The 255,591-nt window shown below is 61.1% G+C and overlaps 29 protein-coding genes and 1 non-coding gene across 39 annotated transcripts; 20 read left to right on the forward strand and 10 right to left on the reverse strand.

Moving 5' to 3' along the window:
• Positions 1-5,035: 5,035 nt before the first annotated feature.
• On the forward strand, positions 5,036-24,167 carry SETDB1 (SET domain bifurcated histone lysine methyltransferase 1). Its single transcript, XM_061357493.1, has 21 exons — positions 5,036-5,255; positions 6,215-6,387; positions 7,451-7,494; positions 7,623-7,722; positions 8,681-8,848; positions 9,045-9,246; positions 10,145-10,218; positions 10,519-10,709; positions 11,534-11,663; positions 12,025-12,163; positions 14,551-14,709; positions 15,869-16,471; positions 16,676-16,792; positions 17,346-17,515; positions 19,464-20,095; positions 20,777-20,805; positions 21,007-21,139; positions 21,951-22,149; positions 22,622-22,830; positions 23,451-23,539; positions 23,956-24,167. Exons 1-21 carry the CDS (start codon positions 5,044-5,046, stop codon positions 24,071-24,073), a joined length of 3,891 nt encoding a protein of 1,296 aa, XP_061213477.1. The 5' UTR covers positions 5,036-5,043; the 3' UTR covers positions 24,074-24,167.
• A 1,040-nt stretch (positions 24,168-25,207) lies between these two features.
• Positions 25,208-30,230, reverse strand: CERS2 (ceramide synthase 2). Its single transcript, XM_061357472.1, has 11 exons — positions 30,115-30,230; positions 28,923-29,096; positions 28,499-28,616; positions 28,263-28,381; positions 27,032-27,089; positions 26,897-26,947; positions 26,611-26,703; positions 26,335-26,463; positions 25,831-25,937; positions 25,576-25,729; positions 25,208-25,361 (listed from the first exon to the last, which is right to left on the reverse strand). Exons 2-11 carry the CDS (start codon positions 29,093-29,095, stop codon positions 25,239-25,241), a joined length of 1,125 nt encoding a protein of 374 aa, XP_061213456.1. The 5' UTR covers position 29,096; positions 30,115-30,230; the 3' UTR covers positions 25,208-25,238.
• A 343-nt stretch (positions 30,231-30,573) lies between these two features.
• MINDY1 (MINDY lysine 48 deubiquitinase 1) lies at positions 30,574-35,201 on the reverse strand. Of its 2 annotated transcripts, none has more exons than XM_061357482.1 (9): positions 34,691-35,201; positions 34,516-34,573; positions 34,366-34,430; positions 34,083-34,241; positions 31,662-31,764; positions 31,424-31,566; positions 31,142-31,333; positions 30,880-31,017; positions 30,574-30,732 (listed from the first exon to the last, which is right to left on the reverse strand). In XM_061357482.1, the coding sequence occupies exons 1-9, from the start codon at positions 35,120-35,122 to the stop codon at positions 30,664-30,666; spliced, it is 1,359 nt and encodes a 452-aa protein (XP_061213466.1). In that variant the 5' UTR covers positions 35,123-35,201; the 3' UTR covers positions 30,574-30,663. The 2 variants fall into 2 exon arrangements, with proteins under 2 accessions (XP_061213466.1, XP_061213465.1); XM_061357481.1 differs by having other exon boundaries at positions 30,880-31,044; positions 34,691-35,200.
• Positions 35,202-38,679: 3,478 nt separating this feature from the next.
• PRUNE1 (prune exopolyphosphatase 1) lies at positions 38,680-72,569 on the forward strand. Of its 2 annotated transcripts, XM_061357484.1 has the most exons (9): positions 38,680-38,847; positions 40,858-40,962; positions 41,037-41,242; positions 41,402-41,586; positions 41,669-41,827; positions 41,915-42,009; positions 42,094-42,252; positions 42,377-42,727; positions 72,559-72,569. In XM_061357484.1, the coding sequence occupies exons 1-8, from the start codon at positions 38,701-38,703 to the stop codon at positions 42,698-42,700; spliced, it is 1,380 nt and encodes a 459-aa protein (XP_061213468.1). In that variant the 5' UTR covers positions 38,680-38,700; the 3' UTR covers positions 42,701-42,727; positions 72,559-72,569. The 2 variants fall into 2 exon arrangements, with proteins under 2 accessions (XP_061213468.1, XP_061213467.1); XM_061357483.1 differs by lacking the exon at positions 72,559-72,569 and having other exon boundaries at positions 42,377-43,082.
• On the reverse strand, positions 44,782-44,855 carry TRNAR-UCU (transfer RNA arginine (anticodon UCU)). The gene has a single exon. It is a non-coding gene; the product is annotated as a tRNA-Arg (tRNA).
• Positions 72,570-88,785: 16,216 nt separating the features above from the next.
• Positions 88,786-111,608, forward strand: LOC133214531 (cell adhesion molecule 3-like). 5 transcript variants are annotated; one of them, XM_061357485.1, is made up of 10 exons: positions 88,788-88,981; positions 97,386-97,526; positions 97,695-97,847; positions 98,411-98,548; positions 98,687-98,857; positions 100,118-100,208; positions 100,834-101,003; positions 103,868-103,993; positions 104,303-104,368; positions 104,698-106,302. In XM_061357485.1, exons 1-10 carry the CDS (start codon positions 88,906-88,908, stop codon positions 104,814-104,816), a joined length of 1,251 nt encoding a protein of 416 aa, XP_061213469.1. In that variant the 5' UTR covers positions 88,788-88,905; the 3' UTR covers positions 104,817-106,302. The 5 variants fall into 5 exon arrangements, with proteins under 5 accessions (XP_061213474.1, XP_061213469.1, XP_061213471.1 ...); XM_061357487.1 differs by having other exon boundaries at positions 88,789-88,981; positions 104,303-104,361; XM_061357486.1 differs by lacking the exon at positions 104,303-104,368 and having other exon boundaries at positions 88,789-88,981.
• ACKR1 (atypical chemokine receptor 1 (Duffy blood group)) lies at positions 108,653-110,449 on the forward strand. Its single transcript, XM_061357492.1, has 2 exons — positions 108,653-108,861; positions 109,027-110,449. Exons 1-2 carry the CDS (start codon positions 108,841-108,843, stop codon positions 109,984-109,986), a joined length of 981 nt encoding a protein of 326 aa, XP_061213476.1. The 5' UTR covers positions 108,653-108,840; the 3' UTR covers positions 109,987-110,449.
• Positions 111,609-114,543: 2,935 nt separating the features above from the next.
• DUSP23 (dual specificity phosphatase 23) lies at positions 114,544-116,128 on the forward strand. The gene is made up of 3 exons (XM_061357513.1): positions 114,544-114,559; positions 115,543-115,855; positions 115,927-116,128. The coding sequence occupies exons 2-3, from the start codon at positions 115,586-115,588 to the stop codon at positions 116,110-116,112; spliced, it is 456 nt and encodes a 151-aa protein (XP_061213497.1). The 5' UTR covers positions 114,544-114,559; positions 115,543-115,585; the 3' UTR covers positions 116,113-116,128.
• Positions 116,129-118,046: 1,918 nt separating this feature from the next.
• Positions 118,047-127,701, forward strand: IGSF9 (immunoglobulin superfamily member 9). Its single transcript, XM_061357495.1, has 19 exons — positions 118,047-118,236; positions 118,333-118,524; positions 120,888-121,040; positions 121,131-121,282; positions 121,359-121,476; positions 121,588-121,729; positions 121,809-121,954; positions 122,056-122,198; positions 122,278-122,418; positions 122,498-122,614; positions 123,577-123,733; positions 123,813-123,936; positions 124,019-124,194; positions 124,285-124,535; positions 124,628-124,712; positions 124,982-125,152; positions 125,277-125,322; positions 126,253-127,392; positions 127,492-127,701. The coding sequence occupies exons 1-19, from the start codon at positions 118,185-118,187 to the stop codon at positions 127,661-127,663; spliced, it is 3,678 nt and encodes a 1,225-aa protein (XP_061213479.1). The 5' UTR covers positions 118,047-118,184; the 3' UTR covers positions 127,664-127,701.
• A 2,973-nt stretch (positions 127,702-130,674) lies between these two features.
• Positions 130,675-132,729, forward strand: TAGLN2 (transgelin 2). Its single transcript, XM_061357497.1, has 4 exons — positions 130,675-131,250; positions 131,327-131,501; positions 132,120-132,222; positions 132,299-132,729. The coding sequence occupies exons 1-4, from the start codon at positions 131,071-131,073 to the stop codon at positions 132,438-132,440; spliced, it is 600 nt and encodes a 199-aa protein (XP_061213481.1). The 5' UTR covers positions 130,675-131,070; the 3' UTR covers positions 132,441-132,729.
• Positions 132,730-137,586: 4,857 nt separating this feature from the next.
• On the forward strand, positions 137,587-141,899 carry CFAP45 (cilia and flagella associated protein 45). Its single transcript, XM_061357514.1, has 10 exons — positions 137,587-137,659; positions 138,462-138,603; positions 138,847-139,002; positions 139,119-139,297; positions 139,413-139,542; positions 139,619-139,765; positions 139,843-139,956; positions 140,785-140,978; positions 141,060-141,284; positions 141,744-141,899. Exons 1-10 carry the CDS (start codon positions 137,619-137,621, stop codon positions 141,871-141,873), a joined length of 1,458 nt encoding a protein of 485 aa, XP_061213498.1. The 5' UTR covers positions 137,587-137,618; the 3' UTR covers positions 141,874-141,899.
• A 2,788-nt stretch (positions 141,900-144,687) lies between these two features.
• VSIG8 (V-set and immunoglobulin domain containing 8) lies at positions 144,688-151,046 on the forward strand. 3 transcript variants are annotated; one of them, XM_061357517.1, is made up of 7 exons: positions 144,688-144,979; positions 145,221-145,396; positions 147,180-147,381; positions 147,475-147,639; positions 149,329-149,451; positions 149,583-149,718; positions 150,875-151,046. In XM_061357517.1, exons 1-7 carry the CDS (start codon positions 144,931-144,933, stop codon positions 151,044-151,046), a joined length of 1,023 nt encoding a protein of 340 aa, XP_061213501.1. In that variant the 5' UTR covers positions 144,688-144,930. The 3 variants fall into 3 exon arrangements, with proteins under 3 accessions (XP_061213501.1, XP_061213499.1, XP_061213500.1); XM_061357515.1 differs by having other exon boundaries at positions 147,180-147,639; XM_061357516.1 differs by lacking the exon at positions 144,688-144,979 and having other exon boundaries at positions 145,138-145,396.
• A 269-nt stretch (positions 151,047-151,315) lies between these two features.
• On the forward strand, positions 151,316-152,968 carry LOC133214563 (keratin-associated protein 10-4-like). The gene is made up of 5 exons (XM_061357526.1): positions 151,316-151,344; positions 151,743-151,911; positions 152,149-152,266; positions 152,798-152,885; positions 152,944-152,968. Exons 1-5 carry the CDS (start codon positions 151,316-151,318, stop codon positions 152,966-152,968), a joined length of 429 nt encoding a protein of 142 aa, XP_061213510.1.
• A 3,702-nt stretch (positions 152,969-156,670) lies between these two features.
• Positions 156,671-161,851, reverse strand: SDHC (succinate dehydrogenase complex subunit C). The gene is made up of 6 exons (XM_061357499.1): positions 161,780-161,851; positions 160,159-160,215; positions 159,563-159,664; positions 159,179-159,240; positions 157,717-157,880; positions 156,671-156,841 (listed from the first exon to the last, which is right to left on the reverse strand). Exons 1-6 carry the CDS (start codon positions 161,797-161,799, stop codon positions 156,737-156,739), a joined length of 510 nt encoding a protein of 169 aa, XP_061213483.1. The 5' UTR covers positions 161,800-161,851; the 3' UTR covers positions 156,671-156,736.
• A 737-nt stretch (positions 161,852-162,588) lies between these two features.
• On the forward strand, positions 162,589-164,980 carry MPZ (myelin protein zero). The gene is given in 6 exon segments (XM_061357498.1): positions 162,589-162,850; positions 163,115-163,281; positions 163,374-163,587; positions 163,660-163,795; positions 163,930-163,990; positions 164,119-164,980. Coding segments are annotated over 6 exon segments (939 nt in total). The 5' UTR covers positions 162,589-162,792; the 3' UTR covers positions 164,422-164,980.
• Positions 164,981-166,234: 1,254 nt separating this feature from the next.
• Positions 166,235-167,009, reverse strand: PCP4L1 (Purkinje cell protein 4 like 1). Its single transcript, XM_061357518.1, has 3 exons — positions 166,897-167,009; positions 166,662-166,716; positions 166,235-166,448 (listed from the first exon to the last, which is right to left on the reverse strand). The coding sequence occupies exons 1-3, from the start codon at positions 166,903-166,905 to the stop codon at positions 166,303-166,305; spliced, it is 210 nt and encodes a 69-aa protein (XP_061213502.1). The 5' UTR covers positions 166,906-167,009; the 3' UTR covers positions 166,235-166,302.
• Positions 167,010-167,679: 670 nt separating this feature from the next.
• On the forward strand, positions 167,680-171,553 carry NR1I3 (nuclear receptor subfamily 1 group I member 3). The gene is made up of 8 exons (XM_061357500.1): positions 167,680-167,872; positions 169,759-169,889; positions 170,010-170,182; positions 170,299-170,474; positions 170,739-170,884; positions 170,968-171,084; positions 171,171-171,276; positions 171,350-171,553. The coding sequence occupies exons 1-8, from the start codon at positions 167,703-167,705 to the stop codon at positions 171,477-171,479; spliced, it is 1,149 nt and encodes a 382-aa protein (XP_061213484.1). The 5' UTR covers positions 167,680-167,702; the 3' UTR covers positions 171,480-171,553.
• Positions 171,554-171,694: 141 nt separating this feature from the next.
• Positions 171,695-175,893, reverse strand: TOMM40L (translocase of outer mitochondrial membrane 40 like). Its single transcript, XM_061357501.1, has 9 exons — positions 175,605-175,893; positions 175,464-175,531; positions 174,344-174,436; positions 172,777-172,878; positions 172,570-172,675; positions 172,375-172,497; positions 172,180-172,256; positions 171,989-172,091; positions 171,695-171,908 (listed from the first exon to the last, which is right to left on the reverse strand). The coding sequence occupies exons 1-9, from the start codon at positions 175,702-175,704 to the stop codon at positions 171,769-171,771; spliced, it is 912 nt and encodes a 303-aa protein (XP_061213485.1). The 5' UTR covers positions 175,705-175,893; the 3' UTR covers positions 171,695-171,768.
• A 1,662-nt stretch (positions 175,894-177,555) lies between these two features.
• On the forward strand, positions 177,556-178,605 carry LOC133214557 (apolipoprotein A-II-like). The gene is made up of 2 exons (XM_061357520.1): positions 177,556-177,807; positions 178,421-178,605. Exons 1-2 carry the CDS (start codon positions 177,599-177,601, stop codon positions 178,536-178,538), a joined length of 327 nt encoding a protein of 108 aa, XP_061213504.1. The 5' UTR covers positions 177,556-177,598; the 3' UTR covers positions 178,539-178,605.
• A 1,453-nt stretch (positions 178,606-180,058) lies between these two features.
• On the forward strand, positions 180,059-181,300 carry UFC1 (ubiquitin-fold modifier conjugating enzyme 1). Its single transcript, XM_061357521.1, has 6 exons — positions 180,059-180,219; positions 180,476-180,543; positions 180,619-180,682; positions 180,782-180,858; positions 180,938-181,028; positions 181,133-181,300. The coding sequence occupies exons 1-6, from the start codon at positions 180,097-180,099 to the stop codon at positions 181,202-181,204; spliced, it is 495 nt and encodes a 164-aa protein (XP_061213505.1). The 5' UTR covers positions 180,059-180,096; the 3' UTR covers positions 181,205-181,300.
• A 143-nt stretch (positions 181,301-181,443) lies between these two features.
• Positions 181,444-185,837, forward strand: USP21 (ubiquitin specific peptidase 21). The gene is made up of 14 exons (XM_061357502.1): positions 181,444-181,594; positions 181,912-181,993; positions 182,078-182,843; positions 183,377-183,436; positions 183,541-183,655; positions 183,739-183,850; positions 183,950-184,087; positions 184,179-184,243; positions 184,340-184,443; positions 184,543-184,629; positions 184,721-184,799; positions 184,889-184,996; positions 185,085-185,199; positions 185,621-185,837. Exons 3-14 carry the CDS (start codon positions 182,094-182,096, stop codon positions 185,709-185,711), a joined length of 1,824 nt encoding a protein of 607 aa, XP_061213486.1. The 5' UTR covers positions 181,444-181,594; positions 181,912-181,993; positions 182,078-182,093; the 3' UTR covers positions 185,712-185,837.
• A 434-nt stretch (positions 185,838-186,271) lies between these two features.
• Positions 186,272-190,135, forward strand: PPOX (protoporphyrinogen oxidase). 2 transcript variants are annotated; one of them, XR_009726149.1, is made up of 11 exons: positions 186,272-186,398; positions 186,477-186,611; positions 186,772-186,887; positions 186,958-187,090; positions 187,178-187,510; positions 189,042-189,102; positions 189,207-189,325; positions 189,404-189,517; positions 189,600-189,736; positions 189,812-189,854; positions 189,931-190,024. XR_009726149.1 is itself a non-coding variant. In XM_061357505.1 (11 exons), exons 1-11 carry the CDS (start codon positions 186,312-186,314, stop codon positions 190,065-190,067), a joined length of 1,428 nt encoding a protein of 475 aa, XP_061213489.1. In that variant the 5' UTR covers positions 186,272-186,311; the 3' UTR covers positions 190,068-190,135. The 2 variants fall into 2 exon arrangements, 1 of the variants encoding a protein (XP_061213489.1); XM_061357505.1 differs by having other exon boundaries at positions 189,587-189,736; positions 189,931-190,135.
• B4GALT3 (beta-1,4-galactosyltransferase 3) lies at positions 190,092-192,782 on the reverse strand. The gene is made up of 6 exons (XM_061357506.1): positions 192,429-192,782; positions 191,478-191,713; positions 191,172-191,362; positions 190,971-191,093; positions 190,781-190,885; positions 190,092-190,703 (listed from the first exon to the last, which is right to left on the reverse strand). The coding sequence occupies exons 1-6, from the start codon at positions 192,682-192,684 to the stop codon at positions 190,274-190,276; spliced, it is 1,341 nt and encodes a 446-aa protein (XP_061213490.1). The 5' UTR covers positions 192,685-192,782; the 3' UTR covers positions 190,092-190,273.
• Positions 192,783-194,292: 1,510 nt separating this feature from the next.
• On the reverse strand, positions 194,293-198,676 carry ADAMTS4 (ADAM metallopeptidase with thrombospondin type 1 motif 4). Its single transcript, XM_061357503.1, has 9 exons — positions 198,503-198,676; positions 196,615-196,938; positions 196,358-196,490; positions 196,102-196,272; positions 195,733-196,019; positions 195,443-195,629; positions 195,176-195,351; positions 194,907-195,082; positions 194,293-194,835 (listed from the first exon to the last, which is right to left on the reverse strand). The coding sequence occupies exons 1-9, from the start codon at positions 198,635-198,637 to the stop codon at positions 194,436-194,438; spliced, it is 1,989 nt and encodes a 662-aa protein (XP_061213487.1). The 5' UTR covers positions 198,638-198,676; the 3' UTR covers positions 194,293-194,435.
• A 3,552-nt stretch (positions 198,677-202,228) lies between these two features.
• Positions 202,229-206,999, forward strand: NDUFS2 (NADH:ubiquinone oxidoreductase core subunit S2). Its single transcript, XM_061357507.1, has 14 exons — positions 202,229-202,351; positions 202,519-202,625; positions 203,514-203,704; positions 203,933-204,053; positions 204,859-204,971; positions 205,067-205,141; positions 205,238-205,315; positions 205,608-205,693; positions 205,764-205,883; positions 206,008-206,137; positions 206,253-206,348; positions 206,432-206,515; positions 206,723-206,780; positions 206,863-206,999. The coding sequence occupies exons 1-14, from the start codon at positions 202,266-202,268 to the stop codon at positions 206,898-206,900; spliced, it is 1,383 nt and encodes a 460-aa protein (XP_061213491.1). The 5' UTR covers positions 202,229-202,265; the 3' UTR covers positions 206,901-206,999.
• An 858-nt stretch (positions 207,000-207,857) lies between these two features.
• On the forward strand, positions 207,858-208,876 carry FCER1G (Fc epsilon receptor Ig). Its single transcript, XM_061357522.1, has 5 exons — positions 207,858-207,999; positions 208,211-208,302; positions 208,410-208,451; positions 208,592-208,612; positions 208,812-208,876. The coding sequence occupies exons 1-5, from the start codon at positions 207,954-207,956 to the stop codon at positions 208,866-208,868; spliced, it is 258 nt and encodes an 85-aa protein (XP_061213506.1). The 5' UTR covers positions 207,858-207,953; the 3' UTR covers positions 208,869-208,876.
• Positions 208,877-209,765: 889 nt separating this feature from the next.
• Positions 209,766-217,428, forward strand: PEX19 (peroxisomal biogenesis factor 19). Its single transcript, XM_061357523.1, has 8 exons — positions 209,766-209,834; positions 210,647-210,750; positions 210,871-211,036; positions 211,149-211,234; positions 211,329-211,496; positions 215,184-215,360; positions 217,141-217,185; positions 217,312-217,428. Exons 1-8 carry the CDS (start codon positions 209,774-209,776, stop codon positions 217,363-217,365), a joined length of 861 nt encoding a protein of 286 aa, XP_061213507.1. The 5' UTR covers positions 209,766-209,773; the 3' UTR covers positions 217,366-217,428.
• Positions 217,429-219,207: 1,779 nt separating this feature from the next.
• On the forward strand, positions 219,208-226,657 carry DCAF8 (DDB1 and CUL4 associated factor 8). Its single transcript, XM_061357508.1, has 13 exons — positions 219,208-219,327; positions 220,446-220,516; positions 220,599-221,284; positions 221,952-222,092; positions 222,253-222,347; positions 223,261-223,371; positions 223,909-223,981; positions 224,169-224,226; positions 224,324-224,431; positions 224,694-224,824; positions 226,120-226,239; positions 226,320-226,436; positions 226,518-226,657. Exons 2-13 carry the CDS (start codon positions 220,468-220,470, stop codon positions 226,629-226,631), a joined length of 1,803 nt encoding a protein of 600 aa, XP_061213492.1. The 5' UTR covers positions 219,208-219,327; positions 220,446-220,467; the 3' UTR covers positions 226,632-226,657.
• Positions 226,658-228,166: 1,509 nt separating this feature from the next.
• Positions 228,167-233,360, reverse strand: PEA15 (proliferation and apoptosis adaptor protein 15). Its single transcript, XM_061357524.1, has 4 exons — positions 233,240-233,360; positions 230,763-230,936; positions 229,853-230,008; positions 228,167-228,289 (listed from the first exon to the last, which is right to left on the reverse strand). Exons 2-4 carry the CDS (start codon positions 230,932-230,934, stop codon positions 228,225-228,227), a joined length of 393 nt encoding a protein of 130 aa, XP_061213508.1. The 5' UTR covers positions 230,935-230,936; positions 233,240-233,360; the 3' UTR covers positions 228,167-228,224.
• A 1,599-nt stretch (positions 233,361-234,959) lies between these two features.
• Positions 234,960-255,076, reverse strand: LOC133214548 (sodium/potassium-transporting ATPase subunit alpha-2). Its single transcript, XM_061357509.1, has 23 exons — positions 255,008-255,076; positions 254,801-254,905; positions 253,887-253,946; positions 252,379-252,582; positions 250,729-250,842; positions 250,517-250,651; positions 250,306-250,423; positions 249,952-250,220; positions 248,929-249,127; positions 247,472-247,581; positions 247,260-247,394; positions 246,989-247,178; positions 244,292-244,467; positions 244,056-244,192; positions 243,833-243,983; positions 241,848-242,016; positions 241,603-241,757; positions 240,954-241,077; positions 238,590-238,735; positions 235,831-235,961; positions 235,636-235,737; positions 235,460-235,551; positions 234,960-235,103 (listed from the first exon to the last, which is right to left on the reverse strand). The coding sequence occupies exons 1-23, from the start codon at positions 255,059-255,061 to the stop codon at positions 235,075-235,077; spliced, it is 3,105 nt and encodes a 1,034-aa protein (XP_061213493.1). The 5' UTR covers positions 255,062-255,076; the 3' UTR covers positions 234,960-235,074.
• Positions 255,077-255,591: the final 515 nt, after the last annotated feature.

Genomic DNA, 255,591 nt, shown 5'->3' on the forward strand with positions numbered 1-255,591 from the left:
TTGGGTTGGGAATGGGATTGGGACTGGGAATTCTCATTGGGAATTCTGATTGGATTTGGGACTGTGACTTTTGATTGGGTTGGGAATGGGATTGGGACTGGGAATTCTCATTGGGAATTCTGATTGGGTTGGGACTGGGAATTCTGATTGGATTTGGGAATGGGATTGGGAATTCTAATTGGGTTGGGAATGGGATTGGGACTGGGTATTCTCATTGGGAATTCTGATTGGGTTGGGAATGGGAATTTAAACTGGGGTTGGGAATGGGTTTGAGAATACTATTTCAGACTGGGTTTGAAATGGGACTGGGAATTCTGATTGGTTTTGGGTTAAGAATTGGATTGGGACTGGGAATTCTGATTGGGTTTGGAATTGGAATGGGACTGGGACTGTGAATTCTGATTGAGTTTGGGTTGGGACTGGGAATTCAGATTGGGGTTGGGGATGGGATTGGGAATAGGAACTCAGACTGGGTTTGGAATGGGACTGGGAATTCTGATTGGGCTTGGGCTGGCAAGTGGATTGGGACTGGGAATTTTGGTTGGGTTTGGGTTTGGAATGGAACTGGGACTGGGAATTCTGATTGGGTTGGGAATGTGATTGGGAGTGGGAATTCTGTGTGGGTTTGGGTTGGAAATGGGAATTCAGACTGGGTTTGGGTTGTAACTGGGGTTAGGAATGGGAATTTGGACTGGGGTTGGGGCTGGAATTAGGGTTAAAACTGTTAAAGGGATTAGGCTGGCATGGGGATTAAATTGGGAATTGGGAGTGGGGATTCAGACTGGGAATGGGGTTGGGATCAGGAGTGGGACAAGCCTTTGGGGCAATAAAGCATTAATCAGAGCTGATTGGGGGTCACCCCTTGGCGACCGAGATAGCTACCGAGGACCCCGGCACACCCCAGGATAGGGCAATCCCGGTCAGAGCATCCCAGTTACCCCCCCAGGGCGGCTCCATTCTAAACCCAAAGAGTTTCCCTGCTTTAGAATCATAGAATCATAGAATAGTTTGGGTTGGAAAGGACCTTCAGATCATCCAGTTCCAACCCCCTGCCATGGGCAGGGACACCTCGCTCTAAACCATATTACCCAAGGCCTCGTCCAACCTGGCCTTGAACACTGCCAGGGATGGAGCATTCACAACCTCCCTGGGCACCCATTCCAGTGCCTCAGCACCCTCACAGGAAAGAATTTCCTCCTTAGATCCAATCTAAACTTCCCCTGTTTCAGTTTGAACCCATTACCCCTTGTCCTGTCACTACAGTCCCTAATGAAGAGTCCATCCCCAGCATCCCTATAGGCCCCCTTCAGACACTGGAAGCTGCTCTGAGGTCTCCACGCAGCTTCTCTTCTCCAGGCTGAACAGCCCCAACTTTCTCAGCCTGGCTCCATACAGGAGCTGCTCCAGCCCCTGAGCATCCTCGTGGCCTCCTCTGGACTTGTTCCAACAGCTCCATGTCCTTTTGATGTTGAGGACACCAGAACTGCACACAATGCTCCAGAGGAGGTCTCACCAGAGCAGAATAAAGGGGCAGGATCACCTCCATGGCCTGCTGGTCAGGATCCTTTTGATGCAGCCCAGGATACGGTTGGTTTCTGGGCTGCAAGCGCACACTGAACCCTGCTCATGTTCAGTTTCTCATGGACCAGCACCCCCAAATCCTTCTCCTTGGGCTGCTCTGAATCTCTTCTCTTTAGCTGGGAATGAGCCAAGAAGCGGCCCTAAGCTCTGTGTCAGGCTGGGAAGGACCTGGTTCCCACTGGATATCAGGGCTAAATCCACCTCCATGCTCCCAATCCCTACCACAAACAGACCTCGGAGCCTTCACCCTGTGTGCAAAGGGGCCTCTGGGAATAGCGGGAGGGGAATCCAATCCCTCAGGTTGCTCCTGAAAGGCGATGCTGCTGCATCCCTGCAGTATTCATGAGGCCCTGGGCAGCGGGAGGGCAGGAGCGGGGCGCAGCATCCATCCATCCATCCATAGGGAGGTAAGGAGCCCATGGGATGGGGCTGGGAACCGGCAGCGTTTCGGTGCTGGGGGGTGTGCTCCTGCCTCCAAGTCCCATTCTCCACCTCTTCATCCATGAGGAATCCCTGCTTTTCCACCCCTGTTTGCTTCCCGATGAGGCTGCCCTGCTTCACCCTTGCGTGCGCTGGGTCCTGATGAACTCATTGCATCCAATGCAGTGCACAGCGTGGGGTCCGGTGTGGAAAACCCAACCCCACCTTTGGGGATGCTTTGAGCTGCTTTTCCTTGGGAAACAAGGAAAGAAGGGAAGGGAATGAGGATGCGGGTGCCTGGGATAAGGAGGGGAAGGCATCGGGTGCCCCCCCCCCACCAATGCCACACCAGGGTCTTGAGCATCCCCATCTCTGCCCCCCAGGGATGCTCCCAGCAGCACCCGGGCCCTGCTGAGGCCCATGGAGCCCCCCACGGCCGCCATGGACGTGGACCAAGGCTTGGCCGTGGCCTTGGCGGCTCTCACCCTCCTGTGCCTGGCGGCCCTGGCCCTGCGCTGCGCCCGCCTCGTGGCCGACCCCTACAGCGCCATCCCCACCTCCACGTGGGACCAGGAGCCCATTGGCTGAGCCCAGGGACCACAGGGACCCCAACACCCCCAGGGACCCCAATAAACACCCCCAGCCCCATAGGGCCCCAGCCCCCCCCTCCACCACCCAGCATCCCAGGGCCTTCAGAGCCCCCCCCCCCATTGCCCCTCAGCACCCCCAGAGCTCCCCATTGTCTGCCCCCAGCCCCACGGCTCCGCATTGCCCCCCAGCACTCACATTGCCCCCATTGCCCCCCAGCACCCCCATTGCTGTCAATTGCCCCCCATTGCCACCAAGCACCCACAGAGCTCCCCAGCACCCCCATTGCCCCCCATTGCCCCCCAGCACCCCCATTGCCCCCCATTGCCCCCCATTGCCCCCCAGCACCCCCATTGCCCCCCATTGCCCCCCATTGCCCCCCAGACCCCATTGCCCCCCATTGCCCCCCATTGCCCCCAGCACCCCATTGCCCCCATTGCCCCCAGCACCCCTCAGCTCCAGCACCCCCCATTGCCCCCCAGCATCCCACTGCCCCCATTGCCCCCATTGCCCCCATTGCCCCCATTGCCCCCCAGCACCCCCATTGCCCCCATTGCCCCCATTACCCCCAGCACACCATTGGCCCCCATTGCCCACCAGCACCCCCATTGCCCCCCATTGCCCCCCGCCCCCAGAGTTCCCCAGCACCCCCATTGCCCCCCATTGCCTCCCATTGCCCCCCAGCACTCCCACTGCCCCTCATTGCCCCCATTGCCCCCCAGCACCCCCATTGCCCCCTATTGCCCCCATTGCCCCCCAGCACCCCCCGCCGCCTCTGGCCTCCGCTCCAGCAGGGGGCAGCACTGCGCCTCCTCCCGCGGGGCAGCACCTTCCCGCCGCGAGTGCCCCTCAGCCAATCCCCGCCGCCGCCAGGCGGTTGGAGTCCCGCCCCCTCGGCAGCAAGCGGCTGGCGGGGGCTGCTGTTGCCGGATGTGACGTCACGGGGGTTCCGGTCTGGAGGGTCCCCGACTTCGGCCCCCCCACTCCCCTCAGGTCTCAGCCGAGCGGGGCCCGGGGCCCGGTGAGTGCGGGCGGGGGGCAACGGGAGCGGTGGGGCACGGGAATAGGGGCAACGGGAACTGTGGGGCACGGGAATGGGGGCAACGGGAGCTGTGGGGCACGGGAATGGGGGCAACGGGAACTGTGGGGCACGGGAATGGGGGCATCGGCAGCTGTGGGGCACGGGAATGGGGGCAACGGGAGCTGTGGGGGACGGGAATGGGGACAACGGGAGCTGTGGGGGACGGGAATGGGGGCAACGGGAGCTGTGGGGGACGGGAATGGGGACAACGGGAGCTGTGGGGCACGGGAATGGGGGCAACGGGAGCTGTGGGGCACGGGAATGGGGGCGAAGGGAGCTGTGGGGCACGGGAATGGGGGCATCGGGAGCTGTGGGGCACGGGAATGGGGACAACGGGAGCTGTGGGGCACGGGAATGGGGGCGAAGGGAGCTGTGGGGCACGGGAATGGGGGCGAAGGGAGCTGTGGGGCACGGGAATGGGCGCGAAGAGCGGCCCATGGGGTGGGGAAAGGGGACTGAGAGGGAGCTGTGGGAATGCAGGGAGCTGTGGGGCAGGGAAGTGGGGGGCAAAAGGAGGCCTGGAGGGGGTACGGGGGGACCGTGGGGGCAAAGGGGGCCATGAGGATGCAGGAAGCTGTGGGGCAGGGGAATGGGGGCTGAAGAGGGGCTTGTAGAGGGCAGGGGGAGTTGTGGGGATGAGGGGAGCTGTGGGGCAGGAGAGTGGGGGCCTAAGGGGGGGCAAAGGGGGCTGTGGGGATGCAGGGAGCTGTGGGGCAGGGGAATGGGGGCTGAAGAGGGGCTTGTAGGGGGCAGGGGGAGCTGTGGGGCAGGAGAGTGGAGGACAAAGGGGGCTGTGGGGGCAAAGGGAGCCATGGGCATGTAGGGAGCTGTGGGGCAGCGGAATGGGGGTGAAGAGGGCTTGTAGGGGGCAGGGGGAGCCTTGGGGATGAAGGGAGCTGTGGGGGGGTCCAAAGGGAGCTGTGGGGCAGGGGAATGGGGGTGAAGAGGGCTTGTAGGGGGCAGGGGGAGTTTTGGGGATGAGGGGAGCTGTGGGGGGCTAAGGGGGTCAAAGGGAGCTGTGGGGATGCAGGGAGCTGTGGGGCAGGGGAATGGGGGCTGGAAAGGGGCTTATGTGGGGAGAAGAGGGGCTTGTAGGGGCCAGGGGGAGCTGTGGGGCAGGAGAGAGGGGGCAAAGGGGGCTGTGGGGCAGGGGAATGGGGGTGAGGCTTTTGGGGGGGTGCTTGGGGTGGGAAGGGAGCGTGAGGAGCAAGCACCATAGGGTGGGAGAGGATGAGGGTGGTAGGAGCAGTGGGGGGGAGGCTTTGGGGCCGTGGGGAGGAGAGGAGCAGGGTTTGGGGTGCAGCAGAGACCAGGGGTGAGGGGGGAAGCACAAAGCAGTTGGGGTTCAGCGGCCTTTCCCCGATGCAGCGGGAATGGATTCCCAGGAGATGAAGGAGCTGCAGCAGGAAGTGATGGAGGAGCTGGGAATCTCCATGGAGGAGCTCCAGGAGCTCATCGACCACGAGCTGGAGCAGTACGAGTGCGTGAGGCAGAGGAAGCAGCAGCTGGAGGAGCTGCAGAAGTGCGTCAAGCAGAAGGAGGAGGAGGTGGCTTGCGTGGACAAGCTCTTTGATGATGCTACCAGGTGGGTATGGACACTGGGATACCCCGGGGCATGAGGATCCCAGTATCCCAGTATGTTAGAGATTGGAAGGGACCTCAAAAGCTCATCCAGTCCAATCCCCCTGCCGGAGCAGGAACACCCAGATAAGGTTACACAGGAACGTGTCCAGGCGGGTTTTGAATGTCTCCAGAGAAGGAGACCCCACAGCCTCCCTGGGCAGCCTGGTCCAGTGTTCTGTCACCCTCACTGAGAAGAAGTTTCTTCTCAAGGTTAAGTGGAACCTCTTGTGTTCCAGTTTGTACCCATTGCCCCTTGTCCTTTCATTGTTTGCCACTGAGAAGAGCCTGGCTCCATCCTCGGGACACTCCCCCTTTATATATTTATATACACTAATAAGGTCACCCCTCAGTCTCCTCTTCTCCAAACTATAGAGACCCAGCTCCCTCAGTCTTTCCTCATAAGGGAGATGCTCCACTCCCTTCATCATCTCAGTTGCCCTGCGCTGGACTCTCTCCAGCAGGTCCCTGTCCTTCTTAAACTGAGGGGCCCAGAACTGGACACAATATTCCAGATGGGGTCTCACCAGGGCAGAGTAGAGGGGAAGGAGGACCTCTCTCGACCTACTAACCACCCCCCTTCTAATACAACCCAGGATGCCATTGGCCTTCTTGGCCACAAGGGCACAGTGTCGGCTCATGGTCACCCTGTCGTCCACCAGGACCCCCAGGTCCCTCTCCCCTACACTGCTCTCTAAGAGGTCGTTCCCCAGCCTATACTGGAACCTGGGGTTGTTCCTGCCCAGATGCAGGACTCTACACTTCCCCTTGTTATATTCCATCAAGTTATTCCCTGCCCAACTCCAGCCTGTCCAGGTCTCACTGGATGGCAGCACAGCCTTCTGGTGTCAGCCACCCCTCCCAGCTTAGTGTCATCAGCAAACTTATTATGGGATGTGCTCCCCTTGTCTTTCCTCTCCCCAGAGCCATTAACAAGTGCGAGAGCCTGGTGAAGGACCTGTATTCCAAACTGGGCCTCCAGTACCGGGAGAGCAGCTCCGAGGATGAGGATTCGGCTGCCAAAGCCATGGAAGTGATTGAGATCCCGGATGAGGATGATGATGACGTCATGAGCATTGATCCAGGCTGGAAGCACAGTTCAGTATCCCATTGCACTGGAGGGTACCAAGGGGAGGGATGTCCGGGAGGATGAGAGGGATCAGGATAAGGATAACCTTGTGCTGGCCATAGCCACACAGGTCCCTAAATGAGAGTGGAAACACCATTACAGCTGGTGTCACCTGCCCACAACTACTCCAGAGCTCCTGGATTCCAACACTGGGGCTCTTCCCTTTTCCCACCTCCCCGTTGTCCCCATCAGTGCTCCCCTGTGGGGAAGGGGAAAGGGACCTGGGGGTGCAGGAGGATGACCATGTGCAATGTGCCCTTGTGGCCAAAAGGCCAATGGCATCCTAGGGTGCATTAGAAAGGGGGTGGTTAGTAGGGCAAGAGAGGTTCTCCTGCCCCTCTACTCTGCCTTGGTGAGGCCGCATCTGGAATATTGCATCCAGTTCTGGGCCCCTCAGTTCAAGAAGGACAGGGAACTGCTTGAAAGGGTCCAGTGCAGAGCCACAAAGATGATGAAGGGAGTGGAGCATCTCCCCTATGAGGAGAGGCTGAGGGAGCTGGGGCTCTTCAGCTTGGAGAAGAGGAGACTGAGGGGTGACCTCATCAGTGGTTACAACTATGTAAAGGGTGGGTGTCAGGATGATGGAGCTAGGGTTTCTTCACTGATGCTCAGTGCTAGGACAAGGGGCAATGGGTGTAAACTGGAGCAGAGGAGGTTCCATGTGAGCATCAGGCAGAACTTCTTTACTGTGGGAGTGCCAGAGCACTGGAACAGGTTGCCCAGGGGCGTTGTGCAGTCTCCTGTGTTGGAGATACTCAAGGCCTGCATGGACAAGCTCCTGTGGGATGTACTCTGGGTTACCCTGCTCTTGCAGGGGGGTTGGACCAGATGATCTGAGGTCCCTTCCAACCCTTGGGATCCTGTGAAGGAGGTTGTGCATCTGGAAGGGGTGGCTTAGGAAAAGCCTCTCTTGGGTAGGGGAAGAGAACCTTTTGTGGGGATGATTTCCTCTGTTCCCTCTTCTTTCCCTGACTTAACCAGGATGGGTTTCCCCTCCCTGGGATGTTTTAAACCCCTTTTGTTCTCTTCAGACACAGGCACTGGTAGCTCCAGAATCACAAAGGATCAGACTCTGGTGAGTTGGAACAAACGGGGCTCCGGGGTCCTCTTGAGTGGGGTTTTGCTGCAGCTCTTGGGCCGGTGTTGTATTCAGAGCAAAGGAAAGAAAAGGTTCTTGTTTTATCCCTCTTTCCTTCCCTCGAGCTGCAGGAAGCCATGGCTGCGATCAGGAAGTCTGCCCAGGATGTTCAGAAGTTCATGGATGCTGTGAGCAAGAAAACAAGTGCCCAGGATGCAAATAAAGGTCAGTGTGGGAGGGCCAGGCATGGGCTGGCCCTGACCTGCACCTTACACCTCTTGATTTGCTTGCTGACAAAGGAAAGAGCTGCTCGTTCCCTGTGGGAAGGACCCATTAGGAGCTGTTGATTCCAGCTCCCTCTTGGCCTTTAAGCTCTTTCCCAAAGCCAATCCAAGTGGTGTGATTGGGAAAAGCTTTTTAATGATAGAATCATAGAATAGTTCGGGTTGGAAAGGACCTTGAGATCATCCAGTTCCAACCCCTGCCATGGGCAGGGACACCTTGCTCTAAACCATATCACCCAAGGCCTCGTCCAACCTGGCCTTGAACACTGCCAGGGATGGAGCATTCACAACCTCCCTGGGCACCCATTCCAGTGCCTCAGCACCCTCACAGGAAAGAATTTCCTCCTTAGATCCAATCTAAACTTCCCCTGTTTCAGTTTTAACCCATTGCCCCTTGTCCTGTCACTGCAGTCCCTAATGAAGAGTCCATCCCCAGCATCCCTATAGGCCCCCTTCAGACACTGGAAGCTGCTCTGAGCTCTCCCCGCAGCTTCTCTTCTCCAGGCTGAACAGCCCCAACTTTCTCAGCCTATCTCCCACCTAGGGAGCTGCTCCAGCCCCTGCTCATCCTCGTGGCCTCCTCTGGACTTGTTCCAACAGATCCATGGCCTTTTGATGTTGAGGACCCCAGAACTGCACACAATGCTCCAAGTGAGGTCTCACCAGAGCAGAATAAAGGGGCAGGATCACCTCCTCCGACCTGCTGGCCACACTCCTTTTGATGCTTAAACCCCCCCTTGCTGATGACTCCAACCAGGAACACTGAGGCACTTGGGGGTGTCTGAGGTGCAGGAGAGCCAGAATGCCTCCTGCCTCAGCCCGGGCCATGCTCTTCCAACCTAACAGAGGGAATCTTCAGGCAGTTTCTAATGGATCCCTTGTTGCTGTTCTTTGGGTAGATGCACAAAGCCTTCAGGAAAGTCCTGGCTCTGGCCAACCCTCTGGCTCCACAGCGTCTGGGGGGGATCTCAGCCATGATGAGGATCTCAACGTTGGCATGAGGATCCTGGGCAAGAAGAGAACCAAAACGTGGCACAAGGGCACTCTGATTGCCATCCAGAGAGTGGGTACGTCCCCTGTGTGGGGCTGGGGCTGGCCTTGGGGCTTGCACCCCACTTTGGAGTTGGGAAAGCCACTCTTACACCTCCCAGCTTTGTTCCTGAAAGGCTTTGGGAGGAACTCCCTTGGCTGGGAATGGGCTATGGAATGGGACTTGGCTGGAATCACTTGGCTCTTATCTTAGCATGGTGAAATGTCTTGCAGGTGCTGGCAAGAAGTACAAAGTGAAGTTTGATAACAAAGGGAAGAGTTTGCTCTCTGGCAATCACATTGCTTACGACTATCACCCTCTGCCTGAGAAGCACTACGTTGGCAGCAGGGTTGTGGCCAAATACAAAGATGGGAACCAGGTCTGGCTCTATGCTGGTATTGTGGCCGAGACCCCAAACGTGAAGAACAAGGACAGGTATTAATTCCCTCCACTGTCATGTTCCCCCCCCTCCTTCTTCTGTTTCCATTTGATTAGGGGGCAAATAAGGTCTGTTTGTTACTGTTGGAGCTAAATTCCTCCCTGCCCTTTAGGAGGATGTAGTTCTGAGTGTGGCTTCTTCAGCTTTTCTTATCTCAGAGCTCTGGGTGGAGCTTCTCTTCTATTATTCATTGCCCTGAGTCATGAATCAGATCTGGTAACTCATCCACGTTATCACACAAACAGGAGCCTGCATCCCTTAAGGCAGAAAACCCAGGGTTGGGAAACATGAGCCCTGGAAGCATTTAGTTGCCAAAGCACTTGAGGAGAAGCAAGAGCAGCTCTAAAGGAGGCTTTAGTTGTGTGTAAATATGGGGCAGGGCTTCTTCATGGTGTGGTTTAGACTCATGGGCTTCCTGAGAAGATCCTAAAGGAAATAACTGCCCTGTTTCAGCTGTGGATCTGCCAGAAATGCCTCCTTGTGTCAAGTTCTCTCTGATACATATTTAATCACTGCAAATGGAGTGCATTTAGTACTCAGGTTGCAGATTTACTCCTCCTGGCTGCAGTGCTGCTCTCCTGTAACACAACCTTCACGCAGCTCCGTATCCTGTGGTTACTGTTTGAGGCACCAGCACTGAGTGGGTGCCATACCCAGCCTTTGGGGGGGGTCCTCTCCAAGCTCCTGGCCCCTGCAGGCACTGGGGACTCTCTTGTGCTCATCTCCTGGCTGCAGGTGGAGCCCTGGAGGTGCCCCCAGCTCCTTCCTTGTCACCATCCTCATTCTCTGCTGCTGCTTTGTCCCAAAGGCTCCAGAAATACCTTTTCTTCCATTATAACTGTGCTTTATTCAGCTGCATGTTTAATTCCAGCTTCCAATGCCACTCTTTTCCAGGTTCCTGATCTTCTTTGATGATGGTTATGCTTCATATGTCAAGGAGTGGGAGCTGTACCCAGTCTGCAGACCCTGTGAGTGAGCTCTGCCCCTTCTGTATCCTAACACTGGAATTGCATGGAAAGTCTTTGGCTGTATGAAGGAGGTGGGGTTCTAAACATGTTTGTGTCTGAAGCTGGAGGAGACTGGTTTCTTCCTGGCAGAGTGGTTGTGCTGACCCCTTGCATTACCACGGCTGGATTCCTGCCACCAGAGATCCCCCACTTGAATGTTCTTATGTAAAACTCCATCTGGGATCTTGATAACGTTTCTCTTTGTGAGAGTTTTCCACCCCTGACCATCCCTTTCCCCCCCACCCATCCCTCTGTGAACAGTGAAAAAGACCTGGGAAGACATTGAGGATGTTTCCTCTCGGGATTTCATCGAGGAGTACATCACAGCCTACCCCAACCGCCCCATGGTGCTGCTGAAGAGCGGGCAGCTCATCAAAACAGAATGGGAAGGGACCTGGTGGAAGTCCCGAGTGGAAGAAGTGGATAGCAGCCTGGTCAGGATCCTTTTCCTGGTAAGGCAATCCCCTTTCTCCCATGAGAAGGGGAAGATGAGCTTAGATTTGAGGCTGGTGGAGATGTCTCATTGAATCCAGTTTCCTACAAGGGCCTGAAGCAAGCACGTGCTTTGCTTAGTAGATAGACCACCAAGTTCTGCCTTCCAAGTGGTTCTGTCTTCGTAGTAGTTCTACCAAGTGAAGGTCAGGCTCTTTCCTTTGCACTCAGAAGCCTTTTAAAGCATTTTGAAATTGAAACTGTAAAGCAGTAGATGAATACGAAACCAAATCCATCATCTGCAGGTGTGCAGCCACCTCCCCATGGCTTCTGTCCTCGTCCAAGTGCTGGTTTGAGAAGCGGGATTGAAACTGAGCAGGGGTTGGGAGCTGCTGCTTGCTCACTTGCTACAAATCCCACAAATGCCCTGTCTGGGCCCAATTGGCTCCCTTCCTGTCCAGCCAGTGCAAGGCCACCAGGCTGGGGGGGCTTTGTGTAACCTCCCTGCCCTGGAGGATGCTTGTGCAGAGGAACTGGCTTGTCTTCCAAGGGGATCTGCCTTCTCCAACCACGTCCCAGTGATCAGTTGTTGGTTAATGATAGAACAAGGTTTGGGGTCTTGGCATTGGGCATCTTCTAGGTTGGGTTTGTATTCAGGGTTCCCCCAGATATGCTGAGTTACTGCCCTTGTCCTCCCTTGGCTGCATGGTCTTTCAGAAGCCTTCAGGTCAATGCTTTGCCTCCTTTCCATTGGATTGTGCTCCTGGCTGTCTCCCAGGCCTGGCTTATCCCTTTGGAAGCTCTTGCCATGGGTGCTGTGAGTGTTGCCTTCTCCTTGCTGCAGGATGACAAGCGCTGCGAGTGGATTTACCGGGGCTCCACACGCCTCGAGCCCATGTTCAGCATGAAAGCCTCCACAGCCTCCACCCAGGAAAAGAAGCTAAGTGGACAAGCAAGAACTCGTCCCAATGTTGGTAGGTGGCATCTTTTCCTTTCATTTGGGGCCTGGAATTTGGATCAGTGCCTTGGGTTGGACGGGTGGGAGCTGGTTCTGGTTGGGTGGAGTTGGGTTTAGTGGAACTCCTGGTGAACCAAGATTTCCAATGGGCTTTTGCTCCTGCCATAAAGATGCCACAGAACCAAGCTGCACTTGTGTGGAGTGGCCAGCATCTGTGTGAGGTGACTGGCTGTGACTCCACACTCACCTGTGACCTGGTGTTAACCACAGTTGTCTCTCTTCTGGTTGCCTTTGGGGACTTAAGCAGTATCTTGTGGCTTTGGTTGATGGTGGAGACTTCTCCTGTTGAGATTCCCCTTTCCCCCCCTCCCCACTAGGTGCTGTGAGGAGCAAAGGACCCGTGGTACAATACACACAGGATCTAACAGGAGCTGGTACCCAGTACAAGCCTTTAGAGCAGATGCAGGCAGCCTCACAGGCTCCACGCTCTGCTTCTCCACAGCCTGCAGAGATGGAGTAAGTACTGGAGTCACTTCTCTGCTTCCATCACTACCTCCTTTCACCTCCAGTGCTCAGCTCCTTCAGGCACCCCCCTCTCTGCATAGGGGACTCCTCAGGTGCATGTTTTCTCCATGACTAACTTATTTCCTGGTTGCACAAATTGCTTTTAGTCATGTTTCTGGGGGAAACTCTAGATAAAGGCAGCTGGATGAGTAACAGGGGGCGGGAGAGCTGAGAGCCAAGCACCAGCTTCTTCCTCAAGGCTAAAGCTTCACCCTTGATGTATTTCCAACTTAGAGAGCTTGCTCCTTCTCCTCTCAAAGTCTGAATTGCTCCCTCGTGTCATGATCCAGGCCCTGGCCCCCGGCTGCTTTGTTTTCCTCCACTTGGACTGAGCTGCTCACAGACCTCGATGGCTTACGAGGCACTGGGAACTCGGGATCAGTGCTTGGTCATGGACCAAACCTGATTGAGCTGAGCCACAGCCAACTCACACCCGTGCCTTCTGCTGCCAGGGACCCAGGCAGGATGCTCCTGGAGGTGCAGGCTAGTGCTGGAGGAGGCCTGGATGAAGGAGGAGCTCAACCTGGTGATGAAGGGAACGTGCTGGAGACCACCAGGGTACCTGGGCACGTGCCCTGGGACTTTCATGGGAAGGCAGATGCTGCCCCAGTTCATTTTTGTCACCACTGTGGATTCCCCATCCGAATTTACGGACGCCTCGCCCCCTGCCAGCATGTCTTCTGCTGTGACTGTGCCCTGCTGCTCGGGCAGAAGGGACAGAAGACATGTCCCAGCTGTAAGGAAGCTGTGCAGGAAGTGAACCTTTACTCACTGGATGCTCTCCAGGTGTAGCAGCATCTAAGAAACCCCCCTGCCTGCAGCCTCCAGCCTCAGGAGGGAGTTCCTCTCCATGTACCAGTGCAATAGGACCCATTCTGCCCCTTGAACTTGGAAATGCTCCTCCAAGCCATTCGGACCAGGACTTGAAGCTGTAGCAGCCTTGTTCCTCCTCTCTTGCTATAGCAGAAGGGGTCAGCTCCAGCAGGAGGGATGCAGCAGTGGCTCCTCACAGCAGTCCTGGGAGCAGAGGAAGAGCTGGGCTGTGGCCCTAACCCCAGGACACCTCAAGCTGCAGAGGGTGTAGGAAGGATGTGCAACAACACGGAATGAAGATGATCCAGTTGAATCGGCCACCCTCGAGGCTGCTGAATCTCCTCTTCCATTTAACATTTCCATGGAAGCTTTGGGGTGTTTTTTGTCTCCCCACAAAGGCTTTGACTTGAGGATCTTGTTTTCAGATCTACTACAAGACACACATTACAGCTGGTTCCCTGCCCTGCAGTTAAACTGAACTGCTTAAAGACACCAGTGACTGGAGGCAGCAGTATCCATGTCCCAGCTGTCCCAGAGGAAACTGATGGGTTAAATCACATTGGATTTAGCTTATTAAAACTGAGAGGATGTGCTTTACACTCTGGTGTTGGTTTTGCTCTGAGGAAGGGCTGGTTCTAGTCCCTCTCTAGGCTCACTTTCAAGTTCTAAGGTGCCAGGGAGCTGCCACTTTGAAGTCCATCAGTGGAGCCTCTTTTCTCTTGCTCTTGACTTCTCTTGTGTGTGCTGACACTTGGCTTTGAAGGCAGATGTTTGCAGAAATGGCCACCCCCTTCTGCTCTCGCTGTCCCCACCCTTTGCACCCTGATAACATAACTGCATTCTTCCACTTGTGGCAGTGGCTGGTTTGGGCTGGTTTTCTGGTTGATGGGTGTAAGTGGATTGGATCTGCTGTTGTTTCTTAGGGTGGGAGTATTGTGTCCTTCAAGTGTCTCCCACCTCCCTGGTGTTGTGCATCCCTGTTTGGGAGCCCCTTTTGTCAGCAGTGTTATTCTGTTCCCTCACACAATCTTATCTTGTTACTTGGTACAGACAAAAGAGTCCTCTGTGCTCCTGTTCCTCCCACTGCTCAGCACTGCCCAAGCTCTGTAAGCTCTTGTTTCTGCTGGTGCAGGGGTTTCTTCATGGACTGGTTTGGCCAGCTTCTTCAAACTGAAGGCCTTGGGCAGCCTGGTTGCACTCCTTTCACCCTCATGCCTTGCTTCCAAATACTTCTCAATGCATGCTAACATTTGCTTGGGGTTGTAGGACAAAGAGGTAGGAACGGACTGATTTTTACACTCCTTAGGAAAAAACCTGCTTGTTTTCTCATGGCTGCATGGGAATCTTGCATATCACTCATAGAATCCATCAGGCTGCAAAAGACTTTCATTAAGTCCAACCATTCCCCACCACTAACCCCTGTCACAAAGGGCTCCATGTACACAGTTTGGGAACACTTCCAGGGCTGGTGACTCCAGCATTCCCTGGGCAGCCTGTTCCAATCCCTGACCCCTTCCCTCCTGCAGGTACTCTGACAGTCAGCTGGCCCAGGCAAGGAAGCAAGTGGCCAAGAAGAGCACTTCCTTCCGTCCCAGCTCTGTGAGCTCTGGGCAGTCCTCCCCTTCTCCCCCTATCCTCAGTGATGCACCTCTGGCGGGCAGGACCAATGCAGCCCAGCAGCATCGGTAAGTGCAGCTTCTTCCCTGCAGCCTTGGGATGCTGAGGCAGCTTTGGGGCTTGTTGGGTTTGTTTCCCTATGGACTGAGCTCTTCATTTGCAGCTTATCTCATCCTGAGCCATTTGTCTTCTGCTTTGTGTCACCTCCCAGAAAACTGTTATATTTGAGCTTGGGGGGGTCTCTTATCAGTTCTGAGCAGCATTTACTCCAGTGGGATTCTGGCCAAAGCCTCTGCCAATGCTTATTGTTAGAGGACTCCTGTTTCTACAAGCTTTCTACGCACCGAGGAAAGCTGCTGTTAATGACAATCTCCAGGTGGCTTTGTGGCAATCAGAAGCACAGAAGCCGTTGCTCCATGGTCAGAGACCACAACCAGCTTGGGCTTGGTTTTGCTTCCCTTCTGGGGGGGGTGGTTGTGTTCTTTGCTGCTGGTAACGCTCCCTTTGGGGCCTGCCCAGCCTCACTCCCTGGGAATGCTGGTGTTTGTGTCTAATTCAACTGGGCAGCAAAACCAATGAGTGTCCTTGTGCGTAAGCACAAAAAGAGCATCCATCAAAGCAGCTGCTTTGATAGGAATGAAGTGCCTAAAATCCCTTTGCTCTTTGAAGCTCTGAGGTGCTGGCACAGGTTGCCAAGAGAAGTGGTGAATGCTCCAGCCCTGGCAGTGTTCAAGGCCAGGTTGGACAGAGCCTTGGGGGACATGGTCTAGTGGAAGGTGGCCTTGCTCATGGCAAGGGGTTGGAACTGGATGACCTTAAGGTCCTTTCTAACCCAAACCATTCTATGATATAGGGATGCTGGGGATGGACTCTTCATTAGGGACTGTAGTGGCAGGACAAGGGGTAATGGGTTCAAACTGAAACAGGGGAAGTTTAGATTGGATCTAAGGAGGAAATTCTTTCCTGTGAGGGTGCTGAGGCACTGGAATGGGTGCCCAGGGAGGTTGTGAATGCTCCATCCCTGGCAGTGTTCAAGGCCAGGTTGGATGAAGCCTTGGGTAATATGGTTTAGAGCGAGGTGTCCCTGCCCATGGCAGGGGGTTGGAACTGGATGATCTTAAGGTCCTTTCCAACCCCAACTATTCTATGATTGTGGGGTCCCTTCCACCCCAACCCATTCTCTCAATTCCCTCCCTGCTTCCTGACCTCTCCCTTTCCCTCTACCATCCTCCCCAGCAGCCAAACCGGCAGCAGCACCCACCAGCCCTTCCACGGCATGATGGACCGCGTCCCCAACGAACCCTCCTACCGAGCCCCACTGGAGAAGCTCTTCTACCTGCCCCACGTGTGCAGCTACACCTGCCTGTCGCGCGTGCGGCCGCTGCGCAGCGACCAGTACCGCAGCCGCAACCCGCTGCTCATCCCCTTGCTCTACGACTTCCGGCGCATGACGGCGCGGCGCCGCCTCAACCGCAAGGTGGGCTTCCACGTGCTCTACAAGACCCCGTGCGGGCTCTGCCTCCGCAGCATGCAGGAGATCGAGCGGTACCTCTTCGAGACCGACTGCGACTTCCTCTTCCTGGAGATGTTCTGCCTGGATCCCTACGTGCTGGTGGATCGCAAGTTCCAGCCCTACAAACCCTACTACTACATCGCGGACATCACCAAGGGCAGGGAGGACGTGCCGCTGTCCTGCGTCAATGAGATCGATAACACCCCCCCTCCTCAGGTGGCCTACAGCAAGGAGCGCATCCCGGGCAAAGGGGTTTACATCAACACCAGTTGGGAGTTCCTCGTGGGCTGTGACTGTAAAGACGGCTGCAGGGACAAGTAGGTGACCCCAATGGTGTCCCTGGGGGTGACAGCACAAGGTGGAGCTGCTCTGCCTTTGTTTTAGCTGTGCTTGGGTGTAGATTTGACCCCCAGATCAAGCCCATCTCTGCATTCAGAAAGAGGGGATTTCTTCTTTCTGTAAAACCGGTGTCTAAAACTTCACTTCTGCAGGATTGGGTGGGTTTTTCTGTGTCTTTCTAGGTCAAAATGTGCCTGTCACCAGCTGACTGTCCAAGCGACTGGCTGCACCCCAGGAGGACAGGTCAACCCCAACTCTGGATACCAGCACAAAAGGCTGGAAGAATGTCTCCCTACGGGGTAAGCAAAGCCACATCTTCATCCCTCACAAACACCAGCGCCAGAAACTTGGTCTCTTGATGCTACCAAAGAGGGGTATTGCTCAGATGGGAGAAGAGAAGGCTCTGGGGGGCACCTTAGAGCAGCTCCCAGTGCCTAAGGGGGCTACAAGAAACCAGGAGAGGGGTTTTGGACAAGGGATGTAGGGATAGGACAAGGGGAATGGCTTGAACCTGCCAGAGGGGAGACTGAGATGAGTCATTGGGAAGAGCTTCTTGGATGGGGCTTGGAGCAAGCTGCTCTAGTGGAAGGTGTCCCTGCCCTGGATGAGCTTTAAGGTCCCTTCCAAACCATTCTGTGACTGTAGTTGCTCAGGGAGGTGGTGCAAACCTGCCTCTCTCCTTGATCCCTGTTACCATGTGGCCCAGGATCTCTGCTCATGGTGGCAGCACCTCACAACAACGCTTCCCCTGCTCTGTTGAGCTCTCAGTCACTGCTGCAGGTCCCTTGGTGCCACACCAGCTCTTGGGAGGTTCTTTACTAAGGAGGATGTCTCTGTTCTCCTCTCTTTCAGAGTCTACGAGTGCAACAAGAGGTGCAAGTGCAACGTTAACATGTGCACCAACCGCTTGGTCCAGCACGGCCTCCAGGTCCGGCTGCAGTTATTCAAGACCCAGAACAAAGGCTGGGGCATTCGCTGCCTCGATGATATTGCTAAAGGCTCCTTTGTCTGCATCTATGCAGGTAGGACCTCACCCCGTGGGCCGAGCAGGTAGAAGCCTCTTAGCTTTGAAATGGGTGCTCTGAATGAAAAGCCTTTGTTGAGGCAGCCCTGCCTGGCAGTCACATGTATCCTGATAGGAATCTGCTCGGTTTCAGTTAAGGAGTGGGGGGAATAAGTGTTTGAAAAGATCTGGTTGTGTCAGGCCTGAGATCTGGGCTTTGTTTATCACAAAATAGGACGTGGAGCTGCTGGAGCGAGGCCAGAGGAGGCCACGGAGCTGCTGGGAGGGCTGGAGCAGCTCTGCTCTGGAGCCAGGCTGAGAGAGCTGGGCTGGGGCAGCCTGGAGAAGAGAAGGCTCCTGAAGGGGAGAGCTCAGAGCAGCTCCAGTGCCTAAAGGGGCTGCAGGGAACCTGGAGAGGGGCTTGGGACAAGGGATGCAGGGACAGGGCAAGGGGAATGGCTTGAACCTGCCCGAGGGGAGACTGAGCTGAGCTCTGAGGCAGAAGCTCTTCCCTGTGAGGGTGCTGAGGCGCTGGCACAGGGTGCCCAGAGAAGCTGTGGCTGCCCCATCCCTGGCAGTGCTCAAGGCCAGGTTGGACACAGGGGCTTGGAGCATCCTGCTCCAGTGGAAGGGGTCCCTGCCTGTGGCTTTAGATGGGCTTTAAGGTCCCTTCCAACCAAAGCAGGCCCTGACTGCGTGACCCCAGCGCTGCTCATGCACGCTGTGAATCAACACAAACCTGTTTCCTGTTTACACCCCCTGGTTGCTGGGGCCATCAGCACAAACCAACCAAATGCAGAAGTTGTGCAGGGCGGTTGCATCAGCCCTGCAGGGAAAGCAGGAGCACTGCTGGGTTCTGGTGCTCTGCTCACCCTGAGCATCACCTCTGTGCTGTGCCATCACCTCCAGCCCTTCGGAGGCAAAGGTAGTGTCCCTGTTGGAAGCACTGGTGAGAGATGTCCGTGTTGGAAACCTGGATGGTAGCAAGGACCCTGGAGTGAGAAACCTGGATGTAGCCACAGGACAGGGTGTGATGGGTTCAAACTGACACAGGGGAAGTTCAGGTTAAATACAAGGAAGTTCTTTATTGTGAGGGTGGTGAGGCACTGGCACAGGTTGCCCAAAGTGGTGAATGCTCCATCCCTGGCAGTGTTCAAGGCCAGGTTGGACAGAGCCCTGGGGGACATGGTCTAGTGGAAGGTGGCCTTGCTCATGGCAAGGGGTTGGAACTGGATGATCTTAAGGTCCTTTCTAACCCAAGCCATTCTATGATATAGGGATGCTGGGGAGGGACTCTTCATTAGGGACTGTAGTGATAGGACAAGGGGTAATGGGTTAAAACTGAAACAGGGGAAGTTTAGATTGGATCTAAGGAGGAAATTCTTTCCTGTTAGGGTGCTGAGGCACTGGAATGGGTGCCCAGGGAGGTTGTGAGTGCTCCATCCCTGGCAGTGTTCAAGGCCAGGTTGGACGAGGCCTTGGGTAATATGGTTTAGAGCGAGGTGTCCCTGCCCATGGCAGGGGGGTTGGAACTTGATGACCTTAAGGTCCTTTCTAACCCAAACCATTCTATGATATAGGGATGCTGGGGAGGGACTCTTCATTAGGGACTGTAGTGACAGGACAAGGGGTAATGGGTTCAAACTGAAACAGGGGAAGTTTAGATTGGATCTAAGGAAGAAATTCTTTCCTGTTAGGGTGAACAGAGCCTTGGGTAACATGGTTCAGTGTGAGGCATCCCTGCCCATGGCAGGGGGTTGGAACTGGGTGCTCTTAAGCTCCTTTCCAACCTAACCCATTCTATGATTCTGTGAGCCACTTTAGAGCACCCAAGTGCTTCAGATTACCTCGAGGACCAGGGTCATACATAGCCCAGCTTTGGCCTGAGGTGGTGTCAGCCCTGTTTGCTCATTGGTGTGTGTTGGGTTAGGAGCCTCATCCCGTTTCGTTTTCCCTTCCCCTCGCAGGGAAGATCCTCACGGATGACTTTGCTGACAAAGAGGGGCTGGAGATGGGGGACGAGTACTTCGCCAACCTGGACCACATCGAGAGCGTGGAGAACTTCAAGGAGGGCTACGAGAGCGACGCCAAGTGCTCCTCGGACAGCAGCGGCGTGGACCTGAAGGACGACGAGGACGAGAACACGGGCACGGAGGAGCAGGAGGAGTCCAACGAGGACAGCTCCGATGACAACTTCTGCAAGGACGAGGACTTCAGCACCAGCTCGGTGTGGCGCAGCTACGCCACGCGCCGCCAGACCCGCGGCCAGAAGGAGAACGGGCTCTCGGAGACGGCCTCCAAGGACTCGGGGCTCACCCGGCAGCACCAGCACGATGAGGCCCCTGCCGCTGCCTCCTGCAAGCTCCCGGTGTCGGAGGAGACCTCCAAGAGCAAGGTGGTGTCGTGGCTGAGCTCCAACAGCATGGCTGAAGGCTTCCAGGACAGCGACAGCACCTCCTCCTTCAAGATGAGTGAAGGAGGGGAAACCAAGGCCAGCAAAGGGGAGATCCCAGGGGAGAAGGAGAAAACCTGCGCTGCTGGTGCTGCTGGTGCTGCCCCAGGGGATGTGGATCAGGAGCTGAAGGCATCAAAGAAAGAAGTAAGGGAGATGAGGAAACGGAGGGGCCTCAGCTGTGCTCTTGCTCAATGGCTTCTCCACCCATACAGCGTGCCTATGGTGCTCTTTGGTGTCTCCATGCTCTGCTTACTTGGCCTTTGCTTGCTATGGGGGGGTGGGAGGTGGCTGTCCCCTTCTTGGGGGTATTTGGGCACAAGAGGCATCAAAGAAAGAAGTAAGGGAGATGAGGAAACGGAGGGGCCTCAGTTGTGCTCTTGCTCAATGGCTTCTCCACCCATACAGCGTGCCTATGATGCTCTTTGGTGTCCCCATGCTCTGCTTACTTGGCCTTTGCTTGCTATGGGGGGGTGGGAGGTGGCTGTTCCCTTCCTGGGGGGTATTTGGGCACAAGAGGCTCCAAAGAAGCTGCTCAGCGTGCACTGAATGCCCCTCAGGCCCTCGGTGCTCCGTGGCCGTGCAGCCCTGCAAGAGGGTGCCAGGGATGGTGGGGACATGGGGGTGCTCTCTGTGCCCTCCCTGCTCTGTTGAGGACCCACCATATGGGACACAGAGGATGGGAGACCCATGGTCAGAGCTTGGCCCTGGGCAGCAGCCCCTTGGCCTGGGTGCCCCACTGAGCAGGGCTGGTGTTTGGGAGTGATTGCACTGAAGGGTGCTCCAAAAGGGAGAGGTTTTAACTGCGTGTCCTTCTCCCCCCTGCAGGAACCTGAGGACGTAGCCAAAATTCCCGGGTAAGGTTCCTTAACGTGGATTTTCCTGCTTTTCCTTGCCAACTGATGAATTGCTGCAGCTTTAGGGCTGCCCTTAACGCTGCTGGGGGAGCCAGAGCTTGAGCTGGGTGCAGTGGGACCGCTGTGGGCTTGTCCAGCTCTCGGTTCCCCCTGCTGCCATGGCTCTGCCTGGAGATCCAAGGGAACCCCCTCTCCCCCCAGGCTGGGTGACTTGGGCAGGATGTACGGGTACAACCCCAGCCCTCCCAAGCTCGAGGGGATCCGGAGGCCCACGAGCAGGACGGCGCTGCTGCAGAGCAAGAGGCTTTCCAGCACCCCCCAGCCCAGCACGGATGTAAGCATTGATGCTGGGGATGGGATGGGGTGGGATGGGGTGGGGTGGGATGGGATGGGGTGGGGTGGGATGGGTGGGGTGGGATGGGGTGGGATGGGATGGGATGGGATGGGGTGGGATGGGATGGGATGGGATGGGATGGGATGGGATGGGATGGGATGGGAATGCCAGACCTGGGCGGGAAGGGGTGGGCCTGGCTCTGCCCATCCCCAACCTGGTTCAGTGAAGGCCTTGAGCCTTCCTTGGGGTTTGTTCCTCTGCAGCTCCATTCCCAGCGCAGGGCTGGGATGGGATGGGATGGGATGGGATGGGGTGGGATGGGATGGGATGGGATGGGGTGGGATGGGATGGGATGGGATGGGATGGGGATGGGATGGGGATGGGATGGGGTGGGGTGGGATGGGGTGGGATGGGATGGGGTGGGATGGGATGAGATGGGATGGGATGGGATGGGATGGGAATGCCAGACCTGGGTGGGAAGGGGTGGGCCTGGCTCTGCCCCATCCCCAGCCTGCTTCAGTGAAGGCCTTGAGCCTTCCTTGGGGTTTGTTCCTCTGCAGCTCCATTCCCAGCGCAGGGCTCTGCTTTGTGGCTGTGATTTCCTAGGGGAGGGGAAGCTCATTTCCTCCTGCCCCTGGGGCCCTTCAGTGGTTCTGGGAGCCCCAGGCACAGGGGCCATGTGTTGTAAGGGGATGCAGCACCTCGGTTCCCACAGCGGGGATGCCACGGCGGGGGGTTCGCTTTGTGCTTCCTGTCCCTTCCTCCCCGGTGCTGGTGCTGGTGCTGGTGCTGATGCTCTCCTTGCCCCAAGGTGCCCTCGGGAGCCACGGGCCCCTATGGCCAGGACGTGCTGACCGTGTCGAGCAGCACTGAGAGCGAGGGGGAGAACGGCCCCACGGCAGCGGGGCAGGGCCAGGCCGCCACCAATGACAGTGATGACATCCAGACCATTTCCTCGGGCTCCGATGAGGAGGAGGGGGATGAGAAGAAGAACCCGTCCTCGGGGTCAGGTGAGGACAGGGGCAGGGGGGGGCACAAAGAACGGGTACAGTGAGGACACTGGGGGCAGAAGCCACCAGAATGGGCTCCTGGTGTGAGCTGTGAGTGGTGCGGCCTGCTCCATGTGCCAGTGAGCTTTGTGTCACCAGCCAAGGGCTGTGGCTTCCCCAGGGGTTGTGTGGGCCATAAAGCGCAGTCCCCAAGTGCTGGATGTTGCAGGGAGCTGAGGAAAACCAACTGTGAGGCTCATTGTGCAATGGGGAGAGCTGGGAGATGCCCTGGAGCCAAGGAATGGGTTGGGTCCTAAGGGATGCTAAAGCTCATCCAGTTCAACCACAGCCACCTTCCACTGGAGCAGGATGCTCCAAGCCCCTGTGTCCAACCTGGCCTTGAGCACTGCCAGGGATGGGGCATCTGAGTCCGTGCCTATGGGGCTCTTGTGGAGGATGCAGGGAACACGGTGGCGTCTCCTCCCTATGGCAGGGCCCATGAAGAGGCAGGTGGCTGTGAAGTCCACCCGGGGCTTTGCCCTCAAGTCAACCCATGGCATCGCCATCAAATCCACCCCCATGGCGGCCGACAAGGGCGAGAGCGCGCCGGTGCGCAGGACCACGCGGCAGTTCTACGATGGTGAGGAGTCCTGCTACATCATCGATGCCAAGCTGGAGGGGAACCTGGGCCGGTACCTCAACGTGAGTCACCTCGGGGGGCAATGGGCACATTGGGGTGGTCTGGGGCAGCTCCCATAGGAGCCAGGTTGGGAGCGTTGGGGCTGCTCAGCCTGGAGGAGAGAAGCTGTGGAGAGCTCAGAGCAGCTTCCAGTGTCTGAAGGGGGCTGCAAGGATGCTGGAGAGGGGCCTTCATCAGGGACTGGAGCGACCGGACAAGGGGTGATGGGTTCAGACTGGAACAGGAATTTAGGTTGGATATAGGGAAGTTCTGCATAAAGAGACACTGGAATGGGATGAATGGAGAAGCTGTGGCTGCCCCATCCCTGGCAGTGCTCAAGGCCAGGTTGGAGCATCCTGCTCCAGTGGAAGGGGTCCTTGCCCATGGCTTTAACTGAGCTTTAAGCTCCCTTCCACCCAGCCCATTAAAAAGTGGGGAAAGAGCCGGATGAGGAGGATGGATCCACCCCTGTGGCTGGAACCAGGCCCTGTGATGGCCAACTCAGACCTTCCTCAGCAGCATCACCTTTCCCTGTGCCTCCAGCCCGGCTGTGGGCAGGGAGGGAGTGGAGCCCATTCCATAGGGAACGCTGCTGCTTGTCCCAGCTCCAGCCCTGTGCTCACGGTGCCTCTGCTCCCTCCAGCATAGCTGCAGCCCCAACCTCTTCGTGCAGAACGTGTTTGTGGACACCCACGACCTCCGCTTCCCTTGGGTCGCCTTCTTCGCCAGCAAGTGAGTGGGGGGCACAGGGATGGGTGTCCCCTTGCCCCTGGCCCTGCTCTGTGTCCCCCCCAAGCCTGAGTGGGGAGAACCCCCCCACTTCCTATGCAGGTTCTGGGTTGGTTTGCAGTGGGTTTAGGCCTTTCCAAAGGGGGATTTAAGGCCCTGGTCCCCGCCACGTGGCTCCTGGGCCCCGGGAGCACGGAGTCTCCTTAGGGAAGCCCCATGGGAGTGATTCATCAGGGACCTTTGTCCCTGTGCTCCCGATGGAGCCCAAGGCAGCGGCGCCGCCTGCTTCACCCTTGGCCTGGGGGGGAGCTGGATTGGTCCAGCGAGGTCGGATGGGAGCACTGGGAGCACTGGGAGCTCCGGCTGCTCCTCCCCTCTGGACTGGCCTCTCCCCTTCAGCCGGGTCCTTCTCTCCCCAGGAGGATCCGTGCTGGCACGGAGCTCACCTGGGATTACAACTACGAAGTGGGCAGCGTGGAGGGCAAGGAGCTGCTGTGCTGCTGTGGGGCCATCGAGTGCCGTGGGCGCCTGCTCTGAGACCCCCCCGGGTTCCCCCCCTGCCATTCCCAAGCTGAGGAAGCGGCTTTGACTCTGCCATCACTTGAAAACCCAGCTTGAAGGGAGGAGATGGCCACAGACTGAGGGGGATGCAGCAGGGGATGTGGCAGGGGGGGGATGCCCAACCTGAGCCTCTGGGATGTGCTGCTGCCACTGGTTTTCCAATGGGAAACACAGGGGATTGAGCAGTGTCCATCCCTGCAGGGTTGGGGGTAGGGTGATGGGATGAGCCCAGTTCCAATGGACCAGTCCAGGGGTGAACCTCAAGCACTGGAGGTGCATGGGCTGCAGCTGGGGCCTGGTGCAGGATCCTTTCCATTGCCCCAGAGCAATGAACCCCGGGGTTTCTGTTACCAAAGCAATGCCCTGGACTTGAGACCAACCCAGTTTGGCCTCACCCCACTGCAGCTCCACTGAACCCATCCCCATGTGGGAGCCAGAGCCGCTGCCGCAGCCATAGATGATTCCAGAGCTCTGGAATTCTCTTTCTTTTTTTTTTCTGGAAGTTTATTAGTTGTGAACTTTTCGTATCTTTCAAGCTTTTTATTTCTTTCCTTTTTTTTAAAAAACAAGAACAACAAAACACGTTTTTTGGTCTGTGGTTGGGAATGGTCCTTTCCTTCCTCCCTCCGCGCTGGGACATCCCCAGAGCCCGGGATGGAGGCAGGAGACCCGGAGCCAAGCCCCCGGCTCCTTCTGGCATCCAAATAAATAGAAAACAGCAAAAAAAAAAAAAAGAAAAACACAAAAAGGAAGGAATTGGGCTGTGAATTTGTCCGGGTGGAGCCAGGGGGGACCCAAATCCCACTGCCAAAAGGAGGGGATCCAATGCCGGGAGCGCAAACCCCGCAGCTCCCTTCCCAAGTGTGCCCCTGGGCCACTGGATCCCCCCTGGGATTGCTCCACTCCTCCCTCCCACCCTGCCCCGGGCTCGGGGCTTCTCCCCCATGGTAGAGGCAGCCTCAAGGCTGGGATGGGGGGGAAAAAGGGGGAATAACGGGGCTGGAGCCCCGGCACCGCGGTGGTTTAAGGCAGCAGGTGAAAGGCAGGAAGGGCACCACCGGTGTGAGGTGGGGAAGCAGCAGCGGCTGCACCCGGAGGGGTTTTGGGGGGGGGGTACCCCCATGGCGGTGGCTCCGGTGGCTCAGTCGGTTTTGCGGTGGTTGTTGTTGAGCACCGGGTGCCCGTTGGACAGGGGCCCGTTCTTCTCCTCCTCCTCCTCCGAGTTGTCCGTCTCCTCGCGGTCGCTCCTCTCGTCCTCCACCACCTATGGGGGGACAAAGGGGGGGGCTCAGCTTCCCCCATTGCAACCACCGCGGTTTGACCCCCTCCATGGGCACCAGTCAGACCCACACGGGGGCAGAGACCCCACACACGCAGGGAGCCATCCATGGCACCAGAGCCTCCAGTCCCCGTTGAGTTGCTCAACCCAGCTCCACGATTTGGGGCTCTCCATCGTCCCCCCCCAGTCCCCCTCTTGCCTTTCCAGTTATGAACTTCTGGGCCATGCGGATGATGAGGTAGGCCCAGAAGATGTGCAGCGACTGCAGCACGGCCATCATGAAGTTAAAGAAGTAGTAGCCAAAGAAGGCCGGGTAGAGCTCCAGCGGGTAAACCACGGTGCAGTGCATGATCCTGCCGGGAGAAGCAGCTCCGTTATGGGCAGGGACCAGGATCCTGCCCCCCCTCCATGCCCCATGGGTCTCCCTGCCCCATGGCTCAGTGTCATCGCTCACCAGAAGGGCAGAATGACCAAGCGGGTGATGATGAAGACGGCGGCGAAGATGATGAAGATGTTGTTGCAGGTGTTCCTCCAGCCGGCGTAGTTGAACATCTTGGCAGACTGGGGGGGGACAGGGGGTGAGTGATGGAGACAGAGGTGAAGATGCAGGGGAGAGCTCAGAGCAGCTCCTAAAGGGGCTGCAGGGAACCTGGAGAGGGGCTTGGGACAAGGGATGCAGGGCCAGGGCAAGGGGAATGGCTTGAACCTGCCCGAGGGGAGACTGAGCTGAGCTCTTAGGCAGAAGCTCTTCCCTGTGAGGGTGCTGAGGCGCTGGCACAGGGTGCCCAGAGAAGCTGTGGCTGCCCCATCCCTGGCAGTGCTCAAGGCCAGGTTGGACACAGGGGCTTGGAGCATCCTGCTCCAGTGGAAGGGGTCCCTGCCATGGCTTTAGATGAGCTTTAAGGTCCCTTCAACCCAACCCATGCCCTGGTTCCCTGGGGAGGTGGCTGGGCTGTACCTCCAGCAGATAGTCCGAGGAGTCGTGCAGGGCCATGATGAGCGTCCCCGCACGGATGTAGTTGGCAAACCAGGAGAAGCTGATGAGGATGATGGTGGCCACGTGGTGGATGATCTGCTCCTTGAAGTCCTGCACCCACAAAAAGGGGGGGAGCTGGAGGCTGGAGCAGGCTCCAAACACCACAACCTGCTCGTAGCCGAGATCCCCATCACAGCCCCAGAGGGTGAAGAACCCCCTGCCAAGGTGCCCCCAGTGAGCCCCACTGCCCCAGCCCACCTTGCGCTTGACATCGGAGGCGATGCTGAAGAGCAGGGACCAGTAGAAGGAGAGCTCGATCATGTAGTACCAGTACTGGGAGGGCAGCATGCTCTGAAAGCCAAGAGACAGCTCAAGGGCTTCACCCCATCCCGTGGGCACCCACAGCACTCAACCCCCTTCTCCCTGTGCATCACCCAGACCCACCTGGGTGCCAGGGACACCCCACACACCCAGAGAGATCCTCCACAGCAGCGGGGGCTCTGGACCCTGCTGCCCAGGGGGCAGGGATGGGGCTGGAGCTCACCTGGATGGGGTATCCCTTCCACACCTCCCGGAGGTCGTAGAACCAGGGTTTCTGTGGGATGTGGAGGGGTTAGAGGGGACTGGTGGGGCTGATGGGGCAGGGGAAGGGGAAGGGGAAGGGGGGGGCAATACTTACATCCACTATAACAGCCATGCCAGCAATGAAAGCAATAAGGTAAAAGGTGAATCTCCAACTGGAAAAAGGAAGCAGATGGTCCTCAGGTGGGCACCGGGAGAGGGAGGGAGGGAGAAGGACGGACCCACCAGCCCCGTGTCCCCCCGTCCCCTGGGTCCTCCCAGCCACAGGGGTGTCCCACAGGGTGACGGTGATGGGGATGGGGATGGAGATGGGGATAATGATGGGGATAATGGTGGGGATAATGGTGGGGACAGTGATGGAGACAATGATAGGGATGGAGATGGGGATGGGGATGGAGATGGTGATGGAAATGGGGACGGTGATAGAGATGGGGATAGTGATGGGGATAATGGTGGGGACAGTGATGGAGACAATGATAGGGATGGAGATGGTGATGGGGACAATGATGGCGACAATGATGGAGATGGGGATGGGGACAATGACAGGCACAGTGATGGGGATGGCGATGGGGACAATGATGGGGACAGTGATGGGGATGGTGATGGGGACGGTGATGGGGATGGCAATGGGGAGAATGATGGGGACGGTGATGGGGATGGCGATGGGGACAGCGATGGGGACAATGATGGGGATGGCAATGGGGACAATGATGGGGACGGTGATGGGGATGGCGATGGGGACGGCGATGGGGACAATGATGGGGATGGCAATGGGGACAATGATGGGGACGGTGATGGGGATGGCAATGGGGACAATGATGGGGACAATGATGGGGATGGCCATGGGGACAATGATGGGGACAGTGATGGGGATGGCAATGGGGACAATGATGGGGACGGTGATGGGGATGGCAATGGGGACAATGATGGGGACAGTGATAGGGACAGTGATGGGGATGGCAATGGGGACAATGATGGGGACAGTGATGGGGATGGCAATGGGGACAATGATGGGGACAGTGATGGGGATGGCAACGGGGACAATGATGGGGATGGTGATGGGGATGGCAATGGGGACTACGATGGGGACAGTGATGGGGACTGTGACGGGGATGGGGACGGCGATGGGGACGGTGATGGGGATGGCAATGGGGACAATGATGGGGATGGTGATGGGGATGGCAACGGGGACAATGATGGGGATGGTGTGGGGTGGTGGGGTGTGGGGGTGTGGGGTGTGGGGGATGGGGACAGTTATAGGGACAGTGATGGGGATGGCAATGGGGACAATGGTAGGGACTGTGATGGGGACAGGCCCGGGGTCTCACCTGGCCTCCCTGAACTTCTTGAGCAGGCTGGGCCGGTCCTGGTTGCGGCGGCGGCGGAACCAGCGCTCCACTTGCCGCACGGTGCAGCCGCTCTTCTTGGAGAGCATCTCCACATCAGCCTGGGGACAGCGGGGCCACCACCACCGTCACACAGGGACCCGGCTCTGCTGCTCGTATCCCCCTCCCCAGCCACACCAAGCCCCTTTTGGGGGCACCCCCCCCCCCCAGCACCTCACCTGCTTGGGGTGCTTGGAGGTGGCAGCGTAGAACTTCTCCAGCACGGGGTTAGGGGTGGCTTTTAACCTGATCTTCTCCTTGACGTTCAGCAGCCCGGCCAGGGGGGTGGCCACGTACCTGGGCAGGGAGCAGGGGACCCAAGGGGTCGTTTCGGTGCCCCTTGGTTGATGCGGCCCCATCACAGCCCCCTCAGCGCCTGTTTCCCCATCCCGCTGTGGGGTTTCAGCACCCAAAGGCCCTGTGGCCTCCCCAACAAAGCCCCCTCTGTTTGCCCCAAGCATCGCTCCTGGAGGATGCACAAAGCCGGATTGTGGCTGCACAAAGCTCGGTGTGGACTGGGATGGGGGACACGGGGCAGGACCCCAGGGTGGCCCCATCGCAGCACCATGGGGGGGGTCCCTGTCGCAAGGGGAAGGGACTCACGTCTCAAAGAGGTGCCGGACAACGAGGAAGACGAAGGCCAAGGGGATGGTGATGTAGAGGTCGGAGGCTTTGGCGTAGACGCGCCCATCCCGGTCCTCCAGGTCGGCCCAGGTGAGGTTCGCCGGGAGCCAGAGCCGCTCCCACCAGAAGCAGTTGTACAAGGCCTGGAACATGCTGGGAAGGAGCAGGGGAGAGGTGAGGGGGGGGCCCTGGCACCGAACCCCCCCCCCCTTCCCTTCAGCTCCCGGCTCCGCGGGACTTTGCTCCCGGCCGCCGAGGGGTCAGCGGGTGAACATTAACCGGAGCCGTGGCACCGGCCCCAGGGAGGAACCCGAGTCCCCACCGCGGGGACTTCCCCGTTTGCAGGGGTTCGAACGGGAGCCCCTCGGTAGCGGCCGGGCCCGGGCGCCCGCCCAGGCCTGGATTAGGGCTCTGCCAACGGGACAATGAGCGCTTTGTGCCTTAAAAAGGCTCCTGACGGGCACCGGGAGGGAGCGGGCAGCGCGGGGCCGTCCCCGCTGCCACCGGGGGGCTCGGTGCAGGCCGGGTTTGAGGGGGGGGTCCGCGAAGCCCCCCCAGCGTGGAGCAGGGGCTCAGGGAAGCAGCGGGGCCGGTTCTGCGGGGGAAGGCGGCCCCGAGTCCCGTTGAACCGGGGTGGGCAGGGCCGCGGGCACGTAACGGGAACGCAACGGGAACGTAACGGGAACGTAACGGGAACGCAACGGGAACGCAACGAGCAGGGGGAGGCGGGGGGAGGCCCCGGCCCCCCGCGTTCACCGGGGCCCCGCTGCCGCCGCGGAGGAGCGGAGGAGCCGGAACCGCCGCGGGGCTGAACGGGGAGGGGGGGGGGGCACAACCGGGGTTCAGGCCCCCCCCGGACCGGTTGAGGAGCGACCCCGCCGGAACCCGCGCGTCCCGGGGGCAGAACCGGGCCCCGCTGCGCAGCGACCCCGCCCCGGGGTTCCGGGTCCCCGCCGCCTGCGGGGTCGCGGGGAGGGACGGCCCGGGACGGTCCCAGCGGGGGCGGCACAGACCGGGGAGCACCGGAGAGGCCCGGTCTGACGGGGGGGGGTGGGGGTGGAAGGGACCCGGGCCCAGCCCCCAGCCCACCCCCCCCCCCCAACCCGGTACTGGTAGCACCCAGGCCTCCCCCCCTCCCCCCACCCGCACCCCCTCCCCTCCCCCCACTCACGCGCCGCCGCCCGGAGCCGCCGCCGCCGCCTCGCGCCAGGCAGCGGGCGGGAGTGACGTCACCGCCAGCACCGAAGGCCCTGAGGGGAACGGGGCGGGGCGGGGCGGGGCCGCCAGGCCTGGGCAATCGAGCGCCGAGACGAGGAGCGGAAGGGCCCGTCCGTGGGTACCCCCCCCCCCCCCGCCCCAGGCCCCCGTGTCCGTGGGGTCCGGGAGCCCGCAGCGATGTCAGAGCCAGACCCAGACCCATGCACATGGGGACGAGTCCTTTATTCGCCAAGCGCTAAGGCCACGGTTCAGACACGGGGGGGATTGGGGGTGTGACCCCCCCATCCGAGTCCCCCTGCGGGGGGATCCCCCCCGTGTTAAGGCCACTGGAAAGATTTGGGTGGTCCCAGCAGTGGGGGGGGGTAAGGACCCCCCATTCCTCCATGCGTTTTCCCTGCTTCCTGCCCCAGGTACACCCTGGAGGCCAGGATGGGAAGTTGGGGGTCTCTGGATGTGGGGACCCCCCCCACACACACAAGCCCCTGAGGAGCCCCCATAGGGGCTATAGGATGACACAGTCCAAGTCTGGCTTCTGCCGCTGCCTCTGCTCCCCGGGCGGCCGCCCCCGGCCCTGTGGGTGCAACAAAGGGGGTGGAAGGACCCATAGAAACCCCCCCCCATCCATCCATCACCCCCCTGGCCCAGGCGGTGGGGCAGAGCAGGGAGGGGGGGGAAGCACCCACACCCCCCCCTCCATTATATCCCCAGCCCCATGTACCTGCACTGGGGCCTGTGGCTGCTGCTGGGGGTGATGGCGATGCTGAGGATGCTGCTGCTGCTGCTGGTACTCCTCCTGCTGCAGCTGCTGCGCCAGCTCCAGGTCACTGAGGGTGGAGGGTTCCTGCCCCTGCTGCTGCTGCAGGGACAGCGCGATCAGGTAATCCTATGGGGGACGACACAAAAAGGTTCCTCAGCACAGCAGCACCCCCGGAGCTGGGATGGGACCCGCGTGTCCCTTGCTGCCACCCATTGTCCCCTACCTGGTCCACTTGTCTCTGCTGGTGTTGGTGCTCTGGGGGGGCCGCAGCAGCCCCTTCCTTGCCCGGTGTGTGGCTGAGGTGGAAATCGGTGTCACAGAAGCAACTGTCCCCATCCACGTTGTGGAGGCTTTCCCAAACCACCTTCTCCTCCTGCAGGAAGCCCTGGTCCGTCACCAGCAGGTAAAGGTGGCCCTGGGGAGAGGGGGAGAAGGGGGCAGCGGCTCCCAGCCAGCCCTCGGTGGGGCTGGAAGGCAGGGGGGGAAGAAGGGGCTGGTGCTGCACCTTGTGCTTGATCATGGTGCTGAAGTGGTTGTTGCGGAAGAAGACGCTGAGCTCGCCCTCCCTGACGGCCCCCGTGAGCTCACACAGCCCATGGTAGGTGAGCTGGGAGGCCGTGGACTCCAGGAACTGCTCTGCCACCAGCCCTATGGGGGGGGACACACACAGGGGGTGGCAGTGGGGCTGGGGTGACCAGCACCCCCCCCCCCATAGGGACCACAGCAGGGCAAGGGGGGGTTACCTTCGCTCACCAGGCTGGAGTCACTCGCCTGCTTGCAGGTGATGATCTTCTCCACCAGTTGGTTGTAGCTGAGCTTGCCCACGGCCTGCACCACCTCCGGGCTCTGCAAGGAGGGGACACTGAGCACCAGCGCTGGGGGGACCTGTCCCCAAACCCACAGCAGCCCCGGGGGGAGGTTAGGGGGGTTGGACCTTCCCCAACCAAGCTGGACCATGGCTCCATCATGGGGATGTCCAAGAAGCTGAGCTGGTGGCTTCCACCATGGGGAAGGGTTTGGGTTGGAAAGGATCTTCAAGATCATCCAGTCCAACCTTATGCGGTGTTGTGGGGTTGGGTTGGGGTTGTTGTTTGTGGGGTGGTGGTGTTGTTGGGGTTGGGTTGGGGTTTGTTGTTTTGTGGGGTGGTGGTGTTGTGGGGTTTGGGTTTGGAAAGGACCTTCAAGATCACCCAGTCCAACCTCCTGCCATAGGCAGGAACTAGGTCAGGTCCATAGCCCCATCCATAGCATCACAGAAGGGTTTGGGTTGGAAAGGACCTTCAAGATCATCCAGCCCAACCTTGTGCCACCAGCAGGGACATCATCCACTAGGTCAGGTCCAAAGCCCCATGCACAGCACCACAGAAGGGTTTGGGTTTGGAAAGGACCTTCAAGATCATCCAGTCCAACCTCCTGCCATAGGCAGGAACTAGGTCAGGTCCAAAGCCCCATCCATAGCATCATAGAAGGGTTTGGGTTTGGAAAGGACCTTCAAGATCATCCAGTCCAACCTTATGCTACAGGCAGGAACTAGGTCAGGTCCAAAGCCCCATCCATAGCATCATAGAAGGGTCTGGGTTGGAAAGGACCTTCAAGATCACCCAGTCCAACCTTGTGCCATAGGCAGGAACTGGGTCAGGTCCAAAGCCCCATCCATAGCATCATAGAAGGGTCTGGGTTGGAAAGGACCTTCAAGATCACCCAGTCCAACCTTGTGCCATAGGCAGGAACTGGGTCAGGTCCATAGCCCCATCCATAGCATCACAGAAGGGTTTGGGTTGGAAACGACCTTCAAGATCATCCAGTCCAACCTCCTGCCATAGGCAGGGACATCATCCACTAGGTCAGGTCTAAAGCCCCATCCATAGCATCACAGAAGGGTTTGGAAAGGACCCTCAAAACTCATCTAGACCAGGGGCAGGGCCACCTTCCACAAGAGCAGGTTGCTCCAAGCCCCTGTATCCAACCTGACCTTGAGTGCTCCCAACAATGGGGCATCCACAACTTCTCTTGGCAACACGTTCCAGTGTCCCACCACCCTCACTGTAAAATACTTCTTCTTTATGCCCCATCTAAAGGGACACAAGGAGTTTATGCCCCTCTTCCAGTTTAAACCCATTGCCCCTTGCCCTGTCACCCAGCTCATGGTAAAAACCTTCTCTCCATCCTCCCTCTACTCCTCTTACAGAATCATAGAACAGTTTGGGTTGGAAAGGGCCTTGAGATCATCCAGTTCCAACCCCCTGCCATGGGCAGGGACACCTCACACTAAATCAGGGCACCCAAGGCTCTGTTCAGCCCAGCCTTGAACACTGCCAGGGATGGAGCATTCACAGCCTCCCTGGGCACCCATTCCAGTGCCTCAGCACCCTCACAGTGAGGAACTTCTTCCTTAGATCCAATCTAAACTTCCCCTGTTTCAGTTTGAACCCATTACCCCTTGTCCTGTCACTGCAGTCCCTAATGAAGAGTCCATCCCCAGCATCCCCATAGGCCCCCTTCAGACACTGGAAGCTGCTCTGAGGTCTCCACACAGCTTCTCTTCTCCAGGCTGAACAGCCCCAACTTTCTCAGCCTGGCTCCATACAGGAGCTGCTCCAGCCCCTGAGCATCCTCGTGGCCTCCTCTGGACTTGTTCCAACAGCTCCATGTCCTTTTGATGTTGAGGACACCAGAACTGCACACAGTGCTCCAGGTGAGGTCTCACCAGAGCAGAATAAAGGGGCAGGATCACCTCCATGACTGCTGCTCACGCTCCTTTTGATGCAGCCCAGGATACGGTTGGTTTCTGGGCTGCAAGCGCACACTGAACCCTGCTCATGTTCAGTTTCTCATGGACCAGCACCCCCAAGTCCTTCTCCTTGGGCTGCTCTGAATCTCTTCTCTGCCCAGCCTGTAGCTGTGCCTGGGATTGCTCCCACCCAGGTGTAGGACCTTGCACTTGGCATGGTTAAACTCCATGAGGTTGGCATCAGCCCACCTCCCAAGCGTGTCAAGGTCCCTCTGGATCCCATTCCTTCCCTCCATCATATCAACCGAACCCCATAGCTTGGTGCCATCAGCAAACTGCTCCTTTTCTCCAGGATGACCCCAGCTCTTCACAGCATTGGTGCTGCAGCCCTTGGCTCACTCCCTGGCCCCACAGCAGCCATGGGGCAGCTCACCTGGGGGTCCACCAGCCAGCCGTGGTAGAGCGGGACGTTGAGGAGGTCGAAGACGATGCACTCCGGTGTGTACTCGAAGTCTGAGACCCCCGTGAACCTCACATTGACATCCAGCCCCGTTGAGAGCTTGGGGAGCACCATCATGGAGTCACTGATGTTCTGGGGGGCAAGAATGGGGGGGGTTGCTTGGGAAGGGGGCTGGCACCCCAAGCCCTGCACCCCAAGGCCACCGGAGCTCCCTAATATGGAAGGGAGCAGGATTTGGGCTGGGATTGCTCCTCACCTGCTGGAAGTTGAGCTGCAGCCCCTCCGATGGCTCCCGGGGCTGGGTGGCCAAGATGCAGTCCCCTGCAAGGCAATGCAGTGAGGCCCTGGGGAGGCCCCGGTGAGCCCCGGTGCCACCGCACTGGCAGCAGGACAGGGACAGCCTCACCCAAATGTGCCATCAGCTCCTCGGCCGTGACCACCTCCTTCTGCGGGGGCAGCTTCACCTGGAAGCAGCGAGAGGCTGAGGAGCATCCCCAGACCCCTTCCCCTCCTGATCCAGAGGGATTTGAGGCCAATCCCCCCCCATCCCACCCAGGTCCTCCCCTCTGCACCCCACTTGCCTTCCACTGCAGGAGGAGGATGTTCATGATGGCGAGGAGCGGGCAGGGCCCGTTCTCACTCTGCATGATGACCGGGGTCCTCTCGCCCTTCCAGCTGATCCACTTCACGCAGTAGAATTCCTCCTCCGCTTCCTGACTCGGGGGCTGGATCTGGGGGGGCTCTGAGGGTAACCCCAGTGCCCCAGCACTGGAGGTGGACACGGGGGGACCCGGCAGGGACCCCCCATCCTCCTCACACTGCTTCTCCTCAGCATCCTCCTGCAGATGCTCAATGGGGGGGAGATGTGGGGCACAAGATGCATCCGGTGCTGGGATCTCCTCGCTTCCAGTCGGCTTTTCCTCCCCACCAATGGCCTCTTCTAGAAGCTGGGGAGTCCCTTTCCCATTGGAAGGGGCTGGGAGCATCCCTTCCTGCTCCGGTGGCTGCTCCATCAGGAGCCTCACTGTGGTGTCCTGCCTTGAGTGGGTCTGGATCAGGCTCCTGGGAACACTCTATCCAGGAACAGCCGCATCCTAAATACCTCCATTAGAAGGGAAAAATCGGGTATTTCACTTAAAACCACGTATTTCAGTCCAATTTATTCCCTAGGAATGGCTCATGTAGCTTCAAGCTCCTCTTCCCAATTCCTCTCCATTCATTTCAGTTACTATCCGCCTCCCATTGGGAAGGGAAGAAGGAAAATCCCAAACCAACCTGGGAGGAACTGAGGGGTTCAATGGATCCGAAGCGGCGCAGGGAAAGGTTGGAATCCTGCTCTTCCACAGGGGTTTTCCTGCGAACTCTTTGGCCAAGATGCTCCTGCAGAGAGATTTGGGAAATCTGGCTTAGAAATCCTGGAATTTGAGGAAATTTGGCTTAGAAATCCTGGAATTCGAGGAAATTTGGCTTAGAAATCCTGGAATTCGAGGAAATTTGGCTTAGAAATCCTGGAATTTGAGGAAATTTGGCTTAGAAATCCTGGAATTTGAGGAAATTTGGCTTAGAAATCCTGGAATTTGAGGAAATTTGGCTTAGAAATCCTGGAATTCAAGGAAATTTGGTTTAGAAATCCTGGAAATTGAGGAAATTTGACTTAGAAATCCTGGAATTTGAGGAAATTTGGCTTAGAAATCCTGGAATTCGAGGAAATTTGGTTTAGAAATCCTGGAATTTGAGGAAATTTGGCTTAGAAATCCTGGAATTTGAGGAAATTTGGCTTAGAAATCCTGGAATTCGAGGAAATTTGGCTTAGAAATCCTGGAATTGGAGGAAATTTGGCTTAGAAATGCTGGAATTTGAGGAAATTTGGCTTAGAAATCCTGGAATTTGAGGAAATTTGGCTTAGAAATCCTGGAATTTGAGGAAATTTGGCTTAGAAATCCTGGAATTCAAGGAAATTTGGCTTAGAAATCCTGGAATTTGAGGAAATTTGGCTTAGAAATCCTGGAATTTGAGGAAATTTGGCTTAGAAATCCTGGAATTCGAGGAAATTTGGCTTAGAAATCCTGGAATTCGAGGAAATTTGGCTTAGAAATCCTGGAATTCGAGGAAATTTGGCTTAGAAATCCTGGAATTCGAGGAAATTTGGCTTAGAAATCCTGGAATTCGAGGAAATTTGACTTAGAAATCCTGGAATTTGAGGAAATTTGGCTTAGAAATGCTAGAATTTGAGGAAATTTGGCTTAGAAATCCTAGAATTTGAGGAAATTCAGCTTAGAAATCCTGGAATTTGAGGAAATTTGGCTCTGAACTCCTGAAGAGATTCAGGAACTTTGGCAACATTCAGGAATGTTGTGCCAGCAATCCTGGGTCTGGACCCTTGTATTCCCAAGGGGATTGGGGATGCTCTGAGAGAGATAGGGATGGAAACACCGGGGTTGGGTGGAAATTAGGTGGAAATTGGGTGGAAAAAGGGTTTTTTTGGGGGAGGTGATGAAATTCCAGGAGAAAATCAAGGATTTGGTGACCTCCAAGCTGCTCCCGCCTGGTTTAGGGCTGGAGCAAAGGGATTTTGGGAGAGAGGAAAGAAAGGGGATGGCGCCTAATGCCAAACATAGTAGTAGTAGTAGTAATAGTAGTATAATTAGTGTCCTTATTTAATGAGTAAGTAGCACAGAGGTGGAGCAATAACTACACCAACATTCCCAAGGAATAGACATGAAGAAATGCCATTAATAAACACATAAAGCACCATTCCTCCAGGAACAAATCCACAAACAAGGAACTAAAGCCAGAAAATGGGAAAGAAAAAGTGTGGGGGTGAAGGAAATGAATGCTCTTGGTGGAGCAATGGGTGGGAGGTGAGTAAAGAGCTGAGGGTTACTGGGTAAGGAAATGATGAGTAAGGATTTAATAACTGGGTAAGGAATTACTAAGGAGGAGATGGAGGAATGGGGTCAATGAGTGAGGGAATGTGGCTGGAATCTGGGAACGAAATGAAGTGGCGAGGAAAAATAAAGAAATTAAATAAAAGGAAATAAGTAAAATAAAATTAAAATAAAAGGAAAGGAAGTAAAGTGAAACAATTAAAGGGAAATAAAGGGAAATAATGGAAATAAAGGTAAATAAAGAGAATAAAGTGAAATAAAAAGAATGAAGGGAAATAAAGGGAAATACAGGGAAATACAGGGAAGTAAAGGGAAGTAAAGAGAAATAAAGGGAAATAAAGGGAAGTAAAGGGAATAAAGAGAAATAAAGGGAAATAAGGGGAACTAAAGGGAAGTAATGGGAATTAAAGGGAAATAATGGTAAATAAATAAACGGAAATAATGGGAATTAAAGGATAATAATAGTAAATAAATAAAGGGAAATAATAGGAATTAAAAGGGAAATAATGTTAAATAAATAAAGGAAAATAAGAATTAAAGGGAAATAATGGAGTTAAAGGGAAATAAGGGAAAATAAGGGGAAATAAGGAGAAATAAAGATAAATAAAGGGAAATAAATGGAAATAAAGGGAACCAAAGGGAGGTTGAGACCCGGCACTGCGGTCCCACGGAACGGGTCCCTCGCTCCCAGGAGCCGGCGCCGCTCCCGCCCCGCCAGGAGCCGGTTCTGGGGCACCGGGAGCCGGACAAACCCGCTCGGGGAGGCGGCTCCAGCCCCGGCCCAGCCCCAACCCCCCCCCCCCCCGGCAGCGGGGCCGGGGTCCCGGGGCCCTCCCACCCCCGGGGTCACCGCTCCGCAGCCCCCGGCCCGCGCTTACGGTGCAGCCGCTGCCGCCGGGGTCCGCGCCGCCGCCCGCCTGCTCCGTTCCTCCTTTTCCCTCTTTATTCCTCCTTTCCCCTCCTTTTTCCTCCCCTTTCCTTCTTTATTCCTGCCTTTTCCTTCTTTATTCCTGCCTTTTCCTTCTTTATTCCTGCCTTTTCCTTCTTTATTCCTACCTTTTCCTCCTTTATTCCTGCCTTTTCCTTCTTTATTTCTACCTTTTCCTTCTTTATTCCTGCCTTTTCCTTCTTTATTCCTGCTTTTCCCCTCTTTATTCCTGCTTTTCCTCTCTTTATTCCTCCTTTCCCTTCTTTATTCCTTTATCCTTCCTATCGGCTTTTTCCTTCTTTATTCTGCCTTGTTTTCCTCCCTTTCCCTTTATATATCTCACTTTTTCCCCCCTTTATTCCTCCCTTTCCCTTCTTTATCCCCCCTCTTTCCTCCTTTCCCCCTTCCTTTTCCCTTCTCCCTCCTTCCACCCTCTCCCCTCAGCCGGGAGGGCGGACTGACAGCAGGAGGAGGAGGAGGAGGAGGAGGAGGAGGAGGAAGAGGGGTGGGAAGCGAAGGCAGCGACTCCGCTTCCCTCCGGGAACACCGGAGCTTCCCGGTGCCTTCCCCACGCGAGGCCTAAGCGTTGGGAGCACCCCAAATCACCGGGATTTTCCCGTTTTAACGCTCGGTGCTGCGCGGGATGGGGTGGGGGGGGGTGTTAAAGGGGGGTTTGAGGTGTTTGGGGGGGATCAGGAGCCTTTTGGGGGGTCAATGGGGTACCCGCGACAATCACCTCCGCCTCAGGCCTCCGCGGCGGGGCCCGGCGCAAGGGATGCCGGGAAGGGGGCGGGCACCGCACCTGGGGGCGTGGCCGGGGCCGTCCCGTGTCGTAGCCGCTGGTACCGGGCGGGCCAGGGGCCGCATCCGGATCGGCGCCGGGATGGAGCGGTTCGTGGAGGGGAACCGGGCGGCTCTGCAGGTAGCGGGGCTGGGCGGAGTGGGGTGCAGGGGGTCAGGGTGCGGGGGAGGGAATTGGGATGCTCAGGGGATTGGGGTGCTCAGGGGTTCGGGATGCCCAAGGGGTTGGGATGCCCAAGGGGTTGGGATGCCCAAGGGGTTGGGATGCCCAAGGGGTTGGGATGCTGGGATGAGGGTGCAGAGGTTTAGGGTGCAGGGGAGGGAATTGGGATGCTCAGGGGTTCGGGATGCCCAAGGGGTTCGGGATGCCCAAGGGGTTGGGATGCGGGGGAACTGGGATGCTGGGATTAGGGTGCAGAGGTTTAGGGTGCTGGGGAGGGAATTGGGGTGCTCAGGAGACTGGGGTGTAGGGGTTTAGGGTAACAGGAGAGAGCAGTGAGCAGAGATTTAGGATGCTGGGTAGGGAATTGGGATGCTCAGGGGACTGGAGTACAGGGGTTGGGATGCCCAAGGGGTTGGGATGCTGGGGAAATGGAATGCTAGAGATGCAGAGGGTGCAGAGGTTTAGGGTGCATGGGAGGGAATTGGGATGCTCAGGGGACTGGGGTGCAGGGGTTTGGGGAGACAAGATGGAGCAGGGGCAGAGGTTTAGGGTGCACGGGAGTGAATTGGGATGCCCAAGGGGTTGGGATGCCCAAGGGGTTGGGATGTGGGGGAAATGGGATGCTTAAGCAGATGAGGGTGCAGAGGTTTAGGGTGCAAGGGAGGGAACTGGGATGCTCGGGGGATTGGGTGCAGGGGTTTGGGGTTCATGGGGACTGGGTGCTCAGGGGAGCAGGACGCTGGGGGTATTGGGGTGCCCAAGAGATGGGGGTGCAGGGGGACTGGGGTGCTCAGAGGAGTGGAGTGCAGGGTTTAGGGGGGCAGGAGGGAGCAGGGCCCAGAGGTTTTGGGTGCAGGGGAGGGAACTGGGGTGCTCAGGGGATTGGGGTGCAGGGGTTTAGGGTTCATGGGGACTGGGTGCAAAAAGGAGCAGGGAGCTCAGAAGCTGGGGGAATTGGGGTGCAGGAGTTTAGGGTGCAGGGAGGGAATTGGGATGCTCATGGGATTGGGGTGCAGGGCTTGGGGGGGCAGGAGGGAGCAGGATGCAAGGGTTTAGGGTGCAGAGGGGAATTGGGATGCTCATGGGATTGGGGTGCAGGGGTTTGGGGTGCAGGGGTTTGGGGTGCAGGAAGCAGCAGGATGCAAGGGTTTAGGGTGCAGGGGGGAATTGGGGTACCCAGGGGAGTGAGGTGCAGGGGGAGCAGGGTGCAGCAGGGCTGTGTGCCCAGGGGAGCAAGAGGACTGGGTTCCCAGTGCAGGCACACACACAACCGGGTGCCCAAGGCATCAAGACCCTTCACTGGGGTGCACCCATGTCCCACAGCAGCTCAGGCTGAGCTGACAGAGCCCCATTGGGGCTCCCCAGCACCCCCAGCCCTGTCCCTGCTCTCCCAGTACTGGGTGCTGGTTCCCAGTCCTGCTGCGGGGTTAGCACTGGTGGTGGTGGCTCTCGCTTGTTTCCTTCCTTGGCTTACGCTGAACAAATGAATCTGGGTCATGGCATCAACTCATTGTCCCCAAAACCAGGGCCTGGAGACCCTCGAGGGTGACAGGATGGGTGCCAGCACCCAGGGAGGGGGGGCTTGGGGGGGTGACGTGGGTGACACTGTCATGGTTTTACTGCTGGAGGCAGGAAAACTGGGGTGAAACGTTGTCTTTTGGGGGACAGCCCCCCCAAACTCACACCTCTGCAAAAGCCACGCTGTGCTGCCAGGCTGTGACAGCATTCCCCATGGTGGGAATGGCCCAGTCCCTGCTGCTGGTGGTGGCGGAGCTGGGTGTTCCCGTTGCCCTTGGGGCCGCGGTGCCTCCGGTTTCACACACGTGCCCCAAAAACGTGGCTTCTGTGCCAGAACTGGATCCCGCCCGGAGGGTGACGGGGTGCCAGGAGCTGGCGGGTGGCACAAGGGTGACATCTGCGACGGGTCCCTGAGCTCCCTGCCTTGCCTGATGCCTCCCATCCCGGCAGGAGCGCATCCAGCATCACCAGGAGGTCCACGTGGTGATGGGCAACGAGGCCTGCGACCTGGACTCCACCGTCTCAGCCCTGGCCCTGGCTTATTTCCTGGCACAGGTGAGGCTCAGGCGCGGGGCTGGGGACAATGGGTGGCTTGGGGACATCTCACCGGGTGCCACCCCTTGCCCCAGACCTCCCCGGCTCCCAAAGCCGCCTTCATCCCAGTGCTGAACATCCCTCGCGCCGACTTCCCGCTGCGGACGGAGACCACGTTCCTGCTGCAGGAGCAGGGCATCCCCGCTGCCTCCCTCATCTTCAGGGATGAGATCGACCTGGCGGGGCTGCACCGCGCTGGGCTGCTCTCCCTCACCCTGGTTGATCACAATGTCCTGCCCAGGTGAGCAGGGGGCACATGGGGACAACGGGGGCCACCCCCCCGAAGCCTGGTTGCCATCGATTTTGGCCTCAGGGGGGGTGAAGCCTTTCCCTTTCCGGGGTGTTTTAGGGAAGGATTTGAGGAATAAAGGGAGTTTCACCTCCCCATCTCACCCACCAGCACCGATGCAGCCCTGGAGGATGCTGTAGTGGAGGTCCTGGATCACCGGCCGCTGGAACGGGCCCGAGGTCCCGGCTGCCCGGTGACGGTGGCACTGGTGGGGTCCTGCGCCACGCTGGTGACCGAGCGCATGGCCCAAGGTCCCCCGGGGGTGCTGGACCGAGCCACGGCCACGCTGCTGCACGGTGAGCACAGGGTGGCTCTTGATGAACCTTATGGAACCATAGGGGATGGGGACAGCTGATGGCTCCTGGTTGTCCCCTCCAGCCACCATCCTCCTGGACTCCATCAACCTGAGCCCAGCCGCTGGCAAGGTGACACCCAGGGACGTGGCGTGTGTCTCCCTGCTCGAGGAGAGGTTCCCCGACCTGCCAGCCCGGGACACCATCTTCAGGACCCTGCAAGCCACCAAGTTTGATGTCTCGGGTCCGTGCCCGGGGTGGTGGGATCCACTGGGACAGACCCATCTCCCTGGGATCAAGGACTCACACTCGGCTCCTCTTTACCTCCTAGGGCTGACAACGGAGCAGATGCTGCGCAAGGACCTCAAAGTCCTCTCTGGTGATGAGCTGGTCCTCGCCATCAGTGCCATCTACGTGGACCTGGAAGTGAGACCCGGCAGGGGAAGAAACTGAGGCAGGAGGTGGCACAGCGGTGACACCAGGCTGACACCAGGGTCTCTCCCCCTCCAGACCTTCCTGCACAGGCCCAGTTTGCTGCAGGACCTGGATGCTTTCTGCCAGGCTCAGGGCTACACGGGGCTGGTGGCCATGATCGTCCCTTACAACGAGAGCAATGTGCTCACCCGGCAGCTCATGGTCTACAGCCAGCACGAGACCTTCCGCAATGCTGTGAGTTGGGGGGCCGGGACCCCAAAGCCCCCAGCACAGGGGTCTGGGGTAGCAGCCAGGTTGTGGCTCACCCCAAAAGCTGCTGGGTTTGGGGTATTAGCACCATGCTCCCCTCCTCTTGCAGGTGTGCCGGGCACTGGAGGAGGCCACGACACCGGCCCTGCACCTCCAGCCCATCCCGAGCCCCTGGTCCTGTATCACTGCCTACAACCAGGGCAACGCTTTGGCATCGAGGAAGAAGGTGCTGCCCATCCTCAGGGCAGCGCTGGTGGGGCCTGGGGCTGCCCTGGGGGGGGCGGAGGAGGAGGTGGTGCCACCCCCGACCCCTATGAACAGCCTGGTGGAGGAATGTCCCCTGGCACAGGCTGTGCCCCCCCTCTGTCCCCAGGATGTCCTGGAGCGCGTCAGCCGCATCGCTGCGGGGCAGCCCCCGGGCTCCCCCAAGTAACAGCACCAGCACCAGCCCCCCGTGGATGTGGGGGCCCACACAATGAGGTGGGGTCACTGGGCAGGTCCTGGTGGGCTGTTTGGGCATAGAGGGGGTGCAGCCACCTCCGTTAGCACTCAGCTCCCTGATGGGGATGGGGTCCCGTTGCAGTTTGCACCCCCTGCCCCAATGGCCCTGCTGGGGTTTGGTCCTCCCAAGTGGGGACCCCATGGGCATTAGGGCCAGCAGCACTCGCATGCACTTTAACAAAGGCATTGGGGAGGTTAACAGGTTCCTGCCATTCTTCCTTGGGGTGGCTTTGGGGGTCCCGGATGGTGGGGCTGGATGTGCAGCCAGCCCGATGCTATCACCCATGTGCTCTGAGGATTAAACTTCCCTCTTCCACTCTTGGCTCTTGCCTCTTCTTCTGGGATGGGTCCAGCGCTGCCCCACTCACCCCAGGGGGTCCCCTCTTCTTCTGGGGTGCAAACCTCCCTGAGGGGTATTTGCCACGGTGCCAGGTACAGGACAAGTGGCTGGAGGATAGCGTGGATCCGAGTATGGTGCAGCCCTACAACCAGCTCCTCTCCCATGCGGATTAGCAAGGGGGGGACAGGTTGGGATTCTGGGTTCCCCCCCCCAGAGCCTGTTATCCCATGGCAGATGCAGGCAAGGAGGCAGGGAAACCCTTGGCTGCACCCATCAGCTCCTGGCGCCCTTATGAAGGGTGGCTGTGACCCTGCAGCTGAAAGGCCAGTCAGGCACAAGGCAGGGGGTGATGTTCCCACTCCCTTCCCACTTCCAGGCTGCCTGCTGGGTGCTCTGGAAGGCAGCAGGGACCTGGTGGTCTCACCTTCCCTTGGCAAGCGCCACAACAGCCCCATCACCACAGGAATCTGTGCTGCTCCATCTGAAAGGAAAAGGCACATACCTCACCCTCCATTCTTTGTAGGGTACATGGGATCTCTGCCCCGTCTCCCTCCTTCCTACCAGGTTTTACTCTGGGGGGTGTGCACCCATGCTCACTATGTACCTTCTCTGAACAATCTCCTTCTGGCCTTTCAGGACCCCCTTGGATGTCATGGATGTGACACCTATGTCGGGATGAACATGGGTGCAGAACTTCGAGCAGCACCAGGGCTGCTCTTCCAACCAGGCTGAACTCCAGCATCGGATGGATGCCAGCAGGAGAAACAAAGCCAAGTGGCAGCAAGGAGCAGTTCCTAGGATGCCCCACACCTGATCCAAGAGCACCTTCTGTGTTTAGTCACAAGCATCCCTGGTCCAAGCAGCTCTCCAGTGCTGAGCCTACATCAGACATCTCCAACAACCCACACAGGAACTTCCCTCTGAAGGAACAGCCTTCCTCCAACCTTCAGCACTTCTCCACCATAACTAACCCCTGGAATAGCCTGGAAAAGGCCCTGCTGAAACCCAGTCACCTCCCAGTCACTGCACTCACCTCACCACAGCTCCCCTCTCCTTTCTCCCTACTGATAGCAATGAGATCACGTGAGATTCCATACTAACAACCTGGAACATCCATGAAAGGAAAAGAAGAGCCAGTTTGGTACCCAAGAAGAGGAACCCCAATGGGGTGGTGTTTGTCAGCAAACCTGCATCTTCTAAGTAAAACCATGCAAAAATAAGAGCATTTGCAAAGAGTTTCTCTAGGGTGGGAATTCAGAATGTAGCCCTATGTTATTTTTGCCACAGGTTTGAGGGAAAGAAGCAGAAAAGACCCCGTTTATCACAAGAAATCTCAGCATTAGGCTCTAAAGCACTGCCTCAGCACCTGATCTCCACTGGAAAGCACAGGACTGTTCTGATGGAGGTAGCCAAGATGGGAAGGGGCAGAAGCAGGGTTAAAACACCTCGCTATTCAGGAGATACCAAAAGGAACGAGGAAAGGGGAATATGATGAGAGAGCTGTGTTAGGAGGGGAGCACACGCCTGTTAATGTGCATCAGCTCTAGAGGGATGTCATGACAGGTCACTGTCATCTTTACCTCTGCAGCCCTCGAGGGGGGGGTTGTAAACGGCAGGGATTGGGACCTGGGAGGGGGTGGGCGTGAAAAGAAAAGAGCCACCTGCCTGGAGATCATCTCTGCCGGGACTCGAACCCGGAACCTCTGGATTAGAAGTCCAGCGCGCTCGTCCATTGCGCCACAGAGACCTCACCACGGCTGCAGCATCCGCACCAGAACTGAAAAATTCCGCATCCCCGGCATCACCGGCGCAGCCCCAGCACCCGGAGCTGAGGCTGGAGGAAACCCGGTGCCCAGCTCAATCCCCCTTGCAAATCCCCATCTCCAGCATCCCTGCTTCCACAGGCACGGAGGTAACGCGGGGATGAGCTGCATCTGAGGCAGCAGCAGGGATGCAGCAAAAACCTGGATGCAGGCTCTCTTTCCATAGCATCTCCTGCCTGCCTGAGGGCAGAGCGAAAGCCTGGAGGAGAGTTAATTGCTGCATCTCCCCCAGCATCATCGCAGCATCCTCAGTGCAGAAGCCAAGAGAGAGGGAGATGAAAGGGGATTTAGCTTACGGCACCCAACACTGACAGTGATGATGAAAGCTCTGTTTGTCACGATGAAAAATGCAGAAACCTGGGGTTTGAGCACAGAAAGAAAAGGAAAGGCAGCTACTGTGGGTTTATTTTCAACCAGCTGTCAATCAGGGCTTTAATGTTTCCCTGTGTGCAGCTCCCATTAGAAAAAACGGCATCAAAACACCAGGAAATCTCCTTTTACAGCCACTGAGCTCCTATTAGCAATTGATCAGACTCTGTGGCACGATTCCTTGCTGTGAACAAACCCGTTCTGCATTTCAGAACTGCAGGGATTTTAGGGTATTGTTTACTCCTAAATATGCTCTTTATTAAAGGCAAGATATTAACTGCTGCTCACAGCACTAACAACCTCAGCACATCTAATGCAAACCCAACGAATTTGGGTTTCCTTTGCCTGATGCTCTGAGGCTCTGGTAATGTTGAGGCTTCTCTTGACAAGCAAAATCCAGCTGGAAGTGATGGGAATGAAGGCAGGGGTTTAACTTCTGTCAGACTAAACCCCTCCTGCTGCAAGAGAGACCCAGTAAATCAATAACCCTTGAAACAAATTACGCTGTGAACCAAGTGTAATCCCACCTTGAGCCAACCCAAAGGGTAGAAAACACCTCTCTCCAGGGTGAGCAAAGGCTGTGCTTAATGAATGTCACCCAAAACATCCAGCTCAGACAAAGTCATAAAGCACCAGTACAGAACAGAAGGGAAGAAATCAATCTCGCACAGCCCGGGGCTGCACTCTGGTGCTCCCCATGGGAGGAGACATCTCCAGCTCTTTCAGTAAGATTTTGGGAGGCACCTCAAAAGTGCTGTTACCAAGCAAGTCACAAAGGTGGAGATGAAGCGTTCAAGGGCACAAAGCTCAGCAGAATGGCTGTGGCTTTGCGGGCCACGAGTCAGAGGGCAGCTGGGGTTTGAAAGAACCCCCATTCCTCCCCACTGAGCTGGCTTAGGGCTTGTTTGAGCCCTGCCTTTCCCTTCTCCTTTCATACACCTCCAGGTAACACAAAGGGCACCCCCTGATCAGCAGCACCTCTAGGAGTGCCATCAGAGCCCTTTCCTCCTCCTTGTCCCAGCACAGGGACATGGCCACGGGCCACAAATACCAGTAAGCAACGTGCAGCTTCCAGGTCCTTGGGCCACCGGCCAGGCAGCTCTGTACCTGCAGTAACTTGGCCAGTCTTCCCCGACGTACTGCCTGTCCCTCTGTTATCTCCATGCTTGGGAAGCAGAGGCTGCAGCGAGCAGGAGAGGTGCAAGCAGGTTATTCCTGGTGCTGGAGGATGCCAACACACCCGTTCCTGTGGGAAGAGATGACAATGGAATTCAGCAAGCTGAGTGTTCTGAGGCAAGAGCAAAACCCCTCTTGAGATCCAGAGAGGGAGGTGTTTCTAAGGCCAATGTCCCCAGCACAAACTGGGGACACTGCACGCAGGAAAACCACAAGCCATGAGCCAGGATGCGGTGGAACAGGGTGAACCAAGGCCATTTAATCCCTTATAAACAGCAGGGAGAGGCCTTTTGCGAGACAAAGGCTGAAGCAGCACCACGGGTGTCTCCCTGGAGCAGGACGATGCCACCTCACGTTGAGTTGCTGTAGGGCAGCATCGTCAGCGCTGGGATCCCAAAGCCTCTTTGCCCACTCCATCGACAGCAACAGCAAATCCTCGCCAGGGCTGGGGCTGCTTTGTGCTATCCATGCTTTTATAGCAAGAGTCACCCCAGAGCCAGCCCCACACCAAGCCAAGGATGGGGGTTAGAAGCTGAGTGCGTGCAGGCCACCAAGCCCATTAACCCCATATCCACAATGGGAATCCCTAGATCCTTGCAATGTGTTGGGCTGAAGCTGCCTCCAGTGGTCACTGACACAGCCCCACGTCAGCAGAGGAGCGATCCCAGCCACCCTATACATAAAGGGGATGGGAACCTCCCAGAGCCCAGGCCTGGAAAAGCGGACCACAGAAACCAAGGATAAACCCATGCAATGAACCAGGGTGGAAAAGAGCTTTCAGCTCAGCCAGTCCAACCCTGTTCCAACGCCTGAGCACCCTTTGGGGCAGGAATTGTTCCTCAGCTCCATCTAACCCTGCCCTGGTGCAGCTTGAGGCCGGTTCCTCTTGTCCCATCCCTTGTTCCTTGCGAGCCCCCTCCTGGCTCCATCCTCCTGGCAGGCACTTGTAGGCAGCCATCAGGTCCCCCCTGAGCCATCGGAACCCCCCAGGTCCCTCAACCCTTCCCCATCCCTTGTGCTCCAGGCCCTGCTCCAGCCCCATTGCCCTCCTCTGCCCCCGCTCCAGCTCCTCAACGCCTCTCCCGCACTGATGGACCCGGATCGCACAGGATCCATGGGGATGATCCCTTCCCACCAAACGGACCCCCCCCGCGCTGTGCCGCGGTCGCGGTGCCTCAGTTTACCCGCTCAGCCGTGACCCCCAACCCTGCCGGGCCCCTTTGGACCCCAAACCTTCCACTTTTGTCTCTTTTTCCCCTTCCCGCAACCCCTGCTCTCACTTTCCCCCTCACTCACCCACAGTCACCGCCGCTGCTCCCCCCTTGTCCCGCTCGGGGCCTCCCCGCGGCCCGGGACACCGGCGCCCTCCGAGGCCGCGCTGCTCCCTCCATGGCGGCTCAGGCCCCACAGGCCCGGGGGCCTCCCTCCCTACCCCGGGCCCTCCTCCCGCTCCTGGGGCCGCTCACAAACCGACCCCGGCTTCGGCTCCGAGTTCCCCCGGCCCCGCTCCCGCTGCCCCGGCCGCCGCCTCGCCTCGCTCCCTCTTTTCCGGCGCTTCCCCTTCCCGCTCCCTTTGTCCCCTCTCGGCCTGCCCTTTCCGCCCGGGGCGGCCGGAGTTTCCATGGGGATGGGGGCGGTGGCTGGGGCTCGGCAGGGGGAACACGGAGGAGGAGGCCCCAGGCCTCGGGGTCGCGCTCCCGCAGGCCCCGGGAGGGGATGAGGCCGGGCCGGGGTGGGGGGGGACGAGGCCTCCGCTGCCATCGGGGGCCCTCGAAGGCGGTTTCGTGCCTGGGCCCCGTCTGTTGGCGCTTGGGGCCTGGCCAGGAGGGGCGAGCACTGAGGCAGAAGGTGAAGGAACCCTCAATAACCCTCAATAACCCTCAGTAACCCTCAATAACCCTCAATAACCCTCAGTAACCCCGTCCTGCAGCCCTGAGCTGCAGTTCGTGGCTCCTGCATTGCTCCCCTTGGTTTAAGAGGCCCCTAACCCAAGGCGAGGGTGAAAGGAAGGTCTCTGCTGGGATGAGCAGGCAGCAGGAGCACAGCCTGGCAATAAGAACCCACTTGGGAGGCTCCCCAGTGATGCTGCACAAGGATGGAGCACAGGAGATGAATCCTGGTGCGGAAAGAAGGACCAGGGCCCAGGGCCCCATCCCATCCTGCTGCTTCCCTATGGAAAGGTCCCGTTCGCCTCTCCCGGTGCCCACAAACCATTGTGGATGCCCACAGCCCAACCTCCTGTGCTAGCTCATCCTGTGGGATGCCCTGACTGTAAAGAGTTTGATGGTGAATCCAAAGCCACGTTTATTCCCTTTCCAGCGTTGCCTTCTGCTGTGGTTCTGTTCCCGTCTATGGTCACTTGGTGCCACTGTTCCTCCATGCTTCCCCCCGATAGCAAAGCAGCCGGTGTGAGCTTGGGGTAGAGCAGGGGAAAAACCAGCCCAGAGCAATCCAAAGAGTGGGAAGTTTGGGAAGATAAAGCGGGATTGGCATAAAACCCCATGGGGACAGCGTTTTCCTGCAGCGAGACCCTTTCTTCATGCAATGGAGGGGTAGAGGGATGCTGCTCCTCCAGCTCATGGCTATGGGATCTTGAGCACTAAGGCTCCATGCATTGGTTTGGGTCCTTGGGGACATCGTGTGTGGGGTGAGGCTGGTGTGGGTCAGGAGGGCCCATGGATGCCTTCAAGGCCACTGCCACTGCAGTGGGGTTCAAAGGAGCCTCAGGTGGCACCTCCTGAGCCTCTAAGCATGAGATGAGCGCCCACAAGCAGCGTGCCCGCACAAGGACCTCACTTGGGTCCCAATGAAGGTGCTGTCCCCAAGGCTCGTTGGAGAGGTCCCCTGGGAGCCGCTCCACGTGGGGTGTGTTATAAAGAGCAAGGCCCAGGAGCTGGAGCTTTGGATGTGTATTAGAAGGGGGGTGGTTAGTAGGTCGAGAGAGGTCCTCCTTCCCCTCTACTCTGCCCTGGTGAGACCCCATCTGGATATTGGGTCCAGTTCTGGGCCCCTCAGTTCAAGAAGGACAGGGACCTGCTGGAGAGAGACCAGCGCAGGGCAACTGGGATGATGAAGGGAGTGGAGCATCTCCCTTATGAGGAGAGGCTGAGGGAGCTGGGTCTCTATAGTTTGGAGAGAGGAGACTGAGGGGTGACCTTATTAGTGTATATAAATATATAAAGGGGGAGTGTCCCGAGGATGGAGCCAGGCTCTTCTCAGTGGCAAACAATGATAGGACAAGGGGCAATGGGTACAAACTGGAACACAAGAGGTTCCACTTAACCTTGAGAAGAAACTTCTTCTCAGTGAGGTGACAGAACACTGGACCAGGCTGCCCAGGGAGGTTGTGGAGTCTCCTTCTCTGGAGACATTCAAAACCCACCTGGACACGTTCCTGTGTAACCTTATCTGGGTGTTCCTGCTCTGCAGGGGGATTGGACTGGATGAGCTTTTGAGGTCCCTTCCCATCTCTAACATACTGGGATACTGGGATACTGTGATGTGCTTTATCCACGCAGAGGATGGCAACACAGCTCCCTTCATCAGCCAGACGAGCAGCGTCTCCCATCAGCGCGTGGGGCTGAACTCACCATCAAATCCTTGTTATAATTACGTGCTTCATATTAGCAGATGCTTTTTGGCATCTCATCTCATTCCCTGAGCAAAGGGAAACGCCACATGGGGATGAATGAACAGGAGCAGTGTCTGCAGCAGGCAGGAGGATGGAGCAGGTCACGGCGGTCCCAGGATCAGGCTTGATTCCACCATGAACATGGACCAGGGCATCCAGGCACCACCAGGAGACCTGGGAATCCTCAACAGCAGCTTCTAAAGGACAAGACCATGATTTGCCAGCTCCAGTTCTGCAGGAAGGGGAATGCTCTCCCCTCAGCCCCCCCCAAAGCTGCAACCTGGGCTTCATCTGGTTCCTGTTGTGCTGTGGATGGGAGATGACATTGCTCTGCTGCTTCCTATAGGCATGACTTGAGCCTGTCAAAGGGTTCATAGATCTTGAACAGTGGCTTCAGCATCTGCAGGCACTGAGCTGTGCAATGCCCTGCAAGGATTCCTTTTCATTTCGAGCCATAGAGATCTGTGTATAAACCCATTTGCCCTGCCAGCTCTGCTCCGCTCTGGAGCTTCTCATTGACAGCTGAGCTTCCCAAACAACAACCCATATCTCACAGCTTATTAATAGCTGCTGCTGCCAAATTCGCCTTCTCCTGGGTTGGAGAAGACACGAATCTTGCTTTTCTTGCATGGTTTGTGCCTGCAGTTCTCCTCGACCACCCTCATGAAGCATTGTGACAACTTGAATCATCTCTGAGCAGCCTATAAGTCTGGTTCTAATTGTTAGGAGCTCCCTGTCTCAGGGAGTTAGAGAGATCCATGGACAAGCAGAGCATTGACCACCCATCAAGGCTTCAGCTGAGGATGCAAGGGGCTGCCCCTGTCGCTCGGTGAGGGCAGTTATTAACAGTGATTCCTGCAGGCACTGCAAGCCCTGGTGCCTGCTGCTCTCCAGGTCCTGCTGCCAACCCAGTGTATGCTCCTTGTCTGCAAACACCAGGAGCTCGGGGGGGGAAGACAGGAGGGGGAAGGCGTGTTCTGGATGTGATAATCAAGCCCTGGTGGCAGCTCAATTCATCACTGGGCAGGAACATTCCCCCTCGTCGCTGCTTTGCTTTTTTACTCCCAGTGACAAATCTCCAACGAGATTCCCAGCGACGGCTCCCTTTGCATTCCCGGTGCATGCTGAGCACCCACCATTCCCCTCGCCGTGCCCACCAGCCCCAGCTCAGCGTGCTCTCTCCATAGCATCTAGTGATCAATTCCCCCCCCAAGGATGATCTTCACTTGGAGGAGAAACGCTCGGATCTGCTTTTCCCTGGCACCCATCCTGCCTCAGCCAGCTCTGCTCAGGGAAGGTGCTGTACCACCAGCTAATTGTGGAGGATCAGAGCAGCAGCTCAATTAGCTGCAGTTAATGCTTCTGATTAGCATTTGGTGGAGCTTGTGGAGGTTTTGAGCTGAAACAGATAAACAAGCTCCAACAAAAGCAGAGACAAGGGAGCAAGGAAAAGGGCAGGAAAAGGAGAGGACAGCCCAGAGGCAGCAGACACGGGTGGTGGTAGGACACGGCTCAGGGCATGGATGCAACATCTGGGCCCTGGTTCCTTCAGCATCTGGGCAGGAGCACAGCTGGAGCCTGCTGTTGGGAGGGAGCAGGTCCTAACGCCACGTCAGGTGGCCAACAGGACACGAGACAAGCTCGGAGGACCTTTGCCAAGCCCTTAATGATGGCATTAAGGCAAAAGAACATCCTTCTGCCACCTCAGAATCCTTTGTTCAGTAAATGAGGGAGCAGCTGTGAGGGAAGGAATGAGATCCCGAATCCCATCTGCGCCCTGCCCTCTGCTAGGAGATGGGGCAAGAGGAGGCACCAAACCCAGGCCCTTCTGGGGTTGGGGCTGCTGCTGTCCATCAGGGGCTTGGGCTATTGCTGCACCTTCAGGCCAGGCGAGTCCTGAGCTTAGGGCCGTGGAGCATTTGGGGTTTTCCCACTGTGGCAAAGCCTTAGGAGGTTGTTGCATTCCCAACAGTGTCCGGAGAGGCTGAGCTTTGGCACTGGGATCATGGAGGGGGGGTCAGATGTGTCTGGTTTCACCTTGGCACTAGAACCCCTTGAAGCCAGCCCCTGTTTCTCCGCTGTGCCTGGAGCGAAAGCAAATCTCAGCTCCAGCAGTGGGGACTCCCACGACACGCGGGCGAGCAGCAGATGAAGAAGGGAGATGGATGCATGTGTGTCCCGCTGGCAGCAGCTCTGGAATGGGTTCACACCAGGCTGTGCCTAATCCCGGAGCAGGTGCACACACAAGATTCCCACCTGATTAAAGAGAATAACCTATATTAACGCTTGTGTTCCCTCTGCACCCACAGGCATCAGCCAAGACAAGATACAGCAGCTTGGTACCAGGCTCTCAGCATCGCTGAGCTGAGCCAAGGCAGAAACAGCCTTTTCTGCAGCATCCCTTTGACTCTAATCCCCATGTGCTTAATCCACGTTGGGACCATGGGAGGTCCCACACAAGGCATGAAGCATGGAGGGACCGATGGGAATCTCGGAGATGAAATCAGGGCAGAATGAGTGAACTCCAATAAAATCCCTAAAAGGAGCCAACCAGTTAAACCTGCCCCACATGCCAGAGTCTTGAGATGGTTGATGGCTGCTCCATCTCCTAGGGAATAAATCTCCTACGAGGCAAAGGGCTCTTGTCACTGGGTGATGCAGAGCCGTGCTGCCTGGCAGGGCACTGCAAGAGCTTGAGTAGGAATGATGGGCATGGGGTTTCTGATGGGAATTTGCTCTGCAAAGCATGAACAGAAAAACCCAAACAAATCCAACTGCTCTGCACATCGCTCCAGACAGGACCAGGACCTGTTTAAAGAAGGAATTTTGCAGTTATGAGGATGCAGGGAGGGCATCGGTCAGGTGGAAAACAGAGCAGGGGAGGTCTCAAAGGCCAGCCCCACATCCTTATTGTGCATTGCACCCATTCCATCAGAGGTGAGCAGAGCAGGTCAAAGCAGCAGCAGGGAACCGAGAAACCCCATCATAATGGGTAAATCAGCCAGTGCTTTGATCAGCTCTAACAGGGGGAGAAAAGTGGCTTCAGGGGACTCACAGTTATACCAGCATCACCATAGGGTGATGATGGGCAGAAAGGGTTGACTGGGGCAGACAGCTTGGCCTGGGATGAAGTGGAGACTAAACACATCCAGCTGCTCATGCTGGATCCAGAATGATCTCCCACTGGAGCAAGGGCTGTTTCCCAGCAGCAATGGAGCTGTTTCTGCTGGGGATGATCCACAGTGTATAATGGCAATGCCATGGGAGCATGGTGCCACCTGAAGCCACCCCTACAGCTCTCCCCCGATCACATTGGGCTTCTTCATTACTCCATACACTCCTATGGCTTATTTGACCCCTCTGGCCAGAGCATCTGACCCTGTGTTTAACCCATGCTGTCTCTGCAGCACCCAGCTCATCCCCAGTGCTGGAAATCAGGAATTTGGCTCTGACAACAGGGTCATTTTCCTGCATTTCCCCCTCTTTCCCTGGACTTTCTCATTCTGCTCCCAGAGCCCCGGTGCCGCAGGAGCAGCAGCATCCCTCAGTGCCTGGAAAAAGCCACCTAAAGAGCATCAGCCACTCACCCCCGAGCTGAATACCCTCAGGATATTGACACCAACGTTCCTCACTGCTGGAATCACCCGAGCAATGGGAAGTCCCTCACACAGAGGCGTGATGTGACAGGCTGGAGCCGATAAGCGATGGCTTTCTTCTTCTCTTGCGCTTGGAGATTGTCACCTAAGGAACACGATAGCAAGGCAGGCTTGATAACAGCGCACGCTGCTTCAGGCAGCCACCAAGAGCAGGGAGGGATGTCCAGGCTGAGACATGCTGCAATTTCTCTTCCCAGGCTGAGACATCCCAGATAAAGCCCTTATCTGGCCTTTTCTCCCATCAATGCGGGGCTTCAGGCTCGTCCTCGGAGCGCAGCACGGGCAGGCGGCTGGGGAGAGCTTGAGCACATCATTCACTAAGCCACAAGCTGCATTTACCACCCAACGGTGAGCTGGGGAGGGGGGTTCATGCTCTCATTGATGGGTTTCAGCTCCATCAACCCCAGTTTGAGCCTGGGGCTGCTGCAAAGGGGCACCCATCAAGGCAAGGTGCAAGCGCCCTGAGCACTTCCCTGGCTGCTGGGGGGAGCGGGGAGCCCTCAACCATCGCATTGCCATTGTCCCCTTCCCACCCCGTCACCTCCAAGTGCCTGCACGAACCATCCGGCCCCTTTTCTGCCCGGCTTCGAGCAGGAGAGGGCAGCAAAACGCTCCTTTTGAAGGCAGGGCAAGCAGGTAGCATAGGATGGGCCGGGTTGGAAAGGACCTCAAGAGCAGCTCACTCCAACCTCCAAGCATGAGGTGTCCATCTGGAGATGTTTTACTGTGGCACATTGAAGCCAGAATCAATTTCTGTTGCTCCTAGGAGCTTTCTCCAACCAGAATGTTTGGAGCATGTTCCCAATCCATGAAGCCATGAATCTACTCCCCAAAACTGGGCCTTTTAGAGGATGTGATGCAGATGATGCTCGTGGTTTGGGTGCCTGAAGGAGTCCACAGCTCCCAGCCTGGCAAATCCCAGTCCCCTGCTGGAAGTGCATCCCGGTGTTCCCATCCCCACTGGTAAACCAGGGAGCATCAGACATCCCTTGGCACGGGGACTCTCATCCTCACTACTACATCACCTGGACAGCTTCCAGCATGGTTTTGGCCCAGCCAGGTCTCCCTAAGCTTCCAGGCACAGGAGAGGGACTGTTCCCAAGAGGCTTCGCTTGGGAATATCCTACTCTGGAGAGAGATTAATGGTGGGGATACCACCACCACCCTGCATGGACCCAGGCATGTTCTAACAGCGATGTTCTCATCTCCCTGCATCCCAGTGCCCATCCCTGTGATTCCCACTCTGCCTGGAGCCATCTCAGTGCCTCTTCCTGGAGGGAAGCAGGAGCTCTGCTGAGCTTTCATCACTGGGGCTGTCAAACCTACTGCTCAGACTCATCTACCCAAATTCAGACAGCCCTAAAGTGATGCTTCCAATGAGTTCATCAGGGTTTGGTGCCGTTATAGCCAGCAATGAGTCAGGCAGCAGATACCTGTCCCACTATGAGCTGCCCATTGCTCTCCACCACCACGGTTTGGCTCCTGAAATCCAAGCAGATGTAATCCCATTCCCTGGAGCCCCATCTCCCCATCACTGCGGGGTCTCAAGAGCAACCCTTCGACCCCAAACCTCCCATCCCACCCCTCAGAGCTGTGCTTAAAGCTCATTTCCTGCAGGCAGGCTATAAACTAAAGGCATTAAACCCCCCAAAACCTCAACTGGAAGCACCACGAGCCCTCCCCGAGCTGCCGCAGCTGAAAATAGAGCCGCTTTGCACACACAGGCTGCTCATGCCTTAAAAAACCCCAGCGCAGCCTTGCCTCTATTTGTATTTAGAGCTGAGAAAACGCTGCTTCCCTCGCCCAAAGCCTGTGCGAACGCAGCCCCTTTGCCCATCGCCGCCGATGGGGGAGCACAAACGCAGCGCTGCCGGCACCTCGGCTCCATCCAAGCCTCCGCATTCCCACCGGGATCCCTGCAGGATGCGGAGCCGAGCACCGCTGTGCCTGCCTTAGAGGGGCAGCACCCAGGGACCAACCCCGAGCTGAACTCCCACATCCAGGGAAAAGCCAACCTGAGGCACGGGGATGCTTGGAAGCTCGCTCCTGAGGCCGGATCCCCTCTGCTTTGAGGCTGATCCCTGGATGCAAACCCCCGTGAGCATCCCAGACCTACACCCGGAGCCGAGGCCGCCCCTGGGCTCTGGTGCTCGTAGCGTTGTTGCTGTTGTCGTTTGCTGAGCTCGCTGCAAGCTGCTTTTCTCCTATGTTTGAGTGCTTATAATTAGCCCGCGGGGTTTGCCGCTCCCCCCTTCTCCTTCCCCATGCCCTGACAGTTTGGGAGATGGCTCCATTTTAAATATATCCTGTGCTCGGAGAGAAAGAAACTCTCCTGCAGCTTCCTTTGAAGCTCAGCACGCTGGGGAGAGTGCCAGCAGCCAGGCTCTGCCTCAAACGCGCTGTGTAATAAGGGACAATTAGGTGGCAGCAAACATTTAACTATCGAATGCAGCAGGGCTTCTGCCACTGCCTGCAGTTAAGCAGTGCCTCAGACACAGGCTTCCTAGAAATCCAATGGGAAAAGTGTTCTGGAGCGAAGCCCAAGGAGCTGCTGGATCCATTTAGGCTCTGAATTAGGGGATAGGCTTCTGAGTGCAGCTTTGTGGAGAGCACACATCCACCCTGGATGGATGCTCCTGTCTGGACCACGTGTGGGAAGTGCCCCTGAGCTCAAGGAGCACCAGTGGGGCTGCCCAAACCCACTGCCCTTCAATGGGGTGGCTGAGGATGAGGCCACCAGAGGTGCTTTCCCTTGGCCTGCTCATCACTCGCTGGCTCCCACTGGGAAAACACAGTGGGAACTGGCTCAGACTGGTAGGAAACACCAATTCCCAAGATCCCTGCCCTTGGAAAGGGAGATCCTTTTGGCTTGATGTGGAGGGTGGGATCGAACCTGGTGGGCAAATCCCCTGTGGGAAAGCAGGAGTGCTGGATGTCCTCTGTGGGACATTCCCGGAGCTGACTTCTCCAGTGATGGGAAAATTCCCAGTTTCCAGATGGAGAGAAGCAAAACTTCCCCAGATCCACGTGGTGGTTTCCCAGAGAAGGCTGAAGCTGCTCCCAGGGATGAGCCAAGAAGGAAAACTGATGTATTCCAGGAAAACAAAGGCACATCTGGATATAACCCTGGAATGGGTTGGAAGGGACCTCCAGTTCCACCCCCGTCATGGACACGTGCCTGGATCCAAAGCAGGAAGGAGATGGACTCCTTGAGCTCCAGCACTGCCTCAAAGCACTGAAGGCAAGCGGGATTCTTCCCAAAGGCTTTACCAAGCACTAAGCAGGGATCCTTTGGTTAAAAGGGGAATTCTCCCATTCTCCACCTGCTCTGTTCCCACTTGGATCGGTTACTCCACACTTGGGCCAGTCCAGCTCTGTGCTGTGCCTGGAATTATGGCTGGTTTGATCTATCTCCTTCTTCCTTCATCATTTCAGGCACAAAGTGGGTGTTGGGACCAGTAGGGTCAGGCACCAGTCCTGCTGCTGTTCCCTAGGTGCCAAACCTTTTCCAACATCAGCTCTTCATCACAAATGGAATCACATCCATGTCCTGTGCCACGCACAGGCAGAGCAAGGGGTTGGATTGCAGTAAGCGTCAGCTTGGGCTTTAACATCCCGCTGTGGTGGGGAGCACTCCCTCAGCCCTCCTATGGAGCGTGGCTGCTGCTTCCAGCACCTGCGCTTCAGCATTCCAAACCTGCACCTTCTCCTCACCCACCCAATATAACAAGGGAAAGTGTCGAGTCCTGCATGTGGGCAGGAACAACCCCAGGTTCCAGTATAGGTTGGGGAACGACCTCTTAGAGAGCAGTGTAGGGGAGAGGGACCTGGGGGTCCGATGGACGACAGGGTGACCATGAGCCGACACTGTGCCCTTGTGGCCAAGAAGGCCAATGGCATCCTGGGGTGTATTAGAAGGGGGATGGTTAGTAGGTCGAGAGAGGTCCTCTTTCCCCTCTACTCTGCCCTGGTGAGACCTCATCTGGAATATTGTGTCCAGTTCTGGGCCCCTCAGTTCCAGAAGGACAGGGACCTGCTGGAGAGAGTCCAGCGCAGGGCAACTGAGATGATGAAGGGAGTGGAGCATCTCCCTTATGAGGAGAGACTGAGGGAGCTGGGTCTCTATAGTTTGGAGAAGAGGAGACTGAGGGGTGACCTTATTAGTGTATATAAATATATAAAGGGGGAGTGTCCCGAGGATGGAGCCAGGCTCTTCTCAGTGGCAAACAATGATAGGACAAGGGGCAATGGGTACAAACTGGAACACAAGAGGTTCCACTTAACCTTGAGAAGAAACTTCTTCTCAGTGAGGGTGACAGAACACTGGACCAGGCTGCCCAGGGAGGTTGTGGGGTCTCCTTCTCTGGAGACATTCAAAACCCGCCTGGACACGTTCCTGTGTAACCTTATCTAGGTGTTCCTGCTCTGCAGGGGGATTGGACTGGATGAGCTTTTGAGGTCCCTTCCAATCTCTAACATACTGTGATACTGTGTGATACCTCCTAGGGGAAACTCAAGCACAAGCCTCACAGGTGACCCCAAACCTTGATTTCTAGAGCCAGGACCAAGTTGTCTGAGGCACTAAAGCCAAGAGGGGCTCCTTGGTGCCGTGCATGCAGCCAGGTCTGTCCACTTCCTCTGCCCCGATGCTCGCAGCCCCCAGAGAGCAGCATTCCTTGGGATGGGCCCAAGCTTTGTGTCCATTGCCAGTTCTTGGGGCCTCCCCAGGTCTCGTGGTTGCAGTCTCAGGCTTCTGTGTGCTGCTGCACCGTGGGCAGCTCCAACAGCCACAGCCTCTTGGTTGAGCATCGTTACAGGAGGCTTCTGTCTGCCCAGGGTTTGGTCTTCAAGGGGCAAACAGCACTGGTCGGTTCTGGTTCTTATGCCCTGGTGTGGGAGGAGCAGGGGATCTGCTTCTTCCCTTGGAGAGATGCAGGTTCACATGTAGACTCCGTTCTCAGCCCATGGGAGCAGCCACGTCTCATAGGATGGGTCCATGCAGAGCCCAGGGATGCTGGAAGCCATCACTGTCCTCCTAACTAGGACATGTGGCGACCGCCTCAACCTAACATCAGTCCTCACCAGAGCAGATGTGCACATCTGGTCCAGTGCTGGGGTCCTCTCCTTGCATTTCAGTCCACGTTGGCATGGCAGGACTCAACACTGTTGGCTGGCACTGATGGGCTCGGATCCCTCCAACTGTGCATGGAGACATCAACCCACTCTTCATGCTCCATCACCTTGAGGTATGCAGCAACACCTACAAGCCCTCCATCCAGAGCTAATCCTAACTCAGGTTCATTCTGAGCTGTTTAAACCTCAGGTTCAGGCTTCAGGACTGGCTTTGGAGGGAGCCCACAGCATACACAACACTAGCGATGCGCTGCCCTTAGGACCTCATTTTGGGCAGCTACCCCCAGCATCTTTCAATGAGAACCTGTGCCACTGTGTATCTCCTGCTAAGAGGACAGCATCTTATTTGTGTCAGGCTTTAGGAGAGACCCAAGGGCAAGAGAACACGTTGCTGCCTTCAGGGAAACCAGAGGAACCTTCCCCCCCCCACCAGCTCTTCATTCACCACCTCTGATACAACACCTTGGAGAGAGATGCCTTTTAGAGCAGGCTCTGACACATGTGTAGCTCCCTCCAACAGCTCCTTGTGCCCTCGGGGCACAGAGGCCACAGCTCCCGACCTCATTTCAACCCCGACAAGAAATAGATGGAGAGGGAGACGCTGCTGTGATAAATCAGTGCTGCAGCGAGGTCTCTGTGGCCGCCACCGATGATGCCCTCACCAGCGAACCGAAGGAACAAGATCCAGCCAAAGGCAACGGCGTTTTACGAGGGCTTCCAGCTGCTTGGAACAAGGTGAAGGTGTCAGGGCCAGTTCAGTGGCCTCAGCTCTGCTCTTGCCTTCAGAGCCGTGGCACCAACTGCAGCTGCTCCACAAACACAAGGGAGCTGGGATGCAGGGAAGTGCTGCTGGAGCCCCAGGAAACACCCAGAGACAACAGCCAGAGCATCCCATGACCCTGTTCCTACAAGGAGTAAGCACAATGGGAAGCCCTTATGCATTAGGAGCACAAAGGGATGTATCCATGGGCTGGCTGCACACTCCAGCCCTAGAGAAGCTTCTCCAGTCACTCTTAAGTCAACCATTCCTCATAGGAGCAGTGAGGGCAAAGAGACACCCATGGGAGGGACTCAACTGCCTGTTTATAGGTGCTTAAAACAGGCACCTGCATCCCACCCAGCACCCAAAGCCACCCTTCCTGTCACAGAGGTAACAGGTAGCGTCAGCCCAAAGCAGTACCTAAAATAGCTGAGATGAATCCCAAATGAATTCCTATCCCCAATGTAATTTCGAGATGCAAAACGATAGCAAATGCGTTGCTTCCTTTAGGAGATGCTCTCCTGAATGATTCCCCTCCTTGTTAAATGTCTCAATCAGATTTTGAGCTTGAAATTGCTTTAATCCCTGAGTCCTGGTGCATCTCTGCCTCTTCCTCCACTTGCAGCCTGTGCTGGGGACAAGAAGAGTGGGCGACTAACATCCCATCCCTTCCCTTTCCTTATCATGCCAAATCAGAGCCCTTGACTGGTTTGGGTTAAGGAAGGGACCTTAAAGTTCCTCACTGAGCTGGTGGCTTCCAGGACCCCATGACAGAAAGGTTTGGGTTGGAAGGGACCTTCAAAGATCATCTGGTGACATCTAGGGCCATCATCCCACTAGGTCAGCTCCCAAGCATCACAGAAGGCTTTGGAAAGGACCTTCAGGCTGGGAGAGCTCCCACTAAACCAGGTTGCTCAACTGACTTCTTTTGCTGTCCTCCTGCAACAGGATGATCCAAATGGAGCCCCTGGGGTGGTTTTGGGGCCAGCAGATCCTGAGGTCACTGCGGGATGAGGGATCTCCAGGGGTTCCATCAGGCTGAGGGAAGCTGCCTCCCTCCCAGGCCTGGTACCCACAGCTCCTATCGATGCCATAGAGAGGCATCGAGGAACGAAGGCTTTGGAGGAGAGACAGCAAGACATCAGAGCTTTGCGAAGCAGGTTGCCATGGAAACCAGCTCATTTAACCCAATAAGGGTCAGGCAACCCTTCGTGTTCCTGCTAATTTAATTAAAGAGGTGGGAAGCACGAGCAAAATGCATTGGCACAGGCTTGACTCGGGGCTGCTGCTCCTCAGGCTGGGTGGGATCCACGCTGCCAGGCTTCAATTGGGCACCACGGAGCCATTTGTAACCCAAAACTGGTCCCTGGAGGGGAATGAATCGGGGAGGAAGGACCAGATGTGGAGGAGATGGCATCTGCAGAGCCCCTCATCCCTGCAGCCGCCTGCCACAGGCACATCTCCTGAGGATGCAGGAGCTTCCAGCTGCACTTGATGCTCTTCCTGATGGGCTCCTCGCCTGAGCCATTGGTAACGTGCCTTTATCTCCCTTCTGGATTTGAAGTGTGGATAAAGCAAAGCTGGCAAGGTAATTATTCCTCCCTGTCAAACACTGCTCTTGGTTCGCTGTCTGCAGACAGCTGGAGAGTGATGAATCCCTTTGTATTCGCAGCAGCCTTGGGTTTGCTCCAGGGGAAGGTGCAAGCAGGCAGAGAAGGTTTGCGTTATCGTGCCCAGATCCCAGTGCCAAGCAAGGGGCTCACCTGGAGGGAGAACATCGCAGCGCTGGAGATGCGCATCCACCATGCTCTGGGATGCAAACACTTCCCCCCCCTCCAGCCAGGTGAGCTCTCACCACCTTTACACCATCACTAATGGGGGGTTTAAAGCCTTCCTCTGTACACAGCAGCTTGAGGCATAAACAAAGCTGCACCTTAACTCCAAGAGCAGCCCTGGCCACTGCACAGTGAGGCGTGGTTTGAGGCAGAAAAGCCCATCCAGGACATCCCTCTCCTCATCCCTCAGCCCCAGGGCCTGGGTTCAGGCTTAGCTCAGTCTTTGGGCAGCTCAGGACCTGTTTCTGCAGCAGGACAAGCTCTTTCTTGGCCTTTTTCCATTATAACCCCCCTCCTTTTTTTCCCTTTCCTGAACCTTCTCTCATTCACCAACCTCTGCCTCCCTCTCAATGACTCCCTGGGAGTCCTTGAGCCTCAGCGTTATGCTGTGTTATTTATACAGCACAATAACTGCACATGGCACTTCCAACACCCATCAAACAGGTCCGTTTTCTGATGAGGGCACCCTTTAAGTCACTAAAACACTGCCTGTAAAACACAATGTTCACCTGGCCAGGGAGCCTGAACTGAGCTGAGGAGGAGGAGACCGGAGGCTCTTGGCTGTGTTTCCTCAACCCCATAACATTGAAATGGGCAGAAGAAACCCCTGGCCTCAGATGAGCTTTTGATGTCGAATGGCCCCTGGAGCTGTTGGGGTTGGTGCTGCTGCTTGTGCCAGTGCTCAAGGCCACATTGGACACAGGGGTTTGGAGCATCCTGCTCTAGTGGAAGGGGTCCCTGTCCATGGCTTTAGATGAGCTTTATGGCCCCTTCCAACCCAACCCATCCCAGGATTCCATGAAAAAGGCAACCAGGAGAATGGGGAGCTGCTTTTTGGGGTGGAAACTATTAAACCCCACCACTTTGAAAGGGTTGAGCCTGAAGCATGCAGCCAAAGAGAGGGAGACTAAGGTGATTAGGGTGGTTAGGGCAACTAAGATGATGAAGGGAGTGGAGCATCTCCCTTATGAGGAAAGACTGAGGGAGCTGGGTCTCTATAGTTTGGAGAAGAGGAGATTGAGGGGTGACCTTATTAGTGCATATAAATATATAAAGGGGGAGTGACCCGAGGATGGAGCCAGGCTCTTCTCAGTGGCAAACAATGATAGGACAAGGGGCAATGGGTGCAAACTGGAACACAAGAGGTTCCACTTAACCTTGAGAAGAAACTTCTTCTCAGTGAGGTGACAGAACACTGGACCAGGCTGCCCAGGGAGGCTGTGGGGTCTCCTTCTCTGGAGCCATTCAAAACCCGCCTGGACACGTTCCTGTGTAACCTTATCTGGGTGTTCCTGCTCCGGCAGGGGGATTGGACTGGATGAGCTTTTGAGGTCCCTTCCAATCTCTAACATACTGGGATACTGGGATACTGTGAGATGGCATAAGAGAGGCCCAAAGCTCCCTGTGCACCCCAGCAAAGCACAGTCAGTTAATCAGCAAATTGGAGCCGTTTGGAATCAGCCTTAGATTATCTATTGAGTGAGGACAATCAGTTGTCAGCATCTGATGAGTTTTCCAAAGGCTGCTTCCTCCCAGCACAGCTCCACTGCGAGGAACTGCCTGGAGGCATCTGTGCTTCCCCACAGATGAGTTAACCCAAAGCCTTTTCCTCCTTCAGAGCCAGTTCAAACCCTTCCCCAGGGCTTCGGGGACCTTTTCCACCCTCCTGACCCCGAAAGCACAACGTTCCCAAAGGATGCCGGGCTCTTTTCCCCTTGGCTCTGACCGAAGCCGCGGTTCGTGCCGCCGGTGCGATGTTAATGCCACGCAGCCTCACATTACAGCAGCCTTGGGATTCGCCTGCAAGGAAGCACAATTGCTCCTTTCTGTGCCGTGCTCGGGGTATCCTCAGAGGTTGAAGCCATCAACCTCAATGCATTGACATCATCTGAAGCACTGTTGGCCTTGGGAACGCTGCGCTTTTCAAGTGGCGGGGTTCCGATGGCCTCACATCGCGGGCACGTGGGGCTGTTTGGTTTGGGTGGTGGAGGATGCTCAAAGATCCCCCCTATGACACCAGGTTTAAGGGAAACGCTCTTGCCCCAGGGAGGAAACCCACTTTTAATGCTCTTAAAAGGACATCATTGACTGACAACTGTGGAGCAACCCTCAGAGGCTGGGTCCCCGGGGCTGGGTTTGCTCCTGCACAGCTCCCCCAGGCACAGCAGAGTGATGCAGGGGGTCTGTGGGGTGGTTTCCCCCCTTCTCCAAGGGTGGCATCCTGGAGACCTTCCCCATTCCACACCTCTCCCATTGGACACGAGCCTCACGCGGCTGCAAGAGGCACCTCTGCTGGAGAGCTTCAGTGAAGGCGATGGGGATACAGGCACCCTTAGGAACTGCTTTGGTTGCTAAGGGATGTTCACACAAAGCTCAACGAGGAAAACCAAACGTGGGAGGGAAGGCAGCCTCTGTTCCCACCCAGGTCACCCACCCATGAGACCAATGCACCCAAACCCTGCCCGCAGGTAGAGGGGACCCCCAGAACAGCATCCACATGGGCAGGGGCTGCAATTCCAAGCAGGAAGAGCAGAGCAGACCTGGAGCTTCCAGCCCAAACCCTTTCCAACCCAAGCCAGTCGATGCTTCTATGAATAGATCCAATAAATAGAGCTCGGGGAGGGTCACAAGGATCATTCCCAACCTCCATAGGTCTCATAGGGGCTGAGCAGGGAACACGTTTCCCAATCACACCCGCAGCCAGGAGCTCGCAGCTCTCCTTGGTTGTGCAATGGGGCCAGAGCTGATGGCAGCACGTACATGGCCCTTAAACCCTCTGCTCATCCGGATACCTGGCCCTGGGCTACCATCCAGCAGGAAAACTGCTCATGCTGCTCGGGGCTGAGCGGAGGTCCCCGTGTCACCATGGTGCCATCTGCTGCAGTGGGAACATGGGGCTGTGATGGGTTTGAACAGTGCCAAGGCTGTTCCAGGGGGGGGAATCACATCCCTGCCCTGAGACGGCAGCAGGGGCTGGAGGCGGGTGGGGATGCAGATGGGCTGGGGTTTGATGGGATCTTTCTATTAAGCTCAGCTTAATTGAGGGGAGAAGTCCCCATCTGGTCCTTTACCTGTTCTAATGGAGAGGGGGGCTGGAGAAGTTCAACTCCACCATCTGCCTCCATGGAATCCTGGAGTGGTTTGGGTTGGAAGGGACCTTAAAGCTCATCCAAAGCCATGGGCAGGGACCCCTTCCATTGGAGCAGGATGCTCCAACCTGGCCTTGAGCACTGGGGCAGCCCCAGCTCCTCTCTTAGAGGAGGACAAAGTCATTTCCCTACCTCTGTTATCCAGAACCATCTCCCTGCTGCTCTGAAAGTGCAGGAATCCCCATTGCAATGCCTGGCTCTCCCCCACCAAGACCCCTAAGCCGACTGCTTCCATGTGGGAATGAGCCGGTGCCGGCACTCGTATTCCTGTTATTCCTGCTAGAAGGAAGGAAAGAAATAATCCCCTTAATTCCTGCAGGCAAACAACTGCTTCCCAGTGCCATCAAGCTGTCCTGTTCAGCAGAGGCTTCCAGAAGGAACAATGTCAAGTGGTGATGCATTTTTGAGGCCAAACTGCACTGGATGAGCCCCCAGGCTTGAGACAGGGATGCTCCCTATGGAAAACCTTTATCCTTTCTATAGCCCTGGGCTTACATTACACCCACTTCCAACCCTCTGCTATGGGCAGGGACACCTTCCATTAGAGCATCCAAATGGCCTTTTGCATCTCTGTTCTCTTGAACAGACTCTGCCGTGCTCCTGATGGAGCTGGAACACGGGGATGGGAACGGATGAGCGGCGTCTGTTGTCCCCAGGCTGCGGGCTTATAGGAAACGAGGCAGTGTTTAACACATGGGAGGAGGAAGCGTGGGGAGCTCTGTGCAGCAGGAGCACACACACCCCCCCCCCAGGATGCTGTAGAGGGCAGAGGAATCAGCATTCACTGTATGACTGACCTGGATGCTAATGGATGCGGCCGCTCCGAGGACACAGGGAGAGGCGCGCTCCCGGGCGATGCGCGATCCCGTCATCCCAATGTGTGATGGGAATGGGGTCCCAGGCCGGGTCTGGGGGCTCTTCCAGACAGCCAAGTCCTTTAGAAAGCAAAGAAAGGAAACGGGATCCAAACGGCGGCTCATGGGGAGGAATGAGGGACTCAGTGGGGTTTAAGGGGAGAGTTTAGTGGTGCTGTGGAGCTCACAGTGATCCCGCCTCCTTAAATGGGAAGGATGGGGAAATGGCAAAAAGAGAGGGGAAATGGCAAAAAGAGAGGGGGAAATGGAAAAAAGAGAGAGGGAAATGGCAACGAGAGAGGGGGAAATGGAAAAAAGAGAGGGGGAAATAGAAAAAAGAGAGGCAGACATAGCAAAAAGAGAGGGGGAAATGGCAAAAAAAAAAAAAAAGAGAGGGGAAATGGCAAAAAGAGGGAAAATACCAAAAAAGAGGTGAAAATGGCAAAAAGAGAGGTGAAAATGGCAAAAAGAGGGGGGAAATGACAAAAAGAGAGGGGGAAATGGCAAAAAGAAGAGGGGGAAATCACAAAAAGAGAGGGGGAAATGGCAATAAAAGAGGTGAAAATGGCAAAAAGAGGGAAAATGCCAAAAAAGAGGTGAAAATGGCAAAAAGAGGGGGGTAAATGGCAAAAAGAGGAAAAATGGCAAAAAGAGAGAAACCCCCCATTCTGGGTGGATTTACCCCCACCCAAGGGTGGGTGCTGGGAAAGCAGAAAGACGAGGGTGTTTGGACCCATCAATGTGGCCAACCTCAGGTGCATGAGTGACGATGGGCAAAACCAACCATCCCTGCAGAGCTCCCAGCTCCGGAGGCAATTCCAGGCACCCCCATTGGTGTTCTCTGCTCCCAGCAGGATGAATCCCTCCTCCAATGCAAAACGCAGGAGCTTCCCCGCTCTGCCTGTTCCCACAAGCAGAGGAGCAGAAGAGCAACGGGTCCTGGACAAAGTCCTTCCTGCAGCATCACCACGTGGGATGGGGGACGTGCGTTATCCAGCTTCGCTGCTGGCATTCCAATGTCAAAACAAGCCCAGCAGCAGCCAACCACAGTGTTAAAGGTGCTCCCGACCTGCCTCTGATGCAGGCTCTGGGATGCAGCTCCACAGCATCCTCAACAGGAGGATGCTCCATGCTCTGCAGCTATCCCAGCTCCCCCCTTTCTGCCCCAGAGCTGGTGGTTATTCCTTCCTCTATGGCTGCAGAAACACTTGCAGCTACTCAGGATTCACTCACCACTGCCTGTATCAGGCTTTAATACATCCAAGGGGCTGAGCAGCTCACCCGTATCCCTGATGCTCGCTTAAATCCATGCAGGATGGAGCAGATAAGAGCTGCCTGCAGGCGTTCACCTTCTGCTAAATGAGTGTCCAGACATGAAATTGCACCAGAGGACATAAAAGGGTAAAACCATATGGAAAGAGTATGAGAACGGTGCAACCTCATGGTAAACCCAGCCTAACTCTGCTCTAGTTCTGCCAACCGCGGTGACTTGGGATGTGCCAACCTGATCCAGGCAGGTATCAAGGCAATTCCATGTTGCAGCACCTTGGGGCTGCCTTTTCCATGCCCTGGTTTAGCTGGGCTTTGGTTTATCAAGGATTTTCCATCCTTTTATGCATCCTTTTTGCTTTACTGCTGGAATTCAACAGAAGGAGGGATGGAAGAGCCACTAACCCACCGGCCCCACATTCCTCTTGGGGTTCACTTTGGACATCATCTTCAATCCCAAACAGCAGTTCTCCTACTGGTTTAACCCAGTTTTACTGGGTTTTCATCTATTCACTGGTATCTTTCCCACTCACAAAGCTCCCCGATGTGCCCGCAATGAGCCCCGTGTTATGTATAATTTAGGGTATGTTGAATCTCTCTGTCTCTGCAATAAAGCAATAACTGGATCTGGGCTTTCTCCAAACCATCACCAGTTTGGGGTTGTTTTTGCCAGGCTGAACTGAGAATCCCACATGGTTCCAGTAGGAAAAGGGAGGAACCGGACGCACCGGCGATGCCGACCATCACTGGGCTGAGACTGCAGCTCCCTGTTATTCCTTACCCCCTCCGTTTGCTTGCAGCCCTGTTTGCATGTGGTTTGTTTGCTCCAGCCTGAGATGGATGAAGCACAGACTTAATGAGGTCGTGTTTTCCCACCAGGTCCATTTGTAGGCATTTAACGTTCAGCTCTGAGGAGTAGATTGAGTTAAAGGCTATTTAAAAGTCTATGATGCAGACAAGCGTTCTGCCCACTCTTTAGGCTTTTACCTATTGGTTAATGAGCATCTCCAGGGGGAAGGTGAAGCCTTTGGTTCCCCTCTTGGAGAAGGAGCCAATTTGGTGCTCCTGGATGATGCTCTGAGATCCTGCTCCTGCCATCCAGGCGCAGACAGCTCCCAACAGCTCCATTGAGGCAGGGAATTGCATCCTGTGCCAGAGAACAAGCAGAAATCTTCCTGTTGGATGTGGTAAGATGGAACCTGAACCCAGGCTTCCCCTGCACCCAGGGAAGGTGATGCTCATCCCGTTCTCAATCTATCCCTGCAATGTTTCTGCTTGAGCAGGACCACAGGTTTGCCTGAATTAACACTGCCACGACCATGGAATCACATCCCAGCTCCCTATGGAGAGTGCGGGCTGTGAGAGCAGCTCCTGCTCTTCCCAGGTTTAAGGAAGGGCTCAGCCACCTCTCTTTGGGCTGAGCACCTTTGAAGCAGCTTCACTTCAGGTTCCCCCATGGGTTATTCCTCCTCTCTGTCAAAACCTCGCCTTGGCAGGAGGCTCAGCGGGGTTCCTCACTTGTTAATGGGGCTGATTACATCTCAGAGCCTCCATCGTCAACATGCACTGAGTCCCCATCTTCCCCATCCCAGCAGCACAGATCCTGCATCTGCATGCACGTTGTACACTATGGATTGCCCTGAATCTTGCCCAGGGCTCCCAGAGCTGAGGGCTCTGTGATCCCTGATGGATGTCACAGTATCACAGTATCACAGTATCCCAGTATGTTAGAGATGGGAAGGGACCTCAAAAGCTCATCCAGTTCAATCCCCCTGCAGAGCAGGAACACCCAGATAAGGTTACACAAGGATGCATCCAGGCGGGTTTTGAATGTCTCCAGAGAAGGAGACCCCACAACCTCCCTGGGCAGCCTGGGCCAGTGTTCTGTCACCTCACTGAGAAGAAGTTTCTTCTCAGGTTTAACTGGAACCTCTTGTGTTCCAGTTTGTACCCATTGCCCCTTGTCCTTTCTTTGTTTGCCACTGAGAAGAGCCTGGCTCCATCCTCGGGACACTCCCCCTTTATATATTTATATACACTAATAAGGTCACCCCTCAATCTCCTCTTCTCCAAACTATAGAGACCCAGCTCCCTCAGTCTTTCCTCATAAGGGAGATGCTCCACTCCCTTCATCATCTCAGTTGCCCTGCGCTGGACTCTCTCCAGCAGGTCCCTGTCCTTTTTAAACTGAGGGGCCCAGAACTGGACCCAATATTCCAGATGAGGTCTCACCAGGGCTGAGTAGAGGGGAAGGAGGACCTCTCTCGACCTACTAACCACCCCCCTTCTAATACACCCCAGGATGCCATTGGCCTTCTTGGCCACAAGGGCACAGTGTCGGCTCATGGTCACCCTGTCGTCCACCAGGACCCCCAGGTCCCTCTCCCCTACACTGCTCTCAACTGTTCCCAACACCACGAGCGCTGCTGTGATTCCTGCCCAGCCAAAAGGGTGCAGGAACCTGCGTGGCCATGGCCAGGGCATCCTGGTGCAATCCAGCCCTGCGCAGGGAGCAAGCAGAAGAGGCAAAGGTAGGAGAATGAAGAGCAGAGCTCTGTGCTTCAGAAGATGGCTGCAGGGCAGGCGAGGCCACCGTGAATCAGGGCTTGGCCCTTCTCCAGCCATTAGCATCTATTTCCTCTGCTGGCTCCAGGCTCTGTCTTGGTAGGGGAGAGCTGGGAAAGGCTCAGCCCCTGCGGCTGCTCTGGGGCTGGTTCCAGAGCAGGGGCTCCTCCCCAGCACCGCCATCTGCTCATCCTGCCCCATTCCCCATCCCAGCCCTGGGGACCTCGTGCCAGCAGTGGGAGAAGCCAGACAGGAGCAGGCAGCAGGGGAGGGGGCCCTGGCCCAGCATCCTCGCAGGATTCGCTGTTTCCCCGCAGGCTACAGCGATGTCACAGGAGGGAGCTCGCCCCCCTTAGGGGGCTTTAACCCTTGTGTTAAATGCAGCGGCTCCAGGAGAGCTCTCCTAAAGAGGGGCATCAATCGTTGATGAGGACCCGTGAGCGCACGGAGCAGCCCCCAGCCAGCGGAGGGTTAAACGGGAACGTTCACTCCTCAGCCCCATCCTACTCGGAACGCTGGGGAGCGGGGCCAGCCTCCACCTCTGTGAGGTTACCACCACCACCCGGTCCAGCGCCGCGTTCTCTGCTCCCCCCCCAGCAGCAGGTCCCTGTTTCTGGATGGAAGGAGCCACATCCCATCCCTTGGCATGTGAGGCGCAGAAACCTGATGGGGATGGATCCCAGCAGCCAAGCCCTGGCACTGCTGATGGGAAGGGGAGCACGGGCGTGATGGAGGGAGGGGAGCTCTTATTGACCCAGCTCAAAGCCCTTCCCCTTCCTGCACTGAGGGCTAATTTTAGGTGGATGATCTGATTCTGGTGATGCTCCGCATCCGTTTCCCATCCGAGGCGCTCCCGCAGCAGGGTCACACCCGCAGATGCCATCCCAGCTCCAGCTCCTGCCCTGCTGCTTCCCCAGTGGGGCCTGGCCCCCTCCCATCCCAGATGCCACCAGCAGGAGCTCTGGATGCAGGTGCTGACCCCCCCCCAGGGGTGCTGCCTGGTCCCTGGGGTGAGCTGAAGCGCACTGGGATGCTCCAGGGGTCAGTCCTGAACCCAAGGCTTGTCCTGAATCCAGAGCAAATCCAGAGCTGATCCCAGTGAATCCGGGTCTAAGCAGAACAAGCCTGGAGCTAAGAGAAGGCTCTGCCCTGCCCTGCTGGGGATGCTGAGATGTGGCTCAAGGAGAGGACAGAGCAGCAGAGCAAACCCATCCCAGGGCTCACAGCACATCCCTCACCTCACAGCACTCAGATCTAGGCCAGCCTAGAGCAGGAGCCTTGGAGACCCCTTTATCTCCATCAGGACACCAACAGGTAGAGCTTGGTCCCTCCCTGATGCTGCCCCACCACAGGTGCTGCACGGAGCAGCTTGTGATGGACACACGGATGCGATGCTTCATCCCTGCAGGACAAACCCCAGCCCTTCCCAGCAACAGCAGAGCTCCCAGCCCAGCCCAGCACCACCCCTTGGAGGCACATCCTGACCCAGCCCTGCCTATGGTGATGGCGCAGAGCCTCTGCTCCTGGGCTGAGCAGGGTGAGGCTGCTGCTGGCACAAGCCCAGGCACCAGCCCTGCCACATCCAGCAGCACTGCAGCTCCCTGGGGAATGGGAGAGGAGCCGGGAGCCAGGGGGAAGGGATGCAGGGAGCCCGCAGGTACCTGCTGCAGCATCCCTCTTCCCAAAGGGATGCTCCAGAGCAGAGCTGCTCCAGCCCTTGCAGCATCTTATGAGCGGAGCCCTTCCCTATGCTCTCTAATTCCTTCTCCTACAGGCAGCTCCGTGGAGCAGCTAAGTTTGCAATTCAAGATGAGAACACTTAATTATCATTACTGATAGAGCATCATAAGCTCCTAATTTGTGGGAATAACCAGCAACAAGCCTTTTCCTCAGGGATGAAGCAGATCTGCTATTCCAGCTGTTTGAGCACGATCAAGAGGAAGATGCTGGGATACCTGACAGCAGCGCATCATTCCAGCCACACGTTGCCCCTTTGCAAATAGGGTCGGTAAGCTGGGGAAGTGGGAACAGAGGCAAACTCCCTGGAAACCCCATTGGGAAAGGCAGATCCATGTGTCCTGGATAACACATTCTCTTCTCCCAACCAGACTCCTTACTGGATTTAACCTGAGAGGGGTCAGGACAGCTTAATAACTGACTTAAAGAACTTAAGAGCAACCACTTGTGGTCTGCCTGTCCCCATTCCCACCAACAGTCAGTGAGGGAAGGTGATGGGAAGCATCCCAGGCTCACTTCCTCCTCCCTATCGACCTGGGGCTCAGGGATTTCCCAGCCCCAAGCCGGTATCTTCAGCTTTAATGGTCCTTGATGCGCTTCTTCATCCATTAACGTGGTCAGCTGCTTTGTGCATCCCACAGGCTGCAAGCAACCGGTGTCCTCAGCTGCCCTCGTGCCAGGCCCAGCGCTTCCTCTGCTTGTCCACAGCCCAGGAAAACTTTGGGAATGAAGCCCTGTCTCTCCTTAGAGACCCAGCGCAGAGCCACAGGGCTCGGGGTTCCCCTTTGGTGGCAAAGGGGGTGCACAACCGGAGGCACCAGGAGGAGAAGCTGCTGTAGCCAGGGCCATGCAAAGTGATGCCACAAATACCCACCACCGCCCCCATCCTCAGCTGCAGCCCCTGCTGAGCTCCCCAGCACATCCCAGCGTGTTTCACCCTCTCGCACAGCTCATCCTCCCACCTCCCTTCCCGACCCACACAAGAGCATCCTGCATCCCACGCCGGCCTCATCCCTGCGCTCACGTGCATCCCTGGAGCTCTTGGGTTCACTGCCTCCTCTTCTGGCCCCAGCTGAGCATCATCCCAGAGCAAGGCACAGTAAGGTCTGGCACAGCACCAGGGTCCCTCCTCCTCCCATAAAGGCTTGGCTGGGCCTATAGGGGAGGGTGTAACAAGGCAGAGGGCATCAGGATGCTGGGTGAGAAGGATTCACCCCTTCCCGGGTGTTCCTTGTTGCATCTTCCAGCTTTCAAACCTCCCTGGCTCTCTATTTATACCAAAGGAGCAGGCAGGGAGGGAGCAGCAAACAGACCTATGAGGGAGAGCCAGGCTGCTATAAATAGCCCCATCAGGAATTAGCTGCAGAACTATTTGTTACAGAGGAAAACATGGAAATAAGAACTGGAGACACAAAGGCTGAGGTTCCCAAACCGTGGTCCGTGGGCTCTGAGCAGTCTGGGTACCACCAGGGAGCATCATGTCCCTGATGGAGCACACAAGCAAGGAGGAGCACAGAGCTTGAATGAGTATTGAGGTCGGAGCAGGTCCTCTTCCACCACCACCTCCATCCATTCCCATGGGCTGGAAAGCTCTTCTGCTCACCAGGATGGACCTGGAGCGCTGTGAGCATCGTCCTAGCCATAGGGACCAGTGGGATGGTTCATGCTCCCGGTCTCCTCCATGAGAACCAGGGGGAAACGGCTCCCATCTCCCTGCAGAGCATCACTGGAGGCAGGAATCACCAAGGCAGGATGGAAATGAGGGTGTTCAGCTGCTCCCACAGCTCCTGTAAGGCTTTGGCTTCCCAGAGCAGAGCAAGAGAGGGGACATCAGCCAAGCCTGGCCAAGACCCCAGCCTCTCCATGTGGATCTGACCACGTGTTTCCCACTCATTCCCAGCACGATGCCCATGATCCACGCAGCCCCTGCGGGAATCTGGCTTTTCCCTTTAAGATGCCTTTCAGCTGAGGAGGCTTTGCTGGCAGCAGTGACCCACAGGCAGTGCTGGAGGGGATGATGTGTAGCTCCCAGGTCCCGTGGTTTAATGTCAGTCCATGGCCAGGAGTTCCCCAGTCTCCAGCTGCGATGGGAACCATCCCATTCTCCCCATTCCAGATTGGTTTGGATTCCCATTCTTAAGGCATGTTGGTCCCCATCACATCCGCAGCTCACGTCTTCACTGTCTCTTAACTCCTCCCGTGTTCTTCCCATCTCAGCCCAGCAACTCCAGTTCCTGGTGCTCTCTTCCCAGCACAGCTCCAGGGCCTCCCATGCACGTGAAGGGGCACTTTCTCCACCACCCATTCCCCCCTCACCGCCTGTCCCCACAGTGCAGCTCTGCTCTGTTTGCCTGGAGGTTTCCAGGCTCCGAGAGGGGCTCATCCATCACCCGGAGACTTGGCAGCATTCCTGGGACTGTCAGTTCCCAGGAACAAGCAGCTGCAAAGGCACCGTCCTCTTCCCGGAATCCGGGAGGAGCTCACGTGGCTTCAGCCCATTGCAGGGATCCAGCCAAAGCACCACAACCGCTGCCCTCGAGCCAGCAGCACCAGGAGCATCCCTTGGACCAAACCGGTCCCCTCGGATGGGAGATGGCAACGTTCCGACCCGGAGCTGAGCAGGAGACTGTGGTCCCATCAAGCACAAGGACACAAAGGCTTGAAGCCATGTGCATGACAAGAGCATCGCTGTGAATCCATCAGCTGCCCGTCTCCATATGGAGGAGCCCATCCAAGGAGCCTGTGGTGTCCACATGCTCCTCCTGCTGCACACGCCTTGCTCTGAGCACCAGGCACCATCACCTCATTGGCATCAATTCCCCAGCCCATCCCCATGGCTTCTCCAGCCAGGATGCCTCTTGTATTGGTGAATTCCATGTATCCAGGACTGTTCTCCCATGCTCATGGCATCACCAAGCCCATATCCAAGTGTTCAACTCTCTCCAACCTCCACACGAGAGCCCAACACACAACAGACCCTGCCCATGCTCAACCAGGACCAGCGTGACCTGAACCAAACCCACCTGGAGGTGATGATGGTGCCCATCCACTGACAGTCCCTGCACCTAAGACAGCAGAGCTTTCCCCCAGGGTGGGAGTTACGCATCCTGGGGAGCCTTGGGAATGCTGCTGCAGGTGCCTGCAGGGACAGGGAACGCATCCAGGGTGCTGGGGACCGGTGGCTCAGTGAGTTGGAAGCAGGGATCATGGAAAGGGTTGGGTTGAAGGCACCTTAAAGCTCCTCCACTTCCAACCCAGGACATCTTTATTCTGCTCTGGTGAGACCTCACCTGGAGCACTGTGTGCAGTTGTGGTGTCCTCAACATCAAAAGGCCATGGAGCTGTTGGAACAAGTCCAGAGGAGGCCACGAGGATGCTCAGGGGCTGGAGCAGCTCCTGTATGGAGCCAGGCTGAGAAAGTTGGGGCTGTTCAGCCTGGAGAAGAGAAGCTGCGTGGAGACCTCAGAGCAGCTTCCAGTGTCTGAAGGGGGCCTATAGGGATGCTGGGGATGGACTCTTCATTAGGGACTGTAGTGACAGGACAAGGGGTAATGGGTTCAAACTGAAACAGGGGAAGTTTAGATTGGATCTAAGGAGGAAATTCTTTCCTGTGAGGGTGCTGAGGCACTGGAATGGGTGCCCAGGGAGGTTGTGAATGCTCCATCCCTGGCAGTGTTCAAGGCCAGGTTGGACGAGGCCTTGGGTGCCATGGTTTAGAGCGAGGTGTCCCTGCCCATGGCAGGGGGGTTGGAACTGGATGATCTCAAGGCCCTTTCCAACCCAAACTATTCTATGATTCTATGATCTTCCACCAGAGCAGCTTGCTCCAACCTGGCCTTGAGCAGTGCCAGGGATGGGGCAGGCACAGTTCCAAGCAGGCACATGGGGGTTAATGCTCTATTGGGTGCTTCCAGCAGGAATCATTACAGAATCTGGCCTAGAAGCTGAAGCAGCACCGCAGAGCCCATTGCCCAAGAGATGCCCGAGCCTGAGCTCTGGGCTCCCATCACCCCAGTGCACATCAGCAGAGGAAGAGGTGCTGGTCCCAAGGACTTCGCTTTAAGGCTAAGGAGAGGCAGAACCACTTGCACAATGGGGTACCATAGGTACAATGGGTACAATCCAAAGCACACATTGGCACCAACATAAATACACAGAGCTGTGCCATAAGCATGGAATCCCATTAATTCCAAGCATATCCACCCCAGAAGTGCTGCTCTGCAACAAGCCAGAAACCCTCCTGATTCCAGGCTGCCTCTTGAGCCATTGGTGGTTCATAGGAGGACAAGGACAATAGTGGACAATGTGTTTAATGTCTTAGAAAGCCGGGGATGCAAACACGAGGAAGAGAACAAACAGGAGGAGCTCAATTCCTCATACAAAGCAAAATTCTGATTGAATTGGCATAACAGGCTGGTCGGGATAACTTCTGACTGGAATATTAATATCCAACTGTACAGCTTGCTGGGGAAGGGCAGGCAAGGAGAGAAAGGGGATCTCAAGAGCGTAGGTACATCCATTGAGGATGCAGGAGGAAAGCGTCTTGGAATAAGAATTAAAGGAGGAAGAACAGGGATTCCTAGAGCAGAGGCAGGCAGAATCCAGCAGGAAGAGACTGAATCCATCAGGAAAAGGAAACGGAGCACAAGTGGTCCATGGAACCATCCAAACCTGGTGTTTGGTGGCAGCGAGGGACAGCGGCTTTGCAGGGATGCTGTCAATCACGGTTGCTTTCGGGCTGCGTTGGCAGCATCCAAAAGGTAAAACCAGGCAAAGAGAAGCTGAAGATTTGCTGTGTTTGGATCTGGCCAAAAGGGAAAAGAAACAAGGAAGGAAGAAAGGGGAAAACCATCCCCAGCGCAAAGCTTCATAAACCGGTAGCAGTGAAGAGGAAGGGCCCATGGGAGGGGAACCCACACGGATGCAAAAGGGAGCTTGTGGTTACTTGAAGGAGCAACAGCATCAACTGGGAATGGTTCAGATGAGGAAGCAGCAGGAGGCATTGAGGAAAACACCAACTTTCCACCCCCAGCAACGTTGCATTGAGGTGGACAGAAAGGGAAAATCCTTCATGGAGCGATGGGAATGGCACAAGGGCAGGAGAGTGAAATCCCTCCTGATACAAGGCTCAGTTTTGCATTAGGTGGCTGATGTCTTTCATCCCACAGGGGTCCAGCCTTGCGTGTCCAAATCCACCCAGCATCGCAGTGAAGATGCTCTGGACAGGGATCTCCTCGTGTGCCATCCCTGTGGATGAGGTAAAGCTTTGCTGACGGTGCAGACCCATCTGCTGCTGTAAAGAGCTCCTTGAGAGATGGTTTTAGCTTGAAGATGGGGAAATACATCAAGAGGAATCCTGGCTGGGGTCTGGAGTTCCTCAGTGCTTCAGGCCTTCATGAGGCTTAAAGACTTATTGGATGTGTGGGTGGCTCAGCTCAGAAGCCAGGGTCAGCATCCAACAGAACCCTGACAAATGGGCAGCATCAGTGAAAGAAACCCCAAACCTGGCTGCAGTTTAGGAAGGACACGAGCCCAGAGACTGTTTAAGAGCAGAAACACGGAGCAGGGAATAAATAGCTTGGAAACAGCCCTAAAATAAGATGGATAAAGGTGGATACTGTGCTGGTACATCCACAGAGAGCATAGACTCACTTCTGAGATGGGGTTGAACCAGCATCTGGAGGAATGATGCTCCTATTTCAAGTCCACCTTGTGCCCATCACCTCTCACTACCCCATCCCCATCCTCAGGGCTTCCACTTCCCTTCGAGGACCCTTGGGAATGCTGGTTTTCCATAGCATGACAATGGTCTGAGCAGAGCCCCGCACGCTCCATCCCGCAGCAAGGTGGATGCCGGCGCTTCCCGAGGCCTCCTCTTCCCACGGGGATGACAAAGTGTGTTTGTTCCTCTATAATTACACACGGGAGGACACCTCCACACTTCACACTCCGGCTCTGCCTGGCTATTTATTGCTGCTTGGCAAACTCAGCTGTCACCGAGCGGGACCCTCTGCTTGCTTCCTTGCCTTTTTTATTCCCCTCCCCTTCACATTTTGCCTATTTTGCTGATCCATGGCTTATTTTTAAGCTTCTTCCAGCTTTTTGGTCAGCGTTCATGTCCCTTCCTACTGCTGAGGGAGCCCATCCCAACCAGCCCAAAAGGGAGCGTGTCTCTGAAGCATTAAACCCACAACTCCCTTCAAAGCGAGTTTAACCTCTTGGAATATCACGAAGAAAAGGAATCCTTCGTCTTGAAGATCCTGGGAATGAATTCCTTTAAACACAGGGGGAAAAGGGCAGGATGCAGGGGGGGGGGATTGGGATGCAGCCCAAGCATCACTCATGGTGGCTGTGCATCACATTTGGCCCTAGGAGACACTGCATCAGTGTGTTTAGAGCCAGTTCTGCGGCGATTGCTGACTATTGGCACTGGCACATCTTCCCTGGAGTAACCCACATGGCCAGGGCTCAGCTCCCCCAGCTCCTTGTCTCCCCATGGATCCCACCCCATGGTGCTGGATGGCAAGAAGAACCTGCAGGATCCAGCTTTGGATGCTGCCCAAGGACATGGAGCTGGTGCAGACCCTTGAGATGTGGTTGTCCTAAAGCTGCCCCATTGCTCACTGTTATCTCCTCTTGGGAGCAGAACCAGCTCCAACACGGACCTTCACAGCACTCAACTCTTCATCCCCCATCCCAGACCCCAACTGCTCATCCTCATCCCTCTTCATCCCCTTCATCTGGGACCGCTGCGCTTCCTTCAGAGCCATCACTGGGAGGCTTTGCCCATATGGATTTGTCAATCCAAAAGTCCCATATGTGGTGCATGGAGATGCTTCCTGACCACCTTTTCCCTTGTAGCCACAGTCAGGCAGCTGGAACTGCTCTGAGGAGGCTCTCTCCCAGCTTCCAAACCCATCTGTTCCCGATGCTCGGTGCTTCCCTTCCCATTGGGGCCTCTGGAGCTGGTGTTGAACACCCATTGGCTTCTCCTGAGCCATTGGATGCTCAATGCACGTTTATCCTGTTTGCCCAAGGAGGAAGTGTTTGTGGTTCCCTGCTCTCTGCTGCTGCCTGAGGCTTCTGAGCAGGGGTTAAACGCTGTGACCCTCCTGTGGGGAGGGCAGCAGAGGTCTGACAGGGGGCTAAAGGGGTCTGAGAGGGGCATAAAGAGATCTGAGAGGGGTCTAAGAGGTTTCAGAGGGTTCTAAAGGGGTCTGAGAGGGGTCTAAAGGGGTCTGAGAGGGGCATAAAGAGGTCTGAGAGGGGTCTAAGAGGTTTCAGAGGGGTCTAAAGGGGTCTGAGGGGGGTCTAAAGGGGTCTGAGAGGGGCATAAAGAGGTTTCAGAGGGGTCTAAAGAGGCTTCAGAGGGGTCTAAAGAGGCTTCAGAGGGGTCTAAAGGGGGCTGAGAGGGGCATAAAGAGGTTTCAGAGGGGTCTAAGAGGTTTCAGAGGGGTCTAAAGGGGTCTGAGAGGGGTCTAAAGGGGTCTGAGAGGGGCATAAAGAGATCTGAGAGGGGTCTAAGAGGTTTCAGAGGGGTCTAAGAGGTTTCAGAGGGGTCTAAAGCGGTCTGAGAGGGGTCTAAAGGGGTCTGAGAGGGGCATAAAGAGGTTTCAGAGGGGTCTAAAGAGGTTTCATAGGGGTTTAAAGAGGTTTCAGAAGGGTCTAAAGAGGTTTCAGAGGGGTCTAAAGGAGTCTGAGTGGGGCATAAAGAGTTTTCAGAGGGGTCTAAAGAGGTTTCAGAGGGGTCTAAAGGGGTCTGAGAGGGGTCTAAAGGGGTCAGAGAGGGGCATAAAGAGGTTTCAGAGGGGTCTAAGGAGGTTTCAGAGAGGTAAGGAGCTGGTTAAACCCATTCCAGAGGGTCTCCAGCAGCAGGTCCCTGTGGAGCTCCCTGGGAAGGAAGCAGAGGAGAGGAGAGGGTCCCTCACACGGATCCATAGGGAAGAGGACACCCATGGGATGCGGTCAGGCACAGACCTGGGCTTGTTCATTACTCCCAGCAAAGGGTTTACTAAGCTTGGAGGGAGAAAACACGGATCCAAGAGATCCCAATTCCCACCTCTTGCTTCCCAAGGGGAAGCCACGGAGCTGACCTGGCCAAAGCATGGGTGATGCACAAGAGGAACCAAGGAGGGAGCATCACCCCATCCGCATGGATGGACACCACCTTCTGGTCCTGTGGAGGGCTGGGGAGCTCCTCACTCTTCCCAGGATCAGGAAGACCAAAGACCTGGGTCCTCCCCCACAAGAGACCCCACAAAATTCCCTTTGGACTGCTCCAGTGTCCCAGATTTCCCTGCAAATACTGCTTGGAGTAAGGAGGTCACCCCCTGATTCCCAGGAAAGGAAGAATGAAGCCAAGGGGGAGCTTTGGACCTTCCAGGATGGGCAGCAACACCATTCCCAAGAGGAAATCCTGGAGATCTCCAAGAGCCTGACCAAAGGTAAACCCTGAGCTGGAGGGAAAAGTGGGAATTCCATGCCAGTATCAGAGGTGGGTAATGACAGGCCTGTAGTTGGGCAGGGAATAGCTGCTCCATAACCTGCTCCCCTGATGGGTGATGTGGGTGCCACCAGCGGGTCCCCAGAGCATCCTGCATAGCGCTTGGATACAGGACACGATCCTGAATCCCACTCATTACGGATGCACCGAGCACCAGCATCACCTCACCCCCCAAACCAGGGATTGCATTTGGGCAGAGAGAGCCCATTGAGGGGTTCAGCTCCAATGGGGATGTCTCCAAGGGAGCAGGAGCTGTGGTTTCAATGCAGCTGGGTTCTGCTGTGGGTGTTGCCCCATGGAGCAGCTGTGGGGGCATTGGGGTACCCCAGGCATCCCCACAGCGCCAAGAGGTCAAGCACAGGGTGTGTGGGAGACCCTGGGGTACCTAAGAGAGTGCTTGGAGGTTGGTATCAAGGTATCCAAGGAAAGCTGGCAAGGGCTGGAGAGAGGTTCAAGTGAAGGCAGAACATGGATTCAGTTGTCCACACATCTGGTGCCATTTGGAATGTCCTGGAGCCTCCAGCTCTCATTCCCAATGGGCACAGGGCTCCAGTAGGTCCCATGGCACAACTTCCATCCCTGAGCTGATTATTTATGTGCTCCAGGACCTCTCCCATCCCTGGACATCTCTGTCTGGCCAAGCAAATTCCATCTCACCCCATAGGGATGGCTCTCACCGGGTCACTGGCGCTGCACCAGGGGTGGCTTTGAAGCGCTTCACAAGTGATGGATCACAGAGAACCTGCTTCCAGGTACCCCTTGTCCTGCAGGTTCTGGGTGGGAAACCCTTGCTGAGAGCCCCAGGAGCCACCCATGGAGCTGCTCCATCCGTGGCCATCACCATGCAGGGCTTGGATTGATGCTGGAGCATCCAGCACCATGCCCAGGCCAGGCGGGTTCTGAGCTGCAGTTACCTCCTGGTGGGTTCACACAGCATGAAGCAGTGCCAGATGGATGCTCCCAGCTCCTGCAGCTACCCCATGGCCTGGGCAGATACTCAAAGCCCTGGGATACTGCACCAAAGCACCGGGAATGCTGCCAGGTGAGAGCCCTGCATCCCACAGGATCCGCATGGAGGGACCATCACTGAGCCAGACGAGCCCCAGTTCTGGTTTCTTAGGAAAGGAAGGGGGAAGCATCAGGAGCAGAGGTAAATTCCTGCCCTTTAGCTCATCCCTCCAGCAAAAAGCCTGGTACCAACAGCAAACAGCCCCGGATCAGGCCATGGGACTCTCATCCCTCATCATTGGATGTGTTCTCTGACACAGAGCCCTTTCCCAAGGCAGGGGCCGGAGAGAGCAGCAGATTTAGTGAGGATATGAAGGGTTTGAAGGGTATTTGTCAGCGTTGGCTGCCCAGGTCTGTGCTGGGGAATTGCTCTGGAAATAGGAGGTTTATAAATGAGAGGCTCCTCAGCACCAAACACGCTCCAGGAGCTCACCAGCGTTGTGCAGATGCGAGATGGGTCCCTCATAGGCTTTGGGCACGGGGTCCATTACCTCTTGCTGGAGGGCAGGGAGGGATAAAGTCCCCATTTCGAGTTAGTCACAGGGATCTGCTCAGCACCTCGGTGTTAATGGGCTGGAGAGTGCAAATGGCATCAACCCCAAAGAGACAGGGACAGTGACGTTACAGCCCCAGCCCCATCACAGCTTTGGGGACAAGCAGCATCTGAGTTTCTCTGTGCAGCAACTCCTATATTAAAGCATAATATAAGCGGGGTTCACTGGTGCTGCTGCTGCATGGACACTGAGCAGCCATAAGCAAATGGAAGCAGATGAGCTTTAAGGTCCCTTCCAACCCAAACCATTCCATGGTTCTGTGATGCTTCCCTGCCATGTGGCTGCTTTCGTCTGGATGCGTCCCCAGCCGCTGCCCATCTGCTCTAATGCAACACAGCAGCCTCCCTCCTTGGCCTGGAGTAACTGGGGACGGGGAGGAGTTAAACCATCCATGCACTGGGATGCGGCTGTGGCTCAAAGAGCAGCACAAGGCACAGGCTCTGTTCCACACCTCAGCTGGTCACACTGGTCCCTTTGCATCACCCCAATCCCAGGTAAACCCAGCTGCACCCAAATCGCCTCCCACCAAAGGGTTTGCTCAGGATCATGGAATGGGTTGGGTTGGAAAGGACATTAAGCTCATCCAGTTCCAACCCCCTTCCATGGGTAGGGACACCTCACCCTGGACCACGTCACCCATGTCCAACCTGGCCTTGAACACTGCTCCCCACTTCTTTGGGCACCCTGTGCCAGGGCATCCCACCCTCCCAATGAAGAACTCCTTCCTTATCACTGTCCATCGCAGCAGCATCCTCTGAGGATGCTCCTCACCCCAGGAGTCCATCCCAGCAGCATCCTCTGAGGATGCTCCTCATCCCAGGAGTCCATCCCAGCAGCATCCTCTGAGGATGCTCCTCACCCCAGGAGTCCATCCCAGCAGCATCCTCTGAGGATGCTCCTCACCCCAGGAGTCCATCCCAGCAGCATCCTCTGAGGATGCTCCTCATCCCAGGAGTCCATCCCAGCAGAGGCTTTGCAAAGCTCTTCCTTGCCCATCTCATGTCCCTTCATAGCACTTGCTATTCAGACCTCTCCCAAACGCTCTCACAGCCCCAGGCTCCTCCTGACCCGCATCCTGTGCACCCAGCCCTGCTCTGGTTGTCTGCACCGCGCCGACCTCACCCCCAGCATCCCCATGTGCCTTGGGGAGAAGGGAGAAGCCACCTCTGGAAGCACAACGCTGTGGGATAAGCGGAGCCCACTGAGCTCCCCTCTTCATCCCTCGTGAGCTGCTCACTTGGAAGGGATAAAGAGCCTGATTAAACCAGCAGCTCTGCCTTCCTCGCAGCGCTTCCCTTTGAAGGATGGAGGCAAAGGCAGAGCGAGCGCGAGCTCCAGCAGCAAATCCACTGCTGACTCCTCCTGGGAGAGAGGCCTCCGTGCAGGGAAAGCTGCTGGAGCTTTGCTTTGGATCAAGTAATCTCGTTATGGCAATTCCAGAGCTAACCAGGGAATAGGCAGGAAGCAGGGCCCGGCACTGGGTAACTCAGCTGCTAGCACACGGGATGCTGTGCCCTCAGCATCGCTCGGAGCAGCAGCGCAGCATCTGAGGATGCATCCAGAGGTCCTGCGAGGGATGCAGGAGGAGGAGGGAAGGTTCCCAGCTAATGGAAGTCCATCAGCAGAGGTGTGCAAGAGGCTTTATCCAGTGACAAAGGAAGCTGGGAGTCTGGCTTAGGAGTTAACTCAGTATCCCAAGGCACAGGAGGATGATCGTGGCGGAATGAGAGATGCTGGCACATCCCAAAAGCAGGAATCTGCTTTATCCCATTGCTGTGTAAACTGTTGCAAGCTGCTGCTTGCAGCATCTTTCCCAATGGATAAAGGGGGCTGACAAGAAATCTGGAGGGAGGCCTTGGATAAGGGCTCGTGCAGAAGCAGAGATGTTCCTCCTGTCGCTGTGGTCCTGTGCAGAGGGATGCAGGGCTGAGGGACTCACACTGATGTGTTGGTAAGGAGGGTTTGGAGCACATCAGTGCTGCCCAGGCTGAGCACAGCCACCCAACAGTGCAGGGAAGCTGTTACTGGGGTTGTGCTTTAATGCTTCAAGCATCCTTTGAGGGATGCAGGAGGCAGGGAGTGGAAGCAGCCCTGGGCTGGTTTAGGAACCAAAATTGGTGTTCAAACAGCCTCAAACTGCTCTGAACAACACCACAGAAGAGCTTGAACGAAACCACCGTGCTCAGGAAGAGTTCCTGCACCAGTGAATGGCAGGAAAACGGGATTTTCCATAGCTGAAGGGACAGGTTTGTGGATAATGGTTGTCTATAGGAGCATCGGGCCCAGCAACGAGGGCTGCAGGCCGGGTCCGTGCCAACGGGGGCATTCATCGGGGATGCAGAGGAGGCTGTGAATAGAGAGCTGGCAGCTTTGCAGGGAGAAAGCAGGGGAATGATTGAGGAGAGCCAAAGGCAGGGCTGAAAGAAGGAGCTGAAGAGGGTCCCATGATGCTCAGGCACAGAATGGCAGATGACATTCAATTCAATCCAAGCGCTTGGGGAGCTGCATTTGGAGGAGCAGAGTGAGCGCAGGGTCTGATGGTATCTGCTGGAGCCGGCACTGGAGCTGGCTGGAGCATTCCATGCGGATGCTGGCAGGGAGACCAGAGCCAGCTGCTCCATAAGGGATGTGCCCAGCTTGGGATGGGGTGAACCGGAGGAGCTGAGGGGCACAGACAGAAAAGGCTTTGCCCTTTCCCACTGTGTGGGAAGTCCTTTTCCTTCCTTCCCTTCCTTTCTCTTCCTTCTCTTCCCCTTCCCTTCCTATTTCTTTTCCTTTTCCTTTTCCTTCCATTCCTATTCCTTTTCCTTCCCTTCCTTTCTCTTCCTTCTCTTCCCCTTCCCTTCCTATTTCTTTTCCTTTTCCTTTTCCTTCCCTTCCTTTTCCTTCCCTTCCCTCACGATGCTCGGGAGGGCACTGGGAGCAGCATCTCCATGGGATCTGCTGGAAGGTCCTTTCCAGCCCGATGGAATGGGCTAATTCAGGGCTGCAGGAAGTCTCCTGGTCCACCCTATGGCTGCGTGTGCCAGGCTGTGCTCATACAGGGCTGGCTTTTACCCCATGTGCAGCTCCTGATGTTCCCAACGAGGGCTCCTCCTCCTGCAGGATGCCTGGAAGCTGCTTTTCCTTCCCAGCCTCATCCCAGCGCTGTCCGGAACGGAGCCGTTGTGCCGAGCACATCAAGGACAAAGCAGAGCTGTGAACCCGCTCCAGCCCCGAGATAAGAGCCAGTATAATTAGAAACGTTTTATGTGGAGACATGAATCAAAGCTGCTTCTCCTCCTGGGACGTTTTAACCCTTCGGAGCTTCCATTCTTAGTGGTGGAACCCGTTTCTCTCCATGGCGAGCCAGGAAAACCATCCCATAAGGAAGAATCCTGCTCTGAGCTGCTTGACCCATGGAGCACGGCTCATCCAGGGACATGGAGGCAGGAACACAACAGGAATACCAGAGACATGGGCAATGTGGACAGTACCTGGATGCTGTGAGTGATGCTCAGGGCCAGGCTGAACGGGGCTTGGAGCATCCTGCTCTAGTGGAAGGTGTCCCAGCTTGGAACTGGAGGAGCTTCAAGGCCCCTTCAACCCAACCCATTCCAGGATGCTATGGAATCAAAAGCCTCATCCAGCACTGCAGGGATGGGCAGCCCCAGCTCCAGCCCCTTTAGCTGTTCCCTTTAATTCCCTTCTAACTGGCTTCCTCTTTTCATGTCATTTAAAGCCCTTTTCCAATCCCTGCTGCTGCAGCCGCCTCTTTGGGCTCTTGGATGTTCAATTTGAGTATATTAGAGTCAGTGTATATGTATCTATATAAAAAGCCTCTCTTTGATAGTGATGTATTGATCCAGGGCCTGCGTGTTACTCTGGAATAAATCAAGTTACTTCTCCCCTCATAAGGCCTTTCACAGACTGACATATAGTGTTTAAAGCCCATTTCCACCCCAAACCAGAAGCAGCTTCTCCAGCCCAAATGTCCAAGATGCATCCCCCCAGTGCCCAAAGTCTCTTTCCCAGCAGCTGAGGGATGCAAAGCTGGATCTATAGCCTGCTAATGCTTTCTGGATTGCATGGATTAAACCATTCCAACCACCAATCCATCCCATGCTCAGGTGAGAACTCATGCCCAGTAACAGGAGAGGCGACTACAGCCAAGCTTCGCCGTCCTGCCCTGACGTTTCCCAGTTACCAAGGAGAAAATCCTCTTGGATTGGTCTTTATTCCCTGGTTTCCTGCCAGTTTTCCCAGGAACATTTCCCTTCGGATCACTGTTTCCTTTGCAGCTATTCCAACGCCTTGTTTTGACACCGTGCGCATCGACACCCAACACAGCGCTCATCGGGGCGGATGCGATGCCTTTGCACGAGTCAAACCACCCGGAACGAGCAATTCCTGCACCGTTTGCAGCATCTTCTACATCAGAACTGCATGAAACCAGCGTTCAGAGCACAGGGAGGACCTCAGGAAGGGGGCTTGGGGAGGGTCTGAGCTCCGCTGGACCTGTCCCAGTGCTTGGGAAGCGGCTTGAGCATCCATGGAGGATGCGGTGCCAGGATGTGGAGTCAGCTCCGCGCTGTGCCCAAGCCAGGAGCTAATAAATGTCAGCACAGAGGAGATTAGAAATGGCCATTTGGAGCTTGGCCACCAGCCCGAGCCACAGCGGATCCCTGTGGAACGTGAAGGGACTGTGGGAGAAGCTCATCTGGAATTCAAGGCTCACCCCAGCGGGTTAATCTGCATTGGGAATCACTGCAGGACCACGGTCCAAATCCCAGCTGCCAGCCACTGCATCCCGCTCCAGTTACCAGCCTGGGAGAGCTGGACTTTGCTGGGGCACTGAGGTTGGTACCACAGCTCAGGAAGGCCTTGATGCTCTTAGAAATAGAGCAGTTGAAGCAGATAAGGGTTATCTGATGCTCCAGCGACCTCCACATCTCCCCTGGTCACTGTGTCTCTAAGCAGCATCATCCCTCATCCGTTCAACCTGCATCCCTCAACTGCCACTCATGGAATCCTGGAATGGTTGGGGCTGGAAAGGACCTTAACATTGAGTTCCATGGGCAGAGACACCTCCCACAGTGCTACATTCAGCCTTAGTGAAGCATGTATCTCTGGAGCCTTACTGGAGCATCGCTTTAGTTCCAGCTCAGCAGATCACCAGCCCTCCCATCATCACCTGCATAGGGCATCATTGGGTGTTGGAGCACCCAACACAGGCTGAGCTGCAGGCACCCAACAGCCCATGTTGGGTGATGAATAGCATCAGGTCCAGGCACAGCACTGGGTTTGTCTTCACTCCCCCCTCCTGTGCTCTCTGCTGCTCCCAGGTCAGAGCCAGCACCACTGGGGACCACGGAATGGGGCTCAGCTCCACACTCCCGCTGCTCCCAGGGGGTTTAGTTCTGCCTCTGCAGCATCCCTGTTAGGACAGGAGGAGGTGACTGAGATCTGCCTGCCCACAGGAGCCTCTGCAGCTTCCCTGCTCCATCCCACCCTCCCATTGGAGCCCCCCCCCCAGCACCACTGAGGGCAGCAGGATGAGGCCGCAGCAGGAGCAGCATCGCCTTTAGGCCCGCATCCAGGCTGAAATGAAGGAGCAGCGCTCCGATGTGACCAGCAGAAAGCTGTTCCTCCCACAGCCCCTTCCCACGGAGCCGATGACTAATGGAGACATCCCTCTCACACAGCTACGTGCAGGAGGGGACCGGGGTGCAGGCTCAGCACCGCGGCACGTGAGGAGGAGTTTATGGTGGTGTGTGAAATGTGCTGGTTCAGACCTCCTGAAGGTAAAGGGGTTAATTCCCCCTCTAGGGCTGGCAGAGAGAGCTCTGGGGTGTTATCATCCAATGGATGGATGACAGCGGATAAAGGAGTTTCCTGGGAGAGCAAGGGCTGGACCGTGGTTTTTAGGGATCAGCAGACAAGGACTGGAACAGTTTTCACCCCAAATGTGACTGAGCAGTGAGTCTGAATGAGGATCAGTGCATGGGCTGCTGCAGGGATGGAATTACTCAAGCCCAGGGACCAGAGCCAGGCCCAAGCATGTGGGTTGCACAACCACAGAATCACACTGGTTTGAGTGGGAAGGGACCTTAAAGCTCTTCCAGCTCCAACCCCTGCTATGGGCAGGGACCCCTTCCACTGGAGCAGGATGCTCCCAGCCCCTGTGTCCAACCTGGCCTTGAGCACTGCCAGGGATGGGGCAGCCACAGCTTCTCTGGGCACCCTGTGCCAGCGCCTCAGCACCCTCACAGGGAAGAGCTTCTGCCTAAGAGCTCAGCTCAGTCTCCCCTCGGGCAGGTTCAAGCCATTCCCCTTGCCCTGTCCCTGCATCCCTTGTCCCAAGCCCCTCTCCAGGTTCCCTGCAGCCCCTTTAGGCACTGGAGCTGCTCTCAGGTCTCCCCTTCAGGAGCCTTCTCTTCTCCAGGCTGCCCCAGCCCAGCTCTCTCAGCCTGGCTCCTATGGGAGCTGCTCCAGCCCTCGCAGCAGCTCCATGGCCTCCTGTGGTGCTGCTGCCCCAGAGCTGGATGCAGGATGTGGGGGGGGGGGGGTCTCACAGAGTGCACCAGAGGGGCAGGATCCCCCCCATGCCCCTGCTCCTGCCCTGGGGGTGCTCCCAGCACACAGGGGCCAGGTCCTGCTCGCCCTCAGCCCCGATCGGGAGCGGGGACGACATCCGGATGAACTGAGACACCGCTTGGACCAGGGCTCTTCAGCCGGGGGGTGGGATGGGGGCCACCAGGACCATGGGGACCATCGGGATCACTGGGACCATTGGAATCACCATTGGGATCACTGGGATCACCACTGGGATAAACGGGATCACCACTGGGATCACGGGGATCACCACTGAGGTAACTGGGATCACCATTTGGATTACCGGGATCACTGTTGGGATAACCAGGATCACCACTGTGATCACCAGGATCACCACTGGGATAACCGGGATCACCATTTGGATTACCAGGATCACCATTGGGATCACCAGGATCACTGGGATCACCATTTGGATTACTGGGATCACCATTGGGATCACCAGGATCACCATTTGGATTACTGGGATCACCATTGGGATCACCAGGATCACCACTGGGATAACTGGGATCACTGTTGGGATAACCGGGATCACCATTGGGATCACCATTGGGATTAACGGGATAACCACTGGGATCACCATTGGGATTAACGGGGATTAACAGGATCACCATTGGGATCACCAGGATCACCACTGGGATCACCATTGGGATTAATGGGATCACCATTGGGATTAATGGGATAACCACTGTGATCACCGTTGGGATCACCGGGATCACCACTGGGATCACCATTGGGATCACCGGGATCACCACTGGGATTAACGGGATCACCATTGGGATCACCGGGATCACCACTGGGATCACCATTGGGATTAACGGGATCACCATTGGGATCACCGGCCCCACCGCCCCGCGCGCACCTGCCTCCCGCGGGGAGCCGCGCATGTGGAGCGCACCACCGCGGCCCGGGACGTGGGGGGGGCCGGCGGCCAGAGCGGGTTTGTTTATACAGGGGCCGGGGGGGGCGGCATCAGCTCCGCTCCCCCGCCATCACCGCCCCCCCCCCTCCCGGTCCGTTCCACCCCCCCCCCCCCGGCACGAATGGTCTGTTCCTCGCGCTCTATTTAACCCGCGCCGCTGCCGCACCGCCGGCCCCAGCCCCGACACCGGCGGCGCGCTCGGTGCCACCGGAGGCTCCGCGCTGCGGCTCGGTTGGGCTCGGGCACCGCCGCCGCCTTCGCGATGCTGCCCCTCGGCCTCCTCCTGCTGCTGCTCCTCGCCTGCTGCGGGGCCGCCCGGGGAAACCTCTCCCGCGACGGTGAGTGCGGGACCGGGCACCGGCGGGACCCCCGCACCGCTCCGCACCCCCGCACCGAGCGACAGGTTGCGGGCGGCGCCGCCGTTATGTGGGTCACGGCGCGCCGGGACCTGGCGGGGGCTGGGGTTGTTATGGGGGGGGGGCTCAAGGTCACGGCGGTGCCGGTGCTGCCCCGCCGGGTCCCCCCATCCCCGCGCACCGCCCGGGGCGGGGCCGGGGCGGCGGAAGGTTCCAGACAGGCCCCGGCGGGCGGCGGCGCGGGTGGAGCCGCGGGGGGGGCGGCGGCGGCGGCGGCGGGCGGAGGTGCCCCGGGGATGGCGGAGGGGGGGGGGGACGGACACGGACACGATCCCCCGGGTCCCTCTGGTCCAGCCCGGTGGGAGCCCCCCCATCCCCATCCCCCGGTGTCCGCTCCGCATCCCGCCGGGATGCCCGGAGCATCCATCCGGTTGGCTCCACGCACGGGGCTCGCTGGAGACAAAGGGTGTTTACCCGGCGTTACGGCACCGCGGGCGAGGCAGGCGATAACGGCGAATGTCATTTTGGGGAGGGCTGGGCAATGGCAGCACCCGGTTCTCCATCACCGTCCAGCACCGGAGCCGCGATTCCGGCTGCGTTCTCCATGATCCAATGGCCGGGAATGTGTTTGGATGAGGAGCAGGTCGCAGGGAGCGGCAGCAGCGTCTGTGTTTTGGTGTGGGGGGGGTGTTGCAGTGGGAAAGGCTCCAACCGCTGTCTGAGCCCTTGCCTGTGGCTTGCTGGAAGCAGGGAGGCAATTCCAGCTTGGGAATGGGCTTCCCAGGGCTGCTGGGGTGGATGGAGCGTGCTGCGGTGGATGAGGGGTCCAAGCCCCATCGCTGTGCTGGAGGAGGTGGTTGTCACGGGCAGAGCTGCTCCGGGGGCTGGTGCTGCTCCATGGCTGCGTTCCCATCCACGAATCCCAGGGTTTATTCTGGTTCTGGCCACGTAACCTCCCACAGGAGCCAGCGAGAGTCACAGCGTGTGTGGGTGCTGCCCGGCCCCATAGCACGGAGATAGCACCATGGGGATGCTCAGCACCCCAGGGTGCTGCCTTAGGAGGGGTGGCTGTGACCTGGAGCCCTGTGGTCCTGGGGCAGGACAGGGCCGGGATGATGACACTGCAGGATTTCATCCTGCTGCTGGGGCCCAGCCCTGGCCATGAGCTGCCCGGTTCTCCATGTCCAACACAGAGAGACCCCACAAAGCCTTTGGGAGCAGAGGGGATGGATGGATGGATGGAAGATGCTTGAGAAGCTGCTGGTGTGTCTCAGTGGTCAGCGCCCCTCAGCATGGCATTCCAGCCGCCCCGCAGCACCCTTCCCAAAGCAGGGATGGGGAAACCATCTCCTCTCCTTGACGAACCCTCTCCCAATGCTCCAGATTCCAGAGCTTCCACCATGGCAGAGCCCAGCAGAGCTCCTGGGAGTCTCCCTGGTGCTGGAAGCTGGTGCCTCCCCCCCCGGGCTGTGTGTGCTTGGCTGGGGTTGTGCTGCTGTCAGCAGATTGCTCCGTGTTTGGGTTGGGTGCGTGGTTGGTCTTGCTCCGAGGATTATTCACCCCCGGAGTTGTGTAACCCCTTTGTTTGAACAGTGCCCGACTGTTGTCCCATGGGAAGCCACCATGTGCCAGAACCCGGCTTCTCGGGGCTGGTTCTGCCTGTACTGGGTTGGATGGGATGGGGATGGAGCATCCTGGGATGCAGCTCACCCCATGGGGAGCTGAGCTCCGGTCTCGCTGTACCAGAGCTGCTCCGCTCATCGCTTGCATTGCTCCTGCTGGGAGAAGCCTCAGTGCTGAAGGTCCTGGAGCTGGGGCTGCCTGGTGGGGGGGAGATGGGGCAGCTCTGTGTGTGTTGGTGCCTTGTGCCCCATGGCCCCGCTGGCTGAGGATGCTCTGGAGCCAGGCAAGGTGCTTGCAGGGACGCAGGTTCCGGCTGGCCCCATCCCATAAGGTTGTGGTGCTCGATCAGAGCACGGAGGAGCTTTCTCTGCCCTGTGCTTCCAGATGGTGTCCTTCCAGTAGGGAATCATCTCCCCTGGGTGGGAGCAGGGGGAGGTTTGGGGTCCCGCAGGGTTTCCCCATCTCTTGCAGTTGATGGTCCCGTGGTCCTGAAGCTCTCAGGAGGTGCCAGCTCTGCTCCTGTGGGGATCTGTGACCTCCTCCAGCCCATGGCATCAATGGGATGAGCCCTGGTGTGCAGGGCTGGGTGGTGGGAACGCATCGTTCCACGCTGCCCCAGAGCTCTCCATAGGCCTTACAGCAGGGCCACCCCAGTGAGGTGCAGGCGTTGCTCCATGGCCTGATCCTGGGGGATGGATCGGCTGCCCGTGGGAAGCAAGGGATGATCCCAGGGTGAGGATGTTGGCTGGGGCAGAGCATCCAGCCACTGGCACAATGCATTAGGCTCAACGGGGAACACTGGCTTTGGAGACAATGCATGGGATCAAGTGGTGATCCCGCTGCATACCCAGACAGTGAGGGATGTGCTGGCATCACTGCCGCTGTCCTGAGCATGGGATTGGTGTTTGGCTGCTGAGGACAAGGGGGGATTTGCTGGGAGCTTCCTGGCTGGAGGAGGAGGAGGAGGAATTCCCAACAGACCTAAATCACCTCCAAGTGTGGGCACCATCCTTATCCGGATGGAGATGGAGGGAAGAGCCCAGGGTTCCCTGCCTGGGAGGTCTCCTGCATGCTGGATGCTGCCTCTGCTCCCTCTGCTTGGAATTCTCGCCTTCCAGAGGTGTTGGGATTGCCGGAGTAACCGGAGGCGTCTACATCTGGGTGCTCCCACCAAGGTTATCGCTTGGTTCCACTGGCCCGGGTTCAGCCTGGTTTTACCCCATCCATGGTGCCAGCAGGGTGAGGAGGAGCAGGATGCAGGTGCCTTTGGGGTGGTGGTCTCGGAGCTGGGTGTGATGCTCCAATGGATCCATTTCCCCCTGGATCTATGTGGCAGAGCGGCACAGCTCCCTGTGCCGGTGCCTGGGTTGGTACCACCGGTGCCTTGTCTCCATCGGAGCCCTTCTGCAGGCTCCTTCCCCAGCCCCAGCCTGGCCACCGGCCGCGGATGGAGCGGCACAGATTGAGCTGCCTCCTCCATGGGGCCTCGGGGGCGATGCCAGCCCCGTCACAGCCCTGGAGTCAGATGCATCGGATCCTCCTCCTCCTCCTCTCCATTACTGGGTCAGCTCAGCTTGAACCATCTGGTCCAGTTCCCTCCTCCCTGCTCTTGGCCAGGGCCCTGCAGCCATGGAGTGAAGCAGCAGCATCACCTCCACCTCCCCTTCATCACGCAGCAATGAGGGGGCTGCAAATCGCCTCCTGCCCCGGCACCTCCATCCTCTTCCCAGGGCAGGTTGGGAATATCCAGCCTGGAATAGTGGGTCTCAGCCCCATGGCAGGGGTTGGAACTGGATGAGCTTTAAGGTCCCTTCCCACCCAGACCATTCTGTGATCCTGTTCCATGGGGCTCTCCCTCCTGCTCTGAAACAGCTCCCACTGTGGTCCCCCCCGAGGCAGGGGGATGGATTGGATCCGGGCTGGGCTCGGATGCAGTGATGCTCTGTTGTGTTTGGGATGCCAGCAGCACTCAACGCAGCCGGGATGCAGAGAACCGGAGCTCGGTGCTAAGGGAAGGGCAGGGATGTGTTTAACCATTCCAGTCACCTGCCTGGCGTCACGCTCTGCCTCCGGTGTGATGCTGAGGGTACCAGCTCCCACCGCCCGGGGACTGCGGCGGCATCGGCTCTAACGTGGATGGTGGCATCTTTCCTGGTGACCCTGTCGCTGTGAGACCCTCCTCTTGGTGCTGCAGGGACCTGCCTCTTCCTCAGGTGATGCTCCAGGCCGGGCTCCACCTCCTCTTCTTCACCTTAAATGCTTCAGGCAGTGGATTTACTGGCGAGCCCCATGCAGGGCGTTATCTTCAGGCCAAAGCTTTTGTGGCTGCTTCCAGGCCTTGGTTTCCAGGGAAAAGCAGGAACAGGTTGTGCTGTGTTCAAGGCCAGGCTGGACACAGGGGCTTGGAGCAAGCTGCTCTATGGAAGGGGTCCCTCCCCATGGCAGGGGGTTGGAACTGGATGAGCTTTAAGGTCCCATCCAACAGAAACCATTCCAGGATTCTGGACTGAGTGGCTGCAAGCAGATGCTGTGCAGGAGCCGGGATCCCTTCCTCACACAGGACTGATGGTACCAGAAGACAGGGACCCCATGGCCCTATGAGGATCTGTTCCCCAGCGATGGGATGTGTTTGGTTGTGTCCATGCCTGGTGCTCCTTTCCATGCCATTGCTCCATCTCCCAGCCTGATGGGGACAGATGGTCCTGGTGGTGTCTTCAGACCCCTTCAACCTGAGCACACAGACACAGCTCAGCATCACGGTGCTTCCCTTGGGGGGGGGGGGTTAGGGTTAGGGTTTCCTTTCTTTGGGATGCTGGGGGTGTCACCTCCAAACAGGACAGACCCTGCAACCACAGCGATGACCTGGTGGGCCACAGCCAGTGCTGAGAGCGCTTCCCATTGGGCATCCATTGCGATATGGGGACTCCCAGGACTGGAAGTTACCTGGAAGACCAGAGCAGAGCTGAGCCTGTATCCTCACCCCTTGAAACACCTCTTCCCTCCCATCCTTGCGGGAAGGCAGGAGGAGGCATCGATGCGTGGTACCCGTGGATGCGTGGTACCCGTGGATGCGTGGTACCCGTGGATGCGTGGTACCCATGGACGCGTGGTTGGGGTGGTTGGGGTGGTTGGGGTGGTTGGGATGGTACCCATGGATGCTCTGTCCCCTCGGGTGGGAGCTGCCGGGGCTTCCCCATGTCCTGCTCCCGTTACAGCCTCATTTGCTCCTTGGGCAGAGCTCTGGAGCATCCGGATGCCTCCAAAGCACGGAGGGAGCGACATTCCAGGGCATGGGAAGCGGCGGCTCCCGCGACGCCTCGCTGGGCAGCGGGAGAGCCTTAAACCAGATCTGTCAAAGCAAAGAGCTGGTTCCCTTGGCAACAGCCGTGCCGGAGATTGGCCTTGGGCTGGGAGCGAAGGAACAGGCTCCAAAGAGGAGTTATCAGCTGTTTGCTGTCAAACAGGAGGAGGGTCAGCCCTGCCCATCAGCTTCCCATGGGAAGCAGCCCCCTTTGCGGATGGATTTGATGCTGGGGATGCATGGTCCAGAACAGGGCTTCCCCCCTCTCATCCCTGCCCAAGGACTTGGAGCTTTGGCTTTTGGCTGCTGGTGGTGGCTGCATCCTCCCATCCAGGTGGCCTCAGGAGCACTGGGATTCCCTGGTGGTGCCTTTGTGGAGCCCCCAGACCCGTGTGAATGCTCAAACCCAGAGCGGAGCCGCTGCCATCAGGGGTTCTCCAGCTCCCATCCCAGCAATGGGGCTGATCCAGCCCCGGAGCACTGGGACATGGTGGGGGTGTGAGGAGGAGGATGGGGATGGAGCATCCTGGGATGCAGCAGCACTTGGAGCCAGCCTCTCCTCTCCTCTCCTTGCTGCTGATGGGTTGCTATGTGCTGGCCCCAAGCCATGCCCATGGGCAGGATCTGTCAGGGGTGATGCTGTTCCCAAGCCCTGGAAGGAGGATGCAGCTCTGGAATCACCCAAGGTCAGGTCCTGGTGCCCCTTGGAGCCGGACCCTGCTGCAGGAGCAGCAATGGGGTGGTGGAGGCTTCAACCAAGCATCTTGTGTGGCCTTAGGAGAACCTCAGGGCTGTGATGGGGAGCTGGGTCCTTGCGCTTTGCCCTTCCCTGGGGATGCATCCGGAGAGAGGATCCCAGGTCTGTGCGTGGGGATGGGAGCTGGGCTCTGGTATGGACAAGCACAGCCCCAAGCTGGTCCAGCGAAGGATGCTGGAGGTGCTGCAGGAGGCTCCGTGCCCTGTGCTTCCCAGAGGGATGAATCCCATCCCTGAGGCCGGATTCCAAAGGCAGCCATGGAGGGAAGAGCATGGAGCAGATGCACCGAAACAAGAGCAGGTTTTCCCTCTCTAACAAAATCTGGAGCGAGTCTGGAGAGGAGGAGCTGGGAGTGGGGCTCAGGGTATCCCAGCCTGTGGAATTGCAGCTCATCTGGTGCAGCAGATGTCAGAGCCCATTTGGATGGGTTTGGAACCCACCTTGGCCAGGATGCGGCTGGGAGCGGAGCTCTGCAGCTCATGTGGAGGGGAGGATTCAAACCCAGGCTCGGAGGAGATCCCTTGCCTTGGAGAACGTCTGTCAACAGGGAAAGGTGGGATCTTTGTGCTGGAACCAGGCTGAAGAGGAGGAAAGGGACAAGAGCGCTTTGGGCTGTGGGTCAATGGCGCTGGGGGGGTGGCTTTTGGGGCTGCTTCTGCCCTATGGAAGTGCTTTTGCAGCCCTCTGAGGGGCTCAGGATGGATGTGCCCAAGTCAATCCTACCTGGAAGCGCCTCCTCCAGCCTTTGGCAGCCCTCGGTGAGCACTTTGCCCCGCTGAGGTTGGTGTGGATGCACCATGGAGGCTGCGATGCTGCTGCTTCCTGCATCCCTGAGGATGCTCCAGGTGATGAACCAGCTCCTGGGAGGCAGAGGGATGTAAAAGCCCCTGGAGATGCGGTGCTGCAGAGGGTGTTTGTGGCTGTGTAGGAGCTGGGGTGGCCCCTGGGACAGCAGGAGCAGCAGCTCTGTCCTGCCAGTGGGCAGATGGTACCCAAGTGTCCACCACGTCCTGGGCTCACAGGGGCTGGATGAACCCTTGTGCTGGGAAGAGCTGGAAGCGTTCACTGCAGCCGGGTTTCCAGAGCATCCTTGTGCCCCTGGGATGCTGCTGGGACCGGGGGTGATGGCTCCGAGGCCAGAGGAGGCCATGGGGATGCTGCGAGGGCTGGAGCAGCTCCCATAGGAGCCGGGCTGGGGCAGCCTGGAGAAGAGAAGGAGCTCGATGAGCTTTAAGGTCCCTTCAACCCAAACCATTCCATGGTTCCATCTCGCTCCATTGAGCCTTTCCCCATACCCGGGTGATGCTGGTGCCGGTGTTGTTAAGGGATGTGGCCTGCTCTGGGTGGGTTTTGCTGTCCTCAGCTGCCGTTGGAGCGCTTGCAGTGGGGACAACAGCGACTCACAGCAGCCTCATCCCAGCATTGCAGCCGGAGCAGGACAAAGGCTTCGTTAACCGAGCGGAACCGGGATAACAGCCCCGGCTCAGGGATCCCAGTGTGGGACGTGTCCCCATGGCCTCACATCGATCCCAGGCAGGGGGCAGCAGCAGAGCTTCACCATGGGAATGCCTTTAATCCCGTTTGGAAGCATCTGTGGTAGTGGTGGCTGCTGGGAGCGGGCAGAGAGGGATCCGTGCCATTCCTGGAGCTGGATATCCCTAGGAACCCACGGCAGCATCATCCCCCTCCATAACCTCTTCGCTCCATCCTGCTCCCTGTGGGAATTCCCATTAGGAGTGGAACAAAGCGTTCCCCTTCACCATTCCAAGCGGGAAATGGGCTGGAGCTGCTTCCACCCCTCTCCTGGTAACGGGCAATGGGAAGCAGGGAAGCATGGATGTGACATCCGGCTGCATGGGCAGCATCCCACAGGGTGCTGAGGCCATGGCCCTGCCTAAATGGGAGGGAGATGATGTGAAGCCCCTCGACCCCTGGGTGCAGCAGTGTCCATGGATGGAGCTGGATGAGGAGGGAGCGCAGCGGAGCCCGTGTCCCCCTTGTCCCTGCAGCTCCGCTCGCTGGCACATCCCTTGTCCAGGAATAGTTGTCCTTGGGGGATACCTGATCCCGGGGCTGCTCTTCCCTGCCCTTGGCTGCTGGAGCCCTCTGAGGAGCCACAAGGAAGGACAATTCCCTAGGTGAGGAAGCACAACCCAGTGTGAGCAATAGCACATCCCCTTAGGAATGACAGGGAGCAGGCCATGGGCTGTCCCCCAGTGGATTTCAATGGACCATGGATGCTCTTCCTGGAGGTGGCCAATGGAGCATCCCATGGTGTGGGGTGCTGGTGGGAGCCCCAGTTTGCTGCTGCTGGGGTGCTGGAGCAGAGCTTCCCGCATCCCAGGGTCCCTCCTGGTGTATCCCTGCTCCTGCCTGGATCCGCTCATGCCTGGTGGGCACCAACCAGCTCCTGCATCTGAAGTGGGCTGGATCTGAGTGGGAAAGCAGGGCTGGTCCGTGCCTGAGAGCAGGTCCCTGTTGTCCCCTTTATCCTCTCCATGCTGCCACCCAGAGCAGCTGAACCAGGGGAACCTCATCCCCTGCCCCAGCCGGGCCATCCGGGGCTTGGGATCAGCTGGAAATCACCTTTATCCCAAGCAAGCTGTAACCCTCTGTGTCCCAGGGGCTTGGGGCCTGTTCCTCCTTGGGTGCTCAGTGATGCTGATGGATCCAGGCCCCCTTTAACCCATCCCTTCTGTGCCCAGAGAGCCAGCCCACGACGTCGGATGAGACCGTGGTGGCCGGCGGTACCGTGGTCCTCAAGTGCCAAGTGGAGGATCCCGATGACTCCTCGCTGCAATGGTCCAACCCTGCCCAGCAGACCCTCTACTTTGGGGAGAAGCGAGGTACAATTGGGAATTGGGATGGGAGAGGCACCACGGGGCAGAGGGAGAGTGGTGGTGATGGTGCTGAGGGTGATGCTCACCCTGTTCCCCACCTCCATTGATGCCACCTGAGCTGGTAGGGGGATGTGGTACCCAGCCTCTCACTCACCCCTTGTCGCTTTGCCCCAGCCCTGCGGGATAACAGGATCCAGCTGGAGAAATCCACCCCCAACGAGCTGACCATCAGCATCAGTGACGTGGTGCTGTCGGATGAGGGGGAATACACGTGCTCCCTCTTTACCATGCCCGTGCGGACTGCCAAGGCCCTGGTCACTGTGTTGGGTAAGGCTGCTGCCCGTGGCCTGCATCTCCTGCTGCCCACCCCCTGCCTGCAGGCTGCTCCCCATCCACTGCATCTCTTGCTCCCCATCCCCTGCCTGCAGGCTGCTGCCCGTGGCCTGCGTCTCCTGCTGCCCATCCCCTGCCTGCAGGCTGCTCCCCATCCCCTGCATCTCTTGCTCCCCATCCCCTGCCTACAGGATGCTGCCCATTCCCTGCATCTCTTGCTCCCCATCCTCTGCCTGCAGGCTGCTGCCCATCCCCTGCATCCCCTGCCTGCAGGCTGCTGTCCATCCCTTGCATCCCCTGCCTGCATCCCCTGCCTGCAGGCTGCTGTCCATCCCCTGCATCCCCTGCCTGCAGGATGCTCCCCATCCCCTGCATCCATCCCCTGCATCTCTTGCTCCCCATCCCCTACCTGCAGGCTGCTGCCCATGCCACCATTCCTCCGTGCTGCTCCGCATCCCTCACCCCATTCCCTGGCTCCAGTGTCAGTGCCCTCAGGGCAGCGCTCACACAAACCCCCCCCCATGCCCCCGTTGTGCTCCCACCTCCTCCTGCCCCAGGAGTCCCCCAGAAGCCGCAGATCTTCGGGCACGAGCAGCCCATCGATGAGGAGAAGCTGGCGCACCTGACCTGCCGCTCCTCAGGCAGCAAGCCTGCAGCACAGCTCCGCTGGAGGAAGGGCAACAAGGAGCTCAAAGGTGGGTGCCCAACACTGCGGGGACCCCATAGGGCACCATGGACCGCGCTGTGGTACCCTGCACCAAGGGATGCTCCGCATCAGTGCCAGCATCACCCGCATCCATCACCTCTGCCCCTCCCCTGTGCCCTCCCTGCAGACGAAGGCACCGAGGTGGTGGAGGATCCCAATGGGAAGACCTTCACCGTGAGCAGCCGCGTGGAATTCCGGGTCACCAAGGAGGACAACGAGGCCGAGGTGACCTGCACCGTGGACCACGAGTCGCTGCAGAACGCAGAGAGGTCCACCACGCAGAAGCTGCAGGTTCACTGTACGTGAATGGGGGGCAATGGGGACAGGGCAGGGGTCTGTGGGGAAGGGGACAGGAGATGGAAGAGCCTCAGCATCGCCACAGCTCAGCACCATCGCATGCGTGGACGTGCAGTTGTTGTGTGCGTGGGTGCCTGCATAGTGTGGGGCAGGGGGGTGGGCTGCTGGTGGGGTCTGTGTGCTGCATAGAACAAGGTTTTGGGGTGCTGGCTGGTCCTTGCAGGCCATGGAGCTGGGTTTTGGGGTGCTGGCTGGTCCTTGCAGCCCATGGAGCAAGGTTTTGGGGTGCTGGCTGGTCCTTGCAGCCCATAGAGCTGGGTTTTGGGGTGCTGGCTGGTCCTTGCAGCCCATGGAGGAAGGTTTTGGGGTGCTGGCTGGTCCTTCCAGCCCATGGAGCAGGGTTTTGGGATGCTGGGGGTCCCTGTGCTGCACAGAACAGGGATTTGGGGTGATGGCTGGTCCCTGTGACATATAGAGCAGGGTTTTGGGGTGCTGGCTGGTCCGTGCAGCCCATAGAGCTGGGTTTTGGGGTGCTGGGGGTCCCTGTGCTGCACAGAACAGGGATTTGGGATGCTGGCTGGTCCTTGCAGCCCATAGAGCTGGGTTTTGGGGTGCTGGCTGGTCCCTGCAGCCCATGGAGGAAGTTTTTGGGGTGCTGGCTGGTCCCTGTGACATATAGAGGAGGGTTTTGGGGTGCTGGGGGTCCCTGTGCTGCACAGAACAGGGGTTTGGGGTGCTGATGGCTCCATGCACTGTGTGGAACAGGGTTTTGGGATGCTGACCGGTCCCTGCAGCCCATGGAGCTGGGTTTTGGGGTGCTGGCGGGTCCATGCACTGTGTGGCACAGGGTTTTGGGGTGCTGACTGGTCCCTGCAGCCCATGGAGCTGGGTTTTGATGTGCTGATGGCTCCATGCACTGTGTGGGGCAGGGTTTTGGGATGCTGACCGGTCCCTGCAGCCCATGGAGCAGGGTTTTGGGGTGCTGGGGGTCCCTGTGCTGCACAGAACAGGGTTTTGGGGTGCTGATGGGTCCATGCCCTGTGTGGATCAGGGTTTTGGGATGCTGACCGCTCCCTGCAGCCCATGGAGCTGGGTTTTGGGGTGCTGATGGCTCCATGCCCTGTGTGGCACAGGGGTTTGGGATGCTGACTGGACCCTGCAGCCCATGGAGCTGGCTCTTGGGGTGCTGGCGGGTCCATGCCCTGTGTGGGGCAGGGTTTTGGGGTGCTGGCCCCTGACGCTGCCTCTCCTCCATCCCCAGACAAGCCGACAGCGAAGATCGAGCCGCATCCGCAGTACCCGCGGGAGGGCGAGAAGCTGCAGCTGCAGTGCGATGGGCAGGGCAACCCCATGTAAGGACCCCCCCTGCCCCTCGCTCAGCCCCATCAGGTCCCATCAGCTCCTCCTGCTGCTGCTGGGTCCCTAAAGCAGCCTCAAGGTGATGGAGGTGGCACTGGGTGGGCTCCAGGCTGGGCAGAGCCCCTGCGCTCTCCCTGGAGCAGCGGATCCATCCCGGCTTGTTTAGATGGGATGTTTCATGGGATCATAAACTGGTTTGAATGGGAAAGGACCTTAAAGCTCATCTGCAGCCATGGCAGGGACCCCTTCCACTGGAGCAGGATGCTCCCAGCCCCTGTGTCCAACCTGGCCTTGAGCACTGCCAGGGATGGGGCAGCCACAGCTTCTCTGGGCACCCTGTGCCAGCGCCTCAGCACCCTCACAGGGAAGAGCTTCTGCCTCAGAGCTCAGCTCAGTCTCCCCTCGGGCAGGTTCAAGCCATTCCCCTTGCCCTGTCCCTGCATCCCTTGTCCCAAGCCCCTCTCCAGGTTCCTGCAGCCCCTTTAGGAGCTGCTCTGAGCTCTCCCCTTTAAGCAGCCTCATGGAGCTGTTTCCCTCCTGTTTAAACCCCCCCCACATCCACTGCAAGGCTCTGCCCCAGCCCCGGGGCCGGTTCCTCACCCTGATCCCATCCCACAGCCCCCAGGAGTTCCTATGGGAGAAGGAGGGCAGCGACGCTCCCCTGCAGCTGAGCTCCGACAGCGTCCTCATCTTCCCCTTCCTCAACAAGAGCGACAGCGGCACCTACGTGTGCACGGCCACCAGCTCCATGGGCAGCGTCGTGGCCAAGTACAACTTGGATGTCAGCGGTAAGAGGGGATGGCTGCGTGTCCCTCTGTGGGATGCAGGGAGGGATGCAAGGATGCAGGGAGGGAGCGATGGATGCAGGGAGGGAGCGATGGATGGATGCAGGGAGGGATGGATGGATGCAGGGAGGGATGGATGGATGGATGCAGGGAGGGATGCAAGGATGCAGGGAGGGAGCGATGGATGGATGTGGGGAGGGAGGGATGGATGGATGCAGGGATGCAGGGAAGGATAGATGCAGGGATGGATGAAGGGGTGCAGGGAGGGAGGGATGGATGCAGGGAGGGATGGATGGATGCAGGGATGGATGGATGCAGGGAGGGATGGAGGGATGGGTGGATGCAGGGAGGGATGGATGCAGGGAGGGATGGAGGGATGGATGGATGCAGGGAGGGATGGATGCAGGGAGGGATGGATGGATGGATGGAGGCAGGGAGGGATGGAGGGAGGGATGGATGGATGGATGGATGGATGCAGGGAGGGATGGATGCAGGGAGGGATGGAGGGATGGATGGATGCAGGGAGAGATGGATGGATGCAGGGAAGGATAGATGCAGGGATGGATGGATGGATGCAGGGATGGATGGATGGATGCAGGGAGGGATGGATGGATGGATGAAGGGAGGGATAGATGCAGGGAGGGATGGATGGATGCAGGGAGGGATAGATGCAGGGAGGGATGGATGGATGCAGGGAGTGATGGATGAATGCATGCAGGGAGGAAGGGATGGATGTATGGATGCAGGGAGGGATGGATGGATGCAGGGAAGGATGGATAGATGCATGCAGGATAGATAGATGCATGCAGGATGGATAGATGCATGCAGGGATGGATGGATGCATGGATGCAGGGATGCAGGTGCGTGTGTGCAGCTCGGTCCCTGCTGCCTCCGCTGGGCAATGGGAGTGGATGCACTGGGGGAGCTGCTGCACACCAGAGCCTCTGGGACAGGAGCAGAGGCTGCTGCAGCTCCCGAGCCTCTGTGTGATGCCTTCATGAGCCAAAGAGCATTCCCAGCAGGCTCCAAAGCACGAGGTGCCCTGGCAGCCCTGTCCCGTGCTCCCTGAGCTGCTGCTTGCGCTGCATCCCGTGTTGCATCCCGTGTTCCTGGCGTGTGGCATCCCGTGTTCCTGGCGTGTGGCATCCCGTGTTCCTGGCGTGTGGCATCCCGTGTTCCTGGCGTGTGGCATCCCGTGTTCCTGGCGTGTTGCATCCCGTGTTCCTGGCGTGTGGCATCCCGTGTTCCTGGCGTGTGGCATCCCGTGTTCCTGGCGTGTGGCATCCCGTGTTCCTGGCGTGTGGCATCCCGTGTTCCTGGCGTGTTGCATCCCGTGTTCCTAGCATGTTGCATCCCGTGATCCTGCATGGGAAGGGGCTCGGTGCTGTCCCCACACCACGTCCCCCTGCCCTGCCTGTGCTCTGCCACCGTGTCCTTGTGTCCTGCTGTGTCCGAGCTCCGTGTGCTGCCCATGGAGCAGAGCTGCTCGTGCTACCACCCCCCTGTGTTGGTTTGGTAGGAGCCTGTTTCCCTCTGGATTTGGCCTTGGATTTGGGGTTCTCCTCTTTTTGCCACCTCTCTTCTCTCTCTTCCATCCTTGGACTTCATCTTCCCCCTCTCCTCCATGCTCCAGCTTTTCCCTTTCCCATCCCATCCCATTCCCTCCCCTCCTGTGTTGGGCACCCTCAGAATCTCCCCCCTCCAATGTGGCTGGGGTAGACGCAGTGCATGGCAGCAGCGGCACCCAAGTTCCTCTGTCCTGTTCCTCCATCACCCCCATATCCCCCCCCCATCCCTGTGGGTCTGAGCTCTATGCAGGGACCAGTTTTGTGCTGCCAAGGGCGCTCAGCACCCATCCATGGGCTCAGCACCATCCGCAGGCGCGTGGCAGCCAGGACTCCAGCATCCCTCACCCACTGGGTGCCCCAGCACATTGAGGCTCAGTCCCCTTCCCAAACTCTCCCTCTTTTGCCCATCACTGGAGCATCCGGATGCTTCCCAACGTCGGCAGCCCCAGGCAGGAGGGTCCCATGGGGCCGTGACCAGGGGATGCTGGAGGGCAGGAGATGGGATGATGCTCGGAGCAGGACCCATGGCCAAGGAAGGGGGGGCCAGAAGGAGCCCCTGAGGCTGGGCTCTGTTACCCCCCCCCCCAGGGTTGATTCGTGTCCCTGTGTTCTTATCCTCCCCAGATCTTCCCCAGCTCCCCACCCCACACGTTCACTCCACTCCGGGCCCTTCCCAGCCCATCTCTCATGCTTCCATGGCCACCGCTTCATCCTTCACTCCAGCTCCCATCCAAGGTACCGTAAGCTCCTTTTCTGTCTCTTTACGGATGCCAGAAGCTCCATAGGAGGACAGGGACCCACTCACACCCCAGGTGCCCCCCTGGGGGCTGCTCTGTGCTCTTGTGTGTGTGCATGGGCTCTGCAGCCACCATCCAGCCCCAAGGGGTCCTGGCTGCCCGTGAGCTTTGTGTCCATGTGGAGCGTTGTCCCTGTGTCCCGTTTGTCCCATCCCATCCTGTCCAAGTGCTTCTGTGGCTCCATCCCCTCCCTGAGCTGATGGGCGCAAGGAGCGAGGAGTGGAAGGAGGATTCTCCCTAATGCAGCATCCCAGGACTTGGGGTGCAGATCCCAACGTGGAGGTACCCTGGGCTGTGCAGAGCATGGTCCCGGTGCCGCCGCCAGCCAAAGGGATGGGCTTCCCCATCGCAGCTCATCCACAACCGGCACCGGTGGCCGTTGCTTTCCCCTCCTCGCTTCCCCGCTGCCTCCTTCCCTTCCCACCCTCCCTCCTTCACCCTGGTGCGCGTCAGGATGGGGCTGAGCCGGTGCTGCAGCATCTCCCCCTCTCTGCTCTATCAGACGCCAGCCCCGTGCCCTCGACGTCCAGCACGTACCACGCGGTGATCGGCGGCGTCGTGGCCGTCATCGTCTTCCTCCTGCTCAGCCTCCTCATCGTCCTGGGCCACTACCTGATCAGACACAAAGGTACCGAGCGCGTGGGGCTGAGCCCCACACGTGGGGTGTGGGGCAGGGGTGAAGGGGCAGCTCCGCATCCCAACGGCGTCATCCCGGAGCCCTCCCGGGCTCCCCGTGCCCGCGGTGGCACCAGCATCGGCGCGGAGATAACGCAGCGAGTCCTTGGAGCTGGGGAGCACCAGGTCCTGCCCTGTTCCTCCATCTCTCCTTCAGGGCTTGGTACCCACCACCGAGCCCTCCCCGCTCCATCCCTCGCCTTCCTCCTTCCCCTCCGCCACTTCCATGTCCCCATCCCTGGACTTTTCATCCGCCCGGCAGGTATGTGCATAAGACACGGGGAGACGGTCACATCCAGACACCGGCCAAAGCCAGCAGAGGTGATGTGTGAGTAAGAGCCCCCCACCCTGCCCTCGAGCCCGGCCCCTCGCCGGAGCGCTCCGCATTCCTTAGGGACCACAGGGATCGGGCGGGAGGGCAGGAGAGGCAGCGTCACCGACAGGCTCGGGATGACAGCGAAACCCTCGAGCTCCATCCCCATCCCCATCCCCAGTGACTTTTCCATTGCAGGCCAAGCCCAAAGGACTTCCCCATCACTTCCATTGTCCAGCCCTGGGGCTCTGCCCCTCTGCCCTGCTCGGTGTGGGAGCGGGGTGACAGCAGCACCCCAGTGTGACACCGAACCCTTTGTGTGTGTGTGTTTATCCCCCCCCCAGGCACATACCTGACCCACGAGGCCAAGGGCTCGGATGATGCCCCGGATGCCGACACCGCCATCATCAACGCGGAGGGCGGGCAGGCGGGCGGCGACGACAAGAAGGAGTATTTCATCTAGGGCTGAGCGGGACCGAGCGAGCCAATGGAGCCAGCGATGGCGATGGAAACCAGAGCACGACCCTAACCCATTGCACCCCCTGCACTTACAGCCCCGGGCTGAGGGATGCGGGACAGGGGAGCACAGGAGCCACCGGCCTGAGCCGCGCCAATGATGCTTGAACTTGGCCAACCCCTGGTTTCCAGGAGCGGCGGCCCCGGCCCCGCTCGCTTGCTTTGCGCCTCCATCCCCGTGAGTGAGCGATTCCCCCTCCTTCCTTTGGACCTTTGCTTTGGTTTCGTGGCTGCTCTTTTGCTTTGGGCCCTCGGGTGGGAGCCTGGGCTGGGGTCGGTGTCGCTCTTTCCTTCGTTTCGTTCCAGTTTGGTTTCTTTTGAGGTATCCAAGGATAAAATCAGCTCCGGGCTCAGGGCGGCCCCGGTGTCACCAGCGCTCGCCCATCCGGAGCCGGGATCCCGGTGTTCCCTCCCGGATACGGCTGCTGCTGCGTGGTGGTGGGATGGGAACCGGGGCATCACCGCCACCGGGAGGGAGCCCAGGCCCCTTGCCCTGATTTTATCCTTGGTGGTTCTTGTCCAACAGTGTCCATATGGGAGGAAGCTGTCCTCGTGTGGAACGTGTGTGAAGGGGGATGAGCTTCCAGGGTGGGATCCGCTGAGCCCCCGGAGAGACTGGGAGCTGCTGGGATTGCAGCTCCCCGGTCCCACCCCAGCGGGAGGGGGGAGGGAGGAGCTTTGGGGGCGAATCCAGAGGAAAAAGGGCCCCAACTTTATACCAAGTCCATTGGGAACCATCTATTCCAAGGTCGATTCACAACCATCTATTGAGACGTTCAGTGCAGGAGGCCACCGGCCCAGTGCTGGACCCGCGGGAGCTGAGCTGGAGCTGACCAGGGTGGCACAAGGGCGAGGAGAAGGGGCTCCGATGCTGGAGCATCCCCTTCCCACCCTGTCCCCGTTCCCGGGTGGATGGGAGATGGGAAAAGGCCGTTTCCCTCCTGGCTCCAAATGAAACACCCGGGTTAGGATCCCGAGGGGTCTCTGAGGAGGTTGGGGGGGTTCCAACCTCCTCCTTCCTCTTCACTGCCTCTTCCAAGGCAAATCCAAGCAGCTTTCCTGGCCCTCCTCTTGATCCCCAGATCGTGGGCTCATGTGCTCCAGCATCCAAGGAGCCAGGGCTTGGTGCTCTCCCTTGGGATCAGGCTCTCCAGCCTCCCGGGATCGCAGCATCTCTTGGTCTGGACACAAGGGGAGCTGCCCATTGGTTGGGTGCCCCTTGGATTTCGGGTGGGCTGGAGGAGGAGAATCCTTTGGGAACCCTTGGTGGGTGGTGACCTCATCTTGGAGGTGGAGGAAGAGCTCCCATCCTCCGCCATGGGGCAGGGGTGTCCGTGGGGTACCAGGTCTCCATGGGGAGCATCGCTCCCATCCAGACCCCATGAGCACATGGCAGGAGGAGGATTCCCATGGGGAAGCCCAATATGGAAGGAGCAGGGGCTCAAGGGGGTGAAGGAGTTGATGGTGGGACAGGATGAGGCTTTGCTGGGTGTCAGGAGCACCGAGCACCTATGAACGTGTGGCCCGGTCCTCGGCTGAGGATCTCCAACCTCCACTATTGAACAGACGTCATTCCTTCAAATCCAAACACAAGGATGTGATTCCAGTTGGAGTTCAGTCTCTCGAGTCTACGTGTTGTAGATGATGTGAAGAAAGCCCCAACCTGGGGCTCTGGGTGGGAAGGGGGTGACTGCTCCTAAAGGGCAGGAAGGTGGGAGCTGAAGATGGGGAGGTTCGTGTCCCTTTGAGGCTTCTGTTCCAGGGCTCAATCCAGTCGGGATTTGGTCTCTTGGAGGTGTTTTATGGTCCAGGATGGAGCCAGCAATGGATGGGCCTGGTGGTGCCCATTGTCCTGCTGCGGCGAGAGCAGGAGCCAAAGGGCTTTGGAGGATGGAAGGGAGCAGCAGTGAGGGCTGATGGAGCCCCGTGGTGCCTGTGAGAGTGATGGGCACACCAGGTCACCCATGTGGGGACACGGCCACGGGGACACATCGGGGTGCAAGGCGATGGAGAAGCCACTTTGTGAGTGGTTGAATGGACCATGGCGAGGGTGAGGTGTGGTGGTGAGCACACCGTGTCACGATAGGGGGTATGTCACGACGGGTGCCAGTTGTGAGCACATCAGGGTGAGGGGTACCCCCTGTGCTGGTCCGGTTGTAGGTGGCACACTGGGTCCAGGAGGAGCTGGTTCACCTTGTCCTAAGCCCAAGAGGTGACGTGGGCCAAGGAGGGGGTGAGGACCTTGATGCCCCTATGGGGGTGACAGCACCCGGTGTCACCACCTTGCCATTGCCACCAGGGCCACCTCACCCATACACATTGGCTTCCAGCCCCATGGCCACCCTGTGCCCATCACCAGGACATCGGAGCCGGGGCTGCAAGTGGACGGAGGAGGATGCAGCCGGGATGTGGCAGCTCCAGCTCGGCTCCGGCCGCTTCCCACCGGCACTGAACTCTCAATAGACACGAAAGCCATATTTGTAGGGAGCTCTGGAGACGCCGTGGGGCGGCAGCGGGACGGGGCAGAGGACGGGCTGTGTCGTTGTGCTGTGTTCGACGTGTTATGTACATAAGGGGAGCCAAGGGACGTCGATGTGACTTTATAACCTTTTAATATCCTGTGCTAATCTCGGAAAATAATCCTATAAATATATCTGGATTACACACACGGACCTGCCTGCGCCTCCTGCTCTGCTGCGCCCGCTATGGGGGGAGCCGGAGGGCACCGGGACAGGGACAGAGCTCAGCACCCAAAGCATGGTCTGGATCCAGCCCCATGCACCCCTTTTCACCCCAAATCAGACCTTTTCCTGCTCCCAAATCACGCCTCTCAGCCACAGCACCCTCCAGGATGCTCCCACTATGGATGAGGATGGTCCCACCATGGATGAGGATGCTCCCACTATGGTTGAGGATGGTCCAACCATGGATGAGGATGCTCACACTATGGTTGAGGGTGTTCTCATCATGGATGAGAATGTTCCCACTGTGGATGAGGATGTTCCCACTATGGTTGAGGATGGTCCCACCATGGATGAGGATGCTCCCACCATGGGTGAGGATGCTCACACTATGGTTGAGGATGTTCTCACCATGGATGAGAATGTTCCCACTATGGATGAGGATGCTCCCACTATGGTTGAGGATGGTCCCACCACGGATGAGGATGCTCGCACTATGGTTGAGGATGTTCCCACCATGGATGAGGATGGTCCCACTGTGGTTGAAGATGGTCCCACCGTGGATGAGGATGTTCCCTCCATGGATGAGGATGTTCTCTCCATGGTTGAGGATGCTCCCTCCATGGATGAGGATGTTCCCACTATGGTTGAGGATGTTCCCTCTATGGTTGAGGATGGTCCCTCCATGGATGAGGATGCTCTCTCCATGGATGAGGATGGTCCCTCCATGGATGAGGATGCTCTCTCCATGGATGAGGGTGTTCCCTCCATGGTTGAGGATGCTCCCACCATGGATGAGGATGCTCCCACCATGCACAGTGGCCACCAGCCTCCCCCCAAGCCACATCTGCTGCCACTGCAGCACCGGGAGCCTGCGCTTCCCCCCCACTGATCCCATAGGATCCCATTGGGGCATCCTGCGACAGAGCAGCTGATTTCCACACCATCCCCTCTCCTCCTGCGCTGCCCCCCCGGCACGCTCCAGGCCGGCACCCGGAGCATCCACACATCCCATTCACACAATACCTGATGAGCTGGAGCTGTTCTGCCAAGAAGCCGTCGTTTCCTGCCCCTGCCTCCCCGTCCCAGTCCCACTCCGGTGCCTTCCCGGCAGCGGGGCCCCCGCTTCCTCCAGGCCCTGGCAGTGGGAATTGCCCGCCCGGTGCAGCCGCTCTTATCTCCTGCCCGCAGCCATCACCTCCCTGCGGCGGGAGGAGCCGGTGGGAGAGCGCTCGGCGCCGGGGCTGTGGAGGCCCCCATTGGACCCGGAGCTGTCCCAGGACCCCCATCATGGGCAACTGCATCCCAGTGGTGAGTGCATGTGGCTCCAGGGGCATTCCCGGTTTGCTGGATGCGGGAGGAGGAGCAGCAGGGACAGGGTCCCTGCAGCGTGGCCCTCACTGATAAGTCCCTGCTCGGATCCCGTGGCACCGGTTGGGGCACATCAGGATCCATCCCATTACATCTCATCCACAGAGCCCCAGCCTCCTGGAGAGCAGGAATTCCCTGCTGGACCTGATGGAGCTCATGGGCAACTTCTCCTCCTATGATGATGATGATGCCGGCAATGAGACCTCACTGGACTATGGGGCCGCGCCGTGCCATAACCAATACTGCTCCGTCTTCCAGCGCGTGGCTCCCCCGTTCCTGGCTGTCACCAGTGCCATGGCCGCGCTGGGCACCGCAGCGCTGCTGCTGGCACTGGCCAAGCGGCCCCAATGGCCGCAGAGCCGGGCGCTGGTGGCACAGTTGGCCATGGGGACGGGGCTGTTGGCTGCGGTGCTGCCGGCCGTGGCGCTGGGCATCGGGCAGGGCTGGCGGCTGGGCACGGCGCTGTGCCGGCTCATGCACCTCCTCTGGTACTGGAGCCTCTTTGCCCAGGGGCTGTTGGTGGCCTCCGGTGCCTGCGGGCGTTTCTGGTGCCGTTGGGATGCGCGGAGCCGGCGCTTGGCCGTGGCCGTGTGGGTCCTGGCGCTGCTCTTGGCAACACCGGGGGCTCTCACCAGCGGCACCGCGGCGGTGCCAGAGCCGAGCTGCCTCCGGCGCAGCGTGGACTTCGTGTCACCGGTGAACCTCCTGCACCTCGGCCTCTGCCTCGGCCTCTTCCTTCTGCTGCCGGTGGCAGTGCCCGTAGCCACGTTGGCCGTGCCGCGATGGAGGGCGCGATGGGCACCGGACCTGGCCGCGAGCTGGGTGTTCCTGGCGCTGTGGGTGCCGCACGGCGCGGCGCTGGCCACGGAGCTGCTCCTGCACAGCCGGGTCCTGCCGCAGACCTGCGGCACCTTCCAGCACTTTGACTACGCACTGGGGCTGAGCGAGGCGCTGGGGCTGCTGCACTGCTGGATGGGGCCCGCCGCGGTGCTGCTGGCTGCCCGGCTCTGCCATACCAGCACCGGTACCGGCCCCTCGGCCCACAGCATCGCTCCTGCCCCATAGGCAACACTCCCCCAGGCCTCAGGGAGCTGCTGCATCCCAGCCTTGCTGCCCATCTCCATCCCCTTCCCAACTGCTTGGGGATGGGCACCCCCATTCGCTCCATAGGCATCGCCCTGGGGTGCCTCAAGCATCTCCCCAAGGCCTCAGGGGTGCCCATGGGAGGGTTTGATGGGAAGCAATGGGGGGGGGGGGGTCCTTTCCTGACAAGCTGGGATGAGCCCCATGCTGGGAATTGCATCCAATATATACATGTACTGGAGGTGCTGCCAAGCTCAGTGAATGACCGGGGCTGGGGGGCACCGGGGGTGACATTCACCTCCGGAATGCCGAAGGACGGGAAGCGGGAGGCGTGTGCTGCTAAAGGAGCAGGAAAAGCTCATTATGGAGTTCCATGCCCATAATGAAGGTTATACCCAGTGCTGGCCAGAGCCCATGTGGAGCAGCCACGTGCGGTCACAAGGCACATGGAATGGGAGTGGATGGAGAGCTCTGGTGCCGATGGCTCCATCCTTGGGCTCCATCCCATAGGATGGGAGGATGGAGGTGAAGCCCCCCAGGGCACTGCTCCAGGGCTGCCCCGTGCAGGCGGGTGACCCAGGGCCCCGTGATGGCGTGAAATCGCTCCTAATGGAATGGGATTGGGATTGGGGGGGGGGGGGGGGTGCAATTCCCCTCCCACCCTTCCAGCCCATAAACCCAGCAGCTCCCAGTGCAACCACAGCAGCCGGGACCATGGCACCGCTGCGGCTCTGGTTCAGCATCCTGGCCGGGCTCCTGGGGACCGGGGCACAGGAAGGTACAAGGGCACAGGGACGATGCTGGGGATGGGGTCAGGCAGGACCAGCGGGGATGAAGGATGCTGGAGCCCGGCTGGGATCAGCAGAGGGGATGTCAGGGATGTAGAGGGTGGGTGGAGGAAGGCTCAGAGGGAACCACATCCCCTTGTTGTGTGTGTGTGTCCCCCACCCCAGACCTGTACCGCAAGGTGTTTGTGTTCCGCAACGACCCCAGCGATGCCTACGTGGTGCTGCGGGTGAAGCCGGAGCAGCCGCTGCTCAACTTCACCGTGTGCCTGCGCTCCTACACCCACCTCACGCGGCCCCACAGCCTCTTCTCCTACGCCACCAAGGCGCAGGACAACGAGATCCTCCTCTTCAAGCCCAAACCGGGCGAGTACCGCTTCTACGTCGGCGGCAAGTTCGTCACCTTCCGCGTCCCCGAGAGCCGCGGTGATTGGGAGCACGTCTGCGCCGGGTGGGAATCGGGCACTGGTGTGGCTGAGTTCTGGCTGGATGGGAAGCCCTGGCCACGCAAGGGGCTGCAGCGGGGCTATGCGGTGGGGCCGGAGGCGGCCGTGTTGCTGGGGCAGGAGCAGGATGCGTTTGGGGGGGGGTTTGACCTCTATAACTCGTTCTCGGGTGAGCTGGCCGATGTGTACCTGTGGGACACGGTGCTGAGCCCCGACAGGATGAGGGCGGCCTTCCAGTCCCTGCGCCTGCCGCCGGCGCTGCTGGCCTGGAGCAGCCTCAGCTACAGCATCAAGGGGGATGTGGTGGTGAAGCCGCGGCTCCGGGCGGCGCTGGGGGGATGAGGGGTGGGGATGCGGGGATGGAGCGGTCCCAACCCCCCCTGTGCCCTGGTACCAGCACCCCCTCACCTCTGCAGCCACCGGGAGGGAGCATCTGGGTGGGATGGAGATGGGAGCTCGGTTGGGATGGAGATGGGGGCTCCAATGGGATGGAGACGGGAGCTCTGTTGGGATGGAGATGGGAGCTCTGTTGGGATGGAGATGGGAGCTCTGCTGGGATGGAGACGGGAGCTCTGTTGGGATGGAGACGGGAGCGCTGTTGGGATGGAGATGGGAGTGCTGTTGGGATGGAGATGAGAGCTCCCATGGGATGGAGATGGGGGCTCTGTTGGGATGGAGATGGGAGCTCTGTTGGGATGGAGACGGGAGCGCTGTTGGGATGGAGATGAGAGCTCCGTTGGGATGGAGACGGGAGCTCTGTTGGGATGGAGATGGGAGTTCAGTAGGGATGGAGATGGGAGCTCTGTTGGGATGGAGACGGGAGCTCTGTTGGGATGGAGACGGGAGCTCTGTTGGGATGGAGATGGGAGCTCTGTTGGGATGGAGATGGGGGCTCTGTTGGGATGGAGACGGGAGCTCTGTTGGGATGGAGACGGGAGCTCTGTTGGGATGGAGATGGGAGCTCTGTTGGGATGGAGATGGGTTGGGATGGAGATGGGTTGGGATGGAGATGGGTTGGGATGGAGATGGGTTGGGATGGAGATGGGTTGGGATGGAGATGGGTTGGGATGGAGATGGGTGTGGGATGGAGATGGGTTGGGATGGAGATGGGTTGGGATGGAGATGGGTTGGGATGGAGATGGGTTGGGATGGAGATGGGATGGGATGGAGATGGGGTGGGATGGAGATGGGAGCTCTGTTGGGATGGAGATGGGAGCTCTGTTGGGATGGAGATGGGAGCTCCGTTGGGATGGAGATGGGAGCTCCGTTGGGATGGAGATGGGAGCTCCGTTGGGATGGAGATGGGAGCTCCGTTGGGATGGAGATGGGAGCTCCGTTGGGATGGAGGTGAGAGCTCCAATGGGATGGAGATGGGAGCTCTGTTGGGATGGAGACGGGAGCTCTGTTGGGATGGAGACGGGAGCTCTGTTGGGATGGAGACGGGAGCTCCAATGGGATGGAGATGGGAGCTCTGTTGGGATGGAGATGGGAGCTCTGTTGGGATGGAGACGGGAGCTCTGTTGGGATGGAGATGGGAGCTCTGTTGGGATGGAGATGGGAGCTCTGTTGGGATGGAGATGGGAGCTCTGTTGGGATGGAGACGGGAGCTCTGTTGGGATGGAGACGGGAGCTCTGTTGGGATGGAGACGGGAGCTCCAATGGGATGGAGATGGGAGCTCTGTTGGGATGGAGACGGGAGCTCTGTTGGGATGGAGACGGGAGCTCTGTTGGGATGGAGACGGGAGCTCTGTTGGGATGGAGATGGGAGATCTGTTGGGATGGAGATGGGAGCTCTGTTGGGATGGAGATGGGAGCTCTGTTGGGATGGAGACGGGAGCTCTGCTGGGATGGAGATGGGAGCTCGGTTGGGATGGAGACGGGAGCTCTGCTGGGATGGAGATGGGAGCTCGGTTGGGATGGAGACGGGAGCTCGGTTGGGATGGAGACGGGAGCTCTGTTGGGATGGAGACGGGAGCTCTGCTGGGATGGAGATGGGAGCTCGGTTGGGATGGAGACGGGAGCGCGGTTGGGATGGAGATGAGAGCTCCGTTGGGATGGAGACGGGAGCTCCCATGGGATGGAGATGGGAGCTCGGTTGGGATGGAGACGGGAGCTCTGTTGGGATGGAGACGGGAGCTCTGTTGGGATGGAGATGGGGCTCTGTTGGGATGGAGACGGGAGCTCTGCTGGGATGGAGATGGGGTTGTTGGGATGGAGATGGGAGCTCTGTTGGAATGGAGATGGGAGCTCCGTTGGGATGGAGATGGGAGCTCTGTTGGGATGGAGACGGGAGCTCTGTTGGGATGGAGATGGGAGCTCTGTTGGGATGGAGATGGGAGCTCTGTTGGGATGGAGACGGGAGCTCTGTTGGGATGGAGACGGGAGCTCCGTTGGGATGGAGATGGGAGCTCTGTTGGGATGGAGATGGGAGCTCTGTTGGGATGGAGACGGAGCTTGTTGGGATGGAGACGGGAGCTCTGTTGGGATGGAGATGGGAGCTCTGTTGGGATGGAGATGGGAGCTCTGTTGGGATGGAGATGGGAGCTCTGTTGGGATGGAGATGGGTTGGGATGGAGATGGGAGTGTTGGGATGGAGATGGGGTTGGGATGGAGACGGGAGCTCTGTTGGGATGGAGATGGGAGTTGTTGGGATGGAGATGGGGTTTGGGATGGAGATGGGGCTCTGTTGGGATGGAGACGGGAGCTCTGCTGGGATGGAGATGGGAGCTCTGTTGGGATGGAGATGGGAGCTCTGTTGGGATGGAGATGGGAGCTCTGTTGGGATGGAGATGGGAGCTCTGTTGGGATGGAGATGGGAGCTCTGTTGGGATGGAGATGGGAGCTCTGTTGGGATGGAGATGGGAGTTGTTGGGATGGAGATGGGGCTGTTGGGATGGAGACGGGAGCTCTGTTGGGATGGAGATGGGAGCTCTGTTGGGATGGAGATGGGAGCTCCGTTGGGATGGAGATGGGAGCTCCTCTTGGCCTCCCCCACCTCCAGCACTTCCCAACCCCACACGGACCCACGGACGCGGTTACAGATCCCAACCCCATCCCAGTGCATCCCAGTGGCCGCAGAGGCTGCGTCCCCCATTCCCTGCTGTAACCCCCCCCCCAAGCCCCAGTGTCACACCAATAACAAACGGGATTGCAGAGCAGTGCCCTCTATTCCCGTTATTCCCGGTATTCCCGAAGGGGCAGCCCCGTGTCCCAGCTCCCGCCGCGGCCCCGCCGCCGTTCCGCCCCCCCCCGGCTCCTCTCCGTTGCCGCTGCTCTCGGAGCCGCTTCCGGCCCCGCTCCGCTCCATTGCCGCTGCTCTCCCCGGTAACAGCGTAGTGGGACGGGGCTGGGGCGGGGGGAGCCCGGGGCAGGCCCGGTTCTGCCCCCGGGGCAGGCCCGGTTCCGCCTCCGGAGCGGCGGGGACGCAGCGGGGCCCTAGGCCGGAGCAGGCCGCTGGGCCGGGCCTGGCGCTGAGGCCTAACGGGGCCTCGGGGCGGGGCCCGGAGCTCGGGGCGGGGGAATGGGGCTGAGGGGGGGGGTGGCCACGGTCTATGGGGTGGTACCGGGGGGGCCGGGGTCTGGGGTGGGGGGGGGTTGGGGTCTGGTTAAGGGGTCCTGGGGGTCTGCGGGGGGGGTCCTGGGGGCCTGTTATGGGATCTGGTTTGGGGTCCAAGGGGCCTGGTTTGGGGTCACAGGGGCTTTTTATGGGGTCCCAGGGATCTGGTTGTGGGTCTCAGGGGTCAGGTTGGGGGTCCTAGGGGTGTGGTTTGGGGTCCAAGGGGCCTGGTTTGGGGTCCAGGGGCCTGGTTTGGGGTCCCAGGGGTCTGGTTTGGGGTCCCAGGGGCCTGGTTTGGGGTCCCAGGGGCCTGGTTTGGGGTCCCAGGGGCTTTTTATGGGGTCAAAGGGGCCTGGTTTGGGGTCCCAGGGGTCTGGTTTGGGGTTCCAGGGGTCAGATTTGGGGTCCAGGGGCCTGGTTTGGAGTCCCAGGGGTCTGGTTTGGGGTCCTAGGGGCCTGGTTGGGGATCCCAGGGGTCTGTTTGGGGTCCCAGGGTCCCGCTTGGGGTCCCAGGGACTTTTTATGGGGTCCCAGGGGCCTGTTATGGGGTCCAGGGACCTGATTTGGGGTCCTGGGGGTCTGACTGAGGGTTCTCTGGGTCTGGTTGGGGGTCGCAGGGACCCGTTTGGGGGTCTTGGGGGTCTGACTGGGGCCCATGGGGGTCTGAGGATCTGCCCAGGGGGGGCTCCTGGAGGTCCCTGGGGTCTGACTGAGGGTTTGGGGGGGGGGGGGCTCTAATTGTGGGTCCCAGGGCTGTGTCCCCAAGGAGCGCCCCATTCCCTGTCCCCACGGCGATGGGGCCCAAGGAGCCCCCCAACTTCTCATGGGTGTCCATGGGGCGGCTGGCGGGGTTGGCCATGCCGCGGGAGCCGGCGCACTACGAGTTCCTGCTGCGCCAGGGCGTGCGGCACTTGGTGTCCTTGACGGAGCGGGACCCCCCGCACCACGGCGCCTACCCCGGCATCCGCCTGCACCGGCTCCGCGTGCCCGACTTCACCGCCCCGACGCCGGCGCAGATCCGGACCTTCCTGCGCCTGCTGGAGGTGGCCAATGCCCGCGGGGAGGTAACGGTGGGGACAGCGCGGGGGGCACCGGAGGCAGCGCCGGAGGCTGACGGTGCGGTGCCGGCACGCAGGCGGTGGCCGTGCACTGCATGCTGGGGCACGGCCGCACCGGCACCATGCTGGCGTGCTACCTGGCGGAGGAGCGGCAACTGGAAGGTGCCGAGGCCATCCGGGAGATCCGGCGCCTGCGGCCCGGTTCCATCGAGACGAGGGAGCAGGAGGAAGCCGTGATCCGGTTCTGCCAGTGCCGTGGGTAGGTGCTGCCGGCCCCGAGCTGCGGTACCCAGCACCCGGTGGTGCTCCAATGGGATCTTCCCCATCACAGCACCAGGGAGGACGATGTGGAGCCGGGAGCAGCCACCACCGGAGACAGCGGCTCCCAGTGATGGAAGGGCCTTTCCCAGTTGCAATGCCTCCTCCTGCATTAAAGGACTCTCCTGTGGCTCCTCTCCAGGTCTGTCCATGTGGAATCAGCGGCTCTGCCAGGATCCCTGCCCAGCACCGGCATCACCACAGGGGCCATGGCAGGCCATTGATGCTTAAAGGGTAGCTTAGGTGGAATTTAGGCATCTCCATCCCAAAGTCCAATCCTGGAAATCTCCTCTCAGCTGCTCCTAACCTTGGTGCCATTTAAATCCCAAGTGTGTCACCGGCCCCGTGCCTCGGGCACGCAGCACATGGCCGGGTACACCAGCACCAGCACCGGGGCTGCTGGAGGGCACCGGGACCCCCATATAAGTGCCTTGAAACACCCAAACATCACCACCTCCCTGCAGGAAGCCGAGTTCCATGGGCGATGCCGTGGCTCTGATGGGCTGTGCCACCACCGCACTGGGATGTGGGGATGGATGGGGGGAGCTCGGCTCTGCCTGGCCCCATTCCCTGCGGAACAAGGGGCTGTGGGGAGGTCCCAGTAGAGCACAGGGGGACAATGGGGATGATGGGGATGATGGGGACGAGGGGCCAGCACCGTGCCCTAAGCCCGCAGCAGCCGCTGGGCTCACATGGGCCCGGGAGAGGCCGGAAAGCAGCTTAAGCGCAGAATTATTTCCTTTAACTCCTCTTACTTTAGCGCTGTCCTCAAGAGTCTCCAGGCTCAGGGGGCCAGGCCAGGCCGGGCCAGGGGGCACCCGGGACCCCCCAGCCCTAGGGAACAGGGAGGGAGGTCGGGATGGGGGCTCTGCCCCATCCCCTCCGGCCCCATGCTCTGGTGCTGCCACACACGGCCTGAGCATGGAGCTCGATGCCAGCTCCTCAGTGGCACCAGGGGGGGGGTCCCCTCCCAGTCAGCCCCAGTGCTGGGAGGGCACCCAGAGCCCCCGGCCTGGCGGGCAGCCCAGCTCCGGCTCAGCGCGGCGCGGGGGGGACACGGCTCCGGTGGCCGTCCCTGTGCCAGGGACTTGTTTAGGATGGGATTAGAGCGGGGGCATGGCAGCGCGCACGGGGTGCCCTGGGCCCCTACACGTGTGCGGCCGGGCACGGCACGGCACGGTACATCATGGCTCTGCATGGTGTTATATGGTGCAGCATGGCAGGGAAGGGCTTGGTATGCACGGCGTGGTGTGGTGTGGTACAGCAGGAAAGGCTCAGCACAGCATGGCAAAGAATGGCACAGCTTGGCATGGCACACAGGGCATGATAACGCAGCGTGGCATGGCTTGGCATGGTGTGGAACGGCAGGAAAGGGCTTGGCATGGCACAGCGTGGAATGGCAAGGCTTGGCTTGAGCGTGGCACAGCACGGCATTGCTTAGCATGGTGCCATGCAGTGCAGTGGGTAAGAGCTAGGTATGGCTTGGCTTGGCTTGGAATGGCATAGCACGGCCTGGAATAGCCTGGCATGGCTTGGGGTAGCCTGGCACAGCCCGCCCCTCTGCCCAGGGTCTCCGCCGTAGCCGCCGGTGCCCCTCCGAGCGCTGCCCATGTGCCCCCCTTGGCCGAACTACATCTCCCAGCAGCCCCCGCGGCTCCCACCTCCCCGCCCCGCCATTGGCTGCTTCGGGGGGCGCCAGGCTCAGGACTCCCGATTGGCTGTCGCCGTGGCAACGGGCGCGGGGGGAGGCGTGGCTTAGGGCGGCCCCTCCCGGCGCCGCGGGTTTGTTTGCGGCGGCGGCCGGAGCACGGGGAGAACCGAGCAGGGCCGAGGGGAGCCGAGCGGATCCGAACCGAGCTCAGCGGGGGCCGAACGGAGCCGAGCGGGGCCGGGCATGAGGAGCGGCGGGCGGCGGGACCGGCAGCGCCCCCCGCCCGGGGCCGGTTCTTCGCGGGGAGCCCGGTGGAGCCTCCGGTGAGCGGCTGCCGGCCCCCGGCGACCCGCGGGGACCTGGGCTATGCGGTGGTGGCTGCGCGCCGCCGTCCTCAGCCTCATCGCCGGCGCCGACGGTAAGAGACCGGCACCGGGACCGGCACCGAGACCGGGGGGGGGGGCAGCGCACGTGGTTCCGCTGCCGGGGCTCACCCCTCGCCTTGTCCCCGCAGGCACCGGGCAGAACGAGCCCCGGTCCGTGGTGGGGCGGGTCGGGCAGAGCACGGTGCTGAGCTGCGGCCTCCCGGGAGCCCTCGAGAACCGGCCCCCGCTTTACGTGATCGAGTGGGTCCGGTTCGGCTTCGTCCTCCCCATCTTCATCAAGTTCGGGCTCTACTCCCCCCGCGTGGACCCGGAGTACGTGGGTAAGTCCCGGAGGGGAGGGGGTGGTTGTGGGGTCCCCATCTTTGGGGCTGCTGCTGCCTTTGGACCCCATCACGATGCTGCCTCCGGCTCCGGGATGTATTGGGGTGACCAGCGGGGTCCCCACTGCAGAGCAGGGACCCCTCGGGGCACAGCAGCCCCGGGGATGCCCGGAGCAGGGGGCTGTGGGTACCGGGATGCAGGGTGGGAGCAGCTCCATGGGCAGGTCCCATCACCTCCTGCTTGGCAACCCCAAACCGTCCCGGCTCTCCCGTCCGGTTTGTTGTGCTGGGCACGGTGGGATGCTGCCGCCGGAAGGCTGATCCTGGGAATGGGATTTTGGTAAAGGAACTAAATGGGAGTAAAGCTGCTCCGGGGCAGGGCTGCGCGGCGTGGGAGGGGGATCTGCTCCTGGATATACTGGGATATACCGGGTATTTACAGCAGAGCGGTGGCAGAGCTTGAGGGATCCCTGTGAGCATGGAGGTGAAGGCAAAGAGCATCCCTTGAGGACTGGGAAGGGCTGCACCGACCTCCTGTGCATGGGGAGGGCTGGATGGTGCCCGCTTGGGAGCCTTTAATCCCAAATCACTGCGGTTCCAGCCAGCCATGGGCAGAGGAGATGGATTTTGGGGTCTCTCCCCCTTTGCTCCTGTGCTGGCTCCGTGGGACCCGTGGTGGTGGCAGTGAGCACAAGGCACTGGTTTTACCGGATACCTGGGCTAGGCTGCTGATACCTGAGCCTGGCACCGGGGCCCCTCGGCTGCAGGAGCTCCGGTTACCGACACAGCCCGCATGGGGGAAGGGGCTGGTGGCTGTAATGAGGCCGAGCTGGTGGCAGGGGGGCTGCCGGCTGTCACCATGGCATCGGGGCGGCTTGTTCCCAATCCCCTGCAGGGCTGGGAAGGGATGGATGGATGGGGGGGGGGGGCAGCCCCTGCTTTCCCCCACTGTGACCCTCAAGGAGCGATTGGGAGCACCAATTGAGCTGCCACCATCCCCGTGAGAGCCTTGGGGTCGCTCGGGGGACCGGATGCTCCTTGTCCCCGTTTATCCGCATCCATCGGACTCCCCATCCCGGTGGCCGCAGCCCCCTTTGTGTCCCTCTGAATGACGGTTGCCAGGCGCTGGGGGATGGTTTTGTTATCGCAGGGGGGTGGAAGAGGAGGAGGAGGAGGGGGCTGGGGCCGGCTCAGGGGGGATTAGAGGGGGCTGGGGCACATCCCATGGGCCCTTCCAAAGGGATCTTTGTTCCGGAGCCGGCAGCTGCGGGCAGGGATGGGGATTCCTGGTGCTTCCCAGCGTTCACACGGGAACCCCCTCATCCCACTGGGATTGTGCTGCTGCTCCTGGGTGAGGGTTTCCTGGGGCCTTGCTTTGTGCTGGGAGCGAGGGATGGCACCAGCAGCACCCAGACCTCGTGCTGTGGGGCTGGACTGGAGCTGCCCATGGGGAGGAGCAGGACCCAGTGGGAGACGTGGCCTGAGGGAGCCACTGGGATGGGTTCACATGGGTTTGGGTTCACACGTTCAGTGATCCCATGTGTGATGATCCCGTGTGCGATGTTCCCGTGTGTGATGTTCCCGTGTGTGATCCCATGTGTGATGATCCCGTGTTTGATCCCGTGCCCAAACCAGCCCGCCCGGCTCTCCTCCTCCTCCTTGCCATGCTCATTGGGCAGGGTTCAGCCTCCCATAGCCCAGCCTGGGCTCTGGTGGCTCCTGGAACAACCAATGGCACCAAACTGGGTTGAGCCAACAGCGGGATTCAGCAGAACTCCCTTTGGGAAGCTCTGGGATGTCACTGGGAAGCTCTGGGATGTCACTGGGAAGCTCTGGGATGTCACTGGGACGCTCTGGGATGGCAGCAGGAGCATCACGGGCACAAAGAGCAACGGCCCGCAGGGCACTATCTGCACCTCCCCAGCCCGGAGCCATGGTCTGGGTTGGGGTCACACAGCCCTGGGGGTGCTGGGGGCTGCTCCTGCACCCCAACTGCAGCTGAGCCAATTGCCCGCTGCCGCCTGAGCCGATTAGGGCTCTGATAATAGCGCAGGGGATTAGAGCTGCGCTCCTCCTCCTCCTCATCACAGGGGCTGTGTGGGCCCCATGGCCAGGGAGAACCCCCCCTCTTATTGCCACCACCGCATCCCCTAAGGGGTCTGTGGTGCTCATCCCTGCGCCAGGCTGGGGGCACCGGTGATGGGAGGGGGTCCCCAATGGTTCCATCCTGGGGTGGGCAAAGCCATGGCTGGGTCCTCTCCCTGGAGCTCTAAACCGCTGCCATTCCCGGGCGCCGGCAGCACCAGGAGGACCCTATGGGGCACTGGGTGCCAATGGGGGGGTGGTCTCTCCGTGCCCCCCAGGTCGTGTGCGGATCGAGGAAGGCGCCTCGCTGCGCATCGACCTCCTGCGCGCCGAGGACCAGGGCTGGTACGAGTGCCGCGTGCTCTTCCTCGACCGGCACAGCACCGACGCCGACTTCCAGAACGGCACCTGGGTCCACCTCACCGTCACCGGTAACCGGGAGATCCCACCCCCCCCCCGACCCCGCATCCGGGGCTTGCATGGGTCAGGGGCTGGATTTGGCTTTGGTTTTGGCTTTGCAGCTCCCCCCACGTTCCTGGAGACCCCCCCGGCGCTGGTGGAGGTGCGGGACCGGGATGCGCTGAGCCTGACCTGCACGGCCATCGGCAACCCCCAGCCCGTTGTCAGCTGGAAGAGGAGCGACCTCCCCGTCCGGAGCGGGGCCACGGTGCAGGTTTGGGCACGATCCCCATTGTAATCCCATTGGGGGGGGCAAAGGGATACCCACAGCACCATGTTCCTATCACCAGGTGAGGAACGGGACGCTGAGCATCGCCGCGGTGGAGCGCGCCAGTGCGGGCGCCTACACGTGCCATGCATCCAGCAAGGAGGGCACCATCACCCACACCACCCGTGTGCTCGTGCAGGGTAAGAGCTGAGCCCACCCCGGTTGGGTTTGGGGTCGGTGCTTTGGGTGTGATGGGGCTTTGAGAGCAGTTGGGGCTACCCTGTATATGCAGCCCTCTGTGCCATGCCCAGGGCCGCCCATCATCGTGGTGCCACCCCAGAACATCACCGTCAACGTCTCCCAAGATGCTTTCCTGGCGTGCCAGGCGGAGGCGTACCCAGGAAACCTCACCTACACCTGGTTCCAGGGCAGCACCAACGTCTTCCACCTCAGGTACCCTTGGGGCTGGCACCGAGGGGCTTGGAGCTGAATGTGTTGGGGACCTCGCTCATCTCCTCCCCATCCCCTGCAGCCACCTCCAGGCCCGGGTCCGTGTCCTGGTGGATGGGAGCCTCCTGCTCCAGCAAACGACCCCGGATGATGCTGGGAAGTACACCTGCACCCCCAGCAACGGGCTCTGGAAGCCGCCTTCCGCCTCGGCCTTCATCACGGTGCTGTGTAAGAGCCCTCAGGAGCCCCAGGCTGTCACCAGCCACCACGGGGACCCCGGCTCCTGCTGCCCTCCCGCAGGTCCTGGTACCCCCCCTTTGTCCGCACAGATCCAGCGCAGGTGACCACAATGCTCCCGGAGACCCACTTACCCAAAGGGATGCAGGGAGTGATCCGCTGCCCATCCCGAGCCAACCCCCCGCTGCTCTCCGTCAGCTGGACCAGGGATGGGCGCCCGCTGGAGCTGGACAAGGTACCACCACCACTGCCCCCATCCCAATTCCCACCCCTTGGAGCCGCTCATCCTCACCCCACATCCCGCCTCTTCCCAGCTCCCCGGCTGGTCCATGCGACCCGATGGCTCCATCGTCATCGCGACGGGGAACGACGATGCTCTGGGGCTGTACACCTGTACCCCCTACAACAGCTACGGCACCGCCGGCACCTCCCGGCCCACCCGGGTCCTGCTGAAGGTGAGCCCAAGCTGCTCCCCCCCTGCCCCATGTGATGGGTGCCTCCGTGCACCCACACTGGTGCATCCCGGTCCTCCAGGACCCCCCTGCCTTCACGGTGCGCCCCAAGGAGGAATACTTCCAGGAGGTGGGCCGGGAGCTGGTGATCCCCTGTGCAGCCCATGGTGATCCCTCACCCACCATCACTTGGATGAAGGTAGGAGCTGCTGCTCTAGGGAACCTGCCAAGACCTCCTGGGTGATGGATGCTGCTTTTGGCCTCTGGGGCATCACTGCCTGCAATCCATGTCCCTGCATCTAGTATCATTGAATCCATGTCCCTGCATCCAATATCATTGCGTGCATGTCCCTGCAATCCATGTCCCTGCATCCAGTATCATTGCACCCCTGTCCCTGCATCCAGTATCATTGCATCCATGTCCCTGCAATCCATGTCCCTGCATCCAATATCATTGCGTCCATGTCCCTGCATCCAGTGTCATTGCATCCATGTCCCTGCATCCAGTATCATTACGTCCATGTCCCTGCATCCAGTATCATTGCATCCATGTCCCTGCATCCAGTATCATTGCACCCCTGTCCCTGCATCCAGTATCATTGCATCCAAGTCCCTGCATCCAGTATCATTGCATCCATGTCCCTGCATCCAGTATCATTGCATCCATGTCCCTGCATTCAATATCATTGCATCCATGTCCCTGCATCCAATATCATTGCATCCATGTCCCTGCATCCAATATCATTGCATCCGTGTCCCTGCATCCAGTATCATTGCGTCCATGTCCCTGCATCCAGTATCATTGCGTCCATATCCCTGCATCCAGTATCATTGCATCCATGTCCCTGCATCCAGTATCATTGCACCCCTGTCCCTGCATCCAGTATCATTGCATCCAAGTCCCTGCATCCAGTATCATTGCATCCATGTCCCTGCAATCCATGTCCCTGCATCCATGTCCCTGCCTCCAGTATCATTGCGCCCCTGTCCCTGCATCCAGTATCATTGCATCCATGTCCCTGCATCCATCTCCCTGCAGGAGAAGGGGCTCAGGGCCCTTTCCCTGGGTTGCCCTCAGGGGCCCAACCTACCCCTCAGCTTCTAGAGCCGCCCCCATGCTGGTGATGGCCACCATGAGCCCCTCACTGCTCTGCCCCACAGGTTGGCAGCGCAGGGAAGAGCTGGGGCAGTGCCCGGGTGGATGGGAACAGCAGCCTCGTGTTCCAGCCCCTGGGCAAGGAGCAGCACGGCCTCTGGGAGTGCGCGGCCACCAGCGCCGTGGCCACCGTCACCGCCGTCACCTCCGTCCATGTACTGGGTGAGTGCCTGGTGCTGGGGTATCCCCAAGCATCCCCCCCCATCCCTGTGTGCCGCATCCCTGCTCCCCCCCATCGCAGGTACCAGCCCTCACGCTGTCACCAACGTCTCCGTGCTCCCTCTCCCGCTGGCTGCCAACGTCACCTGGGAGCCCGGCTTTGATGGAGGCTACTTCCAGCGGTTCAGCGTCTGGTACACGCCGCTGTGAGTGCCCATGGGCAGAGCCTCTGCCCATTGCTGCCTGCCCCACACCACCCCTGTGCTCATGGGCCCCACATCCCTGCAGGGTGAAGCACCCCCCCCGCGCTCATCACGACTGGCTGGCGCTGTCGGTGCCGGCGGGGGCTCAGCATCTCTTGGTGGAGAACCTGCAGCCGGATACGAGTTACCAGTTCAGCGTCCTGGCCCAGAACAAGCTGGGCAGCGGCCCCTTCAGCCAGATCGTCACCTCCATGCCCAGGGGTGAGAGGGGGCTCCCCAAAACACCCCCTATAGAGCCCTGGACCACCCCTCCACACTGCTCCTGTATCCCAGCATCCCCATTCTCCGCAGGCGTCCCAGTGACCACAGTGCCTCCGGAGCCACCGGCCGTGACCGTGCCCGTGCTCCTGTCCCCACCGCGGGCGCTGAGCGCCAACGCCACGGCACGGGGGGTGCTGCTGCGGTGGGAGCCGCCGGCGCGGCGCTCCACGGCGCTCAGCGGGTACGCGCTGGAGCTGCGGCAGGACCGCGGCGCTTGGGAAGTGCTGGATCGCTCCATCCCCAGCACGAAGACCCAGGTCCTGGTGCCGGGACTCATCAAGGTGGGGATGGCACCGGGCGCTCCTGCAGGTGGGGTATCTGGAGAGCCACGTGGATGGTGCCAGCGCGGCTCCTGCCCCTCTGCTCCCCATAGGACGCCTTCTATGAGTTCCGACTGGTGGCCTTTGCTGGCAGCTACATCAGCGATCCCAGTAACACGGTGAACGTCTCCACAGCAGGTAAGGCCGGGGGACAGAGCCCAGAGGGGTCCAGGATTGTTCCCAGCAGACACTGCCTCTGGCTGGCCCTAAAGCATCCCCCAGAGCCAGCGCTGGGTGCTCACCCATCTCTAGACATGGACCAGGTTGCCTTGAGAGCTCCATGCGGAGCATCCCTGCTCCTGGTACCCAGCATGGACACAGAGCCGAGGCTTTGCTGCTGTCCCTGCGGTGATGGGTGCCTGTTCCATGGGTACCCACCCCGGTGCCGCTGTGTCCCATTGGCGCAGGCATGGAGGTGTATCCGTCCCGCACGCAGCTGCCCGGGCTCCTGCCGCAGCCGGTGCTGGCCGGGGTCATCGGTGGGATCTGCTTCCTCAGCGTCGCCGTCATCTTCAGCACCGTGGCCGCCTGCATCATGAACCGGCGCCGCGCCGCACGCAGCCGCAAGCGCAGGCAGGGTAGGAACCGGGGCCAGGACCCAGTGGTCCAGGTTGGGGGGGGGGTGGGGGTGTCTCATTGGGGCCGTTTCCTCCTCATCGCTTTTGCCTTGTGTGATCCCCTTGTGTTCTCATGGCCTTCCAGATCCACCACTCGTCTTCTCCCCCAGCAAGAAGCTCCCACCTCCACAGTAAGTCACATCCCATCACTGCATCCCCATCGTGTCCCATCACTGCATCCCCATCGTGTCCCATCACTGCATCCCCATCGTGTCCCATCACTGCATCCCCATCGTGTCCCATCGCTGCATCCCCATCGTGTCCCATCGCTGCATCCCCATCGTGTCCCATCGCTGCATCCCCATCGTGTCCCATCGCTGCATCCCCATCGTGTCCCATCGCTGCATCCCCATCGTGTCCCATCGCCGCATCCCCATCGTGTCCCATCACCGCATCCCCATCGTGTCCCATCGCCGCATCCCCATCGTGTCCCATCGCTGCATCCCCATCGTGTCCCATCACCGCATCCCCATCGTGTCCCATCACCGCATCCCCATCGTGTCCCATCACCGCATCCCCATCGTGTCCCATCACCGCATCCCCATCGTGTCCCATCACCGCATCCCCATCGTGTCCCATCACCGCATCCCCATCGTGTCCCATCACCGCATCCCCATCGTGTCCCATCACCGCATCCCCATTGTGTCCCATCACCGCATCCCCATCGTGTCCCATCACTGCATCCCCATCGTGTCCCATCACTGCATCCCCATCGTGTCCCATCACTGCATCCCCATCGTGTCCCATCACTGCATCCCCATCGTATCCCATCACTGCATCCCCATCGTGTCCCATCACTTCATCCCCATTGTGTCCCATCACTGCATCCCTATCGTGTCCCTGCTGCTCCCCATCACTCACTCACCGCAGTTTGGGGCTGTGGGGTTGGGATGCTCTGGGGTCCAGCTCCCCCCTCCCTGGGTGTTTTGGGTGAAGGAAGGATCAGAAAGCCCAGGAGCAGGTATTTAGTGCCAGGGAATGGCACAGGCTCTCCCAGGGGGCACCCGGCCAAGCCTGGAGCTGAGCCATGGGCACTGCAGCGGCTCCTTTCTCCCTTCCAGCAATTCTCATGGCTCTGGTAGCCCCGACAGCACCGTGAAGCTGAAGCTGCAGCCATCTCCCTACCGGAGCCTGCACCGGACGCTGCTGTGGGGCGAGAAGGCCGGGACCAGCCTGGGCCTGAGCATCGCTGGCTCCCGGTACAGCGCAGGCGATGGCAGCACCGGGGAGCACGTGCCCCTGGAGCGGATCCGGCGCGGCCCTGACGGCCGCTTTGTGGTGGAACCGGAGCCCCCGGTGCCGCAGCCTGAGCCCTGCCTGCAGCTGCCCCAGGAGGAGGAAGAGGAGGAGGAGGAGGAGGATGAAGAGGAGGAGCCCATCTGGCACAAGGGGGTCTCTCTGCGCCCCCGGCCCATGGGGCAGCTCCCCCGGAGCTCCTGGACCAGCCGCCGGGGCCGGTACTTTGGCTACGGCAGCAGCAGCAGCAGCCCCGTGTGCGGCTCCGCCGCTGCCTTGTGCATCATCGACGTGAGCCCCGTGGCCTCCGCCACCACTTTGCCTTACGGCCCCACCGAGGCGCCGCGCTCCAACCCCGGCAGCGCCCTATGGGACTCGCTGCCCCTCGAGGGCTCCCCACGGCCGCCCCCCCCCCCCAGCCCCCCTGTGCCCCCCAGCCCGCAGCCCCCGGCCCGCAGCAGCATCCTCCAGTTCCTGAGCCTGCCCTTCTTCAAGGAGATGTGCGTTGACGGCGAGGAGCCGCCGGAGCCCAGCACCGCCGCACCGGAGCCCCCCACCGGGACCCCACCGGGCTCCCCACAACGCGTGGGGCGGACGCTGTGCCCGGACTGCATTGACCCATGTGCCAAAGCCACCACGTTCCTGGAGCCCCCCAACCCGCCCCTTGGTCCTGCCAAGGCATCGCTGCCCGGCACCGCGGCCTGGCCCGGCAGCACCAGGACTGAGGCCGTGCCTGCGGGCAGCACCGCGCAGCCCGGTTGGGTACCACCGGGCAAGGCACCGGATGCGCCGGCGCTGGAGAAGCTGGCACGGGGCAGCCTGACGAGCCAAAGCAGCGGCCGTGGCAGCGCCTCCTTCCTGCGCCCACCATCCCTGGGGGGCAACGGCCCCAGCACCCCCCCGGGCTGGAGCGGAGCCGCTGCTGCGGTGAGGATGGATCCGGCTCTCGGCAGCGCTGGGAAGAGGTGAGCCAGGGGCAGGCCACTGGGATGAGCCATGGCTTGTCCATGGGGTGAAACCTATGGCACAGGAGCATCGCGGCCCCCCCTGCTCCATCCCCGCAGGAGGAACACGTCCGTGGATGAGAACTACGAATGGGATGCGGAGTTCGCGCTGGAATCCGACATCCTGGAAGCGCTGCAGCTCTACCGAGGGGGGACCACCCCGGCCCGGCCCGGCTCCACCATCGCCCTGCGCGACCTGGAGCGGCAAAGTGAGTGTGAGCAGGGGGGGTGATGGTGGCGGTACCCATGGGGCTCCCATCACCCCGGGGTGCTGATGGTGTCTGTGTCGTGTGTGTGTCCCCCCCCTCCTGCAGAGCCCGGTGGTGCCGGCTCCTCCCCGGTGAGCTCGGTGTCGGCGGAGGCGTTGGCGGCCGGCGCTGGCACCGTGTCCCGACGGCGCAGGGATGGGGTCCGGCAGCGGCCGCAGGAGCAGCGCCCGGGCACCCATGGGTGCTGCGGTGAGCGCCTGGAGCTGGCCACGCTGCTGTAGGGGACCCCCATGGAGGGTTAAGGGGGGGGGGAATAAAGAGGTGTGAATGTAGCACTCAGTGTGTGGGGTGGAGGAACAGAGACACAGAGCCCCCCCCCACGGCACCCCATAGCACCCAGTACCCCCGTGGCACCCAGACCTTCCCCGAGACCCCCCGACCTCCTCAGGGCACCCAGAGCCCCCCCCAAGGGCATCCATAGCCCCCAACCTACCCCCTCCTGGTGCCGCTTGCATCCCCATCACGCTGCATCCCCCCCCTTCATCCCCCCCCCGGGGGTCTCTCATCCGGTGCCCCCCCTCATCGCGTTCCCCCCCTCGCTTCGGTGCCCCCCCCCTTCCCATCCCTATTCCCTGCGGGCGGGGCGGGGCTGTCTCGCCTCGTTCCCTTATATGGCCATGCCACGGGGGGGGCGGAGCCCCGGAGGGAATGACGTCACCCCTAGCCCTTTGGGGGTGTTCCGGGGGTCCCCTCGCTGGGCTGGGCCCCGGGGTCACCCCGGGTCATCGCGGGGGTCCCGTCCGCGCACAGCCCCATCCGGGTCCTGTGTGACCCCCCCCATCGGGTCACCCCCCCAAATGACGTCATCATCCCCACCTCATCTCCCCCTCATCCTGCTCTGTGTGCCCCCCACGTCCCCTGCTCGTGGGGTGTGTGTGTGTGTGCCCAGCGTCCTGCCCCCTGTGTCACCCCCCTCGTGTCCCCCCCATCCTGTCACCTCCATCCTGCACCCCCATGTTCCGTGACCTCCACCCAGGGAACCCTCCGGGACACCCCTAAAACCCCACAACACGGGGCAGGGGGGTGTTTATAGGTTCATTCCCCATCCCACACCGTGGCACCCATGGGTGCAGGAGGGGCACTGACTATGGGGGGACCATACACTGGTTCCCACTGTGATGGAGCCCTCAGGAGCAGCCCCGGGGGGGGTCCCGGGTGCATTTTGGGCTCTGTGGGGTGGATTTTGGGGCTCTGAGGTTGGATTTTGGGTGCCGGGGGGGGGGGGTGGATTTTGGGCCCCGGGGGTGTGGGTGCGGGGCCACCGCTGCGCTGGCGCTGCCACCGGCTCCGGAGGCGGCCGCTGGCTCCGGGCCCGGCGTCTGTTTGGTTGTTTTGGTCGCGGCTTCCCTTGGAGACGGCGCTTGAGCAACAACCGCGGCCCTGCCCCTGTGCGGGGACACGGGGGCACCGCGGGGCCGGGGGCAACGGCAGAGCCAGAGCCCGAGCCCGAGCCCAGCCCCGACGGCGCGGCCGCCCCGGCCCCACCGAGCCCCGATGTCCCCGCACAGCCCCCGGCCGCCAGGGCCCCCCAGTGCCCCCCAACCCCTCGTGTTCCTCGTCCCCACCAAACCCCCCCCTGTCCCTCGGCCTCCCCAGCTGCTTTGTCCCCCTCTCCCCCGCAGTCCCCCTGTCCCCATCAAGACCCCTGATGTCCTCCAACACCGTGGCCACCAGGACCACCCTTTCCCCCCATCAAAAGCCCCGTGGTCCCTTGACCGCGCTGCCCACCCTGTCCCTGCCTCCTCGGTCTCCTCGTTCCCATCCAAACCCCAATGGCCCCGCTCAGCCCCACCGAGCCCCCGATGTCCCCTGACCACGGTGACCACCGCGTCCCCACTTTGTGCCCCCCCCCCCCACCACCAAATCCCGGCCCTCCCGAGCCCCCTCCCCACCGGGCGGGGCTGCCCCGGTCCCGGCCGCGGATCCGCCCCGGGAACGGGCGGTCCCGGCCGCCCCCGGCCGCGCTGACATCAGCCGTGAAAAGGGCGCGGGCAGCGGCATCCGGCATCTGCCGACCGGGGACCGCGGGAGCCGCGCCGCAGGTAGGGACCGGCACCGGGCACCGGGCACCGGGCATCGACACCGGGCACCGGCACCGGGCAGCGCCCGCGCAGGTGGCGTCGGAAGCCGGGATGGGAACGGGGATGGGCACCGGGAGGGCACCGGTAGCGCTGCCCTAAACCCGCCCCCCCCCGCGCTGCCAGCGGGGCCCAGAGCGGGACCGCTCCCCCCCCCCCCCTCCTCCGCTCCCGCCCCGCGGGGGTAACGGCTCCGGGCAGCGCCGGGACACGCGGCCGCGCCCGCGGAACGGGACCGGGTGCGGCTTCCGGCCCCGGCGCCGCTGCCCCCGGGGGCTGCGGACACCGCGGCGTGGCCCGGGCCGCTGGGGACCAGAAACCGATGCCGCTGGGGGGGGTTCCCGGTGCCCGCCGGGGTCCCCTCCCCGCTGTCTCTGCGGGTCCCCGATGGAACCCGGTGCCCACTGGGGTCCCCTCCCCATTGCGCTGGGGCTCTATGGGGTCCCCATGGTGGTTGTGCCCCGGCAGGGATGGGCGCTGCTCCCCACACCCTTGGGGTCCCCCCCAACGGGCGAGCCCTGACCGGGCTCCGGCTGCCCCGGTCCCGGTTCCTCTTTGTTTCCCGGCCGCTTTGGCCCCTGTCCGGGCACTCCCCACGCACCCTTGAAGTGGCTCCATCCCCATAGGGGCTGCCCAGGCCCCACGGCAGCGTCGGGGGGGCCACGGGGTAACCGCGATACCGGAGCTCCACAGCGGCTTCGCTCGGCCACCGCGGGGAGCTCCGGGTTGAGGCTCCCACCAAACGCGGTCCCGCGGGTGCTCCCGGTGTCAGGGACCCCAAAACCGGGTGTGTGATGGGGTCCAAATGGAGCCGGGTCCCTCCCATGTGGCTGTTGCTGGCTGGGCACCGGGGCTGGCACCCACAGTGTGTGCTCCCATCCGGGACCCCCGAACGCCAGGATGCGGGATGGGATGCGGGAGGTGGTGGGAACCACTGATGGCACCGGCTCCGGTGGCCCCACGGCAAAGATCCGGGTCCGCCGGCCCCGTGCTGCCGGTGCCAGTCCCGGATGTGGCACCGGGCCCAAGCAAACGGGGCAGCTCCTCAAACAAGCTGTGACCGGTGCCTGCCAAGCCTGCGGGGCTGAGCCGTGGTGATGGATGCTCAGAGCAGGATCCACGCCCGGAGCACGGTGGGGTGGGCACGGAGCAGGAAGCGGGCAGGGCCTGGCATGGGTGATAAAGCTCCATGATGGACACCGAGCCATTGGTGGTCACCATCACCCTGTGCCACCGATGGGGCTGACTTTGGGGTCCGGTCCCTACAGACCTCCCCCTGCCCCGCTGTCACCATGGCAAACCGGGGCCCATCCTATGGGCTGAGCCGGGAGGTGCAGCAGAAGATCGACCGCCAGTACGACCCCGAGCTGGAGCAGATCCTGGTGCGGTGGATCCTGGCGCAGTGCGGCAGTGACGTGGCGCAGCCGGCACCGGGTAGGGACGGCTTCCAGCAGTGGCTCAAGGATGGCACCGTGAGTACCCAGGCGCTGGGCATGGTGGGGGGGGGCACCGTGGTGCTGGTTGTCACCGGTGTCCCCTCGCCCATAGGTGCTGTGCCGGCTCATCAACAGCCTGCACCCACGCGGGCAGGGCCCCGTGGCCAAGGTGCAGGCGTCGGCCATGGCCTTCAAGCAGATGGAGCAGATCTCGCAGTTCCTGCAAGCGGCCGAGCGCTACGGCATCGCCGCCATCGACATCTTCCAGACCGTGGACCTCTGGGAGGGTGAGCGCTGGGATGGGGATGGGGATGAGGGTGGCAATGGGATGGGAAAACAATGGGGATGAGGATAGGGATAAGAATGGGGATGAGGATGGAAAGGAGACAAGAACGGGGATGGGATAAGAATTTGGATGAGGTTAGGGTTGAGGGTGGGAATGGGAACTGGGATAAGGACAGAATGAGGATGGAGATGGAGCTGGGGATGAGGATGGAAATGGGGATGGGGTTGAGGGTGGGAATGGGGAAGAGGATGGGATTGGGATAAGGATGGGAATGATGATGGGGTTGGGAACGGAGGGTAGGGATGGAGATAGGGAAGGAAATGGGGATAGGGTTGAGGGTGGGAATGGGGATGAGGATGGGATAGGGATAAGGATGGGAATGATGATGGGGATGGGAATGGGGTTGGGAATGGAGGGTAGGGACGGAGATAGGGAAGGAAATGGGGATGGGGTTGAGGGTGGGAATGGGGATGAGGATGGGATAGGGATAAGGACAGGAATGATGACAGTGATGGGAATGGGGTTGGGAATGGAGATGGGCATGAGGATAGGGCTGGAAACAGGGAAGGAAATGGGGATGAGGATGAGGACGAAGCCAAGCCTGGCCACGCCCTTGCAGGGAAGAACATGGCATGCGTGCAGAGGACCCTGATGAACCTGGGCAGCCTGGCGGTGGCCAAGGGCGATGGGCTCTTCGTGGGAGACCCCAACTGGTTCCCCAAGTAGGTGCTGGGTGCTTGGGGGGTGCTGCAGGACCCAGAGGGGGGGTCGGGGGTCCTGACACCGCTGTGCCCGCAGGAAGTCGCAGGAGAACCGGCGCGTCTTCTCCGAGGACAAGCTGAAGGAGGGGCAGAACGTGATCGGGCTGCAGATGGGCACCAACCGCGGCTCCTCGCAGGCCGGCATGACGGGCTATGGCATGCCCCGGCAGATCCTCTGAGCATCCCCCCCACACCGGACCCCAAACTGCCTATGCTCCCCCCCCCAATACACTCCACTGTGGACCAGCCGGGTGCCCCCACCCTGGCCCCCCCCCCCCTCCTTCGGGATTCCAGGACCAAAAATTGTTTTTATATTATTATTATTTGGCTGGTGCCGCTGCACCCGCCCACCCCCCCCGCCCCCCCAGTTCCACAAGTGCCTTTGGGGGTCACAGTGCCCCCCCCCGCCGCTTTTGTGTTGGGGGGGCACCCCCCTGCACCTCAATAAACGGCTCCTCTTGTTTCCAGGCTGGATGATTGTGATGCGGAAGGGGCTCGGGAAGGGGAGACCCTCATGGGGGGGGGGGGAAGGAGCCCAGCGGGGGGGGGGGGGCACTAGGACCCGGCGGCGTCGCCGTGCAGCATGGCGGCAGCCAGGTCACGTGGAGGGACGGGTGAGGCTAACAATGAGGGGCGGGGTTAGCGGGGAGGGGCGGGGCTGGCGCTGCTCACTCTCTGCCGGGGAGGGGGGGATTTAAGGGGTGGTTGTGGTGATGGGAGGGGGTTGAAGGGGGGTGTGAGCGTTGAAGGGGTGTCGTGGGTGGGGGGAACACCTCGTGTGCGTGCGCAGGGCGGTGTCTGCCTGTGCACGGGCGCCTACACACAACAACACACACCCACACACAAACATCCCCCCCCGGACACGGAGTGCGCTCTTCCGCCGCCCAGTACGCACGCTCACTAATGCCCCGCGGTTGCCAGGTAACGGGGTGGGGAAGAGGCGCGTTGCCGCGGCGACTGTTAGAGGAGCTCAAGCGGAGCGGGATTATGAGCGCGGCCTCGGTCGGTACCACCGGTACCAATCCCGGTACCAATCCCGATACCAATCCCGGTACCAACCACCCCCCGGTACCAACCACCCCCCGGTGCCCTCTCCCCACAGCCCAGCAGCATGCTGGCGCCCCGTGGCCGGTACTGCAGGAAGGTGCAGAGTTCCGCAGCAGAGGATGAGCTGCTGTTCGGGAAGAAGCAGGTAAGAGCCCCGGGATACGGGGAAGGGGGGGGGGCACCACCGGCTGCTTGCCCCCAAACACACACACAGGGCAGGGCCTCATCCTGCCCCGCTCACCGCATCCCCTCTGTAATCCCTGTTCCCAAAGCTCCCGGGTAAGGGATGCGGCTGCAGCCCCTGGAATTCTGCTGTGGGAGCCCTCTGGAAAGCATGGGATCCCCGCTGCCTCCCAGGAGCATCCCAAGCCCCGTCCTCGCCCCCTTTCCTGGTTGTTGCTCAGTGAGAGACAGGAGGCTCAGGGGTAAAAGGAGAGGAGCTGGGCTCAGCTCCGCAGTCCTAGCACATGCGATGTAAGGGTTTAGTTTGCTGATGGCACCAAGCTGTGGGGTTCGGTTGATCCGCTGCAGGGAAGGAATGGGATCCAGAGGGACCTTGACACGCTGGTGAGGTGGGCTGATGCCAACCTCATGGAGTTTAACCATGCCAAGGGCAAGGTCCTACACCTGGGTGGGAGCAATCCCAGGCACAGCTACAGGCTGGGCAGAGAAGAGATTCAGAGCAGCCCAAGGAGAAGGACTTGGGGGTGCTGGTCCATGAGAAACTGAACATGAGCAGGGTTCAGTGTGCGCTTGCAGCCCAGAAACCAACCGTATCCTGGGCTGCATCAAAAGGAGCGTGAGCAGCAGTCATGGAGGTGATCCTGCCCCTTTATTCTGCTCTGGTGAGACCTCACCTGGAGCACTGTGTGCAGTTCTGGTGTCCTCAACATCAAAAGGCCATGGAGCTGTTGGAACAAGTCCAGAGGAGGCCACGAGGATGCTCAGGGGCTGGAGCAGCTCCTGTATGGAGCCAGGCTGAGAAAGTTGGGGCTGTTCAGCCTGGAGAAGAGAAGCTGCGTGGAGACCTCAGAGCAGCTTCCAGTGTCTGAAGGGGGCCTATAGGGATGCTGGGGAGGGACTCTTCATTAGGGACTGTAGTGACAGGACAAGGGGTAATGGGTTCAAACTGAAACAGGGGAAGTTTAGATTGGATCTAAGGAAGAAGTTCTTTAGTGTGAGGATGATGAGGCACTGGAATGGGTTGCCCAGGGAATGCTCCATCCCTGGCCGTGTTCAAGGCCAGGTTGGACGAAGCCTTGGGTGCCCTGGTTTAGAGCGAGGTGTCCCTGCCCATGGCAGGGGGTTGTAACTGGATGATCTTAAGGTCCTTTCCAACCCTCACTATTCTATGAACACCCTTGGAGCAAGGGCTGGAAGCTTCCAGAGCAGCTCCTGGCCAGCATTCCATAGCCTTTCATCAGGGAGCTATGAGATTGGTCCCTTTGGAGAGTCTCTGACCTCTTGGCTGGGTGCCCTGGGCTGAGATAAACAGAGCCCAGCTCCTTCCTCCCACACTTGGAGAAGGGGGGAAAGCTCCCTCCCCGCAGCAGGACCCGGGTGCGCAGGGACAAGGACGATGGAGTTTGGTTTGTGTCCTCCCCCCTGCCCCGTTATCACCTCTATGGGTGCTCCCGCTGGGGTTTATGGCTGCGGCTCTCCCCACCCTGCACAGGATGCAAGGTCCAAGGTTTGCCCTGTCTCACACTGGGAAAACATCCCCAGTTCTCACTCCAAGAGAGGCGTTGAGGAGCTGGAGCGGGGCCAGAGAAGGGCAATGGGGCCGGAGCAGGGCGTGGAGCACAAGTGATGGGGAAGGGCTGAGGGACCTGGGGGGTTCCGATGGCTCAGGGGGGACCTGATGGCTGCCTCAAGTGCCTGCCAGGAGGATGGAGCCAGGAGGGGGCTCCCAAGGAACAAGGGATGGGACAAGAGGAACCGGCCTCAAGCTGCACCAGGGCAGGGTTAGATGGAGCTGAGGAACAATTCCTGCCCCAGAGGGTGCTTGGGCATTGGAACAGGCTGCCCAGGGCAGGGCTGCAGCTCACACCCCCTCAGTGCCATGGGGCAGCGGTGGGAATGGTTGCGCTCGGTGCTTGTCCCTATTTGTGCCTTGAATTTCCTCTTTCTGGGCCTTATTGCCTGGAACAAATCTGTCCAGAGAGGCTTTGCCAACCCCCCTTTGGCTTTCCAGAGCAGAGGAAGGAAGCATGGAATGGAGATTACCTCCGCTCCCAACTGCAGCTTGGGAGCGTTCCCAGCCACCAAGCCCTGGGCAGGTTTATGATCAACCCTTATCTCCGAGGCCTTCGAGGCAGCCTGATTAATCCCTGCCATTAATGCAGGCCTTGTCCAAGGAGCTCTCCTGGCTCCAGGGACAGCGGGCGGCCCCGTTATCGCTGTTTGCACGGGTGTTCCAGGGCCAAACCCTTTGGTTCAACACCTCCTGCTTGGGGCCCGTGGGTGAGCGATGGAGACAGAGGTGAAGATGCAGGGGAGAGCTCAGAGCAGCTCCAGTGCCTAAAGGGGCTGCAGGGAACCTGGAGAGGGGCTTGGGACAAGGGATGCAGGGACAGGGCAAGGGGAATGGCTTGAACCTGCCCGAGGGGAGACTGAGCTGAGCTCTGAGGCAGAAGCTCTTCCCTGTGAGGGTGGTAGGACACTGGGATGGGTTGAATGGAGAAGCTGTGGCTGCCCCATCCCTCGCAGTGCTCAAGGCTTGGAGCTTGGAGCACCCTGCTCCAGTGGAAGGCGTCCCTGCCATGGCTTTAGATGGGCTTTAAGCTCCTTTCCCACCCAACCCATTCCAGGATTCCAGGGGCTGTTGCCGGCAGCGTTCCCAGGGCACAGTGGGATTTGTTCCAGCAGGATTTTAAATGGGAATTCCAAGGGAAACCACTTGTGTCTGCTTCCCACCTCCCGCTGGTTCGGGGGGTTCCAGAGGTTCCCAGATCCTGCCTATGGATGGGCTCAGAGCATCCCCCCTGCCCTCGGGAAGCGAGCGGGGTCCCCGGCACTCCTCACTAGGTGGCAGCCTCAACCCGAGCAAAGGCCCTGGCACCAGTCCCGGCCCTACTGGGAGGACTGGTTTCTGCCCTGTGCTCCCTGCCAGTGACTGCCCTGCAAGGCCAGGCCTTGAGCTCTTCCTTGCCTCCCCCTCCTCACCAGCTCCCAGGGGGTTTGGGCTCCTTTGGGGCCCGTTTCCACCCAGTCCTGCCCAGTTCCATAGGGCCCAGCAGGACGGAGGTGCCAGGGCTGTGGTTGGGTGAGGGTTTGCCCTGAGCAGGCAGCAATGGGCTCCTCATCCACACCAGGTCCAGCTGGGACCCCAACACCGGTAAACCCAGCGCCGTGGGGCGCGTTTGGTTCCCCCCCATGTCCCCATCAGCCCTTCAGAGGCCAAAAACCCCTTCCCATGCCCCCGTGGCACCGGTTGCGGTGCTGTGAGAGGGTCTTGGAGCCCCGGGAGCAGCAGCAGGAGGAAACCTGGAGTAAACCCCATCTTCCCTTGCAGCCATCGCAGCCCAGCAGCCCCATTGTGCTGCTTCGGGATCAGAGGACCGCCCCCAGAGCGCTGCCCCATGGCAAGTACAAGCCCAAGACCACCCTGATCATCACCAAGGACTCCATCCGGGAGCTCATGTAAGTCTGGGTCCGAGCAGCAGCCAGTGCATGGACATAGGGAATGTCTCGGTGCAGGAGGGATGGGCCCTGCCACAGAGGCACTGAATCATCCTAAACCCCATAAAACCCCAACAGAAACCTCCCCAGCAGCCAGAAAGGCACCTTCTGAGCTCCTCGAGGGCTCCTGCTCCCCGTCACGCATCGGACGCTGCCTCCCACATCCCAATCCCAACCAGCCCTATGGGAGCCCCCAGGAGCTCTGTGTCACCCTGTGGGGCTGCTTTATAAGAACCCCCTTCATCACTGCCCCCCATTGAAACCTGCAGCACGTAACGAGAGCAGGGCCATTACCCCAGCAGCTCCATTTTAAGCTCAGATCCCCTCTTTGCTGCTGTTTGGAGCGAGGTTCATCCTTGCCTCCTGTTTTGAGCCTTCCACCCACCAAGCCCTCAGAGGCAGGATTTGGGTTTTGCTCCCAGCTTTGGAAGCTGCTTTTGCTCCTTTCCCGTTCCGGTGCCAAAGCCACGAACCCAATTCCTATGGAAACTGTGCTGGGGCAATCCCTGAAAATCAGGGCTCAACCATCCCAAGCTGCTCCCCCAAACACGGGGCTGGCCAAAGCAGCGGCCCCGAGGTGTCATTGCATTTATTAGTGCCGTTGTGGCCGTTGTGCCAAGCGTCCTGGAATGCGATGCTGTGATGCAGCCAGGGAGCGATCATTATGCAGGTATCTGGTCCTATTCACCAGGGTGGATGAAAGGTGACACGCAATAATCATGAGTAAATTCTTAGTCCCCAACAGCTTCAAAGTGCCCCATGCATTTGGTTAATGGACGCTCCTCCACCGCACGCGTCACCATGGTACCTGAGTAATGCACAGAGTCATTAACTCCTTCCAGCTCCCCGTGTTATTATCCACATTTTTACAAGGAGGGAAATGGGGGCACCAGGAGCTTCGGTGGTTTCCTCCAAACCACAGCCTGAGTCATGGCAGGGTTCGTGGCTCGGCGCTGGCCCCATGGCCCGGCGCTGGCAAGGAACAGGGTGCTTCCTCCTCTCATCCCAGCTGCATTCCTGGGAGCGCAGAGTCAAAGCCAAGCAGCTTCCAACAGGCTGAGTGGCCCCAAACATAGGGGAAAGGCACCTTCAGCTCCCCTGGATCGACAGAGGTTTCAATGCAGCACATGGGAGCAGGGATGGGATGGGGAAAGGAATTGGGGGGGAGGATTTCCCTAAAGGAAAACAGGGAAAGTCAAGCTGGGCTGAAAGATGGGTATTCTGTTGCTGGATGTTTTGGGGTTTCCAGGGTGAGTGTCCTGGCCCCCTGTGCATCACAGCTTTCCCTCCACTTTCCATTGCCCCCATGACTGGGAGAGCCGGGATCCCACAGCCTGGGTGCTTCCTGCATTGCTCCAGGGTGACTCCCATCCTGGTCCAGGAGCTGCTCCTGGCCTGGGCACCCAGGAAGGGAACAGGGGGGATCTGTCAGACACTCCCATACCCATGACTGCTCTTTGTCCCCATCCCAGCACCCCTGAGGAGAAGCCCCCAGCATCCCTCATCCTGGCTGCTGAGGATTTCCATCGCATCAAAGCAGCAGCTCAAGTCCTGACCGAGGAGGAGCGTGAGGCCAAGCAAGCAGCCCTCAAAGCAGCGAAGGAGGCCGCTCTCGTAGGCATTTCCCTCCTGTCCTGTCCTTTTCTGTCCTTCCTGGGCTCTGGAGGGAGGTGGACACCGGCCTCATGGCCCTGGAGCTCCCACCTCCATCCCTCGGGCAATCCAAAGCATCCCTTGTGCCCAAAGCTGTCCCTGGGTGGGATGGGGATGCCCCTCGGCTCCATGCGGGGTCCCTCGGGCAGGCTCAGCCCAGCTTTGGGCACGCAGGGACAAACGGGATGAGCTCTGTCCCCTCAGGAGGCATCGAAGCAGCGCAAGGCAGCGGCAGAGCAGGAGCAGAGGGGGAAGCAGGAGGAGGTGGAGGAGGAGGCGCAGGAGCAGGCCCAGCACGTGCTGCAGCGGGCAAGCAGGATGCGAATGGAGCAGGAGGATGAGATCAAGGAGTTCAGTGAGGTGAGGACACCCAAAGCCCGGCTGCTGCCCAGCGGCTTCCTCTCCTTTCCCCTGCTCCTCATCCATGTGTCCATCCAAGTGTGGCTGGGAGAGCAGGAGACCCCTTGTCCCCGCAGCTGATCCTCGGTGCCAAGTGCCAGATGGTCCGCAAGGCACAGATCCTAGAGAAACAGATCATTGCCAAAGAGCTGGACGAGGAGGAGAAGCGCCTCGACAGAATGATGGAGGTGGAGAGGAAAAAGGCGGAGGAGATGCAGGAGGAGCTGGAGCGCAGGAGGAAGCAGGAGCGGCTCAGGTGCCTCTTCCCAGGCACCCCGATGGGACCAGGCAGCAGACGATGGCCGTGGTGGCATTTCCACTTGTGGGAATGGCACAGGGGTAGAGGGAACGTTCTGCTCCTTCCTTCCCAGAGGGAGACAGGGGCTGCTGAGGCAGATAGAGAAGAACGCAGAGGAGCGGGCTCTGAAGGCCGAGCAGAAGGAGCAGGAGGCACAGGAGATGCTGCAGCGCCTGGAGCAGCTGAAGCAGGAGGATCTGAAGGTGGGAGCCCAGGGAGCAGGAGGGGCTGGATTTCCATCGTGTTGGAAGGGGCTGGGTGCTCACCCTCTGTTGCCAGGACATGGAACGGAGGCAGCAGGAGCAAAGGCAGATGCAAGCTGAGATTGAACGGATCAACACTGAGAACCAGAAGCTCAAGGCAGAGCAGCGGGAGCTGGAGCGGCTGGAGGATGAGCGGGTGCTCAAGTACCAGAGGCAGAAGCTGGTGAGAGGCCTTTGCCACAGGGCCCTGGTGTGGGTGCAGCTGTGCTGGGAGCACCCATGAGGCTCTGCCCCTTTCAGGAGCGTGAGGCTAAGCTGGAAGCTGAGCAGAAGCGAATCCACATGGAGAAGGAGAAGGAGCTGGTGCAGCTCAGAGCCATGCAGGAGAAGGCCCGGGACCGCCAGGCAGAGCAAGTGAGCAGCTGCCTCCCTGCTGCCTCCCTCACCCTCATCATCCTCGCCACCATCATCATCATGGGTGGGAGCAATCCCAGGCACAGCTACAGGGTGGGCAGGGAAGAGATTCAGAGCAGCCCAAGGAGAAGGATTTGGGGGTGCTGGTCCATGAGAAAATGAACATGAGCCGGGTTCAGTGTGCGCTTGCAGCCCAGAAACCAACCGTATCCTGGGCTGCATCAAAAGGAGCGTGACCAGCAGGCCATGGAGGTGATCCTGCCCCTTTATTCTGCTCTGGTGAGACCTCACCTGGAGCATTGTGTGCAGTTCTGGTGTCCTCAACATCAAAAGGACATGGAGCTGTTGGAACAAGTCCAGAGGAGGCCACGAGGATGCTCAGGGGCTGGAGCAGCTCCTGTATGGAGCCAGGCTGAGAAAGTTGGGGCTGTTCAGCCTGGAGAAGAGAAGCTGCGTGGAGACCTCAGAGCAGCTTCCAGTGTCTGAAGGGGGCCTATAGGGATGCTGGGGATGGACTCTTCATTAGGGACTGCAGTGACAGGACAAGGGGTAATGGGTTCAAACTGAAACAGGGGAAGTTTAGATTGGATCTAAGGAGGAAATTCTTTCCTGTGAGGGTGCTGAGGCACTGGAATGGGTGCCCAGGGAGGTTGTGAATGCTCCATCCCTGGCAGTGTTCAAGGCCAGGTTGGACGAGGCCTTGGGTGATATGGTTTAGAGCGAGGTGTCCCTGCCCATGGCAGGGGTTGGATCTGGATGATCTCAAGACCCTTTCCATCCCCAACCGTTCTCTGATTCTATGCCCATCACCGCTGTCCCCTTGCTCAGGACGCTCTGAGAGCCAAGCGCAGCCAGGAGGCTGCGGAGCGCACGTGGCGGCGCAAGGAGACGGAGCTGGCGCAGCTGAAGGCGGAGGCCGAGGCGCGGCTCAGGCAGAGCCGCCAGGAGCAGATGGAGCAGCGGGAGCGCGCTCTGGCCGTGCAGGCGCAGCAGGACCGGAACGACTTCCAAAGGATGCTCCGGTGAGCGGGACGGGGCCCGGTGCTCACCGCGGTTCAGGTGGTGCGGGGCCGTAGCCGTCATTGACACCGCGCTGTCCACAGGGTGCAGAGGGAGCAGATGGAGAAGGAGAAGGCTGAAGAGGAGCGGAGGGCAGCGGAGCGCCAGGCTCACGCCAGGGCCGTGCGGCACCAGGTCGAGGAGCGGCAGCAGGAGCTGGTGCAGGAGCGAGCGGCTGCCTTGAAGGAGTTCAAGCGCGTGCAGGAGGAGGCCCAGCGCCACCGCCAGCGCATCGCCCGCTTCAAGCAGCAGAAGCTGCAGGAGCTCAGGTGATGCCCCTGAAGGGCTCAGCACTGGGGATGGAGCCTGGAGAAGGGGAGAGCTCAGAGCAGCTCCAGTGCCTAAAGGGGATGCAGGGAACCTGGGCAAGGGATGCAGGGACAGGGCAAGGGTTGAACCTGCCCGAGGGGAGACTGAGCTGAGCTCTTAGGCAGAAGCTCTTCCCTGTGAGGGTGCTGAGGCGCTGGCACAGGGTGCCCAGAGAAGCTGTGGCTGCCCCATCCCTGGCAGTGCTCAACAGGGCTCGGAGCATCCTGCTCCAGTGGAAGTGGATCCTTGCCCATGGATCTAGATGAGCTTTAAGGTCCCTTCCCACCCAAAGCGTTCTGTGATTCTATGTACTGTATCCTTACGGCTTTCCTTTGCTTCCCAACTTCCTTTCCATCCTCATCCAAGAGGATCCCTTTCGGAGCCCCGCTCCTGACTGTGATGCTTTCTTTCCTCTGCAGAGACTCTGGTGTGCCCGAGAAGTTCTGTGCCCAGGTTCAGCTGAGGGACCAGCAACGATCAATCGTAGCCTCAGGCCAGACCCGGCGTGGTGTGGGACCAGGCTTCACCAGGAGGCTGGTGCTTGCTTAGGCTGTTTTCTCTCAATAGAGATGTTTATGAGCAGATGCTTTCACCCTTCTCTCACTGGGGGTTTTGGGGTCAGGAGCTGCCCGTGGGGCTGGAGTAGCTCAAAGGCTCATTGCCCAACTCCCGGCACCAAGGTCACCTCTTGCCTGTCTCCATGGGCAGAGCTCTTGGACGTGCCTATGTCCTTGCCCCCCCCAACCTTGGGTGTCCCCAGGAGCCAGCCAGGCTCTTCCCCACACCCAGCCCTGCCTGGCCCTGGCAGTGCCACCACCTCCCCATCGCATCACCCCCAGGCCCTGTGGCCGTGCCAATGCACAGAGCATGATGCAAACACTTCGCATCCACTCGGCTCTGGGCCCTGGTGCTTCCGAGGGCCGAGGAGTGGCCTCTGAGTAATGGTCAGAGCAGCTGAGCCATAACGAGAGCGGCACAAGGGAACGTGCCCGGGGCTCGGAGCCGCCTCCGTCGCCTCTCCCCGGCCCTTCCCCGGCTGTTGTGTGTCCCCGGTGCTGGGAGCCGGGCTCCGGTCTCCATCCCCGGCCGCTCCGGCGGTGCCACCCCCGGTTCCTGGCGCTGTCACAGCCCCGGGGGGGTCCAAACCTGCCCCGGGGCCAGGCCGAGCTCTGGGGCCCCGCAATCACAGACGCGGCTCAACACGTGCCGAGCCCTGCCCCAAACCCCGGCCCGGAGCAGGCGAGGACCCGGCCGCGGTGAGCTCAGCTCCGGGCCAGGAACTGGAGCAGCTCCTGGCCCCGGGCAGCGTTCGGGGTGGCTGCGCCGGGCGGTGGAGCCGGCTCGGGCGGTCCGGACTTGGGAAGGGCCAGCGCGGCCGAGCTGCGCCGCGGGGCACGGCACAGGGAGCGCAGTGGGGACAGGGACTGCAATGGGGACGGGGACTGCAGTGGGGACGGGGAGTGCAGTGGGGACGGGGGCTGCAATGGGGACAGGGAGCGCAGTGGGGACAGGAGCGCAGTGGGGACAGGAGCACAGTGGGGATGGGGAGCGCAGTGGGGACAGGGACTGCAATGGGGACAGGGAGTGCAGTGGGGACAGGAGCGCAGTGGGGACAGGGAGCGCAGTGGGGACAGGAGCACAGTGGGGATGGGGAGCGCAGTGGGGACAGGGACTGCAGTGGGGACTGGGAGCGCAGTGGGGACAGGGACTGCAGTGGGGACTGGGAGCGCAGTGGGGACAGGGACTGCAATGGGGACAGGGAGTGCAGTGGGGATGGGAGCGCAGTGGGGACAGGGAGCGCAGTGGGGACAGGAGCGCAGTGGGGACAGGGGCTGCAATGGGGACAGGAGCGCAGTGGGGACAGGAGCGCAGTGGGGACGGGGGCTGCAGTGGGGACAGGGAGTGCAGTGGGGACAGGGGGCTGCAGTGGGGACAGGGAGCGCAGTGGGGAGGGGAGTGGGGGGACAGGGAGTGCAGTGGGGACAGGGAGCGCAGTGGGGACGGGGGCTGCAGTGGGGACAGGGGCTGCAGTGGGGACAGGGGCTGCAATGGGCACAGGGAGCACAGTGGGGACAGGAGCACAGTGGGGACAGGAGTGCAGTGGGGACAGGAGTGCAGTGGGGACGGGGGCTGCAGTGGGGACAGGGGCTGCAGTGGGGATGGGGAGCGCAGTGGGGACAGGGAGCGCAGTGGGGCCGGGGAGCGCAGTGGGGACAGGGAGCGCAGTGGGGACAGTGCAGTGGGGACAGGGAGCGCAGTGGGGACAGAGGCTGCAGTGGGGACAGGGACTGCAGTGGGGATGGGGAGCGCAGTGGGGACAGGAGCACAGTGGGGACAGAGCGCAGCACCCGCAGCAGAGCAGCTGTATCCCAGCTCTTCCATCCATAGCCAAGTGTCCCGGTCCACTCCATTCATTGAAAAGAGTCCCTGTCCCCTCCATCTGCAGCCAAATATCCCTACCCGCTCCATCCATGGACAAGCATCTCTGTCCTCTCCATTCACAGCCAAGCGTCTCTGTCCCCTACATCCATGGCCAAGCATCCCTGTCCCCCCCATCCATGGACAAGCATCTCTGCCCTTTCCATCCATAGCCAAGTGTCCCTGTTCACTCCATCCATGGACAAGCGTCTCTGTCCTCTCCATTCACAGCAAGCATCCCTGTCCACTCCATTCATAGCCAAGAATCCCTGTCCCCTACATTCATGGCCAAACATCCCTGGCCCCTCCATCTAGGGCCAAACATTCCTGTCCCCTCCATTCACGGATAAACATCCCTGGCCCCTCCATCTAGGGCCAAACATTCCTGTCCCCTCCATTCACGGATAAGCATCCCTGTCTACTCCATCCCTGTCCGAGCATCCCTGTCCCCGTCCCCTGCCCTCAGCTCCCAGATGCTGCACACAGCACTGCACCAGCTACTAAGAAGGAGGAAAATGACTGCTACTGCTGCACCAGGACACCCTGGTGCTGCCATGCCCCTACAGCCCTGTCCCACCATGTCCCTGTGCCACCACATCCCCACACCATGGGTTGTGGCCTGGACTCTCAGCCACATCTCCACATGTATCTCACCAGTGCCACCAACGTGGCCTTGGTGGGTGACACGGTCCCACACGGCTGCAGCATCCCTGTGGCCACTGGCCAATGGGCTGGACCAGAGGAGGAATCTGCAGGAGCTTAACCCAGGGTCAAACCCCACTTTTAACCTCCAATTGCCCCCAAATCCTGCCCCAAGACCAAGATCTTTTGGAGGACCTTCACACGATGCTCCCACAGCATCCCCTTTTCCCACCGGGATAACCATCTATGGGGTCCAACAGCCAGGATGCTCTGGTCCCGTCCCCCCCCCTAAAGCCTCCATCACTGCATCCCTATAGATGGGCTCCCACACCACGGCCACGGTTAATTAGGGGGTAGGGAGTGGAGCAGGGCGGCAGCGCTCACGCACAGCTTGGAGCCACTCAGTCATCCCAAAGGCATCCTCCCTACAGGGAGGAGCGCCCCGGCCCAGCATGTAAAAGCGGCCCCGAGCGGCCCCGCTGCCCCGTCTCCGCGGAGCTGCCGCCTGCTCCCGCTCCTCCTCAGCACCCGCACGGCTGCAGCGTCATGGCAGGGCCCGGCGCCAGCCTGCTCCTGCTCCTGGCTCTCATGCCAGGTACGGCCGGGGCACCTTGAACCGGCTCCCGCGGGGGTGCCGTTGAGGATGGAGGGGACCCCAAGGGTGCTTGGATGCGCCCCGTGGTCAGCAGAGCACCCGTGTTGGTGGCATGGAGCAGCCGCCTCCCTTTGTCAGCCCCACCAAGGATGGGGTCCCTGCTCCCCGTGGGTCGGGGGTTGATGGATGTGGGGCGCTGTGGGTGCGGGTGCCGGTGCGATGGGTGCTGTTCTCTCCCCAGCTCTCCTCCTGGCCGTCAGGATCAACAGCAAGGGCAGGGAGGTGCTGTACCTGGCCAAGGGTGACTCGGTGAAGCTGGGCTGTCCCTATGTGCTCGAACCCGAAGACAACGGTCCCCAGGGCGTGGGCATCGAGTGGATCCAGATCACGCCCGAGCGCACCAACCCCGAGAACGTGGTGAGTGCCAGCGGTGCCAGCGGCTGCCGTCCCGGTGGGCAGGAACGGCTGGGATGGACCAGGAGGGACAGGGATGGATCAGGAGGGACAGGGATGGATCAGGAGGGACAGGGATGGATCAGGAGGGACAGGGATGGATCAGGAGGGACAGGGATGGATCAGGAGGGGCAGGGATGGATCAGGAGGGACAGGGATGGATCAGGCAGGACAGGGATGGATCAGGAGGGGCAGGGATGGATCAGGAGGGACAGGGATGGATCAGGAGGGACAGGGATGGATCAGGCAGGACGGGGATGGATCAGGAGGGACAGGGATGGATCAGGAGGGACAGGGATGGGTCAGGAGGGACAGGGATGGATCAGGAGGGGCAGGGATGGATCAGGAGGGGCAGGGATGGATCAGGAGGGACAGGGATGGATCAGGAGGGACAGGGATGGATCAGGAAGGACAGGGATGGATCAGGAGGGACAGGGATGGATCAGGCAGGACAGGGATGGTCTGGAAGGACAGGGATGGATCAGGAGGGACAGGGATGGATCAGGAAGGACAGGGATGGATCAGGAGGGACAGGGATGGACCAGGCGGGACAGGGATGGATCAGGAGGGACAGGGATGGATCAGGAGGGACAGGGATGGATCAGGAGGGACAGGGATGGATCAGGCAGGACAGGGATGGATCAGGCAGGACAGGGATGGATCAGGCAGGACAGGGATGGACCAGGAGGGACAGGGATGGATCAGGAGGGACAGGGATGGATCAGGCAGGACAGGGATGGATCAGGCAGGACAGGGATGGATCAGGCAGGACAGGGATGGATCAGGAGGGACAGGGATGGATCAGGCAGGACAGGGATGGATCAGGCGGGACAGGGATGGATCAGGAGGGACAGGGATGGATCAGGCAGGACAGGGATGGATCAGGCGGGACAGGGATGGACCAGGAGGGACAGGGATGGATCAGGCAGGACAGGGATGGATCAGGCAGGACAGGGATGGATCAGGAGGGACAGGGATGGATCAGGCAGGACAGGGATGGATCAGGCAGGACGGGGATGGATGAGGCAGGACAGGGATGGTCTGGAAGGACCAGGCAGAGTCTGACAGAGCCGGGCAGGGCAGGGAAAGACTGGAAGGGCAGGGAAGGACTGGAAGGGCAAGGACGGACCTGGAAGGACAGGGATGGACCAGGCGGGGCAGGGAAGGACCAGGCAGAGTCTGACAGAGCTGAGCAGGGCAGGGAAGGACTGGAAGGGCAAGGATGGATCAGGCAGGGCAGGGATGGACCTGGAAGGACAGGGATGGACCGGGTGAGACAGGGATGGATCAGGCGGGGCAGGGATGGACCTGGAAGGACAGGGATGGACCTGGAAGGACCGGGTGAGACAGGGATGGATCAGGCAGGGCAGGGATGGACCTGGAAGGACCGGGTGAGACAGGGATGGATCAGGCAGGGCAGGGATGGATCAGGCAGGGCAGGGATGGACCTGGAAGGACAGGGATGGACCGGGTGAGACAGGGATGGATCAGGCAGGGCAGGGATGGACCGGGTGAGACAGGGATGGATCAGGCAGGGCAGGGATGGACCGGGTGAGACAGGGATGGATCAGGCAGGGCAGGGATGGACCGGGTGAGATGGGGCTGGACCAGACAGGGTCCAGCACAGAGAGGCAGGCACCGGGCAGCGCATTTCCCCCTCACCCAAGCTGCCAGTTTTAGGTTCCCCCCCATCGGCACCAGCCCTCCTCAGCCTCCCCCCCCCCCTTTCCCTTTGCTCCCCTCCCAGTTCCTGTCCTACCAAGACCACCACGTGAACTACGGCAGCGGCTCGGGGCTGCAGGACCGCGTCGCCTTCGTGCAGACCGACCCCAGCCAGCACGATGCCTCCATCCGCCTGGCCGACCTGCAGGTCTCCGACACCGGCACCTACCAGTGCCGCGTGAAGAAGAACACCGTGGCCGTGCATGAGGTCATCGTCACCGTGCAGGGTCAGTGTGTGTGTGTGTCCGTCCCCCCTTTCCATGTCCCCTTCCCCATGGGTCCCCGTTGGCCCCATAGTGACCGGGTCCCTGTCCCCGCAGAGAAACCGGTTACCCCGCAGTGCTGGACCGAGGGGGAGCAGATCGAGGGCGGCAGCGTCCTGCTGCGGTGCTACAGCCGCGGGGGCAGCTCCCCGCTCGCCTATCAATGGGCTAAGCTGGCGGACGGATACGGCGGGGGCCGCCTGCCCTCCGGTACTATCCAAGGTGGGTGCTGTGGGGCTGAGCCCCCTCCATGGCACAGCCCCGGGGGGCTCCCATGGGTGCTGTGGGGCTGAATTCCCCCCATGGCACAGCTCAGGGGGGCTCCCATGGGTGTTATGGGGCTGAGCCCCCTCCATGGCACAGCCCTGGGGGGCTCCCATGGGTGCTGTGGGGCTGAGCCCCCTCATGGCACAGCCCCGGGGGGCTCCCATGGGTACTGTGGGGCTGAGCCCCCTCCATGGCACAGCCCCGGGGGGCTCCCATGGGTGCTGTGGGGCTGAGCCCCCTCCATGGCACAGCCCCGGGGGGCTCCCATGGGTGCTGTGGGGCTGAATTCCCCCCATGGCACAGCCCAGGGGGGCTCCCATGGGTGTTATGGGGCTGAATTCCCCCCATGGTGCAGCCCCGGGGGGCTCCCATGGGTACTGTGGGGCTGAGCCCCCTCCATGGCACAGCCCCGGGGGACTCCCATGGGTGTTATGGGGCTGAATCCCCCTCATGGCACAGCCCTGGGGGTCTCCCATGGGTGTTATGGGGCTGAGCCCCCCCCATGGCACAGCCCCGGGGGGCTCCCATGGGTGTTATGGGGCTGAATCCCCCTCATGGCACAGCCCCGGGGGGCTCCCATGGGTGTTATGGGGCTGAGCCCCCACCATGGCACAGCCCAGGGGGGCTCCCATGGGTGTTATGGGGCTGAGCCCCCCCCATGGCGCAGCCCCGGGGGGCTCCCATGGGTGTTATGGGGCTGAGCCCCCTCCATGGCACAGCCCCGGGGGGCTCCCATGGGTGCTGGGGATGCTCATGGGTGAGTTCCTATGGGTGCTCATGTATGTTCATGGCTACGGGGGAGAGGATGCCTGCCCTCTGGCACCATTCAAGGTGGGTGCTGTGGGGCTGAGCCCCACCATGCCACAGCCCCGGGGGGCTCATATAGGTGCAGGGGATGCTCATGGTTCCTTTGGGTGCTCATGTATGTTCATAGCCGCGCCTCCAATGGGTGCAGGGGATGCTCATGGCTCCTTTGGGTGCTCCTGTCTGTGTGAGCCACGGCTCCAATGGGTGCAGGGGATGCTCATGTTTCCTTTGGGTGCTCCTGTCTGTGCGAGCCACGGCTCCAATGGGTGCAGGGGATGCTCATGGCTCCTTTGGGTGCTCCTGTCTGTGCGAGCCACAGCTCCAATGGGTGCAGGGGATGCTCATGGCTCCTTTGGGTGCTCCTGTCTGTACCTGCCACGGCTCCAATGGGTGCAGGGGATGCTCACGGTTCCTTTGGGTGCTCCTGTCTGTGCGTGCCACGGCTCCAATGGGTGCAGGGGATGCTCACGGTTCCTTTGGGTGCTCCTGTCTGTGCGTGCCACGGCTCCCATGGGTGCAGGGGATGCTCATGGCTCCTTTGGGTGCTCCTGTCTGTGCGAGCCACGGCTCCAATGGGTGCAGGGGATGCTCATGGCTCCTGTCTGTGCGTGCCACGGCTCCCATGGGTGCAGGGGATGCTCATGGCTCCTGTCTGTGCGAGCCACGGCTCCCATGGGTGCAGGGGATGCTCAGGGTTCCTTTGGGTGCTCCTGTCTGTGCGTGCCACGGCTCCCATGGGTGCTGCTCATAGCGCCGGTGCTGAGCTCCTGTTTGTGCTCACATCCGCGCCGTGCCCGTGCCCTGGGGCTCTGACGCCTCCGCCTGTCCCGGCTGCAGGACGAGCTCCGGGGGACCTGTTCATCCGCAGCCTCTCCGAGGCTCACGCCGGCGTCTACCAGTGCCGCGTCACCAACCGCGTGGGGTACTCGGTGTGCCAGCTCAACCTGAGCCCGGCTGCAAGTGAGTGCGGGACGGGGACACGGGGACACGGGGACGGGGCCATGGGGCGGCTCTGTGCGGGTGCGGCGGACGCGGTGCTCAGTGGCAGCCGGTGCGGAGGCCGGCGGTAACAGGCTGTGGTCGCACCGTAGGAGGGCGGCAAGCGGGCATCATCGTGGGCTCCATCCTGGGCTCGCTGCTGCTCCTGAGCCTCCCCGCGCTGCTCATCTGGGCGCTGATCTGCCGCTACCGTCGGAAGGAATGCCAGCGAGCCTGCAGCGACTGCCGGTGAGCGGGGCACCGTGGGGCAGCACCAGAACTGAGGGGTACCGGAGGGGTGACACTGGATGAGCATCACTGGGGTCTGCCGGGTATCGGTGGGAATTGAGGGGAAATAGGGACCAGTGGGCAGCACTGGGTGCTGGTGGGAATTACTTGGGTCTATGGGGCATCACTGGTGCTGCTGGGCATCACTTGGGTCTATGGGGCATCACTGGTGCTACTGGGTGCTGCCGGGCATCACTTGGGTCTATGGGGCATCACTGGTGCTACTGGGTGCTGCCGGGCATCACTTGGGTCTATGGGGCATCACTGGGCACTGAGGAGGGCTGATAGGTGCTACTGGGTGCTGCTGGGCATCAGTGAGCACTGAGGAGGGCAGATAGGTGCTACTGGGTGCTGCTGGGCACCACTTGGGTCTATGGGGCATCACTGGGCACTGAGGAGGGCTGATAGGTGCTACTGGGTGCTGCTGGGCATCAGTGGGCACTGAGGAGGGCAGATAGGTGCTACTGGGTGCTGCTGGGCATCACTTGGGTCTATGGGGCATCAGTGGGCACTGAGGAGGGCAGATAGGTGCTACTGGGTGCTGCTGGGCATCACTGGGCACTGAGGAGGGCAGATAGGTGCTACTGGGTGCTGATGGGCATCAATGGGCACTGAGGAGGGCATATAGGTGCTACTGGGTGCTGCTGGGCACCACTTGGGTCTATGGGGCATCACTGGGCACTGAGGAGGGCAGATAGGTGCTACTGGGTGCTGCTGGGCATCACTGGGCACTGAGGAGGGCAGATAGGTGCTACTGGGTGCTGCTGGGCATCACTGGGCACTGAGGAGGGCAGATAGGTGCTACTGGGTGCTGCTGGGCATCACTGGGCACTGAGGAGGGCAGATAGGTGCTACTGGGTGCTGCTGGGCACCACTTGGGTCTATGGGGCATCACTGGGCACTGAGGAGGGCAGATAGGTGCTGGGCACCACAGTCTTTGCTGGGTCCCAAGAGGGACCAACAGTCACTGATGGGTGCTGCCGAGCATCACCGTGCTCCATGGAGCATCACCAAGCACCGATGGCCACCTACGGGTGCCACCACACAACAACAGGGACTCAGTGGGCACCGAGGGGACCCCGGTGAGCGCTGACTCTTCCCCCCCCAAATCCCATAGGAGCAGCACCGGCGGCACCATGACCCGACCCTGCAACGTCTGCGCCCACCACAGCTACTCGCCCCACGGCATCAGCTACATGCAGTGCCAGCACGGCGACGGCGACGAGCGGGCGGCCGCTCTCATCTGCAATGAGGGCATCCGGCACCAAGTCACCTGCCCGGCGCTGTAACCCCAACCATCACCACCATCATCACCACCAGCACCAGCCCCGCACCGATCCGGCTCCGCTGCGGGAGCCGCCGCCCGCCGGGATCCGGTCGCGCCGCGCCGCATAAATTGAAGCCAGGGATCCCGCTTGGGGATTCCGCAGCCCCGGTGGGGTTTCCTTTAACGTTTTATTGGATGTTTTGCCCCGTTTTTTACGTACCCCCCTCCCCCCCCCAATCGCATTTTGGTGTCGGGTGGCCCCGAATCGCCCCGGGGGGGGGAGGGGGATGGATGGGGGGGGGGGGGGGAGGAGTCACCCGGTAGCCCCCCCCCCTCCTTCCCTCACATTGGCTTTAGCAATTGGGTGTCTCCGGTGAGGAGCCGCCACCGGCACCGGGATTGGCAAAAAGGCACCGGGAAAAGGCGAAGCGGAACGAAATGAATCGGGAAAAGAAATAAAGTCAAAGTGAATCCAGAGGCGGCGTGGCCGGAGCGTCCCGGAGTGTCCTGGTGTATCCCGGTGTATCCCGGTGTGTCCCGGAGTGTCCCGGTGTGTCCCGGTGTGTCCCGGTGTGTCCGGTGTGTCCCGGAGTGTCTCGGTGTATCCCGGTGTGTCCCGGTGTGTCCCGGAGTGTCTCGGTGTATCCCGGTGTGTCCCGGTGTGTCCGGTGTGTCCCGGAGTGTCTCGGTGTATCCCGGTGTGTCCCGGTGTGTCCAGAGTGTCCCAGTGTGTCCCACTGTGTCCCGGTGTGTCCCGGTGTGTCCCACTGTGTCCCGGTGTGTCCCACTGTGTCCCAGTGTGTCCCACTGTGTCCCGGTGTGTCCCAGTGTGTCCCACTGTGTCCCGGTGTGTCCCGGTGTGTCCCACTGTGTCCCAGTGTGTCCCAGTGTGTCCTGGTGTGTCCCGGTGTATCCCACTGTGTCCCGGTGTGTCCAGAGTGTCCCGGTGTGTCCCACTGTGTCCCGGTGTGTCCCACTGTGTCCCAGTGTGTCCCAGTGTGTCCTGGTGTGTCCCGTGTATCCCACTGTGTCCCGGTGTGTCCTGGTGTGTCCCGGTGTGTCCAGAGTGTCCCAGTGTGTCCAGAGTGTCCCGGTGTATTCTGGTGTGTCCCGATGTACCCCAGTGTGTCCCAAGTATCCCAGTGTGTCCCAGTGTGTCCCAGTGTGTCCGGTGTATCCCGGTGTATCCCACTGTGTCCCAGTGTGTCCAGTGTGTCCCAGTGTATCCCGGTGTGTCCCGATGTATCCCACTGTGTCCCGGTGTGTCCAGAGTGTCCCGGTGTATCCCGATGTGTCCTGGTGTATCCCAGTGTGTCCCGGTGTGTCCCAGTGTATCCCAGTGTGTCCCGGTGTGTCCTGGTGTGTCCCGATGTATCCCAGTGTGTCCCGGTGTATCCCGGTGTATCCAGTGTATCCCACTGTGTCCCAGTGTGTCCAGACTGTCCCGGTGTATCCCGGTGTATCCCGGTGTATTCTGGTGTGTCCTGGTGTGTCCAGAGTGTCCTGGTGTATTCTGGTGTGTCCCGATGTACCCCAGTGTGTCCCGAAGTATCCCACTGTGTCCCAGTGTGTCCAGAGTGTCCCGGTGTATCCCGGTGTGTCCAGTATATCCCACTGTGTCCCAGTGTATCCCAGTGTGTCGGATGTATCCCACTGTGTTCCGGTGTGTCCAGTGTATCCCTGTGTATCCTGGTGTGTCCCAGCGTGTCCACAGAGTGTCCCGGTGTATCCCTGTTTGTCTGGAGTGTGCCAGGGTGTCCCAGTGTATCCCAGTGGGGGCAGTGTATCCCGGTGTATCCCGGTGTATCCCGGGGTATCCCAGTGTGTCCCGTGTATCCTGGTGTATCCCGGAGTGTCCCGTGTATCCCGGTGTATCCCGGTGTATCCCAGTGTGTCCGGTGTATCCCGGTGTATCCCAGGGTGTCGCACATCCCCACCACCTAAAAGGTCCCTTTGGGAAGGTCCTTTGGGTACCTGTGGGTACTGGGGGGGGCACACACAGACATGGCCCCATGCACCCCAAACCTGACCTTAGACTTGACCCTAACCCTAAGCCTGTCCCCATGGGGGATCAGTTCCACGACAAGCACCCCCCCCCCCAAACAGCCTTAACTCCGCCCATAACCTTAGGATTGCCTCAGCCCGATCCTAACCCTGACCCCATGGGGGGGCTGCCCCTTGCCACCCCCCCCCCCCAAATAGCTTTAAACCCTGACCCTAAACCTGATCCTGACCCTAAGCCAGAGCTTGGGGTGGGCAGAGCCGGAGCCTGACCCAGAACCAGATGCTGCTTGTGGGGGGGCAATGGGGGGAGATGGACACCGGTATCGGTAATGGGGGGGGGGGGCACCGGTATCGGTAACGAAGGGGGGGGGCACGGTATGGTATGGGGGGGACAGTATCGGTAATGGGGGGGGGACACCGGTATCGGTAATGAGGGGGGGGACACCGGTATCGGTAATGAGGAGGGGACACCGGTATCGGTAATGAGGGGGGGGGACACCGGTATCGGTAAGGAGGAGGGGACACCGGTATCGGTAATAGGGGGGGACACCGGTATCGGTAAAGGGGGGGGGACACCGGTATCGGTAATGAGCGGGGGGACACCGGTATCGGTAATGGGGGGACACCGGTATCGGTAATGGGGGGGGACACCGGTATCGGTAATGAGGGGGGGGACACCGGTATCGGTAATGGGGGGGGACACCGGTATCGGTAATGGGGGGGGTGGCACCGGTATCGGTAATGAAGGGGGGCCCACCGGTAATCGGTAATGAGAGGGGGGCCACCGGTATCCGTAATGGGGGGGGGGACGACACCGGTATCGGTAAGGAGGGCGGGACGACACCGGTATCAATAACAGGGGGGGACACCGGTATCGGTAACGAGGGGGAGGGGACACCGGTATCGGTAATGGCGGGGGGGGACCGGTATCGGTAATGGGGGGACACCGGTATCGGTAATGAGGGGGGGACACCGGTATCGGTAATGAGGGGGGGACACCGGTATCGGTAATGCGTGGGGGGACACTGGTATCGGTTATGAGGGGGGGGACACCGGTATCGGTAAGGAGGGGGGAACACCGGAATCGATAATGGGGGGGACACCGGTATCGGTAATGGGGGGGGACACCGGAATCGGAAAGGGGGGGGGACACCGGTATCGGTAATGAGGAGGGGACACCGGTATCGGTATGAGGGGGGGACACCGGAATCGGAAATGAGGGGGGGGGCACCGGTATCGGTAATGAGGGGGGGGCACCGGTATCGGTAATGAGGGGGGGACACCGGTATCGGTAATGCGGAGGGACCTGAATCACACCCCCGCCGGCAGCGCCCGATGGGTCCGCCAGGGGGCGCGCAAACCCCGTTCCGCGTCTCTGTTGCCAGGATACGGAACGCGGCGGATGATGGCGGCGGGATACACAGCGGGGCAGGTGGGGGTGGGGAACCGAAACCGGGGATAACGGGGGGCAATGGGGGGCAAAGGGGGGTACCGGGGCTCTAGGGGGGGGGTCCCGTCCCGGTGCCGCCGCTGCCCGGCCCCTCTCTCCCGCAGTACGAGGACGCGTTCAGCGCCCACCGCCTGCAGAACTGGAGCGTGCCCCTGCCGGGCCCGAAGGTACCGCCTGGACCCCCCCTTCCCCGGCACCCGAACCCCCCCCCGCACCAGAATGGACCCCCCGGGACCCCCTGGAACCCCCCGGACCCGGTCCTGGCACCCCCCAGGCTCCCCCAGCTCCCACCTGAGCCCCTGGGACCCCCCAGCCCCATCCTGGACACCCCCCAGCTCCATCCGGGACCCCCTGAGCCACCCCCCAGCAATGCCCCAGCCCCTACCTGGTGTCCCTGGACCCCTCTATGCTCTGCCCCAGCCCCTCCTAAGACCCCCCCCCCGGTCCTGGACCAGCCCCTTGGGACCCCCATTACCAGAATGAGGCTCCCCAGCCCCATCCTGGACCCTCCCAGTCCCACTTTGACCCCCCCTAAGCCCCCAGCTCTGGCCAGGACCCCCCCAAACTGCCCCATCCCCAACCTGGTCCCCTTGGGGCTCCCCCAAGACCCCTCTAGACCCGGCCTGGCCTCCCTGGGACCCCCCTCAACCTAATCCTGCCCCCCCCCCCCCCGATCCCAGCCCCCCAAGCATTCAGAGGGCTCCACACGCATCATCGCCAATGACCGGGGGCATCTGCTCCCCTCCGTACCCCGCTCCCAGGTGAGCCATAAACACCCATGGGGGGTCCCCCCCCTCCCAGCACCCATTGGGGTGCTCCCTGGGGCCCCCTTTACCCCCCTTTTACCGCAGGCCTCCCCATGGGGCTCGTTCGTGGGGACGTGGGAGATGCCATTGAGGATCCCACCGGCGCGCCTGGACCTGACGGCGCGTTCGGCCGCGGCCACGGAGCGGCTGCTCCATCAGTGCCTCCATCCGGGCACGGCGCTGAGCAGCGCCCGCAACGGGCTCCGCACCCGCATCACCGGCACGGTGCGGGCTCCGCATCCCCCCCCCGCTAACAACGGGCACAACCCGGGGGGGGGGGGAGCCGCCTCTTCCCTTCGGGATGCGGCTCCCTTGAGGCCGAAGCCAGCAGGAGGAGCTCATGGCCCGCTCCTCTTCCAGAGGGAACCCACCGGGAACGCGGCCCCCGCTGATGCCGAAGGGACCTCGCTTCAATCCGGAGCGGAGGGAAGGGTCCTGAGCCCCCGGACACCTCCCTGCAGCCCCAAGGGTGAGGAGGAGGAAGGGGTGGAAGGAGCCGGTGCCGTGGTTTAGCTGCAATTGGGAAAAGAGGGGTTTAAACCAGTCCTAATAAATACCCATGTTCGGGATGAGCACTGGGGTGGCTCCATAGGCAGGGAAAGCCTCTTCCAAGCCAAACAGCGGGAAGCACGGGGCTGGAAGCCCAAAGACATTGGTTTCCATGCAGGTCTCTCATGGCTATGGCACAGGGGTTGGGATCTGGGATGGTGGCCCCGGAGCGGGATCCCATTGAAGCCTGGTGGGATCTGCTCCATTGAGGCAGTGCTGTTCCGGGTGATGCTGTGAAGGGGGCACAGGGAATCAGGGTGAAGCAGCCGCTTTGCAAAGCCCATCTGAGCCATAACTGAAGCTCCTGGACCCCAAGAAGAGGCACAAAGACCCTGCTGGAAAGCAGCAGCTTCCCGGGAATGCTGTGTCCCAGGGGGAAGTGTTGAGCACAGACACCCAACACCATGGCTCAGGGTGAAGGATCAAAGCTGCTTTATTGCAAAGGGCAAAGAGCCCAAAGGGGAGCTGGTGCCGTGGGCAAACTGCACCCTGCATTCCAGAGGGAGGGAATTGGGGTGCTCTTCCACCCAAAGCCGTTTGGCTTGGGTTATCCTTGGCAGGATGAGTGGGGATGGAGGCCGTGGGGCTGAGCACCCCATCCAGCCCCACCACCCATCCCTGCGGCAGGCCCGGCGTTGGCAGCTCTGGCTCTCCCAGGCTGCTCAATGGAGATGCTTGTCCTGAGCCCACTCCTGTAGGACACAGACCCGGCTTTGTGTGCAGCTCAGGGCACAGAAACAGCCCGGGGGGGGGGGAGCAAAAAGCAGCTCTGATCATCCACAAACTGGGAGCAGGGAAGCGACTCCTTCCCTTGGGATAACACCGACCCTACCCAGAGCCTGATCCCCCCCTTCTCCTGCAGCTCCTGAGGGGGTTCAGGATGGAGCAAGGCAGAGGAGGCCTTCACATGGCCGCCAGGCCTGCAGAGGACAGCAGGGTCAGGATGAGCACCAGCACCCCGGACTGGTTCACCTGCGGGATCTTGAAGCCTTTCCCCATGTCCCAGGCCTGCGGGAAAGGAGATAACAGCAGGGTTAACCCAGCTCCCTTTTATCTGGGTACAGAGCAGGCACCTCAAAACCCAACCCTCAGAGCACAACAGTGACCCTCTCCCATCTGGAATCCCCCAGGAGCACAAGGCTGCAGCACAGCTCCGCATGTGATGCTCCCATTCCCAGCTGGAGCAGCAGGATCCTGCCCTGCTGCCCAACAAACGGCTCCTCCAGAGCTCCACAAGCAGCTCATCCCATGCTGTTCCCATCACGAACCTGCCACCGGTGTCCAGTGGGAGCAGCAGCTCAGGGGAGAGCTGAAAGCAGCTCCAGTGCCTAAAGGGGCTGTAGGGAACCTGGAGAGGGGCTTGGGACAAGGGATGCAGGGACAGGCCAAGGGGAATGGCTTGAACCTGCCCGAGGGGAGACTGAGCTGAGCTCTGAGGCAGAAGCTCTTCCCTGTGAGGGTGCTGAGGCGCTGGCACAGGGTGCCCAGAGAAGCTGTGGCTGCCCCATCCCTGGCAGTGCTCAAGGCCAGGTTGGACACAGGGGCTTGGAGCATCCTGCTCCAGTGGAAGGGGTCCCTGCCATGGCTTTAGATGAGCTTTAAGGTCCTTTCCCACCCAACCCATTCCTGCCCTCTATGAACCTCTGTGCTCCAGCTCCTCCACCCAGCACAGGAGCTGGGACCCCTTGGGAAGCTCACAGCACAAGGGCTGCTCAACAAGGGGGATGAAGCAGCATCACCCAGTGCAGACCCAGCTCAATGATGCTCTCAGCAGCTTCAACAGCCCCAAAAATAGCCCTGAAGCTCTCGACTTGATTAACCCATCCCCATTCCCAAAGGCACCTTCCCACTGCCGCAGCCGCTTCCCTCGTGCTCCCACTCACCAGGTGCCGGATCCCATTCCAGGTGTGGTAGGAGAAGGGAAAAGCCAGGGCAAATTTAGCCGAGTAGATGAGAGCAGGGCCCAGGCTGAGCGACTTCACCATGGCCAGGTAGTGCGGGAAGGGCTGCGGCAGCACCAGCGCGGCCAGCCCGAAGAGGGAGACCCCTGAGGGGGACAAAGGCCTGGGTTAAGCAGCAGAAGTGTGTGGAACCCCCATCCCATTGTCCCCAATGAGCCCCTGGGTCTGTGCTTTGGGGACACGGCCTCAATGGGATCAGTGGAGGAGGAGGCCCACGCAGTGGCTGCACCCTGGGGTGTTGAGGACTCGGCATCGCCCCAGTGTGGGTGCTGCTTTCCCCAGGGACCAAGCTTCTGCCATGGAAGCCAAAGCAGCCCAAAGCCAAAAGGGACAAGGAAAACCCCCATATCCCCACTGTGGGACAGAAATCCCTGCACTGCTGCACTCCAGTAGTGATGGAGTGAGGCTGCTTCAGCACAGCCCAGCACCAGCAGCAGCCAAGAGCCAGGGCTGTGTAACCATAGGAGCCACCACACCTTCCCTGCTTCCTCCTCCTCCTTTTCCTGCTCATCCTCCTCTTTCCTAGGCCAAGGGAGCTTTCCCATAGGGTGCAGCTGAAGGAAGGGCAAGGATCAAGCAGCAATTCCCCCTTCAGCACCAGCGGCCTCCTCCTCAGCCACTCTTCCCCTCAGGGGCCTCTGTGCTCACCTCCAGCCAGCACAGGAAGCCAGAAGCTTCCTAACAGAGCCTTGATGGAGAGGGAATGGGATCTCCCCCCTTCTCCCAGTGCTGGTGGCAGGAGCAGTGCTCCTGTGGGATGATTCCTGCTCCAGCAAAAGCCAATGGATGGGAGCAGAAAGGCAATAGGGACCTGAAAGCTCCCAGCAAGTTGGATGGGGAGGCAGGGGGCAACTGGGAGCCCAATTCCCAAGCCCTGATGGGGATGGGCTGCAGTCCACTCCCTCTGAACACAATTCCTGCCTATCTTTCCCAATCCCTTCCATCTCAACAGGGAGCTACTGGAGAAGCTCCTTCCTGATGCCAGGAGAGGCCATTAATGGAAATGAAAGAGCCTTTCACAGTCAGGGTTCCCCTCACTCAGTCAAACCCTGCAGAGCAGATTGATGGAGGGGGCTGGATGCTGGTGCCATCACTGCAATGGGATGAGGAGTTTCCTTCCAAGTGGATGAGGGCAGAGTTAGAGGAGATCCTTGGAAGATGCTGCTCCCCATGAGGGGAGTGGGACACTGGAATGGGGTGGCTGCCCCATCCCTGGCAGTGCTCAAGGCCACGTTGGACACAGGCACCAAGTGGAAGGGGTCCCTGCCTGTGGCTTTAAGGTCCCTTCCACCCAACCCTGGCTGGGATTCGATGACAAAGCAGAGGTTTCCCAGTGGAACACATCCCACTGGAATACCACCGGTGCCGGTGCTGGTGCACGCACCTAAGCTGAGCGCAACGCCGGTGCCGCGGTGCGTGATGGACATCGCCATGGGTAGGGACCACCTGCAAGACAAGCACCTCGTCAGCACCACAGCACCCAGGAGGGGCCCCTCTGCTCCCAGGGGGTGTCCCTGCACTCGGAGCTATCCCAGGAATCCACCCAGAGCAAAAGGGGAATGTGCAGAGGCAGCTTGGGAATGGTAAATGCCGCTGGCACCGGCTTGGGAAAGGGATGGGAGTCTGCTGGGAGAGCTTAAAGAGAGATGGAACAGAAGGCTTGGACCGTTTGGGAATAAAGGGGCAGGATTTGGGCATGGAAAAGCATTGGAGGAGGCCCCCAAGAAGGGGTCACCCCACTGAGGAGGGACCCCAGAGCCGCCCTTACTTGTAAATGCTGACGTGAGGGGACAGGGGCCGGTTGGACTTGGTGTTCTTCTCCCAGAAGCGGCTCATCTCCTCCTTGGCCGTCGTTGCCATTGGGACAACGCTGTGGAAAAGAGGAGATGGGAAGTGTGGGGAGATGGAGCTTTGCTGTGGGAACCCCCCCACTCCAGCTCTCCCAAGGGAACCAGGGTATTCCCAAGGGATCTGCTGGCTGCACACCAGCACCCTGCAGATGGGGTACAGCAGAGCAGATGGCACCTTCCATAGCAGTGCTAACACCCGCCCTGCTCTTCCCTGCCATGGGAGCTGGCTGCTGCTCCTGGTGAATGAATGGTCCCGGGGTTAGGCTGTAATTGCACTTACAGCCCCATGCAGCAGGGAAGAACCGTTTATCCCAAAGTCTGGAAGCACCAAGGGCAAGAACTGGAAGGATTCAGCAGCTCCCAAACCCCCCTGTGTGCATGGAGGGGTGACGGTGCTGCTGCTCCCTCAGCCCTTCCCTAACCATGGAATCAGAGGGGCTGGAGCACACAAGCCCCAATTCCATAGATGGGATTCCCTTAGGGAAGAGCTGGATCCGTAACCCCTGGGACTCACTGTGGCACGGAGAAGCTGGGGCTGAGCCGAGCCAGCAACCGGCGCTGCCCGGCGCATCTGCAAGAGAGGAGAGGGAAAGGTTTGGTGAGTGCCAAAGGAAATCCATCGGGATAGGGCTGGGATTCACCTGGGAAGAGGTGGAGTTTCACATGGAGTTGGTTGCCTTCAACCCTATCTTATCATGAGCAAAGCTGGGCTGGTGCTTGAAGTCCTCAGCAGAGCCCCAAGGCTCAGCCCCATGGGCTGGCTCCTCGCAACAGCCCATAATAACCCTGCTCAGCTCTTACACCCCCTTGTAAACCAGGCGGGAGCAGCACCCCAAGCTCAGCTGCATCAAAGCAGCTCCTTTGCCCTCTCACTACAGCACACGCAAGGCACGTGCTGGGATCCAGCAATGGGGAAAGGCTGCATCCATGAGCATCCCATTCCCTCCTCTTCCTCCCAGTGCCTGCATCCATGGCCGTGCCTCTGCATAGGAGCTGCTTGTTCCAATGGGGCTGAGCTGGGGTGTGGGGTGTGGGGGGGGGGGGAAGTCAAAAGGGATTTTGTGGTGCTCCAAAGGAGTGGGAAGGGTTGAGGAGCCCAGCTCGGGCATTCACGGGCATCCCTCCAGGAGGATGTGGGCTGGAATCTGCAGAGAACGGGACAAAGCGGAGCCAGGTCCTGATGGGAGACAAGCGCGTGACAGTGACAGTGACAGCCATGGAGCTCCCCAGCACCCCAATATCTGCCCCCAGCACCCCAACATCTGCCCCCAGCCAAAGCTCTGTTTGCCGGCCTGGTAGGGAAAGCAGCAGGAGCTGGAGCAGCTCCTCACAGGTGGGGATGGCAAACAAAAGCCTGGGTTATTCTTAGCACCCGCTGTGTGTTCCTATGGGAATGTTTTCCCTTCCCAAAGGCTCCCTCCTGGCCTTGACATGAGGCAGGTTTGCAGCGCTCTGAAGCCTCATTTGACGGCTCCATGGCATCCTTTGGAGCACAGCCTCTGCTTCCCAGCCCTCTTTTCCCCATTAAAGCCCCAAACCAGCTCACCTCCACCCATCAGACATGATGTGGCCCGAAATGAGAAGGATTAGCCCTAAATAAGCATCCTCCAGCCCCCACCGAGGGCTCCCCACAGCGTCCTGCTTGCACCAGGACCCCCCCGGGGCTGTGGTATCGATCAGGAGCTCCCGAGCTGCAGCCCGCAGCCTCTCTCAGTGCTGGCCCTGTGGGACCGGGCTATAGGAGCGCGCAGAGAAGGCGAAGGGACCGGATCCCTCCCGCTCTCCGTGTGCCGAGCGGGGATGGAGCTCCCGGCTCCCACCCAAGGGCTCCGACAGCGCCGCCTGCACCCGGGAGCGGACAGGACCCCCCCCCCGTTCCCCGCACCGCCGGCATCGGGGCCGGTCACTGCTCCGAGGAGCCCCGCAGCGCAGCGGAAGAGGCAGCTTCAGGCCATGGGGCCACGGCCGGGAGCGGGACGGAGCCAGCCCGGCCCCAGACCCCCGCAGCCGCCGCACCGAGGCCGCACGGAGCGGCCCAAGGGGGCACCGGGGGCCGTTAACGACAGCGGGGCCCGATCCTCGCACACGATCCCTGAGTCCCTCCGCGGCCCCGGCCCGGGCCCCTCGGGAGTCACCTCAACGCCAGCGCCGCCATCTTGGAGGGCTCCGCACGCCGGAAGTGCCTGTGACGCACTTCCGCCGGTGCGTCCCGGTACCGCCGTTATTGCCCGTTACCATTGGAGCTGCCCGGTCCCGTTCCCCCCCCCCCCCGATACCCCCCTTACTTCCCCGTTACTCTCCGCTGCCTGTTGACATCCCCTGTTATTACCCGTTATCTCCGGGGCTCCCCGTTAACCCGCACCGGGGGTTCCCATCACCCCGCAGGCTCTGTTCCTGGCGCCCCCCCCTCCGTTACCTCCAGAGCTGTCGGTAACCCCCCAGGGCTTCGTTATTCCCCCGGGGCTCCCCGTTACCTCCTGGTCTCCCCCCGAAGCTGCCGTGGGGCAGAACGGCGGCTCCCCGTTATCCCCCCCCTCGCTACCGGTGATGGAGGACGGTGATGGACGGCCCCCCCGCAGCGCCTCATCCCATCCCCATCCCCATTCCCTGCTCCAAACCCTCCGGACACCCCAACTTCGAAGCTTTTCACCCCAAACCCCCTCTTCACTCCTCATCCGGTAGCTCCCGGTAACACCAACCAGGACCCGCAGCACAGACCGGGCCGTGCGGTGACCATTGGCGACAACGGGGTCAATGCGAGACCCCCCCGCCGTAGCCCCGCATCACCCCGGGGCGGCGGCTGCGCCGGTGCCTTAGGGCTCGGGGCACATTCCTGCCGCTCCGCCTCCGGGAATGCCCGATCCCGCGGGCGGGAATGCGGCGGGACAATGGGCGCTGTGTGCGGGGCCCCCTCCTCGCCCAACCCCGGTCTAAATGTCCCCTTTGAGCACCGGGCTGCGCGGCTCCCCCTTGGCCTCCGCCGCCCCGGCTGCTCGGCGCCCATTGGACCGGGCGCGGGGCTCCGCCGGGCATCACTCGGTGCTGCTCCGCTCTTAAGCCTCGTCCCCGGTGCTCCGGGATCCCTTGGGCGCGGAGCCGGGCGCTCCCTGCGGTGCGGTGCGGTGCCCCCGCGGTCACTGCAGCCACGATGTCGCAGGGCGCCGGGGACCTCGTCCTGCTCCTCGCTGCTCTCCTATGGGCACCGGGTAAGCTGCAGCCCCGATGTCCCGGCCCCACATCCTGGAGAGAGGTGGGGGGGGGTACCCAAATGTCTCCGGTTTGGGGCTGACGCTGGTGATGCTCTGGGACCATTATGGGGATGCCAGCCCCAGCACTAGGACACATCCCCATGGAGCCATCCATAGGGGGCACAAAGAGCTGCTGTCCCCCACTAAATGCCCATCTGTGTGGTGGCTGCATGGGGACATCCATGGAGCTGATTGTGCCCCCCCCACCCTCCACCCCATCAGGGCCATCCCCGACGTTGTCCATCCACGTGTACACCCAACGGGAAGTGTACGGCACCGTCGGCTCCCACGTCACCCTCTCCTGCAGCTTCTGGTCCTCCGAGTGGATCTCCGATGACATCTCCATCACTTGGCACTTCCAAGCTGAGGGCTCCCGCGACAGCACCTCAGTAAGCACCCACTGGGTGGCCCTATGGTGCTGTGGTGCCCGTGGTGATGCTGATGTCTCTGTGTGTGTGTGTGTGTCCCTTTCCACCCATAGATATTCCACTACGCCAAAGGCCAACCCTACATCGATGACGTGGGCACCTTCAAGGAGCGCATGGAATGGGTGGGCAACCCCTACCGCAAGGATGGCTCCATCGTTATCCACAACCTGGACTACACCGACAATGGCACCTTCACCTGCGACGTCAAGAACCCTCCGGACATCGTGGGCAAGTCCTCCCAGGTCACCCTGTATGTCTTTGAGAAAGGTACGGAGCCACAATTCCCTTTCCCAGTGTCCCTATTCCCATCCTGGAGCTGCTAACGGGGACTCCCCACAGTGCCCACCCGCTATGGCGTGGTGCTGGGCTCCATCATCGGCGGGGCCCTGCTGCTGGTGGCCGTGGTGGTGGCCATCGTCTACATCCTGCGGGCCTGCTGGTTGAGGCGCCAGGCAACGCTGCAGCGCCGGCTGAGGTGAGCCCTGGCACCAAACAGGGGTGAACCCCCCCCCAAACTGGTGCTGCTGGTGGCAATGGGGAGGTTGAGGGGGGGTGGTGTTGGATTTACCTTTTCCAAGCTCCTTTTTGCCTTTTCCTCCCCAATTTTAGTGCCATGGAGAAGGGGAAGCTGCAGAGATCGGCCAAGGATGCTTCCAAGCGGAGCCGGCAGGTGGGTAGTGAGGGGTTGAGGGATGAAACAGCTTTGCCGGAGGGGGTGTGATGCTCTCTCCTCTGTTTTGGTGACACGGGGTGGGATGGGGGGGTTAGGATGTCACCATCACCTCCCCGTTGCCATAGGCCCCGGTGCTTTACGCCATGCTGGACCACAGCCGCAGCACCAAGGCAGCGAGCGAGAAGAAAGCCAAAGGAGCTCCGGGAGAGTCCCGCAAGGATAAGAAATAGCGGTTAGCGGGCAGGGAAGGTACCGCGGGGCCGGGCACCGGGGGCCCCCGGCCCCCCAAAGTCATCATGACCATCGAGATGGAGCTGCGGGGGGGGGAGGCTGAGGCCGCTCGCCCTGCACCCGCTGTCCGCTCCCCCAGCAAGGGCAGCCTCAAGAACGCCCTCATGAGCATCATCAAGCCCAATGCAGGGACCTGATGCCCCAGCAGGACGTGGGGACCCCCCCACCCCGGAAGCGGCGGGGACCCGGCGGGGAGCGGGGTGTGCTCCTCGTCCCGGTCCCCCCCAATCCCCCACGCCGGGTCCCCCCCCACCATGGTCGGTACCTTCCTCTGCGCAGCCGCTGCCCTGCCCAGCCCCGGGCACTGATGGGGCTCTCTTCAATTTGGAGACACAACCATTGAGTTTTGGGGCCGTTCCCCCCCGCCCCGGGGTGCCCCGGGCCCCCCCTCCCCAGGGACCTGCAGGGTCCCCATGGGCCTGGTTCACCCCAACACCATCCCCCCCCCCCCCCGCCCAAAAACCCCATCCCCGGGAGGGTTTTTTTACCCTTTTCTGGCCGTTTTCTCGTCTCTTCCCCACGACCGAACCTGAATGACGTCGTGGGGGCCCCCCGCCGCGCCCCCTCCACCCCCCCATTAACCCTCCGTGTCCCCCATAACCCCCAACCCTGCGTCGGCCGGAGCCTCGTGGAGGAGGAGAGGCTGCGGCTGGTGCCCATCACCCTGGCGCCAGGCTCCCCAGTGTGGTTTTGTAACCCCCCCATCCATGTGTGTTTGTGTCCCCCCCTCCATCCCCATAGTGCCATTAATAAAACTCACACCTCCGGGACCCGGTGTCCATCCATCCATCCCTGTCCCCCCCCCGTGTGTCTGCTTGGTTGGGGGGGGGGGTGACAAGGACATACACAGTGCCTGAGCACTCCCCAACTCATCACATGGAAGCCCACCATAGAATGCCCCCCCCCCGAGCCACCCATCCCCCTGTTGTCCCCTATTGGGGCCACCTTCCCCCCTCATTAGACGTTAATTAAAGCTCCCTCTAATTAACACAGGTCGGGGGGGGGGGGGGGGTGTGACCCCATCCCCGTAGTGCCCGTGCCCCATGCCCCCCCCCCGGGGCTATAATTGGCTTTTCCCTAATAAGTCTGCAGAGCCCAACCCCGGGACGTCCCCTGGGTCCCGGCGCTGTTTTTCTTTCCAAGGAGCTATTCCCGGCATTCCCGGTCACCGGCACCGGACCAGCCCCAGGGCTCCCGAGCAATGAAATCCTGGTGCAAACATCACCCCCCCCCCACCAAAGTGCTGGTTTAGCCCCCCCAAAAAGCATCGTTCCCTTGTTATAAGCCGGGATCTGCTGCTCCAGGGATGCCGGAGCTGGGAATCGCTGCTTGGTCCTGCCGAGGAAAGGAGGGGGTAAAAGGAAGGGGGGGGTAGGAAAAAGAGAGGGAAGGGGGGAGCAGCAGCAGCAGCATCTTTAATCACCGCAGCGCACTGGGAAATGAGGCCACGGCTCCAGGGGCTGAGGAATGAAGCGGAATTTCATGGGATAAGCCCCGAATGAGAGGGTGATGGAGATGCGGGCGGGATGAGCCGTTCCCAAAGTACCATAGCCCTATAGCCCTGCTCCCCCCACCCTCTCCAGCAGGGACCCACGGGGGACGAGGGGGGGTCCGGCCCCACACACCAAGCTCCATTCGCGCTCCTCTTCCTCCCGGTTTATTCCTTCATATGCTACAACTCCCCCCCCCCACCCGGGAAGGGGATGGTGACAATGACAGGAACGGGGCGGTGGGACAGGGGTTGCCCGCACTCAGGGGGACACCGCTGCGTGTGCCCCCCCCTTCCTTGTCCCCAGTACCCACAGGGACACGGAGGCTCCCCCCGGGATAACGGCACTTCCACGCTGCCCCCTCGCACCAGGGGCTACCTCCGCTAAAGGGGGGGATGCGCCTGTGTCGTGTCCCGTCCCCCCAGCATCACCCCGTGGGTAGGGAAGGACTGAGCCCCCCCCCCCCGGTGTTGGGCGGACGGGGCAGGAGCCGGTGCCCGCCGCGGGTTGGGGGGTCCCGGGGGTCGCTCAGGGCCCCGATTCCTTCTTCTGCTTCTGGAAGCGGCGGAATCTTCCCTGGATGGCGAGCGCGGCTCTCTCCGTCTCCGGTGCGCTCAGGTCGATGTCGATCTCCTCCTCCTCCTCCTCCACCTTCTTGGGGTCACCGGCTTTGGCTGGACGGGGGGACATAAAACAGGGGCACCCCCAGACTCACCCATTGAACACCCGCACCCCCCCTTCCAGCACCAGGGAGCACCCCGCTAAGGGACAAGGGAAGGACGGAGCAGGTCCCCAACCCTCCCAATGCGTCTCCCCTCGCCTCGGGTCTGGGTCACCGGGTGCCCCCTCCCGTTCATACCGGGGATGGGGGGGGGGGGGGTCCTCACCTTCCTCCTGCCCGCCGGGAGCCTCCGCCGCCGAGGGGGACTCATTGGGGCTGCGCTGCGGAAAGAACGGGGTGCCCGGGGGTGACGCGGGGCTCCCAGTAGCAAACCCGAACCGGGGGCATTTACCGGGACCCCCCCCCAGTTGCAGCATCCCCCCCTCCAGGTCTTTGGAGGCCCGGTTCTTTGTTAAATACAAAGGGAAAGGGGAGGAAGAGCCCCCGGGGCCGGTGCCCACCTCGCTCATGGCCGCTCCGGTGCCGCCGCTGGCGGTGTGCGGAGCCCCGCGCCCGCCGCTGCCTTTATAGGGGGCTTGGCTGAGTGACGGCTGCGGCAGCCAATGGGAATCGAGAGAGGGGCTGGGGGCGGGACAAGCTCTTCCGCGTGTCTCACGCCCCCCCCCTCCCCATCCGCGCCTCGACGCCCCGCGGGGACACGAGGGGAAAGGGAGGGGACAAGGGGGGACTGGGGAGCATGGGGGGGGCAAGGGGGACCCAGAGGGGATTGGGGAGTATGGGGGAACCCAGTGGAAAAGGGGAGGAGCAGAAGGAAAACAGGGGGAGAAGGGGGCACTGGGGGGGGAAAGGGAGGGAATGCGAGGACCTAGGGAAAAGGGGGAGACTGGGGGGGATGGGGGGGACAAGGGGGAGCCAGGGGGGACCCGGCGGACTGAGGAGACCAGGGAAGATACAGGGGGTACTCAGGGCACAGGAGGGAGGCAGGGGGATGGGGAGCACAGTGGGGGGACCCCAAGGGGGCAAGAAAAGACTGGGAGAACCTGGGGGGGAGCAGGGGTAATGGAGGTAACGGGGGGGACCCCAGCCATTGTCACCCCCTCTGCACCCTGCTGCCTGTGCCCGCCTGTCCCCGTCCCCCCCCCCGCGCTCCTGTCCCCGCCTGCCGCAGCCCCAAGTTCAAGGTTCAAACTCCACCGGGCTCCGGTGGCAACGGGGCCGAGCCCGTGGCTGCGCGGTGACAGGCACCGGAGAGGGGGGGAGCACCGGCTCCGCTCCCGGCCCCGGCCGCTGTCACCGGTGCCCCGGGATGTCGGTGTCGAGCCCATCGGACCCCGAGAGCAGCCCCTGCTCGGTGCTGGGGCCCCGCAGCGTGGATGCGGAGCCCCCGGAGGAGAAGATCTGCGCCGTGTGCGGGGACCGCGCCACCGGGTACCACTTCCACGTCATGACCTGCGAGGGCTGCAAAGGGTTCTTCAGGTGGGAAAGGCAGGGATGGGATGGGAAGGGGACAGAATGAGATGGGATGGGTGAGATGGGATGAAATGGGATGGGACAGAACAGGGGGACAAACTGGACTGAAATGGGACAGGGTGGGACAAGATGGGATGAAATGGGATGGGACAGAAGAGGGGGACAAACTGGACTGAAATGGGACAGGATGGGACAAGATGGGATGAAATGGGATGGGACAGAAGAGGGGGACAAACTGGACTGAAATGGGACAGGGTGGGACAAGATGGGATGAAATGGGATGGGACAGAAAGGGGGACAAACTGGACTGAAATGGGACAGGATGGGACAAGATGGGATGAAATGGGATGGGACAGAAGAGGGGGACAAACTGGACTGAAATGGGACAGGATGGGACAAGATGGGATGAAATGGGATGGGACAGAAGAGGGGGACAAACTGGACTGAAATGGGACAGGATGGGATGAGATGGGATGAAATGGGATGGGACAGAAGAGGGGGACAAACTGGACTGAAATGGGACAGGATGGGACAAGATGGGATGAAATGGGATGGGACAGAAGAGGGGGACAAACTGGACTGAAATGGGACAGGATGGGACAAGATGGGATGAAATGGGATGGGACAGAAGAGGGGGACAAACTGGACTGAAATGGGACAGGATGGGACAAGATGGGATGAAATGGGATGGGACAGAAGAGGGGACAAACTGGACTGAAATGGGACAGGATGGGACAAGATGGGATGAAATGGGATGGGACAGAAGAGGGGGACAAACTGGACTGAAATGGGACAGGATGGGACAAGATGGGATGAAATGGGATAGGACAGAAGAGGGGGACAAACTGGACTGAAATGGGACAGGATGGGACAAGATGGGATGAAATGGGATGGGACAGAAGAGGGGGACAAACTGGACTGAAATGGGACAGGATGGGACAAGATGGGATGAAATGGGATGGGACAGAAGAGGGGGACAAACTGGACTGAAATGGGACAGGATGGGACAAGATGGGATGAAATGGGATGGGACAGAAGGGGGACAAACTGGACTGAAATGGGACAGGATGGGACAAGATGGGATGAAATGGGATGGGGCAGAAGAGGGGACAAACTGGACTGAAATGGGACAGGATGGGACAAGATGGGATGAAATGGGATGGGACAGAAGAGGGGGACAAACTAGACTGAAATGAGACAGGATGGGACAAGATGGGATGAAATGGGATGGGACAGAAGAGGGGGACAAACTGGACTGAAATGGGACAGGATGGGACAAGATGGGATGAGATGGAACAGGATGAATGGGATGGACAAGAAGAGGAGGATAAGATGGGATGGGATGAGATTGGATGAAATGGGATGGGACAGAAGAGCAGCACAAGATCAGATGAAATGGGATGGGATGGGATGGAATGGGATGGAATGGGATGGGATAGGATGGGATAGGATGTGATGGCATGGAGCAGAGGGAGAAGATGGGGTGGACAAGATGGACTGAAATGGGATAGAACAGAGGAGTGGGACAAGATAGCCTGAAGTGGGACAGGGTGGTTCAAGATGGGATGAGATGAGACAGGGTAGGATGGAGCAGAGGGACCAAGGTGGGATGGGATGAACGAGATGAATTGAAGTGGGGTGGGAGAGGGTGGGATGGGACAGACTGGTGGGCCAAGATGGGTTGGGATGTGACAGGACAAGGTGGACTGAAACAGGACAGGATGGAATGGGACCTGAGAGACTGAAACGGGACAGGACAAAGGGACATGGCGATGGAACAAACCCCATGGGCAGGTTCGGGGTGGCACAAAGTGGGGCGGCCACTGCCCCCCACACACACACTGGGGTCCCCCAGTGACAGCCCCCATGACCCTGCCCCAAACCCCCCTTAGGCGCTCCATCAACAAGGGTGTCCGGTTCACCTGCCCCTTCTCCCAGAGCTGCCCCATCACCAAAGCCAAGCGCCGGCAGTGCCAGGCCTGCCGCCTGCAGAAGTGCCTTGACGTGGGCATGCGGAAGGACAGTGAGTATGGGGATATTGAGGGGGGGGGATGAGGAAGGGACCAGGGGAGGACACGGAGGTCCCCGTTCCCCCCGTCTCCGGAGCGGGGCCAAGCGGTGCTGACGGTGGTGCCGGTGGCAGTGATTATGCCGGAGGAAGTGGTGCGGCGGCGCCGGGCGCTGCGGAGGCAGCGGCGCTTGGCACTGGCGGCACCGGGGGGGCTGTCGGCGGAGCAGCAGGAGCTCATCGCGCTCCTCATCGCCGCGCACCAGCAAACCTTCGACTCCAGCTTCTCCCAGTTCTCCGACTACCGGGTGAGTGGGGACGGGGACATCGCCTCTCTGTGGGTGCGTGTGTGGGTGCGTGTCCCCCCCTTTCTCATCGTGTCCCTCCTGCTGGTGCTGACTTCCCCCCCATCCCCATCCCCAAGCCCGCTGTTCGCCTCTACATCCCCAGCCCTCAGAGCCCCCCCGAGCCCGGTGGCCCCGAGCGCCTGGATGAGGATGTGCTGCCCGATGTGTTCTCGATGCTGCCCCACTTCGCCGACCTCAGCACCTTCATGATCCAGCAGGTCATCAACTTCGCCAAGGAGATCCCAGCCTTCAGGTGCCCGGTAGAGGGGCAGGGAACCATGGAATGGGTTGGGGTGGAAAGGACCCTAAGATCATCCCGTTCCAACCCCGTTGCCATGGGCAGGGACACCTCGCTCTAAACCATGGCACCCAAGGCTGTATCCAAGCTGGCCTTGAACACTGCCAGGGATGGAGCATTCCCAACCTCCTTGGGTAGATGGAAAAGGGTTGGGGACCCCCCGAGGGACCCTTCCCTGAGCCCTCCTTTGTGTCCCTGTCCCCCCTGCCCCACCAGCAGGAGTTTGCCCATCGATGACCAGATCTCGTTGCTGAAAGGAGCCACGCTGGAGATCTGCCAGATCCAGTTCAACACCGTCTTCAACGCCGAGACCAACGCCTGGGAGTGCGGGCAGCACTGCTACACCATCCAGGACGGTGCCTTGGGTGAGGACATGGGATGGGGGGGCACTGGTGACACTGGGACACGGCCCCACATCACCACGTTCCCCCCCCTCCATTCCCCACAGCCGGGTTCCAGCAGATTTACCTGGAGCCGCTGCTCAAGTTCCACATCAGCCTCAAGAAGCTGGGGCTGCACGAGGCCGAGTACGTCCTGCTCCAGGCCATGCTGCTCTTCTCACCCGGTGAGCAGCAAGAGGGGGGGGACGGGATGGGATGGGGGCCACGTCCCCTTGGTGCCACCCTTGACACCCCCCCCTTGCACCCCCAGACCACGCCAGCATCACCCAGCACGACTCCATCGACCAGTTCCAGGAGAAGGTGGCGCTGACCCTCAAGAGCTACATCGACCACCGGCACCCCATGCCCGAGGGCAGGTACAGCCCCAGTGCATCCCATCCCATCCCATTTATCCCACATTATCCCACATCTCCCATGTCCCCATCCCAGGTTCCTCTATGCGAAGCTGCTGCTGCTGCTGACGGAGCTGCAGACGCTCAAGGTGGAGAACACGCGGCAGATCCTGCACATCCAGGACCTGTCCTCCATGACGCCGCTGCTCTCCGAGATCATCAGCTAAACCCACCCAGCATTCCCAGTGTTCCCACTGGTCCCACCACACCTCCCAAGCAGAGTAAAGCTCCTTTATTTTTCCAGGCTCCGTGTGTGCCCAGAGCCACGGGAGGGACCCCCCCCAGGCCCTGAACAGCGCCCGCTCCTCACCCCCAAGGTGCCACCGGGCACCGCGCGTCCCCGTGTCCCCACGTCACCGGATACCGGGTCCCCCAGGCTCCGTGGGCTCCCCTGGCCCGGCCCCGGGCCCGGTCCGGCCCCGGTCAGTGGCTCCCTGCAGGGCAGGTGCTGCCCCTTCAGCCCACGATGACGCTGAAGCCGCAGTGGAAACGGTTCTTCCAGTGGTTGAGGAAGGCGCCCAGAGCCAGGGTGACGGGCAGGGGGAGCAGCTTCTTCTCCAGCACCCCCCCAACGCTCCAGTTACTGTCCACGAGCCCTGTGGTGGCGTTGGGGGGCACACGGTGAGCACCGGGATGGTGCTGGAGCCACCAAGGGCCAGTGCAGCTCCGGGCTCACCTCTGAAGACCACGTTGGCTTGGGGCAGGTTGAGCTGGTAGCCAAAGGCAAAGGTGGTTTCCTGCAGCCGTGTGTTGGCCTCCAGCTCCACCCCGACCTGGACCTGGAGATGGGGATGGTGGGGACACGGAACCGTGAACCCCAAGGGATGGGGACACCCAGGGAGGGGGATACAGGGACGAGGCCATCACCTGCTCGTTGGCCCGGTGGTAGTAGCTGGCATGGGCTCCTCCATAGCCCACGTTCAGCGTCGCGACCCACTTCTGAGCTGGAAGAGAAGCCAAGAGGAGGGCGAGGGGAGACGGGGGGTCCCCATATCCCCCCACCAACCCCATCCCTGTGCCCCCCACCCCATCACCATCCCCATGCCCCACGTGCCCCCGTACCCGTGTATTTCCCCGCCAGCGTGAGGATGGCTCCTTCCTCACCCGGCCGCCGGTGATAAACCATCTCCCCCCCCAGCACCAGGCGTGGGGTGATGCTCTGCAGGAAATGGGCCACCAGGATCACTGTGGGGACACATGAGGGACCTCAGTGTGTGGCCACCCCCCCCATCCCCTTGTCCCGGTACCGGTGCTCACCGGAGCCGCCGAGCAGGTCGGGGTTGCCCAGCGTGAGGGTGGCGGTGCAGTCGTCACCCCGGTACTCGCCGTCGAACTGCCACGTCACGAACTTGGCCTGGTGGGTCTGGAAAAGGGGGGAAATGGGGGACACCGAGGGTCCTGTCACCGCAATGGGGATGGGGACAGGAACATCCCCCCCCCATGGTGGTCCCTGCATGGAGTCACCTGGAAGACGGCTTTGGTGCGGATGCGCTCGGCGATGAGGTGCAGCACTTGGGCATTGAGGCTGCCGGCGCTGTCCATGTCCCCAACCAGCATGGGGAAGGCCTGGGGATAATGGGAAGGGGGTGATAAAGGGGGGGTGATGAAGGGGGGGTGATGACAGGGGGTGATAAAGGGGGGTGATGAAGGGGGGGTGATAAAGGGGGGTGATGAAGGGGGGGTGATAAAGGGGGGTGAGGGGGGGGTGATAAAGGGGGGGTGATGAAGGGGGGTGATGAGGGGGGGTGATGGGGGGGGTGATAAGGGGGGTGATGGGGGGGTGATAAAGGGGGGTTGGGGGTATAAAGGGGGGTGTGGGGGGGTGATAAAGGGGGGTTAGGGGTTGGGTGGGGGGTGTGGGTGTGGGGGGGTGATAGGGGGGGGTGATAAAGGGGGGTGATAAGGGGGGGGGGATAAAGGGGGGTGATGGGGGGGTGAGGGGGGGGGTGAAGGGGGGTGATGAAGGGGGGTGATGAAGGGGGGTGATGAAGGGGGGTGGGGATGAAGGGGGGTGATGAAGGGGGGGTGATGAAGGGGGGGGATGAAGGGGGGGTGATGAAGAGGGGGTGATGAAGGGGGGGTGGGGGGGGTGGGGGGGTGAAGGGGGGCGAGAGGGGGGGTGATAAGGGGGGTGATGGGGTGATGAAGGGGGTGATGAGGGGGTGATGAAGGGGGGGTGATAAAAGGGGGGTGGATGGGGGGTAATGGGGGGTGGGGGGGGTGATGGGGGGGGTGATAAGGGGGGTGTAAAGGGGGGGGTGATAAGGGGGGGTGATGGGGGGTGATGGGGGGGTGATAAAGGGTGTGTGAGGGGGGTGATAAAGGGGGGGTGATGAAGGGGGGTGATAAAGGGGGGTGATGGGGGGGGTGTGATAAAGGGGGGGTGAGAAAATGGGGGGTGATAAAGGGGGGTGATAAAGGGGGGCGATAAGGGGGGTGATAGGGGGGTGAAAGGGGGATGATAAAGGGGGGTGATAAAGGGGGGTGGGGTGATAAAGGGGGGGTGATGGGGGGGTGATTGAAAGGGGGGTGATGAGGGGGGGGTGGGGGGGTGGTGGGGGGTGGGGGGGGTGGTGGGGGGGGTGTGGGGGGGGTGGGGGTGGGGGGTGGGGGGGGGGGGGGTGGGGGGGGGGGGTGGGGGGTGGGGGGTGGGGGGGGGGGGTGGGGGGGGTGGGGGGTGGGGGGGGTGATAAAGGGGGGGTGATAAAGGGGGGTGATAAAGGGGGGGTGATAAAGGGGGGGTGATAAAGGGGGGGTGATAAAGGGGGGTGATAAAGGGGGGGTGATGAAGGGGGGGTGATGAAGGGGGGGTGATGAAGGGGGGGTGATGAAGGGGGGGTGATGAAGGGGGGGTGATAAAGGGGGGTGATAAAGGGGGGGTGATAAAGGGGGGGTGATAAAGGGGGGGTGATAAAGGGGGAGTGATAAAGGGGGAGTGATAAAGGGGGAGTGATAAAGGGGGAGTGATAAAGGGGGAGTGATAAAGGGGGGTGACAGGTACTGGGCCTTGCCGGTACCCCCCGGGCCTCACCTCGGTGGGGCTGAGCTGCCGGTCACCCACAAAGGTGGCGTTGAAGCGGTAACCGGAGGGTCCCAACGTGCTCATGTGAATGGTGTGGGTCACCTGTGGGGACAGAACCTCAGTGGGGGGACATGGACATGGGGGGGACAGGGACATGAGGGGGACAGGGACATAGGGGGCAGGACACGGGGGGCAGGGACACAGGGGGGACAGGGACACGGGGGGGACAGGGACACCAGGGGGACAGGGACACCAGGGGGACAGGGACATGGAGGGGGACAGGAACACAGGGGGAACAGGAACATGGGGGGGATATGGACAGGGACACGGGGGGATATGGACACAGGGGGAACGAACATGGGGACACGGACATGGGGGGGATATGGGCATGGAAGGACATGGGGAGACACAGACACGGACACAGGGGAATATGGACAGGGACACGGCGGGATATGGAGACAGGGAGGGGAGGGGGGGACAGGGACACGGGGGGGACAGGGACACGGGGGGACAGGGACACGGGGGGGACAGGGACACGGGGGGACAGGTACACGGGGGGACAGGTACACGGGGGAGACAGGGACACGGGGGGACAGGGACACGGGGGGACAGGGACACGGGGGGATATGGGATACATGGGGGGAACGACACGGACACAGGGGGGACACGGACATGGGTGGGACATGGACACGGGGGGAATATGGACAGGGACACGGGGGGATATGGACATGGGGGGGCAGGGACACGGGGGACATGGGGGGGGGGGGGACAGGGACACGGGGGGACAGGGACACGGGGGGACAGGGACATGGGGGGACAGGGACACGGGGGGGATATGGGCACGGAAGGACATGGGGGAGACACAGACAGACACGGACACAGGGGGGACATGGACATGGGGGGGATATGGACAGGGACACGGGGGGATATGGACACGGGGGGGCAGGGACATGGGAGCAGGGACATGGATGGAAGGAGATAGGACAGAGACAGCGACAGAGACACGGGGGGACACGGATACAGAGGGGATATGGACAGGGACATGGGGGGGATACGGACATGGGGGCACGGACACGGGGGGGACACGGACACGGGGGGGCCATATACGGACACCCCCTCCTTCCCTGACCTGGAAGTGGCTGCTCAGGGTCTTGGTGACCAAAAGCTTCACCCCCTCCATCTGCTGCGGGAACACCTCTGCGGAGCGGGGGCCGGGGTGAGCGGGGCCCGGAGCCGCTCCGGAGCCTGCCCCCGGTGCCCCCCGCCGCACCTTTGCACTGCCGGTGCAGCTCATCGAAGCTCCCGGGGCTGCCGAGCGGCTCCCCCCGGCGCGGGGCGCGGGGCGCGGCGGGGCCCAACACGTTGCCCATGGCCGGGTCCCGGAGCTAAACCCGCCCGGTCCCGGTCCAGGTTCCAACCGCGGCCCCGGCCCCACCGGGCGCCGCCATCGCGGGCGCCGCCACCACCGGAAGCGGCTTCTGAAGGCCGCGCCCGCCCGAAGCCGCCGCCGCCATGTTGGGTGCGGGCAGAGCTCGCTGCTCATTGGCTGAGCCTCAGGGGCGGGGCCGCTCCTCGCTGTGTTCCCCCCCGGAACTCAGGACCCGAGCAGGGAGGTTCCGGGGGTGCCGCGTTCCGGCTCCTCCCGTGTGTGTGCCCCCCCCCTCCATCGCATCCCTGTGCCCCGGTCAGGGGTATCCCCTTTATCGCCCTCTCCCTGCATCCTTGGACCCCCTCTTGTCCCATTCCCTCCCCACATCCTGGCTGTGTCCCAATTCCCTCTTATTCCCCCTTCAACCCCCTTTTATCCCCCTATGTACCCCCAAACCCCACCCGCCCCCATCTCCTCTCCCTCATGTGTGTCCCTCCCATGTCCTTCCCCCTCCGTGACCCCAGTGGCCCCCCCCGGGAACCCCCGCTTCCCCCCCCCCGTGTCCCCGGGGGCACAGGGAGGTCCCGGTGCCGCCCCCCCGCCCTTTGCCCGCGTGTCCCCGACCGGCCCGGGGCTGACCCCGGGGTCCGTGCCCCCCCCCCCCCCCGGGACCCCCCCGCTCCGCGTCACCGTCACGTTGGAGGCCGAGGGTCAGTGATAAGGGCGGGCACCGACCTTTGCCCCTCGGTCACAAAGGGGGTGCAGGTCCCATGGGTGCCCCCCCCCCCCCCAGCTGGGATCCTGGTGTGGGGCAGAGGGTGGGGGGGCATGGGGCTGCTCTGGGGGTCCCAGTGCTCAGCGTGCTATGGGGCGCCCCCCAGCCCGAATCGTGGGTCACTGGCACCCAGTATCCATGTCCTGCTTGTGCCATGGGGATATGGGGACACAGGGATGGGATGTGGGGACACAGGGATGGGATATGGGGACACAGGGATGGGACACTGGGACATGGGGTTGGGATGTGGGGACACGGGGATGGAATGTGGGGACACGGGGATGGGATGTGGGGACACAGGGATAGGATGTGGGGACACGGGGACACAGGGATGGGATATGGGGACACGGGAATGGGATGTGGGGACACGGGAATGGGATGTGGGGACACGGGGATGGGATGTGGGGACACAGGGATGGGACATGGGTACACGGGGATGGGATATGGGGACACGGGAATGGGATGTGGGGACACGGGGATGGGATGTGGGGACACAGGGATGGGACATGGGGACACGGGGATGGGATATGGGGACACGGGGACACAGGGATGGGATGTGGGGACACGGGGATGGGACATGGGGACACGGGAATGGGATGTGGGGACACGGGGATGGGATATGCGACACGGGGATAGGACATTGGGACAGGGGGATGGGACACAGGGACATAGGGACAGGACAAGGGTGTGGGGCCACCCTGGTGAGGCCAAGAAGGGGCGGCCCCCACACGACCCTTACCCCCATAGTGTTTACCCAGGCCCGGCCCCACCGGCCGGGGGGTGGGAGCTGATCCCGAGGGATAAAAACAGCCCCCGAGAGGCCCCCACAGCCCCGAGTCCTGCCCAGGTGAGGGGCACTTGTGCTGGGCAGGACGGGGAAGGGCTGGAGCCACGGGGCTGGAATGGGATAGGGATGGAGCTGTGGGGCTGGGAAGGGGCAGGATGGTGCCAGTGGAGCTGCGGGGCTGTGGGATGGGATGGGATGGGACAGGAATGGGGCCGTGGGGCAGGGATGGGGCAGGAGCGGACCCTGCGGCTGTGGGGCTGGCGGGGACCCCGGCCCTATGGGGCAGCCCCATGGTGACACCGCCCCGCGCCCTGCGCCCCCCAGCCCGGCGAGATGAAGGCGGTGACGGGCGCGGTGCTGCTGCTGCTGCTGGTGCTGGGTCCCGTCCAGGCTGCGCTGTCCCGGCGGGAGGCCCCGGCCGAGGGCGCTGCCGAGGTCCCGGCCGAGGACTTCTTCAGCCGCCACCTCCAGAGCTTCTCGGACTTCATGACCAAGGACCTGCCCCAGAGGCTGCAGGTGGAGGAGATGCGGAGCCAGGCAGAGTACGGAGGGGATGGGGGGAACGGGGGCTGCATCCCCATGCCCGGTCCCATCCCCTGCATCCCCATCCCCGGTCCCATCCCCGATCCCATCCCCATCCCCGGTCCCTTCCCCATCCCCGGTCCCTTCCCCATCCCCGGTCCCTTCCCCATCCCCGGTCCCTTCCTCATCCCCAGTCCCTTCCCCGGTCCCATCCCCGTCCCCGCTCCCATCCCCATCCCTGGTCCCTCCCCTAACCGCGGTCCCTTCCCCATCCCCGGTCCCATTCCCGGTCCCATTCCCATTCCCATTCCCGGTCCCTTCCCCATACCCAGTCCCTTCCCCGGTCCCATCCCTGCCCCCGCTTCCCTCCCCATCCCTGGTCCCTTCCCTAACCCCTGTCCCTTCCCCATCCCCGGTCCCATCCCCGTCCCCGGTCCCATCCCTGGTCCCTTCCCTAACCCCGGTCCCTTCCCCATCCCCGGTCCCATTCCCGTCCCCGCTCCCATCCCCATCCCTGGTCCCTTCCCCACCTCTGATCTCATCCCCTTCCCCATCCCCGCTCCCATTCCCATTCCCATCCCCTTCCCCTTCCCCGCTCCCATCCTCTCTCCCATCCCCTTTTCCCATCCCCAGGGCGTACCTGGACCGGGCCAACAAGCAGCTGACGCCGCTGGCGCAGGAGCTCCGGAGCAACGTCCTGGGGCTCTTCTCCTCCCTCCTGGACCTGGGCAAGAGCAAGGAGCAGCCCTGAGCCCCCCGTCCCCCCGTGGCCACCGGACCCCACTGCTGCCCCCCCCCCAATAAACCCCTTGAGTTGCTGCTGTGACCCCTGTGCTGTGGGGATGGGGGTGGGAATGAGGGGTAGGGATTAAGGGAGATGGGGATGCAGGGATGGGAATTGGGGGGGTGGGAATGGGAGGGTGGGAATTGGGGACACAGGAATTAGGGGATAGGAACTGGGGGAAGGGATTGGAGGGATGGGAATTGGGGGGGTGGGAATGGGAGGGACAGGGATTAGGGGAATAGAATTGGGGGGATGGGAATGAGGGACATGGGAATTGGGGGGATGGGAATGGGAGGATGGGAATTGGGGACACAGGAATTAGGGGATAGAAACTGGGGGAAGGGAATGGAGGGATGGGAATTATGGGGATGGGAATGAGGGGGGTGGGAATTAGGGGACGTGGGAATTGGGGGGGGACAGGAATTGGAGGGGATGGGGATGGAGATACAGGGACTGAGGAATAGGAATTGGAGGGATGGGAATGGAGGGATAGGAATTAGGGGAGATGGGAATGGAGGGATGGGAATTAGAGGAGATGGGAATGGGAGGATGGGAATTGGGGACACAGGAATTAGGGGATAGGAACTCTGGGAAGGGATTGGAGGGATGGGAATTAGGGGGACGGGAATGAGGGGGATGGGAATTGGGGAATATAATTGGGGGGGTGGGAATTAGGGGACGTGGGAATTGGGGGGGACAGGAATTGGAGGGGATGGGGATGGAGAAATAGGAATTGAGGGATAGGAATTGGAGGGATGGGAATGGGAGGACAGGAATTGGGGGGATGGGAACTGGGGGACATGGAAATTGGGGGATGGGAATGGGGAAATGGCTTTGGGGGGATGGGAGTTGTGGGGGCAGGAATTAGGGGAATAGAATTGGGGGGATGGGAATTAGGGACATGGGAATTGGGGGGGATGGGAATGGGAGGATGGGAACTGGGGACACAGGAATTAGGGGATAGGAACTGGGGGAAGGGAATGGAGAAATGGGAATTAGGGGGATGGGAATAGGGAGAACAGGAATGAGGGGTATGGGAATTGGGGGAATAGAATTGGGGGGTGAGAATTAGGGGGTGAGAATTAGGGGATATGGGAATTGGGGGCGATGGGAATGTAGAAATAGGAATTGAGAGATAGGAATTAGGGGAGATGGGAATGGAGGGATGGGAATTGGAGGGACAAGGAGTTGGGGGGGATGGGAATTGGGGGGATGGGAATGGGGGAATGGATTTGGGGGGAATGAGAAGTGGGGGAGATGGGAACAGGGTCACGGGACTGGGGGCACACGGGGGCACCCCCGGGCCGGGAGGAGGCGGCCGAGCCCCGCCCCGCGCAGCTCAGCCCCGCCAGCACTAAAGATGGCGGCGCCGCGGGAGCGTCAAGGTCCGCCCATGCCCGTAGTAAAGATGGCGGCGCCCACACCCGCCCCCTCCGCGGGCGCATCACGCCCTTAACGAAAATGGCTGCGCGGCCTCCAGCGTCACTTCCGCCCCCAGCCAAGATGGCGGTGTTCCGGCTCGGCCATGGCGGAGGAGGCGGTGCGGCGCGCCGTGGCGGAGCTGCCGCTGCTGCGGACGGCGGCGGGGCCGCGGGACCGCGATGGGTGGGCGCAGCGCCTGAAGGAGGAGTACCGGGCCCTCATACAGGTACCGGGGTAGGGCCCATCCGGTTTCCCCCCCGATCTGGTTCCTCCCGTGTCCGGTTCCCCCCCCCGCTCTGATGCCCTCCTCGGTTCCGGTTCCCCCCCGGTCCGTGTCACCCCTCGAGTCCGGTTCCCTTTGCTCCTGTTCCTCTCCCGGTTCGGTTTTGTTCCCACCCCCTTTTCGCTCCGGTCCCCCCCATTCCCTGTGTCCCCCGTGTCCCGTTCCCCCTCGATTCACGTCGTGTTCCCCCTTCTCCCAGTACGTGGAGAACAACAAACGCGCCGATAACGACTGGTTCCGCCTGGAGTCCAACGCCGAGGGCACCCGGTGGGTGACGGGGGGTGAGCGGGAGGGTCCCGGTGGGGGGGTCCCGGTGATTGACACCCCCCCGGTGTGTTACAGATGGTTCGGGAGGTGCTGGTACATCCACGAGCTGCTCAAGTACGAGTTCGCCATCGAGTTTGATGTGAGCATGGATGGGAGGGGGGGGAATGGACAAGCAAGTTGGGGGGGGGGGTCCGGGGGTGCTGACTCCCCCCTCCCCTCCCCGTGTCACCCCCCCCAGATCCCGGTTACGTACCCCAACACCGCCCCTGAGATCGCCATCCCGGAGCTGGACGGGAAGACAGCCAAGATGTACAGGTTGGCAGGGGCCCATAGCAAAGGGGGGGTCCCCCCGGGGGGGTGTCCCTGCGGTGCTGACCCCCTATATCCCCCCCAGGGGTGGCAAGATCTGCCTCAGCGACCACTTCAAGCCCCTCTGGGCCCGTAATGTCCCCAAATTCGGCTTGGCTCATCTGATGGCCCTAGGGGTGAGTTGTGGGGGGGGAGGAAGTGTGGGGATACTCCGTTTGGGGGGGGTTCCCCTCGGTTTGGGGGACTGGTCCTTATGGCTGCTCATCCTTTATCCCCACAGCTCGGGCCCTGGCTGGCGGTGGAGATCCCGGACCTGGTGGCCAAAGGAATCATCCAGCACAAGGAGAAGTGACCAAAGGGGGATTGGGGGGTGTAGCCCCCCTGTTCCCCCCCCATCCTCCCTCTCCCCGCTGCTGCCACCCACTATTTGCCCCCTCAATAAACTCTTTCACCCCGGCATTGCCGTTGCTTGGTGCGACCCTACAATAACACAGTCCCAGAGTGCGCTGTCCCTTTAAGAAGAGCGGCTCGGCGGCGCCTTTAAGAGCGGGGGGGGGGGGAGACGCCACTACGTTTCCATAGCGACACAGGCGGAGGCGTTGGGAGGCGTGGCCTGGCGTCTGCGGCGCATGCGCAGTGCGTGCAGCGAAGCCGCCGGGGGTGGGGCTTTGGGCGGGAGGGAGGGAGGAACAAAGATGGCGGCGGGGGCTGCGGGAGTTGTTGCCATGGCGGCCCGCGGGAGGTGCGGCGGCGGCGGTGAAGGGGGGGGTTCCCGGAGCTCCGGTACCGGGAGGGGTGGGGAAGGGAGGGGGGAGGTGACCGGTGTCCGGTGAGCGCGGAGGGGGTGGGAAACCGGAGACCGATGAGCGGCCCCCGCGGCCCTTCGCCCCGCCTGGCAACGGCGGGGTTGGGGCTGCTACCGGGGCTGAGCACCCCCCCCTCCCCTCCGGTGCTCCAGCGGTGGTGGTGGGGGGAAGCCTCCGTGACTCAACCCCGGCTCCGGCCGCCGTTCCTTTCCCCCCCCATCAATGACCGACCGCGTCTCTCCTTGTGCCGCAGGGCCCCCGCCGACGGGACCCTCCGCCCGGCCGCTGCCCGCGGGGGGCTGTGAGCGGGGAAGGCGGCGGCGGCGGTGGCAGAGGTGGGTCCGTGTCCCCTCCCCTCCAGCCCCATTCCCCATTCCCGGTGCCCCCCCCTTGGCATCCCCCCATTGCTGTCCCCGCAGGGCTCCGCTCCCCACCATGCCCCAGGCCTCGGAGCACCGCGGCGGCCGCGCCCGGGACCACGCCGTTATCACCTCGCAGCCCAAAGCCGCCGCCGCCACCACCACCACCACCGCCAAGCTACCGAGCGGGCACCGGGCGCTGAGCCAGGAGCGCCGCGCCGCTGCCATGGCCTCCGCCAACGGCCTCTCCCCGGCACCCAAGCTCCGGCTCCTGCCACCGCGGCCGGGGCCTTTGGATGAACGCAGCAAGAAGCTGGAGCTGGAGCGGGGCCGGGCCTCGAAGCGCGGGGATGCGGCACGCGGCGCCACGTGCCGGCGCGGTCCGGTCAAGGCCGACCACGGCGTGCGGGTCCCCGGCTCCCCGCAGGCAGTGCCGGGCAGCGCCTCCTTCTCCCTACCCAGCGGAGCCGAGCGCCGGAGGAGCAACCTGGCCCGTTCCAAATCCATCAGCATCGGTGACTTGAGCCAAGGCGGTGGCGGCGGCCGCGCCGAGGACGTGGCGGCGGTGCTGAGCCGGCTGGTGCTGAGGGACTGCGGGCACCAGCTGAGTGCCGGAGCGCTGGCACTGCGTAGGAGCTCGTCGCTGCGCAGGGTCAATGTGGCCCCGGGGCTGGACGGGAAGCCCGGGGTCCCCCTGCTCTCGGTGCGGCCTGAGGGCTGCCCCCGGACTCGCGCTGTGCCCGACCCCACGTACCCCATCCCGGTGCCCGGCAGCCCCGCGCTGGGCAGAGCCCCCCTGCCCGCCCGGCCTGAGGAGAAGGCAGCAGTAAGAGCATCAGGATTTGTCCCCTTCATCCCCACCGGGGCCTCACCTCTCCCTGCTCCAGTCCTCTTTGGTTGCCATCCCCATTCCCAGAGCAGCCATGGCAAATACATGGCAATTAAAGCCCTGAAATCCCATGGGATTGCGGTGCCCATCCCTGGTGCTGCTTTGCCCCCTGTTGCCGGTGGGTGTTTGTCCCCGCTCCGGTGCCTGGTGCCCTCGCCGTGGCTCAGGCACTAATTAATCCCCCTGAGCTGCGGCCCAGAATAGCCGGGGGAAATCGGATCAGGCACGGTTGGGAGGCAGCAGGGACCCGGTGGAGCCGGTGCCGGGGCCATGCCGGGGCTGGCGGTGCTGCCACAGCGGCTGCTGCCAAAGCCCCGTGGCCGCGCTGCCGCCGTGGCTGAATCCGTGGCTCATGCAGCGGTCATGGGGCTGCTCCTCGTCACCGGAGAGGTGCCAGGGCTGGGGGGTGGCTGTGGGGATGGGTGACGGCGGGGGGACGGTGCTCACCGTGTCCCTTTGTGTCCCCACAGCCCCATCACACACTGCTGCTGGGCTCCGGCCACGTCGGCCTCAGGAACCTGGGTAACACGGTAAGTGCAGCCCGTGCCGGTGCACCCCACAACAAGGGGTATCCCCAGCCCCAATGGGGTCCCCGTGGCGTGGCGGGGCCGTGGCACCACCGCTGTCCCCGCAGTGCTTCATGAACGCGGTGCTGCAGTGCCTGAGCAGCACCAAACCCCTGCGGGATTATTGCCTGCGCCGGGACTTCCAGCAGGAGCAGCCCCGCGGCCCCCAGGAGCTCACTGAAGGTGGGATGGGAGCATCCCCCCCCTAACCCCAAACACCCCCCCATGCCTTTAGGCATGATCTAAACCCCCCCCCGTCCCTGCAGCCTTCGCCGATGTCATCGCCGCGCTCTGGCATCCGGATGCGGCCGAAGCCGTCAACCCCGGGCGCTTCAAGGCCGTCTTCCAGAAGTACGTCCCCTCTTTCACTGGGTACAGGTGAGGTTTCACCCCCCCACACACACACCCCACAGCATCCCCAGCTCCATTGGGGGGGGTCCGGGGGTGCGATGGTTCCGTGTGCATCCCCTATTGCAGCCAACAGGATGCACAGGAGTTCCTCAAGTTCTTCATGGACCGGCTCCACGTGGAGATCAACCGCAAAGGCCGCCGGACCCCCAGCATCCTCTCGGACACGCGGCGGCCCCCCACACTGGAGGACCCCGAGGGGCTGAGGTGAGTTATGGGGTGGGGGAACACACACATGAAGTAAGGGGGGGTTCTGGGGGTGCCCCCCTGGCCGCAGCTCCCACCTCTCGCCCCACAGCGACGACGAACGCGCCAACGTGATGTGGAAGCGGTACCTGGAGAGGGAGGACAGCAAAATCGTGGGTGAGCACTTCCGGGGTCCTCCTGCACCCCAAAGCACCCCTTGGGGGGGCCCCTCTGACCTCTCCCCATCCCATCTCATCCCATCCTCACCCCCAGACCTCTTTGTGGGACAACTGAAGAGCTGCCTCAAGTGCCAGGCGTGCGGTTACCGCTCCACCACCTTCGAGGTCTTCTGTGATCTCTCCCTTCCCATCCCAAAGGTAGGAATGGGGCTGACCCCCCCCTACCGTTTTGCCACCCCCAGACCCCCTTTTTTCCCCTTTAAGGCTCCCCTTTATCCCCCACATTTCCCCATCCAGAAAAGCTTTGCCGGGGGCCGGGTCTCGCTCCACGACTGCTTCAGCCTCTTCACCAAGGAGGAAGAGCTCGACTCAGAGAACGCCCCGGTGAGAACTGGGGGTTTGGGGGGGTGTTTGTGTGTCCCATCGCATCCCAGTGCCCCCCGTCCCCCCCTCACCAATGCGGTGCCACCCACAGGTCTGTGACAAGTGCCGGCAGCGGACACGGAGCACCAAGAAGTTGACGATCCAGCGCTTCCCTCGCATCCTGGTGCTCCGTATCCTTTGCCATGGGAAGGTTGGGGGGGAAAAGGGGGGGTGCTCCCAGTGCTGCCACATTTCCCCTTAATGCCCCCCCCCGTCCCAGACCTGAACCGGTTCTCCACCACCCGCTACTCCATCAAGAAATGCTCCGTCTTCGTGGACTTCCCCCTGCAGCAGCTCAACCTGCGGGAGTTCGCCAGCGAGAAGGCGGGTGAGGACCCCTGGGGGGGGGGACATTGAGGTGTGGAATAGGGGGGCCGGGGTACCCACACATTGAACCTGGCATCCCCTCCCCATAGGCACCCCCATCTACACCCTCTACGCCCTCTGCAACCACTCGGGCAGTGTTCACTATGGCCACTACACGGCGCTGTGCCGGGACCCGGCCGGCTGGCGCGTCTACAATGACTCCCGGTAGGTGCCATCGGGTCCGTGTCCCCCCTCCTTGTGTCCACATCCCCCCCAAACCCTTAATTCACCCCCAATTCCCTCTCAAGAGCCCTTGACCTCCCTAAATCTGCCTCCCACCCCCCCCAATGTCCCCCAAATCCCTCTTAACCCCTTCCCTGGGCCACATCCCCTTCTCTATATCCCTGACCCCCCCGTGTCTCTGCCCCCCTCCCTTGGGCCATGTCAATGCCCCTCTCCCCGTTTCCCTTCCCTGCATCCCCGTCCCCTGCCCCATGACTGCATCCCCCCATCCCATGTCCATAACCTTGCGCCCATGTCCCCTCTTCCCATGTTTATGCCCCCATTCCCAATCCGTGTCCCTGTCTCCTGTCCCCCCTCCCCATACCCCTGACCCCCCCCCCGGTTGCTGACGGTGCCCCCACAGGGTCTCGCCCATCAGCGAGAACCAGGTCCCATCCAGCGAGGGCTACGTCCTCTTCTATGAGCTGGAGGAGCCGCTCGCCCGCCGGCCTTGACCCCCCCCCGGAGCACCCAAAGTGGGGGCTCCCCCCCCCAGCCCCCCCCAAGGACCCCGATGGGGAGGGGGAGGGGCGGCCGCGGCCCCCCCCGGGCTTTTGTCAATAAATTTATTAAGAAAAACACCCAAAAAGCCGCAGTTTGGGGGGAGGGGGGCGGGGCCGGGCCATGGGGAGGGGGTGGGGCTAATGATGAAGGGGCGGGGCTTCGATGGCTCGAAACGGCAGCGGGCGTGGCTTCATGAAGGTCGTTTGATTGGTTGGCTGACACGGGGGCGGGGCTTGCCGCCGTTCTGTCGCCGTCCTGTCTGTCAGGCGTCGGCTTCGCGCTATTGGTTCTCGGCGGATTTAGCCCCGCCCTTTACCAGGACCGGGGGGCGCGGCGTGCCGGAGGAGGCTGATTGGCTGGTGAGGCGAGGAGGAGGGGTTTGCGCCGTTTAGCCCCGCCCCTCCCGGTGCGCAGCGTCGTCCCATTGGCTCAGCGCGTCCTTAGTCCCGCCTTTTGTCCTTATCAGGAGAGGGGGCGGAGCCTGCCGCTCCCTGGCGGCGCGGGGCGGGACGCGGCGGCGTCTCCGGTGGCGGGGCCGGTCCGGGGCCTTCATGGCACCGACCGTGGCCGTGGTGGGGGGCGGCATCAGCGGCCTGGCCGCCTGCTACCACCTGACCCGCGGCCCGCATCCGCCCAAGGTGAGCGCGGGGTGACCGTGGGGGGGGGATCCCGGTGTTACCGGTGCGATCCCGGTGTTACCGGTTGCGGTCCCGCAGGTGCTGCTGTTGGAGGCCGGCGCCCGCCTCGGGGGGTGGCTGCAGAGCACCCGAGCTGCCGACGGGGCCGTGTTCGAGCATGGCCCGAGGGGGATCCGGCCTGGAGGTGCGGCGGGAGCGGACACCTTGCACATGGTAACGGGGAAAGGGGCGTCCCTGGGCCTATGGGGGGGTCTCGGGTGCGTTTCGGGGACCCTCGGTGGGTGCTGGGGCCCTTGGTTTGTGATGGGGTCCCCGTGTGGAGTCCGGGGTGCCCCGGGGCAGGTCCGTGTCCGTCTCCTCCCCATCCCCGCAGGTCTCGGAGCTCGGCCTGGCCGGTGCGGTGCTGCCCGTGCCCGGGGACCACCCTGCCTCCAGGAACCGCTTCCTCTACGTGGCCGGGGCCCTTCACAAGCTGCCCTCAGGCCTGGGGTAGGTGCCCGGGGCTGCCCCGTTGCGGTGCCACCGCGGTCCCGCACCCCCTGACCCCCTCTGTCCGCAGGGCGCTGCTGCGGCCGGTGCCGCCGTTCTCCCGAGCGCTGCTTTGGAGCGGGCTCCGGGACCTCCTGGCACCGGCGGGGACGGAGCCGGACGAGAGCATCCACGCGTTCGCTCTGCGCCGCTTCGGCCGGGAGGTGCGTGCGTGCTCCGGGGGTGATACCGGTTATCGCGGCCCGGCAGGCGCGGGCGGAGCCGGGCCTCACCGCAGCGTGCGCCCGCAGGTGGCGGACATCGCGGTGGACAGCGTGTGCCGGGGGGTGTTCGCCGGGGACTGCCGGGCGCTGAGCGTCCGCTCCTGCTTCCCGCTGCTCTTCCAGGCCGAGCGGCGCCGGCGCTCGGTGCTGCTGGGGCTGGCGCTGGGCTCCGCTGAGAGCGGAGCCGAGTCGGGGCTGAGCCGCCGGGCGCGGGCCGAGCGCTGGAGCCAGTGGTCGCTGCGGGGCGGGATGGAGACGCTGCCCGAGGCGCTGGCGGAGTTCCTGCGGGAGCGCGGCGTGGAGCTGCGGTGCCACCAGCGCCTGCGCAGCCTGCGCCGCTGCCACGATGGCCGCTGGGAGGTGCGGACCTTGGGGAGGGGGGGGGCATCACTGCGTTCCTGCATCCCTGCGCTCATGTCCTGCATCACCGCATCCCTGAGTACCCGTCCTTGCCCCCCATCACTGCATTCCTGAGTACCCATCACCGCATCCCGGTGTCCCCATCCTTGCCCCCATCACTGCATCCATGAGTACCCATCACCGCATCCCGGTGTCCCCATCCCTGTATCCTCATCCGTGTCCCCCATCACTGCATCCCTGAGGACCCATCCTTGCCCCACATCACTGCATCCCTGAGTGCCCATCATCGCATCCCTGTGGCCCCATCCCTGTATCCTCATCCGTGTCCCCCATCACTGCATCCCTGAGTGCCCATTATTGCATCCCTGCGTCCCCATCCCTGTATCCTCATCCTTGCCCCCCATCACTGCATCCCTGAGTGCCCATCATCGCATCCCTGTGTCCCCATCCTTGCCCCCCATCACTGCATCCCTGAGTACCCATCATCACATCCCTGTGTCCCCATCCCTGCTTCCTCATCCGTGTCCCCCATCACTGCATCCCTGAGGACCCATTACCGCATCCCTGTGTCCCCATCCCTCCTTCCTCATCCGTATCCCCCATCACTGCATGCCTGAGTACCCATCACCACATCCCCCATCACTGTCTCCCATCACTGCATCCCTGTGTCTCCATCCCTGCATCCTCATCCTTATCCCCAATCACTGCATCCCTGAGTACCCATCACGACATCCCCCATCACTGTGCCCCCCATCACTGCATTCCTGTGTCTCCCATCACCACAACCCTGTCCCCATGTCCCCAACCACATATCCCTGCATCCCCATCCCCATGTCTTCGTGTCTCCTATCACCACATCCCTGTGTCCCCATCCCTGCTTCCTCGTCCGTGTTCCCCAATCACTGTCTCCCATCACTGTATCCCTGTGTCCCCATCATTGCATCTTCGTGTCCCACATCACCGCATCCCCCATCACTGTTGTCTCCCATCACCATATCTGTGTCCCCATGCCTGCATCCTCATCCATGTCCCCCATCACTGCATCCCTGAGTACCCATCACCACATCCCCCATCACTGCATTCCTGTGTCTCCCATCACCATATCCCTGTCCCCATGTCTTCGTGTCCCCCATCACCACATCCCCCATCACTGTTGTCTCCCATCACATCTGTGTCCCCATGCCTGCATCCCATCACCACATCCCCCATCACTGCATTCCTGTGTCTCCCATCACCATATCCCTGTCCCCATGTCTTCGTGTCCCCCATCACTGTTGTCTCCCATCACATCTGTGTCCCCATGCCTGCATCCCATCACCACATCCCCCATCACTGCATTCCTGTGTCTCCCATCACCATATCTCTGTCCCCATGTCTTCGTGTCTCCCATCACATCTGTGTCCCCATGCCTGCATCCCATTACCACATCCCCCATCACTGCATTCCTGTGTCTCCCATCACCATATCCCTGTCCCCATGTCTTCGTGCCCCCCATCACCGCATCCCCCATCACCATCCTCCTTCCCCACAGCTCACCCTGCCCGATGGCACCGTCACAGCCGACCACGTAGTCAGCGCCCTCCCGGCTGCAGGTGGATGTTGGCTGCCGGTGCTGCCACCTCTGGATGCCACCAGGACGGGGAGGGGACACCGCTGTCTGCATCCCCATCCTCACTCCTGTCCCCCCTGTCCCCAGCGCTGGCTGAGGCGCTGCCGGCCGAGGCCGCGGCGCTGGCGCAGGAGCTGCGGCGCATCCCGGCGGTGTCGGTGGCTGTGGTGAACCTGCAGTACGAGGGCGCCGCGCTGCCCGTCACGGTGAGAGCAGCAGCACCCAAGGGTGGCCCTGAGGGTGCTCCCAGCACCCAACGCTGACCCCAGCCTGCTCCTGCCCAGGGTTTCGGCCACTTGGTGCCTTCCTCAGAGGATGGGTCCCTCCTGGGCATCGTCTACGACTCGGTGGCCTTCCCTGAACACAACGGCACAACCGCGGCCTCGCTGCGGCTCACGGTGAGCACCGGGGCCGGGATTGGGCTGTATCCGGGTACCAATCCCTGGAAACACTCACGGTGCCAATAGGTGATGCTGGGAGGCGCCTGGTTCGAGCAGAGCTTTGGGGATCCGGCGACGGCCGCACCGGAGCCGCTGCTGCACCGGGCACAGGCGGCTGTGAAGGAGCAGCTGGGGCTGGAGCTGGCCCCGACCTGCTCCATCGTCAGGGTGCACCAGGTGGGTGCCAGCACCCATCAGCAGCAGGAATATAGTGGGGGGGTCCCATAGGACTCATTAACTGTTCCCCCCTAGGCCTGCATCCCGCAGTACACACTGGGCCATTGGCAGCGCATAGGTAAGTGGGTGCTGAGGAGCTGGGGGTCACCCAGTGCCCCCTCCCCTGGCACCCAGCACCCATCCTGGCCCTGCAGAACGCATCAGCCGCTTCCTGGCCGAGCACCGGCTGCCCCTGAGCCTCATTGGAGCCTCCTACAGCGGCGTCTCCGTCAATGACTGCATCGCCAGTGCCAAGGTGGCCGTGGAGCGGCTGCTGGGGCCGCAGCGCTGAACCCCCCTCCAGCACCCACGGCCATAGGACAAAGTGTATGTTTTAATTGAAAAACTCTTATAAAGGTCCAGGGAGCGGCTCATAAATAGAATAAATAACGGGGGGCCGGGCCCCCGCGGCCTCCCCCGGCACCGGCAGCTCCCAACGGAGCTTTCCGGGATGCGGAGGGGCCCTTCCCGGTGCCCAGAGTCCAATGGGGGCCGGGGTTAGCGGGTGCCCTGCGCCAGGCTATGGTTGTCCCCACGGGCCATTGCCATCCCCTCATCCTGCACCACCACATCGGTGCCACCGTCCCCAGCACCCTTAGGGCTGCGCTGGGTGATGCCCAGGGCCGGTTGGGTGCTGTTGGGTGCCGGTGGCCGGTGTGGGGTCAATGCGAGCCCTCGGTCCCCCCAGGCCACGGGGTCCCGGGGGGGTTTGCGGAGCATCTCCTCCCGGAAGAGGCTGGTGCTGCTCCGGTGCCGTTGCCCCTCATGGCCGGGGGCCGGGGCACGGCGAGCGGCGCGCGGGTCCGTGCCGATGTCCACGGTGAGGTTGGTGTAGAGCGGGTGCAGGTGCTTGGCCAGCAGCACGTAGCTCAGCGAGTTCATCCCGTCCTGCGTCCACATCCGCTGCGTGCGGATCAAGAGGTCGAACCTGGACCAAAGGAGGAGGGAAGAGGACGTCACCACCGGGGTTCTCCCCTCCCCAAACCCCAATGGGCACCCCACAACCTGTGGGGGTTCTCCTCGTTGCCTTTGTCACTCTTGTGCTTCACCATCTTGTAGTGGCCGATGGAGACGGGCGGGCGGGCGATCTTCATCCCGGCCAGGCGCACCCTGCAATGCGGTGCTGCGGTGTCACCGGAGGGGGGGTGATGGTGGTGATGGGATGGGGACACCCCTGTCACCTCCCATATCCTACCTGGTGGCGATGTCGTCGTCCTCTCCTCCCCAGCCCCAGTACTCATTGGGGAAGCCGTTGATCTTCATGTACTGGTCCGGGGTGAGCGCTGAGACGCCCCCGAAGTACTGGGGGTATGGCAGGCTGTGATGGGGGGGGACACACAGTGCTGAGCCACAGCTCCCAGTGTCCCCCAGTGCCCCTTCCACCTCCATCACCCACCTGTATCCGAACTTATTCATGGCCACGGAGACGTGTTTGGGGTTCCAGGGGTCGCACGTGTAGAGGTTGTGATCGTTCTCTGGGATCAGATCCACGTCGTGCAGGAAGAGGCAATCCCATTCCTCATCCTTCAGCGCCTCCTTCACCCCCACGTTCAGCAGCTTCGCTCGGTTGAATGTGGAGTTACCGGCCTGCGGGGAGGAAACGGGGCCGGTAACAGGGCCGGTAACAGGGCCGGTAATAGGGCCGGTAATAGGGCCGGTAACAGCGGTGCGAAGCCGGTGTGTCCCCCCCCCCAAGGCTTACCTGGTGCACCACGTAGATGCCGTACTGGAGCTGCTGGCGCTGCAGGAAGGGGTGCAGGTAGTAGAGGAGGTGGCCCAGGTGGGTCTCGCGGTTGCGGTGCGGGATGATGACGGCCGTGCGGGACCGGGGCTCGCAGCCGGGGGGTTGGTACCGGCCGCCCTCCCGCACCGCCGGGTTCTTGGCCTGGATCTGCTCCAGCGTCGGTACCCGGCTGAAGGTCACCGTCAGCGGCCCCACTGTGGGGTTGGGGGGGGAGGAAGGGGAGGGTTGGGGCTGTTCCCATAGCCCTAAACCACGCGAGCGGCCCCAGTGCAGCCGGATGGGCCGGTTCTGCCGGTTCCTTCCCTGCGGAACCGGTTCTTCTTCTCCTGCAGGGGGGATTCTTCCCCACGGGGCCATTTCTTCCCCTGCGAGCCCGGTTCTCTGGCTCGGGGATGCCCGTTCTGCCCCCATTGGGGCCCGTTCTGCCCCCGGAAGGGCCGGTTCTCCCCCTGGGTACCCGGTTCTTCCCCCATTGGGGCCCGTTCTGCCCCCGGAAGGGCCGGTTCTCCCCCTGGGTGCCCGGTTCTTCCCCCATTGGGGCCCGTTCTGCCCCCGGAAGGGCCGGTTCTCCCCCTGGGTGCCCGGTTCTTCCCCCACTGGGGCTCATTTTGTCCCCGAAAGGGCCGGATCTCCCATTGGGCGCCCGGTTCTTCCCCCATAGGGGCCGGTTCTCTTTCCGGGTCCCTGCTCTTCCTCCCATAGAACCAGTTCTGCCCCCATAAGGGCCGGTTCTGCTCTGTAGTGTCCGGTTCTCCTCCCGTGGCCCCCGTTTCCCACCCCACAGGGCCCAGTTCTCTTGCCGGGACCCTTCTCTTCCTCCCATAGACACCGGTTCTCCCCCCCCCCCCCCGGACCTTAGGGCCCGTTTCTCCCCGCCGCCCCCCGTTGCTGGGCCCCGCCGGCGCTCACCGAGGAAGGGCGAGCGCTCGGGGCAGAAGGGCAGCGGCCGCGCGGGGTCGGGCCGGGCGGGCTCCTTCGGCAGGAGCCGGCTGAGGTTCGCGTACACATCGTGCGTGCGGGAGTAGTCGAAGACGGGCCCCGCGGCGCGGCCGAAGAGGGACGTGAGGCTGCGGAACCCGCCCAGTGAGAAGTAGGCGACGAAGGCGAACTGGCACCCGACGAGCAGCGCCAGCGAGCGCGGCCGCTCCAGCAGCCGCCGGAGCATGGCGGGGGCCGCGTCACCGAGCGCCGGGCGGCATCGCGGGCGCTGCGGGGCGGGAGGAGGCGCCGGGCCCGGCCGCGGCCCCTCCGGTAGCGGCGGAAGAGCCTCAGCCCCTCCTGGGCAGCGCCGCCATCTTGGGACGCACTGGGAGGGAGGGCGGAGCGCGCATGCGTGAGGGGGCGGAGCCTCCCGGGAGAGGCCGCTCTTAAAGGGGCCGCTCTGTGCGCCGCTGGTGGGGCTCACCAGCTGGAACTGGTGGGAGTGGAGTCAAGGTGAGAGCAGGCTGAGGTCAAGGTAGGGTTACGATGAGGTCAGGGTGCGGTCAAGGAAGGGTGAATTCGGGGTCAAGGTGGGGTCAAAGTCGGAACATGGCCCCTCTGGAGCAGGAGGCTTAGGGCCGGCAACACCTGGCCCTGCCGTTGCCGAGCCCCGCGTCCCAGTTGGAGCTGTCCATGGAGAACGCGGTCCCAGGAGCCTGGGGCGGACGCTGGTGCCGGGGCTGGGGTAGCCCGGGCAGGCTGAGGCTGCTCGGGCAGGACCGGGTTGAGGGGGGAGCCTGGTGGAAGCTCCCGCTGGCGGGCACTAGGACCCAGGGGCACCGGAGCCGGCTGTAGGGGGCGTGCCCAGAGCAAGCTCCACCTCCCGCGTCGTCTCCACGGCAACCGCGCACGCCTCCACCCTGCTTCCGCGTGTTGGCCACGCCCTTATTGGTGACGTCCCGGTGACGGCGCGCTCTGATTGGATGTAGGAAGGAAGCGGCTCCTCCCCGCAGCCCCCAGTGCCGCTTCCACGCCGCCAAATTCCCCCCAAATTCCTCCCCAGACCTCCCAAATGCCCACAAATTCCCTCCAAATCTCCCGAATTCCCTCCAAATCCCCCTCAAATCCCCCCAAATCTCCCCCAACATCCCAAATTCCCACTAATTCCCAGCAAATTTCTCCTAAACCTCAAAAATACCCCCAAATCCTCCCAAATTCTCCCAAATACCTCCAAACCTCCCAAATACACCAAAATTATCTCCAGATCTCCCCTAAACCCTCACAAATTCCCTCCAAATCGTCCAAATTCCCCCCAATCCCCTCAAATCCCCCCAAATCTCCCCCAACATCCCAAATTCCCACTAATTCCCCACAAATTTCTCCTAAACCTCAAAAATCCCCCCAAATCCTCCCAAATTCTCCCCATATACATCTCAAATACACCCAAATTCCCTCAACTTCCCCAAATCCCCATGAATTCCCCCAAATCCCCCCCAAAGCCTCCCAAATCCCCTCAGATCCACGCAAAGATCCCAATCCCCGCTCCTGGCATGGCCGGTCCTCACACCCCACACTGTCCCCAAACACAATTCCACTTCCCGATGCCACCATCAACATTCTGGCCCCACAGAGGGTGAGCCTGGGGGCTGAGGGGGCTCTGGTGGGTCAGGAGCTGCATTCCATAGGGAATTGGGGCTACCCAATAAAGCTCCCTCAGCACAGGGGTGCTGGTGCCTGTTCTGGGGTGCTGGGGACGATGCTCACGGTGCCGACGGGGATCACCACAACCACACCAGCTCCATAAATACCTTTAAATAAGGGTGCTGGGGGCTGCACCCGGGAGGGGGGGGGGGTGTCCATAGCCGGGGGACCCCGGGGCCTGCCCAGGGCTGAGGTAGAAGCTTTGACCGGCGCTGGGGCTCAGCACCGAGGCTGCCACCATCAGTAACCCAATGGTGCCACCAGGATCAATGTCATCCCATCGCTCTCCTGTGGCTACCGGTGGTGCCAGCGGCTCTTGAGGACCTCCAGGATTTGGGCTTTCTGCTTCTCCCAGGCCTCCGATGGGCGGCGGGGCACAAAGAAGCTGAACTTCAACCGCGGTGGTCTCCGTTCGTCCACCACCAGCGCCTGCAGCACCACCGGTTGCGGTAACGGCCCCCGGCCCTCCAGCATCTCGGTGGTGGCGGTGGCCCCGCTGTAGCGCAGCGTTATCCCCTTGCCCAGCGCCACGTCGGTGGCCGATGGCACCAGGATGTAGCCACCATTGAGCAGGGATTCACCATCGGGGAGCCGGAGCGCCAGGAAAACATCCTCGGCACCAGGATCCGAAACCTGGCGCACCAGGACGTGCGTGGCACCCGCCGGGATGGTCACCACGTCGTTGTAGCCGTAGCTGTGGGGTGCAGAGAGGTTGGACGGTGGCACCCATGGGTGCTCCCCGCCCCCCCCCCACCGGGTACTTACCGAGGTTTGGTGAAGGAACCGGAGACTTTGGTGCACCCGGTGCCGTCGCCGCCGCAGTTCATGCATTTATCAAACTTCTTCTTGGAGCCAATGATGCGGTCGCAGCCGGCGGGGATGCAGCGGCCCCGCACGCACACCCCGGTGCTCTCCGGTGAGCACGGTGTCCCATCGGCGACCTGCGGCACGGCACGGCCTCAGCGCCCATCGCAGTGTGGAGGGGGTGGCCCCGTGCTAGGGTTATGGGACATGGGGGGGATCGCAGCGCTCACCCTCTGCTGCATCACATGGTAATAGCCCAAGGTCTGCGACTGGCAGATGAGCTTGCACCGGTCCCGTTCGGCCACGCCGCTGTAACGAGGGACCCAGTCCCGCGGCGCCGGCAGCCCCTTGACGAGCTCGGGGCCGCGGTTGTACGCGGCGCATTGCTCCTCCCGGAACGCCAGAGCTGCCGTGGGGGGGCGATCGGTGGGGTCAGCGCCAGCCCCCGGTGCTGCTCCCCCCCCTCCCCGTCCCCGTCCGTCCCGCATGGCGCTCACCGGAGCCGCCGGGGCACTCCTCCACGCTGCAGGACTGGATGCGGGTCCGTTTCCCTCGGCAGAAGCGGCCTCCGTGGCGCGGCTCGGGCTCGGTGCAGCCGCGGTGAGAGAGCCGGACCCCGCCGCCGCAGCTCCGGGAGCAGCCGCTCCACGGCCCCCACGGCCCCCAAGCGCCGTCCACCGGGGTCTGCACCGGGAAACGCAGTGGGAACGCGGTCAAACGGGACCCCGGAGAGGGGCGAGCGGCGGGCCCGGTGCCCGCCCACCCCCGTTTCTCCCCGCACACTCACGGTGAGCTCCTGCATGCGGGTGATGCTGACACAAGCCCCGTCCATGCAGGCGCTGCCCGGCGCGCACGGTGTGCCATCGGCCCAGGGGAAGTGCTTCGTTTGGCACACGGAGCGGCCGCCGGTGTGACCGGTGCACCAGAGCCGGGCGCAGGGGGGCTGCTGGTCCCCGCAGTGCCGAGACTCGGGCCCGAAGGCGAGCTGGCATTGCCGCAGCAGCGGGTACACACTGCCCGGTAGCGCCGACGGCAACGGCAGCCACTCCGGAGGCTGGTCCAGGAGGCAGTGACCTGCGGGGAGCGGGGCACCGGTGATGCTGGGAGCACCGGATGGGACGTAGCCGCACCGGGGCTGCCCCGAGCCGGGTCGTACCGTGGCCGTTGTCCAGGAAGTCGGTGATGAAGCGGGCGCTGCACGGGGACCACATCTCGCCGGGCTCCAGCGAGGATAGGACCGGAGCCATCACCCGCCGGGCGGCTCCGCTGCCGCCGTTCAGCTCCCGGCAGGGCTGCGCCGTGTCGTGCAGCATGTTGAAGACGTGTCCTGCCCCGGGGGACGGGGGCATCAGCCCTGAAGGGGTTTTGGGGTGCTCCGATGTCCCCCCCACCGTGTCCCCGTCCCCACTCACCCAGTTCATGAGCGACGGTGAAGGCAGACTGCAGCCCATCGTCCTCCACCACTGCGCAGCTCCGCGCCGGGTCGCACACGGTGCCCACATCGGCCATACCCAGTGTGGCACAAGTGGCCGCCCCGCATAGGTCCTGGGGGGGCAGGAAAGGGGTGAGCACCCCAAAACCAGCCCCCAAACCCCTTGGGGGGCACCATCATCACTCAGCAACCCCATGGGGATCCCCAAACAGCGCGGATCCCCCCCAAAGTCCTCACCTGCCGGGTGAAGAGCAGAGCGGTGTCGAAGTGGAGGGGGCTGTCCTCGTCGGGGACATTGAGCCCCTGTTGCCACCGGCAGAAGTTCCGGAGCATCTCGGCAGCGTTGGAGGTCGGGGGGGGCCCGGGGTTGCCGGGGCCCAGCACCAGCAGCCGCGTTACCCGCAGCTCCACCGCGTTGCCGAGGCTGCCGTGGCGGAAGGATCGGGCGGCCGCCGCCAGCACCGTGAGCAGGTACGACCGCAGCCCCGCACCGTGGAACCGAGCCATTGCCTCGTCCGCCACCACGAGGAGCTCCACGAACCGCGGCACCGAGGCGAAGCGCTGGGATGGGGGGGAACAGGGGGCTTGAAGGGGGGGGCTGGGGTACCCCTGCATCACCCCACCGCATCCCATTGACCCCCAGCATCACCCCATGGCATCCTGGTGACCCCCAGCATCACCCCACTGCATCCCGGTGATCCCCACCATCACCCCACTGCATCTCAGTGACCCCCAGCATCACCCCACGGCATCCCGGTGACCCCCAGCATCACCCCACTGCATCCCGGTGACCCCCCAGCATCACCCCACTGCATCCCAGTGACCCCCCGGCATCACCCCACCGCATCCCAGTGACCCCCAGCATCACCCCACTGCATCCTGGTGACCCCCGGCATCACCCCACTGCATCCCGGTGACCCCCAGCATCACCCCACTGCATCCCGGTGACCCCCAGCATCACCCCACTGCATCCCCGTGACCCCCAGCATCACCCCACTGCATCCCAGTGACCCCCAGCATCACGCCACCGCATCTCATTGACCCCCAGCATCACCCCACTGCATCCCAGTGACCCCCCAGCATCACCCCACTGCATCCCAGTGACCCCCAGCATCACCCCACCGCATCCCGGTGACCCCCAGCATCACCCCGTTGCATGCCAGAGCTCCGGGACCAGGCGGGAGAAACCCTGGTCCAGCCCATCCCAGTGCAGTGTGTCCGGTCCTCGTTCGTTCTGCCACCAGCTCGTCCCAGCCTATCCCAGCCCAGTTACATCCCCATCTATCCCAGCCTATCCTGGTCCCTCCCATCCTGGTCCATCCCAGTCCTATTCCCGGTCCCAACCCGTCCTGATCCCGTGTGTCCTAATCCTTGGCAGTCTGCCCTGGTCCAGCGTGTCCTGCTCTGTCCCAGTTCCAGTCCCGCCCATCCTGGTCCAGCCCAGCCCAGCCCTGTCCCAGCGCTGTCCATCCCGATCCCGGTCCCGTGTGCCCCGCTCCATCCCAGCCTGTCCCATCCTGATCCCGGTCCATCCCGATCCCGGTCCCGTGTGCCCCGCTCCATCCCAGCCTGTCCCATCCTCATCCCGGTCCATCCCGATCCCGGTCCCGTGTGCCCCGCTCCATCCCAGCCTGTCCCATCCTCATCCCGGTCCATCCCGATCCCGGTCCCGTGTGCCCCGCTCCATCCCAGCCTGTCCCATCCTCATCCCGGTCCATCCCGATCCCGGTCCCGTGTGCCCCGCTCCATCCCAGCCTGTCCCATCCTCATCCCGGTCCATCCCGATCCCGGTCCCGTGTGCCCCGCTCCATCCCAGCCTGTCCCATCCTCATCCCGGTCCATCCCGATCCCGGTCCCGTGTGCCCCGCTCCATCCCAGCCTGTCCCATCCTCATCCCGGTCCATCCCGATCCCGTCCCAGTGCCCCGCTCCATCCCAGCCTGTCCCATCCTCATCCCGGTCCATCCCGATCCCGGTCCCGTGTGCCCCGCTCCATCCCAGCCTGTCCCATCCTCATCCCGGTCCATCCCGATCCCGGTCCCGTGTGCCCCGCTCCATCCCAGCCTGTCCCATCCTCATCCCGGTCCATTCCGGTCCCGGTCTCGTATATCCCGCCCCGGCCGTACCTTGCTTCTCCTCGGGGCTTGCCCCACTCGGGTCCTTGTATCGGATTCTCCCATTGCCGTTACCGGACACGCGGGACCGGGAGCAGCCCCAACAGCAGCGACGGCGACCAGGAGCGTCAGGAGCTCGCAGCGCATGGCCCGGGCACCGCGACACAGCGACAGCCCCGCGATACCCCCACGATAGCCCCACGATAGCCCCGCGATAGCCCCACGATAGCCCCGCGATAGCCCCGCGGCAAGCGGGTCCCGCCGCTTTTTAACGGGCGGGATGGGCTGTCCCGGGAGGGGCGGAGCTGAGCGGGGCGGCCCCGACCCGACCCCCCCCCTCGGGCCGTTCGGGAAGGCAGGGCCGGGACATCCCCCCCCCGGGGACCCTCCGGGATCTCCCCTCACCGGGACCGGTCCCACGGGAGGTGTTGGATGCCAGCAGGGGGCTCTACCCCTGCCTGTGCCCTTCATCCTTCATCCCTCATCCTCCTCATTCCCTTCACCATCCCTGTCCCGCCATCCCTCATCACGCTAACCCTTCCTCATCCTCCTCTTCCTCCCCATCCTTCCCTGTCTCCTGCGTACCTGCCTGTGCTCCGCATCCCTCCTCATCCTCATCCCTCCTCACCCCCCTCATCATCTTCATCCATTCTCGTTCTCCTCCCCCCCTTCATCCTTTCTCCTCCTCCTCCCTCATCATCCTAATTCCTTTCATCGCTCCCTGTCCCCCTCATCTTCCTCATCACCTTCATCCCTCCTCATCCTCCCATCCTTCCTCATCCCCCTCATTCCCTTCATCCCTTCCTGTCCCTCATCCCTTCTCATCCTTCCTCAACCTCCTCATCCCTCCATTCCTGCCTGTGCTCCGCATCCCTCCTCATCCTCATCCCTCCTCACCCCCCTCATCATCTTCACCCATTCTCGTTCTCCTCACCCCCTTCATCCTTTCTCCTCCTCCTCTTCTCCCTCATCCTCCTAATTCCTTTCATCGCTCCCTGTCCCCCTCATCTTCCTCATCACCTTCATCCCTCCTCATGCTTCTCATCCCTCCTCATCCCCCTCATTCCCTTCATCCCTTCCTGTCCCTCATCCCTTCTCATCCTTCCTCAACCTCCTCATCCCTCCATTCCTGCCTGTGCTCCCATCCCTCCTCATCCTCTTCATCCCTCCCGGTTCCCCCATGCCCCCCCCCGTGTCCGCCTTTCCCAGCAGGGCCACCCGCTGTCTCACACCCGAGTCACCTCCTGTCCCCCCCCCCCCCCGGTAGGACACGGCCCCGCATCCTGCTTCCTCCCTTCTGGGAAGGAGGGGGGGGCGGTCCCGGTCCCGGTGCGGGGGGGTCGGGGCGCTGCCGGTGCCGTCGGTGCCGTCCCCGGGATCGGGGTGACGCGGCCCCGGACAAAGGCAGCCGGAGGCACCCGGTGCCGCTGCACAAAGAGCCTCTGTGCACCCATGGGACCCGCAGCACCCACTGGGCTCCGGCATCTGCCACAGCGGCCGCTGCTCTGGGACCTGCCAGTGTCCCAGTTACAGCATCCCCAGCTCCAGTGTCCCCAGTTACAGCATCCCCAGCTCCAGTGTCCCCAGTTACAGCATCCCCAGCTCCAGTGTCCCCAGTTACAGCATCCCCAGCTCCAGTGTCCCCAGTTACAGCATCCCCAGCTCCAGTGTCCCCAGTTACAGCATCCCCAGCTCCAGTGTCCCCAGTTACAGCATCCCCAGCTCCAGTGTCCCCAGTTACAGCATCCCCAGCTCCAGTGTCCCCAGTTACAGCATCCCCAGCTCCAGTGTCCCCAGTTACAGCATCCCCAGCTCCAGTGTCCCCAGTTACAGCATCCCCAGCTCCAGTGTCCCCAGTTACAGCATCCCCAGCTCCAGTGTCCCCACTTACAGCAACCCCAGCTCCAGTGTCCCCACTTACAGCATCCCCACCTCCAGTGTCCCCAGTTCCAGCATCCCCAGCTCCAGTGTCCCCAGTTACAGCATCCCCAGTTACAGCATCCCCAGCTCCAGTGTCCCCAGTTACAGCAACCCCAGCTCCAGTGTCCCCAGTTACAGCATCCCCAGCTCCAGTGTCCCCACTTACAGCATCCCCAGCTCCAGTGTCCCCAGTTACAGCAACCCCAGCTCCTGTGTCCCCATTTACAGCATCCCCAACTCCAGTGTCCCCAGTTACAGCATCCTCAGCTCCAGTATCCCCAGTTACAGCATCCCCAGCTCCAGTGTCCCCAGTTACAGCATCCTCAGCTCCAGTATCCCCAGTTACAGCATCCCCAGCTCCAGTATCCCCAGTTACAGCATCCCCAACTCCAGTGTCCCCAGTTACAGCATCCCCAGCTCCAGTATGTGCAAGTTCCACTATCCCCTGTTTCAGTATCGCTGTAACCAGTACCTCTAGTTCGAGTATCCCTAGCTCCAGCATCCCCATTAGCATTATCTCTGAGTTCCAGTATCCCCAGTTCCAGCATCCCCAGCTCCATTATCCCCATTTCTAGTATGTCCCAGTTCCACTGTCTCCCAGTTCTAACATCCCCAGCTCCAGCATCCCAGTTCCAGTATCTCCCACTTCCAGTATCCCTGGTTCCAGCATCCCTAGTTCCAGTATCTCCCACTTCCAGCATCCCCAGTCCCTGTATCCATACTTCCATCTCAGGTATGTTCCAGTTCCAGCATCCCCAGCTCCAGCATCCCAAGTTCCATTATCTATCTCCCACTTCCAGTATTCCCGGTTTCATTATCCCCAGTCCCTGTATCCCTACTTCCATCTCCAGTATGTTCCACTTCCAGCATCCCCATCTCCAGTATGTTCCAGTTCCAACATCCCCAGCTCCAGCACCCCCCAGTTCCACTCTCTCTCTCCCACTTCCAGCATCCCCAGTCCCTGTATCCCTACTTCCATCTCCAGTATGTTCCACTTCCAGCATCCCCATCTCCAGTATGTTCCAGTTCCAAATCCCCAGCTCCAGCACCCCCAGTTCCACTCTCTCTCCCACTTCCAGCATCCCCAGTCCCTGTATCCCTACTTCCATCTCCAGTATGTTCCAGTTCCAGCATCCCCAGCCCCTGTACCCCTACTTCCATCTCCCCTATGTCCCACTTCCCCTCTCTCCCATCTGCAGTATCCCAGTCCTGGCTCCCCAAAGCTGCCCCCCCCCTTGGGGGTCCCCATCTCTCCCCACACCACGGGAGAGGGGTGCTGGGGGGGGGGGGGTGGCCAGTGGCCAACCTCTGTCCGTGCCACCGGCGCGACCCCGTGACTCAGAGCGCGCCGGGAACAGCCGTGACGCGGGGCTGACGTCACCGGGGCGGGTGACGCAGGGGAGGGCGCGGGAACCGGTGACCCCGGGGCGGGGGTTGGGGAACACGGAAAGGGGAGACAACAGGGACCCAATGGGGACCCCAACAGCGGGGTCGGGGGGGGTCGCCGGCCGGGGTCACCCGTTACACGTGTGCCACCCGCTTGGCGACACGGGGGGTGTCATTGGGGGGACACGGGGGGGACACGAGGGGTGTCATGGTGGGGGGGAACAGGGAACACCCCGTCCTCTCCATCCCCGCCGTGCCCCCCCCATCCCCGTCCCCACCCTGCCCCACTCAAAGATGGCGGCGACGCCAGCGCCATGTCCCGGATGTTGCCCTTAGTAAAGATGGCGGCACAGCGCTGCCCGCAGCCAATATGGCGGCGGCGGAGGGTAAAAGCTTTACCTGCCCACTTCAACCATGGCGCCGCTGGCCACACCCCCTTCGTGTGCGCACGCGCAGCTCCAAGGGCAAGATGGCGGCGCTGAGGGCGCTTGGGAGGCTCCGGGCACCTTCGGGGCTGCGGGCGGCGGCGGCGCGGCTGGGCCCGGCCCCGGTGCGGTGAGAACGGGGCCAGCGGCGGGGGATGAGGAGAGCGGGTCTGGGTCTGGGTCTAGGTCTGGGTCTGGGTCTGGGTCTAGGTCTGGGTCTGGGGGCTGCGGGCTCGGTCCCCGCCTCACGCCCGTCCCGTCCCTTCCCGTCCGTTCCCATCACGTCCCGGCCCTCAGGTCGGCCCGGCAATGGCAGCCCGATGTGGAGTGGGCGCAGCAGTTCGCGGGGGCCGTCATGTACCCGAGCAAAGAGACCGAGAAGTGGGTGCCGCCCCCCTGGAACGGTGAGAACGGGGGGTGCTCGGTGGGCTCCGGGGTCCATTGGGTGCCCTGGGGGTGCCCTGGGGTTTGGGGGTGCGCTGGGCCTGCCTTGGTCCCCCCAACCCCATGGGTGTCATTGGGGGGGGGGGGGTGAATCCCTTGGGAGCTTCCCGCTGTGGAGCCTTGGAGCTGATCTGGCACTAACGGGAACGCCGTGTTCCTGCTGCACGGCCAAGCTCTGACGTCCTTGAGTCCGGGAAGAGCCGGGATCAGGACATTCCCACCCCATTCCCGACCGTGTTCCCCATCCATCCATCCACCCATTATCCATCATCCATCCATCCATCCATCCATCCATCCATGCATGCATTCATCCATCCATCCATTAATCATCCCTCCCTCCCCCCCATCCATCCCTCTCTCTTTCCCTCCATCCATCCCTCATCCATCCATGCACCCATCCATCCCTCCCTCCCTTCCTCCATCCATCCATCCATCCCTCCATCCATCCATCATCCATCCGTGTACCCATCCATCATCTATCCATCCATCCATCCATCATCCCTCCCTCTCTCCGTCCCTCCCTCTCTCTTTCCTTCTGTCCATCCTCCATCCATCATCCATCCATCCATCCATCCATGATCCCTCCCTCCCTCCCTCCCTCTCTCTTTCTTTCCCTCCGTCCATCCCCCATCTATCCATCCATCCATCCGTGCACCCATCCATCCATCCATCCATCATCCCTCCCTCCCTCCCTCCCTCTCTCTTTCCCTCCGTCCATCCTTCATCCATCCATCCATCCATCCATGCACCCATCCATCCCTCATCCATCCATCCCTCCATCCCTCATCCCTCCATCCATCCACCCATCATCCATCCATCCCTCCCTCCCTCCCTCCCTCTCGGCACAGACAAGGACCCGGTGGCGCACAGGAAGGTCTCCAGTTTAACCATCAACTTCGGGCCTCAGCACCCAGCGGCTCACGGCGTCCTCCGCCTCGTCCTGGAGCTCAGTGGGGAGTCGGTCAAGAGGTGCGACCCCCACATCGGCCTCCTGCACCGCGGCACCGAGAAGCTCATCGAGTACAAGACCTACCTGCAGGTAACACCACAGGGAGCCTGGGGGTGGCTGGGGCTGGGCCTGCCCCATCCCTGGGTGCTGATGGATGGGGTTTGGAGCAACCTGGTCCTTGTGGATCCCTTCCAACCCCAAACCCGGTTGGGATTCCATTGAAACAGCGCCGTGGGTCTGGGGTTGGGAGCTGGAAAGCTCCCTCAGAGGGGTGTTATCCATTGTCCTTCCCATCGTGTCCCGTTTGCTCCCCATCAGGCTCTGCCTTACTTCGACCGCCTCGACTACGTGTCCATGATGTGCAATGAGCAGGCCTATTCCTTGGCCGTGGAAAAGCTGCTCAACATCCGCCCACCGCTGCGGGCTCAGTGGATCCGGGGTGAGGAAGGAGGGGATCCCATAGGGATCACATAGGGATTCTATAGGGATCCCATAGGGGTTCCATGGGGATCCCATAGGGATTTTATGGGGATTCCATGCGTATCCCATAGGGATTCCATAGGGTTCCCATGGGGATTCCTTAGGGATCCCATGGGGATTCCATAGGGATCCCATGGGGATTCTATTGGGATTCCATCAGGATCCCATAGGGATCCCATAGGGATTTGATTGGGATCCCATAGGGATCCCATAGGGATTTGATTGGGATCCCATGGGTATTCCATGGGGATTCTACAGGGATTTCATACGGATCCCATAGGGATTCAATGGGGATCCCATGGGGATTCCATAGTGATTCCATACAGACTCCATAGGGATCCCATAGGAATTCCATGGGGATCCCATAGTGATTCCACTGGGATTCCATGGGGATCCCATAGTGATTCCATAGGAATTCCATGGGGATCCCATAGTGATTCCATAGGAATTCCATGGGGATTCCATGGGGATCCCATAGTCATTCCATGGGGATCCCATCGTGATTCCATGGGGATCCCATAGTCATTCCATGGGGATCCCATCGTGATTCCATGGGGATTCCATGGGGATCCCATAGTCATTCCATGGGGATCCCATAGTGATTCCATGGGGATCCCATAGTGATTCCATGGGGATTCCATGGGGATTCCGTGGGGATCCCATAGTGATTCCATAGGGATTCCATAGGGGTCCCCTGGGGATCTCATAGGGGTTCCACAGGGATCCCATGGGGATTGCAGCTGAACCCCCCCCTCATCCCGCAGTGCTCTTCGCCGAGATCACGCGGCTGCTCAACCACATCATGGCCGTGACCACGCACGCGCTGGACATCGGCGCCATGACCCCCTTCTTCTGGATGTTCGAGGAGAGGGAGAAGGTGGGGGGGCACTGGGGGGGGCCATGGTTGGGTGTGGGGCTGCCAATCCCCCCCCCCACCCCCCCAGGACCTCTTAATCCTCCTCTCTCCCATAGATGTTCGAGTTCTATGAGCGGGTGTCGGGAGCGCGGATGCACGCTGCCTACATCCGCCCCGGGGGGGTGCACCAGGTAACATTATGGGGGGGGGGTACCCCTGAGCTCCCCCAGTGGGTGCTGACCCCTCTGGTTCCCCCCTTTCACCCAGCTCCTTCTTATCCCACCCAGGACCTGCCCTTAGGGTTGATGGATGACATCTATGAGTTCGTGAAGAACTTCTCCATCCGGATAGATGAGGTGGAGGAGGTGAGGATCCCGCTGGGAAGAGGGGTTCAGGTTGGATATAGGGAAGCTCTTCCCTGTGAGGGGGCTGAGCCCCCCAGAGAAGCTGGGGCTACCCCATCCCTGGCAGTGCTCAAGGCCAGGTTGGAGCATCCTCCTCTAGTGGAAGGGGTCCCTACCCATGGCTTTAGATGAGCTTTAAGCTCCCTTCATCCCAACCCATGTGGGGCTCTAAAAGTGGGAGATGGGGACACCCTGAAGGTTGGGAATGGTGTAGGAGGGGTGACATGGGGGTGATGGACTCCGCACCCCATAGATGCTCACCAACAACCGCATCTGGAAGAACCGCACCATCGACATCGGTGTCATAACAGCAGAGGAGGCTCTGAACTATGGCTTCAGGTGGGTCTGGGGGGACTGGGGTTTGGGGGCCCCCACACCAGGGTCCTGCTCACCCGGTCCCTCCTTGCAGTGGGGTCATGCTCCGAGGCTCAGGAATCCACTGGGATCTCCGGAAGACCCAACCCTACGACGTCTACGACCAAGTGGAGTTCGACGTCCCCATCGGCTCCAGGGGTGACTGCTATGACCGGTACCTGGGGGTCAGACCCACACTTGGGGGGCTGCAATGAGGCTGTGGTGACCCCATGGGGCACCCAGTGGGCATGGTGCTGTGGGTGCTGAGCGCTAGGGGGGGACGGGACACGGCCCCACAGGTACCTGTGCCGCGTGGAGGAGATGCGCCAGTCGCTCCGCATCATCCTGCAGTGCCTCAATAAGATGCCCGAGGGTGAGATCAAGGTGGACGATGCCAAGATCTCACCACCAAAGAGGGCGGAGATGAAGGTAAAGGGGGGTCCATCCTGCATTGGGGCCTCACCCACAAGGGGAAATGGGGTTTGGGGGGTGTTTGGTGTCACCGTGGCCACCACCAGTGCTCCATGTCCTCCTCTCTCCACAGACCTCCATGGAGTCCTTGATCCATCACTTCAAGCTCTACACTGAGGGCTACCAAGTGCCCCCCGGGGCCACCTACACGGCCATCGAGGCCCCCAAGGTGCCTCTTGTGTTATGGTGACAACAAAGAGGGGGGCACCTCGGTGTCACCGCATCCCCAACCCCATCCCCGTATCCCTGCAGGGGGAATTCGGTGTGTACCTGGTGTCCGACGGCAGCAGCCGCCCCTACCGCTGCAAGATCAAGGCACCGGGGTTCGCTCACCTGGTAGGGGCATCACCCCATAGCAATGGGGGGGATAAGGGCTTATAGGGGGTGCCGGCTGCCTGCGGGTCCTTTGTGTCCCCACATCTCCCCTTGTGATGCTGGTGCTGTGCCCATGAGGGACCACATCCTCATCCTCATCCCCTCGCTTGCTGGGGGTGCTGGATGGGGGTGCTATGGGGCTGATGGGGGTTCCCTGTGCTCCTCCAGGCCGGGCTGGACCGCATGGCCCAAGGCCACATGCTGGCGGATGTGGTGGCCATCATCGGTACGTCTGGTCCTTGGGGTGCGGGGGGGGGGTCCTGGAGGGGGTCCCCCTTCTCCTGACCCCCATGTGTCCCCCCCCATAGGCACACAGGACATTGTCTTCGGTGAAGTGGACCGGTGAAGCCACGGCCCCAGCTCCTCGTGCCCCATTGGGGGGTCCCGGTTCCCCCCCCCCTGCACCCCCTTTTCCTCTGCTGCCATTAATAAAGGCTGAAGTGGGTCCTGCGGTGCCGCAGCTCCGTCCCCTGCCCCGGCCCCCTCTGCTCCGGGGGGAACTTCCCCTCCTTCCCCTCCCCTTCCCTTCCTATGGAGGGTTTGTGGTGAGAGCTTCCCCTTTGCTGGATGGGGACCCCACTGTTGGGTGCTGGCAGCACCCACAGGGCGACGGTGACAGTGGGGCTGGAATGGTGACACTGGGCTGGGTGATGGTGATACTGGGGCCGGAATGGTGACAATGGGAGTGGGTGATGGTGACTGGGGGGCTGGAATGGTGACACTGGGAGTGGGTGATGGTGACGGGTTGGGTGACAGCGGCACTGGGGCTGGGTGATGGTGACAGTGGGGCCGGAATGATGACAATGGGAGTGGGTGATGGTGACATTGGGGCGGAATGGTGACACTGGGGCTGGGTGATGGAGACTGTGGGGCCGGAATGGTGACACTGGGGCAGGGTGATGGTGACAGTGGTGCCGGAATGATGACAATGGGAGTGGGTGATGGTGACATTGGGGCGGAATGGTGACACTGGGGCTGGGTGATGGAGACTGTGGGGCCGGAATGGTGACACTGGGGCAGGGTGATGGTGACAGTGGGGCCGGAATGGTGACAATGGGAGTGGGTGATGGTGACAGTGGGGTCGGAATGGTGACACTGGGGCTGGGTGACGGTGACACTGGGGGTGGGTGATGGTGACAGTGGGACTGGAATAGTGACACTGGGTTGGGTGATGGTGACACTGGGTTTGGTGACGGTGACACTGGGCTGGGTGATGGTGACAGTGGGACTGGAATAGTGACACTGGGTTGGGTGATGGTGACACTGGGCTGGGTGACGCTGGCCCCGGCTGTTGGCTGGAGGAGGGGAAGTGCCGTGGGGTGGGTGAAGCCTCCGGCTTGGCCGCGGTCACCGTCCCCGGCTGCCACCCACCGGCCCCTTGCTGGCACCCGCTGCACCCATGGGTGTCCTCCTGCTCCTGCTCCTGCTCCGGACCCCAGCAGCAGGTGGGGGGGGGGGAATCTGTGGGGCGGGCAAGGGGCTGGGTGGGTTCATGGCAGTGGGGTTGGGAGCTTGGGATCACCCAAAGGAGAGTCCTGGAGGGTTCCGGGTGCCCCAATGGACGTCAGATCCACCCTGGACCCACTGCAATGGGGCTGACCCCATTGACCCCCCCCAATGGGGCTGAGCTTGGGGACCCCCCTTCACCCCCCCCAGAGGCCCTGATGGAGCCGGAGTTCTGCTACATCCTCGATGCCATCCTCTTCCTCTATGGCATCGTCCTCACCGCCATCTATTGCCGCCTCAAGGTGAGCATTGGGGGGACCCCCCCTATTTCTGGCCCTCTCCCCATGTTTTTCCCTCTGATTCCTGTGTTTTCCCCTCCTTTTTGGGGTGCCCCCCCCATTCCCGGCAGTTCAGCGTTTACCGAGCATCACAACAGGGAGCCACCAAAGAGGTAAGAGATTGGGGGGGGGGGAGGATGGATTGGGGGGACCCCCCTGTTCCCTAAGGAATGAGGGGTGCAGGGGGGGTGCCCATGTCCCGTTCCCCCCCCTTTGTCCCTTCATCTCTTTCTCTTTCATTTCCCATCAGCAGAAGGAAGAAGCCGTCTATGTTGTAAGTCACTTGGGGGGGGGGGTTTGGGATGTGACCCCCCCCAGCTGCTCTCCCTTATGGGGTCCCTGCACTGGGTTGAATGGGATCTTCCCCCACTGGGTTGAATGGGACCCCTCTTGCTATGGGGGGGGGACAGTGTTGAGGGGGGGCACAAACAACTTGTGACCCCCCCCCCTTGTCCCCCTTTTGTCCCATGCAGGGGCTCAGCAGTGAGGGCCAAGAGACCTACGAGACCCTCGAGATCAAAAGCTCCTGACCCCCCCCCACCCCCTTCTTTTCCCCCTGGAATTGGGGGGCGTTTGACCCCAAACCCCCATTGTGGGGCCGGGACCCCCGGAAATGGGGGGGGCTGTGTGCTGCTCCCCCCCCCGTGTCCCAGTAAAGCAGCACCACGTGTAAATAGGGCAGGGGGTCTGTAACTTGAGGGGGGGGGAGCTGGGGATGGGGATAGTGGCACCCATCGGGGGTGGACCCCAGAACCCCCCCCCAAACTCCCCCCCTCCCAAAACCCCCTAAGTCCACCCCCAAGACCCTCGTGAACCCCCCCAAAACTTCTGAACCTCCAAGACCTGGGACCTCGAAGGGGGAGACCCCAAAATCTGGGACCTCCAAGAGCTGGGACCCCCACATCTGGGACCCCCAATTCCGGGACCCCCAATTCCGGGACCCTCACATCTGGGACCCCCAATTCTGGGACCCCCAATTCTGGGACCCCCAATTCTGGGACCCCCAATTCCGGGACCCCCAATTCTGGGACCCTCACATCTGGGACCCCCAATTCTGGGATCCCCAATTCCGGCACACCCAATTTTGGGACCCTCACGTCTGGAACCCCGAATTCTGGGACCCCCACATCTGTGACCCCCAATTCTGGGACCCCCAATTCCGGGACCCCCAATTCTGGGACCCTCACATCTGAGACCCTCAATTCTGGGACCCCCACACCTGGGTTCCCCCCAACAAGAAGCCGGACCCCAACATCTGCGGTCGCGGTCCGCCGGTCCGCAAGGGGGAGACAAGCACCGCCCCGCGAACTGCGGCGCCGCCTGGCGGGAGAGCTGCGCAACTGCGCCATTAGGGGCGGGGCTTCGACGGGTGGGCGGGGCCTCGGCGGGTGGGCGGGGCGGGCGCGCCCCCTGGCGGAGGCGGAGCCGCGCAAAGATGGCGGCGGAGCTGGGGCCGGAGCCGGGCCCTGACCCGGAGCTGGAGGCGCTGCTCGAGAGTAAGGGGGGGGGAGAACGGAGGGGGAGGGCAGTGGGCAGGAGCGGTATGGGGGTGCTGTGGGGCTGGGGGAGGTCACTGGGGCGGGGGTCACTGGGGTGTAATCAGGCTGGGGGCATTGGGGTGTAATGGGGCTGGGGGTCACTGGGGAGTAATGGGGCTGGGGAGCATTGGGGTGTAATGGGGCTGGGGAGCATTGGGGTGTAATGGGGCTGGGGGTCATTGGGGTGTAATGGGGCTGGGGAGCATTGGGGTGTAATGGGGCTGGGGGTCACTGGGGTGTAATGGGGCTGGGGAGCATTGGGGTGTAATGGGCGTAACTGGGGGGCAGTGGGTCTCATTGGGGTGCATAGGGGGTCATTGTGGTGCAGAAGAGCTCATTGGGGTACAAGGAGATCATTAGGGTGTGGGTGGGCTCATTGGGGTGTACTGGGGCTCATTGGGGTACACTGAGGCTCATTGGGGTGCAGGGGTGTTCATTGGGGTGCAGGTGGGCTCATTGGGGTACAAGGGGCTCATTGGGGTGCAGGTGGGCTCATTGGGGTACAAGGGGCTCATTGGGGTGCAGGTGGGCTCATTGGGGTGCAGGGGTGTTCATTGGGGTGCAGGTGGGCTCATTGGGGTGCAGGGGGCTCATTGGGGTGCAGGTGGGCTCATTGGGGTGCAGGGGTGTTCATTGGGGTACAAGGGGCTCATTGGGGTGCAGGGGTGTTCACTGGTGTACGCTGGGGCTCATTGGGGTGCACTGGGGCTCATTGGGGTGTGGGGCCACCATTTGGGTGCCAAAACCTCCTTCCCCCCCCTGCCCCCCAGGTGCCTTGGATGACTTCGACAAAACCCGGCCCCCCCCTCCGCCTCCTGCCCCCGCTCCCGGCACCGCCACCGGCACCGATCCCTCTCCCAGCGACACCGCCAAGGTGAGCGCGGGGGGGGGAGCGGCTCCAGCCCCATAACCGGGGGGATCCCCCCACTTGTAGGGCCGGGGTTCCCCGCTCCCGTTGCTGCTGCCCCGTCCCCGTCCCCATCCCCGCCCGCAGGGGTCCCTGTTCGCGGCTCAGGAGCGCTTCTTCGAGGAGCTCTTCGAGGGGGACCTGGCGGCGCAGGCGGCGGCCGAGTTCGACCGCGCCATGCAGGAGCTGGCACGGGAGGAGCCGCAGCTGGTGGAGCAGTTCCAGAAGCTCTCGGAAGCCGCCGGCAGAGTCGGTGAGCACCAGGGATGGGCGTTGGGGTGCTAAGGGGGGTGCTGTGGTAGCACCGTAAGGGATGGGTTTAGGGGGTGCCCTCAATGGGGGTGTCGGTGGCTGTGCTGGTGCAGGCAGCGACGCGGCGTCGCAGCAGGAATTCACCTCCTGCCTCAAGGAGACGCTGAGCGGCTTGGCTAAGAACGCCAGCGACCTACAGGTACGGCTGCCCCATAGCGGGGTCCGTCCCATCCCATTCCCCCCATTGCTATGGGGTGCTCTGTGGTGCTATGGGGGTGATGCTGCCCACACAGGGCTCTTCGGCCTCGGAGGAGGAGGTGGCGAAGGCGCTGGAGGGGCTGGGGCTGGAGGAGGGCGATGGGGACGGCGAGGGCAGCGTCCTGCCCGTCATGAGGAGCATCATGCAGAGCCTGCTCTCCAAGGACGTGCTCTACCCCTCGCTCAAGGAGATCACTGAGAAGGTCTGGGGTTGGGGACACGCACACAGGGTGCCGGTGGGTTGGTGCCGGTGTCACCCGGTGCCGGTGGGACGGTACCGGTGTGGTGGTGCTGGTGGGTGATGTCAGTGAGCGGTACCAGTGTGACCCAGTGCTGCTGCGTACCCCCCTGGCAGTACCCTGAGTGACTCTGGTGTCACGGTGATGCCGGTGTCACCCAAGGCCGGTGGGTGACACCAGTGTGACCCAGTGCTGGTGGGACGGTACCAGTGTGATGGTGCTGGTGGGTGATGCCAATGAGTGGTACCTGTGTGACCCAATGCTGGTGTCATCCCCCCCTGGCATTACTTTGAATGATTCCGGTGTCATGGTGATGCCAGTGTCACCCAAAGCTGGTGGGTGATGTGGGTGGGAGATACTGGAGGGTGACACCAGTGTGACCCGGTGCTGGTGGGATGGTACCGGTGTGATGGTGCTGGTGGGTGATGTCAATGAGCGGTACCAGTGTGAGCCAGTGCTGGTGTTGTCCCCCCCTGCCAGTACCCTGAGTGACTCTGGTGTCACAGTGATGCCAGTGTCACCCAAGGCCAGTGGGTGACACCAGTGTGACCCAGTGCTGGTGTGTACCCCCCCGGCAGTACCCTGAGTGACTCCGGTGTCACGGTGATGCCAGTGTCACGGTGATGCCGGTGTCACCCAAGGCCGGTGGGTGACACCAGTGTGACCCGGTGCTGGTGGGACGGTACCGGTGTGATGGTGCTGGTGGGTGATGCCAGTGAGTGGTACCTGTGTGACCCAGTGCTGGTGTCATCCCCCCCCCCCGGCAGTACCCTGAGTGACTCTGGTGTCATGGTGATGCCAGTGTCACCCAAAGCCGGTGGGTGATGTGGGTGGGGGACACCGGAGGGTGACACCAGTGTGACCCAGTGCTGGTGGGACGGTACTGGTGTGGTGGTGTTGGTGGGTGATGCCAATGAGTGGTACCTGTGTGACCCAGTGCTGGTGTTGTCCCCCCCCTGCCAGTACCCTGAGTGACTCTGGTGTCACGGTGATGCCAGTGTCACCCAAGGCTGGTGGGTGATGTGGGTGGGGGATACTGGAGGGTGACACCAGTGTGACCCAGTGCTGGTGGGACGGTACCAGTGTGATGGTGCTGGTGGGTGATGCCAATGAGTGGTACCAGTGTGACCCAGTGCTGGTGTCGTCCCCCCCCGGCAGTACCCTGAGTGACTCTGGTGTCACGGTGATGCCAGTGTCACCCAAGGCTGGTGGGTGATGTGGTGGGGGAAACTGGAGGGTGACACCAGTGTGACCCGGTGCTGGTGGGACGGTACCGGTGTGGTGGTGCTGGTGGGTGATGTCAGTGAGTGGTACCAGTGTGACCCAGTGCTGGTGTCGTCCCCCCCCAGCAGTACCCTGAGTGACTCCGGTGTCATGGTGATGCCGGTGTCACCCAAGGCCGGTGGGTGACACCAGTGTGACGCGGTGCTGGTGGGTGACACCGGTGTTGTGGTGCTGGTGGGACCGGTGATGGTGCCCCTATAGTACCATGAGTGGTTCTGGCGCTGGTGGCACCGGTACCGCTGGGAGGCACTGGTGCCACTGGTACTGGTGTGTCCCAGCACTGTGACCAGTACCAGTGGGTGGTGCTGGTGGCACCGGTACCGCTGCAAGGTGCTGGTGTGACCGGTACCACTGGGTCGCAGCGCTGTGACTGGTCCCGGTGGGAGGCGCTGGTGTCACCGGTACCCGCTGGGAGGCGCTGGTGTCACCGGTACCACTGGGGGGCTCCGGTATCACCGGTCCCACTGGGAGGCGCTGGTGTCACCGGTACCGATGGGGGCGCTGGTGTCACCGGTCCCGCTGGGGGGCGCTGGTGTCACCGGTTCCGCTGGGGGGCGCTGGTGTCACCGGTACCGCTGGGGGGCGCTGGTGTCACCGTTACCGGTGGGGGGCGCTGGTGTCACCGGTACCGCTGGGGGGCGCTGGTGTCACCGGTACCGCTGGGGGGCGCTGGTGTCACCGTTACCGCTGGGGGGCGCTGGTGTCACCGGTCCCGCTGGGGGGCGCTGGTGTCACCGGTCCCGCTGGGGGGCGCTGGTGTCACCGGTCCCGCTGGGGGGCGCTGGTGTCACCGGTCCCGCTGGGGGGCGCTGGTGTCACCGGTACCGCTGGGGGGCGCTGGTGTCACCGGTCCCGCTGGGGGGCGCTGGTGTCACCGGTGCCGCTGGGGGGCGCTGGTGTCACCGGTCCCGCTGGGGGGCGCTGTTGTCACCGGTCCCGCTGGGGGGCGCTGGTGTCACCGGTCCCGCTGGGGGGCGCTGGTGTCACCGTTACCGCTGGGGGGCGCTGTGTCCCGTCCGCTGGGTGGCACTGGTGTCACCGGTACCACTGGGGGGCGCTGGTGTCACCGGTCCCGCTGGGAGGCGCTGGTGTCACCGGTGCCGCTGGGGGGCGCTGGTGTCACCGGTCCCGCTGGGGGGCGCTGGTGTCACCGGTCCCGCTGGGAGGCGCTGGTGTCACCGGTCCCGCTGGGTGGCGCTGGTGTCACCGGTCCCGCCGGGCGCTGGTGTCACCGGTCCCGCTGGGGGGCGCTGGTGTCACCGGTCCGCTGGGGGGCGCTGGTGTCACCGGTCCCGCTGGGGGGCGCGTCACCGGTCCCGCTGGGGGGCGCTGGTGTCACCGGTCCCGCTGGGCGCTGTGTCACCGGTACCCGGGGCTGGTGTCACCGGTCCCGCTGGGGGGCGCGTGTCACCGGTCCGTGCGGGGCGCTGGTGTCACCGGTACCACTGGGGGCGCTGGTGTCACCGGTCCCGCTGGGCGCTGGTGTCACCGGTACCACTGAGGGGCGCTGGTGTCACCGGTACCACTGAGGGGCGCTGGTGTCACCGGTACCCGCTGGGGGGCGCTGGTGTCACCGGTCCCGCTGGGGGGCGCTGGTGTCACCGGTACCGCTGGGGGGCGCTGGTGTCACCGGTGCCGCTGGGGGGCGCTGGTGTCACCGGTCCCGCTGGGGGGCGCTGGTGTCACCGGTACCACTGGGGGGCGCTGGTGTCACCGGTCCCGCTGGGGGGCGCTGGTGTCACCGGTCCGGGCGCTGGTGTGGTTGGGGGGCGCTGGTGTCACCGGTCCCGCTGGGGGGCGCTGGTGTCACCGGTACCCTGGGGGGCGCTGGTGTCACCGGTCTGGGGGCCTGGTGGTTGGGGGGGTGGGGCGCTGGTGTCACCGGTCCTGGGGGCGCTGGTGTCACCGGTCCCGCTGGGGGGCGCCGCTGGTGTCACCGGTCCCACTGGGGGGCGCTGGTGTCATCGGTCCCACTGGGAGGCGCTGGTGTCACCGGTACCACTGGGTGCTGGTGTCACCGTTCCGCTGGGGCGCTGGTGTCACCGGTCCCGCTGGGGGGCGCTGGTGTCACCGGTCCCGCTGGGGGGCGCTGGTGTCACCGGTCCCGCTGGGGGGCGCTGGTGTCACCGTTACCGGTGGGGGGCGCTGGTGTCACCGTTACCGCTGGGGGGCGCTGGTGTCACCGTTACCGGTGGGGGGCGCTGGTGTCACCGTTACCGCTGGGGGGCGCTGGTGTCACCGTTACCGGTGGGGGGCGCTGGTGTCACCGGTCCCGTTGCGGGGCGCTGGTGTCACCGGTCCCGCTGGGGGGCGCTGGTGTCACCGGTCCCGCCGGGTCGCCGCCTGTGACCGGCGCTGTCCCCGCAGTACCCGGAGTGGCTCCAGCGGCACGGGGCCGCGCTCCCGGCCGAGCAGTACGAGCGGTACCGGGCCCAGCTCCGCGTCATGGCCCGCATCTGCCGGCAGCTGGAGGGGGAGCGGCCCGGGGAGGGCGAGGAGGAGCGGAGGCAGCGCTTCGAGAGCCTCCTGGGGCTCATGCAGCAGGTGCGGACCCACAGAGACCCACAGAGACACCCATAGACACACATAGACACACATAGACCCACATAGAGACCCCCGTAGACACACATAGACCCCCATAGAGACCCCCATAGACACACATAGACACACAGAGACACCCATAGACACACATAGACACACATAGACCCCCATAGAGACCCCCGTAGACACACATAGACCCCCATAGAGACCCCTGACACACATAGACACCCCATAGACACACATAGACCCCCATAGAGACCCCCGTAGACACACATAGACACACATAGATCCCCATAGACACACATAGACCCCCATAGAGACCCCCATAGACCCCCATAGACACACATAGACCCCCATAGACCCACATAGACACCATGAGACCCCCATAGACCCCCATAGACACACATAGACCCCCATAGATCCTCATATACACACATAGACACACATAGAACCCCACAGAGACCCACAGAGACACCCATAGATACACATAGACACACATAGACCCCCATAGATCCCCATAGACACACATAGAGATCCCCAGAGACACCCATAGACACACATAGACCCCCATAGATCCCCATAGACACCCATAGACCCCCCCAGAGACACCCATAGACACCCATAGACCCCCATAGATCCCCATAGACACACATAGACACCCATAGAGACCCCCAGAGACACCCACAGACCCACATAGACCCCCATAGACCCCCATAGAGACCCCCAGAGACACCCACAGACCCCCATAGACACCCCCAGAGACACCCACAGCCCCACATAGACCCCCAGAGACACCCCCAGAGACACCCATAGACCCACATAGACCCCCATAGAGACACCCACAGACCCCCATAGACATACATAGACACACATAGACCCCCATAGAGACCCCCAGAGACACCCATAGACCCCCATAGAGACCCCCAGAAACACCCATAGATCCCCATAGACATACATAGACCCCCATAAGGACCCCAGAGATGCCCACAGACCCTCATAGACACACATAGACCCCCATAGAGACCCCCCACAGACCCCCATAGACACACATAGAACCCCATAGAGACCCCCATAGACCCCCATAGACACACATAGACCCCCTTAGGGACCCCCAGAGACAGATACAGACACCCACCAACATACATAGACACCCACAGAGACCCCAGAGACACCCCCAAACACACCTCCATAGGCACCCCCAGAGACCCTGGGACACCCATAGAGACACCCAGAAACAGACACCCCATAGACACCTATAGAGACACCCACAGAGACAAGCACCCCATAGACACCTATAGACAGACACCCATAGAGATACCCAGAGACACCCCCAGAGACCCCATAGACACCCATGGACACCCCATAGACACCCCCAAAGAGACCCCCAGAGACCCTGGAACACCCATAGAGACACCTAGAGACACCCCGTAGACACCCATAGAGACACCCACAGAGACAGACACCCCATAGACACCCATAGAGACACCCACAGACACCCATAGAGACCCCATAGACACCCATAGGGATATGCAGAGACCCCATAGACACCCCCAGAAACCCTGGGACCCCCATAGAGACCCCCATAGAGACCCTGGGACACCCTTTGAGACACCCAGAACCACCCTGAACCCCCCCCCCAAGGCACCCTGACCCCCCCCATGCACTCCCCAACCCCTTTTGCACCCAGAACCACCCTGACCCCCCCGAGACACCCCCAAAAAGACCCTGCCCCGCCCATGCCCTTCACCCCCCCCCATTGACCCCCCTGTGTCCCCCCCCCCAGCTGCAGGACCTGGGGCACCCACCCAAGGAACTGGCCGGGGAGACGGTGAGTGCCATGGGGGGGGGGGCACCCCTAGGTTTTGGGGGGGGGGGGGGGGGCCCTGCGGACCCCCCCCCCTTTGAGCACCCAGACCCCATCTGACCCCCGCCCCCCCCCCGTTCCCCCCGGCAGCCCCCCGGGTTCAACATGGAGCTGCCGGGGGGGGAGCAGTGCAGCCTCATGTAGGGGACCCCCCCCCCCAAGAGGAGGAGGAGCCATCCCGCACCGGGGGGGGGCTGCTGGGGGTCATGGGGGGTGCACCCCCCTCCCCCAACCGGACAATGGGGACGTGTGTGACCCCCCCCTCGATGGCCCCAATAAAGGTGTTGGTGAGGGTGATGGTGCCTGGAGGGGGAAAGGGGGGCAGGATGGGGGGGGGGCACATGGAGACCCTACAGGAACATGGAGGGGCACACTAATAACATGGGGGGGCAGTGATAACGGGGGGCACCAATAACATGGGGGGGCAGTGTAACGGGGGGGCAAACCAACATGGGGGGGCAGTGATAACGGGGGGGCAACTAACAAATGGGGGGCACAAGGAGGCCCTACAATAACATGGGGGGGTCAGAAGGAGATCCTACAATAAATAGCACATGGACCCCACAATAACATGGGGGGGCACACTAATAACATGGGGGGGGCAAATAACATGGGGGGGCACTAATAACATGGGGGGGCACATGGAGACCAAACTGGGGGCAACAATAACATGGGGGGGCAACTAATAACATGGGGGGCACATGGAGACCCTACAATAACATGGGGGGGCACACAAATAACATGGGGGGGGCACTAATAACATGGGGGGTCACAAGCAGACCCTACAATATCATGTGGGGGGGCACATGGAGACCCTACAATAACATGGGGGGGGGCACTAATAACATGGGGGGCACAAGGAGACCCTACAATAACATGGGGGGGGCACAAGGAGACCCTACAATAACATGGGGGGGCACTAATAACATTGGGGGGTCACAGGGAGACCCTACAATAACATGGGGGGGGGCACATGAAGACCCTACAATAACTCTAAAGGGGGGAGGGGGGGGGAGTCGGGGTCACCGTTGCCATGACGACCGCGATGTCGGGCCTCTGTCGCGCGGGTGTCGCGCAGCAGCTTTTCCCTCCCTCCCTCCCCCCCTCCGTTGCCGTAAAGCGCGGCGGCGGTGCCGTAAGGCGAGCGGCGGAGGCGGCGCAGTAAGATGGCGGCGGCGGGGCCTGCAGCCGGGGCCCGAGCAGCGGCCGCTGCCCCCTGCGCCTGAAGGGAGCCGGCACCGCGGGACCGGGTGCGTGCGGGCCCCCCCCCGCCGTCCGAGTCCCTCCGGGCCCCACCGGCGGCTCCGGTATCCCGGTCCGCGGGGGTAACGGGGGGGGGGGTTCCGAGAGGCCTTCGGGGGAGGCGGTGGCAGCGGCAGCGTCCGTAGGCCCGGGGGTCAGCGGGCATGGGGGGGGCCTCGCTGAGGCCTGAAGGGCGCTGGGCCTCTGGGGGGGGGCGGCCCTGCTGCTTTGGGGGGGGTCCTTCCTGCACCCGAGGGGGTCTTTGCCCCTTTAAGGGGGTCCGTGCTGCTTTGGGGGCCGTGCTTGTGCCTCTGGAGGGGGTCCCTTCTGTGTCCTGTGGGGTTTCTTCCCCTTTAAGGGGGATCCTTGTGCCTTTGGGGGGGTCCCTTCTGGGTCCTGAGGGGTTTCTCTCCCTTTAAGGGGAATCCTTGTGTCTTTGGGGGGGTCCCTTCTGGGTCCTGAGTGGTTTCTCCCCCTTTAAGGGGGGTCCCTGTGCCTTTGAGGTGGGCGCTGTTTTACCCCCAGGGCAGGTTCCTGTTGCCCCAAAGGGCTTAAAAGGGGTCGGGGGCTTCCCTCCTCCCCCAGGATCCGGGGGTTCCCTCCTGTCCCTGTCACTTTTGTGGTGTCTTTGTCTCTTAGGAGGGTGCTGAGGGTCTGGGCCCATCCCCCCCCCCCCCCCGGGCTCCTTCCCAGGTGCCACCGTCAGGCCCCAACCCCTGTCCCTTGTCCCCATCCTCATCCCAGGACAGATCCCGTTGTCCCTGGGGGGTTCCCGAGGGAGCAGGGGCTCGGTCCCTGCTTTAACCTCTTGTTCCCATCAGCTGCCAAGGAGCTCCCAGCCCTTGTTCCTGCAGCCCCGTGCAGGTGAGTGGGATCCATAGGGTTTGCTCCTATGGGATTCTCCTAGCTGGTTGGGCTTTCCTTGCCCTTGGGAAGCCAGGAGCATCCATCCTGCTGGGAGCTGGATGGGGAAGGCAGTGCTTGTGAGCTGGGGGTAAATGCAACGGGAGCGGGGTCACGGCATTCCCTGTGCCTGGAATGGTGCTGCTGAGGCCTGCGGGCCCTGTGGAGCAGAGAGGATGGAGGGAAGGGTGGAGGATGGAGGGATGCACTCATGGATGCAGCAGAGCAGCGAGGTACCGGAGCTGGTTGCTTCATGGAGCAGGGCCTGTGTCCCTCAGGCTCCCAGCCTTACAGGTTGGGATGGAGCTCGGGATGGAAGGCATGGCCTCCTGTTGGGGTTGATGCTGCTGGTTTGGGGTCTGGAGCCTGATCCCAGTGGCTGTGATGCACAGAGCGGTGTTTTCCAGGTGCTGGGAGCTCTGATCCAACCCAGACGTTGCCTCCAGGTGCTGAGTGCATCCCAGCCCCATGGTCCCATCACCTCCCCTTGGTGGAGGCTGAGGCAGAGCAAAGGGCACAGAACCTGCTTTCCTCCTCTTAGCAGAGCCCTCAGGGGAGGGACTGGGGGTGCTGGGTGAGGAGAAGCTCCCCATGAGCCATCAGAACCGCCCTGGGTGCTGGGAGCATCCCCCCTGCCCCGCATCCTGCATCCAGCTCTGGGGCAGCAGCACCAGAGGGACATGGAGCTGCTGCGAGGGCTGGAGCAGCTCCCATAGGAGCCAGGCTGAGAGAGCTGGGCTGGGGCAGCCTGGAGAAGAGAAGGCTCCTGAAGGGGAGAGCTCAGAGCAGCTCCAGAGCCTAAAGGGGCTGCAGGGAACCTGGAGAGGGGCTTGGGGCAAGGGATGCAGGGACAGGGCAAGGGGAATGGCTTGAACCTGCTCGAGGGGAGACTGAGCTGAGCTCTTAGGCAGAAGCTCTTCCCTGTGAGGGTGCTGAGGCGCTGGCACAGGGTGCCCAGAGAAGCTGTGGCTGCCCCATCCCTGGCAGTGCTCAAGGCCAGGTTGGAGCATCCTGCTCCAGTGGAAGGACCTGGAGGAGCTTTCAGGTCCCTTCAGCCCACACTGTCTCTGTCCCCACAGGCTGAGCGCTCCCGATCCCACCATGTCGGACAGAGGCAGCAGCATGGACGGGAAGACAGACATCGTGAACGGTAAGGCCACGGTGACGGCCACCCCCTTATGCCCCCCCCCAGTGCCCCCATGTCCCCTCATGGGGTGTGTGCGTACCCACAGGCAGCTTGTCCAGCAGCCCCGAGGAGATGTCAGCAGAGGAGGGCCGGGAAACCTCCTCGGGCATCGAGGTGGAGGCCTCAGACCTGAGCCTGAGCCTCACGGGTGACGACGTGGGGCCCAACCGCGCCAGCATGGAGACGAGCCGGGACACGGACACGGAGAGCTCGGCCGAGGAGAAGGACTCGGACAGCATGGATGACACCGGTCACTACTCCATCACCGAGGAGAGCCGGGCCCTGGACCGCTCGCCCTCGGATGAGGAGGAGGAGGAGGAGGAAGAGGAAGAGGAGGAGGAGCAGCGAGCGCAGCGCCGAGCCCAACGCAAGCGCACCAACCACGAGCAGGACTCGTCGGACGACGAGCAGGCTCTGGAGGAGTGGGTGTCCTCGGAGACATCGGCGCTACCGCGGCCGCGCTGGAGGGCGATCCCGGCGCTGCGGCACCGCGAGCTGGGCTCCAGCAACCGCTTCGTGCACGAGGCCTGCGGGGCCCGGGTCTTTGTGCAACGCTTCCGCCTGCAGCACGGCCTCGAGGCCCACACCGGCTGCGTTAACACCCTGCACTTTAACCAGCGCGGCACCTGGCTGGCCAGCGGCAGCGACGACCTCCGCGTCGTCGTCTGGGACTGGGTGAGGAGGAGGCCGGTGCTGGAGTTTGAGAGTGGTCACAAGAGCAACGTGTTCCAGGTGAGGAGGAGATGGGGGATGGAATGGGTTGGGAAGGGCCTCCGGTTCCATCCATGCTATGGGAAGGGATGATTCACACTGGAGCGAGCCCCTGTGTCCAACCTGGCCTTGAGCACTGCCAGGGATGGGGCAGCCACAGCTTCTCTGGGCACCCTGTGCCAGCGCCTCAGCACCCTCACAGCAAGGAACTTCCTCATCTCTAGGCTGAACTTCCCCTGTTCCACTTTGAACCCATCACCCCTTGTCCTGTCATTATAAGATCATAGAATGCTGGAATGGTTTGGGTTGGAAAGGACCTTAAGGGCATCCAGTTCCAACTCCCTGCATCCAATTCCAACCCCAATGGGCAGGGATGTTTCCCATTAGAGATCCACTGTGGTGGGGCAGAAACCTGCTTTAGAAGCCCCAAATTCCAGCTGGATGATGGGGCAGGAGGAAGGTGCTGGTGAGAACCCTCAAAACCCATCAGGGTGCCCTAAAATCCCCCCCAGGCCCCATGAGCTTCCCTCTTCCCACCCCTCCAGCGTGTCCATGCCATGGATCCCATCTCCCTATCTTAGCCAGGATGGAGTTGGGGATGTGCAGCCATTCCCTATGGATCTAAGCTCATGGAGGGGGTGCTGGCAGAGATGCTGCCCTCGCTTGAAGGCCCCTTGCTCCCTTCCAGGCCAAGTTCCTGCCCAACAGCGGTGACTCCACGCTGGCCATGTGTGCCCGGGACGGGCAGGTCCGTGTGGCCGAGCTCTCAGCCACCCAGTGCTGCAAGAACACCAAGCGGGTGGCCCAGCACAAGGGAGCCTCGCACAAGGTGAGCCCTGGGGGGGACCCCCAAAACACACCCCGGGGTCCTCCCTCCTGGCTCTGAGGGTGTCGGGGGCTCCGGTTACCGGTTGTTGGGGGGGGACAAAGGGGGTCTCGCCACGTTGTTGGGTGAAAAGGGGACCAATGGCCAAGTCTTTATCTTCCAGCTGGCCCTAGAACCGGATTCTCCATGCACTTTCCTATCGGCAGGTGAAGATGCTGTCGTCTTCACCATCGACCTGAGACAAGACCGGCCTGCCTCGTGAGTGGTGTCCTTCCTGTTCCCATCCCCAGGGATGCTCCACAGGGAGATCCGGGCTCTAGGGGGGGGATTTGGCCAAAGAGGGCTGTGGGTTCTGCTGGTTTTGTGCCTGTTTGATGGGCAGCAAGTGGGCAAAGGGGTGTTTTGAGGCTGTTGAACAACGTTGGCTTCCCCAGGGGCAGCCTGGGTGTGGATCCTTCCCTGGGAATGTGGTGGGACAATGGGATGGGTTGAAGGGAGAAGCTGCCCCATCCCTGGCAGTGCTCAAGGCCAGGCTGGACATAGGGGCTTGGAGCATCCTGCTCCAGTGGAAGGGGTCCTTGCCCATTGCAGGGGTTGGAGCTGGATGAGCTTTAAGGTCCCTTCCAACCCAACCCATTCCATGATTCTGGGAGCCTGGCTCATTGGCCAAGGGATTTGAACCCCCTGGGATGGGATCAAGCTCAGACAGGGAACAGCAACACCCCCCTGCAGGGTCCAGCACCGTTTCCACCTGCATTTGGTCTCTGGTGCTTTTCCAGTCTCATTTTGGAGATGCTCTAAACGCAAAGCTTTGGTGTTTGGGTTCATTCCTCCATGCGAATACTTTTGCCTGGAGCTTTCCCTGTTTCATCAGCAGAACAAAAACCCCACCGGGGCCTTTCCAAACCTTTAATCCCAGTATTTGTGTCCCTGGAGCTGAAATATGGAGCTCCTGAGGGAAAGGGGAGGATGGGATTGTGTGAAATGTGGGCATTGTTACAACGAGATGGGTGAGGGGAAGAGAGCAGCAAAGCGCTTCTGCCCTGGCATCCATCCCACGCTGCCTGTGCAGCTCCTGCTGTCCCAGCTGGAGCCTGCTTGGAACTGGGGGTGGTTTTGTTGGTGGTGGTGGTGGTGTTGGGTTGTTATTGTTCTTGTGCATCTCTTCAAGGAAACTGGTGGTGACCAAGGAGAAGGAGAAGAAGGTGGGTCTCTACACCATCTACGTCAACCCGGCCAACACCTACCAGTTTGCTGTGGGGGGCAGAGACCAGTTCATCCGGTGAGTCCAGCCAGTAACCCCGCCTGGTGCTAAGGGATGGGCTGCACTTAATGCTTCCAAACCCCAGGAGCACGGGGTGGGATTGGGTGGGCTTTAAGGTTGGAGCAACCTGGTCTAATGGGAGCTGTCCTTGCCTGGGGGAATGGGGTGGATCAGGAGGAGCTTTAAGGCCCCTTCCACCCAAACCCTTCCATGGTTTGAGGATTAAAAGAAGAGGATTTGGATCCTTTGAGGTTTAGCCCCGGATCTGCTCTGCTGGGATGCATCCATGGGGATTAAGGCTCACTGACTGCCTCGGTTCCAAGCGCTGCAAGTGCCAGCCACCGTTCCCAGTGATCCCACCCACATCCCAGCTCCCTGTGGTGTCAGCCACGGCAACGCTCCCCATGGGCTCACAGCCTGCTCAACGCTGGGGGCCTTGCTCAGAACCAGCCCATGGCATCAGAGCAGTGGCAAAGGAAGAGTAGGGGGGGGACATGGAGCTGCTTTGGCCCAGGTTCCAGGCAGATCCATCCATCCTTACCCATCTTCCCATAGGATTTATGACCAGAGGAGGATAGATGAGAACGAGAACAACGGCGTCCTCAAGAAGTTCTGCCCACACCACTTGGTAAGGACCAAGAGCCCTCGGTAGCAGGAGCAAACGGCTCTGCCTTTGCTTCAATCCTTGTTCCAAAGCTCCCAAAGGCTCTGGGGTGGCTGGGGCCATGCCCATAGCTTGCTGTTGGGAGCGTGTTGAGCTCCCAGTATGGGGGTGAGGAGGATGAGGAGGAAGCAGAGGTCTCTGCTCTCCCCAGGTGAACAGCGAGTCCAAAGCCAACATCACCTGCCTGGTCTACAGCCACGATGGCTCTGGTGAGTGACCGCAGCACTGGTGGTGGTGGTGGTGGTGGTGGTGATGGGGGGGTCAGCACCTCCATGTGCTGACACCATCTCTCCCGTCCCCCCCCAGAGCTCTTGGCCAGCTACAACGATGAGGACATTTACCTCTTCAACTCCTCCCACAGTGATGGGGCCGAGTACATCAAGAGGTACAAGGGACACCGCAACAACGCCACGGGTAAGGGCAGGACCCCCCCCTCCCCTCCTCCCCACCTATAGGGGGCATTCCCAGCTTCTGGTGAATTCCTGCTGCTCCCAAGGCTTGGGTTTCCTTCCCAAATCCCCTCCACACAAACTCTTCCCGGATGGAATTATGATGGTGGGGATGGAAGAGCCGCACTGGGAACACTGGAAGCTCTCCAGCAGGGATGGGATTCCCATTGGGAATGGCGCCCAGCTCCCGCTGGCCTCACCCCGTGCCCGTTTCCCTCTTCCCCAAGTGAAAGGGGTGAATTTCTACGGCCCCAAAAGCGAGTTCGTGGTGAGCGGCAGCGACTGCGGCCACATCTTCCTGTGGGAGAAGTCCTCCTGCCAGATCGTGCAGTTCATGGAGGGCGACAAGGGCGGAGTGGTGAGTGCCAGCTCCTCCTGCTCCCAGCCCTGCCTCCAGCCCCTTCCCATCCCCTGGCTCCAGCCCCTTCCCATCCCCTGGATCCAGCCCCTTCCCATCCCCTGGCTCCTGCTCCATTCCCATCCTCTTGATCCAGCCCCATTCCCATCCCCTGGCTCCAGCCCCTTCCCATCCCCTGGCTCCAGCCCCTTCGCATCCCCTGGCTCCAGCCCCTTTGCATCCCTGGATCCAACCCATTCCCATCCCCTGGCTCCAGCCCCTTCCCATCCCCTGGCTCCAGCCCCTTCCCATCCCCTGGCTCCAGCCCCTTCTCATCCTCTTGATCCAGCCCCATTCCCATCCCCTGGCTCCAGCCCCTTCCCATCCCCTGGCTCCAGCCCCTTCCCATCCCCTGGCTCCAGCCCCTTCCCATCCCCTGGCTCCAGCCCCTTCCCATCCTCTTGATCCAGCCCCTTCCCATCCCCAGGCTCCAGCCCCTTCCCATCCTCTTGATCCAGCCCCTTCCCATCCCCTGGCTCCAGCCCCTTCCCATCCCCTGGCTCCAGCCCCTTCCCATCCTCTTGATCCAGCCCCATTCCCATCTTCTTGATCGAGCCCCATTCCCATCCCCTGGCTCCAGCCCCTTTGCATCCCTGGATCCAACCCATTCCCATCCAAGGCTCCAGCCCCTTCCCATTCCCATCCCCTGGATCCAACCCCTTCCCATTCCCTGGCTCCAGCCCCTTCCCATCCTCTTGATCCAGCCCCATTCCCATCCCCTGGCTCCAGCCCCTTCCCATCCTCTTGATCCAGCCCCTTCCCATCCCCTGGCTCCAGCCCCTTCCCATCCCCTGGATCCAGCCCCTTCCCATCCTCTTGATCCAGCCCCTTCCCATCCCCTGGCTCCAGCCCCTTCCATCCTTGATCAGCCCCTTCCCATCCCCTGGCTCCAGCCCCTTCCCATCCCCTGGATCCAGCCCCTTCCCATCCTCTTGATCCAGCCCCTTCCCATCCTCTGGCTCCAGCCCCTTCCCATCCCCTGGCTCCAGCCCTTTCCCGTTTGCCACCACAGGGAGAGCCATGGGGTCCATGCATGGTGTTGCCTCCATCCCATGCCTGGGGGCTCCTGGTTGGGGGGCAAGGGGGGACCTCACTGCCGTGCTTCTGCCTCATCCAGGCACCCACATCCCGATGGATCCCAGCACCAGGGTCCCTCACACTCACCCTAAAGGGGGTCCTGCCTTGGGAGGGGACATTGGGGCACCCATGAGGGGGGGCCACAATGGACACGATCCCCCCCCATCCCATCCTTGCAGGTGAACTGCCTGGAGCCCCATCCCCACCTCCCCGTCCTGGCCACCAGCGGCCTGGACCACGACGTCAAGATCTGGGCACCCACAGCCGAGACCCCCACGGAGCTGACGGGGCTCCGAGAGGTGAGAGCAGCACCCAGCACCCTTTTAATGATGGGGGGCAGGTCCCTTTTAACCCATTTGACCCCCCCCAATTCCTGCAGGTGATCAAGAAGAACAAGCTGGAGCGGGATGAGGACAGCCTGCACCACACTGACATGTTCGACAGCCACATGCTCTGGTTCCTCATGCACCACCTCCGCCAGCGCCGCCACCACCGTGTAGGTGCTATGGGGGTGTCTCTATGTGCCCCCCCCGGTGCCAATTCACCCCATTTTTATGTACCCCCCCTTCTCCATCAGCGCCGCCGGGAGCCCGGAGCCCCGGATGCAGACTCGGATGAGTCCCCCAGCTCCTCGGACACATCGGATGAGGAGGAGGAAGGCCCGGACCGGGTGCAGTGTATGCCATCGTGAGCCCCCCCCCACCTCCAAACCGGACCCCCCCCTTTCCTCCCCATCAGCACCGCAGTGTTGGGGGGTGGGGGGGGTGTTTGCCACGCACCACCCCCACTAACACATGGAGCTTTGGATTGACTTAAAGCCCCCCCCATCCATCCTCACCCCCCCCCCATCCCATGGCACAGCCTCACCCCCAGCACTTTGGGGGGGGTGTGTGTGATTTTTATACTAATGTGCCCCCCCTTTTATCCTGCTTTTGGAGAGGGGGGGGGAACCCAGCCCTTAGCCCCTCTCCCACTTTTTGGGGGGGGGGGAGCATCCTCCCCTTGTGCTCTTCAGGGCTCTGCCCCCCCCCACTAAGGGTGTGAGGGGGGGGGGATACATGGGGGTGCCCCCCCCATTGCCCCTCATTGGGGGTGGGGAGAGGGGGGGGGGGTTGCAGAGCGCTGCTTGTCTGGTTTGTACATATCAGTGATTTGCACTTGGTGTGGCCCCCCCCAAGCCCCCCCCCCCACTTCTCCCCTCCCCCCCCAGCCTTTTTCTGTTGCTTTGACAGAGATTGAGTGGTTTATGGGGTGGGGGAGGAGGGGGATTGGGGGGGTTATGGGGGGGGGGTCACTGTTAGAGGCCTAATTTTATATGTGTTCAACCCCCCCCCCGTGGGGAATCGATTGTAAGAGTTGAATCTATATTATATATAAATGCAATAAAGCAGCCAAGAGAGGCCCCGTGTCCCCCCCTGTGCCCCCCCCATGCTCCCCCTTTATCTCCTCCCATTTATAAGCTTGGGGGGGGGGGGTTGAAGCAGGGACCCCAATAATGGGGGTCACTCTGTGTGTACCCCCCCCTATATCCCAGCAAGGTGGGGGGGGGTAAGAGCCAATGAAAAGGGGGGGCGCGGGGGGGGCGGGTTTTAGCTTTTATTAAATAAAATATATTAACATAAACTCTGCAGTGCCCCCCCCCCCGGGTTAGTAGCTAGAGCTGACCCCAACCCCCCCCAATACACACACACACACATTGGGGGGGGGCTGACCTCCCCCCCCCCTACCAGCATGGCACTGGGGGGGCTCATTTTCCACCCCCCCCCCCCTTTCCAATGTCAGTCTATCAGGGCCCCCCTTCAAAGTGGGGGTTTGGGGGTGTCCCCCCCCCTTTGCCCATCACCTGCGTCAGGGCTCTCACTGTGCCCCCCCCTCATCACCTCCTGCTTCATTCATCTCCATCCTCCAGGGGGGGTCAATGGGGAACCCCCCCCCCAAACCTGCTCCTCGCCTCCCTCCCGACCTGCCCCGTCCTTCATCCCTGTGTGTGCCCCCCCCCCAACCAAGAGCCATGGGGGGGTCCCGGTGCTGTCACCCCCCCCCTGCCCCCCAGCTATGGGGGGAGGGGGAGGGGTTGGGGGTCCCCTGGGAATAGCAAAGCGCCCCCCCCCCCATCACACACACACGGCCCCCCCGGGGGGGGGTGTTAAGACTTGGTTAGTGACAGTGGTGCCCCCCCCCTCCCCTCCCCCCCCAGGGCCGGAGGGTGGGGGCGGGGTGGGAATTGGGGGGGGGGAGGGGCACAGCCTCCATTCAGCTCCTCCTCCTCCTGCCCCGCCCCCCCTCAGGCTTTCTTGGGGGGGGGCGCCAGTTTGATGATCTCCTCCTCCGATGGCTGCCGGATGATGTCTGCGGGGGGGGGGGGTTAAAGGGGAGCTCCCCCCCCCATTGGCACCATGGGGGGGTCCCTGCCCCTATGGGGGCTCTGTGGTGGGGGGGTCCCTGCTCTCATGGAAGGTTCCTGTCCCTATGGAATGTGCTTGTGCCCATGGAGGGGCCCTGTCCCTATAGGATGCCCCTGTCCCCATAGCGGGTCCCTGTTCCTATGGGTGTCCCTGTTCCCATGGGATGACCCTGTTCCCATGAGGTGTCCCAGTCCCTATGGATATCCCTGTCCCTATGGAGGGTCTCCTTCCCTATGGGGTGCTCCTGCCCCCATGGGGCGTCCCTGTCCCCATGGGTGTCCCTATTCCCATGGGATGAGCCTGTTCCTATGGGGTGTCCCTGTCCCTATGGGTGTCCCTGTCCCAGTGTGGGGTTCCTGTACCCATGGATGCCCCTGTCCCCATGGGGTATCCCTGTCCCCATGGATAACCCCGTCCCCATGGATAACCCCATCCCCATGGATGTTCCCATGGATGTCCCTTTCCCCGTGGGTGTCCCTATTCCCATGGGATGACCCTGTCCCCATGGATGTCCCTGTCCCCATGGATGCCCCTGTCCCCATGGGGTTTCCCTGACCCCATAGATGTCCCTGTCACAATGTGAGGTCCCCATCCCCATGGATGCCCCTGTCCCCATGGATGCCCCCTGTCCCCATGGGGTTTCCCTGTCCCCATGGATGTCCCTGTCACAATGTGGGGTCCCCATCGCATGGATGCCCCCTCTCCCCATGGATGCCCCTGTCCCCATGGGGTTTCCCTGTCCCCATAGATGTCCCTGTCACAATGTGGGGTCCCCATCCCCATGGATGCCCCTGTCCCCATGGATGCCCCTGTCCCCATGGATACCCCTGTCCCCATGGATGCCCCTGTCCCCATGGGGTTTCCCTGTCCCCATGGATGTCCCTGTCACAATGTGGGGTCCGCATCCCCATTTTCCCCATGGATGCCCCTGTCCCCATGGATGCCCCTGTCCCCATGGATGCCCCTGTCCCCATGGGGTTTCCCCATCCCCATGGATACCCCTGTCCCCATGGATACCCCTGTCCCCATGGATGCCCCTGTCCCCATGGGGTTTCCCCATCCCCATGGATACCCCTGTCCCCATGGATACCCCTGTCCCCATGGGGTTTCCTGTCCCCATGGATACCCCTGTCCCCATGGATACCCCTGTCCCCATGGATGCCCCTGTCCCCATGGATGCCCCCTGTCCCCATGGGGTTTCCCTGTCCCCATGGATGCCCCTGTCCCCATGGGGTGTCCCTGTCCCCATGGATGCCCCTGTCCCCATGGGGTTTCCCTGTCCCCATGGATGCCCCTGTCCCCATGGATGCCCCCTGTCCCCATGGATGCCCCTGTCCCCATGGATGCCCCTGTCCCCATGGGGTTTCCCTGTCCCCATGGATGCCCCTGTCCCCATGGATGCCCCTGTCCCCATGGATGCCCCTGTCCCCATGGATGCCCCTGTCCCCATGGATGCCCCTGTCCCCATGGGGTGCCCCTGTCCCCACGGATGCCCCCGTGCCCTCACCCTTGTACTTCTTGGCGCTGGGGATGCGCGTGAGCTTCGTGTCCACCTCGTCCTCCTCCGAGATCTTGAGCACGTGGGTCCGGTACCGCACGACCGTGGTGAGCAGGTCCGGGCGGCGCGAGATCTCGAAGATGTGCTCCACGTACGAGAGCGTGTCTGGGGGACGGGGACCGCGTCAGCGGGGCGCCGTGGGGCAGGGGGACACCGTGGGGATGGGGACACAGTGGGACAGGGACACCATGGGGCAGGGGGACACCGTGGGGATGGGGACACCATGGGGCAGGGACACCGTGGGGCAGGGGGACACCGTGGGGATGGGGACACAGTGGGACAGGGACATTGTGGGGATGGGGACACAGGGATGGGATGGGACCAAGGGGTGGCACTGGGACAGGGACATGAACCAGGAGAGGGGATGTGGGAGACCTGGACAGGGAAGAGTGGGGGGACCAGGATGGGGATGGGACTGGATGCCAGGGCAGGGGATGAGAGTTGGTGACCAGGGCAGGGAAAATGGATGGGACCAGGATGGGGATGGGACCAGATGCTGGGGCCAGGGGATGAGAGATAGTGACCAGGACAGGGAAAAGGGATGGGACCAGGATGGGGATGGGATTAGGATGGGGATGGGATCAGGATGGGGATGGGACCAGGATGGGGATGGGATCAGGATGGGGATGGGACCAGGATGGGGATGGGATCAGGATGGGGATGGGATCAGGATGGGGATGGGACCAGGATGGGGATGGGACCAGGATGGGGATGGGGAGGGGAGACAGAGCAGGACAAGGGCAGTAGCCAGTGACCGGGAGAGGAGGTGTGGGTGGGATGGAGAATGGGGATGGGAGCCCAGCGATCAGGGCCAGGACCGGGAGAGGGACCAAGGCACGAGGCCGGGGCCGGGTCCCACCTGGTCCCAGCTTGCCGTGCTTCTCCAGGAAGCTGAACCAGTGGTGGCCGGTGGCGATGGCCTCGCTCTCGCCGCTGGGGATGTCCTCCTTGCAGGCGGACTTGAGCTGCTCCAGGTCCTCGGCCGTGATGTTCTGGGCCAGCTCCTCCAGGAGGCTGCGGTACTCGGCCATGGCTGCGCCCAGCAGCGTCAGGAGCTGCCCGGCCGCAGCCCACACGCGTGTGTCACCCCCCAACATGTGTGTGTCTGTGTGTCACCCCCCAACATGTGTGTGTCACCCCCCAACACGTGTGTGTCACCCCTCAACACGTGTGTGTCACCCCCCAACATGCATGTGTGTGTGTGTGTATGTCATCCCCCAACATGTGTGTCACCCCCAACATGCGTATGTGTGTGTCATCCCCCAACATGTGTGTGTTGTGTGTGTGTGTGTGTGTGTGTGTTGTGTGTGTGTGTGTGTTGTTTGTGTGTTGGTTGTGTGTGTCACCCCCCAACACGTGTGTGTGTCATCCTCCAACACGTGTGTGTCACCCCTCAACACGGGTGTGTGTATGTCATCCCCAACACGTGTCTGTCACCCCTCAACATGCATGTGTGTGTATGTCGTCCCCCAACACGTGTGTCATCCCCCAACACGCGTGTGTCACCCCTCAACATGCGTGTGTGTGTGTCATCCCCCAAGACGTGTGTGTCACCCCCCAACATGCATGTGTGTGTGTATGTCATCCCCCAACACGTGTGTCATCCCCCAAGACGTGTGTGTCACCCCCAACATGTGTGTGTGTATGTCATCCCCCAAAACGTGTCACCCCCCAACATGCATGTGTGTGTGTGTCATCCCCAACACGTGTGTGTCACCCCTCAACATGCATGTGTGTGTTCCCACGTGCATGTGTGCCCAACACATGTGTCACCCCAACGTGGGTCACCCCCTAACATGCATGTGTGTGTTCCCACATGCATGTGTGCCCTACACGTTTGTGTCACCCCCCAACACGCTTCCCGCTCCACTGGCCCATGACTCATGTGATGGTCATGGGATATGACAGGGATGGGGGGGGGGGGAACCCTTCCTGGCCTCGCACCCCCCCATCAGGTCTGACCCCCTCCCCCTACAGCAAACAGGGTCCATGGGGGGGTTGGTGTGTGTATAAGGGGGAGGGTCACCCCTATCTCCTGTTGCTCCTCGGTCCCCATGGCAACCGCTGCCACCCACCCTAGGGATGCGGTTGCCGTGGCGATCGCAGCATCCCGCTGCCCTATAGTGACACCCGTGGGTGCTATGGGGGGGGGTGCGTGTGTGTTTGTATGGGGGGGAAGGGGGCACCCCACAAGGGATACACATGGAAGTGTGTGTGTGGGGGGAACAGAGGACACATGGACACATGGACACACGGACACAGACACGTGCACGCATGCGCACCCCCCCCCCAATAAACACCCCCCTGCACCCGCACGTGCGCACACGCGTGCACCACGCTCACACTCACATGTCACCCCCCCCCCCCCCGTGTCCACCGCCCCCCCCACAGCGTGTCCGGCCCCTTTAAGGCCGCCGATGACTCAGCCCTTGGCCGGACGTTGGGTCCTTCCGGGAGGGGGGGGGACAGGGGGGGGGATGGGGATGGGGATGGGGGATGGGCTCCCCAGCCCCCCCCCCCCACGCCGTGGCTGCGTGCCCATTCCCAGGCTCCAACGGTGGGGGGGGGGGGATGGGGGATGCCCAACCCCACCCCCCCCACCCGTGGGACCCCCCCCTGCCCATTCACTGTTCCCATGCAAATCGCCTCATGAATATTCATCGAGGGGCGGGGCCTCGCGGGGCCCTTTCATAGGGAAGGGTGGGGGGCGATTAATCCCCCCCGTGTTGTGGTGGAGATAACAGGGCGAGATTAATCCCCCCCCCCCACACCCCCTTAAATCCCCCCCTATGGGCACAAGGGGCCTTTGTGTGCCCCCCGCGACACCGAGTCCCTGCCCCACGGAAGGGGGGGGCACACACACACGACACCCCCCGCTCTGTCCCCTGCCCGCAGCATCCCACATCTGGGGCACATCTGGGCCCCCCCCACATCACGTTCACGGTGTGGGGAGGGGGGGGGGAGTCCCCCCCGTGTCATGCGTGGGGACCGGCACCGGGTGGCACCGGGTGGAGCGCGGCCCCCCCCCCGCGCTGCGGGTCACGGGTTCGAGTCCCGGCACGGCGGGAAGAGGGAAGTGGGAGTGGGGGGGGTGGGGATCACGGAAGCGAGGGGGGGGTAACGGGAAGGGGGGGGTGCGGTTTGTTGGTACCGGAGCGGGGTGAACACCGCGGGACCGGGATCGGGATCGGGACCGGATGGAGGCGGCGGCCGCGGTCTCCATCTCCATCCGGCCCCGGTTCCGCTCCCGGTGGCCGCTCCCGATCCCATCCCGATCCCATCCCGATCCCATCCCGATCCCATCCCGATCCCGTCCCGTCCCGTCCATGCACTCACCGGCCGGTGCTGGCGGTGCCGGTGCCGTTGCAACCGCTCGGACGCTCTCGGTGCTGCCGCTCTGAGCAGCGGGGCGGGGCTTAACGGGGTGGGGGCCCTGCTGATGGGCGGGGCTTAATGGGGCGTGGTCAAGGGGGCGGGGCTTGGGAAGGGGTTTTGGGACAGGACCGGGTGAGCCCTTGCACGGGGATCGCTCAAGAAGGGGGCTCCTATGGGGGGCTCTTGCACGAGGGCTCTCTCCAGTCCCCCCCAGGGGACACATTGGGGATGTCAATGGCACCCACAGGGATGGGGCCATCGGAGCCGCCCTCATCCTCACGCCCTCACCCAGGTCTCAAACGTGGGTTTGAAGTTGGGCACCCCCAAAACACCCCCCCCCCCCGGACACACACCCTGCCCCCCCCCCCCCAGGCTCTGTGAGGGAGATGAAGGGGGGGGAGTGGGGAGGGTCCCCCCTCCTCCAGCGGGATTGAGGCCGCGGGGGGGTTGATCCGGTGGGATTAAGGCTGCGGGAACATCCCGGCAGCGCTGGAGCCTCCCCCCGGCCCCCCCCCGCGGATGAGCCCGCCCCAGCTCCTGTCAGCCCCGGGGGGTGCTCAGGGGGTGCCCCCCATCCCTCTGGGAATCCCCATCCCCGGGCTGCGGCTGGCCTGGACAGCAACTCCCAATGGCAACCGGTCCCCATGGCAACCACCTCCCCATGGCAACCACCTCCCCATGGCAACCACCTCCCCATGGCAACCACCTCCCCATGGCAACCATCTCCCCATGGCAACGTGTCCCCATGGCAACGTGTCCCCATGGCAACCACCTCCCCATGGCAACCACCTCCCCATGGCAACCACCTCCCCATGGCAATGTGTCCCCATGGCAACCAGTCCCCATGGCAACCTGTCCCCATGGCAACCACCCCCCCATGGCAACGACCTCCCCATGGCAACGACTTCCCCATGGCAACTATCTCCCCATGGTAACCTGTCCCCATGCCAACCACCTCCCCATGGCAACGTTTCTCCATGGCAACGACCTCCCCATGGCACCGTGTCCCCATGGCAACCATCTCCCCATGGCAACCTGTCCCCATGGCAACCATCTCCCCATGGCAACGTGTCACCATGGCAACCACATCCCCATGGCAACCATCTCCCCATGGCAACGTGTCACCATGGCAACCACATCCCCATGGCAACCACATCCCCATGGCAACCACCTCCCCATAGCAACTACCTCCCCATGGCAACGTGCCCCCATGGCAACGTGTCCCCATGGCAGCCCCCTCCCCATGGCAACAACCTTCCCATGGCAGTGTGTCCCCATGGCAACCATCTCCCATGGCAACGACCTCCTCATGGCAACCGCCTCCCCATGGCCTCCACCTCCCCAGTGCCATTTAGGTGCAGTCCCCCATCCCACCAGTGTCCCCCAGTCCCCACCAGTGTCCCCATCACGGGATGGACACGTGGATGAGGATGGACACCCCCCCCACCCCCGGGGTGCCCCTCAGGGGGTTCTGGGGACCCCCACACTCCGAGATGTGGTGCCCCAAGGGGGGGACATGGGTAACAAGCGGGGGTCATGGGCTATTGGGGACACAGAGGACATGGGGGGAGACGGAGGAAGGGGGGGGGTCAGCTGGGCTCCATCCCCCCCTCTTTCCCCCAATCCCCCCCAGCACAGAAGAAGCCATGAGGGGTTAAGCTCTTTTATTGCTCTGAATTGGGGGGGGCGGGGCCCTGTGGGTGCCCCATGAGGGGGGGGGAGCAGAGGGTGCCCCCCCCCCCCCCCCCGGGGTTAGTTTGGGGGTGCACAGGGGGTGATGGGGGGCCCACAGCCTCTTAGTAGTAGGTCTCCTTCTCCACCCAGCCTGCAATGGGGAGGGCATCAGGGGGGTGCCCCCCACCCCTCCTGGCTCTCCCCTTCTCCTATGGGGCTTCTGCTTCCCCTCACCCTCCTTCACCCCCAACCCCTTATGCTTATAGGGTGCCCCCATCCCCCTGTGGGTCCCTTCAGACCTCCCTAACCCTGAGGATGCTTTGGGGGGGGGGGGCTGTGCCATTATTGGGGTGCGTTGGGTACTTGGGGGGGGTGGCTTGAAAATGGGGGATTTGGGGGATGGATCCCAATTGGGGGGGGGCTGAGCTCCACGTGATGGGGTTGGGGGTCTGGGGTCTATGGGGGTGTTTAGGGTCCTATGAGGGGGGTTCTGGGGTCCCCACTCACCGCCCGGGTACCGGCGCAGGATGAGCTTCCGCACTTCATCATAGGCAAAGATGAGGAGGCTGTAGGGGAAGGCGCAGAACCACCAAGTGACCCTGAATGGGACAAGGGGTTAGAATGGGGGTGACGCGGGGGGAGCACCCATGGGTGCGGGTCCCCCCCCTTTGCTCCCAGCTCACTTGAGGGGGTACATGCGCAGGGCCACCCCCATGCCGGGGCAATAGGACAGGAACGCGGCCAGCGCCGTCTCCTCCAGCAGCCCGAAGATGAGGATCTTGTTCCTGTTGTGGGGGTGCAGAGGGGAGCGGGTGGGTGCGGGGGGGGGGGCACCCATGGGTGCTGCTTGAGGGGGGTTAAAGGGGGGGGGCACCCACTTCATGCCCTGCTGGAAGACGGAGTTGCGGCGGGTCTTGCAGATGATGAGGTCGGCCCATTGCACCACCACGATGCTGGCGAAGAAGGCGGTGTGGCACGTGAACTCCACCACCTTGCGCTGCTCGTAGGTCTGGGCATGGGCAGGGGAGGGAGGTGGGAGAGGGAGTGGATATTATGGGATGCGGTCATAGGATAAGGGAACATGGATATGGGAGATGGGATACAGTCATCGGATAGGAGAACATGGATATGGGATACGGGATGTGGGAGATGGGATGCAGGCGTGGGGTAGGGGGACATGGATATGGGATAGGGACATGGGACATGGGATGCAGTCATGGGATAGGGGAACATGGATATGGGATATGGACGTGGATATGGGAGATGGAATACAGTCATGGGATAGGGGAACATGGATATGGGATATGGGATACAGGACATGGGACATGGGATGCAGTCATAGGATAGGAGAACATGGATAAGGGATACGGACGTGGATATGGGAGATGGGATGCAATCATGGCATAGGGGAACATGGATATGGGATATGGGATATGGGATACAGGACATTGAGACATGGGATGCAGTCATGGGATAGGGGAACATGGATATGGGATAGGGACATGGATATGGGAGATGGGATGCAGGCATGGTATAGGGGAACATGGATATGGGATACAGGACATGGGACATGCGATGCAGTCATGGCATAGGGGAACGTGGATATGGGATACGGACATGGATATGGGAGATGGGATGCAGGCATGGGATAGGAGAACATGGATATGGGATATGGGATACAGGACATGGGATGCAGGCATGGGGTAGGAGAACATGGATATGGGATAGGGACGTGGATATGGGAGATGGGATGCAGTCGTGGGGTAGGGGAACATGGATATGGGATACAGATGTGGATTTGGGAGATGGGATACAGGACATGGGACATGGGATGCAGGCATGGGATAGGGGAACTTGGATATGGGATATGGACGTGGATATGGGAGATGGGATGCAGGCGTGGGATAGGGGGACATGGATATGGGATAGGGACATGGGAGATGGGATGCAGGCATGGGATAGGAGAACATGGATATGGGATATGGGATACGGACATGGATATGGGAGATGGGATGCAGTCATAGGATAAGGGAACATGGATATGGGATACGGGATTTGGGACATGGGAGGCAGGTGTGGGGTAGGGGGACATGGATATGGGATAGGGACGTGGATATGGGACATGGGATGCAGTCGAGATAGGGGAACATGAATGTGGGATATGGGATACAGGACGTGGGACATGCGATGCAGTCATGGGCTAGGGGAACATGGATATGGGATATGGGATACAGGACACAGACACAGGACATGGGACACAGTCATGGGATATGGGAACATGAGTATGGGATATGGGATACAGGACAGGGACACAGGGCATGGGATATGGGATGCAGTCATGGGATATGGGAACATGGACACGGAATATGGGATATGGGACATGGGACATAGACATAGGGACATGGACAGAGACATGGACACGGGATACAGGACACAGGAACATGGGCATGGGGAGATGGATGCAGACATGGACATGGGACAGGGACATGGGGCACGGACACGGGACATGGGCACGGGCATGGGGGATGGGACAGGGACACACGGGTGGGGATAGGATCAGTGCAGGCTGCACAGCAGAGCATGGATGGGTGTGGGGCTGAGGCAGGAGGATGTGGAACACGTGTGTGCACGTGTGTGTGTGACACGTGTGACATGTGTGTGTGACGTGTGTGTGACGTGTGTGACATGTGTGTGATGTGTGTCTGTGTGACGTGTGTGTGTCTGCATCCGTGTGTGTGTGTGCCCCCACGTGTGCACCCATGTGTTTGACGTGTGTGTGTGACGTGTGTGTGTCTGCCCCCATGTGTGTGATGTCTGTGTGTGTGCCCCACGTGTGCACCCATGTGTGTGATGTGTGTGTGTGACGTATGTGTGTCTGCACCTGTGTGTGTGTGTGTGCCCCCATGTGTGCATCCGTGTGTGTGACGTGTGTCTGCAGCCGTGTGTGTGTGTGCACATCCGTGTGTGTGACGTGTGTGTGTGCACCCATGTGTGCCCCATGTGTGTGATGTGTGTGTGTGCCCCATGTGTGCACCCATGTGTGTGATGTGTGTGTGTGTGCCCCATGTGTGCACCCATGTGTGTGATGTGTGTGTGTGTGCCCCATGTGTGTGCCCCATGTGTGCACCCATGTGTGTGATGTGTGTGTGTGTGACGTGTGTCTGCAGCCATGTGTGTGTGTGTGCTTCCATGTGTGTGCCCCATGTGTGCATACATGTGTGTGTGTGTGCACCCATGCGTGTGCATGTGTGCCCCATGTGTGCATACATGTGTGTGCCCCATTTGTGCGCCCATGTGTATGCATGTGTGCCCCATGTGTGCCTCATGTGTGTGCATATGTGCCCCATGTATGCATACATGTGTGCGTGTCTGCACCTGTGTGTGTGCCCCATGTGTTTGTGTGTGCACCCATGCATGTGCATGTGTGCCCCATGTGTGCATACATGTGTGTGTGTCTGCACCCATGTGTGTGTTCCCTATGTGTGCACCCATGTGTGTGATGTGTGTGTGCCCCATGTGTGTTGCCCCACACGTGCCCCTATGTGTGCTGTATGTGTGTGCCCCATGTGTGTGCTCCTTACACCTGCACCCCTGTGTGGATGTCCCCCCCCCGCACAATCCCTCTGGTCCCACGCACCCACTCCTGCCCGTAGGAGTCCTCCAGGTCATTGGTGGAGCGGTCGTCCCAGGCCAGGCGGATCCCCAGCAGCGTCCCCGGCAGGAACCCGTTCTCCGCCAGGATCACGAAGTAGGTGAAGAACCCGCCCAGGGCCTGGATCATCCCTGCAGGGGGAGCAGCGGGCTCAGGGCATGGGGAACGGCAGCGGTGCCCTGGGAGAGGGCGGTGGGAGCCTGGGGGCTGCAGCCGGGGACTGGGACCGGTACCAGGGGATTGGGGACTGGGATCATGGGATAATGGGCTGGCACACTGGGATCAGGGATTGGGACCATGGGATCAGGGATTGGGACCATGGGATAAGGGATTGGTACCATGGGATCAGGGATTGGCACCATGGGATCACGGATCAGTACCATGGGATAAGGGATTGGCACCCTGGTTATCAGGGATTGGCACCATGGGATCAAGGATTGGCACGTGGGGATTGGGATCAGCATCCTGGGATCAGGGACTGGGGCCATGGGATCGGGGATTGGTACCAGGGGATAACAGACTGGCACACTGGGATAAGGGACTGGTACCATGGGATCAGGGACTGGGATCATGGGATAAGGGATTGGAACCATGGGATCAGGGATTGGTACCAGGGGATAATGGACTGGCACACTGGGATAAGGGATTGGGACCATGGGATCGGGGATTGGTACCAGGGGATTGGGATCAGCATCCTGGGATCACGGATCGGTACCATGTGATAAGGGATTGGGACCATGGGATCAGGGATTGGTACCAGGGGATAACGGACTGGCACACTGGGATAAGGGATTGGGACCATGGGATCGGGGATTGGTACCAGGGGATTGGGATCAGCATCCTGGGATCAGGGATTGGTACCATGGGATCAGGGATTGGGGCCATGGGATCAGGGATTGGTACCAGGGGATCAGGGATTGGGATCATGGGATAAGGGATCGGCACCCTGGGATCAGTGACTGGTACGTGGGTATTGGGATCAGCATCCTGGGATCAGGGATTGGCACCATGGGAACAGGGATTCCAATCATGGGATCAGGGATTGGGATCATGGGATAAGGGATTGGTACTGTGGGATCAGGGATCAGTACCATGGGATCAGGGATTGGGGCCATGGGATCAGGGATTGGCACCATGAGATCAGGGATTGGTACCATGGGATTGGCACCATGGGATAAGGGATCAGCACTCTGGGATCAGGAATTGGCACCCTGGGATAAGGGATTGGCATCCCAGGATTGGCACCACTGGATCAGGGATTGGCACCTGGGGATTGGGATCAGCACCCTGGGATAAGGGATTGGCACCATGGGATCAGGGATTGGGATGCCGGGATTGGCACCATGGATGAGGGATCAGCATCCTGGGATTGGCACCATGGGATTGCGGATTGGCACCCTGAGATGAGGGATCAGCACTTTGGGATCACTACTGGGTGCCCTGGGGTCACCAATGGGTGCTGCAGTGGCACTCACCAACCTGCCTGTAGTACCTGTGGGTGCCCATCACCGATCTGCCCATAGCACCCATCGGTGCCCCTCATTGATCTGCCCATAGCACCCATGGGTGCCTCTCATCCATCTGCTCATAGCACCCATGGGTGCCTATCATCCATCTGCTAATAGCACCCATGGGTGCCCTTCACCGATCCACCCACAGCCCCCACAGCACCCATGGGTGCCCTAACCGATCTGCCTGTAACACCCATGGATACCCACCATTGATCTGCCCATAACACCCATGGGTGCCCCTCATTGATCTGCCCATAGCACCCATGGGTGCCCCTCATTGATCTTCCCATAGCACCCATGGGTGCCCCTCATTGATCTGCCCATAGCACCCATGGGTGCCCCTCATTGATCTTCCCATAGCACCCATGGGTGCCTCTCATCCATCTGCTCATAGCACCCATGGGAGCCCGTCACCGATCCACCCGCAGCACCCATGGGTGCCCTCACTGATCTGCCCATAGCACCCATGGGTGCCCCTCATTGATCTGTCCATAGCACCCATGGGTGCCCCTCATTGATATTCCCATAGCACCCATGGGTGCCCCTCATTGATCTGCCCATAGCACCCATGGGTGCCCTTCACCAATCCACCCACAGCCCCCACAGCACCCATGGGTGCCCATCACTGATCTGCCCATAACACCCATGGGTACCCCTCATTGATCTGCCCATAGCACCCATGGGTGCCCGTCACCGATCCACCCACAGCACCCGCAGCCCCCATGGGTACAACTCATTGATCTGCCCATAGCACCCATGGGTGCCCCTCAATGATCTGCCCATAGCACCCATGGGTGCCCATCACCGATCCACCCGCAGCCCCCATGGGTGCCCTCACCGATCTGCCCGTAGGCCATGCTGATGAGCCGCTCATTCACCAGCTTGTCCGTGCGCGGGTTCCGCGGCTGCCGCTTCATGATGTCGCTCTCGGCCGCCTCGTAGGCCAAGGAGATGGCGGGGACCTGGGGGGGACATCAGCACCCGCTCACCCCCCATCACCCATTGTCACCCCCATTGTCACCCCCATCACCCATTGTCACCCCCATCGCCCATTGTCACCCCCATCGCCCATTGTCACCCCCCATTGTCACCCATTGTCACCCCCCAACTGTCACCCCCGTCACCCATTGTCACCATTGCCCATTGTCACCCCCATCACCCATTGTCACCCCCATCACCCATTGTCACCCCCATCACCCATTGTCACCCCCATCACCCATTGTCACCCCTATCGCCCATTGTCACCCCCATTGTCACCCCCATCACCCATTGTCACCCCTCACTGTCACCCCCCATCACCCATTGTCACCCCCATCGCCCATTGTCACCATCATCCATTGTCACTCCTATTGCCCGTTGTCACCCCGATCACCCATTGTCACCCCCATTGCCCACTGTCATCCCTCATTACCCATTGTCACCGTTGCCCATTGTCACCCCCATCACCCATTATCACCCCCATCGCCCATTGCCCCCCCCATCCCCACCATGTCGGTGCCCAGGTCGATGCAGAGGATGGTGACGGTGCCCAGGGGCAGGGGGATGTTGGCGATGATGAAGAGCAGGAAGGGGGTGATCTCGGGGATGTTGCTGGTCAGGGTGTAGGCAATGGACTTCTTCAGGTTGTCAAAGATCAGGCGGCCTGAGGGCACGGGGATGGTCACCAACGGGGCGTCATCAAACCCCGAACCTCCCCCTTGATCCCATCGGGATGTCCCTATGGGGCAGGGACCTTCCTCCACGCCGGTGACGATGGAGGCGAAGTTGTCGTCCAATAGGATCATGTCGGCCGCCTGCTTGGAGACGTCGGAGCCGGCGATGCCCATGGCGACCCCGATGTCGGCCTTCTTCAGGGCCGGGGAGTCGTTGACGCCGTCCCCGGTCACCGCCACGATGGCGCCCTTGGGGCACGGGGAGGAGGGTGAGGGGGGGACCCCGTGGTGGGGACCATCCACAGAGTGATGGTGCTCTGGGGATAGGGGGGGTCAGGCACTGTGGGGATGGGGCATGGGGACACGATGGGGCCAACATAGGGAGAGCGTGGGGCATGGGGATGGGGATGCAGTGGGGATGGGGACAACATAGGGACAGCATTGGGCATGGGGACAGCATGGGGATGGGGACAGCATGGGGATGGGAACCATGGGGATGGGGAGCATGGGGATGGGGAGCATGGGGATGGGGACCATGGGGATGGGGAACCATGGGGATGGGGAGCATGGGGATGGGGACCATGGGGATGGGAACCATGGGGATGGGGACCATGGGGATGGGGAGCATGGGGATGGGGAGCATGGGGATGGGGAGCATGGGGATGGGGAGCATGGGGATGGGGAACCATGGGGATGGGGACCATGGGGATGGAGAGCACAGGGATGGAGACCATGGGGATGGGGAGCATGGGGATGGGGACACCATGGGGATGGGGACAGCATGGGGATGGGGACACCATGGTTATGGGGACAGCATGGGGATGGGGACAGCATGGGGATGGGGACGCAGTGGGGATGGGGACACCATGGTTATGGGGACAGCATGGGGATGGGGACAGCATGGGGCTGGGGATGCAGTGGGGATGGGGACACCATGGGGACACCACAGGGACACCACAGAGCATGGGGACTGCATGGGGATGGGGACAGCATGGGGATGGGGACACCACAGGGCATTGGGACAGCATGGGGATGGGGATGCAATGGGGATGGGGACACCATGGAGCAACGCAGGGGTATAGGAACATTGTGGGACACAGGGATGGGGACATCAGAGGACACGGGATGGGGACATCAATGGACACAGGATGGGGACATGGGAGACATGGGATGGAGACAGAGGATACAGGATGGGGACATCAGAGAACATGGGATGAGGACATCAATGGACACGGGATGGGGACATCAGTAGACAATAGATGGGGCCATCAGAGGACACAGGATGGGGACATGGGGGACACAGGATGGGGACATCAGAGGACACAGGACAGGGACATGGGGGCATGGGATGGGGACATCAGAGGACACAGGACAGGGACATGGGGGCATGGGATGGGGACATCAAAGGGCACGGGATGGGGACATCAGAGGACACAGGATGGGGACATGGGGGACATGGGATGGGGCCATCGGAGGACACGGGATGGGGACATGGGGGACATGGGATAGGGACATCAGAGGACACAGGATGAGGACAGCAGAAGACACGGGATGGGGACATGGGGGACATGGGATGGGGCCATCGGAGGACACGGGATGGGGACATGGGGGACACAGTATGGGGACATGGAGGCCACAGGATGGGGACATGGAGACCACAGGATGGGGACATGGGGGACATGGGATGGGGACATCAGAGGACATGGGATGGGGACATCAGAAGACATGGGATGGAGACATCAGAGGACATGGGATGGGGACATGAGATGGGTACATCGGAGAACATGGGATGGGGCCATGGGGGCCATGGGATGGGGCCATGGGGGCCACAGGATGGGGACATCAGAGGACACAGGATGGGGACATGGGGGACAAGGGATGGGGACATCAGAGGACAGAGGATGGGACCATGGGGGCCATGGTGGCCATGGGATGGGGGCCATGGGGGCCACAGGATGGGGACATCAGAGGACAAGGGATGGGGCCATGGGGGCCATGGGATGGGGGCCATGGGATGGGGCCATGGGATGGGGCCATGGGATGGGGCCATGGTGGCCATGGGGACCTGTCTCTGGCAGCCCTCCACGATGATGAGTTTCTGCTGCGGGGACGTGCGGGCGAAGACGATCTCGGTGTGGTTCTTGAGGATCTCATCCAGCTGCTCCGAGCTCATGTCCTTGAGGTCAGAGCCGTGAACCACGCAGGCCTTGGCCTCCCTGCGGCACCGGGCATCAGTGGGGGGACCAAGGACCCCCGGTACCCCCCTTCCCCATAGCCCCCCCACGCACCGGGGGTTGACCTGGCTGACGGGGATGTTGAGCCGCGCCGCGATGTCCTCCACGGTCTCGTTGCCCTCGGAGATGATGCCGACCCCTTTGGCGATGGCTTTGGCCGTGATGGGGTGGTCCCCGGTCACCATGATCACCTATGGGGAGGGTCACAGAGAGAGGGATGAGGCTTGGAGCAGCGGGGAGGGACCCCATTGGTGGGGTTGGGGTGCATGGAGAGGGGGTCTGGGTCTCGCCTTGATGCCGGCGCTGCGGCATTTGCCGACGGCGTCGGGGACGGCGGCGCGGGGGGGGTCGATCATGGACATGAGCCCCACGAAGCAGAGGTTGTCGGTGGGGAAGTTCACGTCGTCGGCGTCGAAGCGGAACCCCCGCGGGAACTTGTCCGGGGGCAGGTAGAGGTGGCAGAACCCTGCGGGGTGGTGAATGCAAGGGCACCCAATGGCACCCAATGGTGGCCAATGGCACCCAGTGGTACCCAATGGCACCCAATGGCACCCAATGGTACCCAATGGCACCCAATGGTGCCCAATGGTGCCCAATGGCTCCCAATGGTGCCCAATGGCTCCCAATGGCTCCCAATGGTGCCCAACGGTACCCAATGGCGCCCAATGGTACCCAATGATACTCAATGATACCCAATGGTAGCCAATGGCACCCAGCGGCACTCAACGGTACACAATGGCACCCAGTGGCACCCAATGGTACCCAATGGCACCCAATGGTACCCAGTGGCACCCAATGGCACCCAATGGTACTCAATGATACCCAATGGTACCCAATGGCGCCCAATGGCACCCAATGGTACCCAATGGCGCTCAATGGCACCCAGTGGCACCCAATGGCACCCAATGGTGCCCAATGGCACCCAATGGCACCCAATGGTACCGAATGGCACCCAGTGACACCCAATGGCACCCAGCGGTACCCAATGGCACCCAATGGCACCCAACGGCACCCAATGGCACCCAACGGCACCCAATGGTACCCAGTGGCACCCAGTGACAGCCAATGGTACCCAATGCTACCCAGTGGCACCCAATGGTACCCAATGGCACCCAGTGGTACCCAATGGTACCCAGTGGCACTCAACGGTACACAATGGCACCCAGTGGCACCCAATGGTACCCAATGGTACCCAGCGGCACTCAACGGTACACAATGGCACCCAGTGTCACCCAATGGTACCCAATGGCACTCAATGGTACCCAATGGTACCCAATGGCACCCAGTGACACCCAATGGTACCCAATGGCACACAATGGTATCCAATGGCACACAATGGCACCCTCTTCCTCCACATCCTCACCACAACCCGTCCCTATGTACCCCATGTCCCCAAATTCTGCCACCTCACACCATGGCTCCGTGTCCACCTCATCCCCAGGTCCTTCACACCCCGTGCACCACATCCCAGCACCCATATGTCTTCTATTTCCTTCATGTGTCCATGTCCTTCTGTCCTCCATGTCCCTATGTCCTCCCATCCTTATGTCCTCCATGTCCCTATGTCCTCCCATCCTTATGTCCTCCATGTCCCTATGTCCTCCCATCCTTCTGTCCTCCATGTCCCTATGTCCTCCCATCCTTATGTCCTTCATGTCCCTATGTCCTCCCATCCTTATGTCCTCCATGTCCCTATGTCCTCCCATCCTTATGTCCTTCATGTCCCTGTCCTCCCATCCTTATGTCCTCCATGTCCCTATGTCCTCCCATCCTTCTGTCCTCCATGTCCCTATGTCCTCCCATCCTTATGTCCTCCATGTCCCTATGTCCTCCCATCCTTATGTCCTTCATGTCCCTATGTCCTCCCATCTTGTCCTCCATGTCCCTATGTCCTCCCATCCTGTTTGTTTTTTGTCCTCCATGTCCCTATGCTCCCATCCTTTGTCCTCCATGTCCCTTGTCCTCCATCCTTTGTCCTTGTTTGTTTTTGTTTGTTATGTCCTCCCTCCTTTGTCCTCATGTCCCTGTCCTCCCATCCTTATGTCCTCCATGTCCCTATGTCCTCCCATCCTTATGTCCTCCATGTCCCTATGTCCTCCCGTCCTTCTGTCCTCCATGTCCCTATGTCCTCCCATCCTTATGTCCTCCATGTCCCTATGAGCTCCCATCCTTCTGTCCTCCATGTCCCTATGTGCTCCCATCCTTATGTCCTCCATGTCCCTATGTCCTCCCATCCTTCTGTCCTCCATGTCCCTATGTCCTCCCATCCTTCTGTCCTCCATGTCCCTATGTCCTCCCATCCTTATGTCCTCCATGTCCCTATGTGCTCCCATCCTTATGTCCTCCATGTCCCTATGTCCTCCCATCCTTCTGTCCTCCATGTCCCTATGTCCTCCCATCCTTCTGTCCTCCATGTCCCTATGTCCTCCCATCCTTATGTCCTCCATGTCCCTATGTCCTCCCATCCTTCTGTCCTCCATGTCCCTATGTCCTCCCATCCTTCTGTCCTCCATGTCCCTATGTCCTCCCATCCTTATGTCCTCCATGTCCCTATGTCCTCCCATCCTTATGTCCTCCATGTCCCTATGTGCTCCCATCCTTATGTCCTCCATGTCCCTATGTGCTCCCATCCTTCTGTCCTCCATGTCCCTATGTCCTCCCATCCTTATGTCCTCCATGTCCCTATGTGCTCCCATCCCTATGTCCTCCACATCCCTATGTGCTCCCATCCTTATGTCCTCCATGTCCCTATGTCCTCCCATCCTTATGTCCTCCATGTCCCTATGTCCTCCCATCCTTATGTCCTCCATGTCCATGCCCCTATTTCTCCCATACCCTTATGCCCTCCACATCACCATATCCCTACATCCCTACATCCTCCATGTCCCCATGCCCTTATGTCCCCCCCATCCACACCCTCTCCACCCCTATTGCCACTGCATTCTCCTTGCCCCCCATCCCCATGCCAAGATCCCACTGCCGCTCACCCAGCACACGCTCCCCGAGCCCCCCCAGTTCCAGGTAGGCGTTCTGGAACGCTTCCCTCATCTCCTGGTCCAGCGGCACCTCCTGACCCTGCAGCAGGATGCGGGAGCACCGGTCCAGGATGCGCTCGGGGGCTCCCTTCATCACCAGCAGATAACCCTGGGGGTCCTCCTCCCGCTCGTGGATGGAGAGCTACGGCACACAGGGATACGGCATCGGTGCTGGGTACCACAACCTCCCTGCCCCGGTACCACCGACCCCTATCCCCCACACCTGGTACTTGTTGGTGGAGTTGAAAGGGATCTCGGTGACTTTGGGGTTCCGGTCCCGCATCTTCTTCACGGAGCCGCAGGACAATTGGATGCACTTGAGCAGCGCCGACTCCGAGGCGTCCCCCGCTGTGTCCCGCTGTGTGGGGCATAGACACCCATGGGGACCCCTGTAGGGTGATGATGGGGGGGGACACACATTGGGGGGGCACCCACCTTGGAGATGGAGATGTTCTCCTGGCCTGGCTTGAAGACGGCGCGGTTGCAGAGCCCCGCGATGCGCGCCAGGGCCGCCCAGGTTGGGGAGCGCTTGTCAAAGGTGGCACCTGTGGGAGGCATCAGCACCAAGGGGACCCCCCCCAAGGGTGCTGGGGGCACCCCCCAGAGGTCCACAGGGTGCTCATGGGGGGTGCAGGGTGGGAGGGGGCCAAAGGGTGGGAACAGGGGTGGGGAAGGGTTGGGGGCTCCTGGGGTTGGGGTGTTTGGGATTGGGGTGTTTGGGGTCAGGGTGTTTTGCATTGGGTGTTTGGGGTCAAGGTGTTTGCAGTTGAGGTGTTCTGGGCTGCATTAGGGTGTTGCTGTTGGGTGTTTGGGGTTGTGTTTGGGGTCAGGGTGTTGGGGTTGGGTGTTTGTGGCTGGATGTTTGTTTGAGTCAGGGTGTTGGGGTCAGGGTGTTGGTGTTGGGTGTTTGTGGCTTTGGGTGTGTGTTGGGTGTTTTTGTGTTTGGGTGGGTGTGGGGTTGGGTGTGGCGGAGTTTGAGACCAGGGTGCTGGTGTTGGTGTTGGGTGTTTGTGGCTGGGTGTTTAGGGTTGAGGTGTTTGGGGTCAGGGTGTTGGGGTCAGGGTGCTGGTGTTGGGTCTTTTGGTTCAGAGTGTTTGGGATTGGGGTAACTGGGGTCAGGGTGCTGGTGTTGGTGTTGAGTGTTTGGGCTCAGGGTGTTGGGGTCAGGGTGTTGGTGTTAGGTGTTTGTGGCTGGCTGTTGGGGTCAGGGTGGTTGGGGTCAGGATGTTGGTGTTCGGTGTTGGGTGTTTGGGGTTGGGGTGTTTGGGGTCAGGGTGTTGGGGACAGGGTGGTTGGGTTTGGGGTGTTTGGGATTGGGTGTTTTGGTTCAGAATGTTTGGGATTGGGGTGACTGCAGTTGGGTGTTTGGGATCAGGGTGCTGGTGTTGGGTGTTGGTGGCTGGGTGCTGGGGTCAGGGTGTTGGTGTTGGGTGTTGGGGTCAAGGTGTTGGGGGTCAGGGTGTTGGTGTTGGGTGTTGGTGTTGGGTGTTGGGGGTCAGGGTGTTGGGGTCAGGGTGCTGGTGTTGGTGTTGGGTGTTGGTGGCTGGGTGTTGGGGTCAGGGTGCTGGTGTTGGTGTTGGGTGCTGGTGGCTGAGTGTTGGGGTCAAGGTGTTGGGGTCAGGGTGTTTGGGGTCAGGGTGCTGGTGCTGGTGTTGGGGGTCAGGGTGTTGGGGTCAGGGTGTTGGTGGCTGGGTGTTGGGGTCAGGGTGGTTGGGGTCAGGGTGCTGGTGTTGGGTGTTGGGGTCAGGGTGCTGGTGCTGGTGTTGGGTGTTGGTGGCTGGGTGTTGGGGTCAGGGTGTTGGGGGTCAGGGTGTTGGTGTTGGGTGTTGGTGTTGGGTGTTGGGGTCAGGGTGCTGGTGTTGGCTGCTGGCGGCAGGGTGCTGAGCACCCACCCGACTGGTCCTCGGTGGTGTCGGCCTCGTGGATCTGGTTGTCGAACCACATGTGCGCCACGGTCATGCGGTTCTGGGTGAGGGTCCCGGTCTTGTCGGAGCAGATGGTGGACGTGGAGCCCAGCGTCTCCACCGCCTCCAGGTTCTTCACCAGGCAGTTCTTGCGCGCCATGCGCTTGGCCGTCAGCGTCAGGCACACCTGGGGGCACCCATAGGGCTCAGGGGGCACCCAGAGGGCCCAGGGGAACCCATAGGGCTTGGGGGAACCCATAGGGGTTGGGGGAACCCATAGAGCTCAGGGGGCACCCATAGGGCTTGAGGGCACCCATAGGGCTTTGGAGAGCCCATAGGGCTCAGGGCGCACCCAGAGGGCTTGGGGGCACCCATAGGGCTCAGGGGGCACCCAGAGGGCTTGGGGGAACCCATAGGGCTCAGGGGGCACCCATAGGGCTTTGGGGCACCCATAGGGCTTTGGGGAACCCATAGGGCTCAGGGGGCACCCATAGGGCTTGGGGGCACCCATAGGGCTTTGGAGAACCCATAGGGCTCAGGGGGCACCCATAGGGCTTTGGAGAACCCATAGGGCTCAGGGGGCACACAGAGGGCTTGGGGGCACCCACAGGGCTTGGGGGCACCCATAGGGCTTGGGGGAACCCATAGGTCTCAAGGGGCACCCATAGAGCTTGGGGGCACCCACAGGGCTCAGGGGGCACCCACAGGGCTTGGGGGAACCCATAGGGCTCAAGGGGCACCCATAGGGCTTAGGGTGCACCAGGGACCATGGATGGGTGCACCAGTAGAACCAGCACCCACCACCTCCCTTCCAGTAAAACCAGTGCCCCCTGCCCCATAGGGCTTGGAGGGCACTTATGGAGCTTGGGGGGTACCTATGGGTCCCAGCAAGCACCCTGCACCAGTTTGGTGCATCAGTAGAACCACCACCCACCACCTCCCTCCCAGTGAAACCAGTGCCCGCACTGCACCAGTCCCTCCCAGTGCCACCCCATCACCAGGGCCCCGTACGGTGACGGTGGCCAGGAGCCCCTCGGGCACGTTGGCCACGATGATGCCGATGAGGAAGATGACGGCCTCGAGCCAGGTGTAGCCCAGGATGAGGGAGAGGATGAAGAAGGAGACGCCGAGGAAGACGGCCACGCCGGTGATGAGGCGGATGAAGTGCTCGATCTCCATGGCGATGGGCGTCCTGCCCACCTCCAGCCCCGAGGCCAGCGACGCGATGCGCCCCATCACCGTGCGGTCCCCGGTGGAGATGACGATGCCGCGCGCGGTGCCTGGATGCGGGCACCATGGGGATGGTGACCCCTTATTGTGGGTCACACCCCCCCCAAGGTGTGGGGCAGGGACCCCCATCCCCACCTTCCACGCAGTTGGTGGAGAAGAAGCAGATGTTGCGGGTCTCCAATGGGTTCTCATGGGTGAACTCGGGCGAGCGCGTCTGCGGCTCCGATTCCCCCGTCAGAGAGGAGTTGTCCACCTGAGGCAATGGATGTGGGTGCTGGGACCTTCCCCCATCCCCATCCCATCCCATACTGTGGGGTCCCCCCATCACCACCCCCGTGGTACCCACCTTGCAGCCATGGGAGGAGATGATGCGCATGTCGGCCGGCACCCGGTCCCCCCCCTTCACCTCCACCAGGTCGCCCACCACCACGTTCTCGGCGTTGATCTGGATCTTCTCGCCCTCGCGGATCACCAGCGCTTGCTGATGGGGACACGGAGCCCTAAAGGACCCCTGCCCCACACGGGACCCCCGATGTCCCCATCCCAGCCCGGTCCTACCTGGGGCACCATGTTCTTGAAGGAGTCCATGATCTTGGAGCTTTTGGCCTCTTGGTAATAGGAGAAGCAGCCGGTGACGATGACAACGGCGGCCAGGACGACCCCCAGGTAGAGCTGGGACCCAGAGGTGCTGTGAGCCCCACTGTGCCCATGGCCCACGGACCCCATGCCCCCCAAGGGTGCCCATGCCCAATGACACCCATGTCCCCAAGGGTCCTTATCCCCCTTAAGGATGCCCATGCTCAGTGGTACCCATGTCCCCCTCCAAGGATGCCCATGCTCAGTGGTACCCATGCCCCCCTCCAAGGATGCCCATACCCACTGATGCTGATGCCCCCCAAGTGTTCCTGTGCCCACTTAAGGGTGCCCATGCCCAGTGACACCCATGCCCCAAAGGGTCCTTATCCCCCTCAAGGGTGCCCATGCTCACTGGTCCCTATGTTCCCAAGGGTCCTTATCCCCCTCAAGGATGCCCATGCTCAGTGGTACCCATGTCCCTCCCCAAGGATGCCCATGCTCAGTGGTACCCATGTCCCTCTCCAAGGATGCCCATGCTCAGTGGTACCCATGTCCCTCTCCAAGGATGCCCATGCTCAGTGGTACCCATGTCCCCCTCCAAGGATGCCCATGCTCAGTGGTACCCATGTCCCCCTCCAAGGATGCCCATGCTCAGTGGTACCCATGTCCCTCTCCAAGGATGCCCATGCTCAGTGGTACCCATGTCCCCCTCAAGGATGCCCATGCTCAGTGGTACCCATGTCCCTCTCCAAGGATGCCCATGCTCAGTGGTACCCATGTCCCTCTCCAAGGATGCCCATGCTCAGTGGTACCCATGTCCCCCTCAAGGATGCCCATGCTCAGTGGTACCCATGTCCCTCTCCAAGGATGCCCATACCCACTGATGCTGATGCCCCCCAAGTGTTCCTGTGCCCACTCAAGGGTGCCCATGCCCAGTGACACCCATGTCCCCAAGGGTCCTTATCCCCCTCAAGGATGCCCATGCTCAGTGGTTCCCATGCCCCCAAGGGTCCTTATCCCCCTCAAGGATGCCCATACTCAGTGGTACCCATGTCCCTCTCCAAGGATGCCCATGCTCAGTGGTACCCATGTCCCCCTCCAAGGATGCCCATGCTCAGTGGTACCCATGTCCCCCTCAAGGATGCCCATGCTCAGTGGTACCCATGTCCCCCTCCAAGGATGCCCATGCTCAGTGGTACCCATGTCCCCCTCAAGGATGCCCATGCTCAGTGGTACCCATGTCCCTCTCCAAGGATGCCCATGCTCAGTGGTACCCATGTCCCCCTCCAAGGATGCCCATGCTCAGTGGTACCCATGTCCCTCTCCAAGGATGCCCATGCTCAGTGGTACCCATGTCCCTCTCCAAGGATGCCCATGCTCAGTGGTACCCATGTCCCCCTCAAGGATGCCCATGCTCAGTGGTACCCATGTCCCCCTCCAAGGATGCCCATGCTCAGTGGTACCCATGTCCCTCCCCAAGGATGCCCATACCCACTGATGCTGATGCCCCCCAAGTGTTCCTGTGCCCACTCCAGGGCGCCCATGCCCAATGCCACCCCAGCCCCCCCTCAGGGATGCAGGTGCCCCCCAGTGTCCCTATCCCCGGTGGTGCCGCTGTTCCCTGTGCCTCACGTTGTCATTGGAGGGCTCGTCCTCCATGGCGGCCTGGATGCCGTAGGCCAGGAAGCAGAGGATGGCTCCGATCCAGAGCAGGATGGAGAAGCCCCCAAAGAGCTGGCGGCAGAACTTGACCCACTCGGGGGTGGTCGGGGGGGGGGTCAGAGCGTTGGGGCCGTCCTGAGCCAGGATCTCAGCCGCCCGCGCGTTGGTCAGGCCCTGCGGGATGGGGACACGGTGACAACGGGGTCCCCAGGGGTGCTCGTCCCCCCCCCCCAAGGGTGCTTGTGTCCCCTGGGGATGTGTGGGGCTATGAGGGTGGGACATGGGGTATGGCCATGGTGACCCATGGGGACAGGGGTGCAGGAGGGGACAGGGATGGGTGTCACTTATGGGGACAGGAAGGACCCATCTCAGTGCCACCCATAGGGACAGCATGTACCCATCTCAACGCCCCCATTGGGACGTTGGACCCATCTCAATGCCCCCCATAGGGACAGGTTGGACCCACCTCAATGCCCCCCATAGGGACAGGAAGGACCCATCTCAGTGCCACCCATAGGGACAGGATGGACCCATCTCAGTGCCACCCATAGGGACGTTGGACCCATCTCAATGCCTCCCATAGGGATGGGATGGACCCATCTCAACGCCCCCATTGGGACAGGCTGGACCCACCTCAATGCCCCCATAGGGACACAATGGTTTGTTGGGGGTGGTTGTGGTGGTGGTTGTGGGACAGGATGGACATCTCAGTGCCCCCCATAGGGACGTTGGACCCAACTCAGTGCCCCCCATAGGGACAGGATGTACCCATCTCAATGCCCCCATTGGGACGTTGGACCCACCTCAATGCCCCCCATAGGGACAGGTTGGACCCACCTCAATGCCCCCATGGGGATAGTTTGGACCCACCTCAATGCCCCCATAGGGACAGGTTGGACCCATCTCAACGCCCCCATAGGGACAAGTTGGACCCACCTCAACGCCCCCATGGGGACAGGAAGGACCCATCTCAATGCCCCCCATAGGGACATGTTGGTGCCCATGGGGAAGTTTGGACCACTCATGCCCCCATAGGGACAGGTTGGCATTTGCCACTCGTGGGGACAGGAGGGACCCATCTCAGTGCCACCCATAGGGACAGGAAGGACCCATCTCAACGCCCCCATAGGGACAGGATGGACCCACCTCAATGCCCCCATGGGGACAGGTTGGACCCATCTCAACGCCCCCATAGGGACAGGAAGGACCCACCTCAATGCCCCCATGGGGACAAGTTGGACCCATCTCAGTGCCCCCCATAGGGACAGGAAGGACCCATCTCAGTGCCCCCCATAGGGACACGATGGACCCATCTCAGTGCCCCCCATAGGGACAGGAAGGACTCACCTCAATGCCCCCATAGGGACAGGATGGACCCACCTCAATGCCCCCACACCACCCACCCATCACCCCCTGCCACCACAACCACCACCACAACAGAGCCCCCCCATGTCCAGTGCCCGCTGTTGCCATCTCACCCGGGACAGATCCACCTGGTACCTCCTGCCCAGCTCATCCAGGGACAGTTTGTGGTCATCCTGCGGGCACCCAGCACCGGTGTGAGCGTGGTGGCCCCAGGCCCATGGCAGCGCCCATCGCCCGCGCGGTGGCACCAAGCCCATGGCAGCGCCCATTGCCAGTGCGGTGGCACCATGGTAGCACCCATCCCCAAAGCGGTGGCACCATGGCCATGGCAGCACCCATCGGGTGGTTGGGTGGGGTGGGGGGGTGGGGGTGTGGGGTTGGGGGTGGTGGTGGGGTGTGGGTGGGTGGGGTCCCGGCGTGGTGGCACCATGGTAGCACCCATCCCCGGCGCGGTGGCACCAGGCCCACGGCAGCGCCCATCCCGGCGCGGTAGCACCATGGCAGTGCCCATCCCTGGCGCGGTGGCCCCATGGCCATGGCAGCGCCCATTGCCAGTGCGGTGGCCCCATAGCCATGGCAGCGCCCATTGCTGGCGCGGTGGCCCCGTGGCCATGGCAGCGCCCATCGCCGGAGCGGTGGCACCATGGCCATGGCAGCGCCCATCCCCGGCGCGGTGGCACCATGGCCATGGCAGCGCCCATCCCCGGCGCAGTGGCACCATGGCAGCGCCCATTGCCGGAGCGGTGGCACCATGGCCATGGCAGCGCCCATCGCCGGTGTGGTGGCACCATGGCCATGGCAGCGCCCATCCCCAGCACGGTGGCCCCATGGCCATGGCAGTGCCCATCACCGGCACGGTGGCCCCATGGCCATGGCAGCGCCCATCCCAGGTGTGGTGGCACCAGGCCCATGGCAGTGCCCATCCCTGGCGCGGTGCCACCATGATAGCACCCATCCCCGGCGCGGTGGCACCATGGCCATGGCAGCGCCCATCGCGGTGCCGGTGCCGGTGCCCGCTCGCACTCACCATGTTCACCTCCTTCTTGAGCTCATCCAGCTCCTTCTCCTTCTGCTTCCTCTTGCCACCGCCATTCTCGGACGTGGTGGCCGCGGGCGAGTACTCGCGGCCGCTCTGTGGGGGGGGTTTGGGGGGGGGACCATGGGCTCGGGGGGGGGACGGGGGTCGCAGCGGCCCTGGCACCGCCCCGGCACCGGCCCCCGCCGTGGGCATTACCATGGGCATGGATGTCACGGCCAACATGGGGGTCACGGTGGCCACGGGCATCATCGAGGGCGTCACCGTGGGCACCCGGGGGGCTGCAGGCACCGGTGGCAGCGTGGGCATGGGGGGGTGGGGGGGGCGACGAGGGGGGGGGTTTAAGGGGAGCAGGGGGTTATGGGGGGGGCACTGTAAGGGGGCTATGGGGGGTCCGTTGTGGTTATGGGGGGGCATCACTGTGAGTAAGGGACTGTGGTTATGGGGGGGGCACTGTGAGTAAGGGGGGAGACTGGGGCCATGGGGGCTCCGTTGTGGTTATGAGGGCACTGTGAGTAAGGGGGGCACTGTAGGGGGCTATGGGGGGGTCCGTTGTGGTTATGGGGGGTCACTGTGAGTAAGGGAACAGGGGACTGGGGCCATGGGGGGTCCATTGTGGTTATGGGGGGGCACTGTGAGCAAAAGGGGGGACTGGGGCTATGGGGGGTCCACTGTGGTTATGGGGGGGCACTGTGAGTAAAGGGGGGGACTGGGGCTATGGGGGGTCCATTGTGGTTATGGGGGGGCACTGTGAGTAAGGGGGGCATTAGGGCTATGGGGGG

Source organism: Neopsephotus bourkii, unplaced genomic scaffold (assembly GCF_033783945.1).
Source record: "Neopsephotus bourkii isolate Nb327-2 ecotype Australia unplaced genomic scaffold, CSIRO-AGI_Nbou_v1 NB_904, whole genome shotgun sequence".
In the NCBI taxonomy this organism is placed as follows: domain Eukaryota; kingdom Metazoa; phylum Chordata; class Aves; order Psittaciformes; family Psittacidae; genus Neopsephotus; species Neopsephotus bourkii.

Excerpts from the sequence above, each read along its gene's own strand:
- SETDB1 (XM_061357493.1), top strand. The coding sequence starts at position 5,044 with ATGGATTCCCAGGAGATGAAGGAGCTGCAGCAGGAAGTGATGGAGGAG. Across the intron at positions 9,247-10,144 it reads AACGTGAAGAACAAGGACAG|GTTCCTGATCTTCTTTGATG; the intron begins GTATTAATTCCC and ends ACTCTTTTCCAG. Across the intron at positions 22,831-23,450 it reads ACCTGGGCCGGTACCTCAAC|CATAGCTGCAGCCCCAACCT; the intron begins GTGAGTCACCTC and ends TGCTCCCTCCAG.
- CERS2 (XM_061357472.1), bottom strand. The coding sequence starts at position 29,095 with ATGTTCCAGGCCTTGTACAACTGCTTCTGGTGGGAGCGGCTCTGGCTC. Across the intron at positions 27,090-28,262 it reads AAGAAGTTCAGGGAGGCCAG|TTGGAGATTCACCTTTTACC; the intron begins GTGAGACCCCGG and ends TCCTTTTTCCAG. Across the intron at positions 26,704-26,896 it reads GGAAGGGATACCCCATCCAG|AGCATGCTGCCCTCCCAGTA; the intron begins GTGAGCTCCAGC and ends CTTGGCTTTCAG.
- MINDY1 (XM_061357481.1), bottom strand. The coding sequence starts at position 35,122 with ATGGAGCAGCCACCGGAGCAGGAAGGGATGCTCCCAGCCCCTTCCAAT. Across the intron at positions 34,242-34,365 it reads TGCAGCTCAACTTCCAGCAG|AACATCAGTGACTCCATGAT; the intron begins GTGAGGAGCAAT and ends CTTGCCCCCCAG. Across the intron at positions 31,567-31,661 it reads CTCCAGCCTGGTGAGCGAAG|GGCTGGTGGCAGAGCAGTTC; the intron begins GTAACCCCCCCT and ends CCCCCCCCATAG.
- PRUNE1 (XM_061357484.1), top strand. The coding sequence starts at position 38,701 with ATGCCGGGAAGGGGGCGGGCACCGCACCTGGGGGCGTGGCCGGGGCCG. Across the intron at positions 38,848-40,857 it reads GGAACCGGGCGGCTCTGCAG|GAGCGCATCCAGCATCACCA; the intron begins GTAGCGGGGCTG and ends CCATCCCGGCAG. Across the intron at positions 42,253-42,376 it reads ACGAGACCTTCCGCAATGCT|GTGTGCCGGGCACTGGAGGA; the intron begins GTGAGTTGGGGG and ends CTCCTCTTGCAG.
- LOC133214531 (XM_061357490.1), top strand. The coding sequence starts at position 88,906 with ATGCTGCCCCTCGGCCTCCTCCTGCTGCTGCTCCTCGCCTGCTGCGGG. Across the intron at positions 88,982-97,385 it reads GGGAAACCTCTCCCGCGACG|AGAGCCAGCCCACGACGTCG; the intron begins GTGAGTGCGGGA and ends TTCTGTGCCCAG. Across the intron at positions 101,004-110,957 it reads GTACAACTTGGATGTCAGCG|ACCTGTACCGCAAGGTGTTT; the intron begins GTAAGAGGGGAT and ends CCCCCACCCCAG.
- ACKR1 (XM_061357492.1), top strand. The coding sequence starts at position 108,841 with ATGGGCAACTGCATCCCAGTG. Across the intron at positions 108,862-109,026 it reads TGGGCAACTGCATCCCAGTG|AGCCCCAGCCTCCTGGAGAG; the intron begins GTGAGTGCATGT and ends TCTCATCCACAG.
- DUSP23 (XM_061357513.1), top strand. The coding sequence starts at position 115,586 with ATGGGGCCCAAGGAGCCCCCCAACTTCTCATGGGTGTCCATGGGGCGG. Across the intron at positions 115,856-115,926 it reads TGGCCAATGCCCGCGGGGAG|GCGGTGGCCGTGCACTGCAT; the intron begins GTAACGGTGGGG and ends GCCGGCACGCAG.
- IGSF9 (XM_061357495.1), top strand. The coding sequence starts at position 118,185 with ATGCGGTGGTGGCTGCGCGCCGCCGTCCTCAGCCTCATCGCCGGCGCC. Across the intron at positions 124,536-124,627 it reads TGGTGCCGGGACTCATCAAG|GACGCCTTCTATGAGTTCCG; the intron begins GTGGGGATGGCA and ends TGCTCCCCATAG. Across the intron at positions 124,713-124,981 it reads GGTGAACGTCTCCACAGCAG|GCATGGAGGTGTATCCGTCC; the intron begins GTAAGGCCGGGG and ends CCATTGGCGCAG.
- TAGLN2 (XM_061357497.1), top strand. The coding sequence starts at position 131,071 with ATGGCAAACCGGGGCCCATCCTATGGGCTGAGCCGGGAGGTGCAGCAG. Across the intron at positions 131,502-132,119 it reads GACCGTGGACCTCTGGGAGG|GGAAGAACATGGCATGCGTG; the intron begins GTGAGCGCTGGG and ends ACGCCCTTGCAG. Across the intron at positions 132,223-132,298 it reads GACCCCAACTGGTTCCCCAA|GAAGTCGCAGGAGAACCGGC; the intron begins GTAGGTGCTGGG and ends CTGTGCCCGCAG.
- CFAP45 (XM_061357514.1), top strand. The coding sequence starts at position 137,619 with ATGCGATGCTGTGATGCAGCCAGGGAGCGATCATTATGCAG. Across the intron at positions 139,766-139,842 it reads AGTACCAGAGGCAGAAGCTG|GAGCGTGAGGCTAAGCTGGA; the intron begins GTGAGAGGCCTT and ends TGCCCCTTTCAG. Across the intron at positions 140,979-141,059 it reads GACTTCCAAAGGATGCTCCG|GGTGCAGAGGGAGCAGATGG; the intron begins GTGAGCGGGACG and ends CGCTGTCCACAG.
- VSIG8 (XM_061357515.1), top strand. The coding sequence starts at position 144,931 with ATGGCAGGGCCCGGCGCCAGCCTGCTCCTGCTCCTGGCTCTCATGCCA. Across the intron at positions 144,980-145,220 it reads GCTCCTGGCTCTCATGCCAG|CTCTCCTCCTGGCCGTCAGG; the intron begins GTACGGCCGGGG and ends TTCTCTCCCCAG. Across the intron at positions 149,719-150,874 it reads CGAGCCTGCAGCGACTGCCG|GAGCAGCACCGGCGGCACCA; the intron begins GTGAGCGGGGCA and ends CAAATCCCATAG.
- LOC133214563 (XM_061357526.1), top strand. The coding sequence starts at position 151,316 with ATGGGGGGGGGGGGGGGAGGAGTCACCCG. Across the intron at positions 151,345-151,742 it reads GGGGGGGGAGGAGTCACCCG|AGTGTCCCAGTGTGTCCCAC; the intron begins GTAGCCCCCCCC and ends CGGTGTGTCCAG. Across the intron at positions 152,267-152,797 it reads GTATCCCGGTGTGTCCCGAT|TGGGGGCAGTGTATCCCGGT; the intron begins GTATCCCACTGT and ends AGTGTATCCCAG.
- SDHC (XM_061357499.1), bottom strand. The coding sequence starts at position 161,799 with ATGGCGGCGCTGGCGTTGAG. Across the intron at positions 160,216-161,779 it reads ATGGCGGCGCTGGCGTTGAG|ATGCGCCGGGCAGCGCCGGT; the intron begins GTGACTCCCGAG and ends CCTCTCTTGCAG. Across the intron at positions 159,241-159,562 it reads CCTCACGTCAGCATTTACAA|GTGGTCCCTACCCATGGCGA; the intron begins GTAAGGGCGGCT and ends CTTGTCTTGCAG.
- PCP4L1 (XM_061357518.1), bottom strand. Across the intron at positions 166,449-166,661 it reads TCCCGGCGGGCAGGAGGAAG|CCAAAGCCGGTGACCCCAAG; the intron begins GTGAGGACCCCC and ends CCCCCCGTCCAG.
- NR1I3 (XM_061357500.1), top strand. The coding sequence starts at position 167,703 with ATGTCGGTGTCGAGCCCATCGGACCCCGAGAGCAGCCCCTGCTCGGTG. Across the intron at positions 170,183-170,298 it reads CCCAGTTCTCCGACTACCGG|CCCGCTGTTCGCCTCTACAT; the intron begins GTGAGTGGGGAC and ends CCCATCCCCAAG. Across the intron at positions 170,475-170,738 it reads AAGGAGATCCCAGCCTTCAG|GAGTTTGCCCATCGATGACC; the intron begins GTGCCCGGTAGA and ends CCCCACCAGCAG.
- TOMM40L (XM_061357501.1), bottom strand. The coding sequence starts at position 175,704 with ATGGGCAACGTGTTGGGCCCCGCCGCGCCCCGCGCCCCGCGCCGGGGG. Across the intron at positions 172,092-172,179 it reads ACCACCGGGCCAACGAGCAG|GTCCAGGTCGGGGTGGAGCT; the intron begins GTGATGGCCTCG and ends CCCCATCTCCAG. Across the intron at positions 171,909-171,988 it reads AGCCAACGTGGTCTTCAGAG|GGCTCGTGGACAGTAACTGG; the intron begins GTGAGCCCGGAG and ends ACGCCACCACAG.
- LOC133214557 (XM_061357520.1), top strand. The coding sequence starts at position 177,599 with ATGAAGGCGGTGACGGGCGCGGTGCTGCTGCTGCTGCTGGTGCTGGGT. Across the intron at positions 177,808-178,420 it reads GAGATGCGGAGCCAGGCAGA|GGCGTACCTGGACCGGGCCA; the intron begins GTACGGAGGGGA and ends TCCCATCCCCAG.
- UFC1 (XM_061357521.1), top strand. The coding sequence starts at position 180,097 with ATGGCGGAGGAGGCGGTGCGGCGCGCCGTGGCGGAGCTGCCGCTGCTG. Across the intron at positions 180,220-180,475 it reads AGTACCGGGCCCTCATACAG|TACGTGGAGAACAACAAACG; the intron begins GTACCGGGGTAG and ends CCCTTCTCCCAG. Across the intron at positions 180,859-180,937 it reads AAGACAGCCAAGATGTACAG|GGGTGGCAAGATCTGCCTCA; the intron begins GTTGGCAGGGGC and ends TATCCCCCCCAG.
- USP21 (XM_061357502.1), top strand. The coding sequence starts at position 182,094 with ATGCCCCAGGCCTCGGAGCACCGCGGCGGCCGCGCCCGGGACCACGCC. Across the intron at positions 183,437-183,540 it reads TCAGGAACCTGGGTAACACG|TGCTTCATGAACGCGGTGCT; the intron begins GTAAGTGCAGCC and ends CTGTCCCCGCAG. Across the intron at positions 184,244-184,339 it reads GGAGGACAGCAAAATCGTGG|ACCTCTTTGTGGGACAACTG; the intron begins GTGAGCACTTCC and ends CCTCACCCCCAG.
- PPOX (XM_061357505.1), top strand. The coding sequence starts at position 186,312 with ATGGCACCGACCGTGGCCGTGGTGGGGGGCGGCATCAGCGGCCTGGCC. Across the intron at positions 186,399-186,476 it reads GCGGCCCGCATCCGCCCAAG|GTGCTGCTGTTGGAGGCCGG; the intron begins GTGAGCGCGGGG and ends GCGGTCCCGCAG. Across the intron at positions 186,612-186,771 it reads GAGCGGACACCTTGCACATG|GTCTCGGAGCTCGGCCTGGC; the intron begins GTAACGGGGAAA and ends CCATCCCCGCAG.
- B4GALT3 (XM_061357506.1), bottom strand. The coding sequence starts at position 192,684 with ATGCTCCGGCGGCTGCTGGAGCGGCCGCGCTCGCTGGCGCTGCTCGTC. Across the intron at positions 191,714-192,428 it reads CGAGCGCTCGCCCTTCCTCG|TGGGGCCGCTGACGGTGACC; the intron begins GTGAGCGCCGGC and ends CCAACCCCACAG. Across the intron at positions 191,363-191,477 it reads GCATCTACGTGGTGCACCAG|GCCGGTAACTCCACATTCAA; the intron begins GTAAGCCTTGGG and ends TCCTCCCCGCAG.
- ADAMTS4 (XM_061357503.1), bottom strand. The coding sequence starts at position 198,637 with ATGCGCTGCGAGCTCCTGACGCTCCTGGTCGCCGTCGCTGCTGTTGGG. Across the intron at positions 195,630-195,732 it reads CCCGCATGCAGGAGCTCACC|ACCCCGGTGGACGGCGCTTG; the intron begins GTGAGTGTGCGG and ends TTCCCGGTGCAG. Across the intron at positions 194,836-194,906 it reads GGTTCCTTCACCAAACCTCG|CTACGGCTACAACGACGTGG; the intron begins GTAAGTACCCGG and ends TGCACCCCACAG.
- NDUFS2 (XM_061357507.1), top strand. The coding sequence starts at position 202,266 with ATGGCGGCGCTGAGGGCGCTTGGGAGGCTCCGGGCACCTTCGGGGCTG. Across the intron at positions 202,352-202,518 it reads CTGGGCCCGGCCCCGGTGCG|GTCGGCCCGGCAATGGCAGC; the intron begins GTGAGAACGGGG and ends CCCGGCCCTCAG. Across the intron at positions 206,781-206,862 it reads GGATGTGGTGGCCATCATCG|GCACACAGGACATTGTCTTC; the intron begins GTACGTCTGGTC and ends CCCCCCCCATAG.
- FCER1G (XM_061357522.1), top strand. The coding sequence starts at position 207,954 with ATGGGTGTCCTCCTGCTCCTGCTCCTGCTCCGGACCCCAGCAGCAG. Across the intron at positions 208,000-208,210 it reads GCTCCGGACCCCAGCAGCAG|AGGCCCTGATGGAGCCGGAG; the intron begins GTGGGGGGGGGG and ends CACCCCCCCCAG. Across the intron at positions 208,613-208,811 it reads AGGAAGAAGCCGTCTATGTT|GGGCTCAGCAGTGAGGGCCA; the intron begins GTAAGTCACTTG and ends TGTCCCATGCAG.
- PEX19 (XM_061357523.1), top strand. The coding sequence starts at position 209,774 with ATGGCGGCGGAGCTGGGGCCGGAGCCGGGCCCTGACCCGGAGCTGGAG. Across the intron at positions 210,751-210,870 it reads CTCCCAGCGACACCGCCAAG|GGGTCCCTGTTCGCGGCTCA; the intron begins GTGAGCGCGGGG and ends CCCCGCCCGCAG. Across the intron at positions 211,497-215,183 it reads TCAAGGAGATCACTGAGAAG|TACCCGGAGTGGCTCCAGCG; the intron begins GTCTGGGGTTGG and ends CTGTCCCCGCAG.
- DCAF8 (XM_061357508.1), top strand. The coding sequence starts at position 220,468 with ATGTCGGACAGAGGCAGCAGCATGGACGGGAAGACAGACATCGTGAAC. Across the intron at positions 224,432-224,693 it reads ACACCGCAACAACGCCACGG|TGAAAGGGGTGAATTTCTAC; the intron begins GTAAGGGCAGGA and ends CTCTTCCCCAAG. Across the intron at positions 226,437-226,517 it reads GCCAGCGCCGCCACCACCGT|CGCCGCCGGGAGCCCGGAGC; the intron begins GTAGGTGCTATG and ends CTTCTCCATCAG.
- PEA15 (XM_061357524.1), bottom strand. The coding sequence starts at position 230,934 with ATGGCCGAGTACCGCAGCCTCCTGGAGGAGCTGGCCCAGAACATCACG. Across the intron at positions 230,009-230,762 it reads GCACGGCAAGCTGGGACCAG|ACACGCTCTCGTACGTGGAG; the intron begins GTGGGACCCGGC and ends CCCGTCCCCCAG. Across the intron at positions 228,290-229,852 it reads CAGCGCCAAGAAGTACAAGG|ACATCATCCGGCAGCCATCG; the intron begins GTGAGGGCACGG and ends CCCCCCCCGCAG.
- LOC133214548 (XM_061357509.1), bottom strand. The coding sequence starts at position 255,061 with ATGATGCCCGTGGCCACCGTGACCCCCATGTTGGCCGTGACATCCATG. Across the intron at positions 247,582-248,928 it reads CACCACCGAGGACCAGTCGG|GTGCCACCTTTGACAAGCGC; the intron begins GTGGGTGCTCAG and ends TGCCTCCCACAG. Across the intron at positions 247,179-247,259 it reads ACTCCACCAACAAGTACCAG|CTCTCCATCCACGAGCGGGA; the intron begins GTGTGGGGGATA and ends TGTGTGCCGTAG.